The sequence below is a fragment of the Eschscholzia californica genome, unplaced genomic scaffold, assembly GCF_041429995.1.
Source record: "Eschscholzia californica isolate CP2 unplaced genomic scaffold, dmEscCali1.0.p SCAF_6, whole genome shotgun sequence".
NCBI classification, from domain to species: domain Eukaryota; kingdom Viridiplantae; phylum Streptophyta; class Magnoliopsida; order Ranunculales; family Papaveraceae; genus Eschscholzia; species Eschscholzia californica.
Genome location: NW_028238483.1, coordinates 33,849,115 through 34,059,116, shown reverse-complemented (window position 1 = coordinate 34,059,116; position 210,002 = coordinate 33,849,115). Strand labels below are relative to the sequence as shown.

General features: G+C 37.1%; 25 protein-coding genes, 1 long non-coding RNA gene, 1 other non-coding gene and 3 pseudogenes across 57 annotated transcripts; 18 read left to right on the top strand and 12 right to left on the bottom strand.

Moving 5' to 3' along the window:
- Nucleotides 1–364: 364 nt before the first annotated feature.
- On the top strand, nucleotides 365–1,423 carry LOC147533923 (cytochrome b561 and DOMON domain-containing protein At5g47530 pseudogene; annotated as a pseudogene).
- A 5,476-nt stretch (nucleotides 1,424–6,899) lies between these two features.
- LOC147533922 (cytochrome b561 and DOMON domain-containing protein At5g47530 pseudogene) lies at nucleotides 6,900–7,958 on the top strand (annotated as a pseudogene).
- Nucleotides 7,959–13,434: 5,476 nt separating this feature from the next.
- LOC147533921 (cytochrome b561 and DOMON domain-containing protein At5g47530 pseudogene) lies at nucleotides 13,435–14,493 on the top strand (annotated as a pseudogene).
- Nucleotides 14,494–14,734: 241 nt separating this feature from the next.
- On the bottom strand, nucleotides 14,735–19,782 carry LOC147533920 (Tetratricopeptide repeat (TPR)-like superfamily protein). 2 transcript variants are annotated; one of them, XM_086646660.1, is made up of 4 exons: nucleotides 15,671–19,195; nucleotides 15,529–15,585; nucleotides 15,295–15,370; nucleotides 14,735–15,032 (listed from the first exon to the last, which is right to left on the bottom strand). In XM_086646660.1, the coding sequence occupies exon 1, from the start codon at nucleotides 18,945–18,947 to the stop codon at nucleotides 15,942–15,944; it is 3,006 nt and encodes a 1,001-aa protein (XP_086502786.1). In that variant the 5' UTR covers nucleotides 18,948–19,195; the 3' UTR covers nucleotides 14,735–15,032; nucleotides 15,295–15,370; nucleotides 15,529–15,585; nucleotides 15,671–15,941. The 2 variants fall into 2 exon arrangements, with proteins under 2 accessions (XP_086502786.1, XP_086502785.1); XM_086646659.1 differs by lacking the exon at nucleotides 14,735–15,032 and having other exon boundaries at nucleotides 15,038–15,370; nucleotides 15,671–19,782.
- Nucleotides 19,783–19,826: 44 nt separating this feature from the next.
- LOC147533919 (uncharacterized) lies at nucleotides 19,827–30,965 on the bottom strand. Of its 13 annotated transcripts, XR_015227380.1 has the most exons (22): nucleotides 30,239–30,833; nucleotides 30,100–30,141; nucleotides 29,908–29,972; nucleotides 27,917–28,025; nucleotides 27,769–27,822; nucleotides 27,172–27,229; nucleotides 25,831–26,153; nucleotides 25,541–25,753; nucleotides 25,316–25,408; nucleotides 25,079–25,198; nucleotides 24,623–24,943; nucleotides 24,481–24,537; nucleotides 23,651–23,737; nucleotides 22,061–22,257; nucleotides 21,821–21,982; nucleotides 21,637–21,744; nucleotides 21,487–21,550; nucleotides 21,305–21,403; nucleotides 21,125–21,216; nucleotides 20,976–21,021; nucleotides 20,280–20,373; nucleotides 19,827–20,177 (listed from the first exon to the last, which is right to left on the bottom strand). XR_015227380.1 is itself a non-coding variant. In XM_086646661.1 (20 exons), the coding sequence occupies exons 1-19, from the start codon at nucleotides 30,590–30,592 to the stop codon at nucleotides 21,133–21,135; spliced, it is 2,610 nt and encodes an 869-aa protein (XP_086502787.1). In that variant the 5' UTR covers nucleotides 30,593–30,965; the 3' UTR covers nucleotides 19,827–20,373; nucleotides 21,125–21,132. The 13 variants fall into 13 exon arrangements, 6 of the variants coding, with proteins under 6 accessions (XP_086502787.1, XP_086502789.1, XP_086502791.1 ...); XR_015227381.1 differs by lacking the exon at nucleotides 20,976–21,021 and having other exon boundaries at nucleotides 30,239–30,853; XR_015227379.1 differs by having other exon boundaries at nucleotides 19,827–20,373.
- Nucleotides 30,966–32,022: 1,057 nt separating this feature from the next.
- MAA3 (P-loop containing nucleoside triphosphate hydrolases superfamily protein) lies at nucleotides 32,023–46,408 on the bottom strand. The gene is made up of 21 exons (XM_086647085.1): nucleotides 46,184–46,408; nucleotides 45,037–45,268; nucleotides 44,797–44,941; nucleotides 44,386–44,519; nucleotides 44,010–44,213; nucleotides 42,333–42,524; nucleotides 42,061–42,096; nucleotides 40,183–40,268; nucleotides 40,021–40,071; nucleotides 39,532–39,643; nucleotides 39,332–39,437; nucleotides 36,936–37,033; nucleotides 36,749–36,856; nucleotides 36,580–36,672; nucleotides 34,625–34,678; nucleotides 34,368–34,426; nucleotides 34,204–34,288; nucleotides 33,569–33,937; nucleotides 33,132–33,254; nucleotides 32,613–32,699; nucleotides 32,023–32,525 (listed from the first exon to the last, which is right to left on the bottom strand). Exons 2-21 carry the CDS (start codon nucleotides 45,127–45,129, stop codon nucleotides 32,331–32,333), a joined length of 2,430 nt encoding a protein of 809 aa, XP_086503211.1. The 5' UTR covers nucleotides 45,130–45,268; nucleotides 46,184–46,408; the 3' UTR covers nucleotides 32,023–32,330.
- A 1,442-nt stretch (nucleotides 46,409–47,850) lies between these two features.
- On the top strand, nucleotides 47,851–66,110 carry LOC147533917 (structural maintenance of chromosomes protein 6B-like). Of its 2 annotated transcripts, XM_086647084.1 has the most exons (29): nucleotides 47,851–48,095; nucleotides 48,142–48,284; nucleotides 48,416–48,521; nucleotides 48,655–48,788; nucleotides 50,072–50,127; nucleotides 51,865–51,951; nucleotides 52,177–52,497; nucleotides 54,259–54,378; nucleotides 55,024–55,158; nucleotides 57,051–57,127; nucleotides 57,223–57,298; nucleotides 58,137–58,211; nucleotides 58,615–58,719; nucleotides 59,658–59,827; nucleotides 59,909–60,011; nucleotides 60,111–60,223; nucleotides 60,381–60,585; nucleotides 62,774–62,905; nucleotides 63,003–63,117; nucleotides 63,215–63,300; nucleotides 63,384–63,479; nucleotides 63,564–63,700; nucleotides 63,801–63,903; nucleotides 64,235–64,314; nucleotides 64,471–64,549; nucleotides 64,687–64,744; nucleotides 64,886–64,983; nucleotides 65,082–65,176; nucleotides 65,875–66,110. In XM_086647084.1, exons 2-29 carry the CDS (start codon nucleotides 48,218–48,220, stop codon nucleotides 65,930–65,932), a joined length of 3,087 nt encoding a protein of 1,028 aa, XP_086503210.1. In that variant the 5' UTR covers nucleotides 47,851–48,095; nucleotides 48,142–48,217; the 3' UTR covers nucleotides 65,933–66,110. The 2 variants fall into 2 exon arrangements, with proteins under 2 accessions (XP_086503210.1, XP_086503209.1); XM_086647083.1 differs by having other exon boundaries at nucleotides 47,981–48,284.
- Nucleotides 66,111–68,968: 2,858 nt separating this feature from the next.
- LOC147533916 (cyclin-U2-1-like) lies at nucleotides 68,969–70,068 on the top strand. The gene is made up of 2 exons (XM_086648224.1): nucleotides 68,969–69,416; nucleotides 69,759–70,068. The coding sequence occupies exons 1-2, from the start codon at nucleotides 68,983–68,985 to the stop codon at nucleotides 70,039–70,041; spliced, it is 717 nt and encodes a 238-aa protein (XP_086504350.1). The 5' UTR covers nucleotides 68,969–68,982; the 3' UTR covers nucleotides 70,042–70,068.
- A 3,095-nt stretch (nucleotides 70,069–73,163) lies between these two features.
- LOC147533915 (uncharacterized) lies at nucleotides 73,164–73,661 on the top strand. The gene has a single exon (XM_086650078.1). The coding sequence runs from the start codon at nucleotides 73,164–73,166 to the stop codon at nucleotides 73,659–73,661; it is 498 nt and encodes a 165-aa protein (XP_086506204.1).
- A 5,271-nt stretch (nucleotides 73,662–78,932) lies between these two features.
- LOC147533914 (protein DETOXIFICATION 33-like) lies at nucleotides 78,933–83,683 on the top strand. Its single transcript, XM_086649070.1, has 9 exons — nucleotides 78,933–79,202; nucleotides 79,842–80,261; nucleotides 80,334–80,872; nucleotides 80,963–81,049; nucleotides 81,177–81,233; nucleotides 81,313–81,551; nucleotides 81,689–81,807; nucleotides 82,743–82,829; nucleotides 83,499–83,683. Exons 2-9 carry the CDS (start codon nucleotides 79,944–79,946, stop codon nucleotides 83,571–83,573), a joined length of 1,521 nt encoding a protein of 506 aa, XP_086505196.1. The 5' UTR covers nucleotides 78,933–79,202; nucleotides 79,842–79,943; the 3' UTR covers nucleotides 83,574–83,683.
- A 2,219-nt stretch (nucleotides 83,684–85,902) lies between these two features.
- LOC147533913 (protein DETOXIFICATION 33-like) lies at nucleotides 85,903–89,323 on the top strand. Of its 5 annotated transcripts, XM_086645332.1 has the most exons (11): nucleotides 85,903–86,070; nucleotides 86,326–86,378; nucleotides 86,505–86,791; nucleotides 87,121–87,668; nucleotides 87,773–87,859; nucleotides 87,967–88,023; nucleotides 88,141–88,379; nucleotides 88,465–88,583; nucleotides 88,672–88,758; nucleotides 88,853–88,928; nucleotides 89,014–89,323. In XM_086645332.1, exons 3-11 carry the CDS (start codon nucleotides 86,528–86,530, stop codon nucleotides 89,028–89,030), a joined length of 1,494 nt encoding a protein of 497 aa, XP_086501458.1. In that variant the 5' UTR covers nucleotides 85,903–86,070; nucleotides 86,326–86,378; nucleotides 86,505–86,527; the 3' UTR covers nucleotides 89,031–89,323. The 5 variants fall into 5 exon arrangements, with proteins under 5 accessions (XP_086501458.1, XP_086501456.1, XP_086501457.1 ...); XM_086645330.1 differs by lacking the exon at nucleotides 86,326–86,378 and having other exon boundaries at nucleotides 85,906–86,070; nucleotides 86,451–86,791; XM_086645331.1 differs by having other exon boundaries at nucleotides 85,965–86,378.
- Nucleotides 89,324–89,823: 500 nt separating this feature from the next.
- LOC147533912 (protein FAR1-RELATED SEQUENCE 5-like) lies at nucleotides 89,824–93,392 on the top strand. Of its 4 annotated transcripts, none has more exons than XM_086645325.1 (3): nucleotides 89,824–90,472; nucleotides 90,550–92,796; nucleotides 93,079–93,392. In XM_086645325.1, the coding sequence occupies exons 2-3, from the start codon at nucleotides 90,604–90,606 to the stop codon at nucleotides 93,244–93,246; spliced, it is 2,361 nt and encodes a 786-aa protein (XP_086501451.1). In that variant the 5' UTR covers nucleotides 89,824–90,472; nucleotides 90,550–90,603; the 3' UTR covers nucleotides 93,247–93,392. The 4 variants fall into 4 exon arrangements, with proteins under 4 accessions (XP_086501451.1, XP_086501454.1, XP_086501452.1 ...); XM_086645328.1 differs by having other exon boundaries at nucleotides 90,215–90,464; XM_086645326.1 differs by having other exon boundaries at nucleotides 90,215–90,472; nucleotides 90,553–92,796.
- A 1,350-nt stretch (nucleotides 93,393–94,742) lies between these two features.
- On the top strand, nucleotides 94,743–96,864 carry CDKB2;1 (cyclin-dependent kinase B2;1). The gene is made up of 6 exons (XM_086647232.1): nucleotides 94,743–95,207; nucleotides 95,564–95,705; nucleotides 95,810–95,983; nucleotides 96,084–96,247; nucleotides 96,339–96,477; nucleotides 96,573–96,864. The coding sequence occupies exons 1-6, from the start codon at nucleotides 94,975–94,977 to the stop codon at nucleotides 96,663–96,665; spliced, it is 945 nt and encodes a 314-aa protein (XP_086503358.1). The 5' UTR covers nucleotides 94,743–94,974; the 3' UTR covers nucleotides 96,666–96,864.
- A 1,187-nt stretch (nucleotides 96,865–98,051) lies between these two features.
- Nucleotides 98,052–101,255, bottom strand: LOC147533910 (3-hydroxy-3-methylglutaryl coenzyme A reductase 1-like). The gene is made up of 4 exons (XM_086647231.1): nucleotides 100,022–101,255; nucleotides 99,586–99,767; nucleotides 99,149–99,495; nucleotides 98,052–98,552 (listed from the first exon to the last, which is right to left on the bottom strand). The coding sequence occupies exons 1-4, from the start codon at nucleotides 100,978–100,980 to the stop codon at nucleotides 98,310–98,312; spliced, it is 1,731 nt and encodes a 576-aa protein (XP_086503357.1). The 5' UTR covers nucleotides 100,981–101,255; the 3' UTR covers nucleotides 98,052–98,309.
- Nucleotides 101,256–106,340: 5,085 nt separating this feature from the next.
- Nucleotides 106,341–108,520, bottom strand: LOC147533909 (Photosystem II reaction center PsbP family protein). Of its 3 annotated transcripts, none has more exons than XM_086647522.1 (10): nucleotides 108,211–108,520; nucleotides 108,066–108,132; nucleotides 107,868–107,986; nucleotides 107,706–107,786; nucleotides 107,515–107,598; nucleotides 107,331–107,413; nucleotides 107,176–107,251; nucleotides 106,956–107,074; nucleotides 106,831–106,875; nucleotides 106,341–106,702 (listed from the first exon to the last, which is right to left on the bottom strand). In XM_086647522.1, the coding sequence occupies exons 1-10, from the start codon at nucleotides 108,326–108,328 to the stop codon at nucleotides 106,676–106,678; spliced, it is 819 nt and encodes a 272-aa protein (XP_086503648.1). In that variant the 5' UTR covers nucleotides 108,329–108,520; the 3' UTR covers nucleotides 106,341–106,675. The 3 variants fall into 3 exon arrangements, with proteins under 3 accessions (XP_086503648.1, XP_086503647.1, XP_086503649.1); XM_086647521.1 differs by having other exon boundaries at nucleotides 107,706–107,789; nucleotides 108,211–108,496; XM_086647523.1 differs by having other exon boundaries at nucleotides 107,706–107,777; nucleotides 108,211–108,467.
- A 360-nt stretch (nucleotides 108,521–108,880) lies between these two features.
- LOC147533908 (uncharacterized) lies at nucleotides 108,881–111,821 on the bottom strand. Its single transcript, XM_086645324.1, has 5 exons — nucleotides 111,301–111,821; nucleotides 110,408–110,753; nucleotides 110,045–110,316; nucleotides 109,744–109,943; nucleotides 108,881–109,654 (listed from the first exon to the last, which is right to left on the bottom strand). Exons 1-5 carry the CDS (start codon nucleotides 111,491–111,493, stop codon nucleotides 109,205–109,207), a joined length of 1,461 nt encoding a protein of 486 aa, XP_086501450.1. The 5' UTR covers nucleotides 111,494–111,821; the 3' UTR covers nucleotides 108,881–109,204.
- A 3,403-nt stretch (nucleotides 111,822–115,224) lies between these two features.
- Nucleotides 115,225–117,739, top strand: MCD1 (multiple chloroplast division site 1). The gene is made up of 5 exons (XM_086646827.1): nucleotides 115,225–115,544; nucleotides 115,644–115,916; nucleotides 116,510–116,679; nucleotides 116,848–117,235; nucleotides 117,405–117,739. Exons 1-5 carry the CDS (start codon nucleotides 115,488–115,490, stop codon nucleotides 117,576–117,578), a joined length of 1,062 nt encoding a protein of 353 aa, XP_086502953.1. The 5' UTR covers nucleotides 115,225–115,487; the 3' UTR covers nucleotides 117,579–117,739.
- A 28-nt stretch (nucleotides 117,740–117,767) lies between these two features.
- LOC147533906 (monosaccharide-sensing protein 2-like) lies at nucleotides 117,768–121,187 on the bottom strand. The gene is made up of 5 exons (XM_086646825.1): nucleotides 120,424–121,187; nucleotides 119,748–120,314; nucleotides 118,750–119,660; nucleotides 118,467–118,654; nucleotides 117,768–118,386 (listed from the first exon to the last, which is right to left on the bottom strand). Exons 1-5 carry the CDS (start codon nucleotides 120,500–120,502, stop codon nucleotides 117,945–117,947), a joined length of 2,187 nt encoding a protein of 728 aa, XP_086502951.1. The 5' UTR covers nucleotides 120,503–121,187; the 3' UTR covers nucleotides 117,768–117,944.
- A 1,147-nt stretch (nucleotides 121,188–122,334) lies between these two features.
- LOC147533905 (calcium-dependent protein kinase 26-like) lies at nucleotides 122,335–126,250 on the top strand. Its single transcript, XM_086646826.1, has 7 exons — nucleotides 122,335–123,842; nucleotides 124,109–124,252; nucleotides 124,358–124,510; nucleotides 124,778–124,893; nucleotides 125,052–125,219; nucleotides 125,365–125,589; nucleotides 125,678–126,250. The coding sequence occupies exons 1-7, from the start codon at nucleotides 123,062–123,064 to the stop codon at nucleotides 125,828–125,830; spliced, it is 1,740 nt and encodes a 579-aa protein (XP_086502952.1). The 5' UTR covers nucleotides 122,335–123,061; the 3' UTR covers nucleotides 125,831–126,250.
- Nucleotides 126,251–126,608: 358 nt separating this feature from the next.
- Nucleotides 126,609–137,490, bottom strand: LOC147533904 (uncharacterized). Of its 3 annotated transcripts, none has more exons than XM_086650445.1 (5): nucleotides 137,028–137,490; nucleotides 128,662–128,928; nucleotides 127,535–128,448; nucleotides 127,261–127,451; nucleotides 126,609–126,934 (listed from the first exon to the last, which is right to left on the bottom strand). In XM_086650445.1, the coding sequence occupies exons 3-4, from the start codon at nucleotides 128,348–128,350 to the stop codon at nucleotides 127,302–127,304; spliced, it is 966 nt and encodes a 321-aa protein (XP_086506571.1). In that variant the 5' UTR covers nucleotides 128,351–128,448; nucleotides 128,662–128,928; nucleotides 137,028–137,490; the 3' UTR covers nucleotides 126,609–126,934; nucleotides 127,261–127,301. The 3 variants fall into 3 exon arrangements, with proteins under 3 accessions (XP_086506571.1, XP_086506570.1, XP_086506572.1); XM_086650444.1 differs by having other exon boundaries at nucleotides 127,265–127,451; XM_086650446.1 differs by having other exon boundaries at nucleotides 127,289–127,451.
- Nucleotides 137,491–141,451: 3,961 nt separating this feature from the next.
- On the top strand, nucleotides 141,452–146,031 carry PSF2. 3 transcript variants are annotated; one of them, XR_015227848.1, is made up of 10 exons: nucleotides 141,452–141,732; nucleotides 142,376–142,598; nucleotides 142,748–142,822; nucleotides 142,921–143,035; nucleotides 144,094–144,193; nucleotides 144,295–144,325; nucleotides 144,418–144,510; nucleotides 144,970–145,116; nucleotides 145,691–145,903; nucleotides 145,962–146,031. XR_015227848.1 is itself a non-coding variant. In XM_086648883.1 (9 exons), exons 2-9 carry the CDS (start codon nucleotides 142,551–142,553, stop codon nucleotides 145,709–145,711), a joined length of 630 nt encoding a protein of 209 aa, XP_086505009.1. In that variant the 5' UTR covers nucleotides 141,452–141,732; nucleotides 142,376–142,550; the 3' UTR covers nucleotides 145,712–146,031. The 3 variants fall into 3 exon arrangements, 2 of the variants coding, with proteins under 2 accessions (XP_086505009.1, XP_086505010.1); XM_086648883.1 differs by having other exon boundaries at nucleotides 145,691–146,031; XM_086648884.1 differs by having other exon boundaries at nucleotides 141,472–141,644; nucleotides 145,691–146,031.
- A 2,525-nt stretch (nucleotides 146,032–148,556) lies between these two features.
- Nucleotides 148,557–151,912, top strand: LOC147533902 (protein PIN-LIKES 7-like). Of its 2 annotated transcripts, none has more exons than XM_086648881.1 (12): nucleotides 148,557–148,855; nucleotides 148,945–148,984; nucleotides 149,290–149,436; nucleotides 149,858–149,937; nucleotides 150,020–150,144; nucleotides 150,266–150,387; nucleotides 150,499–150,717; nucleotides 150,825–150,941; nucleotides 151,029–151,129; nucleotides 151,243–151,295; nucleotides 151,372–151,557; nucleotides 151,656–151,912. In XM_086648881.1, the coding sequence occupies exons 2-12, from the start codon at nucleotides 148,982–148,984 to the stop codon at nucleotides 151,778–151,780; spliced, it is 1,278 nt and encodes a 425-aa protein (XP_086505007.1). In that variant the 5' UTR covers nucleotides 148,557–148,855; nucleotides 148,945–148,981; the 3' UTR covers nucleotides 151,781–151,912. The 2 variants fall into 2 exon arrangements, with proteins under 2 accessions (XP_086505007.1, XP_086505008.1); XM_086648882.1 differs by lacking the exon at nucleotides 148,945–148,984 and having other exon boundaries at nucleotides 148,573–148,712; nucleotides 148,760–148,855.
- A 183-nt stretch (nucleotides 151,913–152,095) lies between these two features.
- LOC147533901 (exosome complex exonuclease RRP44 homolog A-like) lies at nucleotides 152,096–162,168 on the bottom strand. 2 transcript variants are annotated; one of them, XM_086648879.1, is made up of 24 exons: nucleotides 161,698–162,168; nucleotides 161,468–161,599; nucleotides 161,170–161,327; nucleotides 160,848–160,903; nucleotides 160,364–160,486; nucleotides 160,075–160,205; nucleotides 159,665–159,905; nucleotides 159,303–159,453; nucleotides 158,595–158,835; nucleotides 158,275–158,431; nucleotides 158,085–158,153; nucleotides 157,775–157,900; nucleotides 157,569–157,621; nucleotides 156,880–156,986; nucleotides 156,422–156,476; nucleotides 156,233–156,332; nucleotides 155,270–155,381; nucleotides 154,572–154,692; nucleotides 154,350–154,409; nucleotides 154,151–154,256; nucleotides 153,797–153,892; nucleotides 153,010–153,091; nucleotides 152,867–152,932; nucleotides 152,096–152,491 (listed from the first exon to the last, which is right to left on the bottom strand). In XM_086648879.1, the coding sequence occupies exons 1-24, from the start codon at nucleotides 161,749–161,751 to the stop codon at nucleotides 152,293–152,295; spliced, it is 2,796 nt and encodes a 931-aa protein (XP_086505005.1). In that variant the 5' UTR covers nucleotides 161,752–162,168; the 3' UTR covers nucleotides 152,096–152,292. The 2 variants fall into 2 exon arrangements, with proteins under 2 accessions (XP_086505005.1, XP_086505006.1); XM_086648880.1 differs by having other exon boundaries at nucleotides 158,275–158,427; nucleotides 158,591–158,835; nucleotides 161,698–161,888.
- A 695-nt stretch (nucleotides 162,169–162,863) lies between these two features.
- On the bottom strand, nucleotides 162,864–166,453 carry LOC147533900 (TLR4 regulator/MIR-interacting MSAP protein). The gene is made up of 9 exons (XM_086648878.1): nucleotides 166,191–166,453; nucleotides 166,016–166,042; nucleotides 165,661–165,740; nucleotides 164,991–165,063; nucleotides 164,742–164,799; nucleotides 164,423–164,474; nucleotides 163,574–163,598; nucleotides 163,360–163,451; nucleotides 162,864–163,243 (listed from the first exon to the last, which is right to left on the bottom strand). The coding sequence occupies exons 1-9, from the start codon at nucleotides 166,311–166,313 to the stop codon at nucleotides 163,192–163,194; spliced, it is 582 nt and encodes a 193-aa protein (XP_086505004.1). The 5' UTR covers nucleotides 166,314–166,453; the 3' UTR covers nucleotides 162,864–163,191.
- A 955-nt stretch (nucleotides 166,454–167,408) lies between these two features.
- LOC147533899 (uncharacterized) lies at nucleotides 167,409–170,009 on the top strand. The gene is made up of 4 exons (XM_086646435.1): nucleotides 167,409–167,781; nucleotides 168,072–168,854; nucleotides 169,023–169,070; nucleotides 169,150–170,009. The coding sequence occupies exons 1-4, from the start codon at nucleotides 167,599–167,601 to the stop codon at nucleotides 169,465–169,467; spliced, it is 1,332 nt and encodes a 443-aa protein (XP_086502561.1). The 5' UTR covers nucleotides 167,409–167,598; the 3' UTR covers nucleotides 169,468–170,009.
- A 37-nt stretch (nucleotides 170,010–170,046) lies between these two features.
- On the bottom strand, nucleotides 170,047–175,571 carry LOC147533898 (uncharacterized). Of its 2 annotated transcripts, none has more exons than XM_086646434.1 (10): nucleotides 174,906–175,571; nucleotides 174,217–174,707; nucleotides 173,498–173,694; nucleotides 173,213–173,371; nucleotides 172,310–172,624; nucleotides 171,540–171,698; nucleotides 171,314–171,463; nucleotides 171,028–171,228; nucleotides 170,880–170,921; nucleotides 170,047–170,799 (listed from the first exon to the last, which is right to left on the bottom strand). In XM_086646434.1, the coding sequence occupies exons 1-10, from the start codon at nucleotides 175,294–175,296 to the stop codon at nucleotides 170,340–170,342; spliced, it is 2,565 nt and encodes an 854-aa protein (XP_086502560.1). In that variant the 5' UTR covers nucleotides 175,297–175,571; the 3' UTR covers nucleotides 170,047–170,339. The 2 variants fall into 2 exon arrangements, with proteins under 2 accessions (XP_086502560.1, XP_086502559.1); XM_086646433.1 differs by having other exon boundaries at nucleotides 174,208–174,707; nucleotides 174,906–175,422.
- Nucleotides 175,572–180,973: 5,402 nt separating this feature from the next.
- On the top strand, nucleotides 180,974–184,602 carry LOC147533897 (E3 ubiquitin-protein ligase UPL5-like). The gene is made up of 3 exons (XM_086650420.1): nucleotides 180,974–181,568; nucleotides 182,191–183,646; nucleotides 183,777–184,602. The coding sequence occupies exons 1-3, from the start codon at nucleotides 181,554–181,556 to the stop codon at nucleotides 184,454–184,456; spliced, it is 2,151 nt and encodes a 716-aa protein (XP_086506546.1). The 5' UTR covers nucleotides 180,974–181,553; the 3' UTR covers nucleotides 184,457–184,602.
- A 704-nt stretch (nucleotides 184,603–185,306) lies between these two features.
- LOC147533896 (E3 ubiquitin-protein ligase UPL5-like) lies at nucleotides 185,307–187,892 on the top strand. Its single transcript, XM_086650421.1, has 2 exons — nucleotides 185,307–187,008; nucleotides 187,137–187,892. Exons 1-2 carry the CDS (start codon nucleotides 185,562–185,564, stop codon nucleotides 187,814–187,816), a joined length of 2,127 nt encoding a protein of 708 aa, XP_086506547.1. The 5' UTR covers nucleotides 185,307–185,561; the 3' UTR covers nucleotides 187,817–187,892.
- Nucleotides 187,893–187,994: 102 nt separating this feature from the next.
- Nucleotides 187,995–190,058, bottom strand: LOC147533895 (uncharacterized). The gene is made up of 2 exons (XR_015227941.1): nucleotides 188,660–190,058; nucleotides 187,995–188,506 (listed from the first exon to the last, which is right to left on the bottom strand). It is a non-coding gene; the product is annotated as an uncharacterized LOC147533895 (long non-coding RNA).
- A 14,878-nt stretch (nucleotides 190,059–204,936) lies between these two features.
- Nucleotides 204,937–205,007, top strand: TRNAG-GCC (transfer RNA glycine (anticodon GCC)). The gene has a single exon. It is a non-coding gene; the product is annotated as a tRNA-Gly (tRNA).
- The last annotated feature ends 4,995 nt before the right edge of the window (nucleotides 205,008–210,002 follow it).

Sequence of the window (210,002 nt, the reverse complement as noted above, 5' to 3'; positions counted from 1 at the left end):
AACAACCCCACTGCACTAGAGAATTAGAAAGTTCATTAGTCGGCTAGAGTTGGAAAATAGAAACCCAACTGAGTTTAGGATGAAATCTCTAACATATATAAATATGTAGAACCCATATTACTTGCTACTACTACTACCTCTCTACTCTTCCACCACTTTTAAGTTCTTCTTCTTGATTGATAATCAGCACAAGGTACCATCCATCAATATTAAGATGTCTTCTTCTCTTTTCAAATCACCTCTTTTCCTTCTCACTTTCATTCTTCTTCTCTTCTTCTTTTCATCTTCATCCTCTGCTCAACTACTTCAACAAACTTGCTCCAACTATTCTTTCGCCCAAGACGAAACCTCCCGTGTTTACAATTTCTGCAATGATCTTCCTGTTCTCAACTCTTTCATCCACTGGAATTTCAACCAATCAACCAGAATTGTTGATATCGCTTATCGACACGCAAACATCACTTCTTCAACATGGGTTGCATGGGCAATCAATCCTACTAAAACTGGTATGGTTGGAGCCCAAGCTTTTGTTGCTTTTCAAGGTCCCAATGGTTCAATGCATGCCTACTCTTCCCCATTGAATAGTTACAAAACCCGACTCCAAGAGGGACCTCTCAGTTTCCCTGTTCATGATATATCTGCAACCTACGCCAATAATGAGATCACTATATTTGCAACATTCCAACTTCCAGACGATAACATTACAACTATAAATCAGTTATGGCAGGATGGACCTCTTCTTGACGGAATAACTCCTGGGATGCACCGTATTTCAGGACCCAATGTTCGATCTTTTGGTTCTCTTAATCTTCTCTCAGGATACATATCGAAACCAGCAAAAGGAGGAGCAAGTCCAAGAATTAAACTCAAGAATGTACATGGGGTGGTGAATGCCGTGAGTTGGGGAACACTAATGCCGTTGGGTGCAATAATTGCAAGGTATTTGAAGAGATTGGACTCCACAGGTCCAAGATGGTTTTACTTGCACGTAGCATGTCAGACGACTGCTTATGCAGTTGGTGTTGGTGGGTGGGCAACTGGTCTTGTGTTGGGTAAGAAATCTTCGGGCATTCAATACGACGCTCACAGGTATATCGGCATTGTTCTCTTTGCTCTCGCTACACTACAGGTCCTTGCAATGCGTCTAAGGCCAAAACCAGACCACAAGTACAGATGCTACTGGAATGTCTATCATCAATTGACGGGTTATGTCGTGATTGTGTTGAGTGTATTGAACGTTTTTAAAGGTATTGACATATTAGACCCCGAGAAGAAGTGGAAGAATATCTACATCGGAGTTATATCTACCTTGGGTGCCATAGCCGTTGCTCTAGAACTTATCTCTTGGTCCGTAATTATCAAAAGGAAGAACGAGAGCGCCACGTCTGCCACTGAGCTACCAACCCCTGATGTCATGGTCTAGATTTTACAATTATTTACTGGAGTCTTGATGTAACAAGCCTGTCGGAATTCATGTTTTATTATTTTGGATTTGATTGCTCTCACATGTCTCCAAACTTTCTGTTTTGATAATTGGAAAGTGTACTTGAATTTTAAACTGAATATACATTATTTATTTCCGTATCCTTCAGTCTTAGCTGATATTTCTACTTTAGAGTTTAGTCGCATTGAATACTTTATGCTTAGAGGGTCATTCACGTGTAGAGCGGAAGTAGCAATACCCGTTAAAGCGAAGAAATATCCCAACCTGAGATGATGGTGTAGCTATATACCGTGTAGAGTACATTCATTCTTTGCTGTATTTTCTTTCTTAAGTTTACTTGATAATTGTATAGAATTTTAGATCGTTAGGCTACTTAAACAACATCGCTTTAAGAATCATTTGTTTTTCGATATCCTTGATTAATTGTTTTTCTTTGTTTTACTTCGCTGGCCCGTCTTCATTTATTTCAGTCATATGTAATCATTTGTGCAATATGGCTAAGAATATGCACGAATTGGAATTTTTGAGGAAGGTGTCGAGAGAGAATTGAATTTTTTTTAAGACAATATGTGTTGGTAAACAAGGACATGTTTTTTAGGATGTATCTTCAAATACTCAATATGACTCCACAAGATCTATTTCATTCAAGTAAACAGACTCAAGCCATTTGAAATTATATTCTGACTAATCCAAAAACTCTTAAAAGTTTCCCGTCTTCATTTTTCTCTTCTTTCTCTCCCACTACAAGTACGAAAACTGAAATTGATTCCTTGGAACAAGAAAAAAGTGAATGATCAGAAAGGGATTGAATAAATCATATCGAGATTAGGACACAGGAGAATTTAGAGAACCACTGCAGCGATGCTTGTTTGAGGTCATAAATGGATTTATGTAGGCGACAAATGAAAGACTCCCCCTTTTTGGAATATCCGGGAGAGGTTTTCATGTAGACTTCTTCCTCAATATCTCCATGTAAGAAGGCATTATTAACATGAAGTTGATGTACTGGCCAACCTTTGATGGCGGCAATAGAGAGGAAGACACAAACCGTTACTAATTTGACAACGGGGGCAAATGTATTATGATAATCAAGGCCCTCTATTTGTGTGTATCAGTTGGCTACTAATCGAGCCTTATAACGTTCGGTGGAACCATCGGAATGAATTTAATCTTGTATATCCATTTACAACCAACAGGTTTGACATTCGGAGGAAGTGGAACAAGCGCCCATGTGTTGTTTGAATCCAAGGCTTGAATCTCCTTATTCATAGCAACACGCCAGTGAGGAGATTTCGAAGCCTCGGTGAACGTGGAACGTCCGGTTGTGGAAAGAACCGAGGAGAGAAAAACTCGATGAGGTCGAGAAAATGGAGTAACTGAGAGATATTCAGTTAAGGGATAAACCACTTTTGAAGAGGAGTCCGAGAATGGGATGGTGGCAAGAGAACAATCATAATCATTAAGATGTGTCGGACAAGAGGTAGTTCTCTTTGGTCGATTCATGATGTTCTGAGTGTGAGCGAAAACAGAAGGATGGAGGCGCCCGTAGAATCGGGACGCTCGCAGAATTGCGAGTTGCATCTTTTCCTGAGGGTCGAGGAGGAACGCCGGAATAATTTCAAATTGCCGAGGCATTACCATCGGGAATGACGGGTGGAGAGGCATTCGATGATCGGGTGCCTAAAGGTAGGAAGCCCTGAGATGGGTGCCCGAAACTAGTGTTGGAGGGTTGTCCTCGTCGGAGTAATAGGCTCCCGAATTCTGGGTGCCGGTCATTTGGGCGCGCCTGGAAACGGGGTGCCCTGAAAATGGGTGCCTGTAGTATGAGGGCCTGAGGGTGGAATGCCCTCAGACAAGAGGGGAATGCCCTTAATGGATGAGCCCTCTAATGTAGGAGTGCTTGTAAATTTTTCTTGTGCATTAGAATGCAACCTAAGAGATGGATTATCGATGGACACATCATCGCAAATATTATAGTGGAGTTGATCCGGTAAAGCGTATTTCATGAGAAACGTCGTTTCATAAAATACAACATGTCTAGAAGTGATGATCGTCTTTGTAGAGATGTCTTATATTCGATACCCTCTTTGATTATGTGGATATCTCACAAATATTCCGGGTTTTGTACGTGGATCCATCTTTGTTTTGATGGAAGTATTGTGTGAGTAACAAAGACAACCAAAAAAATTAAGGAATGAAACTTCGGTTTCGGTGGAAATTTCGGTCGCCCCAAAAGTGGGAACGTTTCGGTCTGTGTGCAAATTTAAGAAAACTACGGAAGTAATACAAATGTGATGTAGTTGTGCACAACAAGACCTTCAACCATAACTAAGCATAAAAAATATGTAGTCTTGATACTAACATGAAATATAGGGTAAACTTGAAAAGAAGTTGACGGGTTTGTGACAAAGTTCGTTAACTACAGGGATTATCTATAATAAAACAGTAATCCAGGGGGTTGACTTAAAGAAAGAACTTGAAGCCCTTATAGTAGGGGGTAAATATTAGAAATTTGAAAACGAAGTGAGACATCCCAAAAGAGTGTTAAGGGTGCACCCTGTAAGTATTAAAAGCGCCTCTCTTGTGAGTGAAGCAAGCGCCCTTTACTCTAAAGAGGGGCGTCTTTATAAATTCTCATTTAAACCTAAAAAACCCTAAAACTCAAATCGTCCTCCAGCTGACATGCTCTCTCTCTCTCTCTGTAGATTTCTGTCAAAATCAACACTAAAACCCCCAATTTTTTTATGAGTCTTCATCAGCAATATGAGATAAATTACTTGGTAAGAAGAAATGAAATGATTTCTTGAAGATCTGAGGAGAAACAGTGAAGAGAGATGAAGATTAAACTAGAAAAATGAAGAACAAATGGAAGCAAGTATCCTGAATTGATTTCGAGCAAAATTTCGATTGATTTCGAGCAAAGTTTTACACGAGATTGGTGTATGTGTATTTGGTTGTACCTATATTGAAAACCCAAAATGTTTCGGTCATTTCGACCGAAATTTTTCGACATTTCATTCCTTGCAAAAAACTCGGAGGTGGTGAACAGATGGTGGGGACCCTACTAACACCTCATGGGGAGAAAACTCTTTCAAAATCAGAGAAGGGAGTTTATTAATTAAATAAACGGCGGTGAGAACGCATTCACCCCAAAAGTCTAAGGATAGATGAGCTTGAATTCGTAAAGCTCTTTCTACATTAAGAATGTGTCGATGTTTGCGTTCAACAACTCTATTTTGTTGGGGTGTGTAAAGACCACTTCTTTGAAGGATGATGCCTTTTGATTGGAACCAATTTTGGAGTTAGTTGGAAAGAAATTCGATCGGTTACATTATCGGAACGAAAGGTTTGAATGGTTGGAAATATAATCAGGCCATTTCCCGGATTAAATTCCTCAATCCTAGAATTGAATTGGGTAATCGTTAAACTATTAAAATTAACGATGTATTTAAATGTGTCAGATTTGGACATCAATAAGCAAATCCATGTGCAGCGTGAATAATCATCAACGAATGTGAGGAAATATCGACATCCCGAATGGGAAGGGGTTGAGAATGGTCCCCATACATTTGCATGTACTAATTGAAAGGGTCTAGAAGACCTAGATGTGTTATGCGGGAAAGACAAGCGAGGTTGTTTAGATTGAGCATAGATCACATGGAATTGTTTAATTTGAGATAGACTTAATAAAAGGTACTTTATTCATAATAAATTTAATTTCTCAAAACAAAGATGGTTTAATCGCCAATGCCAAATACCAAAACTATTCTTACTAGAAATTGAAAAAACATTAAAATTAATGGAATTTAAAAAACTATCTCCTAAGTGAAAGAAGTAAAACCCATCTTGCATTCTAGCACTCGCTATTATCTTTGACTTCTTCTCGCCCTGAAAAAAGACGCAAGAGGATGAATTAAAGTTTACATCACATGGAAGCTTTGTAGTAATTTCAGAAATCGAAATTAAGTTAAATTTAAAAGACGGGATGTGGATTACATCCTTGATATAAAAGTTTTTATTAAAATATATGGACCCATCAAGAATAACTTTGGATCTAGATATGTCGGGTAGACGTATATAAAGATTTGGTGGAGCCAATCTATATGAGTGAAAGAGGATAAAGTGACACAAATATGCTTTGTGGCGCCCGGAACGACAACACATGAATGAGAAACGTACGTATAGAGTTGATTCTGATTTTGCTTCATGAGGCCAACAAAGAAGCTACGTTGTTCTTTAGTCATAGAAGAAGCTCTAACACCGTCTGTAGTGGTGAAATTGTTTTGACGATATTGAGGATGTCCCTACGGAAATCCATGAAGGAAGTAACAATTCTCAACAAGGTGTCCTAACTAATGGCAACGATCACATTGAGGCCTGGGCTTCTTTCCTTTTGACCTTTGATTTTGGGCCAATCGACCACTTGAGAACTCCTCTGGGTTGGGTGGTGGATGCAGTTTCTGGAGTGTGCCCCCAGAATATTCGATCGCCCACCAAACCGTGACCAAGAGGTGTTGTTCTTTGTTGCTAAAGCAGTCGATTCATGGTGAGAAGCATAACCAAAGGTTAGCATTTGTTGTGCCTCTTCTTGGTAAGCAAGGTTATGAATTTTTAGTCAATGGAGGAATTGGTTCTATTGTGAGAATTTGGCTTCGAAGAGCCGAAAAATTATCATTACGACCTTGGAAGAATTCCATAGGTCGGTCTTGATTTTCTCTTCCAAGAAAGTGACGCACCTTTTGCACATATGCACAAAGAGATTTTGATGTAATAGTTGAGTTATGTGGAGTCTCGGCTGGAGCGTCCTTGTCGGGCCTGGGTGATGGCCCTAGTGCATGTGCATGGGGCGGTCGCCGGTGCCCTTAATAACAACATTATGTGTAAGGGTTATCAGAATTTCTTTTCTGAGAATCTGAAATTGTTACAAGTGACTTGCTTTAGAAGTTCTCGTGCCATTTGCTATTTTATAAATCAACTTGCTTTAGAACTTCTAGAAACCATGAATTTAATTGGTTCATTCAATTCTACTCGAATTAGGAGTTATTAGAAATAGAAACTAACTGAATTTGTTGTTTCCAGGATCCTACTTGAAACAACCCCACTGCACTAGAGAATTAGAAAGTTCATTAGTCGGCTAGAGTTGGAAAATAGAAACCCAACTGAGTTTAGGATGAAATCTCTAACATATATAAATATGTAGAACCCATATTACTTGCTACTACTACTACCTCTCTACTCTTCCACCACTTTTAAGTTCTTCTTCTTGATTGATAATCAGCACAAGGTACCATCCATCAATATTAAGATGTCTTCTTCTCTTTTCAAATCACCTCTTTTCCTTCTCACTTTCATTCTTCTTCTCTTCTTCTTTTCATCTTCATCCTCTGCTCAACTACTTCAACAAACTTGCTCCAACTATTCTTTCGCCCAAGACGAAACCTCCCGTGTTTACAATTTCTGCAATGATCTTCCTGTTCTCAACTCTTTCATCCACTGGAATTTCAACCAATCAACCAGAATTGTTGATATCGCTTATCGACACGCAAACATCACTTCTTCAACATGGGTTGCATGGGCAATCAATCCTACTAAAACTGGTATGGTTGGAGCCCAAGCTTTTGTTGCTTTTCAAGGTCCCAATGGTTCAATGCATGCCTACTCTTCCCCATTGAATAGTTACAAAACCCGACTCCAAGAGGGACCTCTCAGTTTCCCTGTTCATGATATATCTGCAACCTACGCCAATAATGAGATCACTATATTTGCAACATTCCAACTTCCAGACGATAACATTACAACTATAAATCAGTTATGGCAGGATGGACCTCTTCTTGACGGAATAACTCCTGGGATGCACCGTATTTCAGGACCCAATGTTCGATCTTTTGGTTCTCTTAATCTTCTCTCAGGATACATATCGAAACCAGCAAAAGGAGGAGCAAGTCCAAGAATTAAACTCAAGAATGTACATGGGGTGGTGAATGCCGTGAGTTGGGGAACACTAATGCCGTTGGGTGCAATAATTGCAAGGTATTTGAAGAGATTGGACTCCACAGGTCCAAGATGGTTTTACTTGCACGTAGCATGTCAGACGACTGCTTATGCAGTTGGTGTTGGTGGGTGGGCAACTGGTCTTGTGTTGGGTAAGAAATCTTCGGGCATTCAATACGACGCTCACAGGTATATCGGCATTGTTCTCTTTGCTCTCGCTACACTACAGGTCCTTGCAATGCGTCTAAGGCCAAAACCAGACCACAAGTACAGATGCTACTGGAATGTCTATCATCAATTGACGGGTTATGTCGTGATTGTGTTGAGTGTATTGAACGTTTTTAAAGGTATTGACATATTAGACCCCGAGAAGAAGTGGAAGAATATCTACATCGGAGTTATATCTACCTTGGGTGCCATAGCCGTTGCTCTAGAACTTATCTCTTGGTCCGTAATTATCAAAAGGAAGAACGAGAGCGCCACGTCTGCCACTGAGCTACCAACCCCTGATGTCATGGTCTAGATTTTACAATTATTTACTGGAGTCTTGATGTAACAAGCCTGTCGGAATTCATGTTTTATTATTTTGGATTTGATTGCTCTGACATGTCTCCAAACTTTCTGTTTTGATAATTGGAAAGTGTACTTGAATTTTAAACTGAATATACATTATTTATTTCCGTATCCTTCAGTCTTAGCTGATATTTCTACTTTAGAGTTTAGCCGCATTGAATACTTTATGCTTAGAGGGTCATTCACGTGTAGAGCGGAAGTAGCAATACCCGTTAAAGCGAAGAAATATCCCAACCTGAGATGATGGTGTAGCTATATACCGTGTAGAGTACATTCATTCTTTGTTGTATTTTCTTTCTTAAGTTTACTTGATAATTGTATAGAATTTTAGATCGTTAGGCTACTTAAACAACATCGCTTTAAGAATCATTTGTTTTTCGATATCCTTGATTAATTGTTTTTCTTTGTTTTACTTCGCTGGCCCGTCTTCATTTATTTCAGTCATATGTAATCATTTGTGCAATATGGCTAAGAATATGCACGAATTGGAATTTTTGAGGAAGGTGTCGAGAGAGAATTGAATTTTTTTTAAGACAATATGTGTTGGTAAACAAGGACATGTTTTTTAGGATGTATCTTCAAATACTCAATATGACTCCACAAGATCTATTTCATTCAAGTAAACAGACTCAAGCCATTTGAAATTATATTCTGACTAATCCAAAAACTCTTAAAAGTTTCCCGTCTTCATTTTTCTCTTCTTTCTCTCCCACTACAAGTACGAAAACTGAAATTGATTCCTTGGAACAAGAAAAAAGTGAATGATCAGAAAGGGATTGAATAAATCATATCGAGATTAGGACACAGGAGAATTTAGAGAACCACTGCAGCGATGCTTGTTTGAGGTCATAAATGGATTTATGTAGGCGACAAATGAAAGACTCCCCCTTTTTGGAATATCCGGGAGAGGTTTTCATGTAGACTTCTTCCTCAATATCTCCATGTAAGAAGGCATTATTAACATGAAGTTGATGTACTGGCCAACCTTTGATGGCGGCAATAGAGAGGAAGACACAAACCGTTACTAATTTGACAACGGGGGCAAATGTATTATGATAATCAAGGCCCTCTATTTGTGTGTATCAGTTGGCTACTAATCGAGCCTTATAACGTTCGGTGGAACCATCGGAATGAATTTAATCTTGTATATCCATTTACAACCAACAGGTTTGACATTCGGAGGAAGTGGAACAAGCGCCCATGTGTTGTTTGAATCCAAGGCTTGAATCTCCTTATTCATAGCAACACGCCAGTGAGGAGATTTCGAAGCCTCGGTGAACGTGGAACGTCCGGTTGTGGAAAGAACCGAGGAGAGAAAAACTCGATGAGGTCGAGAAAATGGAGTAACTGAGAGATATTCAGTTAAGGGATAAACCACTTTTGAAGAGGAGTCCGAGAATGGGATGGTGGCAAGAGAACAATCATAATCATTAAGATGTGTCGGACAAGAGGTAGTTCTCTTTGGTCGATTCATGATGTTCTGAGTGTGAGCGAAAACAGAAGGATGGAGGCGCCCGTAGAATCGGGACGCTCGCAGAATTGCGAGTTGCATCTTTTCCTGAGGGTCGAGGAGGAACGCCGGAATAATTTCAAATTGCCGAGGCATTACCATCGGGAATGACGGGTGGAGAGGCATTCGATGATCGGGTGCCTAAAGGTAGGAAGCCCTGAGATGGGTGCCCGAAACTAGTGTTGGAGGGTTGTCCTCGTCGGAGTAATAGGCTCCCGAATTCTGGGTGCCGGTCATTTGGGCGCGCCTGGAAACGGGGTGCCCTGAAAATGGGTGCCTGTAGTATGAGGGCCTGAGGGTGGAATGCCCTCAGACAAGAGGGGAATGCCCTTAATGGATGAGCCCTCTAATGTAGGAGTGCTTGTAAATTTTTCTTGTGCATTAGAATGCAACCTAAGAGATGGATTATCGATGGACACATCATCGCAAATATTATAGTGGAGTTGATCCGGTAAAGCGTATTTCATGAGAAACGTCGTTTCATAAAATACAACATGTCTAGAAGTGATGATCGTCTTTGTAGAGATGTCTTATATTCGATACCCTCTTTGATTATGTGGATATCTCACAAATATTCCGGGTTTTGTACGTGGATCCATCTTTGTTTTGATGGAAGTATTGTGTGAGTAACAAAGACAACCAAAAAAATTAAGGAATGAAACTTCGGTTTCGGTGGAAATTTCGGTCGCCCCAAAAGTGGGAACGTTTCGGTCTGTGTGCAAATTTAAGAAAACTACGGAAATAATACAAATGTGATGTAGTTGTGCACAACAAGACCTTCAACCATAACTAAGCATAAAAAATATGTAGTCTTGATACTAACATGAAATATAGGGTAAACTTGAAAAGAAGTTGACGGGTTTGTGACAAAGTTCGTTAACTACAGGGATTATCTATAATAAAACAGTAATCCAGGGGGTTGACTTAAAGAAAGAACTTGAAGCCCTTATAGTAGGGGGTAAATATTAGAAATTTGAAAACGAAGTGAGACATCCCAAAAGAGTGTTAAGGGTGCACCCTGTAAGTATTAAAAGCGCCTCTCTTGTGAGTGAAGCAAGCGCCCTTTACTCTAAAGAGGGGCGTCTTTATAAATTCTCATTTAAACCTAAAAAACCCTAAAACTCAAATCGTCCTCCAGCTGACATGCTCTCTCTCTCTCTCTGTAGATTTCTGTCAAAATCAACACTAAAACCCCCAATTTTTTTATGAGTCTTCATCAGCAATATGAGATAAATTACTTGGTAAGAAGAAATGAAATGATTTCTTGAAGATCTGAGGAGAAACAGTGAAGAGAGATGAAGATTAAACTAGAAAAATGAAGAACAAATGGAAGCAAGTATCCTGAATTGATTTCGAGCAAAATTTCGATTGATTTCGAGCAAAGTTTTACACGAGATTGGTGTATGTGTATTTGGTTGTACCTATATTGAAAACCCAAAATGTTTCGGTCATTTCGACCGAAATTTTTCGACATTTCATTCCTTGCAAAAAACTCGGAGGTGGTGAACAGATGGTGGGGACCCTACTAACACCTCATGGGGAGAAAACTCTTTCAAAATCAGAGAAGGGAGTTTATTAATTAAATAAACGGCGGTGAGAACGCATTCACCCCAAAAGTCTAAGGATAGATGAGCTTGAATTCGTAAAGCTCTTTCTACATTAAGAATGTGTCGATGTTTGCGTTCAACAACTCTATTTTGTTGGGGTGTGTAAAGACCACTTCTTTGAAGGATGATGCCTTTTGATTGGAACCAATTTTGGAGTTCGTTGGAAAGAAATTCGATCGGTTACATTATCGGAACGAAAGGTTTGAATGGTTGGAAATATAATCGGGCCATTTCCCGGATTAAATTCCTCAATCCTAGAATTGAATTGGGTAATCGTTAAACTATTAAAATTAACGATGTATTTAAATGTGTCAGATTTGGACATCACTAAGAAAATCCATGTGCAGCGTGAATAATCATCAACGAATGTGAGGAAATATCGACATCCCGAATGGGAAGGGGTTGAGAATGGTCCCCATACATTTGCATGTACTAATTGAAAGGGTCTAGAAGACCTAGATGTGTTATGCGGGAAAGACAAACGAGGTTGTTTAGATTGAGCATAGATCACATGGAATTGTTTAATTTGAGATAGACTTAATAAAAGGTACTTTATTCATAATAAATTTAATTTCTCAAAACAAAGATGGTTTAATCGCCAATGCCAAATACCAAAACTATTCTTACTAGAAATTGAAAAAACATTAAAATTAATGGAATTTAAAAAACTATCTCCTAAGTGAAAGAAGTAAAACCCATCTTGCATTCTAGCACTCGCTATTATCTTTGACTTCTTCTCGCCCTGAAAAAAGACGCAAGAGGATGAATTAAAGTTTACATCACATGGAAGCTTTGTAGTAATTTCAGAAATCGAAATTAAGTTAAATTTAAAAGACGGGATGTGGATTACATCCTTGATATAAAAGTTTTTATTAAAATATATGGACCCATCAAGAATAACTTTGGATCTAGATATGTCGGGTAGACGTATATAAAGATTTGGTGGAGCCAATCTATATGAGTGAAAGAGGATAAAGTGACACAAATATGCTTTGTGGCGCCCGGAACGACAACACATGAATGAGAAACGTACGTATAGAGTTGATTCTGATTTTGCTTCATGAGGCCAACAAAGAAGCTACGTTGTTCTTTAGTCATAGAAGAAGATCTAACACCGTCTGTAGTGGTGAAATTGTTTTGACGATATTGAGGATGTCCCTACGGAAATCCATGAAGGAAGTAACAATTCTCAACAAGGTGTCCTAACTAATGGCAACGATCACATTGAGGCCTGGGCTTCTTTCCTTTTGACCTTTGATTTTGGGCCAATCGACCACTTGAGAACTCCTCTCGGTTGGGTGGTGGATGCAGTTTCTGGAGTGTGCCCCCAGAATATTCGATCGCCCACCAAACCGTGACCAAGAGGTGTTGTTCTTTGTTGCTAAAGCAGTCGATTCATGGTGAGAAGCATAACCAAAGGTTAGCATTTGTTGTGCCTCTTCTTGGTAAGCAAGGTTATGAATTTTTAGTCAATGGAGGAATTGGTTCTATTGTGAGAATTTGGCTTCGAAGAGCCGAAAAATTATCATTACGACCTTGGAAGAATTCCATAGGTCGGTCTTGATTTTCTCTTCCAAGAAAGTGACGCACCTTTTGCACATATGCACAAAGAGATTTTGATGTAATAGTTGAGTTATGTGGAGTCTCGGCTGGAGCGTCCTTGTCGGGCCTGGGTGATGGCCCTAGTGCATGTGCATGGGGCGGTCGCCGGTGCCCTTAATAACAACATTATGTGTAAGGGTTATCAGAATTTCTTTTCTGAGAATCTGAAATTGTTACAAGTGACTTGCTTTAGAAGTTCTCGTGCCATTTGCTATTTTATAAATCAACTTGCTTTAGAACTTCTAGAAACCATGAATTTAATTGGTTCATTCAATTCTACTCGAATTAGGAGTTATTAGAAATAGAAACTAACTGAATTTGTTGTTTCCAGGATCCTACTTGAAACAACCCCACTGCACTAGAGAATTAGAAAGTTCATTAGTCGGCTAGAGTTGGAAAATAGAAACCCAACTGAGTTTAGGATGAAATCTCTAACATATATAAATATGTAGAACCCATATTACTTGCTACTACTACTACCTCTCTACTCTTCCACCACTTTTAAGTTCTTCTTCTTGATTGATAATCAGCACAAGGTACCATCCATCAATATTAAGATGTCTTCTTCTCTTTTCAAATCACCTCTTTTCCTTCTCACTTTCATTCTTCTTCTCTTCTTCTTTTCATCTTCATCCTCTGCTCAACTACTTCAACAAACTTGCTCCAACTATTCTTTCGCCCAAGACGAAACCTCCCGTGTTTACAATTTCTGCAATGATCTTCCTGTTCTCAACTCTTTCATCCACTGGAATTTCAACCAATCAACCAGAATTGTTGATATCGCTTATCGACACGCAAACATCACTTCTTCAACATGGGTTGCATGGGCAATCAATCCTACTAAAACTGGTATGGTTGGAGCCCAAGCTTTTGTTGCTTTTCAAGGTCCCAATGGTTCAATGCATGCCTACTCTTCCCCATTGAATAGTTACAAAACCCGACTCCAAGAGGGACCTCTCAGTTTCCCTGTTCATGATATATCTGCAACCTACGCCAATAATGAGATCACTATATTTGCAACATTCCAACTTCCAGACGATAACATTACAACTATAAATCAGTTATGGCAGGATGGACCTCTTCTTGACGGAATAACTCCTGGGATGCACCGTATTTCAGGACCCAATGTTCGATCTTTTGGTTCTCTTAATCTTCTCTCAGGATACATATCGAAACCAGCAAAAGGAGGAGCAAGTCCAAGAATTAAACTCAAGAATGTACATGGGGTGGTGAATGCCGTGAGTTGGGGAACACTAATGCCGTTGGGTGCAATAATTGCAAGGTATTTGAAGAGATTGGACTCCACAGGTCCAAGATGGTTTTACTTGCACGTAGCATGTCAGACGACTGCTTATGCAGTTGGTGTTGGTGGGTGGGCAACTGGTCTTGTGTTGGGTAAGAAATCTTCGGGCATTCAATACGACGCTCACAGGTATATCGGCATTGTTCTCTTTGCTCTCGCTACACTACAGGTCCTTGCAATGCGTCTAAGGCCAAAACCAGACCACAAGTACAGATGCTACTGGAATGTCTATCATCAATTGACGGGTTATGTCGTGATTGTGTTGAGTGTATTGAACGTTTTTAAAGGTATTGACATATTAGACCCCGAGAAGAAGTGGAAGAATATCTACATCGGAGTTATATCTACCTTGGGTGCCATAGCCGTTGCTCTAGAACTTATCTCTTGGTCCGTAATTATCAAAAGGAAGAACGAGAGCGCCACGTCTGCCACTGAGCTACCAACCCCTGATGTCATGGTCTAGATTTTACAATTATTTACTGGAGTCTTGATGTAACAAGCCTGTCGGAATTCATGTTTTATTATTTTGGATTTGATTGCTCTCACATGTCTCCAAACTTTCTGTTTTGATAATTGGAAAGTGTACTTGAATTTTAAACTGAATATACATTATTTATTTCCGTATCCTTCAGTCTTAGCTGATATTTCTACTTTAGAGTTTAGTCGCATTGAATACTTTATGCTTAGAGGGTCATTCACGTGTAGAGCGGAAGTAGCAATACCCGTTAAAGCGAAGAAATATCCCAACCTGAGATGATGGTGTAGCTATATACCGTGTAGAGTACATTCATTCTTTGCTGTATTTTCTTTCTTAAGTTTACTTGATAATTGTATAGAATTTTAGATCGTTAGGCTACTTAAACAACATCGCTTTAAGAATCATTTGTTTTTCGATATCCTTGATTAATTGTTTTTCTTTGTTTTACTTCGCTGGCCCGTCTTCATTTATTTCAGTCATATGTAATCATTTGTGCAACAGGGCAACAGTGCTGTCACTTGAAACTGCAGGAGTGAAATTGAAATATCATATATCTAGTTTCGACAATGTTTTACATGAATTTAATAGACAACACTCGGAAACGAAACCATTACGCCATTGTAGCTAGGCTTACTAATGAAAGACCAACAGAATATTAGTCATCAGGTCCGTATTGAAGCTTTTTTTATAAGAAAATGTTCTAGCTAGATATCTCTAATACGATAATTGATCTCTCTCATTCCCAATGTTGATCGTCGTTACAAGGAGAGCAACTGTGGTTAGTACCTCAGGTCATGATGACAAATATCAATGAAGCACTTCAGCATCCGTTACCAAATCAAATGGGTTCTCTAGGTTCTTCCTGCAGATACATAGTTCATAAAAACAATATTAGATATAATTCAATTCATATCTGGTTTAGAAACTTTTAATGCATTAGGTTGTTTTATTTATCCTAGGCTCTACTTGAAAAACTTCGCAAACACATGAGAATATGACGCAGTAAATTAATATGCATACCCGAGTTCCATTTTTTCTCAAGGAGACCCTTTTAGCAGCCGATGTAGACATCTTTTCCTACACGGCAGTAACATTTTTTCAATGCATGGCGAGGAAATCAGGGAAAAAGTTAACTGAATGGTAGATGCAAAATCCATCTCACATTTTCCATGAAGTGGGCTAATGTCTCTTCTAGCCGTGAAACCATACCCTGAGTATCCAAAAGCTGACCTTCCGCTCGAAAAAGAGATGATCTCTCTTCTTGCCACTGGGTCTCTGTCGGTACAGGTTGCTCTTCATCCAGCTTGTCAATTGCTTTGGAAGATTGTTGTAATGACTTATGGAAGAAGGCTGACTGACTGATGACCCTTCCAGCACCTCTAACTCTTCCAGATTTTTTTGGAGTACCTAAAGCCAACGTGAGGACATCCATATTACCAGTAATCTCCACAGGAGCATATTCCATTCCTAAAGCAATGAAAGCGATTTGCATCCCTCAAAACTATTTCACGATCAGTAACCTTGGTTATATATTTGATTGCGTTATGACAATCTCCACATACCCGGAGGTTTTTAATTATTCTAATTGTTGTAGACGGGGGAGTGCTTATTAACCCATAAGCTATAGCAAGCTTTTCACTGTGGTAATAGAGTGACCGCTCTTTTTCCTCTTCCTCAACATCAAGCAATACAAAATCTGTATCTGGGACATAACCTTCCTCCTTAATTAATCTGATCAAGTCTTCCAGCTTATTATAAATTGCCCTTCCTTCTGGGTGAGATTTATCATCCACTACAAACAAATGGATTTTATTTTTCACATCGATCCAGCTATACCCGGGATCTTTCTTTATGTTTCTCTCCTTCATCATTTTCCTTGCTTCATTAACTTTGTCCCATCTGTTGGAAGCGGCATAGATATTTGATACAAGAACATATGCGGCAGAGTCGAATGGCTCTAAAACCAAAAGGCGAGAAGCCACTCTTTTTCCAGTTTCCGGATCTCCTTGAATCCTACAAGCACCAAGCAAGGCTCTATACATCGATGCAGAAGGTTGAAATGGCATTGATTTGATAATGTTTTCTGCTTTATCAACAAAGCCAGCACGACCAAGCACGTCAACAAGACAAGAATAATGCTCAATCTCTGGCTGAATACCATAGATATTGTACATTGATTCAAAGTAATCATAAGCTTCTGAAACGAAGCCCGAGTGACTACAAGCTGACAGCACTCCTATGAACGTGATTCTATCAGGTTTGATACCAACATTCTTCATTTCTTTAAAAAGACTTAAAGCTTCTTCGCCGTTTCCATGTTGGGCTAAACCCACCACCATGGCATTCCACAAAGCAATGTTTCTTGAACTCATCCTCTTAAATAACCTGTAAGAATCTCCTATGCATCCACACTTGGCATACATGTCTATAATCGAAGTCCCAACATAAGGATCGGATGCACAATCCAACTTAATTACATTTGCATGAATTTGCCGTCCTTGTTCTAGTGCTGTTAAGCAAGAACATGCTTTGACTAGGGATGCAAAACTATATTCATCAGGTGGTAAGCCAGAGCTTCTCATTTTATGGTATAATCGAAGGGCATAATCTTCATTCCCATTCTCCACGCATCCCGAGATCATGGTCGTCCATGCAACATCATCTGGCTCTTTAATACCATAAAACACTTGAGAAGCATCATCCATGCTACCACATTTAACATACATATCTAGAATACCACTACTAACACACAAGTCAGAATCGAAACCTAGTCTGATTGAATGTCCATGTATTTGTCTCCCTTGTGGCAACAGAAGCAAGCAACCGCAGGCTTTAAGAGCAGTTGCTAATGTGAATTGGTTTGACTTCTCGCCATACTCGTGCATCAAGGAGAACAGACCCAAAGCCTTGTGGCTGTCATGATTTGTTATGTAACCAGTCATCATTGCATTCCATGAAGCTAAATCAAATTCACGGGCATTTCTAAATAGAATCTCTGCCTCTTCCATATTCGCTGTCTTACAATAAACATCAATTAGAGCTGTTAAAACAAAAACATCTGACATGTTATTCGTTTTTAGCACATGAACTTGAACTTGTCTACCAAGATGAATACCTACAGATAATGTTGAACATGCTCGTAATATGCTTGCCAACGTATATCTGTCTGGTCTTTCACCATTATATAATAGATTCAAAAATAATTTAATCGATTCTTCCTCCAAACCATTTTGTACGTAATTTGATATCATTGTGTTCCATGATATCAAGTCCAACTCTTTCATGTCAGTGAAAATTTTCGTTGCATTGTCCAACCAACCAATCTTTGCATACATGTTGAGAAGACTATTTCCAACAGAAACACCGGAAATAAAACCGTTTTTTGCAACCAGGCCATGAATCTGCTCTGCAAATTTCATGTCTCTTAAACCCATAACAATACTAAGAATTACGACAAATGTGACACTGTCATAATCTACTCTGGATCTCATCATTTTCAAGAAGCAAGTTACAGCTGCTAGATACTCCCCGGAGTGTAAATACTCAGACATGATTTTATTCCACATAACGACATCAGGTTTGTTTTCAGAAAAGCATGTTTTGATAGCATACCCTTGAACTTGCTCGACAAACTTGTTTATTAGTTCACAAGAACTCAAAGTAGTTTCCGATGATCCACCAAGTATACAACTCAAACTTAAATTGTCAGGACGAAGCTCACTGTGATGAAATTCGGAGAACAGCAGAAAGGTTTCCTTCCATAAGCCTAACTGAGAGTATGTCTTGAGCATTATATTCCAGAGAACAACATCTCTCTCCGGCATCTCATCGAATAATTTACGAGCTTCTCCAATGAAACCAAACTTTGAATATGCATTGAGAAGAGCACCGGATACAAAGTTATCCAACTCCAATCCAACCTTCACTGCATACCCATGAACGGATTGTGTAGCGGAGGGAATACCAGATAGTAAACAGAGTTTGAGAACCGATGCGAAGGTGAGTTTGGTGGGAGGAAGACCAGATTGTTGCCTAAAAAGGGTAAAAATCTGAAGACCTTCTTGATTGACTTGTTTAAAGTTGTTGTTGTTGGATTCTTGATTAGAGGCGTATCCGGCAAGAATGGAGTTCCAAGTGATGGAGTCTCGGTGAGGAGTTTGATCGAACAGTTGACGTGCAGAAGAGAGAGAACCACATTTACAGTACATGTTAATGAGGTTGTTTACCAGAAATAGGTCCAACGACGAGTAGTCACCACCATCACCACCTGAGTAGTTTTTTAAAATGGAAGCGTGTGCGCATTTTCCTAGGACTAGATTGTTCTGGGCAATGGAAGTTCGGATGATGGGCAGGATTGGGTGGATTTGAGTACAAGAAGAAGAAGAAGAAAATGATTTGTAGAGAGTAATAGCATTTCGATGAACCATTGTTGATATCATCAATCAACAGTTTATTATACTGTTTGTTTGTTATAAGAATCATTTGTAATAGTAAAATGGCGGGAGTAAACCGAAAGCCATGTCTTATATGGCTACACGTATATATTTTGGTCAATGGTGTTTATGTTTAAAAAAAAATTGTAATTTTAATGAATAATGGTCATTAACTATCATATAAATTTGCCTCTATAAATACATGATGGATATAGAGATGAAACTCACAACCACAAGCCTGTCACTACACCTCGCCGAAACTAGTATTAAGCTTTTCAGTTTCATATTTATCTTTATACCGATGATTGATTGTTATGACAGTCACTAACAACCAAAACGCTTCATTGAGGGTTGCAGAGGTCCTAAAGGATCAACCCATGTTTGTGGATCGTGTTGAAACATTTGATTTAATGGCGGATACAATTTCGACTACACTAAACAACTTGCTAGATTTTATAACCAGATTCATTGTGGAGGTCATGTAACAGGTTTTCGTGGAAGAGTCTCGAATGGTATGCTAGAGGAATTAACACTAATGAACCGAGCAGCTTGTTCAAGCATGATTGACTAACTCATGCATGACTCTGTATTTTATAATAAAGGTCTAAGTATATATAACATGTACATACCCATAGTGTGGACGTATTTACTTGTCTCCATATGATTCCCAAAGATCTATTTCATTCAAGTAACAGACTCAAGCCATTTGAAATGATCTTCCAACTAATGCAAAAACTCTCTAAAGTTTCCCATCTTCATCTTTCCCTTTTTTTCTCTTCCCTGAATGTGGGATTTGGAAACCCCTTCACCAGTGAAGGGTTGATTTCCCCCTTCCAGGACCAAGGGTAAAAAGTCTTAACAATTAATAAAATTTGGGTTGGACAGTTGGACTACAACTCCGAAATGTGTTAATGATTAAAAACATGCCCAATGTTTTAAGAAACAAAGAAGAAAAGAGAATCTCATAACGAAAGACAATCCAAGACCAGAATCAATTGTCAGTGCAATATTATGGATCCACATACATTTATTGAAGAACTCACGCAAGATATCAATATGACTACATTAGCAGCAGTAGACACCAACGGTAACTTGACAATACAACCAACAAGTATCTGTGTGATGATTTGTTCATCTTACTTCAGAGGTTTTAGTTCAGTTATCCCACCACAAAGCTATATGTTTGAAGATGCAAACTTCACTAACCACACTTTGTATCTAACACCCAAACTTTCGCTGCAACACTTTTTGTCTAATTCCTCAGGAACCTTGAGCTATAAATGGTTCAGAAGAGTAACAACCACTGTAAAACAATATCTTAGGAACTGTCGTTAGTACCTTAGGGCGTGATGATAAATCCCAATGAAGCACTTCAGCATCTGTTAGCAACAACACAGATAAGACCAAACCAAATGGGTTCTCTAGGTTCTTCCTGCAGATACATAGTTCATAAATACAATATTAAATATAATTCAATTCACATCTGGTTTAGAAAAATTTAATGCATTAAGTTGTTTTATTTATCCTAGGCTCTGTTTGGTACATGAGAAACTCTGCAAACACATCACATTTATGTTCTAAGGATGCTATTTAGAATTTTAGATAGTATCATGTGAAACTAATTTCTATTCGCCGCCCCTGAATTGGCAAAACAGTGTGTGGATTAAAGGTAGCTACAGATACTGAAGACCATTTTTCCCACAACGTCTAGGCATTAGAAATTGCAAAGCAAATAAGTCTTGGGCAGGCCTTTCCTTGAAAGCAGGTTTTCAAGGAGAGAAGAGTTAGGCCAATGGGCTATAACAGTTCTTTCGTGTGGGCTAACTAGAAGTTGACCCGTGATAGTACTTAAATAAAACCACCAAGGACAAACTGGATGTGAATAGCATCTGACAACTAGATGCCTACTACGTACATCCTACGATTCTCACTTAACATTTTATCGTGACAACCTATCAGAAGCCATTTCAGTTTAGCAATATAAGCCATATCCCAAATAACAGTATAACCTTGACATATTTTTTCTCAATCTACCTCGTGTTCATAAATACATCTCCATGACCCAAATCCTTGAAAAGCTCTGAAAGGAAGTAAATTCAGATAACCACATTGGAATATAGGTAATGAACCATTGCGAAAAGATAGCAATCAGAAACTATGCCCATAAACATAATGCCACTTACATGAAATACTACATATGCTTCTCTACAATTTGAATCCACTCAAGTCTCACTGCATCAATATCATTCTGTTCATATGTAGATCTGTGGAAGGGCTGCAAGATTTTCAAAGAAGTTAAGAATTAATTATTTGACGACTAATGCAATTGACAAAAAATTTGCAGTTAGAACCTAAAGTCTTACCTCTTTTCTTGTGAACATATTTGATGCTTCATCGATTATCTCTCTCATGTACTTCATTATGTAAAATCCGCTTTCACTATTGATTTTCTGTTTTGGACACTGATTACATGCAAAATTGTGAATGAGTTGATTCATAAATGCTTTATCTTAAAAATTGTTATCGAAATAGCGATTTGATCTACCTTGACATTATACCAAATTGGAGATGGCCTCCTCAACCCATCTTTCTGTAAGCCTTTCAGACCACTTCAAACAAATATTTTGAAAAGATTAGGAATGAAATGAAATATAAAGATACGTGGCTGCAGAGAATAGGTCATATAAGAGCTTACACAGTTACAAATGGCTTGATGTTATATCGGCTTGGAAGCCCTGATGGATCTAACCAATAGCAACTCATTGTCACCATGTTTATTACAATAAGAAGCCAGTTCGTCCCCCTACAATTAAGCAATTGCTGAGTAATAAGATTTTAAAACATGGACCAGTTTGCGAGTGAAGGTTTGGAACATTTACTCGGGATTGTAGGGAAGAAAAATCCATTCGCAATTTGTATTCTGCAATCTTGTGGTCAGTATTGTTGATACATCATCATCATTTGCAGAACTTATAGAAACAGGATTAATGAACTCGTATTTGACGTGCTGCCCTCTCGATGTCAATATATCATAGAGGTGCCTGGAAAGGTGAACCTCTATAAGTCATATTAAAATCATAATGACACTTAAACTTAGGTATTAAGCTAACTGCTCTCACCTCATGTACACCATTACACAATTGGCGGATAAATCTTCCATATGGCACACATACCCAACATCATCCAAGTCAAGATAAAGTTCCATTTCTGCACCAAATACTAGAGCATCTACTTGTACTAAAATGTATGGAACTCGGCTTGTCAATCTTTGAGATGCTTGGTTGTAGAATGTCTGAAAGATTGAGGCATTTGAATCCTATCACAGATTTTTCAGATTAGAGGAAGTAATTTCTAGCAAGTAGGGAAAACTCATACCAAAACTTACACACTAATCTTTCATTAATCAAACACCATTACCAGTAGTTACAAAATCTGGACCAAGCTATGTGAGCCCATTACAACAATTGACAGAATGCGCCAGACGTAGAGTCCATATAGTACACATAAAGGAATATTTTGAACAAAACTACTAAAAAAGAGGTGCATGGATATACAATTGTAAAGCTGTAAGATCTGAATGGCCAGCTAATCCATATAAGACAGTTTAGGGAGCATATGTAGAGTACCTAAACCACCAAAAGATGGAGATTTGTAAAATACAACAATTTGAGGTCTTTTATACACAACACTTGAGTTGTGGAAGACGCATGCCACTAAAGATCTTGGCTTATGAACATCAGAGTTGGTGTTGGTATGTTGCAAATGATGTGAACGGTTACATGCTTGTTTCTACTTCTTGGGTAGACAACAGCATAGACTTCCGCTATGCGTGCAGTTTCCGTCTAGCGAGTACTTAGTAACTGCTGATCCGCAGTAGAAAATCTCCCCGGTTAAAAAGTAAGTAAGCAACTAGAATTCTATGAGAAGACTTCCACATGGATAATAGTTATAGTCTGAATTTTGTTTTTATGGTTAGAGTTCCGTACACTTCAGATTTAGCAGTACGAACTTTGTAGTTACATGTGGAGAGGTTAATATTCCTAAAAGGCTAGATCTATTAACAGGTTCAGGTAGGGCCTTGTTGATGATATGGGCCACACAGGATGTAGCTGGATTTGCATAAACCCAAAGACATAACTATGTTTCAGTAAGAATCAGGAAGTCTAAAATTTTCAACACATACACAGCCACAGGTTGGTTTCACACTGAATTCTTTCTGCTGGATTTCATACTGATTTCTAGCAAACAGAATTTTGTAAATACAAAAACTTATTATTGGCGTTCCGAATGTATGACCTGGTATTCAGTTATAACCTATAAGTCAGAGACTTTAGTTCATTAACTTCAGTTCTTTATAATTTCCTATCACTTTTCATGATTCAAGTTTACTATATCATACACATGTTTTCGAATTTGACTCAAAAGTCAATATATCAGGAGGTGTATGGTTTATATTTAATCAATCTGCCTTTGACATAATGTAGAGATTGGACAAGATTTTAAGTTAGATTTTTTATCTGAACTTAAAGGATCATAAATGTCAGAAGGTGTCGAGAGCAATGGCGATAATGCAACTGTAGGAACAACATATGTAACTATTATGTGAAGGGGAAAAAAATTGCTAGTCATTTCAAATCTGGGAGTAAATAAGCAACTCATTGATGAATCCAAGAAAAAATTCTTCAGAATAACAAACGTCTAGGACTTACCCTCACAAGCCTAGTTTTTGGAGATGGTGGGCGAATTGGAACAATTGTTAAATTTTCGTCTTCATTGTCATTGTTCAATCCAGTCAACTGAGAAACAAATGATGCCAACAAATAAGAAAGAAAAAGAAGGAAAAATAAAGGTAAACACTTGCTATCATTTGTTATCGCTAATTTGCTATGCACAAATCTCATGATGTCCAAGAATTCATACCAACGCTTAATTACTGCAAGGAGAAACTCTGTTAGAAGTCGAAGTAGGTGACTCATGCGGCATAGCATGAATAATTTGTCAAAATATTTGGTGTATATGCACATGTATATACTAAATTTTTGGAAGCAAAAAATAATTCATCCAGTAAAAACTTCTCCATTTCTGTGCCAAAATCTTTAGTGGACATAATATATATACTAAAACTTCTTGTTCATTTCTCTATGTCATTGGCTGAGACCCACAGAGGTCCATGGAAAATGTAATTCAAAACAAGTAGTGTAACAATTCCGCATGGAATGTCAAAAGTGGTTTCGTTCATAACGTAGTCTCATAGTTGTGAAATATAATTTATCAGAGGTGACTTCCTCTACACAAGATGGACATTTTGCGCAAAGCATAGTCAGACAGTTAAATCATGCATGTCAAATTCAAGTAGCATAGTGAACATAAAAAACCATTTAATATCATCATTCATCAGGGTTAATTTTTCCTTGTTAAGTTCCGATACCGACGTGGAATGGGCAGATGTCGATAAATAAATAATAAATTAAATAAAAACATGCTGGTAAACCAATTTCAGATAAACGTAGAATATGCCGAAGTAAATTAATATGTATACCGGAGTTCCATTTTTTCTCAAGGAGGCCCTTTTAGCAGCCGATGTAGACGACTTTTCCTACACAGAAGTAACATTTGTTCAATGAGTGACGAGGAAATCAGGGAAAAAGTTAACTTAATGGTAGATGCAAAATCCATCTCACATTTTCCATGAAGTGGGCTAATGTCTCTTCTAACCGTGAAACCATACCCTGAGTATTCAAAAGTTGACCTTCCGCTCGCAAACGAGATGCTCTTTCTTCTTCCCACTTGTTCTCTGCCAGTACAGGTTGCTCTTCATCCAGCTTGTCAGTTGCTTTGGAAGATTGTTGTAATGACTTGTGAAAGAAGGCTGACTGACTGATGACCCTTCCAGCACCTCTAACTCTTCCAGATTTTTCTGGAGTACCTAAAGCCAACGTGAGAACATCCATATTTCCATCACAAACGAGAACCCCTTCCTCGACTTGCTTTTTCAATTCATCCTGCATAAATGACAAATTATTCACACCAACATAGGAACATCAACAGTGAAAAAAAATGTATATTGGAAACAAATAAAACCCATAGTGATCAGAGATTCAAAGAAGAGACACATTCATGACATTTTTTTTACTTACAATGATCTCTACTTGCTCTCTGGTAAGATCATCATCATACTCTCCATTTTTATTTTGACGAGCCTTCTTCCATAAAAGACACCTATCGAGCTGATCAAGCGGAATCCCTTCATCTTTCCTCTATTGCCAATAAATGTATAACACAATAATAGTTATCTTTTTTTGAAGATCAACAATAGTTATCTTCACGTTGCAAACACCATAATATTGAAAACCCAACATATACACAATATGTACCATTTTCTCTATAAGCCCCGCGTAACCCGTTCGGCCCAACCTGTGAGGAAACTTTGCTTTTGCACGCCTCTCCGACTGTGCCTTATGCAGAGCCTTGAAAAGCACACGGTACACATAACAAGTTCAATTATGTACAGGGAGAGAAAGAGAGAGAGAGAGAGAGAGAGAGAGAGAGAGAGAGAGAGAGAGAGAGAGAGAGAGAACAATAGACTTGGTAATATCCACCTGGAAATCATCATTCAATCTGGATTTTACAAATTCTTCCCAACATTCTTGCTTAATGAATCTATAACATGCAGGAGGATGGGCGAGATGATCAGGCTCGTCCTTGAAAGGCAGGACATATCTCCTTGTGAGGGTGCTCTTAAAAGACCTCCATTTATCTCCAATGCCATTGACTAGAAGTTTTTTGCTACCCTTTTCGAGCACATACTTCGCCTAAATGGAAGATACGGTGCTGTCAGAAAACATAATTGATGTATGCAACCCCTAATATTTCACAACTTTAAATGTACCTCCAATGCCCTCCACAAATCCTCTTTGAGATCACATGGTACACTTTTCCATTTTTCATGGCTTACTGGAACCATTTGTCGTGCCAAGACTCCCATGTAGCTGGCTAGCTCCGAAGCGAATTTCCCTATTGGTTGGCCATGCTCGTTGTACTCCACCACTTTTCGCACTCTGGTCTTTGTTTTGGTGATATGTGGTAGAGTCGTTGAACCCCGGCCTCTTCTTTTCGTGCATGATTGATCTTCCCAACCTAAATATAATTCAGTTTCATCTTCATCATTATACTCCGAATCTGAGTTAGGTTGCTCGAGTTCCACAGTTGATACTACAAATAGAAAAAAGAGAAGCATGAATTAATATACTAGCAAGCTTACTTAGAGAAGACAATTATTCGTAGGCTTGATACAGTGGGGCCAACTTTTAGGACGTCTTATATCCCAAAGTCTTTTCACAGATAGTGTCGCTTCTTTCCAATATCAGATTATTTGTAAAGATTGAGTTTAAAACCGTCATGCTAAAAGGTGGGAGTGTCAAACAAGCAAATAGCATTAGGCTACAAATTCTGGCGCACTGCAGAAACTTCGAAAACAAACTAAAGCTAGTAAAGAGCTAGAAAAGCAACAAAAATGATAAAAAGAAGTTATTAGGCAACCAATGTTCTTTACTTAATCACCCTGGACGGACATAACTCATAGGAGCACAACTAAGGCCTTTATCACCGGGACCAGCCCTATAGGGTTCACACAAAATTAGGAGTACCAATCAGACTCTAAATTGTAGCCTTAGGACTTGAGCAATTATAGAGTGCTAAAATTTTCTCAGAAAACAGCAAATAGTAATAAAATATATCAACCAAATCCAATGAACAGAAAAAATAACATAGTTGGCTTCTTAGACTTCATCTTATCTAATGCTGGAATTGGGCCAACTCGGGCCATATCCAATGTCTTACATAAGAAAGTCAATAACTCAATATAAACCAAAAGTCCAAAACAAAGAATGTTGAGATAATGTTCAAAAGAAACAAAAGAATGTTGACATAAATTATAAAACAATAAGCATGGAGAAGAATAAATAGATAGGGAGGTGATATTGACGCTAGTTCAATCATTGAACATAGAGGTTAAAACAGAAAAATCTTAAAGCAGCTGAGTACACCAATAGCCAGTGATTTCGATTGCAGGTTTCAATTATCAACAACTAGTAAGAGATCTTCATGCAGAAACTTCCCATACTTCACTTGTTTAATTCATTCGCACACAACTAAGAGGACTTCCTGCAGAAACTTATCAATGCTTATGCTTTCCTAAGTGAATGGATATTTTATTTCAAATTAGCCTTACTCTGGCGTTTGTCTGATCTTGTTTCCCTAGATATAGGATCCTCGTCTTCAGGTGCTTCCTGTAAAAGTTCAAATGGCTTCTATTCTTAAAACTTGCTCATTATGTCCAGATAAACATTTCAAAGGAAATGGATCTTGTTTCTGAAGAAACAGATCAAATTGATATATTGATATATTAAACTTCTGACAGTGACTAATAAAATGGAAAAAAAAATCTAACATGGATGATGCGCTACAATGATGTTAATGTCGTATAATTTACTGTTGGATAATATAACCATATTTTACCATTTCAATATGAACAGCAGGTCTCCTTTTCGGTGGAGTGTGTGGTTCTTGATCCCACACATACATGCGTCGGGATCCCTTGTAAATAATTTTTCTCTTTAATGCATATTCATTCAAAGTTTCACAAAAGAAATATGAGTGACAGATTAAGTTTAAATGATGATTTTGGGACTTCTTCTCTGAGCAGCATGACATTACACAAAATAAATAATGGATTTTGTGAAACTTAGTATCATAATTTTTCTCTTCAAACTTGATTTCTAAACTAAGTGCTAGACTACTCAAGAATTGTTTAGACGAACTGGCTTACCATCGGAAGAGGGAAAGTCTCTTTGGTCTTTTGCTTACCACCTCTGATACGTACCTAACAAAAATCAAAAAACAACTAAAAATTTACCTGTGCGTACAAAATAAAATATTTAGAGCAGTTGTAAACACTTGTTTGAATATTAGGTTACCTTCACATGCTTCGTTGGTTCAGAATCATTAACACGAGCAGGAGTAGCTCCTTCAACTATCTCAGCATCCACATCATCATTACTTAATGATTCGTCGCGCAAAGCCATCCTACCAAAATAATGAACCACAGTCTAGAAATTCACAAACACCAAACAAGTACTCAAACATGCACAAAAGTTCGAGGAAATTTCTTTGATGAGAACCATAAATGGGAAAACACACAAAAGTCTTAGATACTTGCAGAATCAGAGCTCAAGTATGAGGCACAATATGTATTATTTGGCATGTGATTTCTTTCTTTAAGTTCCCTTTTTAAAGTTATGGCTCCAAGACCAGTATCGAAACTAAAGTAGAGGGGGAGCTTTTTAGCAAGATACGTATTTGCAATGTTTAAGAAAAAGAGTTGCGCCTCAATGTGGTTACTATGAGAAAACGAGGCGTCACCTCGAAATGTGAAAAGCGAACGATTGATTTTGAAAAGAAGAAAAGCATATCTGTAAGTAAAACTGTAAAAGAGACATGGCATCGTTTTTTTTTTTTACCTTTGATACAGTAACATTAAATCTAAAAAGTCCACCAAACAGAGGTTATTGACGTTTCTAAAGATGGATAAACTCTTCAACATAAAAAAGGAACGCTAACAACAGTCAACGGAAGATTCCTAATTTCCTACATAAGAGAGAAAGAAGAAGACTAGAAGAAGGAGCAAACTCAGTAAAAGGAAAACAAGAAAAAGGAGACCGACTCGACTTTGCTTGGTAGGATCTTTTCCCTTCAGGTTTTACTGTTATTTTGGTAAAACAGTGAAACCTAATTCTCCTTTCATATTATTCTTTTTGGTTAAAGGATATTTTTGTTAAAGTTTTATCTAGTGTTTCTATAGTTTTAGAAGAGAAAATCACTGTTACGCAATTCTTTTAGCAATTATATTCATATCCCAAAATGTGAGGTGAATCCCTCTTATGCTTTGAGGAGGAACACCAGCAATGCTTACGCCACAAACTAAATTGCATACACGACATCCAAATAACCTTAAGGGGCGCTTCGAGGCCTACGCATCTACCATCTTTTAAATGTAGTGTGTTAATAAAAAATATTCTGCCACTTTCATCCATAAACTGTTGTATGACCCGATATAAAGTCCCAAAGCAAATGGTAGTTCAAATTTTAAATATGCTTTTTTTTTTGTTGAAGTTTTTTTTTGTTGAAATTTTAAATATGCTAGTAAGGAAATTGATGTACCTCCTCAAACACCTAAAGTAAGAAAAAAAATGATTTCTTTAAACTAAGGTACGAAAGCAGTTGATGTTAGACCACGTCAGCCAATAGGCTATGAGCAAAATGACCAATACACCGAATCTAATAATAACTATAAATGTTTTGTATACATTTGTAGAAAATATAAACTAACAAATTATGTACAATAAACAGTAAAAACTGTTTGAAAGTTTGAACGGATTAACGGAAGGACAGTGTATGGTATAACAGAAATTCCCCACTACTCGGGAAAAAATCCAGAATAGTGCCATCATATGGTTAAAAACTAAACGAAAACCAATATATCAGTGATAGCATCAACAGAAGACAAATTCAAATATTGTTTGAAATTTATCATAGTGTGTTGCCCATCACAGAATGCAAGTTATATCATAGACCGCAATGTTTTTTTTTTTGAAACTCTGAATCAATATATTTGAACAGAGAACATTACATGAGGAAGGAAAAAACAAAAATACACTTGGCGGCCTGGAAACCAGTCTGTATAGACCTTGATATCAACTCATAGGGTACACGGAGTCACAGAGTTCTAGTTTTATAACGTAACTAATAATTTAAAGTTTAAGATTATACAATAATGATAACCTAATGCTAAAAAACAAATCAAATGTTCGAGTAAAAACTTCCGAGTGTTCCTCCAAAACTAAAATTACGGACGCAACTAAGTAAAATAAATGTGAATATAAACAAGTAGGGGGTAAGGTGAATGTACTTTCGCTTAATTGGACCTTTCTCCAAATGCCGCTTCACAATCATCTCGTCGTTAATGAGCAAAGCCTATAACCCAAACAAAAATTGATTAATAACTAAAAAAACTAACAAGAGGAAGATTTCAGATGAACTATTTACTTTATCAAGTTAACACCGACCATGATAAAGTATAAGTGTTCAAATGCCAACTTACCATCTGAGCAATTGTAGACTCATCCCTAACTTCACAAACTTCCTGATATAGAATGAAATCAAAGAAAGGAACATAACTCATTTCTTTCTTACCACCTTTTCAGCAACATGCAAAATCAAATTTCCTTCCAAAAACTAACCTTTTCAGCAACAGGATCTTTCTCTTCTTCAGCAACATGACTCATTTCCTTCTTTCCACCTTCACTCTCATCATCCCCATCAATCTGCAAGTCTCCATCAACATCCATACCGATCTGAAGAGTATCTCCACTATTTTCCTTCAACTCTACCTTATCGTCAGAACCCCTAATTTTTTCTTCCTCCTTCCCCAATTCTGTCGTCAGCTGAACAGAAGAACAACCCCTGAGATAAACATCATCATCATCATTACTTTCATCACTGGTTGCGGTAGTCATCGGCAGTGACGACGAGTCAACTTGTTGTTGATCATTGTTTTTGCTGATCTTCCCCGTTTTACTTCTGCGAATCACCATTTTTTTTACGGAGAATTGAAACTGATCTTCTAGTGGCGCTACTGATCGGCCTCTTCGAACTCCACTAGGCAACTCTCTCGTCGTTCAATTTAGCCATCACGATCATCAACAACTGGTGAATAGTGTTGCTAATGTTCTGGTTTGTCACAGAAAACCCTAGTTTTTGTTTTAATAAAGGAAAGGGAGGAACAGTGGGGAAAACTCCGCTCAGAAAGCGTGAACTTTACTTTTGAAGTATTGTTTTGATCAACGGCCTAAAACAAGGCACATAAGAAAGACCACGGAACCATAATTGATTGTTTTGTAGCGGGAAGTTTCCCGGATTTTGTAACGGAATCATATTGGTCGCAACTCCCACAGCTCATTTTGTTTGATCTAGAAAGACATTTTTATTTTTGAGTCCAAACTTGACTTTGTTATTAATTGTCACGTAATCTTCATCTGCTCATTTCTTTTCTTTCTCTCTCGTTCTCTCTTCTTTTAGCTCTCGATCTCTCTCATCACCCTCACACTTTTTTTTACCATCTCGTGCTATCTCTTACTGCCTCTCTCTCATTTTCTCGATTTCTAGCTCTCTCCCTCTCTCTCTCACACACACACATCCCACGTGGCGGGCACGAAGTCTGAAACCATGAGCGAGAGTGAGATCTACAGACAGAGAGATCTAATGAGAATGAGGAAGAGAGATCTATAGAGAGTGGCAGGGAGAAAGAGGAGAGTAAGAGAGAGAAACAATGAGAGGCAATGAGAGTGAGGCGGTCGTTGATTGAATGGTGCTAGTGATCGAAACTTGTGGTGATAAAGGTGATGAGAAGATAAAGATTAAGAGGCAAACTTTATTCAAGTGAGTTTTTGGACTAAAAAAATATGCCCTTTAAGTCAACCTTGATTGACTAGATCTTTTTTGTCCTGAAAATTCTCCTTTAGGTTCCAAAGAATCAAACCATTTTTTATAATTTGTCTTTTAGGTGTACAAAGAGGAGCGAAGATATTCCATAAACTAAGCAATATCCAATAAATATTAAGTCGGATATCAAGCTCTCCCATATGAACTCGATAACCTGTATTTTTTTAGTTTTATTTCATCTGTCTCTCTTCTTTTTCTTTTTTCTCTCTCCTTGTCTCTGTTTCTTTATCTATCTCTCTTTTCCTCTTTATTTCTCTCCTACTTTTGACTCTTTCTCGTTGGCCATCCCTATCTCTATCTCTCCACCTATCACTGTTCCAGCAAACGGAAGGGTTTTACTTTTGAGGAACCATCTTCGTCTGAGACGGAAGAGAAAGGCTTCAGACAAAACTAATCCCTTTGTCGGAACAGTGAGAAGTAGAGGGGAATAAAGAAAGACATCTAAAGAAGGAAACATCGAAAAAAAAAAAAAAAAGATAAATAGAGAAGAGAGAAAGAGATGGTGAAAGAATTAACTCCAAAATAAATTCACAAAGATAACTACTAATTTTCACTAATAATAATGTGATAATTACAATCTGAATCATTTTAATAATAGAATTCAGCCTAATTCCAACAAAAGAATTAACTCCAAAATAAATCCACATCTTATGTTAATCTTTTCTACCACTTCCTAATAGAACTTGAAGTTAGTCAGACACCTAGGGTAAATTTAGCATCCAAAGATATCTTTTGTAGTGCATCTTGTGGTATTTTACTCGATATTCCTAAACTAAATCAATAAATATGAAAAACAAAATCATATTCACAATTACCTGATGATTTTTTATCTTAATCCTCATCGTAACCACCGCCATCGTCTCCTCCATCATCATCTGCATTTCCTACATCCCCATCATCTACAGCATTATTGAACATGGCTGCAGTAATTTGAGTCTCTTCTTTTTCAGTCGGTTCTTCCTCGTCGGCGATTTCCATGGTTTTCAAGTTCTCATCACTGAAAAATGAGGCATAAGGTTTGGGTACCTGCAACAAGGTTTTACTTCTGTGATGATTTTGGGTAGATGAAAATGATAGAGAAATGCAAAAAACTAGAAGAATATAATTACTTACCTTAAAGAGACAATTCCGTTCTTGAGCGCTTTCAACTAAGTTGTTCCAGTGCTTATCAACTTTCAATGTTGACGCGGAACCCACAACCTACAAACAGAAAATTGATCTTCTGAGTGGAAATGTAGCATCAAATCATAGTCCAATGTCTATCAAGAGATAAGCAGGACTGGTCATTTCAGAAGCTGTATGTAATTCAGACTGAGTTGCAATTTAAGGCTCAAAGTATCTGTGCTGGACAAGGTCTTCGTGTGTGTGTGTATATATAGATACACATGGGTATAAATGGATAAATAAGCATCCATATATATACATATAAGTTGGTGAAAAACTCCGGCTCTTATCAGTGAGAATCGGTGACCCTGACTGCTAAGTTAGACATCCTAGACAAGGTTAGGTTTACAACACAACTTCCCTCAGCATGTAACATGCAGGTGTGTGATTAGGACCAAATTCATAAAACTGTATCTTGTTTAGACTCAAACTCTGTACATGGTAAAATACATTAAAAAATATCTTTACCAGAACAGAAGACCTTGCTCTGGTGATTCCAACATTCATTCTCCGCGAATCAGCCACGAACCCAATTCCTTTGTTTTTGTTAGCCCGCACACAAGAAAATATTGCAACATCTTTTTCTCGACCCTGTTAAAGACGTTGTCTCGGCATTAGTAATTCAACTATCCTTGGAGCAGATCATACAAAAATTAGCAACCACTACCCCCACTTCAGCTAGTAGGTCACCATGTTACTGGTGCGGACACGATCTGATTGTTCATATCCACACCAATCAAGTACCAATGCTAAATTTCATTCACCAAGCTCCAAAAACAATCTCCTTAAAAATAAGATGATAACTAACCCAAGTCGGCAGAGATGGGTGCCGTCCAAATTTGGATAGTGTTTTATCTAACAGTTTAACATATTTTGGATTTAATTAAAAAAAGAAGCAAGATCACCTGGAATCCATCAACAGTGTTTATATCCACCAACATATCTGACTCGACCCCAAAAGTTTCACGGAAACGTTGACGGAAGAGCTTCACTTGGTGTCTGTAAGGAGTAATGATTGCCATCCTAGAACTTGACTTCAGGTCTGGATAACAAGTGATCAATTTATGATACATAGCAAGAACGAACTCAACCTCATCAACATTTACCCACGAACCACTTCCTGAGGGTTGTGATTCAACTCCCTCTTCAATGTCGAAGAAACAAAATGGACCAAAGCACCTATATTTATGCCATTTACGTTGTGTCTGATCCTCCACACCATCCCCATCTTTCAATCGCTCTTCGTAGAATTCTCTTGAAGGAAAGCTTCTTATCTATTTGAAAAGAAGATATAACATGATATATTAAAACATAAACAATCACTTTAGTCGTTTCATCAATGACCTAAATTCATTCTCACTTTTTATTTCATGAATTATGCAATTAAAAGGATATATTGGAGTTCCTAAACAGGTTTTGAACCGAAATATATTTATGAAGTCTTTACCAACTTGGCAACTCTTGTGTGGCTCTCTCAGATACTTGATAAATAGGCCTTATTGGGTTAATATCCAAAAAATATTTAAAACTGTGTTTTAACCTCTGGATGCATTCGGTATTGAGTGTTTAGCATCTCCACGTGATATCCAGCTTCCTTGAATCTTTCGAACAAGCTCGTACCATATCTACAATAAACAGCCATAAGAAGAAAAAAATTAATTAAAATAAAATGTCAGAGAACAGCTTTGTGTATAAAGTGGTTACCCGAATTTCTCCGCAATAGGAGAAATGACAGTTGCTGGCAACTGAACTGGATCACCAACCTGAAAAATGATAATTCTTCATTTAGGAAAGCCTCTGAATAAAAAATTACTGTAACGAATTATTGTTTATAGAACACAGCAAATTAGTACAGAACTTGATTAAAATTATAAAAATAAATAAAGGATTGAAATAAAAACATTGTAAGGGCACTTCTGAATGCTTTGTGCCATAAAGGGTATCATATAAAAGAAACATACCAGATATACTTGTTTGCACCCATTGCTCAATGGAATTAGAGTTGCTGCTTCTACCTATTAAGGAGAAAATCATGAGGGAAACTTTCCTATAAGCCAATGATAAAGCAGAGAGAATATGATTTACCAATAAGTGTAACATATAGTAAATTAATAAGAAAAAATTGGTTGTTTTGAGGTCGATCTAATAATTAATTAGTAACATCGCACATTATAACAATCATTAGAGAAGCGCACAAAGCGACTAAGGCTTTGAATCAGCTGCCAAAACAATGCATTTTTTATGGATCCTATGCAGTTGGCTTGCAAGTAAATCTCTTCCTGCTCTTTTTGTTATTTCAACTCGAGCTCAATTGTCAAACCCTACTACACCTCTTCTTTTCATTGACCAGAGAGTAATTTGACCGGCTCAGGATTGGACCAAGCAAACTTAAGACTGAATTCCTACTCCCTAGTTCAATTACCGAGGCATGGAGTCCTAGTCCCTAGGCCCTAGCCCACCTACCTAGTTTGGATCTTGTTCCCCAAAAATTACAAGTTATACTAAGCAACAAATTCCCTTGAATTCTAGAAGATATGATCCTCAAGCATTTTAAGAAATAAACAAAGAATTGATCTCTTTTACTCTCAGCCAAACGTCGGTCATAGAGCGCTGACTTTCTCAGCAATTAAAATAAGAGTATTATGACTATCTAATATCTATTATGGTGGTAAAAGAAAGTTATTTGATATGCATTTCATAAACAGATCAGACATAATTAGTTTAGGGATTTTGTTTACTTCTTTTTAACAGTTAGTGCAACAATCAAATTAAAATGTACAGAACAACTCAAGTACGGATTTTCATCTCAACCTTTTTTGTTCCTGGAACGTTTTGACTTTCAAAACATAAAACATCTATATATATGCAATATGACTAAACTATCCCATCTGAAGTATATTATTTCAAATCCTCACTGAGCATCACAAGTTTATTATCCAGTCCATGTCTAGGCTAAAGCAGTTTGGCTCAGGAATGCTCCAGGCCTAGTCCGAGTAAGACCGAGTTACTCGGCCAAGTTACGCTGAATCTGGACTGAACTTAATTATATAAATATATATATATATATATATTCAACAATATTTCACTTTGTTGGGTCTAAATTAAGGTCACTGTTTTGAGGGAAAGCAAAAATGTTTCCGAGGAAGACGGAGCAAACCCAAAAAAACTCAAACCAAACACTCCCTCCCCCTCAAGTCGCCGGAATAAAGTTAGCCGGCCGAAATTTCTCTCTCTCTCTTCTCGTTTCTCTCTTTCTCTCTTTCTCTCTTTCTCTCTTCTTCCCATCTCCCTTCTTTTCTTCTCTTTCTTTCTTTTCTTTGTAGTTCCGGCGAAGGGAACCCCTTCGCCGAAAACCTTCAGCTTGTTTCCAGACGAAGGTGGGCTTCTTTCGTCTGGAAACCAGACGAAGGTGTCTGGATCTGGATCCTCCAGATCCAGCCGAGTTTCCGGCAAAGGGAGATCCCCTTCGCCGGAATTTTCGTGAGAGGGAGAGAGCATAAGAGAAAAAAAAGAGAGAGAAGAAAGTAGAAGAAGAAGAAGAAGAAGAAAGAAGAAAGAAGAAAGAAGAAAGAAGAGAGAACTATTTGAGGTCGCCGGGATCCGGTGGAGGTCGCCGGTACGGTATTAATGGTGGAAGTTGCCGGAATTTGGTGGAGGTCGCTGGAATTTTAGTTAAGGTGAGAGGAGGAGAAGAAAAAATAAAAAAATTAAAAGGGTGATGTTTGGAAGAAACAAAAAAAATTGTTTCCACCCAAAACTTATTGCCCCGGAAACTTTGCTTATTTCCCCGAAACATGAAAGAGAGAAAGAGAGATAACGAAAATGAATGAAAGAAAAATTAGAATACTTACCGCTTGAGCAGATTCGTAAATTGTTATTTGCAAAAGAAGAATGAAAGAAGAATTAGAATACTTACTGCCTGAGCAGCTTCATCTATTATAACTACGTCAAACACATGATTCATCTTGCTGAAAATACTTGAACCGCTGAAACTGAGGGTGGAAAAGACCTGCCAATTCAGAGAGTAATTATTCAATACTATGAGTGACCTAAAATGCCTTCGAATATAAAGACGGTTAACATACAATGACTGCTTCGTTAAGAATTGAAGCTCGGACACTGTCCCGATCATTTCCTGTCGATCCTTGATTCTTGACATCAGATGAATTCATCCCAGCAAGTTTTTGTTTCACCTGAAAACACAGTTCACGTCAACTAGGTTCCACCAGAAATTACTTTAATTTAAGGAAAAAGGCAGTTCAAGATACGCACGAGGTGGTCTATGGACACCGACTGGACAGAATGATGTGGCTTTAAACCGATTCGGACGATTTTAGGGTTATATGTTTGATCATTTCCATCACGAATACCTGAACATATAGCTATAACAATAAGATTTCTATACGTTGGAAAAAGCTAGAGATAAACAGTTGAAGCGTGAAGAATGAAGTTTAGTAGCTTCTTGGTATGGTTATTACAAAACTGTAACTTTTAAAGAAACAATTCTGTTTAGTTGATTAAAGCATCGGAAACATGAAACATGATTCAAACATCATTGAACCAAATTAAATCAAGATAACATTTTCAAGGTTCCATTATTCCCATAAGAAAATCTGTAATGCAAATAGATTGTGGAAAACGATAAATCGATAAATTGAATCATTTAGGTACAACTCTTCAAAAATATAATTATGTTCACAGGTTTCATGCATAATGTGTTAAACTGCTACATATAGCATAAACGTGAAGTATCACAATGCACTAAAAGGGTAAAATTCAACAGCTACAGTGTGTAGTTTTTTGTTCGTGACTTCACGAACTCGTTTCTTTTTTTGGCACTCTACATACCAGCCTCCGTAATGTACAACACCCTTAACCTCCCCATCGGGGTTTAGCCAGCTTTTAGCTACGCTGCAACTTATTTTAAGCACGAAAAGCCCTTTTCCCGAAAAGCAGAAGCCACGATATCATGGCTTTTGTATAATTGCTTTTTAAAAAGCGAGGTTATGAAAAAAAAAACAAAATATTTGTCTCTTTTGTCACCATCAATAAACATTCACCACCTCCATCACTACCACTCCGCCACCACAACCACTCCATCACCATCACTCCACGACCTCTGCCGCAACGCCACCACCTCACCATAACCACCACCACTTCCGCCGCAACTCTACCACAACCACAACCACAACCACAACCACTTCACCACCAATCGACCACTCCACCACCACACTATACTACATCCACCATTCCACCACGGCACCACCATCGTCGCAACTTTAGCAACACCACCACCAACACCACCTCCGTTCCAACACCACCATTAATCATCACTAGTCACCACAACCGCCAGAACTCCATTACCACCAACACTCTTCCACCACCCCTACTCCACTACCGCCTCACCGTTACCAACAAAAAATAATAATTCTTAACATATTCCTACCACCATTAATACTAAAACCATCATCACAGCACTACATATACGGTTCCAATTTCTCAAATTTTGATCTTTATCTGTGTTTGTGAAAAAAAGTTGTTATGTAACTTCATTTTAATTTAATTTTCATTATTTACAAATTATTTTTATAATCACAATAATATAATTACATTTTTATCAAACACATCATCCAAGTTTTTAAGATATAAGCACTTTTTATATAACGTACCAAACGACTCAAATGGATTTTTGAAGAACTCTTTTTATTTAATGGGTAATAGAAAATCTCTTAAAACAAGTTATATGTGTACCCAAACGAAGCCTAATTATATAAAGAAATGTACTTTTGTACAAATATATATATATATATATATATATATATATATATATATATATGTCCCCAGTAATATATATAATTACACAATTAACATAAGAGCATATAAGCCTAGTTCACTAAACCAGAATGGCCAAATAGTTCAGAAGGATCCATAGGCCAATATCACCATTCTAGCATCACATTCTGAAGAGTAGCAAAAAATCAACATTATTCGCTTGCTTTGCTACTCAGGGGAGTCAAGTGATTTTTTAAATGAGTTAGGCAACTTGTCCTAGTCAACTCAAGGAATTCCGAAGAACCCCAAGTAAAAATTACCCATCGAAGTGTTTGGAAGTACTAGTGGAGTTTAATGACATAGTGTGCACTGTGCAGCAAGTGTGTTAAATGCTATTAACTTTGAGATCCTCGCCTGAGTTTAAACCTATCCGTTCTTTAACTTTTTTATTAACTATGATTCTTTACTTACGTTGGACGTTGTGTAAGCGGAATAACGAGTCATATGGTGATATGCATGACAAGTCAAAATCCACTGTTAAACCTGTCCAAATCGTCATGGAGGGTCGTATGCTGCCAATATCAAGTTTGCTAGACACCAACATAAAGGTGGTACTTTCCCCTCCAAGGCACAATCTTGACCGGGCAAACATTGGTTTCCTCAATGTGTCAACGTTAAAGTTTTACTATGACTAGTGAAAATCTCAAATTGATCCAAAAGAACCAATGATAATAAAAGAATCTCTATAATACAAGGAAAAGCATGATAATTTTCTCCAACCATAAAAAGATAATCTAAAGAATGCAAACCACGTCGTCAGAATCTCTAGCCATACCAAATTGAACTTATTCAACTTGAGCTATAAAAATTAAGACAATGAAGTGATTATGCCTTACCTGTGTTTAGCAACCGCAACACAATCTCATCCAATGCAGAATTGGACGGAGCACATACCAATACCCGTACACGATATTTCCGGTTTGACTGGACTACTTCAGGTTTCTGCTCAATGGAGTAAAAACAAAATATTTCAAGCACTGGTACAACCTCCCTCCCAAAGTTCTACCACATAAAACAGAAGTTGATAGGTAAATACCATATCATTGCCAGTGGTCGGGAAAAATCCATCATCACCATCAACTGGCATAATTTCGTCTCTGGGATTAATACCATTCAACCACGGGGATGCTTGCTTCCAATGATTATACCTACAAAAGGGTACTCAGAACAAGTGGACCTTGTATATAGATGGTATGCTACCACCCAGATTCATACCATATATTTGTTAATTTGATTCCACGTGCTATGAAGTAATCTTTTTGCACTCCATAAAAACTATTACTGACCTTTACTTGGGTATAAAAATTGATGTTTAATTGGGTCGGTCAACAAAAGCTCTTATTTGGAGACCAGATAGGAAGCTTTACTAGTAGAAAATCTTTCAGAGGTTACTCAGCCTTTTGCGGTTTAGAGTCATTGAAAAGCTTACCAACTTAAGGCTGGTCATGAATGCAAATAGTACTCCCTAGTCCCTCTGTCTCATTTTGTTTGTACAGGTCAAAGCAGAATAGAAATAGTTATATACCTGTCTCCGATTAACAATTCAGGTCCCCGTCTTACATCATGTGTTCCTTCCCTATATAAGGAAATTGAACAAGAGGTTCAAACATGAGATATAGAAATGAATGAGAGAGTCTCATGTTTCGTTTTGGGAAGAATCAAACAAGAGAACTTGCAAAAAGTTTACATAGATTGCACGCTAGCTGGACTTGCATGTAGAATTGCACTAAGAAGTCCGAGGATTGTTTGTGTTTTTCCTGTTCCTGGAGGACCCTAGAAGAGAGCATAAGATCAGGCCCATGTATGAGAGATAAAAGGCAACCATGACCAGTATAGCGTAAACAATAAATGCACTTCTAATACAATAGACATAAGCTACATCTGTTTGCAAGTAATTAACATCAAGAGATATAGCAAAAAACTTAAAATGTACCGTTACACTTCAATGTGAGGTTGTTGGAGGAGAAATGCAGGATGTGTTCCAAGTGTCAGAAATTAATAAGGTCATGCGATACTGGTTGGGCAGGCGGGGAAGGGTTTTCAGTTGTGTTGTAGTTCAAGTGAGGATCATTTTAATGCAAGTGGTATGCTATAACAAATTCACAAGGGATTTAGCAAATGTGTTAGCAGAAGCTTCTGCCAAGGTTTAGGATCTATCAAATAATAAGGATTCAAGTAATCTCTCACATAAATATTTAAACTAAAATAAAGATAAATCTTGAACAAACAATTTAATACTTCAACTAAGGTGAAAATAAACTTCAGTAACTTAAACAGTGTTATAAGAGTATAAACGTGTACAAATCGACATTAAAGATTTTCTCCATCAAGTTCACATCGCTAAAGTTGTTCAACAAATGGCTCGCTGAAATATGCCTGAACCGCAATTATTTATGCAATATGAGAAAGCATGTTTAAGTGTCAATCATTAGTCAGCGTCCAACAAAGAGACCTCGTAAACTGCAGAACTACACCAGAAGCCCAGAAGTGACATGGAAAGGCTAGGGGCTAACTAGACTACTAGAGTTAAGGATTTACAATTTGGTTTCAAGTTATTTAGGCTTGAAAAACAAAGTTGGTGAGAGAAAATTTGGCACATAACTGAATTACTGTTAGAAAAAGTGTTAGGGATCAAGCAAGAAATATGAACGAAGACTGATGTTGTAGAAGTAACATAAAGCATGAGAAGAAAATTATTAGATACAAGAAATATTATCTCAAAGTAACAAAAACCCGATAAGATTAGAAAGTTCATAGTTGCCACACGCATTGACGTATATTTATGGTAGAGATTTGATAATGACTCCTATAGAGGTTTTCTTTTTTGAATATAGAGATTTACTACATTATATTCAAAATTACTATTTCAACTAGAGCAAATAATAAATCAGTCTCTCTTTTTTTAACTTTTTGTTCTTGACCATTTGACACACTTCTCTTAACGTTCTCTCTTCGTATTTCAACATCAGTGCTCTCATTCTCTAAACATGATTTAAACATGGTCCAACAAGTTTATCCAAATAAAGCCATAACAGAATCTGATATACATTAATAAGGTTCAGGGATTTCATTCTGGAGTGGATGAACCTCTGTTGAGCGATGCCAAAATCTCTAAACAACTGCATATTTCAATGGGAAATCTTGAAGCTCCCAAGCAAGGGTTGAGAAGTCTAGAACATGATTCCCCATGCCATTGTTATGGTGATTGTGAAAGGATAACAATATCAGCTTTGGCGACAATGGTCCTGATAAGAAAGGAACTACCCTAAGCATTCAGGCAACTCTACACCAGTGGAGTAGACAAATTCCCTGGGCTAAGAACTTATCTTTCATGGGTTTTACTTTAAACTGGGAAGCTTTCATTCAAACACTGTAATTTTTGTTTCTTTTATTTGCCTTCCTCGGGGTCCGCATTTTTGGGACCCTGAGAATGTAGCTGTAATTGTTTTTTCTCTTTTCTCCATCAAATCATTCAAAAGAATTATAGCTAACAAAAATGGATCTGTTGCTCCTGGCACAAGTACAGGGGCATACAAAAAATAGGACAAGAAAAAAAGAAGCAAACCTGAATCAGAACAAAGGTTCTACGTGAAAGACCAGCCTGCAATAGAGGTCAAATTTAATTAACAAGCTATTAAACTGGACTACCTACTCATTACGAAAATAAATGGCCATTATAAATATATACATATATACATGTATTATGTATATATATATATATATAGTTAGTTAGTTATGTAGTTACATCCATAGTCTAGTGAAGGCATTACTAAATCCAATAAACAATTCCAATTAGTAAGCGGGCAAGCAATGGGAAAACTTCAATTTAAAACTCACGTTTATGGCATCCAATTGAGATTCATTGTGATTTTCTTTAAGATAATTCATGAGGGGTTTGGGAATTTTCCAAGGCCGGTGTTCAGAATTGGCATGTGCGTCGACACCTGACAATATCAAGTCTTTGAAAGGGAGAGACCTGATAGACCAGAGAGCAATATATTCACGAATGATAGTCGATAAACTGGCGATCTGCAAAGCAGATGTATACATCAAGATTAGCTCAAACATTAATGAAGTAGTGTGAACAACCTTTACCTGATCGCAAACACACTATCATAGAACAGTACAGTTGAAAGTCAGTTTAAATCCAATCCAGTGCAGTACAAGTCAAAGATAGATTGCATAACAAACTCTTTTTTCAATCAAGTAATAGCTTGCCTACTTCAACAAAAAAAAAAGTAATAGCTTGCCTACAACAATGTTATCATATAACAACAAAAAAGACACGGCTTCAAAATAGAATAACCTCTAAGTTGTGTTTGACTACGAGTCTTCTGAAAAGCTCCAGAAAACATCGAAAAAATCAGTATAACAAGTTTTCTAACATATGTGATTCAGCAGCTCTACCGGAATTTCCACCGAATCAGGAAATTTCATTCCTTGATCTCCATACGGACCATACCTTCTATGTCCTTCTAACTCACTGGGAGGTCCATGAAATGCAGTTGGTCTCGAAGCCCACCAACAATGATGGATATTTAGCAGGGGAGGTAACAATATCACTCCACAAACTCTTACGAACACCAATGTCTTACATCCTAATTAGTGTACTCGTTACGTAAATGATGTTTTGGACTAAAATAGGATTAGAAATTTAAAATTCTTAACTCTTTTAAAAGAGTAGTAGTTTTACTACAAATTAATGAAAAATTTCTCATCACTAAAAAAGTTATTCACATACCCTTCTCATGGATTTTCCTAAACCACTAGATAAAAAATGTTGCTTTTAACAGTTACCGAACAAAAATAAATTAAAAATAAATTAAACTCAGCTTTTCAAAATGGAAACAAAAAAGCAAGTTTGCCTTTTAGTTAATCCAGTAAGGTTTTGAATTTTTTCAGATAGAAACGAAAAGATACAGAGTAAGCAATCGTTGTACCCAAGCTCAAAGAATGTTATACACTTCTCTTTTTCTTTCAAAATTTTGTTTTTTACTTCTTTTTTCATTTGTTATTATCCATATCTTTTTGTTTCCTTCTTTTCTGCACACTGCTTTAGCCCCGATGACATCCTGTCTGGTAGCTAGCCCCGGGCCGGCCGACTAGTTCGGTAGTTCCCATTTCCGATTTTTCGAGCTTAACTTTTTCCTCCTTCCATATCTTCTTATTTCTCTTCTTAAAGAACCTTAAGACCTTGGGTCTTATAACAACTAATATAAACATAACATACACATCTAAATAATAAAATATCTATAAAACTATGGTTGACTCTTCACGTGTTACTCCATAGTAAGGCGTTTGACTTTTGTATACGATTTATTAACTTTTGTATAACTTTTCCTCATTTATCTTGAGGTTAAGTCTACAAGGTCTAGTTAAGGAATGTATGAAAATGAAAAAACATATATTCTAGAAAAGAAATCTTCCACATTACATAATTCATGAAAGATACGTTTTATATCATCAAGTAAGAAAACACAATCAATGCTCATTAGACATTAAGTGGAAGTATACCTTCAAAATCCATACTCCTCTATGCTCACGTTCTTTTTTGTTTAAAATTTCATGCATATTTGAGAGTCGCGCAACAGGTTTGACTTTATCTGCGTTGATCCCCTCAACTTCTCCCGCTAAAAACATTTGAAGTTTAAGACAATTTCTATCCTCACGATTTAGAACTATTCCAAAGGCATATGCAGTTGGAACTTTGCCTTCAAACTGAGAAAACAACATAAAAAAGTTAAAGCCCAAACTGGATAAACAAAATAGAAGCTACTATGAGGTGCCTCTTAAAGCTCTAAACTGCACCTATAGCAATTTCAACTAATGGGTGAGTATATTTATAAGAATATTGACATGTCTTTCCAATTATAAGAAAACAAGTGAAAACCTTTTCTTTTGACAGCAGTAAAAGCTCATTTTCTGTGATTGAGTTCCCCTCCTCTTCATCATAAGCCACTAGCGGACAGTGGAAACCATCAGCCTCATTGTTCTCTAATATTGCTCCAAGTACCGGTGTTGTTCCTGCAATTCAAAAGAAAAAATCCAAAATTGATAAATTGAATGTTCTTTCTTTGAGTAGCACCTAGAATCTCCAACACTTAAATCATTCCTCTAAAATTGCAGAAACATACAATCCTTTCTCTAGATAGAAGTTAAACCTTTTTTAATCTCATAGTAAAGAAGAAAATACAACTGTCTCCTCTGAGTCGCACATACAAGTTACATATGATCAAAACTAAACGAATAAAATCAAGTAGGAATGGTAGAATAAACTAAATGAACTAAAAATAAAATATACCTTCGTCGTCTCTTCCTTGAACTATCTGGGCTTTCACTTCTTCAAAAAGAAGTGGTTCGAAAGTTCCAATGTAATCATCAACATCCTGATAATTGTTTTTCACTTTCCTTAGACCCTTAGCAATTCCATCTCTTGATTTCTTTTGCTAAAAGACACAGTAAGTACATTGAAGTAAGCCAGAAGAAAGAGACGAAGAAAAAAAAGTTGATTTAGAGAAGACATCAGGGGAAGTAATAGTACACTAGATTCCTTGTGGAGAGAAAGATAGTCCCAACTTAGTACTATTTTACGAAAGCGAGCAATGACATCGACGTTGGTCCTCTCAATCTCCATTAGTGTAACGCCTTAAATCCTAAATCTCAAGCTAACTTCCTTGAAATCTGAACTTGGAGACCTTCGAACTAGATCCACGAGCAACACCGACCACTGATGCCTCAAAATATAGAAGATATGCTTCCTTGTACTCCAATTCCTAAAAATACATTTATATATATATATATATATATATATAACTAGTTCGTTAAAACACTAACAGTAGATTCCACAACCTTATCACTTTGCCAGAGACCCAAAATATAACATAAAGAGAGAGAAAATGAAGAAAAGGTCACCTTAAAAGCTCACCAAAAAAATGTACAGAAAAAAACAAAGTGTGTTGGTAACAAAACATCGCTCGACACCTAGTCTTATTGTTGAAAAGAGGAGTTGAACTCAAAGTCTCAAATATCTAACTTGGTGGTGTACGAGTTATCAGACTCTTCGTATAGTCCCATATTCTCAAATGATTGGTCTGCCTTGGCTAAAGGAATACCATGAAACCTACGAATTTGATCCTGGGTTAACCTTGATATATACCACAAAAAAAGATATATACCACAAAAGGTATTGAACCAAAGACACCTATGCAGAACCAATTAATCTTAATATTTTTTTTCGTTAAATCTAATTACTTAGTGCTCTTGGTTTAGAGCTTAATGACTGTTATACAAATCCAGAACCAAAAGAATATGATAACAAAAATTCTCAAATAACATAGCCTCTCATAGGATAGCATTTGAAATTGAAACACGTCTACTTTAATCCAAAGTTCATAACCAATCAATACCACCAAACTAAACTCGACAACAAATATAGCCAATCGAAAACCTCCCAAATATATTTCGCTAAATTCTCATGAATATGTTCATTAAGCTCAAACCAATTCATACGTCATTAACACAAAAAAAAAAAAAAAAAATGGAAACCTCATAAGCAATTCATTGACAATTCATAATGTAACATTCGAAAAAAAAAAATCATAATGTCTAATCATTGAGAAAAGGAAAACGAAAGTAACACAAGTGATAAGTAGAACTCTAGAAGATGATGAAAGGGAAAAAGTAATTACCTTAAAGTTCGATTAAGGCAGAATATGGAAGAAGAGGATGAGTGTTAAAGTGTTCTTCCTCTCTACTGTTTTGATCAATTAGGGCTATGGGAAGAGAGAGAGGGAAACTGATTTCAATGTTTTCGGTCATCTGGGCTCGGAGAGTTGGACTATTAACTTTGTAACTTTTATATAGGCACCCCTCGTCGCTTGGTAGCACCGTTTGGTTCCCCTCAAAAAAAAAATCTAAAAGCCAGTTGTTAGCGTCTTTTAAGCGCCTATCGAAAACTTTACGCGCTTGGTTCAAGAAAGGTCTAGCTCATATTAAGCAAGAAAAAACCATTTTCTACGAAAAGCAAGAGCCTAAGAATGGGCTTACGTAAATAAATTTTGAAAACCGCGAGACTATAGTTTCTCATGAAAAAATTGGAAAGTTGAAGAGTAATTACTCGAGATAGGTGGAATGCTAATACTAGATTTAAATTGGGATAGTTGTAACATCCTGGTTTTCTTTGAGAAAATAGAATTACGTGGTTGTTTTCAATGATTGTTATGTATACATGCAAGGTTAAATTAGAGACTATATATGCAATCAGAATCAAAGACATGTTGCAGTCACATCAGATTAGCGGATTGAATTGCTACTACATTGGGTTTTTATACTGAAACTCAAACAACTCCCATTTTGGTTGGTTACTTGGTTGAAGCTACGAGGGTTGAATGTTATGCATTTTTTAGAGAAATATATTGAGAAATGAGATAAACACAAAGAAGAAAATGATGGAAAACTTGGGGTTTATGGAGCCATATTGGGAAGTTAGTTTAAACTCAACATGATTTGACTAAGTTTTTGTTAAGAAATGTAGTTTCTCTTTCGGAAATTCTATCTTTACGGTTTGATTCATTTTAATGAAGGTTTTCATAGGTGGGTGTTTAGAGGTTGAAGAAATTGTGAAGAAATCAAAGAGGAACTACCGAGGAGAAGATAATCTAAATCTTGAACATCAAAATCAAGGTAAGAAATGTGATTTTGATGATAAATTGATCTTTGTCTAAATTCAATAGATTATGGGTATGAAATCAGGGCTTTTGTGTGTCATGTGATTGTGTTTAGATGATTGGGTCTGGAGAAAGTAGTTGTAAGAATTATGGTCTAAGTGCAAATTTAGTTTTGGGCGAAAACAAGAGATCGCCCAATGTTGTCTATCATCGAGCAATTTTGGACTAGTTAGAATACCTACCGACCACAAATCCTTCGAGGAAGGTATCACCTTCTCGACGTCCCCTTCAACTCAAACGAAGGGGGTTCTGAAGAAAGGAAAACATCCGTTCGCCAGAAATGAAAGAACGAGAAAGAGAGAGAGAAATAGATAGAGATAAAAATAGCGAGAGACATAGGGACCGACAAAGATATTAGTGAGTGAGAAAGGGGAACAACAAAGAGTGAGATAAAGAAATGTAGGAGATAAAGGGAGAGAACGGGCATGAAAGATAAAGAGAAGGAGAAAGACGAAGAGAGGATATCACTGTATCAAAGATGTGGGAGTGGTGGTCGGTGGTCAGAAATGATGTTGGTGGCCTAACGGGCAAATGCGGTGATTGTGAAAGTGACGAGAAGATAAAGAGTACGAGACAAAATTCAGTAAACTTTTGGGTTAAAATTGTAAATGTCGTGCAAAGTCAATCTTGATAGGTCTCTACGAACCCGGAGACTGACGGAGTTACGGTGCCCGAAAGAATCGACAATTTTTTTAACAGGAGGTTGAGATTCGCCATGAAGGGCTTTCGCGCGGTTTATGTCTCTCACTTCTACTTACTTTCCCGCCACTAGTCCAAACGAAGTAGAGTAGCCTCTCCCAGTAGAAGACACTATCCTTCATCCATCTAGGTTTCCCATCCTTTCTAGCATATCCTCGATCTCCAGTTCATCCTCGTTTCGCCATCTCTAGAAACCCTAGAATTAAAATGGACGATTCTAGGGTTTCTTCAAACCCCATCTCAACTTCCCACCGACCATTAGCAGGGATTGTAACGAAGATCCATGTAGAAAATTTCATGTGTCACAGTAGCATGGATATTGAACTAGGTGAATCTGTTAATTTTATTACTGGTCAGAATGGAAGTAAGTTTTATCTAACTTTCTAACACTTCTCTTCCCCTATATATATTTTTTTTCTCAATCATATCTCATATAGATAAATCTCTTGTGAAACCTATTTAGCATATCAGTTTATTTTCCCTGAAATTTTGCAGGTGGAAAGAGCGCCATTCTGACTGCCTTATGTATTGCATTTGGTTGTCGAGCTAAAGGCACACAAAGGGCTTCAACATTGAAGGATTTTATAAAGACGGGTTGTAGGTTCGAGTTTTATACCCTTGTATTCTCGAGAGAGAAGGATCAAATCGTATTAGCTTCTTTTTGATAAAGAAGAAGCTTTTAAATAGACCAAAATTTGCATGTTTAGGTTGGTAATCGCTACGATTTTTTGCAGTTATGCTCTTGTTCGTGTGGAAATTAGAAATCAAGGAGAAGAGGCTTTTAAGCCAGATACCTATGGTGACGCTATAATTGTTGAACGTAGAATTTCAGAATCTGGAGGCGCTATTACCTTAAAAGATTGCCAAGGTTGAATTTTTGCCTTCGCATGCGACAGTATTGATATATGTCTATGCGCATTTGATATTTCTCTCGCTATTTATTACCTTTTTGTATTTCTCTAGGGGACATAATTTCTAGTTATATCTCTGCTTCTCCATTTTGATACATTTATTCGAAGTTCAAACAAATAAATCTATTTAAATTCTACATGTACTTCAGAAATTCCAATTCCTGTGTTGTTGGTCTACTCCATAATTGTGTTCATACTATCTCTGTTACTGCATTTGAATTTTGTCGACGCCGTTGTATCATCACAAGCGAAGTGCTTATGAAATCACACTTGGCATTTGTACAAGGGTTGCCTTACAGGATGATACTTTAACCTCCGCCCATTGATTAGGACATTTGTGAGGGAGTAGGTGTTGATATTGATGCTTGAATGAATCAAAGTTTTTATACTTTTAGTGCATAGGTAGTTTAAAAGCAAGTTTTTATACTTCATCCACTAGGCATGCAATTTTCAAAAAATCCACTAGGCATGCAATTTTAGCATATAAGCATTACATTTCTGTAGTAGTCGTTTAATATTAGGTTCTAGTTTGATTTTAAATTGATACTGGGAGCTAGTGTAGCTAGTAATTTTTTTTGTATGTGATACTGGCTAAAGGTTATTGATTACATGTACAATTCCAGGTCTTCTTAGTCTTAATTTAAAACTTGATTGGAGATGTATCTCCTCCCTGTGCCCCTTCATGACGATTGAGGATGTATTAAGCGCATGATGCAAGTTCTGTGTTGTAATTCTTGTTTGTAGTGCTGTAGCTTCAGCACGAGAGTTCCCATCGTTTTGTAGAGATAGATTTGACAAGTGTTATTCTTATTTCATCTATTACGACAAAACATACTATCGAGTCTTTTGTATAAATCTGTCATAATATTATTACTTGGTGCTCGTATAGCATCATGTTAGAAACACGGTATGAATTACTTGACTGGTGATCAATAAAAGGCAGTTGCTGTGTTTCCATAGAACTGTCTTTGATTGAGAAATATGAAGCTATTGCGTTGAAATCCTTTTCTCTTTATCGGAAGAGAACAATTCGATTTCATATCACAATTGCATCAGTTTCTTGGTCTCACTGTGATACTAACATATGCTTGCTTGAACAGTGAACACTTGAAGTTCTTAACGTCTTTGTACATGATTCCGTTGAACTTGTTCTTTTATCTGTTCATCATTACTTCAACTTTCATAATGTCACTGTTTAATCTAAGTAGTTTTCGTGGCTTACATACTTGTTCTTCTGCAGGTAAAAAAGTTTCAAGTCGGAGAGATGATCTTCTGGAGCTTGTAGATCATTTTAATGTGAGTGGTTCACTATCTACTTCTTGCCTGATGCTCAATATATCATCATATGTAATTGTTTTGTAATGCTGAAGCAGATTCGTGTTCGTTTTATTGCCTAAGAAAGATTAGACCATATTGTAAATGTCACATGATCCATTTGGCTAATTAAGAACAACCTTTAAGTTTCTCCCATCACTAGAATCATTTATTGCAGATACTTCAGTGGTACATCCTTCCGCTAAGTTCTTTTGACCAAGTAGCTGGTGCTTGGACTTTTTCTGGCCCGCTTGAGGGTGGTAGTAAAATTAGCCTAGTTCAGCAAGCCTGGTTTGGGTCGACATATTGAAGGGTTCGAGTTGCTAGTGTGATGGACTACTTAGGGACACGAAGTTGGCATAATTAAAATTAAAGCTATAGCCTAGTTCAGCAAGCCTGGTTTGGGCCGACATACTGAAGGGTTCGAGTTGCTAGCGTGATGGACCACTTAGGGACACGAAGTTGGCATAATTAAAGTTGGTGTTGCATTTCACATCTATACCAAGGGAAGACGCATTTTTGACCTTAAATCTAATCATGGAAAAATGCAATTTTTGCTGAATAAGGGGACCATACTTGTTATACCATTAGAGGCTTAAGTAGATGATTGAGGATATTTTGTGGTTGAATCTTGGAAGTCAGTGCCTTCACGTGCATTTGTGATTGTTCAATGAGTGACTGTTAGGATTTGCGAGGCTGTGCATTATGTTAAAACTCTTCCTAATTAGACTGAATTAATTTTTATCCTCCTCATCCTTCTAGTTTATCTTCTTTTTCTTTTTGAAAAATTTTAATGAATGCTGAAAATAACTGTACACGTTCCCAGGGCGTTGTGTTTCTAGGAGATTTGAGGATATACATACGGGATCTGCACACCATTAATAGAATATGTTTTTGCCGATTAACTCGTACTGTTGAAATTACAAGCGAATAGGACTATGTAATTGCAATAGTTTGGAGCATTTTAAAAGCCGGAAGTATTGTTATATTTAAGGGTCACTGATTTTTTCGCATGCTAGAACTGATATTGTTAAAGTGACTAAATTCCATTGGACCAGAGGACAGAGTTGGGCAAATTCATTGTCTTATTCAGTTATGTGGGTTACTGGGACACAATTATTTTTTTTTTGGGTAAGGGCGGAGGGTTTGTCCTCCGGTCTTAGGGTCTGATCCCCAATGTTGGAATCAGGATCTTTTGCTTTGTACAGCTTTTCTCTTCAATATATTTTTTCAGATTTTCATTTTTTAAACAATACATATTAATGTAGGTTTAAAGACAGTATTAACTATGAGCTAAAAGAAAGGTAAGATTCAAATGATCTTAGCAAGTTGTACTGATGTAGTTCTGTAGGTATTACTGTAGTTGTGTACAATGTAGATAACACCATCGTAGCCCTATAAAACGAGCCTTTAAGAGTTTGATGATGCATTTACCCTTTCAGAGGAGAAATTGCTTTCTGTTTGCTGTATTGAGGTCCACGGTTTCGGTGAAGATATTTCATTTAAACGTAAATGCACAGAATTGATGAAAACTTATTTAACAAGCTTGAATTTTTATTTCCCTATGCATGTTATGTTTTTCTGCATTCTTGCACTTTAGTTTGGTATTTATCTGCAAAGTGCAATATCTCCATTCTATCTTAGTGTCTCTCTGATCCCAGGTATTTTCTCTAGTATCTTGTATATTCAAAGTTCAATGACATGCTCCTCTTTTTGCAGATTGATGTTGAAAATCCGTGCGTAATAATGAGTCAAGACAAAAGCAGAGAATTCTTACATTCTGGAAATGACAAAGAGAAATTTAAGGTGACCGTCTTTTGTATTCTATGAGGTTTAGGTCCTTTTGTAGTGTTGGGGTTTTAGTTCAGGAGTGCTTATTGGCCTTTCTACATTTGTAGTTTCTGTCATGGAGAAGAGGTTCTTTTTGTTTACTGATTTGGTAGCTAGGTCTGTACTCGACAGACAGTTGCTTTATACATGTCTAAAATTTATCAAGTTAATTGTGGACTACTTTACGTAATTGTTGTGCAGTTCTTTTTCAAGGCTACACTTCTTCATCAAGTAAATGAACTACTACAAAATATTAGGCATCTGCTGGATGACGCTAATGCGCAAGTTGATGGGCTGGAGTCTACAATAAGACCCGTCGTAAAGGAACTGAATGAACTGAAAGCAAAGATCAAAAGCATGGAACACGTTGAGGAGATCTCTCAGCAGATACAACAATTAAAAAAGAAACTAGCATGGTCATGGGTATATGATGTTGACAAGCAAATCACGGAACAAGCTTCCAGGATAGAAAAGTTAAAAGAACGTATACCTACATGTCAAGGCAGAATTGATCGGCAGTTGGTAAATGCAATACTTCCTTGTTCCTTCCAAGACTTGATTCTTACTTTGTGCCCTCAACATGTCGATTGAAGTTTATGTTTTTTCAACTGCTTACTGGATGCTGTTTAATTGATTCTTGTTAAATGGCTGAACATTAGGTTCTCTTTTGTGGTAAGGCTTCAGCGAAATTGATGTAAACTCGTCTGAGGTAGCTTTAATGGAGGTTTACTCCGTTATAGTACATAGCAGGTCTTCCTAACAAATTCATAAAATCTAAGTCCCAACTTAAAGAAAACAAATTCATAATTTGGCATCTATCTGGTCCTCTAGGAGTAACACTTGTGACTTGTGTATTATCGCCCCTATGTGGTTAACTTTGTTTCGTGTTTAGTCCTTTATGCTTTAGTTTTTTCTATTTCTGTAATGGTCTGAACATTGTAAACGTTTTTATTCTACGTCATCTTGCGTTCAAAAAAACAAAACTTAAAGAAAACATATCTTCATCGAGCAATAAGTCTCAGTTGTATGTTCGCAGGTAAATCCATGAAAAAGACGTCAAAACATACTAAGGCTCTCTTAGAATTGCTACCCACGATATCTAGCAAATTTGAGACTTCTTGTAGGCATAAGATAAGTAAGTAGTTTAGTTTAGTCATGGTTAGCACATCTTAGCTGAAGTGGTTCAAAGAACTGCTAAGCCAGTAACATATATGGAGAAAGATAAACTAGAGGAGAAAAAGTGTAGATCAGAATCATATTATATTCGCTTGGCTTCTCATGTTTATATTTAGGATTTCTGACAAATTTAGGATTTCTACCAGGTGTATATTTTGGCAACACCGTTAATCTGCCATGCCTCCAAGGGGCTATTTATTTTGGCGCGCCACCTCCCTGATTCATCGCCTTTCACATGACCGCATTAAAGTTTGATATTGGTCATTCATATAACTATATTCTACTGTATCTACTAATGTATCATTATCTTTTAATTTAATTGACTAGTTTATTATGCATTCTATAATGTGTACATGAAACAGCCATACTTTATAATATCAGCTGTTATATAACCATATATCCATATAGGCGCCTTGCCCTACTCATCCCGATTCCTCTGCTCTGCCCCGCTTTCTGCGCTTGATAACCTTTCGAGTCAACTATATAACCTCAATATTCTAAAATGACATAAATTGTTTTAAAGGTTATCCTGATGTTGTAAACAATCTGGCTGTAAGGCTTGATAGATGTTTTTCTCAGTTCCAAGTTATATCCTTCCTATAACTGATAAGTTCCTACCGGGAAAGGTCAATGGTAAAAGCAGAGAGTATATGCTACTTCTATGTGTCTTTTTTTTTTTTTGCATATTTTGGTTTATAATCAGAATCTTGTAGGCTGTAGAAATTCGCAACAATTTTATGAGCATTTGATTTATTGTTTTTGGGTCATGATTGCATCTTCTATGTTTGCAGTTAAGCCGTTCCGTGCAAGTATGCAATATTAATATAGCTTTACTTCTATGCAACTTATCTTCTTGGTGATGTCTAGTATCACTGGCTTCATTTTGTTCTTCCATGGATTTCTGCAACCTGTGTGCATACATGTTTTGGTGAAGGATTTTGTGTTCGAAATCATTAATGAATAATGTTTTCATAGTCATTATCTGTATTGTCAAATAGTGCTTTTTGTACTTTCCTTTAATTTCAGATTTCCTGTCAATTAATATTTGAGGTTCACTTCTATTGGTATTTTGGTAGGCTGAATACCTGTGCTACATCTGTTTTACAGGGTAAGGTCGAGGAATTGAACCAACGTTTGAGGGAGAAGAAAAGTCAAATTGCGAGTATGATGGAGAAGACATCAGAGTTTCGAAGAATGAAAGATGAATTACGTCAAGATCTTGCCTTGGTATGTTGGAGCACTTTGTCTGGAAAGACGAGTAAGAGATATTTAGGAGAGGATGATTTTATCTACTTGTCGTACAAATTGAAGTTCCTCATGTGTTTTAAATAGTAGTTCTTCGGGCCCCTCAATGATCATGAAGAACTCCAATCTTCTTTGCAATGCCTCGAGGCTGTAAATTTCCACCAAAATTAGGTTGGAAGAAGATGTAGAGTGGAAACATTGATTTAAAAATAACATACTACTACAAATGTGATGGAAACTTAGAAGATATCAAAGGAACTATATTCGCTTGGTCTAGGATTGCTATAGAATTCAAGGATGTTTCTTTTTTTGATATGGTTGTTAATTGGGACACTTGGGTAATGTAACAAGTTTCCCAAGTCCTCATCTTTTCTTTCTCGCTGTATATTCTTTCTTCTTCCTTATATTCAATCTAATCTTTCAAAAAAAAACTTAGAACTATGCAATGGAAGCAACATTTAAATACTATGACGTTTCTTTTATTCAATCTAGCATCCATCCATGCATGTAATTGATTAGGTTGGTGAGCTTACATCTGTTTTTTATACATCTTATTTCTATTGTGTTTTTACTCCAATTTTTTTTTCTTATGTAGTTCCATTGACTATTATTTTTCTTTTTTCTCAGGCTACAAAAGAGAGGCTCGAGCTTGATGAAGAACATAAGCGCAAAACTAGTTTTCTCCAGAAGTTGCTCAAGCGTGTTAGATCGCTTGAGAATCAAATCTATGATTTTCAACAGCAGCACGTAAAAAATACTCAGGTTCTTATTTCCAACTTGCTAGCTGCTCAGTAAATGTTCACCAAGGAGCTATATTTAAATGGATCTTCTCTAATGACCTGTTAATTTGCTTTGCATGAGTTTGTTTTACAAGCTTCTTTTTTATTATAAATTTTTCTACATATAACCTACGCTTCTATCCATGTCTAATTTTCTGTCATGTTGGATAATATTTCCCAAAATATAGTTTAGGATATCGAAAGAAATTCAGGTAGGGATGACAGTGTTGACGATAACCATCTGATAGCTACAAGATCATTGTGACAAATCACAAAACATTGTCCTTCATTACTCATTCCCACGTATAACTTTTTATGACTTCTGTGCAGCTTCAGATTTTGCTTCTTTGTATTTGTCTCCTTGTCTTAAAGTTGCTGATGTCGTAGTAGGATAGTTGGTGGTTTCCATCTCCGAGACACTTTGTCGCTTTTTTCTTGCTTGGGTCGTCAGTGGTTTCTTTTCTAATACAAGATGAGTTTGACTTCAGTGTTACTGGCTCAGATAGAAGTGCACTATGAGTTTCCCTTCATTGATAACTCATCTTTCCTCTATTCTTCAACGTGTTATTTTCCATTCTCCCTATTCATTATTATTCAAAAATTCTCCCTCTTCATTGAGAATCATGTACATGTGCCGGTGGAACATTCATGAGAGGTTTACTTTAATTAAACTTATATAAATACTCAATTGAGTTCTTTCATGCTATCAACTTTTTCCAGAAAAAACTACAATCATGGTAAAAATTACAATACTCTGTTCCTCGTACGAATAACTCCATAGTAAAGTCTCGGTAGCATACTAAATGTGGTTCTGATGTGAACTCGTATGGGGAGGCAAATACAGAGGTTTAGGCAATAACTTAAATTTTATCTAAAATAATCCACTTCACTGAAAAAATATCGAAGTGTTCTTCAAAATGTCTTAAAATAAATATTCAGCAAAATATATCCTCAAAAATAAATCGTGTGCATTGCAGTTTATCAGGAAGGTTTTAGTGGTTGACTCAGTAAAACAGAATAAACGGCTTCTTCTTATCCACCTGATTTCTTACTTTAGTAATAACTGCCGAACTCTTGAATGGTTTCAAGGGTGATGTAGCACACGATGCAGCCTAATTGGATAAATGAAGTCCCAACAACCAGGGAATCATGAACTATACCAAAAACTCATGCCTAAGGTTTTGGACCTCTATTCATGTGTTCATCCGTATATTAAAGTTGGCTACTATTGCTCCAACACTTAGGTTTTTAATAGATGAATCAGGTCATTCGCTCATTAATTCATGTTCGCTGGGACTACTTTGGAGTGTTTTCCAAAGCCATCTCTATGAGGATCATCGATTCTGTTCATACCTTCAGTTGTGCCGCATTTGGATTTTGGTTTGAGTTAAGGGTTTCTACCAAAATTTATCTGTAAATATGTTTTGTTTGTTGACAAAATTGAAACGCTTCTGCTCTTCTGGCTATTTACTCGTTAGCGCCGGTTATTTTCATATTAATTTGTGAAGAAATGAATCAATGATGTCTAAATGGAGGAACGACTATGTGATACCTTTTCAAGTGTAAAAACTTTAAATGTCATGGGCTTCCAACATTTATGATGCACTTGATAAAGCTTTATTTTGTTTTAGCTTTTACTATACTTCCTGTCCTTTTATGGCAAAAGAATAAAATACTCATTTCCATTTATTTCTCTATATATAAGCATCCATCTTGGCTACTAGCACATCTTTGAACTGCAAAAATTAATTATGTGATGGACTTCAGATTTGGATTCTCCATTTTGTTGTATGCAGCTACCGTTAGATTATTGATATTCTTCTAAATCAGTTCAATATGGTATTAGTTTACGTTTCTTATAATGTTTTACTACAGGCTGAAGAATCTGAAATAGAGGAACAATTATTGGGACTCCAAGGTGAGGTTGACGCAGCTACTTCTTGTCTTACAAGGTCTGCCCCATTATCTGTGTTTGCTTGTCCAGCTTTACACTTAGCTGCCAGAAAGGATACCTATCAATATATTAGTAAGTATTCTACTTTTGTAGGTTGAAGGAAGAGGAGAATGTCCTAGCTGAAGAGCTATCAATGGCAGTAAACGCCATTAAACAGATTGCGTCAGAGGTATTATATGATTGAAATATGTAATATTAAATTAGTAATTTAATAAGCAAACACAATTATTAATGTAGCAAAGCCGAAGAGCGCCAAAACTAAGATTAAGAACATCAAAATAAGCTAAATAAAAGGAAATAACCAACAATAGTGGAAGAAAAAAGGAAAAATACAAGGAAATATGCAACCTGGGATTATCTTTTATTCGAAAGTGCTAAACTCCCACTGATAGGGTACGGGGTCACCTTAGGTGCCTTCCGAAAATACTTGCTTTAGTAAATAGGGCATGATTGTAGCATGCAAAAACTATGGATATTTATTTTGTTTGGAGGGTAGCTACGTGTTTTATTTGTACATGGGAACCATTTGGAGGATGTTATCAGTAATATACTGCAGAAAATGAATGGTTAATTTAAAAGAGGAGGTAAATCAGTTCTTTATGTACTACTTGTGGCAAGAATTTAAAAATCAAAGCACAATTATTTTCAAGAATTTAAAAATCAAAGCACAATTATTTTTAGAGAGCATTAGCCACATACTTAAACCCTAATATAGTTGTCCGGCAAATGCAGTAAAATTTGAGGACGAAAATGAAATTAAAAGAATAAGTTTTTAGAAGGCATGAATCTTTACTCTGTCAAGATTCTGGTATTTCTTAGTTCTTCTCTAGATCATCATAGCGCTCGTTATTTACCTGCAAGATTTATGAAGTTAATAAATAACTACAATTCTTTCGGAGTTCATGACATTGTTTTCTTCTGTTCCGAGTTTTATATGTACATTTTACTTGGAAAATTTGTAGTTCAAGATTGTATTTAGCAATGGCATTATGCTTCGATGTCTCTAGGTTCAAGATGGTGAAAGAAGGCATGCTGAGATTGTTTCCCATATACGTGATCTGAATCAGCACCGAACTAACAAGGTTTGAGTTCACTGTACTAGATACCCATGTTACTGTAGTTGAAAGCACTAGACTATTTCTGGCACTTATAGGTATAAATTATGATTAACTGGTTCATTTGTAAGACGGTGGTATAGCTGCTCGGTATTTACCTGCAAAACCAAACATTATTTTAAGCATATTATTATATGTATGTAGTCAGGTAAGAGCCTCCAATTTTTTTTTTTTCTGAAAATTTGTATGAATGTATTTTATCAAGAAGTGGGCATCTTATTTTCTGAGGAGTACCTGGACAACTTTTGAGAAAACACTGGATAGTGAAATTTATCAGTTGCTAATGACACAATAAGCTTGTAGTTTCTTCTATGACTATCCTAACTTCTACTTTTGTCGTTGAATATTTTAAACGTCCGTTCTTTGTTAGGTGACTGCTTTTGGGGGAGATAGAGTAATTAATCTTTTACGTGCAATTGAAAGGCACCATAGAAGATTCAGAATGCCTCCTATCGGCCCCATTGGGGCTCACGTGGTGAGTAGTTGATGCAGACATTTGCATGCGTTTTCCAGATAGATGAGATGATCAGTTTGCTTGAATTGCACAATATTTTATTAATGCTGGCGTGACATACTTTCTTTCATTACCTTTGTTCGTTTTCTTTTGTTTTTTCTAGTTAAGTTCTCAGGTTCTCCATTGAATCACTCAAACTTCTATTCACATAATCTTCCAAACAAAAATTGTCATGGCTGCATATCTCATATTACCATTTTTTACTATTAGAATATTCATGGCTCTGATGTTTCACCTTGGCTTGGGAGATAAGAGAATCTTACAATTTCAATTTATTCCAATCCATATATTGTTTCATAGTGCATGTTGGTCTTAAATCTTTCTCCTGGGCAATGAACTGAGTCAGTTTGCCGTAATAAAAGTCTATGCAGTTTACCTACTAAAGCCAGTTCCTGTGATTTGGGTTTGAATTTTCTATTTCATCCTAAGGAATGAAATTTCGGTTTCGGTGGGCATGGAAATGGAAACATTTCGGTCGTTTCGGCCAAAATATTTTGAAATTTAATTCCTTGATCAGACATTGTTAAAAGAAAGTCGCTAAATTTCGGTACACATGGAAATGGAATATTTCGGTAATTTTGGCCGAAATATTTTGAACTTTAACTCCTCATTTCATCCTACTAGTTTGTGTTCGTTGTGGAGTATATCAATTGGTGCTTGAATGGTGAATATTGGTTAGTGGAGTCTTGCAAGTTTCTAGAATCTTCATTGGACATCTTAAGTTGCTAGTTTACACTAAGAGCAGAAAATATTTCTACAGCAGTACAAGTACTACTTTGTTTCCTGTTATTAGATCAATTTTACTGTAAAATGATATCTGGGTAGTAAAAATGCAGGAATATAATGTTTTAGTTAATAGCTAGCACGTCTTCAATGATATCTCAATCCTTATAATGCAGAACCTTGTTGATGGGGATACCTGGGCTTTGGCAGTGGAAAATGCTATAGGGAAATTGCTAAATGCTTTTATTGTCACGGATCATAAAGATTCTCTCCTTTTACGATCATGCGCTAAAGAAGCTAACTACCACTATCTTCAGATTATCATTTATGATTTTTCTAGACCTAGGTAAGTTCTAAATGGTTCAGAGTTTAAAATGCATTGATTTCCGCTTGACATTGCTAGTTAATAACTGAATCTGTTTTGTAGGTTGAATATTCCGAATCACATGCTTCCCCAAACTAGGCACCCTACAACACTTTCTGTTCTACAATCAGATAATCCTACTGTAATGAATGTGTTGGTGGATATGGTATTTAGCTGGGTTTAGCCTTTTAGGAAATCCTTCTATAGCCGGTGTCCCTATATTGTTTGACTAATTAGCTTAGCATTGTGCGTGCAATTTTTGCAGGGTCATGCTGAGAGGCAAGTGCTCGTTAGCAATTACGAAGTTGGGAAGCAGGTTGCATTTGAGCAAAGGGTTTCAAACCTTAAGGAGGTTTATACATCAGAGGGGTTTAGAATGTAAGATATGGAATTTAACTTTTATTTGTTGTAATATAGCAATTGTACTCAATTGTTGTGCACTTGTGCATAGGTAGCAAGTGTAGCTAGCACATGCTGCTTGATTGTAAAAATAAGTGAAGACTCTACTAACACAAATTGCTTCTTTGCCTTTCAGGTTTTCTCGTTTGTCAGTTCAGACCGTACTTCCTCCAAACAAGAGGATAAGATCTGGCCGGTTATGTGCTTCATTTGATGATCAAATTGTGAACTTTGAGAAGGATGCATCAGTGATGCAGGAGGAAATCAGACAAGCTCGGGTCAGGAAAAGAGCTGCAGACGAAAACATTCAGGATCTTCAGGGGAAACTACAAAGTATAAAAGTAATAATTTTGTCATTCATGTTACTATATAAACTTCTTGAAAGAGTTTTCAATAATGATTGGTTTAGTACGGCTGGAGATGAAGTAAGATTTATCTACCCCTGCTTGGTCAACTTCTTCAATTAGTTGATAATGCAACCGGGTAAGATAACTGATAGCAGCAGATGTCTTAACTTATTTGAAAGCCAAGTAGCGTATCTTCCTCAAAACTCGAGTGTATAGTCTGCAACAGAGATAGGACATTGTTACCTTTCATCTTTATTTAACTGCTTATTATTGAGATCTATCTAGTTATCGAAGTAGATAAGTTTGTTATAATAGATTAAGTTCATAGGAGACTACATCAGGATACTCTAGTCCATGAGGGGGTTTAATAGTCTTCTGCTATATGCATCTTTAGCTCTATAGTTTTGCATGTCAATATGTCATAGTTTTAGTACTTTTGGAGCTTCAGTCTGCGGTAAGCTACCTGTCATGTGTAGTTCTCTTTTATTATATGTACTAGGTAACTCCGTTGCAGTAGAACCATTTTACAACTTATTGACTAGTAAGTAACCATAGAGGGCATGATACCTTTGTCGATTTTTTGTCATGTCGATACATATTAGCACCAGGCTTGTGGATCTGGCACTTGCGGGTACTGTGACATTTACGAATAATACTATATGTTGTTTCATTTGTCTCTTTAAACTCTGGTGGATTGGCCTTTTTCTCTTTGGAGACAAGAAAACAATTTCGGAAAAATAAGATTCTTCGTTGATAGCCTCCTTCAAGGGAAAGAAAATTTATCCTTCACTTTACAATTTCCCCAAATGGGGAAAAATATGACTCAATTTCCCCGATTTTCTTTCTGCCACAGATTAAATGTTTCTCTGAGAATTTTTTTTCTTGAGGGCATGAGGTAATGAAGATCCTTTCAAGGGCTTTCCCCACATTAGAGCTTCTTTTGTTTATTTATTATATTCACTTTTTCTTTTGTCTGATTAGTTGTTGCTTATTTGTGTTAGGCTTCATTTTTCTTTGTTTATTTACTGTGAGGAGAGCTTTAAGATCTCATAAATTAAGTTTAGGTTATCTGCTCTTTGAGTTTTGGTATGTTTTGGAATCTTTGGTAAATTTAGCTGTATAAAGAGTTGCTACTCCAAATTTTAGCTTAGAGTTTACTTTGTTAGTTGTTTTGGTGAATAGATTAATTTATTGATCTCTTGAGATGATGTTTCATTTATTTAAAGATCATAAATCTCTAGTGATGCTTCTACTGTCACATTGACATCAAATTTGGTGTTGGAGTGAGCAATCCTCTAGTAAGATTGTCATACCTAGGAAACCCTGTGGACAGTGATCTGTATTAGTCTGTAGTTACATTAATTAAGTGTTTGGAAAATTTGGAAAACTCCAGTTGTGGATCTATGTGGAGCCTCGCCAAGTGTTTGAAAGAGATGGCAGTAGACCCTCAATGAGTAGGTTGACGAGGCTGACTTCCATTGCCTATCCCTTAGCCTTCCAGTATTATTAATCTTGCAGTTGCAGCAAAAAAGAGTTTTTTTTAGTTTGAGTTACCTCCTATACTCCTTGAATATTAACAAGAAAAAGAAGAGGGACCAAGCCTTAAAGAGAATGATGACATGTCATTTGAATGGAATCCCGTGGAAGTTTAAAGGCAACAAGTCGTTAAGCGTACGTAGAAGAGCTGTTCTTGCATATGCTATGATCTGGTGCCAGTATTCTTTCGCTGTTACATCTCCTGTCCCAGAACTGATAGAACCCACTAACGTTGATAGTGACAATACTGTTAAACTGTACTAACATGTTTGGTTTCGTGTAATATGTATAAGGTTTTAAACCTAAAACACATCATTTTGATGGACATACAAAGGATCCTATTTAGAGTTCCTTCCACTCACAGACTAACAATCCGGCACTCATACATTGAAGTCATAGGAATTGCGGCGAAAGAATCAAGTTTTAAGTTCGACCTTTAAAAATAATTACAAGGGCAAAGTTTGGGGAAAAGTTTGTGTTGAAAGAGGGGAATGCTGCAATATATTTAAGGGCATTCCCATGTTATATATTTTGTTTACTTGTTTTGTTTTCTGTTATTGCTACTTGTATTTAATTTACTCGTTGCTTTGTTGGATTGTGATTAGATACTACTTTTCTTTAACTATCTTTTTGTTGTTTCTATTAGAAACGACGTCTAAACACAGAGAGGGATTTAGAGTCAAAGCAATTAGCCATGCGGGATCTGAAGAATTCTTTTGCTGCCGAGGCTAATTCGTCTCCTACATCTAATGTGGATGAGCTCCGTGAAGAAACCATGGTTTTCCTTTTTTGCTTCTAACCCCAGTTTCTTTCAGATATGTTCCATTATTTTGGTCTTCATAATTAACAGTTCTCCTTTTATGATTATCACCTAGAAAATCCAAGAGGAAATAGATGAAAAGAAATTGTTTTTGGAGGAGTTGGAAGTGAGAATTAAGGATTCAGAAGTAAAAGCCAACAACTTAAAACGATCATTTGAGAATCTATGTGGTACGTTAGTTGGTTATTTTTTCTCAATGCATTGAGATTATGTCAGTTATATCTATTTATGTTTATAAAATTTCCACGTGTATGTTGGGATAATTAGAGTCAGCAAAAGGAGATGTTGATGCCTTCGAGAAAGCTGAGCGAGAGCTGGTGACCGCTGAAGGAGATCTCTCTTCTGCACAAACGGTATTTGCTGCAAGGTTATTGCGAATGTTTAGTATTATTACTTGATGTCATTGATATCTAATATGCAAAATTTCCCATGCCAGGAGAAATCTCATTATGAAGGGCTCATGCAGAATAAGGTTCTTCCTGATATCAAAGAAGCAGAAACACAATATCAGGAACTTCAGCTTAACCGTCAGGTCTACACCACTTTTAATTATTTATCGAGTGTACAAGCATAAACCTTCACTGTCTGTCTTCTATATATTTGCTAAAACGTGCAGGAGAGCTGTAAGAAGGCATCCATTATCTGCCCTGAGAGTGAAGTGGAAGCTTTGGGAGGGGTCATAGGTAATACTCCTGAGCAACTTAGCGCACAATTAAACAGACTAAATCAAAGACATCAACAAGAGTCCCAGCGGTAATCTCCTGTGCAAATTCTGAAACCTTATATAAGTGTTGACTTGTTGTTTGATGTACTTGATGATATTAAGTTTATGGAAGGGATGTTTACTTTTCAGGTACTCAGAATCAATAGAGGACCTAAGAGCGTTATATGAGAAGAAAGAGCGCAAAATTCTGAGAAAGCAACGAACATATGAAGCATATCGCGACAAGTTGAATGTGACTTCTTCTCTTTTTCTCATCTTTTCTTTAGCTATTGAATTGTTGATATTGGTCGGTTTATATAAAAAGAATGATTAACAATCGTTAAACAGAGACATTTTTTTATTGTCAACTTTAATCTGAAATTAGTCTTGTAGCTTGAATGAATCAATGATTGACATACTCATGTACAACACTAAAATGATAAAACCTGCTAACTACACCTGAAAAACGAAACAATAACTATAAGTTCCCTCTTTTTTTTGTTTTCCTTTTGAAACAGTTATTGTTATTTGTTACTTACATTATCTAAAGGTTTCAGTTATTGTAAAAATGCTCCATTATGCAGGCGTGTCAGAAAGCACTAGATTTACGTTGGAGTAAATTCCAGAGGAATGCTAGCCTTTTGAAGCGTCAGTTGACTTGGCAGTATGTACATTTCTTCTTTAAGTAGATATTGAACCAGTAACTTACCCTATATGGTGGTCTATATTTGGACTATGTTTCTTTACAAAATTTTGTTTTTATTTCCTTCATTTTATTTGCAATTTGCATTTCCTCATCTAAGTATTGCATTTCTACTAGATTCAATGGGCATTTGAGGAAAAAGGGAATCAGTGGGCACATTAAAATCAGTTATGAAGAAAAAACCCTTTCGGTGGAAGTAAGTTAACTTGTTCTAAAAGATATATCATATTTTCCGACTTATCAGCACATGTATTAGTGAGTTTCGAAATTTTGGAAGTACTTCCTCCCTTCGTCATCCCGACTAATTGTTGATTTCCTTCTTATATTTTGAAGATAAAGATGCCACAGGATGCATCCAGCAAAACCGTTCGTGATACTAGAGGCCTTTCAGGTTTTTAATAACATTTTCCTTGTTAATTTAATCAGTAACACAACAATTCCTCAATACAATTCCATGTGCGAGGAAATATAGTTTCATGATATTCGGTTTCTTTATGAAGTTGTGTACATAACTTCGGTGTTCCTCTTTTAGGTGGGGAACGTTCTTTCTCTACTTTATGCTTTGCATTAGCTCTACATGAAATGACAGAGGCTCCATTTAGAGCTATGGATGAGTTTGATGTGTTTATGGTATGGTTTCTGTAAATACATCGTTTATCAGTTATGATGATAATTGTTACATTGATCATTAGTTTGAGTTGTTCATGGCCCACCCATTTGTGTTTCAGGACGCTGTTAGTCGGAAGATAAGCTTGGACACTCTGGTGGATTTTGCAGTGAGACAAGGTTCTCAGTGGATATTCATCACACCTCATGATATCAGGTTATCCTTGTAACCATGCAACCTTACACACACACTGACATACACACGCACAAGTACTGCTGATATGTCTTGACTGCATCTTTATTGTAGCCAGCTTATTTGTGTATCTACATTCATTACTTCATTTGACGGTCTAGACGACAAATTTAATTTAGTCTTACGTTTGGGATTGCACTTTTATATGGATAGACATACTCGTTTTTCATAATTCTTATATGAAGGTATTTGGTAAAAGAGAAAGCTAACTATTTTCACAATAGATTTTGAGAAGCAACTCATAGAAATGAGATACGAATAAGGACTAAACTAATTTCTTTTCTATTGAGAAAGAAAAGCTTTCTATCCCAACTTTTCCTTTGTGAAGAAGGATCTACCAAATTTTTATAGGCTTCAGCTTTGTATGCAAGGTCGGGCTTGCACAGTTTTTTTTCCAATGTGAACTTTGCACAAATTCGCTCATGTTGGGTTAGATTTGCTCTGGTTTGCCCAGTTCTGTACAGGAGCACAAGGCTGAAAAATATCTGACATGTCTTTATTACCAAGACAGATGAAATATGAAATCAGTGGGACCAAATTCTTCCATATATATATATATATATATATATATATATATATATATGCATGTAAATTACATAAAATATATATTTGTCATTTCGAAGATTGAATAACAGCGTTTGTTGGTTGTGGTGTGAATTCAGCATGGTGAAATCAACTGACAGAGTTAAGAAGCAGCAGATGGCAGCCCCTCGATCTTGATTTCTGAAGGTTGTGGGTTTTTGCTTCTACCAAACGGTTCTCAATGTAAAGCAATCTAATTAAAATATTCTGATCTTTTGTTTAATGGGTAATTTAGTTTAACCTAACTATGACTGATAGTTGTGAACAAAGTGATTTAGATTTATATATATATGGAAGGATTTTATTATCGAAGAAATTTTTGGGTTTTGTTCTGTGGAAGTTTTAGAGTTGTATGAGCAGACAATGTTTTTAGAAACCTACCTAAAGTCTTACTTTTCTGAGTGAGAAGGATATTACCGATTTACTGGTACACGCCACATTAAGAACATAAGATTAAGCTGATGGCGTGGGGTCTTGCCCGGCCTGTTTATCTGCCTCTAGCAGCTTTAACCACCACGGCACCACCACCACAATCAATCAACCCCATCACCATCATTAGTCCACACCATCTTCTTTATCTCTTATCTTCACACTTTCCTATCTCTACTCTTTTTCTGCAGTGCGCTTTTGCTGTCAACGTCCCTTTTTTTTTTCTTACAACCCCACTACAGAACCCCCTCCAAACCGTATAGGGTTAGCAGCCGTGGCATTCTGCAGCATATCTTCCTCAGCTTATCTCCTACGCTTGCTCGAGCAGTGGGTTGTGATAGTTATGGTTATGTCCTTTTGATATGGAACACGGTCATGACGGAATTTCAGATGCACTCCTGCCTCTTAAGTCCCCATGGCCCCAAAAGACCAACAATCTTGTGATTTTTGGAAACTTAACCAATTTGGGTAAAACAAACTTTGACGCAGATGAAAAACCAAGAAAATGATAGAATGTCCAAAACTTAAAAATTTCGAAAACTTACGAGAATAATTGAAACACTAAAATTTTATCAATAAACTAAATGAACTAAACAGCTACTAGATCTCTTTCATATTGTGTAGGGTTTTTCTAAACCTAAACCAAAAGACCATCAAGCCTAGATGTCGACCCACATGGCATCATGTTTACACCCCTTCCCTGCCTCGAGGCGAAGTGGGCTCAAGGTGTCAAGGCGGCTATGCAGACCACCCTCCACAATCTCGAGTTCACCTCTTTTTTCGCCTCTGGATCAGTGCAGGGTTTAATGTGAAACTCTCGTGTCGGCCCCCATATCAGGGTTCAAGTGGTAAAGTTCTGTCGAGTTGAATACATAATGAGAGAATTCTCTCTTCCCTATAAGAAGAATGCTCTCTAATTTAGAGAGGCTAGAGATAAATTTCCTCACTCACCATAACAACTGCTAAGAGACAGCATGGGACTCAGAGTCTGATAGTCATTTTACGCGATTCAAACCATGAATCTTAATTTAAACTTACTCTGTACCTTACCCAAATGAACTCAGAGTCGGCCAAAATAAAGTTTAACACAAGTTGCACACCAGAATAAGAGTTAGATAGAAATGAACATAATAAAATCAGACACAAATCAATTCAGATATCGAATATGGTCTTAAATTTGAATTTTAAGAAAATATACTCAACAATTGGAGAGACAGTCTCCTCCACTATTACGGAGAATAGAAAAATCCCCTCCCGGATAGAGAAGATCGTGAGTTTATTTTTCTAATTTGTTTTCTTCATTTTAGTGGTGTTAAAAAGATTTATGACAATTTTAATTAATTTCTTTCTAGTTATCTTTGTGGGGCAGTAAAAGTGTAACTAAGTAATCTTATAGAGCATTCTTTAATCTTTACTTCAATTGATCATAAATGATTTGGTCATATGCTTCTTCATGCATGAGAATTTGTGAATGTGAATGAGTTAAAATGCTAGGAACCGACACAATGAAATGCCCTAGTAACTTCTACACACCGTACTGCCATAATTGCGTTTGATATTTCCATATCATGATCCTACTTCAATTTTATATTAGATTGTTTTTGTTTTTTTAATTCATTTAGATATGAAATCTCGAATAAAAAAAAAAAATATGGATATCTCATTTCGCCCCATAGCTTGTGACCAATTTAGTTTCTCCCCTACTTCTTGTAAATTTAGATTTGCCCCTCCCAAAAAATAGACCGTCCATTGATTATTGAAAGGAAAATGGTTGTATATACCAAAATAATTTGGCCCAATAGATAAAAAAAACTACTAGAATATCAATATGTCATTTGCGATGAACTAATATTGTCTAACGATAGTTTACACGAAATAATTTGACCTAATGACAAAAAAACCCAAAAAATTTGTCCACCCACGTTGATGAATACTGTAATATTTTGTTTCATATTCACAAACATATCCTTATCTATATAAACGAGTAATTTAAAAAATTTTTGTTTTCATTTCCCCTCAACCAAAAACAACGTGTCTATCTCTCTCCCTCGTACTGCCATTGTTGATTTATAAATGAGAAATCGTCTCTTCTTTATAAGGCAAAAACTGCTTCTTCCCTGTATACTGCTCTTACGAAATTTATTCGTAAAAAACTCTATATACGGTAATATGGACGATTAACACGACTCTCTCTTTCTTCTTTTTTATTTACACAAGTTCATATAAAGATGTCAAAAACTGATCGACAAAATTGTGAACAATTTAGGTGAACCACTTCAAATGATATGCGAAATTTATAAGAATAACAACTCTGGAAAATCACACACACACACACACTTGAGTATAACTAGATAAAAATGATAAAAATGATAATTTGGGGACAACAAAATATATATTTGTAACAGAGTTTAGATGAAATCCTAATAAAAGAGGACTAGTTTAAAATTTATGAAAAATATGAAGTCAAAGAAGAAGTTGGTCACGGAAAAGGACCAAAAGAACATCCCTAACAAATACATAATCTCATAAAAAAATTAGTAAGAGGTTTGATCATTGGTTGGATCCTCCATAAATGAAAAAGCAAGTGGACGACAATATCTTCTTATGAATTGATTCTGCTTTTTCTTCCAAACACACTTTCATATAGTCCAAAATTGCTCCCACCCTCTTATCACTACTCATCACTTATTTATTCACAAAGTGATTGAAAGATTATACTCTCCCTCTTCCCCTCTCTCTCTCTCTCTCTCTCTCTCTCTATGGGCTATAGCAGAACAAAAATGGGTTCATCCACCACCAGTCCAATTTCACCAAGAAAGTTAAGATCAGATCTCTATTCATTCTCAAACCAAGAAGAAGATTATCCAAACACACCCTTAGTAATATCAGTTCTTGCATCTCTTTTAGAAAGAACAGTGGCAAGAAATGAAAGAGTTACTAGAAAATGTATGTCTTCTAGGAAAGATGATCGGTTGGGAGTTTTCTATTGCAATCAAATACCAGATATAACAATTCAATCTTTCCTCGAAAGAATTTTTCGTTACACTCATGTTGCACCTTCAATTTATGTAGTTGCTTATATCTACATCGATCGCTTTTGTGAAATTCAATCTGATTTTCGAATTACAACTCCGACTGTTCATAGATTTTTGATCACAACTATCATGGTAGCTTCCAAATTTGTAGAGGATAAGTAAGTATATACATATATCCTTAATAAATTTTAATTTTTTAATTTTAAATTTTTTTATTTGTAGTTTCTATAGTTGAAAAGTGGTAGATGCTACAAAATATACCTACCCAAGACCTGAATAAGAATCAACTGTCAATCCAAACTGAAAGTCTATAAAGACAAACTTAGATAGTTGACTTTGAAAATTGAGACAGCTGATTTTGTACTAGGTTCACTTCTCCGTCCTTTAATTTATGATAAACTCAGTTTTAATCTAAATGAATTTTACTTAAATTTCTAATAGTAAGATTTAACATATTAACTAATCATGTATTTTGGTTGATTTTTTTTGTTGTTGTGCAGAAACTATAGGAATTCTTACTTTGCAAAGATTGGAGGATTAACAACAAAAGAAATGAACAAGTTAGAAATTGAATTTTTATTTTTGATGGGTTTTAAGTTGCATGTAAATATGAGTGTTTTTGAGAGTTATTGTGGTCATTTAGAGAGAGAAGTAAGCATTGGAGGAGGGTATCAAATAGAGAGGACTCTTTGGTTTATGTGTGGTGAATCACAAATGAAATCAGATCTAGAGAGAGAAAACAAATTAAACAATTTTATAAGCTCAAATGTAGTTACACAATAAATAAATAAAGCCTTTAATGTTTTCACATTTTTTTGTCGGTTAGGATGTCAATTGTCAACTCACATGTAATTGAATAAGCTTATTGATATTGTTGGATGCAGTTGTTGGAGTTTATGTTCATGCGTTATCAGTTCACATTTTTTAATAAAATTTCAAAATTTTAAAGAATTTAATAAAATTTCGCAAGCCCTTAAAATTTTAGGACTACTTAATAGAATTTTGAAATTTCAAATATTTTTGATAGAGTTTTATATCGAAGTTTTTCAAATCAATGACTGAAGTTACAATAAAATCGACTGTCTTTTCAACTTAGATACTGCTCTAAGCTTACTGATGAACTTATTTCTCTGGGAGTTAGTTATGATGGAGCTGTTGGAATTGGTGGAAGTAAATGTTCTTCAGTTTTACCCGATCAAGTTATTCAAAATGTTTTAGAGCCTGCAATTGAACATAAACAAATATACCGGAGAATTTTAAGAGGTGGGCAACATGTATGGGTTTTTTTGCAACTTGTGAGGACGGGATTGATGTACGTAAATATTCCATGAAATTGTCGAAAGAGATACTGTTTGTTTTTGAGAATCAGATCAGTGATGGTGAAGAAGTGAATGGTCGAAGGAGGTAATTTAGTGGGAGATTGTAAAGATGAAGATGGTGGTGTAGGTTGTTGACATGGTGGAGAAGAAGACACATGGGCTTGGGTTGGAGTTATTGATACAGTGGGGGTATTGCTGCCAAAATTCAAGCGTGTGGTAGGCACATGTACCACTAACTAATAAATGACATAAAAACAAACAAATGGAATTTCAACAAAAAAACAAATGGAGGCTAAGCTAAACACATAAAATCAAACAAATCGCTTTCCACTGACTAAACTGACTGCTCCATCCGAAGGTTGAGATCTCCAAATTGCAGTTCATCTACTTGAGAGACCCGAGCAATCGACTTAATCTCTCTCCTTTACAGTCAGCTAGCAAGTTTATTCAGAGTTTAAGGCGAAGAACTAATTCTTCTTCAGACTAGATAGATAATTGGGAGTTTTTTTTTTCTCCCTTTCTGCTTGATTTGGCAAAGATAGAGCTTCTTTTGATAAAATTGCACACATATTTCTGTTCTAATGAGGCTTTTATATAACGACTCCTAGAGTCAAAATCCTAATCAAATTGGGTTTCCTTGAAAGACTACAAAAATGAAAAGACTTAGAATCCTATTCTGAATTTTGATTCCCAGATGGGAGTTTTGTCCTATCTGGAACATCCCTTTTAATATGGCCGGCCAAGGCAACCGCTTTAGTGGGCTGGGCCTGGCTGACCATCACACGAGCGACCCCCTTTTACATGTCAGACCTCACATGGGTATTAGAGAAGAATCAACAAGAGAGAGAAAGAAAGAGGTTGGGTAGGAGAGAGGGAGAGAATGAGATGAAGAGTAGGAGGTAAAAATCGAAAAAATTATTTTTTAAGTTCAAAATATGCCCTATAAATCACATCTAGTAGACCAAAACCCCCGAAGATCTTTTTTATGCGCTAAAGCACGGCCTTGAGTATTGAAGTATATTGAAGAAAAGGAAGATATCTAGAAGATATCTCCCCAAGATAGAAAGAAATACATAATATAGCAATTATAATTTTAATTGTTTCCTCTTTGTAATATTTCCTTATTTATTATTTCTCTACAAACCCTATTGTAATCTCTATAAATATGTATCCCATTCAATCAATGAAAGCACCTTTGCTAGTTATATTTCTTGTGTCTCTATCAATTTAACATGGTATTAGAGCCAAATTAATATTTCCGGGATTTTTTGTTGGTAATAATTACTTCGTTACTTCGGTTTTATTCTTCCAAGGAGCTCTACGGATTCTTATTATCGTTATATTTTGATCATCCCAACTCCATCTTCAAAGGTCAGTTTTCATAAAAATTCAATTTTTTTCGAATTTTTTTTCGAATTTTTTTGTTATTTTTTTGCTAATTTTTAGGTTAGAATTAATAATTCTGTTCCAATTCTAGGTTAGAATTGTTTCTGTTCCGATTTAAGGTTAAAACTAGTTCTGTTTCGTTCTGGGTTTTCTTCACAAAACCAGAACAGACATAATCCGGTTCCATATAAATCCGAAATAGAGAAAACCTAATATATTAGGATACCAGAACCAAATTAAACCTGGTTTTTTTTTCAATACCAGAGGATATCTTAAATCCGGAACAACATCTATTCAGTTCCAGATCGGAACCAAAACTTATTTTTGGTTCCCGACTTCATCTTCTCCGGCGATCAAACTTAGAGTTTGAATCTCCTGTCGGAAATCTGCCCGTGTCGGAAACACCACCACACCTGGACCATCTTCTCGTCGGAAAATAACCACGACCACCTAGGGTCGTCCACCAAATCCATTACAAATTTGGCCGAAAGCGGCAGTTCCAGAGAGCTTTCTCTCTCTACGAATTCTCCATATTTACTTACTGTTGGTGGACGAAATCAATCGATTTCAACTACTCCCTCTTCAATTGATAGTTCCCCCTTGTTAATTACACCAAACCGATCATATTTGAAGAAACCCTAATTTGATAAACCCTCTGCCTGAACCCTAATTTTGGTCGGCGACGGCGCTTCAAACAGGAACCCTAAATTTGGTTGGGAAAATCGACTGACCCTACCCGGTTGCTTTGACCCGTGACCCTACCCGGTTGTCTTGACCCGTGACCTTACCCGGTTGTCTTGACCCGTAACCCTACCCGGTAGCCTTAACCCGTGAACGACAAAGTCTACCCACTTTGACCGAAACAGTCTTCTGACTTTGACTGACCAATTTTTATTTGTGACAGCACCTCACTACGATCTTTTGTGACGGTTTTTTTTTTTCCCACAGTACATAAACTGTTTGGCTTATTTGTGACAGCATCTACTGTCATATTAACTTCCCAACACTTCTGTTAAGTTGTGACATTCTGGGCTGTCCCTTTTATTTCCTAACACTTCTGTTTGGACTATTTGAGACAACACCTACTTCCTTTTTTCTTTCCGACACTTCTGTTAGTTGTGCAAATTCTGAACCGTCCCTTATATATTATTGTGACGTTGATTTTAAAATAGATTATTTTCTTCTATTCTTTACAGAACAATGACTTCTGGACAATCTGCCAATATCAGTGATCTGAACTCGAATTCAGATGACACTCCACCGATGACAGACACTACTCCTCCTCTTCAACAAATATGTGAGGCTTATTATGTGCATCCTTCGGACAATGCCACTTCTGTTGGTGTTAATCCCGTTCTTACCGGTCCAGACTATGCTGAATGGGCTCACAGTATGCACGATGCTCTTATCATTAAAAATAAGCAAGGTTTTATCGATGGGTCGCTCCCTAAACCGACGGATCCTGCGCAACTTCATGCATGGACCCGTTGTGACACCATGGTGGCTGCTTGGATATCCAATTCTGTCAGCGAGGAAATCCGACGTAGCACGAGACGTTCGGCTTCTGCTTTTGATCTTTGGAAGAATTTGAAGGAGCGTTTTGCTACGTCTAACGCTACCTACATTTATCAGCTGAAGAAAAAGATTTCTGCCCTTACTCAGGAGCACCCGACTATTTCAGCTTATATTCTCAGTTGAAGTTTTATTGGGACGAATTGGATGCTATCATTCCACCCACTTCATGTGCTTGCCCTGTTGGCAAAACAACTATTGAATATCATCTTACCTCGCGTACGATTGAATTTCTCATGGGTCTTCATGAACGTTATTCTGCGACTTGCAATAACATACTTCTCATGGAACCACTACCTTCTCTGGCCAAGGTATATAATTTGGTCATTCAAGAAGAGCAGAAAAATAAGATCAATGCTCCTTTTGACTTTCACGCTTTCAACGCTAAGATCATGGCTGCTAACAAGTTGAAAGAAAGTGATTTACCTCGCCCGAAAAATAAGCGAGTTCGTCCTTATTGTACTAAGTGCAACCTTCATGGACACATTGCTGACACTTGTAACAGAGATGTAATGTGCACTCATTGCAAACGTCTCGGTCATTCTGTTGATCGATGTTATCTCCTACATGGTCGCCCCCCTCGTCCAGGTGGTGCCCGTAGCACTTCTCAGGGTTCCAGCTCTTCTCCAGCTCCAACTCTTACCAGAGAAGACTATGATCGCATTATGGCAGTTATCAATGCACAAACTCCTTCCAGTTCTGCTATGATGTCAGGTACTTCCCTATCTCACCCTTCTGTTTGGATTGTTGATAGTGGTGCTTCAAACCATGTTTGCTTCTCTCTAGATGCTTTTAGCTCTTATGCTTTAGCACCACCATCTTGTTATGTTCAAATTCCTGATGGAGCGACTTACTTAGTCAAATACATTGGCAGAGTCGTCTTTTCCGACTCTCTCTCTCTATTGACCAAGTTTATTACATTCCTAATTTCCAATTTAAATTGATGTCTGTAAATCAGACTTGTAAATCTTTGAAATCTGGTATTTATTTTGATTCAACTCATTGCCTTTTTCAGACGATCTCAAATCATCAGGAGATTGGTCGGGCTAGGGGTGGGAATTGGGCGGGTATGGGCGCCCATGGGCACTTGAAGCATCGGGCTGGGCGGGTCGGGCACAAAATTTCAATGGCTATTAGGGTAAGCGGGTTAATCGGGCGGGCAATTTTAAAATTTGCCTTGTCCATTACCCGCCCAAGCCCATTAAGAAGCTCGGGTAATTCGGGTATGGGCGGGCGGGTAGCGGGTAATCTCATGACTTGAAAAAATTCACTTTTTCCTCTCCTTTTATAAAATCTCCAAACACCTTTCCTGATTCTAAAGAGACAATGTGAGATTAAAACTAGATATTATTTGTATTGTTTCTTTTAGGAATTTAATCTCACATTGAAAACTAATGAAGAATTCTCATGAGATATAATAAAACTTATCCCACTTTTTGTTCCCTCAAAGCCAAAGACTACTTCAGTATTCAACTAGGAATTCTCTTGGGCCACTGGAAATGCATTGGGTTCGTGTGATTGCCCTTAAACATATTGTTTACCATCTCAACTAAGCCTAGCAACATGGACGGTTGGGCTTCAACAACCCATAAAGTTGATGTAATTTGGTTGGTTATCAATGGGTGAGCTTAAGTGGGTGCGGGCATGGGCGGGTGCGCGGGTAGAGGTTTTAACCCATGCCCGCCCACCAAAATTTGGCGGGCTGGGCGGGTTGTGCCCGAGACGGGCGCGGGCGTCCATGGTCCTCGTTGGGCTCGGGTGCCCGTGGGCGGGTTCGGGCTTATGGGCAAAATTCCCACCCCTAGGTCGGGCTGATGCTATTGATGGACTCTACATTCTCCGTAGGAATTTTACTGCACTTGCTTTGAATAAGTCAATTGACGTCTGGCACCGTCGACTTGGACATCCTAATTTAGGCCGTTTACGTACTTTATCAGAACGTTTCCCGTTTATTTCCTTTAATAAGTCGCATGAATGCGTTGTATGCCCTATGGCAAAACAATCTAAGTTGGTTTTTAATAAAAGTAGTAGTTTTAGTACTTTTGCTTTTCAACTTATTCATGCTGATATTTGGGGACCCTTTCAGGTTCCATCTTTAACCAACAAGCGTTATTTCCTCACACTTGTTGATGACTTCTCCAGATTTACTTGGACATTCCTTATGCAAACCAAGTCTGAGACTAAAACACATTTAAACTTCTTTTTTCAGTTTGTTTCCAAACAATATCATAAGAAGATTAAATCTATATCCTCGAGTCCTGAAAATACATTTTCAAACCCGATTGAAACATTTCGTTCTGATAATGGAGCCGAGTTCTTATCCAATGATCTCCAAACTTGGTTCCATTCTCATGGAATTCTCCATCAACGCATTTGCGTCTCCACACCCGAACAAAATGGTGTCGTCGAACGTAAACATCGTCATTTACTCGATGTTGCTCGCGCTTTGCGTTTTCAAGCACATCTCTCTTTAAAATTTTGGGGGGAATGTTTAAAAACGGCAACCTATTTAATCAATAGAATGCCGACTCCAATACTTTCATACAAATCTCCTTATGAAATGTTATATGATTCTCCACCGGACTACTTAGCTCTCCGAGTTTTCGGTTGTTTATGTTTTGCAACCAATACCAACATCCAAAATAAGTTCGATCATCGAGCTAAACCTGGAATATTTGTTGGTTATCCGCCTGAGAAGAAAGGATACACCATTTACGATTTAGAGACACACAATCTCTATGATTCCCGGAACGTGCGTTTTTTTGAGGATAAGTTCCCTTTCGCTGAACGTCAATCGACATTCTCTGAACCTACCTCCTTCACTCCGCTTTCATCGGACGCCTATTACTTCAGTCCCATCGACCATACCCACTCGCCTCATCCGGACTTGTATACTCTCCCGTCTTTGGTCGACGACCATTCACACTCTTCCACTGACGCGACCCCCATCCCACCTATTGTGTTAGACTCCTCATCTTCCGCTGCTTCTTTCTCGGAGGAATCTCTCGAGCTTCCTTCTGACTCTGTTATTCCCTCGCAAGGTATTTCCCCTCTGCAAGGTGCTTCTCCTTCGAAAGAACCTTCACCTTCGAATTCTGACACCACCCCGGTTTCAGCTACTTCTCCTGAAGAGCCTTTACCTTCTTCTCGACCAGTCCGTACAACGAGACGTCCTGCCCATCTGGCTGACTATCTTTGTTCTTGTACTACTGCACCTACGACTTCCACCAAATATCCCTTAACTGACTATGTCAGTTTTGAAAAATTCACCCCTTCCCATCGAGCATTTCTTACTTCCGTTGTCAATACGGAAGAACCCACATCCTATTCCGCCGCCAAGGCTTTTCCAGAATGGCGTGCTGCAATGGATAAGGAAATTCAAGCTCTTGAACAAAATCAAACTTGGTCATTAACTCCCTTACCCCTGGGAAAGAAACCAATTGGTTGTAAATGGGTGTACAAAATCAAATACCGCTCTGACGGATCAATTGAACGTCATAAAGCGCGACTCGTTGCCAAGGGTTATACCCAAGTAGAAGGCATCGATTATCATGATACTTTCGCCCCAGTCGCCAAATTGGTCACTGTTCGTGCACTTCTTTCCGTTGCTGCCATTAAAGATTGGCCCCTCCATCAGTTGGATGTGAATAATGCTTTTCTCCAAGGTGACTTGGATGAAGAAGTCTACATGACTATTCCACCTGGGTTTTCCAGGACTGGTGACCACAAAGTATGTCGCTTGCACAAATCCCTTTACGGATTAAAACAAGCTTCTCGACAGTGGTTTGCCAAATTTTCTACCGGCTTACAAGCTGAAGGTTTTAAACAGTCTTCTTCTGATCATTCACTGTTTTGTTTTTTTGATGGTCCGACTGCCATTTACGTCTTAGTTTACGTAGATGACATCATTATCACCGGCAATAATGCCTCGGAAATTTCATCTCTTCAATTACGTCTCGAGAAACGTTTTTCTCTTAAAAACCTTGGACGACTTCAATACTTTCTTGGAATCGAAGTATCTCGTTCCCCAAAAGGCATTTTCCTTTGTCAACGCAAATACACGTTGGACATTCTTCGCGACTCGGGTCTCCTCGGAGCTAAACCAAGTCTTTTTCCTATGGAACAACACTTAAAGTTATTACCTACTGATGGTACGTCATTAGACGATCCAACTTCGTTTCAGCGTCTTATTGGTCGACTTTTATATGTCACGGTGACTCGTCCTGACATTTCATTTTCTGTGAATTACCTTAGTCAATTCATGCAAAATCCCCACTCTAATCATATGGATGCGGCTACTCGAGTTGTTCGTTATTTGAAAGGCACCATGAATCATGGCCTCCTTCTCTCTTTGTCCAGCACTCTAACTATTTCTGGTTTTACCGACTCTGATTGGGCTAGTTGTCCCATCACCCGTCGCTCGACCACCGGCTACTTCACTATGCTTGGTTCAAGTCCGTTGTCTTGGAAGTCCAAGAAACAACCGACTGTTTCCCGATCCTCGGCTGAGGCAGAATATCGGGCTCTAGCTACACTCACTGCGGAACTGCAGTGGCTGAAATATTTGTTTCAAGACCTTCGTGTCTCAATTCCAGAACCCTTTCAGGTCTTCTGTGACAATATGGCGGCTATGCACATTGCCGCCAATCCTGTCTTTCACGAACGAACAAAGCATATCGAGATCGATTGCCATTTCGTTCGGGAGAAAATTGAATCTGGTCTTATTAAGACGACTCACCTTCGCTCTGCCGATCAGATAGCTGACATCTTTACGAAACCACTTGGTTCAGATCCATTTCATCGGTTACTCTCCAAGTTGGGCTTGATTCAGATTCCTTCCCCTGCTCCAACTTGCGGGGGGGTATTGAAGTATATTGAAGAAAAGGAAGATATCTAGAAGATATCTCCCCAAGATAGAAAGAAATACATAATATAGCAATTGTAATTTTAATTGTTTCCTCTTTGTAATATTTCCTTATTTATTATTTCTCTACAAACCCTATTGTAATCTCTATAAATATGTATCCCATTCAATCAATGAAAGCACCTTTGCTAGTTATATTTCTTGTGTCTCTATCAATTTAACATTGAGATTATAGAATGTCCGTCTCTATCGGTCACATGTTATAGCAGCGTAAATGTATACATAACACCAATATAATTATGGGAGATGCAAGAGTGCTCAACTCGGTGCCTACTAAAATGCCCAGCTGACGTGAGTTCACTAAAAGACAAGGTTTCTCAAAGTTTAACTACCATGAAGACCGCTTTTATTTCTAAACGAGGAAATTCGGACATTCTAGCTAGACACTCTATCATTTGAAAAAGATTTAAAAGGATTGCAATTAACTATATGAAAGGTACAAAAGATTTGTTCTTATCAACCAATAAAAATTCAAATTCAGGAGATTTTCCCTCACTACCCAACCATCTTCTTCTCCAATGGGTCCCATATGACTTGCCAGTTGCCACTATCTATCTTTCTCTATGAGCAGCTCCTTTCTTAAAAGCAAAGGTGTGGTGGAATCAACCTCCTCCTTTATCATCTCTTTTTTCTTCTCCTGATCCAACAACAGACATACTCCCTTTTTCTGATGGAACAAAATGAATCCCTCTGCAAACGGATTATGGCGGGAGAAATACTTTTTGCATCAACCTGAGTGAATGGTAAAACCATCACTCTCTCTCCTTCATTAGCAGTTGGAAGTTGGTAGATATTAATTTTGCCAATTTCTTTTTTTTTTCTCTTCTTCAACTATTTTAATAGCTTTTAGCAGAAACAAATGAAGGGAAGAACTTTCTGTAATTAGTGTTCCAGTCTTGCTTGTATTGTCTGCTTTTTTTACTTTTTTTAAAAATTTCCATGTTTTAGGGTTTAGCCATCATGTTGGGTTGCTCTACTTTGGAATTATTAACTGATTACACACTCAACCAGTTTGAATTCTTTAGACTAATTGACTACTTGTAAGAATAATCCCACATGGGAGAAAGGAAATCTAGCAACCAAGAATATAATGTCTAGGATCTCTCAAGTCTCCACTGATCGCCAATGGGTTTGAGTTGGATGACCATAAACTTGACAGTACTCTTATATTTCTTCCGTTCTTAACTCAGTTTCTCAGTATCTCACTTACAACCCAACTAGTAACTCTAGAAATTTCTTCATTTACAAAAAGCTATTGGCCATCCAAAACTGCATAGTTATTAAATTTATCATGAACAAGGTTCCAGTTTTCGTGGGCACAATTTCTTTTACGGCAAACTGAATGACTCTTTATATATTTGTTGATCGTGTTACAACCACAGAGGAGCTAACGAGTTGGGATGAGCACCAAAATTGCTACATCTAGATAGGTGGTGCACGCTAACACCTTCAATTTCCACCAACTCAATTTTATAGATTGTAATATGGAATCAGACGCCTCATTAGCAAATGTAAAACCAGAACAACAACATCATGGAGAAGGCAATGAGAATGATGATAGTCAAGATGGTCGGCAGAAGCAACAGGAGAACAGGGAGAGGAAAGGAGTAGGGATAATAAAGAAAACATTGTCAGAATCAAAAAAACTTTGGTTCATAGCAGGACCTGCCATCCTAACCAGCGTTCTCCAATACTCTCTGGCTGCCATCACTCAGACAGTTGCTGGACGCATTGGTCCTACCGAGCTCGCTGCCGTTGCCATCCAGAACTTAGCCATCTCTGGCATCGGCTTTGGTGCCATGGTATATATATATAAATACATCATATTGTTTCTTTACCAATTTGTCTATCATGAAATATGTATACGTATGCAGACAGGAATGGGAAGTGCACTAGAGACATTGTCGGGGCAAGCATATGGTGCTGGGCAACTGTACATGCTAGGGATATACCTGCAGAGATCATGGATCATTCTCTTCTTCACTGCTATCATCCTGAGTCCCATCAACGTCTTCGCCACTCCCATCCTGACCATTTTTCATCAGAACCGGGACATTGTGGTCGTCGCTGGGAGGTTCTCCAGGATGATGCTCCCACAGCTCTTTGCCTTTGCCGTCAATGCACCCATGCAGAAGTATTTGCAGGCTCAGAGCAAGGTGGTCGCCATGGCCTGGATCTCTGGGGTCGTGGTGGCTCTTCACGCAGTCTTGAGCTGGTTATTCATCATTAAGTTGGGATTGGGCCTTGTTGGAGCAGCTATCACACTCAACTTGGCTTGGTGGCTCATGAATTTGGGCCTTTTCATATATATTACAATCGACTGCACTGACACATGGTCGGGTTTCTCAGGGCTTGCTTTTAGGGATCTGTGGGGTTTTGTCAAGCTCTCGATGGCTTCTGCTATTATGTTGTGGTACCATGCCTTGCTACATTCATATATTACATATTAAAAGAAAAAAAAATGTTGCATCTATTGAGAATCTCCAATATATAAATTGAGCAGGTTGGAGTATTGGTTTATAATGATACTGCTAGTTCTGGTTGGGGCTCTTAAAAACGCTAAGGTTCCTCTAGCTGCTGCCTCTATTTGGTAACTAAGTTTACAATCACATATTGCTCTATTTATCTCTCTCTATGATTAAATTGTGTAGAAGCTTGAAGTACGAACTCCTAATGTGGTGAGATTGATAAAATATAATTTACGTGTATTTGGACAGCTTGAATCTGGATGGATGGTACGTCATGGTGACCCTGGGATTTCTGATAGCCGTAAGGTATGATATATGTAACTGCCTTCATATGTTATTAAATCAATAGATTCTATAACATAATAAGCAAGAAAGAACTATTTAGTGTGAGAGTTTCAAATGAGCTCGGGGCTGGGCAGCCAGGACAGGCCAAGTTTGCAGTGGTAGTTGCAGTGTTCACATCAGTAATCATTGGACTCGTGGTGATGGTTGTCATTTTAACAACGAGGAATGTGTTCCCATCACTCTTCACCAACGATGTTGCCGTCCGTGACAAAGTTATAAAGATCTCTACCCTCCTCGCTATTAGTGTCATTCTCTCTAGCATTCAACCTGTCTTATCAGGTAAAGAATGCGAACATAAACCACTTCTTTATGGAATTAGATATCATATATATTTGTTGTTAATAAGGTTTTAATGTGTGTGTGTAAGTAAGAAGATAAACCAATTCAAATTGGCACATGTGCATGTTTACCTACAGGAGTAGCGGTAGGAGCGGGATGGCAGTCGGTTATTGCTTGGGTAAACATAGGATGCTTTCTGGTCGTGGGCCTCGGCAGTGGTATCATTATGGGATATAAGTTCCACCTAGGTGTGCAGGTACCATCGTAATATACATATATATACGTATGTATACATATACTCAGCAAACCTTCCTTAATTATATATGGCACGTGAATCTCAAAACTCCGCTAATAACTTATTTAAAATTCAAATCCTCCTGAAAGACTCAAATTTTTTGTCCTGTAAACTCTAAAATCTATATTTCAAAAGATAAGCTCCAACTTATTAATAGGGATAGACTTATCTCGTTCCAATCTTCTCAAGTTACAATTTTGACTTAATCTAGGAAACTGTAGGAATTAAATTATGTGAGAATAGTCCGACATGGGAGAAGGGGTAACTAGCAACCAAGAATATAATGTATAGGTCCTCTCCACTCATTGCCAATTGGTTTTGAGTTGGATGGCCACAAACTTAACATGGTATTAGAGCTAGGCTCACACGTGATAAGCTTAAAAGTCACACGTGCTCCATGTCACCCGAAAAAAAAAACACGTGTTAGGATAACCACGCCACACGTGAGGGGGCGTGTGAGAATAGTCCGACATGGGAGAAGGGGTAACTAGCAACCAATAATATAATGTATACGTCCTCGCCACTCATTGCCAATTAGTTTTGAGTTGGATGGCACAAACTTAACAGATTAGACATGATCTAGAGCTAAACAATCATAACAACTTATCTTTAAGATCATGCATTAGATATCAACCACTTATTATGGATTTCAAAACTCTCTAGCTAGTGGAGCCAAGCTGACACCATTCACAGGTCTTCTTGATAATAAGCTACCCTTGAACTTCCACAAACTTCTTAGCAGCCATACGACGACCCAGCTTCAAAATCTAGGTAGGCCAAAGTCTTCCGACCGCTGGGCTTGAGCCTGTGGACTTACATTTCACTTAGTGAGAACCCAAGAATTTAACACATAAACGTACATCTATATAACAATACATGAAACAATGAAATGACAGGGACTTTGGGGTGGAGTACTCATTGGATTTTCTGTGCAAATTATAGTCCTGCTCGTAATCACTTGGAGAACTGACTGGAATAAGGAGGTAAGTCCTTTTCTGGTTAACAATGGAAACCTGTTATCTTTTTTGATTTATGAAGGGCTAGAGGAATGATTCTGGCTGGGTTTATGTAAAAACATAAGAAAAAGAAAATTTAGTCCTGTATACAGGTTATAAGAGCAACCCTGCAATTTGGACATCCAAATAAACATTCATAACTGGTGATTTTATTTTCATACATTTACTCCCGAAATGTCAAACGTTCCTTGGGTCAAATTAGTCTAGTGGCCAAAGACCCTCGCCTCGAGTGAACAAGAACTTTGTTTTTTACCTCAAGATCAGAAGTTCTAGGCTTTTTGGGTTCAGTCTCTCTTAAAAAAATTCTAATTATCTATGATCCAAGATGCACTCCTGCAAGTGAAGGGGGTTCGAGTACAAATTGGTTGTGCTCAAACGCTTATAGATCGATTGATTTTTATCTAACTTGTGCATTTGACTCGTCTGTATGGCTGACTTGATCTGATTCTGGGTCCATTTTGCCCGGACATAAAACAAAGAGTCATTATATGATATAATCTGAAACGATTCTTGTGCCCCTAACAAAAGCAAGTTGGACTCAGATGACTAAGATTCAGACAAGTTATATTTTTCTTTTTATTTTTATATTTAGAGCGACTTATTGGTGAGAAAGACTAAATCGAGGTGCGCATGCAGGTATCTTTGGCTAGAGATAGGATTGCTGAATGGGGTGGTTCTGCCGCAGCTGCGCCACCAAATGCTGAATGTTGATCCAAGGAGCCACTCATATATGTTGTTGTTGTTGTCACTATTGGGTACTCATGAGCAATCTATTAAACAATTAGTGCTTTATATTTTTAAATGATGAGTATTGATGATCATATGCAATCTCAAGGTTCTTTTAGGGTGCCTTCAATTCTGCACACTGGCACATGTACATGTTGGAAAAAGGGTTGATTTTCTAAGCTGCAGATCCCTCGAAACTGAAAGTCACAACTTTGAGAAACCGATTTTCACTCACTTGTATCCCAAGAAGACTTTTAGGTGGATTATTTTCTTTTCTTTTTTATTGTTTTAGATCCCAACATGTCCATGGATGCTTCATTTCCCTTTTTACAATTCAGCTGTCCTAGAAAGTGTTTTACTTTCTCTCTCTGAATCCTGTCGGTTCACATTTCTCTATCGGGATTCAGGCCGAGCAAAGTATCAGGGTTGTTTTGCTTGGAAAATGACCTTTTGTCTTATCACATACTTTGGTTGGGATTCAGCTGGATGCGACTAGTATCATTGTTATTTTTGCTTTTTTTTTTTGAGTTTTCTAAATCTACCCCATCGAAACAAATTTGTAATTGAAGCTTACCGTTGATAATTGGTAATTAAGTTTACCTTCCTAAACTTATCATTTTTTTGTCAAAAACATTAGAGGTGTTGGAGAGTTCGAATGAAAGGCCTTACCCAAAATAATCTCGTAATGTGATTTATGTTAAACGTAATTCCTTATTTTATTATTTGATTTAGTCGTAAATCAGATTGATAGAAATTTATTCCAGATGCAATTTTAAGTAATTATATCCCATTCGTGTAACACAAACTTAATTCTTTTATAAAAATAATAAATACAATGAGGTAAGCTCAATTATTAATGATTGAGGGGGTAAATTCAAATACAAATGGGTGGTTAGGAAATAAGATAAAAAAAAAAACTCTTTTTTCTTCTGACTTTCATTCAATAATGGAGTACTAATTTTGATTGAAAAGGATGGGTATTCCTTTTCTTTTTCCCACGAGGAAAAGTTAAATATTTGAAATCAAATTAATAGTATAATTCAACTATGATTTCCATTTTCCCGGCAAATGGTATATTTATTTTGTCGGTATTTAACCGTATTCCAATTACCCCCACCTAGTAGGAAAATAAGATGTTTATTCTAATATTAACGTGTTTAGAAGCCATGAGAATTACAAGGTCCCGCCAAATTATAAGGTCCTGAATCATGTGAGTCCTTACACAATATTATATGTTAGTTATCTTGTTGGATAGAATGGAAGTCACTTTCGAGGTATTTCACCCAAATTTTAGGTATAATTGAGGACATTTTACTATGTCACGAGATCGGTCCCACTCCGTAAAACTATGTATTTTATTAATGTTGGAACACATTTATGAATGTGCAAGTTTCTAGTATTTTCAATAAAAACAACCATAATAATAATAGATTTACATGGCTGTCACCTTGAAAGATCACTATAGACAGAATCTGCCCTTTTAATTAAATCCCCTTTTGCTTATATTTCTCACCTAGTTAGTAGTAGTACTCAACTCATTCATGATCCTTTAAATAAATAAATAAAAGAGAGAACTCATTCATGATCTCAATCTCTTTTCTAGGTCAAATTAAGTAGTATAACTAACCACGTTTTCTTTACATATTTAAATTAGATTACAAATAAGAGAAATGCTATTTGGCATTGAAAGAGAACATGGCGAAAGCTGATGTGTCCAACTCCCATTGGTCTAGTCACGTAGAGAGAAAACGCTTCGACCAACGAAGCCAGCCACGTCAACTTTGGGGTTGTGGCCGCGCCACTGTGAGAATAGTCCCACATGGGAGAAGGGGTATCTAGCAACCAAGAATATAAGGTCTAGGTCCTCTCCGCTCATTGTCAATTGGTTTTGAGTTGGATGACCACAAACTTAACATAGTATCAGAGTTAGGCCCACACGTGATAGGTTTAAAAGCCACACGTGCTCCACGTCACAAAAAAAAACACGTGTTAGGCTCAAAGAACCCCAACGGGAGCGTGAGAATAGTCCCACATGGGGGAAGGGGTATCAGAGCTAGGCCCACACGTGATAGGTGTTTAAAAGCCACACGTGCTCCACGTCACAAAAAAAACACGTGTTAGGCTTAAAGAACCCCACACGTAAAGGGGCGTGTGAGAATAGTCCTAGGAGAAGGGGTATCTAGCAATCAAGAATATAAGGTTTAGGTACTCTCCACTCATTGCCAATTAGTTTTGAGTTGGATGACCAGAAACTTAAGAGGCCCTTCACACCAAATAGCTTTCTCTTATTAATTAGTTCATTAGATATTAAACCAACAAGTCAACAACTTGTCTTTAGAATTGAAGTAAAAGTTACAACTTTTTAGTCTGATTGATAAAACAGAACTTGAAAGCTCCTTTAATTATCCATCATCCCTGCAACCAGCTGCTGCTGCTATTGGGGTTCAAGAATCAAGATGGGATCGTGATAATATAATAAGTGGTATTATATCTTACCTCCATAACTTGCAGCCATGTTATTAATGAGAGTAGTTTAATATTGTTCTTAATAAAAACAAACTTCATTAATATAAATGGGTAGAAATCCAGGTCTTAATTATATGATCGTCATTGACATTAGCGGGTAACGTGTGGACTGGATCAAAAAATGAATTATATAATCTTTGTATTAAGAAATGATTAATTAGTCTTCGCTTCGGTCTTCGTGTCTTCCGATCCTTCTCTTCATTGCTGGCAGATGGGAAGGAACCTGGTCAATAATATCATAACAATTATGCTATAAGGCTATAAGTAGGTAAGCTAGGCTAGTTATTTTTGTTGATCATCTCTTCATATCTCATCTTTTGTATTTGTTGTTTTAAGGGGGTGTTTTCTCAACACCTTCAACAACATACTTGTGTTTTTGCAACAAATTAGGAAGCCACTACTAGCTTGTCATCATGGCCATGGGTGGTGCTGTTGTCCGTACCTATTCATCGTCGGCAGTTCCTTTGCTTAGCAAGTGGGAGGAGAAGAAGTCGTCGAGATGGGTGGAGGAGATGAAGCTGATCTGGTACATAGCTGGTCCAGCCATTCTAACTTCCCTGTTTCAGTACACTCTAGCCGCTGTTACTCAGACCATGGTTGGTCACGTTGGCACCACGGAGCTTGCAGCTTTCGGAATTCAAAACCTTGTCATTGGTGGAATCGGTTATGGCGTCATGGTACTATTTCTCTTCAATATTAAGTTTCACATATCTTTACTTCAAATCTTTCTTTTTCTCTTCCTAGAAGTCACAACTCCATACAACTAGCTTAATAGATAGTAATCGATCCACCTGACTGCTTGACCGTTATAACAGTACGTCAGTACTCACAGTCGGGCCTTCCTGTCGATCAATTATAAAAGATCTGATACTTTTATTGTAGTCCAATTATGTCCAACTAAAGTCAGGATCTTGAAATCAAGTCTTCAAAAAAAATTCAAGTAATAAATTCATGGCCATGGGCTTCAAATAACTAGTAAATTGTATGGTTGGGTAAATTAAAACAGCTGGGAATGGGAAGTGCATTAGAGACACTATGTGGGCAAGCATACGGAGCAGGGAAGCTGGACATGTTGGGGATATACATGCAGAGATCGTGGGTAATTCTACTGTCTACTGGTGTCATCCTCTCCATCGTTAACGTTTGCGCCACGCCCTTTCTGAAGATGCTAGGTCAGAGTTTGGAGATATCGGAGAAGGCTGGGAAACTATCCATCTGCTTGATACCCCAGCTGTTCGCATACGCCTTCAACTTCCCCATTCAAAAGTTCTTGCAGGCTCAGAGCAAGGTGCTAGCCATGGCATGGATATCTCTAGGGGTGTTGCTGCTTCATACGGTGTTGAGTTGGGTTTTTATCCTAGGCCCACTTCAAATGGGCCTTTCTGGAGCTGCTATCACCCTCAATTTCTCATGGTGGATCCTAGTCATTGCTCAGCTCCTCTACATAGTGTTCTCAGATTCCTGCCGTGAATCTTGGACGGGGTTATCATGGCTTGCTTTTGCTGATTTAGCTGGATTTGTGTGGCTCTCTCTTGCTTCCGCTGTCATGCTCTGGTATGAAGTTGTATCTATGACCAATTGTTCAAATATGTTGAGAATAGTCCCACATCACTCAACAAGAAAGAAATATTGTCTGAATGAAAATTTGATTCGTGCAGTTTGGAGTATTGGTACTTTATGGTGCTCATTTTGTTGGCCGGACTTCTTAACAACCCAGAGCTTAAAGTTGATGCTGCCGCAATCTGGTAATCCCAATTTCCAATTGTTTACATAAATTATTATATGCTTGGCTCTTGTAAATAATTGTAACTCAAATGAGACCCCGCTTCCCGTTTTTCTTCTTTGCGTGCAGCATGAATGTTGAAGGATGGTTGTTTATGTTCCCACTTGGTTTCTGTGCAGCTATCAGGTGAGCTCACTCGCGCTGCCTCACCTTTTTCTCCTTGGAGAATAATCTACATTATTAGTGAACTTGTCTAATTAAGTTACATTTTGTTGTTGTTTTGTGCATGGGGTGGGGGATTAGCGTGAGAGTGTCGAATGAGCTAGGAGCACAGAATCCAAAAGCTGCAAAATTTTCAGTTTGGGTAATGGTTTCAATGTCAGTGGCAATGCAAACTGTTTTTGCGCTCATACTATTTATAACAAGAAACGATTTTCCAGCACTGTTTACAAACAATAAGTTGGTTATGGAAGAAGCTAGTAAACTTGCCCTTTTTCTATGTGCATCAATACTGCTCTGTAGTATACAGCCCGTTCTTTCAGGTTTGTGTGACGACAATCCACATATATGTATAGTTATGCGAATGCCTAGTAAGTAAACTAACTAAACGGCGACATGAGTTTGCAGGTGTGGCTATTGGAGCTGGTTGGCAAGCTGTTGTTGCATATATTAACATTGCTTGCTACTATTTATTTGGGTTACCACTTGGTGCTCTTTTGGGCTTCAAATACAATTATGGACTAGAGGTAATACTGAGTTTGAGCTGATACCCGAGTGTTTTCTGGGTAAAATATATACTGAATGACATTTTTATTATTAATCGTACGTATGAAGGGATTGTGGACCGGGGTGCTCTCAGGAATGACTTTGCAGACGATTGTCTTGACTATAGTCACTCTGTGCACAAATTGGGATAAAGAGGCAAGTTTGAAATTTAATCATTTTTTCCATGTGGTGGTTTTTTGCTTCCTGGTTCCAAATTCAAGATTTTTGACTGAGAGGGATTGGATTTCAGGCATCATTAGCTAATGAGAGGATATCACATATGGAAAGCTCCGGTAATGGTGGCGACCTTCCTCTAGCCCAAGGCAGTTAAGATCATTTTCTTCGTATTACTCTCTGAAATGACAGTTATACCTTTATTTTGTTACTCTTTCTGAGTTTTATTTTTCTCAGAAGAAGTAAAAGGATAGAGTATGATGCTGATTTGAGGAAAGAAGAAAGAAAAAAGCAGCAGTTTTACCGCGCTTTGGTGACATAGGGCTGGCGAGACTTATATATGGGTTCATGGTTGAGTTTTTAATGCTAATTTTGATGTGGTTTTCGTATTCGAAATTTCATTAATTTATTAAGAGCTAGGGGAATGATTCTGGCTGGTTTATGTAAAACATAAAAATAATATGTAGTCATGTATACAGGTTATAAGAGCTAACACTGCAATTTGAACATCCAAATAAAACATTCATGACTGATGATTTTGTTTTCATGGATTTACTCCCCAAAAATGTCAACCTTTCATTAGGTCAAATTAGTCTAGCGCCGGAGGCCGTCGCCAGGAGTGAACAAGAACTTTGTTTTTTTACCTCAAATTAGGTAAAATTAGTCTAGCGGCCGAAAGGCCCTCGCCAATTAGATGACCAATCGATGGAACCATCTAACTACAAAACTATTTACAATGAACTGATGTTGGGGCCAACTTACATGAAAATCTCTGAAAACTTTTATACGAGCATATAGAAATGTGAGAGATGAAGGGATCGTTTAAAAATTCCTTTCAAGAGTATGTGATGAAGGACATTAAAGAGATTGAAAAACAAAAATAACATAGAAACGCTTACCGTAAATCTTTACATTTTTCCCTAAACGTTTTGATTATGATCTATTAGCCCAAAAAATAAAGCAATGACGAAACTGGTAGTGTCAAACTCGAAGGCTCTCTAAGTTTCTCGTAAGATGACATGTGACAGAATCCCCCAAAATTTCAATAGCGGATTCGTAAATTCCCCCAAGAGAAGTGTATTAAGTATTTACCACCACGAGGAGTTTGTGACCCTCCAGCCCCTTGGACGAAAAAAATTGCATATCCTCCAAAGACATGTCACAATGTGATTATAGGTGGTTCGCCAAATTGTCTTCCTTTTTACACAAAATACATCAGCTAATTTATATACTTTCTCGCTTCTCGTAACGGTCTAATTTTGTATTATCTCGTGATATGTCGTCCAAACCAAAAAATCACAATCGTGATGCTCTACTCGATACTTATCCCGCCTAAATAGTTACCGCCCAAATAGTTACCTTTTTCTAAATCCTGATCGAACACATATCTGACCGAGATTTGCCCGGAATAAGTGCGGGACGGAAAGACATTTTCCCCAAAAGTTAAACCTTAAAATTCCTGAATAGTGTCTTGTGTTGCTTACAGTAAGAGACGGCCATTTCAAGTTCCTTCTAATGCCGGCGGATTTACCAAGTGACTCCGTCTTCATTGATGGAGATAGATAGAAACTTGCTTTGTCTTGTTAATAGAAAACCCTAGATTGAGCTTTCTGTTCCTTCTTTGTCATCTGTCTATCTATCTATTGGGACTGTCTCCGCCAATCGATTGCATACTCCACGCCTCCAAGGTACAGAGGTACATCCCCCCTCTCTCCCTCTCTCTCTCTCTCTATCTCTGTGTAATTGCTTTTGGTTCCATTTCATATGTTGTAGTAGAGCAAATTCAATGATAAAAAGACATCAAGGGAAAACCCTTTTAGCTATAAAATGGAACTATTAGAACCCTTTGATAAAAACATGGATGATGACGATGTGATGGGATTTGACATCGGCTCCGGCGAAGAAGAAGAATTGGTAAAAGAAAACGATGCTGGTGGTGGTTTTGGTATTGATGTGGAGCAACTCGGGTACGATTCTGATTACCAGGAGGAGGAGCTCGAAAATGAGCTTCTATTGTGTACTGATACCGACCTCGAACCCTATGAGGGCATGGAATTCGAATCCGAAGAGGCTGCACGAATTTTCTACAATTCTTATGCCCGTCGCATTGGGTTCAGCACCCGCGTCAGTACCTACCATCGTTCCCGCCACGACGACTCCATTATTTGCCGCCAGATTGTTTGCTCCAGGCAAGGTTTCCATCAAGGTCGGGACCGAAACAGTAAGCGCAAGCAGAAACGCCCTCGTGCTGTTGCTCGTGTTGGTTGCAAAGCTATGATCGTTGTCAAGAAGATGAAGATCAATTCTGGTAAATGGGTTGTCTCCAAGATTTTCAAGGAACACAATCACGACCTTGTTCCACCGGATAAAGTGCATTCTCTCCGATCCCATAAACACATTTCTGGTCCAGCTCGGAGTTTGATCGATACCCTTCAAGCTGCCGGTATGGGACCAAGTGGTGTCATGTCTGTCTTGATTAAAGAATCAGGCGGAGCTAAAAATGTGGGGTTTTCAACCGTGGACTACCGCAACTACCTCACTAGCAGGCAGAGACACTTTGGTGGTGGAGCTCAACAGGTACTTGATTATCTAAAGAGATTACAAACTGATGATCCTACTTTCTTTTATGCAATCCAAGGTGACATTGATCACTCTGGGGGTAACATTTTCTGGGCTGATTCTACCTGTAGAATGAACTACCACCACTTTGGGGACACTGTTATTTTTGACACAGTTTATCGAACCAATAGGTATAGAGTCCCCTTTGCTCCCTTCACTGGGTGGAATCATCACGGACAGCCAGTCTTGTTTGGTTGCGCATTACTTCTGAATGAGTCCGAGGCTTCATTCGTCTGGTTATTTCACACGTGGCTTGCTGCTATGTCTGGGAGACATCCAGTCTCAATTACAACTGACCAAGATAGGGTTATAGAGGCAGCTGTTTCTCATGTGTTCCCAGACACTCGGCACCGTTTCTGTAAGTGGAATATTTTTAGAGAAGCCCAAGATAAGTTGTCTACTGTATATCAATCGCACCCGACTTTTGAGATAGAGTTTCGTAAGTGTATTAACACGACCGAGTCAATTGATGAATTTGAATCATCTTGGAATTTGCTTCTTCAGAGATACAATCTTATGAACAACGAATGGCTTCAGTCTATGTACAATGCTCGACTTCAGTGGGTTCCTGCATATTTGCGCGGCACATTTTTCGGAGAGATGTCTGTGACTCAAGGGAGTGATAGCATAAACTCTTTTTTCGATGGGTATGTGAATGCATCGACTACTGTACAGGTGTTGGCAAAGCAATACGAGAAAGCTGTTGCAAGTCGACATGAGAAGGAAGTAAAAGCAGATTATGATACTATTAATACAGCAGCGGTTCTAAAGACACCTTCGCCCATGGAAAAACAAGCAGCAAGTATTTATACAAGGAAGATATTCATAAAATTTCAAGACGAGTTGGTCGAAACTCTTGCTATTACTGCAACACAAATAAAGGATTCAGGGACAATCACTACTTACAGGGTGGCTAAATTTGGGGAAGAACACAAGTCTTATATTGTTAGTTTCCATGTGTTTGAAATGACAGCAAATTGTAGTTGTCAAATGTTTGAGTTTTCAGGCATTATCTGTAGGCACATATTAGCAGTGTTCAGAGTGACAAACGTTCTAACTCTCCCTTCCCATTACATTTTAAAACGGTGGACAAGAAATGCTAAGAGCGGTGTTGTAGTGGATGACAAGGCTCTCGAATTGCCAAATAATTCCAAGGAGACCTCAATTGACCGCTTTAACAATCTACGTCAAGAAGTGATTAAATATATAGAGGAAGGAGCAAAGTCCTCGTATACTTATAATGTGGCAATGGAGGCCCTAAAAGAAGCCATAAAGAAGGTCACAACTGTGAAGAAGCATGGTGCTGGAATAGCACAAGCTGGAAGCCTGCTTAATGGGAGCAGCGGAGAAGTGAATTTGGGTGAGGGAGCCAATGTAGACCAACTTCATTTGTGCTCTGCGGTTAGTTATTTTTCTGATTATTGTAGTTTTACTATGCATTTTATCGAAGTTAGTAATCAATTATGCCTTTCAACATTATTCAGCTCTCTATGAAATTTGTTCATATGGTGAATACGAAGTGAAACATGCATCTAAACCATGAAAATTATCTTTGAGAATATAAAAAAGACAATTATGGCTCATATCCTCTTGGATTGTTTATTTAGTTGCCCAATAGAGAAACTTGTTTAGTATTGAGTAACCCAGATTCTGATGTTTCTTTGGTGGAATGAATTTTATTAGGTTGAGAAGGAAAGGAAGATTGAGGAACTGGCGAGTGAGCTGGAGAGTGCGAATGAAAGATGTGAAGTATATCGAGCAAATCTTCTAGCGGTTTTGAAGGATATGGAGGAACAGAAGCTTAAGCTGGCAGTCAAAGTGCAAAATGTGAGGCTTGGCTTGAAAGATTAAACCCCATTATGTATGTTTATGTATCACAATAGTTTCATGTGCATAAATAGCAGTCACCCGAATTTTTTTTTTCCCATTTCTTGTACAAATAATAGAGGAGGATATGTCATTGATGAACACACTTGCTGATTTATTGTCTGTTATCTAACTCTCTCTATTCACAAATTTATTCAAAATTTAACCACCAAATCAATTGATTTTATACAACTAAGGCAAGGGTTTGAGTTTTTTCTGAAGGGTAATATATGTATCCGTGTCTCAGAATGCGAGAAGCATTTAAGTTTGTTTCGAGTTCAATTTCATTCCTATGAGACAGACTAGGCGGGGAAGTAATTACAAATCGTTACTCTCATAGTCCCATGGTAGTTAGTTAATGACTTTCTAGGGCAGTTTGAACTTTGCAATTCTAGTAGAGAACTCAAAATTTCCCTACACTAACTTTGGCTTTAATTTCCTACTTGAATGTGTTTCTCATAAGTACCTTCAATTACCTTCACTAATCAACTTTAAAGAAACTAAGCCTGCAACAGATGATTGAAGATAAAAGTTACTTCGAGGGTTGCAACCTCCACTCAACTATTAAATCCTAGATACAGGGAAGAATGGAAACAACAAACTATTTTGACTAATTCAAACAAAAAAAACTTGACTAAAACAATTGACTACTTTGACTTGACAAAATAATTATTGTATTCTTAAAAGAATCGGTAAATAACTTTATTATGCACGTATTAATTTCCTTATTTATTTATCATCATTTTTATGTTTCGGGATTGTCATTCCTAACAATCATATTTCTTTTAAACATGTCAAACACGGCCCCAAGTATTTTTTAGATTAACATACTGGTCAATGTGAGAACGCATTCTCCTGTAACAAGAATAGTGATGGAATATTCTATAAAACAGATGAAAGTCGTTTAGAATCTGTCTGCTCGCACCCGTCCAATTTCACTAAAATCGTCAACGGTTGGTAGCCCAAGTGGTTCCAAGGTGTTGACATAAACTCCAGAAAGCCCTGGAGGTCCCAGGTTCAAATCCCAGAGAAGGTGGAATCTTTGGTTTATTTGAATTGGGATTATTAGGGTATAAATAATGTAGTTGGGCTTTAGGCCATTGTTTAGTAGGGTTATAGGCCCGGTTCTGTTAGAGTTTCAGTGGGCGGTTATCGAGCTTATCACATATTTGATGTATCAATGCCAAATGTAACGACATACGTTGTTGATCGTAGTCGACTTCCAAAAAAAAAAAAGAATTTCACTAAAATCCATATATAATTCGTTTGTCCGTATACCATGCAATTTATCGCATCCTACGATTTTTGCAAACCCACTCTGCAACACCAAAATCTTAAGTTTGATCTCATGGATGTGCAAATGCAAAATTTATTGAACTTGATTATAAATAAAGTAGAAGTTGATAAGATGGCTCTTTAGGCACCGAAATGCATGAGGCCTTTTAGGGCTCAAATATTAAAAGAACTTGTAGTAAGTGGATGGGAAAACAAATAACACTAGCCGTTGGCTAATAGGACCTCACTTTATTCCTATGCAGGAAGGAATACACTTGTAAATTCTCCTTGATTTGAATTTCAAAACATGAGACCGTTATGGTAACGGGCAAATAAAAATCTTCCACGGCTATCTATATAAACAGTTCGAAGGCGTAACCCTTCATTTTATCTTAGGGATTTTAGTTGAGAGAGAAACTAAGAAAGAGAGAGAGAGAGATGGAAACGGGATTTAGAGAGAATCAGAAATCAGCGATGGATGCGTTCGAAAAGCTCGAGAAGGTTGGAGAAGGAACATACGGGAAGGTTTATAGGGCAAGAGAGAAAGCTACTGGTAAAATCGTAGCCCTAAAGAAGACTCGTCTCCATGAAGACGAAGAAGGAGTTCCACCTACTACCCTCCGTGAAGTCTCTATCTTGAGAATGCTTTCCATCGATCCTCATGTCGTCAGGTACTAACTTATCACCATTCTTTTCTTCTTTCTAGGGTTTCTTTTTTGTTTCTTGATCCTTTTAATTCAGCCGTTTCATTTCTTGGTTCTTTTATTAGTTTTCTTCTAACTTCTAGGGTTTTGTTTAGATTTTTTTCATTTCGCCTTTTACTAGTTTTCTTTTCACTTCTAGGGTTTTGTCTAGATTATTTTTGGGGGGTTTTCTAAATTCGCCTTTTGCATAAGCAATCTGTCCCTTTCCCTTCTTTTAATCTTTACCATATTCTTGAAATTTCCTTGCTTATCTTGTTTCATGCTAACGATTGAACAAATGATGGACCAATTTTGTGTTAATAAGCTGATTTTGGGGAAAACAGGTTGTTGGATGTGAAACAAGGTCAGAACAAAGAAGGAAAGACAATCCTTTACCTTGTTTTCGAGTACATGGATACCGATGTTAAGAAGTACATTAGGAGTTTTCGAGCAACTGGAAGTAACATACCACCCAAAATCGTCAAGGTAGTAAACACAATCTTTATCTGTCTATCTTTTTTAAACCAAGAAAGTTTTGTATTCTAACTAGTAAATCAACCATCTCTGATATAAATGAATTGGGGTTGCAGAGTTTGATGTATCAACTGTGCAAAGGTGTAGCTTTCTGTCATGGTCATGGAGTACTCCACAGAGATCTTAAGCCTCACAACCTTTTAATGGATCCAAAAACCATGATGCTCAAAATAGCAGACCTAGGGTTAGCTCGAGCTTATACCCTTCCTATGAAGAAGTATACCCACGAGGTAACGATGTTATTCGAACCCATAATTTGAATGAGATTGATGTGAATTTTATAAACAACAATAGAAACTAATAAGAATGGGGTTTTATTTTGGGTTTCAGATATTGACACTATGGTATAGGGCACCTGAAGTTCTACTTGGAGCCACTCACTACTCAACTCCAGTAGATATGTGGTCTGTTGGTTGCATATTTGCCGAACTTGTTACGAACCAGGCACTTTTCCCAGGAGACTCCGAACTTCAACAGCTCCTCCACATTTTCAGGTTTGGGTTTTCAGGCCAACTTTCAAATTCCATCTTGATATATAAATTTCAAATGAAGCTAATTTGTTGTAAATGGGATGATGGGTGTTAGGTTGTTGGGTACTCCAAATGAAGAATTATGGCCAGGAGTAAGCAAACTAATGAACTGGCATGAATACCCACAATGGACTCCACAGAAACTGTCAAAAGCTGTTCCTAATCTGGATGAGAATGGACTTGATCTCCTCTCTGTGAGTGTTCCACTAATCATTTTCATGATTTTAGGCCAAGTTTATTGTAATTCATTTATTAATCCACTGCCTTTCTCTGTTGTATACATGTACAGCAAATGCTGAAATACGAACCATCGAAGAGGATATCGGGGAAGAAAGCAATGGAGCATCCTTACTTTGATGATCTGAACAAAGAAGCTCTTTGAATTTGATTTTTATGTTTTGAAATCATCTGACTGCTGCTTTCCTCAAGCATGGATAGGGTTTTGATGATAAATATATGTTGACTCTGTTTCTTTTAGACATTTGTTTGGTTGTAGTAGTATCAAAAACATGAATCAATCGAGTTTTGGTTTCGGATTTTATATACTTTTTGATGATATAATAATATGTGAGACTATTAAATTTTGTGGCTATCCTCAACAGTCTTGGCTTTTGAAATGTCCACATGAGACTTAAGAAATATGAAACAGGGAAAAGATTAAGGGGGTTGTTGGACAACCATGGTTGACTTTAATCTAGTTTTCTTTGCCTATTTTGTCTCTTGTTTTCTCTTTCTCTTAATTGAACACCATGTGCTTGGAAAAGTCAGTAATCTAGTTTTTCTTCATTCAAGTTTCCCATCTTTCTTCTTGTACTCTTGCAACTCGACCCTTCATATAGATAAATACCCACGCAGAGAGAGAGGAGAGAACGATTATATGATACGAATGGAACAACAAAAGTACTATCAAGTACTAATCGACAACACCCTACATCATGAGAGGAAGCAATACCAGACATCATCAATACCTACAATAGTAAGAACGAGAAGAAGAGGATTCAGATTAAACGGGAGAATTAGACTTTCAGTAAATGGATTAAGGCGGAGGTTACTTCGTTTTATTAAGGTTTTTAGAAGGAAGTCGTCATCATGCTTGAATCGTTTTAGATTATGTAGGAGAAGATCGTCGTCGGAGTCCCATCACCCTCCTGTTGAGGGAAGGAAGAGGAGGAAGAATAGTAGTACTTGGGTGATTGAGGACAATTATTATATTGATGGAAGAAATTCAACAAGATTGAGATCATATCGTCGTTCAAACTCATTCTATGCTGAAGCCATCTCCGATTGTCTCGAGTTTATCAAGTTGCAATCCTCTTCTCTTCCAGTCACCTCCTCCTCATCAACACCATCATCCTCGGCCAACTTTTGATTCCTTTAGATGAATACACTCATTTGCTTAGCATCCATTTTCTTTTACTTGTGTACATACATACTTTTATGTGGTATATTCTTTAACATCACAATATTTTGAAAATGTAATTTTCTTTTTGAACTGTAATACAAAGTCGAGTTATTTATTTGATCTTGACATGTTTATTTTCAATCTATTAAGTTATTTCTTAGCAATATCATTTACAGATGTGTTTGCTCTTATCTTGACATGTTTATTTTCAAACTATCTTTCTTAGCAATATCATCTACGGATGTGTTTGTTCCAGTAACTTAACCTAAAAAGGACAGAGTATTCCTTTTTCTTAATATCTTTTGCCGTCCATTGACTATTAGACTTAAAAATTGATTAAACATTTGAGAACAAAGAGCAAACATGTGAATAAAACCAAACTTTCTATTTTTATACATAACAATTGATTCAACATTGAGTTCCTTTTTTACACACCTGCAATCTCTAACCCCTCCCCTCACTTGAGAAATCAAAACCTAAAAAACAATTCATTAGTTAAAACATAAGAAAACGAGTTTGATTTGGGGGAAGAACCACAGCAACTTACAATGGAACAATATTACATACAAGTTTAAAAGGAATGAGAATCGAAAGTATATGCTATATTGTGATGCTTTTGTTCTTCTAGGCGGTAACTTTGGACGTATCTTTCGTGGATCGGTTGTATTTCATGTGACTTTTCACAAGCTGTCCTGCTGCAATTGCAGACATTAGAGAAAGCTCACCAGCCAGAACGGAGCCAGCTACTATGCTTGCTAACAACCTTGCATTTGATCCTGCCGACTCCTTGTTTGCACCCTTCACTCCTAGTAGGTTCAAACATGCCGACTGTGATGCCAATTGTGTCCCACCTCCTATTGTTCCGACCTGCATTTTAGAACATTACCCATTAACAACTCCGTACTTATACTGATTAGGAACTCCAATCAATAAAATTTACATTTCTCCCCACATTGACAAAACCCCCAGTTAGGGCACTAAGAAATCAAGCTCGCCTGGATCAGCCTAATAGCTCAGGAATTTACTCAGGTTTGGGGAGGGCATGAGCTAATCACGGGACGAAAGGAGTTACTCAGTGGACTTGGCCGAGTCCACTACAATTCCTACTAACTCAGCCAAACTTCCGAGACAGGGTTCAGCTAAGTAATTCCATGGGAAAATGACTTAAGTTCGGCCAATGGACGATCCCAAACCCGACAGCACAAGGTACAATGGTAAAATTACTAGGAGTCCGAAGTCTTATTATAATGTAATTCCGTCAAAAAGAAGATATTATCACCCACCAAGTTCTTCTTGGACCTAATTTTTCTATTATTTATTTTCTTTCATGGAGGTAGTTGAGCAGTCCTAAAGCTTGGTTTGTTGTTTATTATTTATTAACAACTAATAATTGTTTAAATTTAAATGATAATTAAGTAAGAAGAAAAGATTGAAGAATATGGCTGTGATGGAAAAGTATATACCTCAATAGAAGGCATGGTGACAGATACGTGAAGATCCTTTCCATTATTAACAGCTTCCATCATGGTGATACAGTGAGAGCTCTCTATGTTCTGTGCTGGATCTTGACCAGTAGCTATGTAAATGGCAGAGACTATATTGCTAGCGTGAGCATTAAAGCCACCCAGAGAACCAGCAATGGCCGAACCTGTTAGGTTCTTAAGCATATTAAGCTCTACCAATGTTGGAACTGTTGTCTTTAATACCTTCCTTACAACTTCGTCCTTGATTATAGCCTCACAAACAACTGATTTACCACGTCCTTCGATCCAATTCACGGCAGCTGGTTTCTTATCCGAACAGAAATTCCCTACATCAAAATAGAACCAAAATTGCATATTGAGGACGAACCTTGAAACTTGACTAACAATCGAAAATGAATAAAAGCTGATGGACTAACCAGAAATGCCGATAACATCCATATCACGGAAATTATTTTGAAGAAAATCTAAGACATTCTGAACACCCTTGGAAACCATGTTCATACCCATGGCATCTCCAGTGCTGCAACTGAATCTCATGTAAAGGTTCTTCCCCGCAATAGCACATTGTATACCTTGAAGTCTCCCGAATCTGCTTGTTCTGTAACAACGAAAACAACTCGAATTCATTATACCCTTTGAAAATTATATCTTTACAAAGTTAATATCTAACGTGTGTTAAAGGGTGGGTTTTTATTTCTATATTCTTTTTTGTATTTTATCAGTAGTTGTTATCACATAGATCAAACTCGAGATTAACAGTCAAAACATCGATAACGACAAATACCCAGATTAATACAAACAGATTGAAATAAAATTCACATCCAAATTTAGCTAACAAAAAGTGAAGCCAACCTGTTAAAAACAATGGCCAAGGTGTCGAAATTAGCAGGATCTTCCATGAAGAATTTGAGGTCAGCTGCTCTTTTCGCAGTTTGGAACCTAACAACAGGTGCCCTAGTCATAGCATCCTTGAACAAGACACTTGAAGCACCACCAGAAATGTAAATGGCTTTACAACCTCTGTTAGTACTGGCAACCAAACACCCCTCAGTTGTGGCCATGGGCACTGAATACTCTCTCCCATCAAGCAACAATGGTCCTGCAATTCCCACCGGAATCTGAACATACCCAATTGGCATTTCACAACATTGCCCTAAAATTGAATCGTAATCAAACCCATCTAATGGCAATCCATCAAGTGATCTTCCCGTCGTTCTCTGAAGAGCTTGACGACGGATAAAAGCAGCTCGTTTACAATCACCATCAAACACTTTCTCAAGGGAATACGACGGAATTTCACCTGAAACCACCGATTCGATGATTTTCTCATCTTCTTCCTCTGAAGACGAAGGATGATGAAATTTGAACGTTACTCTTTTGGGAGGAGGGAGAGAGCAATTATCAAGGGAAGCAGGGCATGGACTACTAATATTACTAGGTTTTGTTATATCTTCTTCTTCTTCTTCATCATCGATGGTGAAGTGATCATCGCGAGTGGCGAAGGATTGAACAAAATCGATGCCGAAGAAGCCAAGGAGATAGATGAAGGAAGCGATAAGAGAAATTATAGCAGCGATTTCGGATAAGTTCACGACGTGAAGAGGTGTTGAAGAACGGATTTTCTCACGCCACCGGAAAAGAAGGAAATAAGCAACGGAGAAGAAGAGGGTGAAAAATACACCATTGGTAAGGTAGAGAGGGAGAGGAAGAGCATCTGATGCCTTTTTGGTTTCATCAACAGACCTCTTGACTTGATGCCGTTCTTCATGGTCGCCGACGAGACGATTAGCGTTTCTCCGGCGGGCGTCCATGGCTTCTCCGGCGAAAGAGTTTTTGGAGTTATGAGGCTTTTCTTTCTTCTTGCTCCCGGACCTCCCTAATCTTTCTCTCTTCCCCTATATAGTCTTCGGGATAAGGATAGAGGAAAAACAACGAAAATGCAATGTGAACAAATTAACAATCAATTTAACAAAAACAAATTGAGAGAGGGAGAGTTGTTAAAGACAATAATGGGGAGGAAAACAACTAAAATGCAATGGAAACAAATGACCAAAACAATGGGAACAAATTTAATAGTCGTAGTGTATAAGTGTTCAATGAAATGAGAACAAATTTAATATTCGTCTCCAATAAGGCCATGTTTGGCGGACGGGAATGGAATGTGATTTTCAGGAATTGCATTCCCATAACGCGATTCCTAAGAATTAGATCATTCAGTTTGATGTTTGGTTTGACCAAGAATAGGAATTCGATTCCCGATGGATTCCTAACTTGGTGTTTGGTTCGTGTAGAAATCGAAATATAATTTTTCGTAAAAGTCTTATTGTGTCCTTAAACTACATAAATAAAACGTCAATTTTATTATATACTTTAATCAATATTATTTATAATTTTTTAGTTTATAGCCCAAAAAACGGGTCCTAATAGGAGATATAGTCTTCTATAATCCTATAAAGGGTTTCGAAACCAAAATAATAATATAAATGGATATCTAGTCCATTTGATCTCATCTAGAGAGAAAATACAAATCCCTAAAATACCAAATAAATCATAATTCCTAATCTAACCTTCCTCATATATTATAACTGATTTATCTTCAAAATCCATAAAGATCTTCTTCCATTTTATCTCCCACATTCTCTCTCCAATCACGTTTCTAAACAAAAAAAATATATATATTATAACTGATTTATCTTCAAAATCCATAAAGATCTTCTTCCATTTTTATCTCCCACATTCCCTCTCCAATCACATTTCTAAACAAAGAAACGTGATTCATTATTTTCAGTAACCGAAACCTCTTTATTCTCTCTCTCTAAATCCGATTCACATAACAAAACCTCCATTGAACTCAGAAATCTTGTTTCATCTTCATTAGGTTGTGTTATTTACTATACAGTATACATAATTTATGATAAATCACATACTTTATTACAAAAAACATGATTTCAGATTTACATTTCCTAACATATTACCATAATTTATGGTACATAATAGACGTGTACGCGTAAAAAACAAGTAATTTATGTCAGAAAATAATCTAAGTATTCAATGGTACATAATGGACATGCCACACATACATATGATAAATTATGTTGTATACATGATGGTTTCCTCGTCAACACATAATTTACGAACTTGTTTCATAATTTGTATTCGATGTGTGTTTATATATGAGTAAAAACGAAAGTTAAGTGAGAGAAAGTTGATATATATGTTTTGAATATTAACCCCCAAATCACGCTAATTGATCTTAGAAAATATACTCTTTCCAAATCTGAAAGTTAAGTGAGAGAAAGTGATATGTAGATTTGGTTTCCAAATTTGAAAGGATGAGAGAGAAAATCTGTTTTGGAAAATATCCATTTTCCAAATCTGTTTTGGAAAATATCCATTTTCCAAATCTGTTTTGGAAAATATCCTTGATCCGTTACTTCCTATAAAAACCCCCAAATCACGTCCAAATCTTGCCTTTCCAGATTCTTTCTGCCCCCCAATTAAAACCCCGTGAAATATGAAGGTGCGGCATTGACGGGACTATGTTTTAGAAAGTGAGGGTTTTTACGTCTATATGGTAAAGGACTAAAAATCCATTTTTTGGGACGATTGGATCCTAAACCCTTTTTGAACATTATTTTGGACTATATATCCATGGATTATTTATTCAAATTTGTAGATATGAAATAGTAACATGACACACAAATTAAGTAGTATTTAAAAATTTATTTAAAATAAATAAAAGTCACGGCTGAAAACTTTTCTTTTTAAACATTATGAAATCGATTTGAATGAAAAAAGAACAAGATAAAAGGAAAAAAACTATAGAGAGAGTTACATTTGAGCGAGATAAAGAATTGCTATGGTGGTGGCTAACCATAAGTTGTTAATTTTTTTTGTTGGGATATTATGTGGAGGACGATTTTAATAATAGTCATTCCAATGTTTTATTAAGATAATTTGGTCTATAAATATTAAAACAAAGCATTCCCGGGAATGGGAATCACAAACTCACCCCGCTCCACGGGTTTGCTATTATCCCATTTTGAGGGAATCTTATTCTCTCGGGAATAGGATTCCCCCTGCATCTCCGCGAGTCAAACAATATCAGGATTGTGATTCACAGAAATCACATTCCATTCTCACGCGATCCCCGCGCGCCAAACATAGTCTAAGTGTTCAATAAAATGGGAATAAATTAACAATCGATTTAATAAAAACAAATATAGAGAGTTGGAGTTGCTACACTGGAAGGGAAACATCCAAAATATACTCCAGACAAATTTACAATCAAATCAATAATGCAATAGAAATTTAACAGGGGCTTTCCATAAGTCTAAAATGCAATGGGAACCAATTAACAATCCAATCCATCACATTTTTTATTTTAGTTTATTAACACACCATAAAACAAATAATATTATCGGTAAATAATTGTAAATCTTGTTGCATAATTGTTATTATATTATTGTGTCACTAAATTTGTATTTTTTAAAATATGAATTTCGGCCGCACATGAAAAAAATGTGGATGATCTCGAAAATATGTGTATTTTTTAATAATATGAAATTTCGTAAATTATTGCACAACTTGTTGTATAATTGTTATCTCTTCGACGACCTACCACCTCAAATTTCCTGTTGATGGGTTGTCAACGCCAAGAGAACATATTAGGACGAACTTCAAGAGAAAAATAATTTAATGCCCGACCATTGTTCTGCTGAATCTCAACAAAGGTATATGGTCGGACATGATTTAGAAAGATAAAGTAAAACTCTCTCTTAATCCTGTCCAACCACATGTCTGAGATTATGACTGGACAAACTAACATTTCATTTTGAAGAAGATTCATTAGTTGGACCGGTATCTTTAATTACCATTATAAAAAGGACATTCAATTGCACAAATTTAACAAAGAGTAAGTTCAATAAACCTATAATCTATTTCAAACAATTAGAAGTACACGTATATTTTTTTGAGTTAATTCCTATTTGGCCCCTTACTTTGTGACCAGCTTCCTTCTTGGCCCCCTATTTTTCATAAATTCAAATATGACCCCATTTTTTTAAGTTAATGTCATAACTACCCTTCTTATAAATATATATTTCAAAATAAAAATAATTAAAAGACATTTCTCCACCTCACTTCCACCTATCTCTGTCCACCTCACCCCTATCTCTGTCCACCTCACCCCTATCTCTACCACACCTCTCTCCCTCTCCACGGTTCCACCTCACCTCACTAGTACTCATTTGCAAAAACCCTACCATTCTCTCTCTCTAGAAATGGCTACCTGTTGTAATACTCATTCTCTGATTTCAACCTCTGAATCTATAAATCTCTTCAACTTTCGCCTTCGTCATCGTTCATTATCTTTAGTTACATGTAACAGCAACAACACATCGTCTCTCTCTTCTTCTAAAACCATAAAAGTATCATCATCAAAACCAGATTCAGTCTTCACCTTATTGAAATCCTTCGCCCCAGCCATTGTCGTTGATCTAGGTCCAGGTTTCGATTTCCTCGATTGCGCCGTTGATGGAATTGTGATTCCGTTACACTAACCCTTGCGCCGCCGTCGATGGAAGGTGATTTTGTTAGTCTAGATGGAATTGGCTAAAATTGAATGTTTTTGTGATGATCGAGATCCACCAACAACTTCAGAAATTTCAATCACATCTTAGCCATTTCCCAATCGATGATCCAGAAATCTCAATTCGATGAAGTACATTAATGGACATCTGAGCATTTACAGAAAACTTGTTAAGGGAAGAAGAAACCCTCTCTCTGATTCAGACCACATAATAATTACAGTTGCAGGTATCAACCAAGAAAAGAAATTCCCTCCATTAATGCACAATTTCTTTATTCTTAAGATTTGTAGAAGTTTCAGGTATTTAGTATTCAAGATTTTGGGTTTCTTTAGTGCTCATCTTGGCTAGAGAGAGAAAGTGGATCCGTGTGGAATGTTTGATGGATCCGTGGGTGACTTCATGAATTTTGTATTTGAAGATGGACTCTCATCCTTTGATAAGTGAAGATGAGTGATTTGCTTTCTGTTATAGAGGATCAATCAAAGCTTGTTACTAAAAGTGGCGATGAAGAAATGGTACTCTCTCTCTCTCTCTCTAATCAAACAGACAAATTTGTGTTCTAGTTTCATTCCATGATTGTTAAATAGGTAGATGATTATTGAGAACTTCTGCTTGATCAAAAAAACAAGAACAAACGTTGTATATTAGGGTTTTTGAGGATGAATATAAACATGGGTATGAATGATTTTGTTCCTGTGCTCATGTTTTGTTGAAAGGAGCTAATTTTCGTGGTGTTTTAGCAGAATGAAAGTGATGGTAAACGCTAGAAAGCTTCGGTATCTAGTAGTGGTGTTTTAGCGGAATGGAAATTTTCTATCTCTAAAAGAGTTCAAATAAATTTGTGTTCAAGTTTCAGAGACAGTAAGAGTTGTCAGAGATAGAGAGATAGAGAGAGAGAGAATAGGTAAGAATTAGATCTGGATTGTAACTTTGATTGGGGTATTATGCTTTTTCCAGAATCTAGTAGTGGTGAACCAGACCTCCGGCGAAGGGATTTCCCTTCGCCGGAGTGTTTAGACAGAGAGAAAGAAGAGAAATTTGTTCCTTTTTCTTTTATAGTTTTTATATGTGAAGGGAAAAATTCTCTCTCTCTAAAAATTCTTTCGTGAAGAGATCCTCGGGCGAACGGAAACTCCTTCGCCGGAGTTTTAGAGAGAGAGAGTGGAGAGATTTAAAAAAAAAATTAGAGAGAGAGAGAAATTTTTTTTTTAGGTTTGAAGGTGGCCGGCCGGAAAATTTACCGGCAGGCCACCTTGCCGGAGAAGAAAGGGGTGAGTTGGAGAGAGAGAGGTGAATTGGAGAGAAAGAGAGAGGGGTGAGGTGTAGGGAGAGATGAGGTGGAGAGAGAGAGGGATGAGGTGGAAATAATTTTCTTTAATGTTTTAAATTTAGAATTAAGAAGGGTAGTAATGACATTTACCTGAAAATAGGGGGCCATATATGAATTTACGAAAAAAAGGGGGCCATAAAGGAAGCTGGTCACAAAGTAGGGGGCCATATAGGAATTAACTCTTTTTTTTTCAACTAACTTATGTTGGAAGCTTATTACATGTGCAAATTACAATTTGTGAAATCATGGATGGGTTTAAGAGAAATTCATTTATCTTGCCAATCTTGCTTGTTACAATGTAGATTTGCTTGCTACATCATCAAAAGGGACAACCATTTTTCTTATTATTAACCATAGAAAATTGTTACATCAATTTTTCTCCTCCTTAACAATAGGTAAATTTTTCTCTTCTCTTCTATGAGTATTAGTAAAACTTCACCACCATCCTTGCCTTCAACTAAAACTTGAATGTAATCTAGAAATGCATCAAACTCAAATATAGACCAGCCCATATACATAGTGAGAGGCTTGGTTCCGCACCTATCCAACACCCAAAATGGGCAAATACACTTGTTCGACACTTTATTAGGTGAACGTGAACGAAGAAACAGTCTGCATATCAACACACTAGAGTCTTTAGAATATCATACTTAACAGATTCCACACTATATATATATATATATTGGAAATGATTTGTAAGCAAATAAAGCATGTTTAGAGTTGTTGTTTTTTGCTCTTACCTTCTCAATTGTCGACTTGTATTTCTTCGATTCTTCTTCCACAAACTGTAACACCATAATACAGAATAAGATTCTTAAGTAACGAGACGAAATAAAACATTATCTATAGAGGATGTTGCGGTTACCTGTCCTGTAACAGTATACAATCTAGTGTACCAACCATTTGAAGCTATTCCAAGGCTTGAAATTATGTGTCTGCAGCTTTCGCCCGGGTTTTGCAGAGTATACTCAATGAAGTAAAACCCTTACCATAAAAGAGAGAAAACAACCCACAAGGAGAGATTAGGTGATCTTCTCGTTTTGTTAGATCATATAATGGGAAGATTAATTAGGTGATGTTCCTACCTTTAGAAGCTTTTGAGTTTATGAGTTTTGCGACAACACCAGGAGGTCTCTGCCAGCTTCTGTCCAATCCACTTACCTGCAATTTAGATATTACTGACACATTCGACGGGAACCAAAAACGTAGTTAAGATGGAGAAAAAGAGAGAGAAGAGTACCAGAGTCTCGGCAAACTCATCAACTTTCCCAAAAGACTCTAACCTCGTGAAGTCGGCACCAAGCCCTGTTATTAGAACACTAACTACACCATATATATAAAACTCGGTTAAGGTCTCAAATTTTTATTAAGCTATCTATAACAATACATATAAACATCACTAGCAGTAGTAGTAATAGGATTACCATTGGATTCAGCAGGGAGATTAGGTGGATAAAATGCAGTAAATGATCGAATTCCATTTCCGTCTCCTTTCCCTACTTCCCAATCTGCACCAACCCAATAAACACACTAAAACCCATTACATACAAGAAATTTCTTGTCAAAAATGGACCTATACTTAAACTTGATTTTGTTAGAAAGTATTAAGTTTCACCTTGAGGAATCATTATCTTGAATTTGTTTTCGTCGTCTGAGTATACACTAAAATCCTCTTTTACATCTGCTGCTGCAGATGCTGCTGCAGTATAACAACATCCATCATCAAGTCTGATTGTAAGCGAGAAACAGAGAACGAGTCGTAGTTAACAGTAATTACCAGCTGAGCCGGCGAAGGCAATGGAAGGGGAAACAAGCGCGGCAAGGACTATCTGAAATAAAGCTTCTCTCCTTTTAGTATTGCCCTTTGATTCATCTTCTTCTGCTTCAACCCAATCACTACCACATAGACACAATTCCACAAAATTCAGAAAGAATTGAAAACACCGAAATAAGACATGGGGAGTGAGAAAAAGACCGTTTTGATGATGTTTTGGGGAAGCAGGAGGATTCTGGAAGAGATTGTATTCTGCATTTTGTGATTCCTTGACATGGGTGAAGCAAGAAAGTAAATCAAAACAGAGTGCTTTAAGATAAAATGTTAGAGAAGGCGAAAAGGGAACCTGATTTGGGCGCATAGGAAAGTGGGGTGGTTGAATTGTTGCAGGAAAGTGGTGGTGCTGTTACTCCCGCCACTGACCTCCCCTTAATCAGTTGAATACCCCAAACTGACGCAGCCATCTGTATGTTTTTTCTCTTCTATTCTTCTGGCCGGACACACTCTCTCTCTCTCTCTCTCTCTCTCTCTCTCTCTCTCTCTCTCTCTCTCTCTCTCTCTCTCTCTCTTCTCTTTCTCTCTCCTCTATCTACCGCGACTCTTGACCACTGAAATAAACTTCTTATTTCATTGACTGGTTTCTGTTGGGTGCCACTGCCAAAATGGTAGAGCCACCAAAATCCCAAGCAAGAATCCCAAATCAGCCGCTGGGATTGATTGATTCGTCAACTTCTTCTTAGTTTGTGTCCTAAAATCAAGAGAAAATTTCAGCCCTTGATTTGAGACTTCCTCCTAAAGTTGTCTAGCATAGGATTTCCGTGGCTTTATCATTACTTTTAATCCAAGCTAGGAACATTATTATTAGTGTAGAAGATGAGTCTGAAACGTTCAAAGAAGGTCATGTTATTTACGAAAGTTTGACCACTTTCAAAACTGTGAAATACTATAGGTAACCTTGAAAGGAAAGATCGTAGACGAGACAAGAGTGTAAACTGCCTTTAGAAAACAAAAAAAAGTGGAAACTCGAAGCAACCGGGATAATAAGATAGCGTTTTTGTACAAGAAAAAAAAAGTGTTTAAAAGGATAAACTTCCGTAAATATGAGTCCAACATTTGCACCATTTTCTAGATATCAAGCTGAACATCCATACATCTAGGAAAGTCGTCGGTCCACCGAAACCATTTTGTTTCCCCATTAGGTTTGGGCTTCCAAATGTCAGATGATGAGAATGTATTTCTTTATTTGTTCATCAATTTCTACATTCTTATTGGATAACAACACTACTTCTGTAGAGGGCTATAGGAATACTGGCGGAGATCACTGGCAATAGACTGCTGGCTCAAAGGCGTTGTGACTTGTTCCGAGCTCTCTTCCACAAGAAACGCAAAGAAAAGGTAGCGAGAAGCAATGTCTGAAAGAACCATGCTGTGGCATTGCCAGGATCCACTCTTCTAGCCAGAAACCAAGCAAATATTGCCTCCCCAACATGTGCTGTTACCACTATATAAAATATCATTCTTATGTTCCTCATTGATCTGAAGAAAAATAAGCTTATTTCTCTTATCAACTTCATTGGTCCCACATATGGTAGCCACGCCGCCGCAAATATGGACGGCAATCCTATGATACAGAATAACCACGCGTATATACTCGGTCCCTCCAACATATTATTCTTCCTTTTCTGCCAGTATGATATGGTCGAGCGCATCCCTTCTTCGGGCCTGACCCTTGGAACATATCCTAGTTCCTTCTCGGCTTTGAGGTTGGAAAAGTAATGAGTAACACCAACCTGAAAGAAAAAATAAACTCATCACTCATTCATTAGTTGAATACCAGCTGCTAGCTAATATATAGGAAGATATGTTGAAACTTACTAACATTGTATACTTCGGCTGGAAGAATTGGTGGCTCTGGTAGCCATGAGCTGTTCAACCATGGGTTCAAGACTGTTCTGTAAATAGACTCGAAAGTTCGTCCTAAAAGTAATGCATGGTGAACGTCTAATGTCCACTTTGGCAAGCTCCGGGCCAGGCCAGTCAGTAATGGCCTGATAAATTCGAATGTGTTAACAGGGGATCCTGGAAACCAATCGAGATGCAAACCCCCATAAAAGAAGAAATTTAAGATCACGAATTATATGGCAATATTTTAGAAGAGGTGAATATCGAACATATATTACCATCAGAGATGAAGTAAGACTGTCCAGCAGCGACAGGATTTGCTTCGCTGATGCCATGAAGAGGGTCCAAGAGGCCAATGTTTGCCAACATTAGAGCATTCACAGCATTATCCAGATAGAGCCAATCTGTCTTCACATCTGCTCCACCAATTCTAAATGTCAACAAACCCAACATGGCAAGCGAAACAAGCTTAGCTAGTTGCCTCTCTCCACCCGGCCCATAAATACTTGCAGGACGAACAGCACAAGTATAGAGCCGAATACCATCCTTCCTACACGAAACAAAACAAAAATGTATGTTATTCAAACACACACTCTATTTGTATATATGATATGAAGTTAGAGAATTAAAATAGTAGTTACATGGAAAGGCGGCCATTGCTCTTGAGAACCAACTGTTCTGCGACAGATTTGCTACGAGCATACGGATCAAAATGAGGGATGTCAATGGGGAGATGATCCAGCTCCTCGTTGCCGTTCACAATCTCCTTTCCCTCAAAAACCACATTGTATGTGCTCATGTAGACAAGTCTCTTCACTCCGAACTTGAGGGAAATATCCAATATGTTGGAGGTTCCATTTATATTGACCTCATCAACGCGCCCAACTTGGAGTATTTCCTTTCCTGACACTCCATACGAAGCAAGGTGGAATACACAATCCGCCCCACGTAATGCTCTCTCAACGTCGTTTTTGTTAGTCACATCCCCTGTAGATATGCATGTAAAATGGATTTGGATTGCTAACCAACAAAAAAGAACTAGATACATTACTACATTAGCTAATTTAACTTTCTGACTCAATCCAACATACATGATTTTGAAACGTAAGGCTATAAGGCGTGGCCGAGCAAAATGGGAAACTGTTATTTCCTATTATCATACTATCCAAAATTTGTCTTGTAATCTTATTTTCATCTAAACAAATACACCTACTACCACCATTTACTTACAGAAAACTTTCATATTCATGCTTGATGGACACCAGACCAGAGTCGTCCGCTAACAGCTGTTTGACCCGGTGCTTATAGCCCGCTAACAGCTGTTTGGCCCGGTGCTTATAGAAGAACCTTACTTAGTAACAAGTCAAAGGAGTCATATATCCAATCAACCAAGTAATAAACAAGACCAATCTATAAATAGGAGTCAACCCAAGCTTCAAATTAGTGGGTTCGAAGATCTAAAGTTGATGAATAACTAAAAAGTCTAAAGTTGATGGTAGCAAAAGAGAGAGATATAGAGAGATTAGTTAGTTACCATGGATAAAGTTAACACCAACCCTTTGAAGGTCATCTGACCAAGGAGATGAACAACGAAGATCTAATGTTCGAACTTCTCTGGCTCCATTTCTTATGAGCTCGGAACAAAGAGATGAACCCACGAAGCCAAGTCCCCCTGTCACCACAAATGTATTTCCCACTATCCCCTTGCTCTCGCCTCTATTCATCATCTCTCTCTACGTCTAACTCTCTCTTTCTCTCTCTCTCTCTCTCTCTCGATTCAAGTACCCATCTAGTGAATTTTATAATGAGCTAATAAGAGAAACGTGATGATTCTTAATTGTTTAAAGAAGGTGAAATTTCCCCCATCTAGTCAGAGGAAGAACATGCAGGATCTTCATATAAAACAAACACGCATCTTAGCATGTGTTGCCTTCCTATGCTATACAAAACGTAACAATCTATCTATATATGTGTCTCTATTTCCTTTCATTTACCCTCCTTGCCTTTTTCTATTTCTTCCCACCTATTTTTATTTTAAGATTTTTCACTCTTCCAGACAAATGATAAATATTAGAGTTAATTCCTATATGGCCCCCTACTTTGTGACCAGCTTTCTTTATGGCCCCCTTTTTTCGTAAATTCAAATATGACCCCCTATTTTCAAGTAAATGTCATTACTACCCTTCTTAATTTTAAATTTAAAACATTTAAAAAACATTATTTCCACCTCACCCCTCTCTCTCTCTCTCCACCTCATCTCTCTCTACAACTCACCCACCTCTCTATCTCTCCAACTCACCTTTCTATCTTTCCAACTCACCTTTCTATCTTTCCAACTCACCTCTCTCTCTTCCAACTCACCTCTCTCTCTTCCAACTCACCTTCATCTTCCCCGATTAAGGTCGCCGGCCGGAAAATTTTCCGGCCGGCGACCTCCAAAAAAAAAAAAAAAAATTTCCTCTCATCTCTCTCTCTCTAAAAACTACATGTGTCATAAAGAAAAATTACAGAAAAGAGGAAGAAGAGAGAGAGAGAGAGAGAGAGAGAGAATGGACTGAAAGAGATGCCTTGAAGCTTCAGGTATCCTTTTGCGTGTAATGCAAGGACAAAAAGCAGCTGCAAGTAACAGAAGCTCAAAGGTCTACCTATCATTTATCACTTCCAATTTCACTACCTTCAGCTCTTCTTCACTCTTTCATTAACCAAGCTTCAAAACCCTAAATTCTCTCACCTTCTTCTACCAAATTTTAATTAATTTAAAGAACTACTTCAAACAAGGAAGAACTAAAATAAAATAAAATCATAGAATTAGTCTGCCACCAGAATCTTCTTCCCCATTTCAATACTTTTTTCTGACCTCTCTCTAACCTAATCACTGTTTATGCATGAAAATCCAACAAATCTAAGAAATACCCAGAACTTGTTTTCAATTCTACTACCGAAGACTACTACTAATTAATTCTTATTTTTTGGAAGAAACCCTAGATAATGATTTCTGCTTAGTTAGACGTTTCCATGGATCAAGAACAGAGTCTCTGTATTTCAATGGCAATACTTGATTCCTACCTCGTTTTGATCTTACAATAGGTGAAATATCCTCAAAATCTTCATAGATATCAAACTTCCAACATTTCTCCCCTTTTGATTTACTAGATTTCTTACTGGGTATTATCTGATCAGTTTCCTCTTCCGATTTAATACTAAGCTGTTTGTTTCGACTTCGATTTTGTTTTTCTTCTTCATCGTCGTCTCTGAAGTTTCCCCTTTCAAGGTCTGCTCGTGAACAGACCGATCGGGTCTGTTCACGGCTCCGGCGAAGGGAAACCCCCTTCGCCGGAGTTTTTAGAGAGAGAGAGAAATGAGAGGAATTTTTTTTTTTTTTTTTTTTGGAGGTCGCCGGCCGGAAAATTTTCTGGCCGGCGACCTTAATCGGGGAAGATGAAGGTGAGTTGGAAGAGAGAGAGGTGAGTTGGAAGAGAGAGAGGTGAGTTGGAAAGATAGAGAGGTGAATTGGAGAGAGAGATGGGTGAGTTGTAGAGAGAGATGAGGTGGAGAGAGAGAGGGGGGTGAGGTGGAAATAATGTTTTTTAAATATTTTAAATTTAAAATTAAGAAGGGTAGTAATGACATTTACTTGAAAATAGGGGGTCATATTTGAATTTACGAAAAAAAGGGGGCCATAAAGGAAGCTGGTCACAAAGTAGGGGGCCATATAGGAATTAACTCTAAATATTACTATAAAACTGTTTATATCTTAAGTATATAAATTTTCAACTTCTTCTTTGTTAAAATTTCAACTACTTCTTTGTAAGATTTCTAAATTACAATTAAGAAAAGATTCACAATTTGTTGGGTGCTTTTAAGTCATATGGAAGAAAAAATCAACTACCTCTTAGATTGCCTCTAATTTAAGATTTCTACATTGAAAATAAGAAAAGATTCAAAATTTATTGTGTGTCTTTAGGTCATAGGGAAGAAAGATTTTTTGTAATATTTCAATAAGAAGTTGATTACATTAACTACAACAAATTCCCAAGTTGATTGACATGTCCAATTACAAGAAATCAAAAAATTGACTACACTAATTTTTTGAAAAACCCAATTTTTCATCAGAATGAGATTCAATTTAGGGTACCCATGACAATTAGGGGCAAAACTCTCAAGATGCTGGACTGGGATCCAACCTAAATTGGATTTAATGATTGTGGAACTTCTATGTCTCTAGATTTGTCATGATTATTGTACGAGGATCGATGTCAGAAGATATGATGGTGATAGAAATGGTCAACGGAGTGATTAAATTCTAAAAGGGAATTCGGGCTCTCCGAAATGACAAATGAATTTAGGCTCGTTAAATAACATTTGACTGTGTGGATTTTGGGTTTAAAGTTGTTTTTCAACTAAATTGTGTCGTCGTTCCAAACCAAAACCTTCAAGAACTGCTTTCGATGTTTTTTATAATTTTTTTTTGGCTGAAAAATTCTTTATAGTTAATTTAGAGGGTGTTCATTATATCCTTTCAAGTCCATGTCATATTCTTTCATAAAAAAAAAGTCCATGTCATATGACTTTTTTTTTTGGTTGAAAAATGTCATATGACTTAAAATCATGATGTATAATGTATGAAATCTTAAAAAAAAAGGGCCGGTAATTATAAGGCCCAAAATGGGGAAGTTAAAGAGAATCAGGCCCAATACTAAATAATAATGAGGAAAAAACCCAGTAGGTAAAAATACAATTTTACCCTCCAAAATGAAATTTTCCGTCCAAATCAACGTCAAAAACAATTTTGAACATTTCTGAACAATTCTTGGTTTGCTCTCGAAACTTTTGTAAATTTCTGAACAAATCTTAGTTTGTCTCAACAATTTGTAAATTTTTGAACAAATTCGTTTTTGCTTAGACATTGCTTTGCCAAAATGTTTCGCATTTTTCTCTTTTGCATTTTACATAGACAAACTAACACAAACATTTTGGCTACAACATTTTTCGATTTGTCTTGTGAAAAAATAAATGGTTTCCGCATTTTTTGTTTTGCTTTCGACATAAATATAAAGACTAAAGTATTTTTTTATTTGTCCTTTACAAAAATTAAAATGTTATACATATTATCCTTTGTATTTAACAGATCCGTTAACGAACAAATAATAGTTTGACTAATACTTTATATATGTTGTTAAGAACATAATTATACATGACGCCAATATTTTACAATAAGTCGGGACATTATTATAGATATTGTCAACATTTTATAACAACACAATGGTATATGTTGTCAACATATAAGGGTAAAAATGAAATTATGAAAAAATATGTTGTCTTGTTAACAACATAATTTGAAAAGTGTTCAAAAAATGGGTCTTTTTGACATTATTATTTTTGAGTGGGTTTTTTTCCTATTAGGGTCTAGATTTTTGGGTTTTTCACTCATTTTTTCTAAAAAAAAAAAAAAAAAAAGGTTAAGTGCTGTGGGTGTCCATTTGAAGGACTGCCGATAAGAAATCCAAAATCGGAGTGGCTAAAAGGGGCGCATTTCATTTGCGCGCCTGAAAAAGACGCTATCCAAACACATCCTCGTGTGATCCTATCTCAACTTCGCGGTACCAAAAGAAGCACTATCTAATTATGGTAAAACCCTAGCCCTAATTTCCTCCTACGCAGATGTCGATTCAAGATCAGGACTCAAACCCTAAGAAATATTAATGAGATTTTACAGTGTCAATGGCATCAATCTCTACCGTCCTGTCTCTACTCCAATTTCAATCCGTTTCATTACAGGTAAAAAAAAGCAGTTTTCTGTTTTCTCAGCATTGGATCGTAATTTCTTTCAATTTAATTTCTCCGGGAACAAATTTTCTCACGTATTATCATGGGTAGCCTGCAATTTATAATAGGGGGCGAATTTCTACGATTGGGAGCGAAATCAAGGTTAAATTTCAGTTGGGTTCACGGATTTTGAGCTGGAATCCTCGAAAGGTAGACAAGGATTATCCGGGGGTGAAAGTTTTGTGTAGTTTGGAAAGTAGTGATGACAAGCCAGTGAGAAATGAGGTTGATTTGGTGATTAAGGAGACTGTGGATTCAAGAAATCAGCAGCTTAGCAGCAAATTTCAGGGAACCATTAGAGCTGCTGCTCCCTATGTTCTAGAGGTATACCCTTTCATTTACTTATGATCTCAATTAAATTGTTAGAAAAATGAGATATTAGAACCAATTCAATCTTAAGAACTTCTAGTAATCTGGTTTAACTGATATCGGAAAGGACTTTAGATCACACTAGCCACTAGGGACTGTAATCTTAAGAAATGTGGTGAAAAGAGTGTTACTTCTTATGCTCTTAGCAATTTTAGCATTCAGATGTTATATGACGTTAAAGTGTCTTGAATTTGTTTTTTCGAAATTTTGGCGCAACCCGTTTACTTATGTTTGCCCTAGTTTTATGAAGGGTTGTTATCAATGTAAAGGGTGTATCCTATTTCCGGTTTTGGGGAGAGAGTTAGAGGCGGTTGAGTGCTAGGGTTTTAGTGAGTTACTAATACCAAACCCTTGAAAATCTCCATAATCTTGTTCTTCCTTCATAGTGAAAATCATCATGCCATTGTGGGCCGTGGAGTAGGTCTCACCAACCGAACCACGTAAAATCTCTTGTTTTTTATGTGATTGTTTACTTCCATTATTATTTTTTCCTTGGTTTGCTTGTTCTTCGTCATAACATATGAATACCTATGTTTGCTTTGCCTTAGATAAAACGGCAGGTTCGGGCAAATTTTGCAACTTTATTATGTATTGCGATTGCTGTTCTGGTAATTGCTGTAAGAGAATACGTAGCTGGGAAGTCAAGGTACAACAACCACCATGGTTCTGTTGCTGATCTTGTCAAACGAGGCCAGTTGAGATCTGATAGAAGAGGCATGTATGTTTTCCATCCTTTTTTCATCTCTTCTTCCTTCCTACTAATTCGTCTTGATTGATTCCTGAGAAGATTTTCAAAGTCCAATAGCATTCACCTGTAAATGAACATATTAATGGAAGTACAGTTTTGACGTCTTCCTTAGTTTATATATTTTATTTGAATGAACAGCTCCTCACCTCTCAAGTACGATGATCCTTTCAACAATCCATTAGTGAAGGTAAGTAAAAGCAGTTCAACCGTAGAAATGTGTGGGAAGGTTTATCGCCTTGCTCCAGTGACTTTGACTGAAGAGGAGCAGTCAAGCCATCAGAAAAGAAGGTCAAGAGCATACCAGTGGAAAAGACCAACCATGTTTATCAAGGAAGGGGATTCTATCCCCCCGGATGTTGACCCTGATACAGTCAGGTGGATCCCGGCTAACCATCCTTTTGCTACTACGGTCAACGACATAGATGAGGATTTGGCGCAAAATAATGTTTTCCAAAAGCATGGCGTTCCGTTTCGCATTAAAGCTGAACATGAAGCATTACAAAAAAAACTTGAATCTCTACAGAGTGTAAGTACTACTCAAAAACCTCTTTCACTCTATCAGCATATCTAGATGTGTGATCTCTATCAGTATATCGTGTAAACCATTATTGAACATTAGTACCTTTTGAAAACAAAACTGAAGACATATTGAGTTTTAACCATTGTTTTGTGTTTTATGTGCTGTGCTTTTTCAGGAGCAAAAACTAAATAAAATGGTGATTGATCCAAGCACCGCACGAGATTTTGAGCGGCCTTTCATGTCACCGTCATCTGTAGAACGACAGAAACCCGCTGCCAGTCAAGGAGGTGATTCTGCTACTTCAAACGAAACGGATGCAGCATCTGATCAGGAAGTGAAGAAGCCTTGACATCATCTTGTCCAATGCCCCCTTTGCTGGTCGATCTTATGTATAAGTTGAAACGAAAAACTTCAGTCTTTTTTCAAGGATAATTGTAGGGAATATAATTGAGAAGGGAAATGTAAAAGAGAAGGATTTGTGAATATAAATTTCAGTCTTGTTTTGGTGAATTGTAGTTCGTGTTCTTTTGCACAAGAATAAGAATAAGGGCTTTATATTTGATATGAGAAATTGTACAAGAAGAGTATAAAAACAAAAAACCACGAGGCGAAAACACCTCGCCGACAAAGCTCACCACCATTAGGTTAAATATTTAAATAAAATCCCATCCCCAGAACACTCATCGTAAAAGAGCAGAAGCGGCTTCCCCCAGTGTCAGTCATCCTTGGCTGCTTGCTGTTTGGCACCAACAGAGAAGAAATCACTTATAACTTCAAGGGGCATACCCTTTGTCTCAGGTACCTTCAAGAAAACAAATACCCATGATATTATGCAAACAACAGCATATATACCAAAAACACCAGTAAGTCCTACTGAATTCAGCATGAGGGGGAGCGAGTAAGTGACGATGATGTCTCCTGTCCAAAATACAAGTGCACAAATGGCAATGCACATACCACGCACCCGAGTTGGGAAAATCTCAGAGCAGAGTATGTTTGGGATGGGTCCAAATCCCATTACGAATACACAAAAGTAAACCACAACACTGACTGTTGATATCGCTGCGTGTACCACTTTGCTCATCTCCACCATGTTAGCTGTTACTAGAGCTACAAGAGCAACTATCAGCACCGGGATTGTCGTAAGCAACAACCTCCTGCGATGAGAGAGAATGTGTAAGCAAATGGGAGCTGAAAGTTACAACCGAAAAGAACAAAGAGAAAGAAAAAAATGTACCTTCTGCCAGATACATCCATGAGCCTCATGGCGACAGCAATGCAAGGAAGCATTAACAAGGTTGTCAAGCCACTTATAAGGAGCGATGCGGAATCAGAACCAATTCCCATGTTGGAAAGAAGAACTGCAACACCTGCCTGCTCAAGAATCTGAGGTGTGTAGTAAAGTATCCCGTTTATACCAGAAAACTGCACAAACAAGTCACGATGAAGCACGTCAGATATCAAAAACCAATCGGATAATACGACCTTCCGACTTGGAAACAACAAGAATAATTTCTTACTTGCTGAAGGATTTGAATCCCTATTCCAACTATCAATGCATGCTTGACGCCTGGTTCAAAAAGATCGGTCCACTTTGGGCCTTTTCGAGCTGATTCTGATGGATGAACCATATCAAGCCCTAACGATAATGTTTGATGCTGTTCAATATGGTCCTTTGTATATAGAGCAGACTGACTCACCAAAGCGGCAGCTTGAATGAACTCATGAGGAAAATCAGACCCAGGTAGAGAAACATGTGAAGCGCCGCGAGAATCAGGTGCTTGCTCCTTGTGCAAATAAATCCTCTTCAATTCCTCTTCTATCTTTCCATCTTCTCCTTCCTTCTCAGACCATTTCCATGCCAGTTGCCAACCACCACCAATGCCCGTACTGCTTACTTGTTCTCGCTCATCTCCTTGTGTTACAATGGTGTTGTTTCTCGTGCTCAATGGAACAGTCTCATTTTCCATTGTTGTTGGCTGCCGGGAGATCAATGGGCTTTGCAAATCGTCATCGGAATCGGACCTATGAACATCAGATTCATAAATATCACCACCTCTCTGGCTCTCTTCATCCCACTCTTCATCTCTAACATCATCCTCTTCAACATTGAACAGGCTGCCATGGAGCATACTTTTGCTTCCTTGCTCCGGAAGATTCTCATGGATACTATCGAAAAGAGTGACCATATGATCCACAAGTGGGGCACCTGGCATGTCAATGCTCCCTTGGCGAGAAACCTGTCCGAAAATACTATGACCCGTGACAGGTTTTGCTATCCAGGAGAGGCCTTCTTCCGGTCCATATAGCTTGATTTGATCCTTAGAAACATCTTGGTCACTATTGATTCCGTAGGCTGGGCGAATAATGTACTCCTCTATAGATGTATCACCACCAAAACCAAGTCCTTCAACCAACAAAGCCAACTCACCTGTACAATAAAAGTAATTCAAGTTATCTGCTAAGAAAAAATGCACTAAACTGATTTTTGACTAAGAAGTGGCATAGAGAAACAAACCTGACACGTCGTCTCTGCCGCGTAATCTCTGCAAAACCTGTTTAGCCTCGACCATTTTCCCTTTACTTACAAGCCACCTCGGCGATTCGGGCAGAAAGAAAACCGTTAGTGCAAAGTAAAAGAGAGATGGAATGGAAAGAACCCCAAGCATCAACCTCCAGCTCGGTGAAGCCGTCAAGGACATAGAGAAAACCATACAGTAGGACAAAAACATTCCACCAGAACCAGTGAATTGCGGAAGAGTATTTAATAATCCCCTTATTTCGGAAGGAGCAGTCTCGGAAATATAGACAGGAACAAGAGTAACAACGAGACCAATTCCAAATCCATCGAGAAGTCTTGCCAAGAGGAGGACATAAACATTAGGAGCCCATAACATTACAAGTCCACTAATGAAATAGAGGAGCGACGAGAGAATGAGCATTGGACGTCGACCGACCCGATCTGATATGGGTCCAGAGCATGTCGTAATAACCGTGGCTCCAATTAATGACATTGCTACAATCAAACCCTCAATAGTGGGTTGACTTTCAAGATTAAATTCCTTCTTTATGTAAAGAACAGAACCTGAAGAAAACCAGGAGATATGAGTGGCATGAATGGTTATCTTTCATTTCACTACAAAGACAAGAGTCGAAAATCAGCAAGAAAAAAGTAGTATAAGAAAAGGCATTACCTGCAATAGTGGCATTGTCCCATCCTTGCAACATGTTCCCAATGGAAGCAGCAATAGCTACAAACACAGCACCCTTCATATTGAAACCACAGACAGCAATATCAGGACAAATGGAATGAATGTGAAGATGGGGGGAGAGATGAACCCATTTTTATCAAGGCCAGAATAAAGAGAGAGAAAGCATATACTTGACCCAATCAAAAGGAATGGAGAAATCATTCATGCTGACTCAAGATTTGATCATCATCACTCACATTTATCTTATCTTCAACAACAATGGGTATCACGTCCTTTTCTTATATATGATCCAAACTAACAATGTCTTGTTAAATAAATGAAGATCTATTGACTCAAGATTACATATAATCTCATTATTCTGATTTTTCAGTTAGTGAAGTAAATGACATTAAAGAAAAGAATTGTCAACATTCTTTAACAAATAAAAGGAGAGGAGAAAGCAAGATCCAGCTGATACTAGCAGCAGGAGCAGCGTGCATGCTTACCACTCCTCCTATATTCTTTGACCTCTTCAATAGTGGATACCCACTAATGTTCATAAACCTAGCTTGTGGCCTGTGGGAGACTATTAGATTTTGTCGAAAACATTTTGTTAAGAAGAATATACAAAATGAAAAGGACGCGGCTTTTGGTGCTTTCCTTGCATAAAAGATCCCTTATACTATTCGACATTGTCTAAGTAGCTTCTACTTATATTCGAGTAATGATGATAATTACCTCATCCATATTAGACTTCCATCCTATCCTGTATATATATATATAATATAATGAAAAGTTGATTATGCTTCTACTTATTCTAAACTATATCTAGTAGACAAGAAAAAAAAAAGTAGACAAGAATTCAATAGTATTTGGTATATGTGACTAGACAGCAAAGATATGTGTCATGACATTGTCAGAGTCAAATTGGCATTATCCCGGTCTTGTAAGAGTTTGAATGGGCAGTTATCGAGTTTATCACATCTTTGATGTATCAATGTCAAATGTAATGACTACTGTTGATAGTAGTCACTTTCCAAAAAAAAAGTTGAGGAATAGAACTCGTGTATTCTATAAGTAAAAGATAAATAAGGAATGTTGCTTCCATGTGGGACATGTAATTAAGGAATGTGTTGGGCGAACAACGAAACCGAGATCGGTTTTATTAGACTGAAAACCACGTCACTGCGTCACTGCGAGACGGTAGAATAAACATTTTGTTCAATAATCTGCTCGGCTTGGTAACAGTTTATGTCATCAACATTTGGAGTTAACGACAACATCAATTGCTCCCTTTCTTCCACGAACATTCATTATCGCTTGATTGTCTTGTGTTCCCTTATACCGTCCGGATTTATATAAAGCCAACTTATAGTGAAGTTTGTACTTTATCTTCAAAGACTTCGTACTTAAAAAAAATTGGTGGAAAATCAGAGGCATAATGTAAAGACATAAAAGAAAAATTTATTTTAGGTAATTCATTTCGCCCCCTAGATACAACCTACTCACCAAGATGGTGATCAGAAGTTGACTACCTTCCCAAGATGACCCCTGGAATTTATATTCCTCACTCAACTATAGCTTCTAATTTTCTCTTCTTTTTTTTCGCCAATTTCTTTTACAACAACTTTCCTCATTACATTTCACTTCTTAAAAACTCATGAAATTGACTTGTCGCAGGGGAATGGTCAACCGGTCAAACGCTGCCGAGTAACTTTATCTTTCTTCTTCCCCTTCCCCTTCATTTCTCTCCTCCCACATATGTACTTCTGTCTCTCTCTTCCATACTTGTGCAAAGGAAAAGAGAAGAAGATAAAGAAAAAGACTTGTTCAAAATTGGTCAAATTGCTTCACTTGGGTTACTGCTCATTAGCAAAATTGTATAAAATAGAAATGTCCATGCCTTATGAACACGTACCGTGAAATTGTCTTAAAGATAATCGACTACTACGCTACAAGGGGCATAAAAATAACCCTAAATGTTATTAACATAAAATCGATAATCGATACATTTTCACTTGTAACATCTCTGGATTCAGGGACCTCCCAAATTTGATAGTGGACAAACTTTTTTAGTTGATGTTTATGAATTTGAAACTTTTGGTCATAACGTGGACAAGTTCATCCATTCCCTCTGATCCTCTCCTTTTCTTTTTTGTTCTTGGATCAGTATCTCATCTCTCCCTCTAATAAACTACCTTCTCCGACAAATCCTCTGGTCAATTTTTGCAAAAGCATGAATGTACCAACTTCTCTCTTTCTATATATCTGGATGGTGTATATTAAATCCAAAAGCCCTTACTATATATAAGCAATTCAGCCAATCTCATCACTACAACCAAGGAGAAGAATATGGGGTAATCATCTTTTCTTTTTTGCCCCATCACTCTCATGAAAGAAAGACCCTCTTTTTTACCATTTTAGATTTCACCACCACCATTCTCCCTCTCTTTATTCCCTTCTTCAATGCTTACAACAATTTTGTTTTTCTTTATTAATTAGATTAGATGATGATAATGATATCTGGTTTTAAAAAAAAAAAGTCTGGGTATTTTTTGTTTTGATGAATAAGGAGGGAGAAAGTCTGGGTATTAGATAAAGATTGTTATAGAGTATAGAATTAATCAATCCCCATTGTTTCATGGGCAATTCATGCCGTGGGTCTTTCGGAAGAAAACATTTTCAGGGCTATAATGAGCCCCAAGATTTAACCTGGCATACTTGTGATCATCATACTAATAACAATTCTGATAACTCCTCCCCACCACCAAATACCCATCATCATATAATTGCACAGTTTATCTCTAGGGAAACAACCCCTACTTCTTCTAAGAGAGATACTCATTTTAGCAGCCCTACCAAAAAAAACACCACCAACATGAGGAAAGGAGGTGGTTCTGTAGACAATGAGGATTGTTATGTATTAGGCCGAAAAACTCCCAATATTCGTACTCATTACGGATTTGGTCGTAAATTAGGACAAGGCCAATTCGGCACTACTTATTTGGTCACAGAACATACCACCCGTAACGAGTACGCTTGTAAATCGATAGCTAAGAGGAAATTGGTTTCAAAAGAGGATTTGGATGATATTAGGAGGGAGATTCAGATAATGCACCATCTTTCTGGTCACAGTAATATTGTGGCGATTAAAGGCGCTTATGAAGATTCGTTATATGTTCACATAGTGATGGAGTTGTGTAGTGGGGGTGAATTGTTTGATAGAATCATTAAGAGGGGTCATTACAGTGAGAGGAAAGCAGCTGAGTTGACTAGAATTATTGTTGGGGTTGTTGAGTCGTGTCATTCTCTTGGCGTTATGCACAGAGATTTGAAACCAGAGAATTTCTTGCTCCTTAATCAGGATGATGATTTCTCTCTCAAAGCCATTGATTTTGGACTTTCTGTTTTCTTCAAACCAGGTATTAAACAATAATTAATATCTTTTTACCGTTTCCTGCTTATCCCTTTCCTTCGGCTAGATGAATGTTTAGGAGTCAAAAAGATTAGGATTTAGTGTTCAAAATTGTATCGAAAAGCGATTCGAGGATGTCATAGGTAGTAGTAGTATATGTTTCTTTAGGGTGAGATCTCACATAAATAAATCTGAATCAAGACTACTTTAGGGAATAGTGAATCGTGACCTGTAACGGTGACGTAACTTGTATTTGAAACTCGATAATTCCAGGTCAGATATTCAGCGATGTGGTAGGGAGCCCGTATTATGTTGCTCCCGAGGTACTCTGTAAGCATTATGGCCCAGAAGCAGATGTGTGGACGGCTGGGGTCATATTGTATATATTGTTGAGTGGTGTGCCACCTTTTTGGGCAGGTATGTGTAAACCTTTTATATCCATATTTATCTTTTCTTACCGATTACAGGAAAGGGATGCTTGGTTTGGGTTCTAAAAGTTTACTTGTTCGTCGAATTCTTCAGAAACACAGCAAGGAATATTTGATGCGGTGCTGAAGGGAGTGATTGACTTTGATTCTGACCCATGGCCTGTAATCTCAGACAGTGCCAAGGATCTTATCCAGAAGATGCTCTGTTCTCAGCCTCAAGATCGCTTGACTGCTCATGAAGTGCTATGTATGTTACCTATTTGGCATGCTATATCTATTCAAACACGTCAATGTTGGTTATTAGTGCAAATTAACAACTGTCAGACTTCTCAATATTTTTGTTTGTGTGTGACCTTAGTTATTAGAATATTCGTAGTTGATATATCATCCTCATATTCCTTCGTGAAGCCCAAGTAGGAAGGATGACACTTCTTCTATTTAATATAGTTTTTTTTCGCGAAGTTCTATTACCATCAATTGATATTTTCCTTTTTTCCTTCAATGTCAATCTCAGGCCATCCTTGGATTTGTGAAAATGGAGTTGCTCCTGACCGTGCATTGGATCCAGCAGTGCTTTCTCGTCTTAAACAATTCTCGGCTATGAATAAGTTGAAGAAGATGGCTTTACGGGTGAGTTTAATGGTTTCTGCCTTAATTGTTTTATGGAATCAACGAGTTCCTTTCTTTGTTTATATAGCTTCTTTTTAGTATATTTTTCTTGGTATATTCTTTGTTATGGTCAGAATTTGGGGATTCATGTGAAGAATCTATGTGTATGTCTATTACAGGTAATAGCTGAAAGTTTGTCTGAGGAGGAGATTGCTGGTCTAAAAGAGATGTTTAAGGCAATGGATACTGACAACAGTGGTGCCATCACATTCGATGAACTTAAAGCTGGTTTGAGAAGATACGGCTCCACCTTGAAGGAGTCTGAGATCCGTGATCTTATGGATGCTGTAAGATATGCATATATTTCTTCCAATTAATACAAATTTAAGACCCAGATGTTGTTTTTATCTTTACGTATCGATTATTTTATAAATTTATTCCATTTTTTGGTACATACCTTCAGAAAATGAACTAGTTATTTGTGTCTTTTAGGCGGATGTGGACAATAGTGGGACCATCGACTACGGTGAATTTATCGCAGCAACGGTTCATCTTAACAAGCTAGAAAGGGAAGAACATTTAGTAGCTGCGTTCTCATACTTCGACAAAGATGGTAGTGGTTATATTACCATTGACGAACTCCAACATGCCTGCATAGAACATAACATGACAGATGTTGTTCTTGATGATATTATCAAAGAAGTCGATCAAGATAATGTAAGTTTGGGAGCCTTTCCTAAAGTTGGTTTTTCAGTTTGATTTAAGCTAATTTTCGGTTTTGTTGTGATGGGTGGTTCCGATACAGGATGGAAGGATAGACTATGGTGAGTTTGTGGCAATGATGACGAAAGGGAGTGGAGGAGGAGCATTAGGGAGGCGAACCATGCGTAATAGTATGAAATTGACCACCAGCAGCAGCAGAAGAGATTCACCTCGAGCAGCTGGAGGAGGTCGCTAAACCTTGATTGTTTCTGTACAACAAGTTGAGATTCAGATAAGTTGTTGGTGGTGAACGATTGAGTCCTGTAGCAATTCTCTTATTGGAACCTAATATCTGTACAGACAAACTTCGACTAACTGTTCGTATAACAGCAACTTAGGCGGAAATCATATGCCCCCAGGGATGGATTTTCATCAACCACTTTTAGCTGATACCCACCACCCATGCCTATTTGTTGCTGAAATGGGTGTTGATTTAGTACATTTTTTCAATATGTGAAGAAGCTCTTTGTTTTGCTCATTGTTGAGAACTTGCTCTCACTAGGGCGATAGAATATTCATTTGTATTTTACGAATTTCATGTTCTATGTATCATTACTTCATAATATTGTCCAGTATGAGTTGTCAAATGTTTATAATAGATCACCCACTTCCAAAACCATGTTCTTTTTTTTTTTTATAGTGAAACTGATCAATTACCATTGTGATAGTCTGCCCAACCGCCAAGCGCTGTCCCGGCAGAATTGAGACCGGAGACGTGTAGGATTTATGGAGAGTACTCTCACTTTCTCCTTCTAAATCCAGACCACATACCTAAGTCGGGATTCTATAGTACTTCGTCATAGAATCAATTCTGGTTTTGGACTCAATGTCCACCCAACCACATTCCGAACTCCTAATATTCATCTTGTAGCAAATTCCAATTCTCTCTCACACAATTTGTACTTGAAAATGAAATTCCTCAATATATTTGCCAAGAAAAAGAGAACTGAAAGTTCATTGAAGTAATGAAGAAATGGTAAAAACTGGTATAATCTATAATTCTATATATATTTAAGAGAGGAGAATCAAGTTCTTAAATGTACTAGTATAGAAGATAACAATCACCTACTTCCTGAAGTACAAAATTGACATTCCCTCATCCATATATTTCCTCTCATTTCTTTTTTCTGCCTGACGTGTGAACATGTCGTATCTTTCGAGTCCGAAAAACATTACAAAAGATGTGTAAAAGAACAAATCATGTGAACCAGAATCAAGTAAGGAACAGCGGTAAGTACATTATCTGTCGCCGAGCCCTTCGGATGTTGATATTGTTTGTCTCTGCACAAGCTGAATTCCTCTGCAAAAAAAGCTAACTAAATATAGTTAATGTGTTTGAAGTCAATAGAACCTGAAGGGCACCTAATACTTAGTAATGTTGGCCCAAATAATGGAGAAACTTGCGATTTTATCAAACTATTGTACAGAAGTACAGAACAACTCATGTTTCGGATGCTTTTTCTCAACAAGTCTTAAGAAAAACAGTATCCTGGGAAGTGATGGATCCTTTTATAGTTAGGTTCTGTAAGAAACTTCATAAACAAGATTATATACCATATACGTATATAACGATTGAAGTAAAGAATTATACAGATGGAAATAAACAGAAAGGGAAAACTTACTTACATACTCTAAGCGATCCTTTTTTCCCTACCTGTGTATGGATTTCAAATAGCTTCGACACATTCTAAGCGATCAACCTTTCTCTTGTTAGACTTTGAAAAAAAGCAAAACTGTGCCCAATTCTTTTTTTGCCTAACTGGTTGTAACTTGATATCACGGTTAGCAACACTTTCAGCCATGTACTGAACAACAGCCTGAAAAGCCAGTAACTTCATTAGTTTTCAAAATAGGAAATATACTAAACTCAAATCTGCGTAAAAAGAAAGGGTATTTTTACTTGTGCACCCTTTTCAACAATGTATCTTGGCGGCACTTCTAGAGGATTTTGTCCCGCATGAAGAACTCGTAAACGTGATAGGATACCGAATGAGTCTGGAAGTACGCGAATCTGATTATTGCCGATATCCAACTCTTCCAACATCTCAAGATTCCCAATAGATCTTGGTAAGGATCTCAAATCAGCGAAATTGTTTCCTACATTGAGTTTTAATAGTGAAGTAGCAAAGCACAAACTCTCCGGCACAGATTCCAACTCATTGAAGCTAATGTCGAGCTCTTTTAGTTTCGACATAGATGCCATTGTAGTCGGCAGTTGTTTGATGTTATTGTACCTTATAGTCAAAATCTCTAACGACTCTATCCTTCCCACGGCTTCTGGAAGGGCTTTGAGCCTATTATAATCGGCTCGGAGCTCAACAAGTGAAGAACAATGACCAATAGTATGTGGTAATTCATCGATATCATTAGTTTCAACATTCAACTTCTTCAAGCTTACGAGATTCCCAATCGATTCAGGGAGTGATTGCATCCTGTTTGAGCTAAGATCAATCTCTTCAAGACGTGATAATTTACATAGAGTGGGAGGAACAGATGTTAACTGGTTCCCTCTTAAATCAAGAAAAACCAAACTGAAAAGATCTCCAATGGTATCAGGAAGTTGTATGATTCTATTCGAGTGCAAATCCAATCTGGTTAAAGAAGAAAGACCTCCAATTTTTGTGGGTAAGACAGTAAGTCGATTCTCAGACAAATCGAGAGTTATCAAACCTGATAACTTGCCGATTGAATCGGGTAACCATTCTATTTGATCCATTAATTTGTTTTGAAGGTCGATATCTTTCGCTCCTTTCTTCAATGAGACCTCAATTAAACTAGCAAGTTTTATCAGACTCAATTTCTCACCACCTTGACCTATTCCAACCAATTCAAACAGAACACAAGTGGAAACCAATTATGGTAAGATTTTCTAATTAATCTAACAATACTAATCAAGCAAGAAAAAAACAAAACGAAATTATTATAATACTAAACTAAGCTCAAATTTTTAGAATCTTTTGACTTAATCAGCAATTTTGAATCGAGTAAACCAATTAATATCATAATAGGGGATTGATTGAAACTGACCTGAAATTATAGCAGGTTTAAGAGAGGAATCAACAATTTGTGGAACAGGGGATCGAACCCCCAACCCTAACCCATCGGAGTAAGAAAGAATACCCTTCCCTTTCAAAGCATAACTATCGTCAAGATTAGAGAACCTTTGGGAAACCGACGAGGAAGAAGATGAAGAAGGCGAAAATCCGGTGGAAGTCGAGACACATTGTGATGCTCTTTGAAGAAAATCGTCGAATAGAGAATGAACAATTTCTAGGTCAAGAAGTTTTAATGCTTCTTGATGAGACATGGAAATGTCCCATCTGAGTCTCTTAATTTAGACGAGTTAGTCTCTCTAGAGCAGTTACTCTCACGAATTACTCTCTTTTATGTTCAGGTACCTTTTTACAGAGTTATGCGTGCAAAACGGATAAAGTCGGAAAGAATACAGACTAGGGGCATTTTGGTCATTTGTTGATTCTGACTTCTCGGTCAACATTAGTGTTCGAATGGAAAGTAGAGTCCAAGACGAGCCCGTAGGCGAAGACGGAAGTCGAATCGGAGTCCGGTTGAGGAAAATATTCAAGGTCAAAGTTTAAGTTAAAATCAAGTCATTAAAGGACATCCCGAAACACGTGGCGTGCATTCTATGGAGTGAGGGCTCTTTTCGGTCAGACACTATGGTACCTCTGGATCTTCCGGGGTGCATTATTCCTTACACCACGCTCTAAGGTGTGTCGTACTCCTGTCGCGTTTTCAACTACATCTAACGGCTGAGCTTAGCTTACAACACGTGGCTACATCGGAGGGAAGGATACAACTTACTAAACTGTCTCGCGAAGCACAGAATCGACCCTTCTCACCAGCCAAACCCGTACGTGATTCTCTCTTCCTCCCTTATCTTCTCAAACCAATATTCAAACTGAATTAGAGAGGGAAACCGAGAGATGGAGGAACATATTTGTTGAGAATCAAAACAGAGATAGACCCGGAAGAGGAGGAGATATATCAAAACAGAAAGGAGAGAGATCGGTTTTACCACGGTTTAAAGAAGAAAATTTAGAGAGAGAGAGATAGGAGGATAACAACCGAGAGGGTTGTTCGGATTCGATGGGAGGTTTTCGGCTGGTTCTATAAAAGAGAATAACAGAGAAGGGTACTGGGGATCTCTCGGCTGGGGGATCATCCTCCTCTCGAGCTCAACTACAAAGAGAAATCAGAGAGAGAGTGAGAAGGATCACCACGGTTGGGAAGTAAAGAAGAACAATAGAGAGAGAGAGAGAGAACCGAGAGCTACCTTAACTTTTGATTTTCGTTTTTTCTTTGTTTAACTCTGTTCTTAGTGAGAAAGAGAGAGAGATATTCAGAGAAAGAGAACCTTCCTGTTTCTTTTTCTTAGTGAGAGAGAGAGATAACAGAGAAAGAGAAAGAGATTGTAGAGAGAGAAAGAATCAGTTTATTTTAATCCAATCTGTTTTCCTTAATCTTTTATTGTTTTCTGTTTTCTTGGTGAGAGAGAGATAGAATACATAAGAAGAGAGAGATTACAGCAAGTGATAGTAAAGATTAGAGAGAGAAACAGAAAGAAAGAGAGTTGGAGAAGATGAGAAAATAATTTTCCCAGAAGGAATCCGTTTCCGGGAAGACGAGAAAATCGTTTTCCCAGAGGGTGCGTTTGGCAGATTTCCGGGAAAAACAGAAGGAAATCAATTCCTTAAGGGTCTGTTTGGTGGGAAAAGCGCAGAAAAGTAAGTTTCTTTCTTCTTTTTCTTCTATTACTTTAAATATTTATCGTTTTTAGCATGAGTAGCTAAGTCTTTTATATCTAGGGTTTTAGATGAAGTTATAATAATTATTCTAACGATAAATTTATTACAGTTTTTACTATTTTAACGATAATATCTTCCGGGTTTTTAGACCGTTCATGGACTGAAAACCTGAGTTATATAAAGAACTATCCAATTAGACCAAAATTAATTTGTCCTTAGAATTGTTAGGAAGGCGGATTCGAAAACCCTAGGTTCCCTTTTTCTGAATACCGACTTATTTCTTTGTTTATTTATTTTTTTGTTTTATTTTTATTAAACCTCCATTAAACCATTTTTAAATCTCAATAGTTTTAAGGTTAGATTTTAGTTTAACTTAGTCTCTGAGGAACGAACCGGTCTTACCGGACTTATTACTTGACGCCCGTATACTTGCGGGTGGAGACCTTTTAGGGTAACCTTTTAGGCCCATCAAGTTTTTGGCGCCGCTGCCGGGGACTTAGTTTAAATTTAATCTAATTTTATTTCTATTTTTTTTTGGTAAGTTTATATTTTTGGACACTTTTACTTGCTTTTCCGTTTTTGGTGTAGAAAAAACACTAAGGAGCAAAGGAGAAGGCGCAACAAGGAGAGGAGCTCAAGAAGAAGAATTTACATTTTTTGTTATTTTTATTTTTATTTTTATTTTTTTTTGGTGAGAGAGAGACTTTTTAGACTTTCTAGTTATATTTTTTATTTTTTTAGTTTTGACCCTAATTTAAAGGGCTAAATTGTAACCGAAAAAAAAAAACCAAAACGAAGTCTCGGAACACTCGCGGGTCATCTACAAAGGTCATCGCCCGTCTTGAACGGGAGGTAAATTTCTTAAACACCCACGAATCTCCTGTCAGTGGGTTTTTGGTGTGAATTCGTGTGCTTAATTGCTGTGACCGAACTGTTTAGTGTAATCATTCTAGTAAGGGCACTAACCCAGATACAAGATAAGAAACGGATTTCATCACCGTTCTCTTGCCCACATAGGTAACAACATTCACGAACCCAAACCTCACTTAAAAAGCTAAAATATTATTTAGACATCAACCCCTAAGGTATCGAGCTCATAAGACCCTTCAAAAACAACTCGGGAAATTGACTTTTATCTAGGCATTCTCAGAGGAAAGTTTGTAAATAATTCTTGTCAAAAAGGCCGCCTCGAGAAGAGGAAACGTTTGCCGAAGGAAGACGGCTATCACAACGTTCATCGTTGGTTGTCTTCCTGGAGAATTGTCTACCGACTACTCTGGTCGAGTAACCTTTATAAACAGTCAAAGTTCAAGTGTTGTGGAGAAGTAGGAGCTGTCTAGATTTGTAGGGTGAATCTGACAAACCTGTCTATTGTCTAGATTTTGTTTAGGTTGCTTGGTGGAGTCAGCCTGATTGTGTTTGCTTTCCTATAAGATCTTCGTAGGGCTTCCCCGGTTTTCGATTTAACAAAAAAAAAAAAAAAAAAAAAAAAAAAAAAAAAAAAAAAAAAAAAAAAAAAAAAAAAAATTGATGAGAAATGGATAGATCGTGGTCCCAACATAATGGCAGAAGGGACGAGAGTTCTTCAAATCTACCATGGTGGTATTTAGCAAATGGTCAGAATAGTGTTAGTCATCCTAGATACAATGTGCATAATGATGGTCCTAGGGATTATTATCAACCTCAAGAAGGTTATGAACCATATTATAGATATCCTGACAGATCATCTTACATGCATTATAGTAGAGAGTCTTATGCTCCAAATGTGTCCCAACCTCAATGGGAAAACATTGAAACTAATGACTCTTACATGCATTATAACGAAGAATTTTATGCTTCACACGTATCTCAACCTCAATGGGATAACGGTGAAACTATTGATCCTTCATCTCCAGCATCACCTTCGTTGGCCGAAGAAATGAGTATGTTAAAGAAGGTTCATGAAGAGTCAATGAGTGCGCTAAGGAGGATTAATGGAGAGTCTTATGCTCCACACGTGTCTCAACCTCAGTGGGATAACGGTGAAAAGGTTGACTCTCCATCTTTAGGATCATCTTCGTTGGCCGAAGAAATGAGTATGTTAAAGAAGGTTCATGAAGAGTCTATGAGTGCGCTAAGGAGGATTAATGGAGAATCTTCTGCTCCACACGTGTCTCAACCTCAGTGGGATAACGGTGAAACTATTGACTCTCCATCTTTAGGATCATCTTCGTTGGCCGAAACTGTTAGTGATCTTCAAAAGAGTACTTTCGAGTTTTGTCAGACTTTAGAAGAAAAGAATGACAATACCTATAGAACTCTAAAAGAAGTAACAACTAGTATTATAGAAGAAGATCACCATGAGAATGTAGAGTACGGTCCACAATATCCTGTGTACTATGATGACGAGGATACAATTTTAGAGGAGTATAGTTCTCCCGACAACATCGTTATTGAGACTAAAATCTCAAAAACGATGGAGCCCGATATTGAGATATCCTCTCATTGTATCGAACTTGAAATCCCTTCAGACCATAATGAAGAGTTCACTAGAGTTGAAGATGATTTGAAGTCGTTTGACTCAACTGAGGATGATGAATCATGGTTGACCAATTTGCTAAATGAGAGGATTGACTCGCCTGATTTAGGCGAAGATTTAGAATTCTTTAGGGACACAGATGATAACATGATAAAAGAAATTATAGAAGGACTATCTAACTCGACTTCTAGGGATTGTGAGTCTGATAGTAGGGTTTCTCCATTGAAGGAACCCGAAGTACCTGTTTTAGAGAACCCTAGTTTAAGTCCGGGTGTCATTGATAGTCCTCTAGATTGCTTTGTATTTTGTCCCTCAAAACCATGTGTAGATTTTGAAACTCTCACTCCCTCTGTCGATCATCCATATGAAGACCCACTCTATCCGGTCTGTACTCTCTCTAGTGCGGTGCCAAACTTAACGACCTTATTGTCATCTAAGTTTGGGGATTGCCCTTCTTTCTTGATAGTCTCACTTACACTATCACCAAGTTACAAAAATGTGAGACTATCGTTCACTGAAAACTTTGTGTTTTGGGTGGACCCGCTGATGTTTCGATTATTGGTTTACAGTTAGTCACATATCTGTAATCCAGTAGGTTAATTCTTTCTATTCGTTCGAGTCATCTGTTTCGTCTGGCTGAAGACGTTAAACTTAGCGCTTTCTGGGAGGCAACCCATGCAGAGGACGCTGAATCGGGTAATATTTCTCCCTTCACCCTGTTATTTTTGCATAGTCTTCAGAACATTGAGGACAATGTTCGGTTTAAGTTTGGGGATGGGGATTGAATTTTTAGTCCTTATTTCAAAAATTCAAAAGGGTTCAAAATTTTTATAGATTAAAAACGCGAGTCTAGTTGTTTTTTCTTGTTAATAGTTATAGAGTCTTGGTTGTACTATGCTTTTGCTAAGGGTTTTTCCACGAATTTTGAGTCTTGAAGTTGTCTGTGCACTAGCCATGTGAGTATTAGATAGGTGAAGAGTAGACTTTTCTAAGAGATCAACTTAATCGATCATTAGTGGAGACTTAACCCATGTGAGATTCTGAGCCTTTCTTTTTGTTTTGAGTGATCTCTTCTGAGCTAATTCTGAGTAGAATGAAGAGCTACTCAACCTCGCAGTATTCATTAGAACTCAGTTGATCTCTTGAGTTCAAATTTTACAACCACTAGGGATGTCATCAGGAATGCAAACCTTTTCTTGTAGTCTGAGAAACTTGAAAACAGTGTCAACTATAGGAAGATAGGAACTTCATCATTTAGAACCCTGAGAATAAGGCATGAAGCAAAGTGAATAGAATTTTACCCAAGGAAAGAATAATGTGAAGAAAGTATGTTATGTATCTTGAGTTTTATTACCAGAGTCAGTTGCAAAAAAAAAAAAAAAAAAAAAAAAAAAAAAAAAAAAAAAAAAAAAAATGAAAAAATGAAAAATGGAAGAAAAAAAAAAGTGTTTATCCCTTGAAGTAGTTCTTGAAGATTTGAAGACGTCGAGTTCTCAGGAGTTCTAGTCACATCATCATTAGTGTCTATCGACCTCTAGGAAGCATTGTTAGATAGTAGATCAGGTGAGAAGAGTTGGTTAGCTTCCCCATTCCATATTAGTGGTTGTTTCCTTCTTTGAGATCAGTCGTCCACAAAATTATTGTCCATCTTTTTCGCGTGTTGAGTTTTCCTTCATATTCATACCAACACATAGAGTGAACCATTCTTGAGTGACTTTGATTTTTGAGTGTATGACCGTGAGGCAGTAGTCGAGGCGAAATGTATCGAGATGGTAATCGAGGTCTTGTCTTTTCAGAACCGAAATGATACTCATATTGGCTGGTCACGTGCACTTCGAGTCTTGATTACTAGTGAAAAGATTTTTAGCATTTGTATGGTTCGATTGATTTAGATTTCATTTCTATTAACTTTCGAAAATCTACCGGATGAACATTTTTAGTACACATCATATTTAGACCCTTTTGCATCTTTGATCCTTGAATTTTGTGGGTATATTCACTGCAAACCCTCACGAGACAAAACTCGTCCTCTTGGGTAACCAAGAGGTTTAACGGCTTGTTGCACGGGCTAAGTGCAATCGTGGGTCCCTACGAAAGTGGTGAAATGGGTTTACTTTTATTTTTCTGTTTTGCTCGAGGACTAGCAAAATCTAAGTTTGGGGATGTTTGATGAGACATGGAAATGTCCCATCTGAGTCTCTTAATTTAGACGAGTTAGTCTCTCTAGAGCAGTTACTCTCACGAATTACTCTCTTTTATGTTCAGGTACCTTTTTACAGAGTTATGCGTGCAAAACGGATAAAGTCGGAAAGAATACAGACTAGGGGCATTTTGGTCATTTGTTGATTCTGACTTCTCGGTCAACATTAGTGTTCGAATGGAAAGTAGAGTCCAAGACGAGCCCGTAGGCGAAGACGGAAGTCGAATCGGAGTCCGGTTGAGGAAAATATTCAAGGTCAAAGTTTAAGTTAAAATCAAGTCATTAAAGGACATCCCGAAACACGTGGCGTGCATTCTATGGAGTGAGGGCTCTTTTCGGTCAGACACTATGGTACCTCTGGATCTTCCGGGGTGCATTATTCCTTACACCACGCTCTAAGGTGTGTCGTACTCCTGTCGCGTTTTCAACTACATCTAACGGCTGAGCTTAGCTTACAACACGTGGCTACATCGGAGGGAAGGATACAACTTACTAAACTGTCTCGCGAAGCACAGAATCGACCCTTCTCACCAGCCAAACCCGTACGTGATTCTCTCTTCCTCCCTTATCTTCTCAAACCAATATTCAAACTGAATTAGAGAGGGAAACCGAGAGATGGAGGAACATATTTGTTGAGAATCAAAACAGAGATAGACCCGGAAGAGGAGGAGATATATCAAAACAGAAAGGAGAGAGATCGGTTTTACCACGGTTTAAAGAAGAAAATTTAGAGAGAGAGAGATAGGAGGATAACAACCGAGAGGGTTGTTCGGATTCGATGGGAGGTTTTCGGCTGGTTCTATAAAAGAGAATAACAGAGAAGGGTACTGGGGATCTCTCGGCTGGGGGATCATCCTCCTCTCGAGCTCAACTACAAAGAGAAATCAGAGAGAGAGTGAGAAGGATCACCACGGTTGGGAAGTAAAGAAGAACAATAGAGAGAGAGAGAGAGAACCGAGAGCTACCTTAACTTTTGATTTTCGTTTTTTCTTTGTTTAACTCTGTTCTTAGTGAGAAAGAGAGAGAGATATTCAGAGAAAGAGAACCTTCCTGTTTCTTTTTCTTAGTGAGAGAGAGAGATAACAGAGAAAGAGAAAGAGATTGTAGAGAGAGAAAGAATCAGTTTATTTTAATCCAATCTGTTTTCCTTAATCTTTTATTGTTTTCTGTTTTCTTGGTGAGAGAGAGATAGAATACATAAGAAGAGAGAGATTACAGCAAGTGATAGTAAAGATTAGAGAGAGAAACAGAAAGAAAGAGAGTTGGAGAAGATGAGAAAATAATTTTCCCAGAAGGAATCCGTTTCCGGGAAGACGAGAAAATCGTTTTCCCAGAGGGTGCGTTTGGCAGATTTCCGGGAAAAACAGAAGGAAATCAATTCCTTAAGGGTCTGTTTGGTGGGAAAAGCGCAGAAAAGTAAGTTTCTTTCTTCTTTTTCTTCTATTACTTTAAATATTTATCGTTTTTAGCATGAGTAGCTAAGTCTTTTATATCTAGGGTTTTAGATGAAGTTATAATAATTATTCTAACGATAAATTTATTACAGTTTTTACTATTTTAACGATAATATCTTCCGGGTTTTTAGACCGTTCATGGACTGAAAACCTGAGTTATATAAAGAACTATCCAATTAGACCAAAATTAATTTGTCCTTAGAATTGTTAGGAAGGCGGATTCGAAAACCCTAGGTTCCCTTTTTCTGAATACCGACTTATTTCTTTGTTTATTTATTTTTTTGTTTTATTTTTATTAAACCTCCATTAAACCATTTTTAAATCTCAATAGTTTTAAGGTTAGATTTTAGTTTAACTTAGTCTCTGAGGAACGAACCGGTCTTACCGGACTTATTACTTGACGCCCGTATACTTGCGGGTGGAGACCTTTTAGGGTAACCTTTTAGGCCCATCACTTCTCTTTTCTCTTCTTTACTATGAAAAAACACTAAATTCTTCTGCATCTCTTGTAATACAAACAAAAGTTCATCAGGAACTTGAGAATTATTTTTCTGTTGTTTTATAGTAATTGCTTCAATTCGTGATTGTTCTTCCTTTTCAACATTCAAAATCAAATCTTTAGCTGCTTCTACCTCTTCTAAATCTGGTCTAACTGGTAAAGATCTGTGAATTCTCATGATCTCTTCAATTACTCCGTCGACACATTGTAAATTTGTACCCATCTTGTTGATTACAGATTATCTGAAAAGACGAGAAATCCCCAACCTAAACCTAATTGATTGAGTTTAATCCAATGAAAATGAGAAATTACATGAAACGAAACCGTTTGATTTCCATGGAAGTTTCTCCGGCGAAATTTAGAGGTTCAGAAAAGAAAATGGAGAAATGAAACACCTGCCAACCTGGGGGTGGCGAAAAAGAAAACGGAATACATCAGAGTCCCTCAGAGCCCGTGGGCTTCCGAAACCCAAACGCGGGCTCGACCCAATGAAATATAAGTGGATGGGAACTTTTACAAGCAAAACAAAGAAGGGATATTTTTAAAGACGCCCCCTTTAAGGGTTAAGGGCACCCAAGGCAATTTTGGGAAAGTTTTGTGAGTGAAGAAGGCACCTATAATACTTGTAGGGGTCGCATTTGAAACTTTTTTTTTTTTTTGTTGGACTTTTTTTTTTTTTCGCATTTGAAACTTCCCAACAAATGTTTACAACTGTCACAAACCGCTAGATGCACAATCAATAAAAGGAAAAGAATTGAAGGGGCACACACTACTTTTTTTTTTTTTTTGATGAAGGAGGCACACACTACTTTTTTTTTTTTTTTTGTTGAAGGCACACACTACTTGTACAACATTCATAAATGATTCATTTAGTTAAACATTCACATTGATCACATGTGAACCCATTTTTTCCTTCCACTTTGGTCTTTCTTTAAATTAACCGGTCTCAATTACATATTTTGATTCAATTGCAATGGTTTTCTTCCCCTGTCTCTTGCCAAACTTGTTCTTGCACCACTCTTCTAAAAATTTAGATTTCCAGTCAATTTTCATCTACTGCAGAAGAATTTTCTTTATGCGCCCAAAGAATCCACCTAAAATAAATACCAGAGTATCTAATTAAAAAAAAAAAAAAAAAAAGTTATTTTCTTTTCAGCCCCATACTTTGTGACCAGCTTCTTTTATGGTCCATTCTTTTCGTAAATTCAAATATGACCATTTTTTTTTTATAAATTCCTTTAACTGTCCTTCTTACAAATATATGTTTAAAATAAAAATAATAAAAAACATCTCTCCACCACACCTCTCTCCACCCAACCTCTCTCCACCCAACCTCTTCCTCTTCCACCTCACCTCTCTCTCTTTGCACCTTAGCTCTCTCTTTCTCTCTCCACCTCTCCTCACTCTCTCTCTTTATCTTCTCTGACAAGGTCGTCGCCCGGAAAATTTTCCGACCGGCGACCTTGTCAGAGAAGACAGAGAGAGGTGGAGGGATGTTTTTTTTTAATTTTATTTTAAACATATATTTGTAGGAAGGGTAGTTAAAGAATTTAAATAAAAAAAGTTCATATTTGAATTTTGAGAAAAAAGGGACCATAAAGGAAATTGGTCACAATGTAGCGGGCGAAAAAGGAAATAACTCTAAAAAAAAATTGAGTGGCATTCTGAATTTAGAATTTGAGTGTTCTGATAGAGATACTCTTAGGTTTATCTCGCTACTTGCTTCGATGAATCCATGAACCGTGTGAGATGAACGAAATAGAAACTTTCCATTCTACCTTTCTAATTTCCAGGGAGTGACTGCCTCCAAACCTTCCTTGAAATCTGGACTCAACATAAAGAGAGACGGACGAAATTAATATAGACGTAACCTATCTCAGTCATGTATGAATATCAATCACTTTACTCGGTTAAGTACCAATTGTGTTTAAATCCCCTGAACTCTAAGTTTGGGTTGGTGAATTAGACTTAAAAATTTGATCTTTTTTTATCAAGCAAAGAATGGAACAGGAAGACTTCATTCTAACTGAATCAGATAAAATCGAATTCTTAAATATGCTGAAAGTATCAAATGGTTTATTGAAATACCTTGTACGTAAGAAGTGTCATTAGCCAGCAATACGAATCTTGAAAAATATGTCTCATCGTATTTCATGCCTCATCAATTATGGTGATGATGATGTTGGATCTAGAGGAAAATACCTTGTCCCATGCAATAGGAGCTACATGAGATCAAAAGTAGGTCCATCACTTGACTCTCTTCTAACGGTGGATTGTCCATTCACTTGTATAAACAATGACTATCAATTGTATTATATGGACGAACTTTGGTCATTTTATCGTGATTTTATTTGTTGAACAACATTGACCTTCGTCTGACTTATATGTATGATGGAGTTGAGTGCATAGATGTATTAACATCTTTATTGTTTTATTAATTTTAAATCTTCTAATTTACTACTTTTATTTAAAAGCTTATAACATTTAATAATTTAACTCAATATATAGTATATAAAATAAATAAAAACAAAATACTGTTTATATTAATTTATAGCAACTAACATTATTAAGTAAATAATATTATCTATTAATTAAAATACTAATTAATAATCAATTAATAATATTTATTTGAATAGTTATTAATAAAAATATTTATTAATTATTATACAAGTGTAATGAGATATAAAAGTTAATTTATAAAATATATTAAGGATTGAAATATGATATTATTTTTTAGTTATGATAATAATTAATAATATTATTTATTAACTAGAATACTAATTAAGAATATTATTTATAAATTAAAATACCGATTAATATTAGTTATTAAAATTATTTATTATTTTGAATTTTTATTAATATTAATTAATAATAACTAGTTTGTAAAATCTTAATAACGTTTGTTAAAGAATGCACCAGTCGGGAATCGGACCTGGGTCTGTACCGTGGCCGGGTACTATTCTTTCTAAGATATAAAGCTTGGGTCAAATTCTTAGTGGAACTCAAAATTCACGAATTATAGGTCTTGGGGCAAATTCAAAAGAATCCGTCCGTGACCGTTTTGATAGTCGGGCAAACCGGGTATCTGTCGGACGGACACCGGTCACTAATGAACAAATAAAGAAACTTTTATTCGAAATTAAAAATGTTTAGTCGCTAAATACAACTTTCTAAAATTCCCACTTTACAATTTTCAAAAGTAAATGAATTCAAAATCGCAAGATAAGCATTAAGATTTCTCATGGATTATGATCGGTTTCTATGCTTCTTCTCATGGATTACGATCGGTTTATTGTGGATTCTCGGGTTATTGATGTGATACTGAGATTTCGGAGGAGATAGAGACTAGAGAAGTAGAACGACGAAGACAAGATTAAGAAAAGTGATTTCTAGGGTTATTTATTTTTACTCTTGAAATCTAATGGTTGTAGCTAACTCTACAAATCTAAAGGCTTAAAATCAATTATATAGGCGGGCGGGTATAACGGGTAGGATAAACGGACGGGTGTGGACGGGTTCGGTCGGGCGGACGATATAAGCGGGCGGACTCGGTCGGACCACCGGGTAAAGACCTATGCCCACGTCCGTCCGCTTAAGATCTTTCGGTCGGGCGGGTATGGACCGATTCGGGCATCGGACGGTCACAGACTCTTCGGACTCGGACGGTCATGGGCGGGTTCCGGGTTTCCGGGCCAAAATCCGAATCGGTCCGGACCGGTCGGTATCGGACTCTAACTTCATCGAACCGGTCGACTCGAACATAAACCGTTGGTGACCACCTATTTATTCGGGCGGACTCGGACGGTCACTCTCAAGAATTCTTTGTCCATTGACCGTCCGTGACCGTTTATTTTACCGGTCCAGTCGGACACCGGACGGTCTCGGTCCGGACTTTCCAATAAATTTACTTAATTCAGAACTTTATTTTTATTACCACAAACAAAATTCCTTACAAATGAAGATGTTTAGCCAAGAAATCAAAAGTAAATATAAAAAAGAAAAAACACAGTTGATCATCATTTGACAAGATATAATTAAGCCATGCACTAATGTTTGGTCTTCCAGAGGACTATATGACTATAGCCAACGATCATCATATATTCATATGTCTATAAAATTCAACGGTCAACTTCTAAAAATGAGGACAGTTTAGTCGGTCAAACTATTCGGTCACTCGTACCGGTCGGTTTAGCGGTTGGTCCTTCAACATAGAATTTTGACCGTGACCGTCCACCAATTCTTTCGGGCCGGTCGAACACTGACCGTTATGACCATCGGATGTCCATGGACACTTTTTTTCTCGGTCGAACGGGTCGGATAGCGGTCTTCCGGATCTTTTTCCCACCCCTAACCCCTATTATCAAACACCTAAAGTTAGACTTTGGGCCTCGGCCCTCTTTGGGTTGGAGTTGCTCTTACCATGTATGAATGATGTCCTCACGAGCATGGGCGGAGCCATGTGAAGACCGACCAGTCTGGGTGATGTTTTCAAAAGAGTAGTCAAGTTAATTCACTGGGGACGGGAAAAGAGAGGGAGTTTGTAACTTCTCAACTCGACACCAGCAGGGAAGAGGTATAGGGTTTATCTTCTTTAATCTCCACTTTCTTGGTTGAACTTTCAATTTTGGAATACTCCAAAGTTGGGGATACTCAGATTTCTGGTGAGTACTCGATACTTGATTTTATTCTAACCACTTCGACGTGTAAGTAATTAATTTGTTAGAGATTCTAAAATCTGAATGTTCTGACTGATAGAGATTATTGATCCTTATTACTCAGGTTTTTTCCACACAATTTTGCTTTCTCTTTTAAGAAATTCATCTAGAAATTGACGTGGTTTAGGTTGTAGCCCAACTGTTTGATGAAACTCCTCTTATAAGTCTTGTTTGCAGACCACTTGAAGGTTAGAAAATCGAAAATTAAAGACTTCAATTGATTGATGATTATGAATTGTGAACTATGATTCCTACTTTCTTACAAGTTATGATTGTTAGATAAGTTAAAATTGTGTTCATTAGGCGATGTTCGGTTGTCCATTGATAGTTATGATTTACGAATTATGATTCCTACTTTCTTACAAGTTATAAATCTTACATGGATCATAGGTTGAAACCTACTTATAGTGACTTTTCGTTAAAAATGTTGGCTACCGTGAATTAAAAGGTCAGCCTCTTCTAAGTTGAAATCCTAGCTCCGCCCCTGCTCACGAGCACTGTTGGACAGAAATGTTGGTTTTAGACAAGTGAAGTTTTTCTGATATTAGGTTTTAAGGAAAAAGCTCAATGCTCCAATTTCCTTTTCCAGGAGTGCAATGTTCTATAGGTCTCGTGCTAGCGAAATACAACATTTTCGAGCTTTCAGTTCGTCATTCGTACAGTAATCTTCTCTTCTGAATTCCCCAAACTACTCAATCGATCTACAACAATTGAAGAAGGAAAAGAATTTGGTTTTAAGCCGTAGATTCGTCAAATTTGGGAAAATGGCTGGACAATCAGATCCCCACTTATCAATGTTCTCTGCTGCAGAGGTACCTATTGATTTCTCCCTCATAATTAGATTTTCATTCCCATTCTAAGCCACATGTTTCTTCAATCTATATTTAGTCAATTATTTTTTTCCTTTGGAAGTTTATGTTTAACACGATGGTGACTCTATGCATCGATCTTGAATTTCCAGGTTGAGTTTCTTGCTGAAGATGAAATGGTGGAGATTGTTCCTAATATGAAAATGGATGCTCTTTACTTCATACGTGTAATTCCTTGCATTTCTTCTGTTGAATAGTTTGTATCCTACTTAAATGTGGAGTGTGCGAAAAGGCTGACACGATGTTTGAATAATTACGTTAACAGGGAGATTTTGGCCCTTTCCATCCACAACTAGCTACCCAAGTACCAATTTGGCTTGCGGTGGCTTTGAAGAAGAGAGGGAAGTGCAGCATTCGACCTCCTCAATGGATGTCTGTGGGTAGGTTTTGATATAATTAAACCTTCGATTCATTATAGTATCATATATATTACTTATGTTAGACATTATTCTCAAATTCTAAAATGGCCAGGAGACCTTATAATAGCAGTAATGCTTTGAATCTTTAACTCATATCGTGATATAATATGGATTACTTAGTCGGGGTTTAAGCGTAACAAAGTGTACTTGTACATCTGAAAACAATGAAATTTTACTTTTGGAGGTCTAATGTCGGTCCAGCATAATAACAGAGTCGCCAAACAAGTATACTAACTCGAAGTATGGTTGAGAATATGAAATTCATCATTCGAAAGCTTACTCCTCCAGGGTCCAAACAGAATGTTGCTTGAAGGGTTTTAACCTCTGGTCAGTGACTGAGCTGTGCAACAATCATAGTATTCCAGGAAACATCTTTATCGGCTCAATTCTTCTTTAGATATTGCCAATTGTGTGCCCCCTCCCCCCACCCACCAACCCCTCTTTTTCTTGTTCTTGAGCGTATAAGTGTGTAAGACTTCTAAATGTGATACCAAATGACAATTTCTTTTGTGTTTTTCAGGATAATTAGATTCCATTGACACAGTTATTCTGAATCTGTAATGACTTTTTTTTGTTGCTCATAAAGAAATGAGTCTCCTTTTCGTTATTTAACTCTGGATGATATGGTTTTCTGGTTGTTGCATCTTCTAATCCTTGGGAAATTGTGGAGAACACTTCAGGAATTACTTAGTGGATTTTGATTCTCGAAACATGAAATTTAACTGTTGCTACTTAAACATCTTTCATATTTTTTCTGTGATCGAAACATCTGATTTTCGAAAAGAAACTAATTTATAGTTTTATACTTGGAGTAAGAGAATCATTAAACATTGCTATTATCCATCAATCTCCAACTTAGATTTATGGAGTGAAGTCTATACATGTAATATGACAAAATAGAATTACTAGAATCCTAGAACTGCATAAGAATTTTAGTATTCTTCATAACTCAATTAATCAAACAACAAATTGAGATCAAGAGTATATAGTATCAATTCTAATTATGGTTTCTTGAGCAGAAAATTTGACACAGGTTTTGGAATCAGAGCGTGAAGCCCCAAACTTTTTTCAGCCACTGCCATTTCATTATGTCGAAATTTCGAGGCTTTTGTTTGATCAGTATGTTAGACACTTCTTTAGATAATTTATTTATCTTTAATTTTGTTTATGAAAGAAAAGAAACACTTCACTCGTCTGAAACCAACATTTCTGTCCAACAGTGCTCGCGAGGACATCCCAGATGTTTATATGGTAAGTTTGTTGAGTGATTGACCTGGTTTGCTTGATTTCTCAAGTACTTATTTATTTATATACTTTTTGAAAAATATATTCCTTTCTGACAGGTAAGATCCCTGATTGAGGACATCAGAAATGTTAGGTTTTATAAGGTAGAGACTGGCTTTGAGAGAATTGCTACTCGTACGCATGCAGTGAAGGTATGACATTCACTTCCCTGATTGCATTTGTTGTTGTCAATGAGAAACAACTTGTTCCTGGTTTCGAGCATTTCAAACATTGTGTGGACAAACCAAAGCAGTTCATCATTATCAAAAGGAACTTATTTTTAAAAGGGGTGAGCTATGTTATTTTAACTTATTTTAAAAAGGTGTGAGCTATGTTTTACCATGTGCATGCGCCTTAAGCTTTAAAAGAGAGATCATTTAACATTAATTATCAAATATGCTCTTGGTTTATTGATTGATGGCCTGCTGCGGCATATTCCTGCTGTTCTTTACCATGGTTTAATAACACATCCTCGGAATGTCACTCTTTAGGGACTTGTAGCTGAGTTTTTTGAATTTATTAGATGACTGCATTTTGCTCCTCAATACCTCAGGTTGCATTGTGTATCAAAATATCAATTATCCTTACCATCTATAATTTTTTCTCCGCAGCTGCAAAATCTATCTGCAATGGAAGTGAATATTGCGCGCCCCTTCCTTGTGAGATCTCTGCAGGTTTTCTACAAGCATGATAGTCCGCAGTTGGTACATCAACCGGAGAGTAGTCGACAGCCACAAGTAACCGATCGCGGACCAAAAGTAAGCTTTCAAGTTTCAACTTTGGCTTGATAATTTTTATTATTTAACAGGAGTATTGAAACAGTTGATGTTCAAGTGAAAGAAGTATTGTAAGACAGATTAGGTTTTGCTCTTCTACATGAACATATTTCACTATAAAACGGTGGCGCCTTACACCACCACTCAAAACGACATGTTATACTCTGGCCATGATTAGCCAGAAGCTCAACTCTTAATGCCGAACTGTTATCATTTTTATTATTATGAACAGTAGTTGTTTAAAAGTATAGATGAGTCAAATCCCAACAGAATGGACTTACGGGTGCCAGGAAATTGATATTTTGTGTGGGGTTCGCTTTTTGGTTGGGGCATGCGGGTAAGTTCAAGAACCTCGGTGTGGTTTTCCTGTGATAAAACGAGATTAGCTATTATTACTAAGTTCAGTAGGAGAATAAATAAACCAGTTATAGTGGTATGCAGTTACTTTATAATCAGATTTTATTTGTTATTGCTTCTACTCAATCCGAAATCCGTTTTTTTTCCTATTACATATGTAATATATTATTCATTGATAGTTATCGCTTTGTCTTTTCAGCGGGATCTGAGGCCAAGGTGATCACCATACAATTCAGTTACAATATGACTGCAATCTCTCTTACCAGCTCCCATCCTTTAACAAGCTATACTAAATTTTGATCACACTACTGAGGACGGTGGTCGAATCTCGTTTGGTACCTTGCTGCATTTTCTTTCTAGCACCTTGATATCTGTTTCTACTTTTATATGTTGTTCTCTAGTTATATTTAATGTAAAATGGTTCTCTTGAAGATGCTTTTACCTACTTATGGTTCATCACTGCTTCAAAGGTTCAATGGTGACTTCAGACCTTAAGATTTTGCAGGATAGATTTTTGTGATTACATCAACCTTTCACTTATGCGTAATAGTAGTGTTTGATGTTAGGAAGACCATAATGATATGAGAAAATGTGTGGGTTATTAAAGAACAGAGTCTCACAAGGAAGCATTAATGATAGCCATTGAAACTCCTCTCCTGCATCACACCCAACTGCGTGGACTCTATGCTGACTTGAGTCGTGTTGTGGTTCTGCCAGGTTGTAAATAGAGAAAATTTCGTACTTGATCTTGTGGAATAGAAAATCAGTATGCTCCACATGGCTAGCTACTCAGACCTCCAGGAATGTACTTGCATTAACATTCTCATTTCGATAAGTACACCAACTCAGACAAAGGGTGTATAAATTGCATGTGATGCTAAATGACACATTTTTATGCAAGGGCCTCTCAGAAATGTCCCACAAACAGAACATGTCACGTATTTTTTTTTTTTTTGTGATTTTCTCCATTTGGTTTGTTCGCTAACTACCAAAACATCATATCATTTGTTCGCCAATCAACTCATACTCTACATGTCCAGCAGGGGATGAAACATGTTACATAAATCTTCTGAAGCTTGTGGTAGAGGAAGAAGTATGAGTGGAAGTGACCTATACTGGAACCAACTCTAGTATTAGTTGTTGTTGTTTTTGTTCAAAGACTCTAGTATTAGTTGTTGATAATGGATGCTCATTTGGGAAGTGTGTATTATTTGGTGAAAATGAAAAAGAAATGATTTATAGGTGGTTGATTTGACGACCTTGAAAAAGAGTAGTGCCCAGTGACATATGAGAGTGTACTTTTTAGAAGAGAAAATAATTATAACGAAAATTAAAGGGAGTTATAGGGACAAATTTTGAATTTAAAAAAGCAAGATCAAGAAAGAAGTTGGTCATAAATTAGGAGTCAGAGAGAAAATAACCCAATAAATTAATATGTTGGAGGAGATAGACTCTATATCAAACATAGTCTTATGGCTCTCACTAAGTTTTTTGTTTGCAAAAACGAGAAGGGCTAAGGGCCCTCAAACCCTAACAAAAGTATCAACTAACAATCAAAGAAAAAGGAAAAACAAAAATCTATAAGATTCAAACAAATTAAAACACATAGTACCATTGGTGAATGACCACCATCAAGTGCATTTCCACACAAAGAGAAACATAACCACATTATCACTTTACACGTCTTCTCTAATCGACTTTGCCTTGCCGTCAACCAAAATTTTCTGCACTTTTAGTCTCAGCTCAGCAGCGGACAACACCTTCAAACCAATGGTAGTATTAGTTTTAGATAAAATGTTCACAACGTGTTTTGTTTCTCTGCTAATGTGTTCCACCCTGCACTCATCAAAACCTGCAATCTAGGTTTTAATTCTTCTCCACGAGAACAAAGATGTCTACGGAGGGACAACCGTCACAACCCCTAGCTTAATGAGCAAATCACAAGCTAATTTGGAGTCTGAAGCCATAACCACTCTATCGTATACTTGTAAGAGCATGCAAGCATTAAAGCTGCTTCTATTCTCTGCAATTCCGGATGAAACACACTAATAGGTTTTGCACCACCGAGGGTAGCGACAAGCCAACAATAACATAACAGTCCCTAAGGACACACCCATACCCAGCCTGGTCAGAACTAAAGGACCCATCAGTGTTCTACGTGATCAGACTAAGCAAAGGGACCATTCTACTAAGTGTATTTGAAGACTTAGACTTGCATAAAACTTCTTTTTGGTTATAATTGCTCTATGTAACACCACCCGGGTAATGAAACTGTGCCTAGTGATATTACGTCCAAACCAGACACGATGCCACGAAGTTACCTCGGGGTTAGTGTGGCTGAGGGCTTCGTAGGTGCTCTTTAGGGTGGAGACACCTTTATCATTTGCTGACCACACCACACCTTTGTATCCTCATGGGACACATCAATGTCTACCTCTTAAAGCCTAGCAACTATAGGCCCCAAGGCTGCAGAGAGCTAGGCTAATGGACAACCCCCATCTACCATTCCAAATGCAAGCATTGACCATGGCCTCTATATGCAAGTAACTATCATATCTGAAAATGACAATGAAGAATTTGGCTAGAATCCACAGGTGCTTCCACCATGTTTTTTGGCTGGTTAAAATTGAAAAATGATAACCTATTGTATTTTATGATCAAAATCCTATCTCATCATGGAATTGAAGGACATCCTGAGGAAGATAGATACGTACTTTCCAAATATTTATAATTAATATGAATCTCCAACGGATATGTTTACAAATGGAGGAATGAGTTGAAGATACGTACTTTCCAAATATTTATAATTAATATGAACCATCATTTTTCATCTGTAGTTAATTAATCATGTATAAACACCCTTAAAATCTTTGGTCTCTCACTTGACTGGTTCGCAAGAGCATTGAGTACCTCGATTGCACCTAATCGGCCTCTGTTGGACGGGCTAGAAAATTCGAAATATTCCGTCCGATGAAGATTGACCACATCAGCATCAGACGATGATGGGCTCTTTTTTTAAGGAAGATTTAGCATTTTTATATAATAGGACTCCTGGTGTAATGATTAGTGAGATTGTTGTTTAGGGTGGGGACGGAATAGTAGGGGAGCCAATAGCTGGGGCACATAGATATATTAAACACGTCTCTTCCTTGGATCACTCACTCATCCCTATTTCTCTCTCTCTCTCTCTCCTGTTTGATTTGATTTAAAGGAGGAGGAGAGTTACGTACCTGGTTTTTCTTTTACTGGGAACATTTGCACACCGGAGAATTTTCATCACCCTCTCTCTCTCCTTCTAATCAATCCCATGCATCTTTCTTCCTTCTAATCATTATCTAATATTCCCATTAATTATATTTTCCAGGTTCTTTCTCTCTCTACATTGTCCTGTTTTTCTTTTTCTTCTTCTCTGATATTTCTTTCTCTCTAAAGATGATTTGATCATGTTTTCAGGAATACCCTCCTCCCTCTAAAGACATACTACCACAAAATGGTTTGTGTTTTCAATTTTATTTTTAAGATTCTTATAACATGGAATTAACTTATTGTGTATATATAATTGGATTCAACAATGACTAGAAAGACATGGTCAAAAGCCTTTTTCATCTTCAGATTAATTCATTCATTATAATCAATTATGTATACCACGAACTACTTCAACTACCCTTACTTGTTTTTCTCAACCTCCCAAAATAAACATTAAAGAAATTAATATAATTTATTTACTATGAATTGTTAATGTGAAACTTTTGGATAGGAGTATTAAATATATGAGGAATTGATGATGATGATGTATAGGAAATTAAAATGGGGGTATTCTGGAAACTGTTGGAGGTAGCTAGCGCACCGATATTGCAGGTTCTCATAATTAGTGTTCTTGGAGCTGTCCTCGCTACCAACTACTTGAATATTCTCACTGCCGATGCTCGTAAACATATCAACAAGGTACTTAATATATGTAAGTAGGTATTATTATGATTCGAGTGATATATTGATGATGCATAGAGTTAGAAAGTAAGGTAGTGATAATGAATGAATGTGATAGTCCCACATTATGTGATAAAGCGTCCCAGTCTGGGATACATCTGCACGCTCAAACTTAGTAAGTGTCAAGATTTTATGGGCGGGCTTTTGGAATATATGCTTAAAACAAAATTTTGTATCCATGGACTTAGGTGTGGGTATCAAATCGGAGGTCATTATTGATAACTACTAAGACTTAGGTCGTAAGGATGAATAAGTGAAGCCCATTTTAGTTAAGTAATCACGTCCGAGAGACCAGGGTTCGAGTCTTGCCATTTCCAAAAAAAAAAGTAAGAAAATAAATGAGTGAATTTACGAATGGGGATGAACGAATGAATTGCAGATAGTGTTTGCGGTATTCTCACCAGCTCTCGTGTTTGCGAGCCTAGCCAAAACGGTTACTCTTCACGACATCATTTCATGGTAACCCTCATTCTCATTCATTTACTTGACTCATTCATATATGTAACTTTTGAATAATAATAATATGATCTAAATTAAACAGGTGGTTTATGCCCATAAATGTGGGCTTAACATTCTTAATAGGAGGAATTCTTGGTTGGGTCCTCACAAAAATACTTAAACCTCAACCTCATGTGACAGGCATTGTCATTGCTGCTTGCTCTGCAGGTTCTCTCTCTCTCTCTCTCTCGATTAATTTAGTGAAGATTCACATCTCAATATAAATGTAGTTTTTTGTTCTTGAGCAATTTCAAGTTGTTATAATTGTAAATCCATTTGACATTATCAGGGAACTTGGGGAACCTCCCATTGATAATCGTCCCAGCAATCTGTCGAGAAGACGCTAGCCCATTTGGTGACGCAACAACTTGCACCTCACTTGGACTCTCCTATGTATCCTTCTCCATGGCGGTACACCTTTCAAGCCAATTCCAGTGTTCGATGATATATCCTGTCCGATTGACTTTTTTTCGCTTTTAAAAAGAACAAGAAAACTGAATTTCGGTACTTTTACATGTGCAGCTTGGTGGTTTTTATATATGGACACACACTTACCATCTTCTACATTCATCAGCCGAGAGGTATAAAGCACTTCAACAAACACTTGCCATCTCAGACACACCAAACCAAGATTTGGATGCCAATCAAGAAACTAGTCTTCTCAAGCCAAACAACTGTCAAGAACAAGACCAATTCAAAAAATCTGCCGATGAAGAAGATATAGACTATATGAGTAAAGCTGTGAGTACCAAATTAACATCCTAGCTCCTTCAGAGTATATGGATCTTAATCCCGATGATGATAATTATGTCTGATTATGATATGGGATCTTCATTTCAAAACTGCAGATTGTACGACACATATCTAGTACGAAGATGCTAGAGAACTTAACATTTATGAGTCGAATAAGGAGCACTCTTCAGCTGATCCTTCATGAACTAATGACCCCTCCCACCACTGCAGCTGTAATGTTATCTCAGTGACATCCTCATTCAAGATATTAATTGACCTAAGAGTAGTGCCATTTTTAATTCTTTTATTTCCTTCAATAGATTCTCGGATTTATCTTCGGGGCAGTGACATGGCTGAAGAATCTTATCATTGGCGACACTGCACCTTTGCGAGTGATTCAAGACTCCGTAACGTTGTTAGGGTAAGCTTTGTCTTTACTGCCTATATTGTAAAACATATCAATGTTGCTTCTTCTCCCCATGGAAGTGTTTTTCTCCTGTTGTTTATCGGTTAAAAGAAACTCGATTTGTGTAGGAATGGTGCAATTCCTTGCATAACTCTTATCCTTGGAGGCAACCTCATACAAGGTAACCGCTCGCTTAAACATGTCTAGACTTTGAAATAAGATTACATGAAATTTCCATCCTTCTCTGCTTTGAACAGGTTTACGTTCTTCTAAAGTGAAGCCTCTGGTGATTATCGGGATCATTTGTGTGAAATATATTATCCTTCCAGTAATCGGAATAGTAATAGTTAGAGGAGCCGACTCTCTTGGTTTATTACCTTCTGAAAAATTATTCCAATACGTTCTTATGGTACAGTTTACTTTGCCACCCGCCATGAATATCGGTGAGCACAAAATGTTGCTGCTAAATTTTGCTGAATAACTCGTCAAAATATTATTCGAAAGAATGAGTAGATTTGTATTAACTTTGAATTTAATGTAGGAACCATGGCTCAACTGTTTGATGTGGGTCAAGAAGAGTGCTCTATCATTTTCCTATGGACGTACCTGGTTGCTGCTTTTTCGCTTACGGTGTGGTCAACAATTTACCTGTATGTCCTCTCTTGAACGGGAACAATTGTCAGCTCAAGAGGACCATTCCGGACAAAAATTCTTTCTTGTTTTCTAGATATATTTTACAAAGTTCCCCGTTTGTTACTATTTATCAAGTAAATTAGTTGAATGATCGCTTCTCTTTCTAGCTTCTGCAATGTATTCATTCTTTTTCAGTGATAAATTTGCAGTATTAGGATAGGAAATAGTCTCTCTTGGGAAAAAATTATCGGTGTTTCTGCTTTGTTGCTGACAACAGTAATAAATCTTGGCAACTACAGAGCAAAAAAAAAATGGTGTAAAAACAATATGGTAACGTGACGAAGATAATCCATATTAAATATTGTATTATTTCCGATTTTCTTCCCCAAATTGCTGTCAAAGATCTGAACCAAAGAAAAGGAATTTTAAGTTATCCAGACTACAAGAATGTTTTACGAATAAACTATAAATAAGTAAAATACATAATTTTCCGATCTGTTTCTTTTCTCAAGTAACTATGACTGGGTGAGTATACATATATCTTTCTAGATGAGAGTGAGTTGGAGCTTTGGCCGATTGGGTTGTGGTTCCACAACTTCCATGTGAATTCTGACTGCCTGTAAAACACTGTAAGTTACGCTGCCGTCCATCTTCTTCACCTTCTGATGCTCCTCGTCTACAAACCACTCTCCACCACCATTCTCGCCTTTTTCTGTCAAGTATACTGGACCTTCAATACCATACCTGTTCGATTCCAACAACATATTCTTATCAGTTTCTTATCCCAAAAGACATTTCAGGGTTACATATAGTCTTTTGCTTCACATTTTATTAAGCAAAGGCAGCGGGCTCATGGGCCTGTTTCTCCTTCAGCAACTGAAGCTATACTCCTCGTTACATTCCACTTTCATTATAAACACCGATTCTTTTACAGGAAACACGATATGAAATCACTGAATCCCGATGCTAATTGCACTATTATAGAACTAATAGAAAATGAAAGTGGATTTTCGTGGGAAAAATGCAAATTTTGAAATAGAAACAACCATGGGGATTTTTCTTCTGAAGCATTTTAAGTGCCACTAATGTAAAAGAATGGTATAAGAATAGAAAACATACTTGGGCACAAAGACAATAAAACCATTTGATCTTATCTTCACTATTCTTGCTTCAGCATCCGTAGGCCTGCATGAAAAAAAGATGCATTCCACTCAGCATCGAGAGAGGGAGGGAAGAAAGGGAGGGAGTGAGAAAGAACAAACCTTTTTCTGAAATAGATAACTGTGTGCAACTCAACTGAAGCTCGACTTGCCATTTGGGCATTCCTATGACGGTAATTTAAATCTGGAAAAAATCACAAATTTAGTGTTCTCCAATGGATTATGTAAGCCGGAGTAACAGTGCACATATTAACTAGTGTATAATATGTTGCTTCTTGAAAACTTATAGGACAGTGCATATATATGTTATAAAATATCCATCTTATTTCTATGTAATTATACAACGGAGAACTTTAAGTTTAGGGCTTACATATACAAACTATGTGATACTTGAGACTGAAACACATTCTAAGTTAATTGAAAGAAACAGTATATTCGAAAATGGTTACACCAGAGCATGAGATGGGAGAGCTGCACAAGGTACACATCCTCATGTGCAAACTCTGCTATATTTATTACCCGACACTTATTTCATGGTGAAACCTAAATTCACTAGGAAATGGATCTTATTGCTAGGAGAAGAGAATAGAAAATAAAAGGTTACCAACCATAAATTCATATACAGACATTTCTGCTCTAGAAGTACATATTCAACAAGGTGCTACCTCCTAAATTTTACTATGGGGAAGATAACCAAAAGTTTTGGCCATTAAAAGCAGTTATATCCAATGGCTACAATTACTGAAAGTTCTAGTGAAGTTTCACCACTATGCCAAGTTGCTAACAAAGGGCAGTCTACTAGAAACCATATGTGATGACCCCGTGGAAAACTACCTTAGAAAGCTAAGTATTGGAGGTTAACTATAGAAGTAAGAGAAGTCTATCTTACTGTCAGCAATACTAGTAAGTTGAGGTCTATCTTGGAAAATTGATGGAAGCTTGGAAATCCCCAAAGCTGCGGCAAGCAACCTGTGTACAACGACATCTGCATGAAATTGATGAAATCCGTTAGATTATCTAATCTCAAGTACCCAATTGATTCAGATGACCTTAAAAGGTATCACAGCCTATGCAAAAAACACGAGTTCCTCGTATTCTTTGATGAGTATCTAAACCATGCTTCCATGCAACAGGTCTGGAGTCATCCAACATCAGAAGGTTTCATGTTTGACTTGACTGGAAAATCTTATCTTTTTCAGACAAAAAGAAGCTCAAAAATTTATCTTTGTCAGTAAGCACTGACCTGCATATCTTCGAATTGGAGAAGTGAAATGAGTATAGAGAGCTGCAGCAAGACCGTAATGCAGGAACTCTGGAGGCGTGAGGTCCCCACTACAGAAGTAAACTGCCTATAAATCGTGAAAAAGAAATAGTTCAGAATGCTAAAAAGGAGAAGCATATATTATAATCCATTTAGGATGAGTAGTAACCAATGCAGTTACCTGTGTCATGCATCTAGTCGCCAATATCCTGATCAACTTATTGAAGTATGGGTCGTCAGCCTGACAAAAACCATTTATAAGTAAAGAGTTTTTTCCAGTTATACATTACTTCCAAATCTTAAAAGGGAAACTCTTAAATATAGAAACTGATGTACATGTGGCAATTTACTAACACGATAAACTAAGATAATATTGTTTCAGTTGGCGATAAACAAATCGTACCACAGCCTGATCTAATGAATCAGCAAGAGCTTTTGAAGATGATACATCCAGACCCAGACCCACAGCAGTTGCAGTACGCAGCAAAGGTTCGAGCATATCTTTGGTAGGACTGGGATGACGCCTGCATTCATACCCAACTGGTGGTCAGCAAGTCAGTTGCATCAGAATGATTCAAGAGGTCCAGCAGTGGGAATTTGTCAGAGTAATAAAACAATAAATTTGGTTTAGACAATCAAAGATTTGAACCCATCCATCTCAAGGTTAGTCAAGATGTGCGTAGACTGTGCTGACTGACTTGCCTTACGAATCACAACTAATTCTATAGCTCCAATTCGAACATACTGAACCACACTGTCAGATCCTCATTTGGTACCAAATTCATCATGTTTGTTAGTATTCCAGGTGGTCACATTCATGCAATATTGCCTCCAGAGTGGTTAAATTGCAACGGAAGTTTTCAAAGTTCATACTGAGGTAAGAAGACAAGTATGATGCACAATGTTCTATGGTCGAACAAATCTTACTTTGGTTAGTTGTAGAGACTAAAGAGTGCATCTAGACTAATAGTTTTTTGGAATCACTGTTTATTGTTCATAACTTCATCTCACATGAAAGGGCATCGATGCAACTCGAGAAGAAATTTTAAATTCGATAATCAACCTGAGTAAAATAATGACATAGAAACATTAGTGATGTACCTCAATAATGAACACAGAGGAAAATGTTTCAAGATCTTTTCTGCAACTGAAATATTAGCAGCAAGCATAAACTCCTCAACCATTTGATTTGCCTCTCGAATTTGATACATTCCTGCGCAAACCAATGTATTCAGGAATAAGATAATAAAAATAATCAAAGAAAAAGACTACTAGAAAATAAAACTACAAAGTACGAAGTAACACCAAACCCAGGTGATAGCCATACGGTTTGGATAATTAGGAAGAGGATTTGGTGAGCATCCGGGATGGGCAATGTGCCACAACCTAAGGAAAAACCTAGATGAAAGGAACACTAGCTCAACTTAAAAAATCTTTTGCAGATAAACGTTAGAGGATTATGCCTAAACGCAGTGATTGAAGAGTCGGAGACAATGTTAAGCATAGTGAAATTTTCTTCTTTTGTACTCTGACATCTAACCGGGGGCATCCTTGACAACTCAGATTCGAAATCCATTTTTTCGGATTCTACCGAAAAAAGAAAGATGACAACATTTTCAGAGATCTGCTCACAGTATGTGACCTTCAAACTGGAAAGATTGGAATCTAAGGCTGCAGTTTTGTCAATTCGTACTACCAGACAAGGATCCCTTCATTTCGATGTGGCATAAGCCATGTGCCCCAATACCTTTTTTTAACAAGATATAATGTGCGCTAATTCCACTGCAGCCAATTTGCCGACTGGCACCCTTTAATATCTCTATTGGCACCGTAGGACAAATGGATAACATCTTTTCCATCAAACACAGGTTTTCGGGTATTCAACTTTTCAAAATTTCATAAACCAATTCTTATATATGAGTGCAGATGTCATTCCTTCAGGGGTAAAAGTTAGAAATGCAATACCAATTTCAACACAAGGATCTTAAGTTAGCTAAATTGGACATGTGAAACTCATTGGATTAACGTACATCTCATGTCACTTCTTTCTTAAAAATAACATACCAATATCAAGAGGATCGTGAGTTTCAGTGTCGATCTGAAATTTTACTTCTGCAGAAGCAAGAGTTAAAGCTCCTCTTTCAATACGCCTGAGCCTCATAATCTGCATGAACATATTTATAAAAGTACTTGATGTCAAAGTTCAGATAGTGAAAATATAACTCAAAACTACTCAGTAGTCAGAAATCAAACCTTTGCTAACGCATTCATATTCCGCAAATCAGTAGTTAATGGGTCCATAAGGCGGCTGCCAATGAAATAGAACAAAAAAAACACAATGTACTGAGACGGAATTTGAAATAAACTGCAAGAAAATAGGAAACAGATGACTCTGGCCGTCTGGTGCACAGCAGTCCTAAGCAATTAATTCAATCTGAAACGCTAGAAAACAATTTCAGAAGGATATTTCTTTGATAACATTTTTAAGAGGGAGATCTAATTTATAACGACTGTGATTGACACATAGCTGCTCGGAGATTAATTCCTTTTAGCCTTTTAATAAAAACGCTGCATGGAAACTGTAAAAGTATGAAATATTATCCAAGATCCTTTCTACAGGAAATGCCAGAGCGCATCTAGAAATGCAGGGTGATTAAAAAATGCCATCAGGAACAGATAAAAAGGAATGAAAGCAAGGTCAAGTAAAGCACCTATCATCCATCCTGGCTTGAGCTTCAATGTAAGATAATGCAGCACAAGACTTGATGACACTTTTTGTGTATCTAGTAGAAATGATCTCTGCTTCAGGTGTCATTTCCTGGATTTAGAGGAAATGTACATACATAAAAAACATAATAGTTACCTTAACAGGAAAAAAGAACAGTCAATGTAAAACATTTCGGGACACTATTCAAACCCTTGAAAAGAAAGATAGATAACATGATAAAAGCCGATAGAAGAGTTGTATGTTAAAACACTCTCAGCATTAGAATTAATGTTCCAGGTTGATCATAGTTAGTTATATCAAGATGTATTGAGAATATGCACTGTTAGCTATTTTATTATTTCATTTGCAATTAATAGTTAAAAGATAAGGCATCAATCAGATACTGTGAAGCATTTTCTTCGTACAAGTTCATCAAATGCAAATTCATAATAATCTACTAAAGAAAGAAATGTGAAATAGCACTATCCCTGAAATATGAGTTCACGCAGTCTACCCAGACACCCACTATCTAAAGCTCAAAATATTAAGAAACATTGGAACTAGTTCGATTTGCAGAAGAGAAGCCATGGTTCTATAATTAAAAATATCTCAAGATTACATAGGCTAGACAAGAAGCCGAGATAACGAAGGAGAATCTTGTTATAAAAACCAAAAAGGATAAAAAGCATGTACCCAAATGACAGAGAAGGCTAGCCTCTCCACATCAGATCGAAGGGAACATATATCTGCAAAGAGGAAAGGAATATTTCAAAAAAGGATTTCTGAATAAGTAAGACTATAAAGAATCATCAAAATGCCAAAAGGACAGCTAAAAGATTATTTTATTTTTGAAAATGTAGCTCACATTATTCCAACATAGTACTGCAAAGAGAACCTACCCTCTGTGAGAGGTTTTGGAAGCATGTCAATGCGACGCTCAACGAGATAGACTGATGTGCCCCTTTGTGTTGCTTCATCATCAAGAGGAGTACCCGCGTGCACAAAATTTGTGACATCAGCAATATCTAATAAAAGTTAAGGATTCACATTGAAGCTTCAACTTTCTGAAACCTTCCAGACTCCAAAGAGAAGAAAAAATATCTCAGGGGGGTAAAGGTACTACACTGAGGAACAACCAGAGTACCCAGCTGAATTACAGCTTTTATATTTTAAGACAGAAATAAATGTTTAACAATAAGAAGTGGATACGGACTCCAACTTCAAAATGTCCATTTGCAAGGGGCGTGCAGTGAAGCGCATCATCGATATCCCTGCAGCCTGCAATCAGAAGGATCACTTCTTAGCAGTTCATCACAAAAGAACTTTCCGGAAGACGTCAATAACAAAATTAGTCATGCCAATGGATCAGAAGGTAATATAAAACAAAGGAGACGCGTACCAGGAGGATCTACACTAAATACACGCAAGTGACGCAGATCTTGTCTATTAGGATTTTCCAGATCTACCGATGACACTGACCAAGGCAAAGGTGGCAAACAAGCCAATACCTGAGCAGTAAATGGCCTGGAATCTATATCATTCTCAATTAACACTACCTGTAACATGACGATGATGGGTTTAGTTAACTGATGTCATACGCTTTCATTAGATTATTCGAAAAGTCGACAGACTTTATACACAACCAAGAAAAGAGTTATAAAGTTGTAATCAGTAATTAGCTCTTGCCACATTAAATCAAAATGCAAAAAATCAACTTGCCTCGCTTTCAGTTTCTCTGTCACCAATGTCTCCTATTGTACGTACATAATGACCAGAAGGATACCGCGATGAACAATGCCAAGAATCAACAGCCACAATAATTCTTTTATCTAAAAGATTACCAAGTTGTCGAGTTTGAAGCCGAATCTTAGGAAATCTGCGATCTTTAGAGACAAATAACGCATTTGCGACACCCCCGGTAGCTGCCGGCATAGGCATTGGCTCCAAAGAACCACAGTAACTGCAAAATATCTTGTAATTATAAACAACATGAGGTTATCCTAGCAACAGAAAATAAATTCTGTAAGTAAATTTGTGCGTCCGTTAGAGATACACTAAACTAAAAAGAGAAATAACTAGCTTTAAAACTAGAAGGTTCCTTTCAATTCAAAATTTGCATAATGCACTTATATCAAGTGAATCGATTAACAATTGGGCTAAATAGATTATAACACTGAAAAGACAGTTCGTGCAACAGAAATCTTTCATAAAAAAAACTCCTACATAAAGCTGAGAAGATCGAAGCATAACCATCAAATACCACACAGAAAATACTGCCCTTTAAGAGTATTACAGCTAGGCACCTTGCACGATTACTATTAGAAAACGAAATTGGAAGTTTGGAACATCAACAAAGTTGTCAAGTCTTGTATACTGACAAGGCAATGGGAGATAAATAAATAGAAATAGATCGTCTTTGTTACTTACGAATTCCAATTGCGCTTTATAATACCAACAACACGCCCTGATGAACGTCCAGCATTTACGTCATCTGGAGAATCTTGCACAGCATTCAAATTTCTAGGAGCATCATCTGCGCTGTTTGGAACCAAATGAACATCTTCCTCCTCCTCATCCTCTGGAAGAAAAAATAGATTAAAGAGAAATACAATCAACTTAGAATAGCTATTGACAGATCTTTCTTTGCAAACATTCACCACATAGATGAACAAGGGGCCATTTGAGACTTCAAAGAAATATAACAATGGCACACTGTTGACTGTATGAAAATAAAGTTAAAAAAATCTCATGTACATGACCAAGTAAATCCGGAAAGGATTGTTATATACCATCATCTGCTATAGAAAGAGACGTTCCACCGTTCCATTGATCTTTAGGCAAGAGCTCCACTGCAACTATATCACCATCAAAAGCCCTATTCATGTTAGTCCGTCCATGAATTAATATTTCATGACTGATGCTCTCACTCTGAACATACGCCTCAGAAGGGTTATAACGGTTCACACGAAGTTTCCCTTGGTGAAAAATTCCACGATGCAAGCCGGAGGTAATTTCTGACAAAGGTTTATGCTGGAAAAGAAAATGATAATACAAAAGAGGAAATAAAATTTCTGAAGTAGAATTTATAATGGCCAGATCACTTTCAAGCTAGAGTGTCTATTGAGATGAGTGGGAAAAAAAATTAGCTGCAAAAAAATCATATACTCAAGAAGTTAGATGCACCCAAAAGCAGTAATACCTCACTATAAACGGCTTTTCTCTTTGCGGGTCTGAGATCTTCAACTTCTTCAATGCCTACATCTTCAGAGATTGGTTGCACGACTAGATCCAGTAAGTCTGGTCGACTGAGTGACTTGACATATGTTTCAACTGAAAATCGGAACAAATGTCATAAAGCATGACCTTTAAAATAACAGGTCATAAATTGTACTAATCCAATAATCAACAGTATCACATACGACCAAGTGACAGATAGAACTTGGAAAAGAAGCAAGTACATACTGAAGTGAAACCTGGTAAAGAAATACCTGTCTCTGCAGCAATGCCCTCTTCAGTTGCTTTCCTCTTATTCTCCTTATCATTGGTAATCAGTAGCACCCGTATACCGCTGCCAAGATGACTTTGATACCAAGCAGTTGCCACCCGGATTGCTGAATAAGTAAATAACCTAGATATCAATTCCTGGACTCTGGACCGACATGGTAGAAAAGAAGCTACTGATAAGAAGTTATTTCCCTGGAATTCTTATGTTTCTTTTTTTGAAACTTCGAATCAATACATTGAAAAAAAACCGAGAATGGAGTTCTTATGTATGAAAAAAGAGGGTCCCAACCCTATGCCAACAACCAGCAAAAAAAATCATTTGTTTCCACCAAAAGACCTTTCTCATCAACAATTCACGGCCATGATGAGATCACACTCAATTCCTAATATTTGTCATTTCGAATCAAATTTTGTCTTTTCAACACAATGTTCCTAGAGAAGCTACAAAGATGTAAGGAGCATATTTACCTCTATCATTCCTATCATTAGGACTCTCCCCAACCATGGCCTTGACATATGTATCCCTGTCAAAAATCAAAGCGGATTGTGACAAAAATTAAAATGGAACAAAAACAGCATAAAATCTCAATTTGTATCCAATGCAAAATGATATTATTCATGAATAGTGAAACCAAATTTAACTTAATTTGGGTATCCCATGAATATGTTAGTTGCATAAATGATATTGCTACCAATCAACTATGAGTTTCGACACACTAATTTACCAAGTACACTAGCTTTGGGGAAAACCCTAATTATTATACAAATAGCAGCTAAACATGGAGCTCACTTGTGATATTCATTTGAGAAAACGAAAAAATTTCGAAGGGTATTGGTGCAAAGAGCCCTTAGTCTATTATAAACTGAAAGATTCTTGTTCTTCACTTCTTCCAGCACAATTGAAAGCACAACAACACCATCTATAGCTGGATTCTCAATCAAATCAATCTGAAAATAAAAAAAAAATAATATCAAAACAATAAAAGAAGATACACAAATGGAAACTACACATTACATTCTTGGTGAGCCTTTTCTAATGTGGGACTATTTAAAAAAAAATATGGAAAATTAAGAAAGTAAAAACAAACCTGATTGAGAACAACATTGGTATCAAGAATGAGAAAAGTAGAAGTATTTAAACGAGGTTCTTTATTATCACATAGTTTGCATATTGAAGCTCCACAGTAAATATCATCTCTTAAATAATGCTCCCTTACAACCTGAAATTGGAAAAACAAACAAAAATCATCAGAAATAAAAATTTGTGGATTTCGAATTGAAAGAGAAATTAATACTCCAGTAGTAATAAGAAGAAGACCTTTAGAACTTTGCCTTGTTTTGTTTTTCTCACGAAGGATTTACTCTGCAACATATTTGGTTGCCGCCAACAACTTTAAGTTTCTCTCTCTATCTCTCTGCTTTTGTTACTTCTTTCAATATGAACGAACTATGGTCGAGAGGGTTTCGGTGTTACTTGCGGGTCACCGTAATCTTCCTCTAGGGTTAACCACTTAACCCGATATAAAACTCTATAGTTTTACACTTTTACTACTGATTTGGAGAGAGTACAGAAAAGAAAAATTCTATTCATCCCTCCAATTTAGTCCCTTCCCCAGCCCTCCGCCGATGTGGCCACATATCACTTGAGTGTGGAACAATTGGAAGGAGAATAGTGAGAAAATATACTCCAGTGATATATCGCCACAACAGCGGAGGCTAGGAAGGGACCAAAATAGAAGATTTTGTCAAATTTTCCAGTGTACCAAAAAAGATTCTTATTCTAATTTGATCTAGACAGCCACCACTATTTTTTTCTTTTTCTCTCTTGGAATGAAACCTCTCTTGGATTGGAACCCTTGGTTTCAGTCCAAGATATAGAGAGGGAAGAGGTGGTGGTCAGATGAGGAGAGAAAAATATCTGAAAAAAAATTGAAGATCGCTTGTAATTGCAGTTTGTCAGAGATTCTTACTAGCATAGAGAAGAAATGGTGGTGAGCAGAAATAAAACATTTAGGCCAAAATTGTCCACCCAAAACTTTCTTATTTCTTTAACGAGGGACAAAGGGCAAAATCGTCATATGACTTCCTTCGCGAAAGTGTGATGGACAATTTACTCCTTATCTTATACAAGGCGGTAAGCTTGGCGGACATTTATCATAATTGAATAAGATATCATACATGCAATATTGCGATCCGTAATTTTTAAGGAGACTTTAAACCTTATGGGGAATTTGTCAACAAAAAAAATTAGGGGGAAGAAAATAATTGATTGATGATGGGGCACAATGTCAAAGTATCTGTGAAAAACTGATCTTGTACTCCATAGTTAAGTATAGTTCGTAGGTGGTGTTTGTTTACTTCATTCTCTGAATCTAACTTAAATGGACCTTCAGGCGAGTCAACCGAAACAAACATTCTAAAATCTGATTCAAAATATTCATATCTCAAGGCAGATTTCATATAACTTAGAAAAAAAACAAACACTACCTTAATCATTCTTCTATTATCGGACTCATTCATCAACCTTCTTGCCTCGTGTCCAAGTCTACTACTGTGCAAATTACATGTCGAAAGCTAATAGCTCATGCAACGCAAATTCATATAAATACTTTAGCTCGTACAACAGAGATTCATAATCTAAAGAAAAAAAAAAGAATCCAAGCGTTCGACAGTTACAAAAATTGAAACGTAACGCAAGTTAACCTCGGGAGAACTGTAACTTTTTTTTAACCGTTTCAACATAGAGTCGAGAACAAAGCATGCAGCTTGGACAAATTGTCAGTAGGCTCATCCGCAAACTGCCAAAATACTTTCAAAGATCTCTGTCTAATTCCTCAGTTTTTGTGTCTTGATGTAGAGAATCACTGCATATTTTCGTAGAAGATTAACGATAAATAACCTTTTTAATCAACAAACGACCATTATTATCGTAAAAAAAATATTAAGTTGTTCATTTCCAGGATCTAGATTTTGAGATTACCTTGTCTTGCTGCAATGCTTGCTTAGATCTTGGCACAGAACCTTGCTTACATCCCCTGATCTAACAGATCCTTTCTTTATCAGTTCAGCTAGCTGCACGAACATTGAGGACATTAGAGTTCACAAACTCTACAACCAAAACATGATTTTTGTGCTGCATAGAAAATAATAACTCAGTAGGGACAGCAATTTCGAAGAATGGGGAGATAACTTACTTCATCTTCGGTTTCCTCAAGTAACCTAAGACATTGAATGAAAACAAGTTAGTCTAGGTGATTCATGTCACTTCATCTACATAAACAGAAAGAGATACAAAGAAATTTTCAAATTTATGTGAGCAAGCTGAATAAAGGGTGAACCAAACAAATGGAACTGGTGATAACTGCTATAAGAACTCGATCCGGGCAAGTCAATTGTCAAACAATAGTATGATATATATATACATATATGTTATATCATGCATAATTGATTTATTAAATTTCAAAAGAAATAAAAATAAAAATAAAAAAAATAAGAAACCATGTTGTGGACTAGGGCAATCGATTCATACATCTAACCGATAACCTAAATGTAAGATGATGTACGCCAAGGGAAGTTGACAGTTCGCTGGAAATTCATACCAGCACCTGACCAGGGAAAATAGTTTTGGAGAGCCATCCCTTGTGCACTTACAACTTTGTATGGAGTATTTGGTAGCTAAGGAACGAAGGTGTAAGACAAAAAGATTGAAGTTTATTTGGTAACTGTAACCTGTCAAGATATGCTCTGTTGCTGGAGTAAGGCAAGAGATGGGGCGAGAAGCCTCTCAAACACCGACATTATCTTGCATTGGATGCTCTGAGTGCAAATTTATGAACTTTTTACAGGTAGTTAAGTTATTCTTAACTTGATTATCTGCTACATGAGGTGGTGTGTTTGGTCAAGCAGGATACACGAACTCCTTTGTCATATTCCTTTTTGCAATATATTTGATCTATCTAAAAAGGAATTACTTCTAATGGATACAACTCAAGCAACTGTGAGAGCTACAGCAAACAAAAAAAATGATCATTTCCTCACGTTACCTTCCGCAATAAGATGACATATGCTTTGAATGTGCTCGCGCCTCTTGTTTATCTATCATGACATGATATCAAACACTAAGAAAATAATCCAAATAAGTAGTAGAACACAAAACAATATCCAGCAAATTATTATATATTACCAAATTAATGACAGGAAAGTATGTGCGGGATTTCATTTTTTGGTAATATAGAGCTAAGAGGCCCTCAATAAGGTAATCTTGATTTGAAAGAAATGATACCAGCACACTAGTTTTTTTTGGTGCTATAATTAAAAGTAGTAAAACTCATGGTAAACAAATTTAATGTGGAAGTTTGTTACCGATGGTAAGGTTGTTCCAGTCGACTACTTTTATCCACTCTCTTTTTGTTGAATCTATCTGCAAAAACAAAAAGTGCTAGTCAGCTGACTGGGAGTCTGAGACGATGAACAATTAGTTGTATTACCTTATGAGAAGATTGTAGTTCTATGAACAACATGATGTGCCATAGAAGAATCTCATGCAGAGTAGAATGACTATCTATTATGTATAACAAAACAATGAAACCCTTTCAGAGGGAGATTAATTACCTTCTCAAGAGTGTATTCTTGCATCTTTTCACAAAGCCCATCTAGAAGTTCAACAACTCTCAGCTCGCTAACTCTGTTTTGGATAAAATGTGCATTGTTCAGTCATCACTCACTCGACAAAGCATTCAAAACGGAGATGAAATTGGTATATGAATATAAGAACAAGAATTCTAAGGTGAAAAGCATTACATAAAAAGTTATGAGTACAGCGCTAGAAATCATTGAGCAAAAAAGGTTCTGACTTCCATGAGACTAGTATTAACGTGACAAAACCACCAGGGCTAACATGAAACAATGTAAAATCCCAAAACCAAAGTCCCGATGGGTCTGAGTCCAATGGGGTGGCTTTAGAACTTGAAAGACTCTAAGGTCCATAAAAACCATGGCCTTGAAGCTCATTGAGGTGTGTGTGTGTGTGTGTGTCTGGGAGGGGGTTGGTTGGAACTCGGAAGGTAGTACCCTAATCGACATCGAAAACAGTAAGACCGAAAAGCAAGAGCTATCAATTGTCGATAAGAAGCCAATTAAGGAAGAGGGGTAGGTAATACTCTCATCAAGCCCTGAAGCTTGTCAGAAACAGTAGAACAAAAATATAAATAATGGGTAATAACTAAGATCAAGAACGGGTTTTCTTACATTTTTCTTTACGAGTAAAACAGAATTTTTATACCTGTAGTCAATTACCTTTCCCCTACGTTGACCTGTAGAGTCCAAACGGTGTCTCATGTCCAAATGGTTTCTTGGTTTTTCCTAAGGCAAATACGAAACAACAAAATTATTGGAATACAAAAAGGAAATGTAATAGGTAATCAAGCACAATAATGTGTGTGAATACATGATTCTGTAGTCATATAGGAACGGTGATAACAACATCATCATCTCATGGGAGTAGAAATTATGGGGAATCCTGTTAAATAATGGGGTTGTTGTTGTTTAATTTGAATTTGAAACATTTATATCCAATCATCTAAACCACAAACTAAATACCATGAAATAAAAAAGAGGGGGAAGAAGTTATTTCTTACATTAGAAAGTCCCAATTCTAGCTCCTCCTGGAAATAATTGATAACAAAATTAAAGATCAGATCCAAAATTATATACGGATCGAGTTCAAAATACTTCAGAATAAGGAAGTAATTCATAAGGAGATCTAATAATATTAGATATCGATGAAAATGAAGAGAAGAATCATGAGTGTACCGCAACAGCATTACAAGCTCCACATTTATCGTCGATTGAAGTCACTGAGACCAAAACGGATAAAATGACGACGACCCCCAACACTAGTGATGATAAGCTCAAATCCTTCACATTTTTCTTCATCTTCTCAGTTTCCTTCTTCTTTTTTCTTTCCTTTCGGTCGGCAGTACTAGCATGAAGGACGATCGCTCGGATTAATCATTCTGGGCCGGTTCAATTTAGTTGATCGAACACGGAAGTTCCAAGTCACCCTATTTTAGTACGTGTTTAATGACTATTGGGTGGAACTAAGCCACGTTTGATCTAATGACGTGGTTGTGTCCCCTTAACCAAATTGATTTCCTCTTGTAATTTCCCGTCAACCCTTGAGAATTAGAGGCGCCTATAAAATTATCCAAAAACGGTTAACTCACTCTTCCTCTCTCTCTCTCTCTCTCTCTCTCTCTCTCTCTCTCTTTCTCTCCCTATCAACTACAAGAATTTTTGTTATGTGAATTGCAAGAACTACAACTGATCTTACCCAATAGTACTAGTAGAAAATAATAAGGAATCCAAATAACAAACAAAATACAAATGAACCTAAGTATCTAACCTTACCCAACAAAATAGATTGGAGTTGAAACCAAGTGAGTTAGCTTCTAGATTTGGATGTCTACACGAGTGAGTACTCATACTAAAACTCTCCTCAAATGTGCGCCAGACACACTATGGCGATTTCGAGTTACATGGTAAAGTCTCTTATAGGATTTAAGAATAAAAAAACGGAGAGTCATAGTTGTATAAAACCTTCCTAAAAATAATTATTCATTTTAATTTAGTTACAACAAACAACAAAAGACCAGAAAACATTTTTTTTTTAAGTCCCTCGTGTCACTATGTCACCAAGACAAGCTACAACCAGACCATTTTAATTTTGATATATCTACATATACACACATAAAAGTTTGGTAGTAAGTACATCCGCAAACGGCTATTGATAACTACCTTTAATTGTGATATACTATATACACATAAGAGTTTGGTAGCAACTAGCAAGTACATCAAACGGCTATTAATAACTACTTTTGATCGTGGTTCGAGCTTGAGGGGACTCTTTCCTTCGTCGGAATAAAGGGAGAGAGTGGGAGGACGAGAGAGAAGAAGGATCGGGTGGTGTTGGTTGGAGGATTAATTCCATCCTTTAGATAGTTCTAGCCACAGAGTCGAACCCTTTGAATAGGCGAAATTAGAAAAAAAAACATGTCACGAGTACAAAGAACAAGTCTAAGAGCACAACTAACAAAATTAACTAAAAGTCTTCTCCTCTTCCTCCTTTACAGTTGGCCTGGAAAATCTCATTTGATCCAACAAACAACCTCTGAAAGAAAATAGTAAATCACAAGTTCCACAGGAAGAGAGAGAGATAGAGATGTCTTGCTCATCGTCATCGGCATCAGAGGATGAAGATGAAGGTATCGACTCTTACAGGAAAGGTGGATATCACGCTGTCAGAATTGGAGATCAGTTCGGTGGTGGTCGTTATATTGCCCAGAGAAAGCTTGGGTGGGGCAACTTCTCCACCGTTTGGCTTGCTTATGACACCAACTCCTCTGTATGTCTTCTTTCTTCATTCTCTCTCGCTCTCTATATATCTAATCTGTTTAATTAGTGATGATATCTCACTTGAATCTATCTGGGATTCCTTAAAAACTCTTGGATTTTTTCATCATTTTGCTTTATCTTAATCATTTTCCGATCATGGGTTACCCTGAAAATGCATAAATTCTACAATTGTTATGTCCAGTTTAATTATGAATATAACATAAGATCCAATCCTGAAATGAATTTCCTTAGTCCTTACCATCTTTTACCTTCCTTAACAAGAAGCCAATTGTTTTCCAGAGATATGTTGCACTTAAAATCCAGAAAAGTGCTGCTGAATTCGCCCAAGCTGCCCTTCATGAGATCCAAATGCTATCTGCCATAGCCGATGGCGACCCATCGAATTCAAAGTGTGTTGTTCGTTTAGTGGACCATTTTAAGCACTCTGGTCCAAATGGCCAGCATTTGTGTATGGTTCTTGAATTCCTTGGCGATAGCTTGCTTCGTCTAATTAAGTATAATCGTTATAAAGGACTTCCGTTGAATAAAGTTAGGGAGATATGCAAATCGGTTTTGGTGGGTCTTGATTACTTGCATAGACAACTCCGTATAATTCATTCGGACCTAAAGCCTGAGAATGTTCTTCTAGTATCCACTATCGATCCTTCCAAAGACCCTGAAAAATCTGGTCTGACTCCTGTGCTTGAGAGGCCAGAAGGAAATCCTAATGGTGGATTTGTGTCAAATGCGATTGAGAAAAAGCTCAAGAGGAAGGCAAGGAAAGCAGTGGCTAAAATTTCTCTAAGGAGAGATTCGATGGGTGGCACTCCAGTTCGGGCAAAGCGATCATTAGATGGGATTGATCTAAAGTGCAAAATTGTAGATTTTGGAAATGCATGTTTGGTTGATAAACAGTTCACTGAAGAAATACAGACACGCCAATATAGAGCTCCTGAGGTTATTCTTGGAGCTGGTTACTCGTTCCCAGTCGATATGTGGTCTTTCGCTTGCATGGTTTTCGAGCTTGCTACAGGTGATATGATGTTTGCTCCTAAAAGTGGCCAGGGTTTTAGCGAGGACGAGGTAGGTTTTTATTGCCCTATTCTTACTAGTAAACACTTCAATGATTTCTTTGCAACAAAAGTAGTATGCAAGGAGAAACAGTACAAGTAACGTGCATCTTCACCGATGCATGAACTTTTGATTTTTTTTTTTTTGCTACATTTTGACTGTGGATTTCATGTGAATTAGGATCACCTTGCTCGAATGATGGAACTTCTAGGGAAGATGCCTCGAAAGGTGAGTAGACTTTCTTTTCTCCCAATGCTTTTGCAAATTATAAACCTCTCTTAACAATCTTCTCATGCTTTTGGAACAGATAGCAGTCGGGGGATCTCGATCGAAAGACTTCTTTGATAGACATGGCGACCTAAAAAGGATCCGTAGATTGAAATACTGGTCACTAGACCGACTTCTGGTTGAAAAATACAACTTCCAAGAATCTGATGCTGGTGGGTTAGCTGAATTTCTGATCCCCATTCTTGCTTTTGCACCAGAGAACCGACCGACTGCAGAACAGTGCATGCGACATCCATGGCTAGAGACGAAGAATCCCAACCTAAGCGAGGAAGATGAACAACCACTAGAAAAAGTGGAAGTTGGGATGGGTAACCTTCAGATTAAGGTGGGGAGGTGAAAAAAGGATGCAAGTATGTTAGTCAGGATGCAAGAATACTGCACAGAGTATGGTTTTGTGGTTCAGTATTGGGTTTGTTAAGATAGATTGAGATTCAATCTTTTATTGATTACGAGTGTAGAATAGTGAATGGGACCCGAAGAAGGAAATGGTTTTACAGAAGACACGAACCAGACAACGTCACTAACCAACTTGAACATTAGCATTCACCAAACAAGACAACAGACGGCCTGGAAACTGGTGTGAGAACACCGTGAAGGGAAGCCGATAAAAAGTGAGGTAATCCAAATTAAACAGTTGGTTTCCAGTGTCATTTAACACTTACTCCATGATATATACATTTGTCCATTTTACCTATTTCCTTGAGAGGAGTTACCATCTTAGACAATAAGACAATCTCAACACTGAATTGTTGAGCACCAAGTTTATTTAGCAACCAAGAATTGTTTCATTTGTGTTGTTAGTAGAACTCCATGTTTATTATTACGTACGTGTATTTTGGCGAGAATTTTAGTGTATAATTAGATTTTGCACATCTAAAACAATCTGTTATTTGTGCAGGTTGGACATTTAAGATCATAACCCAAAAACTAACCCCTCTTTAAAAATTATAACTTAGTTGTAAGTAACAATAGACTTCAATGAATAATCCCACATTACGATTCAGCATTATAAACAATCACTTTTCTATGTTTCTTGCTTTGGCAATGAAACTCTTTCTCTCAAACAAATCTGCAAATCTGTTTAATCCTATATGAATTGGAAATTATTAAAATCTATTAAAAAGAATTTCAAACTAACCTTCTCTTAAAGACTTCACTGGGTACAACATATCACATAACAACACCTTTTTGGGTTTGCCTGGAACTCTGTTACCACATCGGTTCCTTTTTAACCGTTTCTTGAGGTGATGTTTTCTTCTTCTTCCTCAAAACAGCACCATCCTCCCCACGCGTCTCAATATTTTCATCGTCACTAGTTTCCCTAACATTTGATGAATCTTCAGGAAATAGCTGAACATCTCGATTGTCAGGAGCTGGGTTATTAGGTTGATTCTTCTTTGAGCACCTTCTGTTAGCTGTCACTTTCTTCATTCCCAAAAGAGTACCGTCCTTGTTATCGTTCTCAGTATTATCATCACCATTAGTAATCCTTAAAGTTTCTGAATCTTCGGGAAATAATTGGCTGACTGAAGCTCCTTTAGCACCTTGCTTACTATTTAACTTCAAATTTGCTGCCCTTTTCCTCTTCCCAGAGCGTTTTCCATCCTCATTACATGTTTCAGCTTCAGTTTTTGACCTTTTGGATCTATTCTTCTTTGGAGCAGCATCACTGCAGTCACAAGCAAGTAAAGACACGTCACTTACTAGTTTAAGGGTAAAACAATTCCCCAAACAGAAGATAAGACTTACCAAGATAAAACATCTTTTGTTTGCTCAGGTTTTGCCTTCTCTCTGCATGTAGTAAAAATTTAACATGAACATATTCAATTGATTCAAATCCTTTACAGTCGAAGAAAGAAACTAAAACCAAGTGCGGATGAGTTGCTTATTTGCAAACCTTGACTCATTTTTGTTCTCAACAAGTTTTTCGTCAAGGCCGGGTAAGGGATTTGTTTGTGGAAAAGGGGCAAAGTCACGATAATCTAATGCGGGTCTCTCCCCCGGCTGATCTACAAAGTTTGATCTTAGAGAAGCTTTCTGTATTTTCTTAGCTGCTTGAACCATAGGTACTTCATGTGGAAGCAACACCTTCCATCTCCTGCATATTCAGGTATTGAAAGACATATTGGTATAGATATATTATTTGGCAACTAAACATTAAGAAGACAGATACAAATACGTACCTCCTGCACTGACTATCAGTACGTGGAGGTACAGATGCTGCAACCTTGGACCAGCAATGTCCATATTCTGCTATTGCCTGTTTCAATTTACGATCTTCCTCCTCAGTCCATTCCTCCAGATTCAGAGATGGATCTAGACAATTTACCCATCTAATACCAGATTACACATTTCAAAAGTTGACAAATAAACAAAGTTAAACTTCATATACACTAAAATTAAAAATACCTTTCTCTACATTGAACTTGAGTACGACCAGGGACAAATTGAGCTATCATTGCCCAGGTTTTGGGCCCAAAAAGAAGTACAGCTACTTTTAGCCGTTTATCTTCCTCCACTGTCCACCTCCCCACCCTTTTCCTAGCAGGATTAAGGGTATTGATCCATCTGCAAACCGAGCCGCAATATCATAAGCAAATACCATCTCCAGATTCAGAATTTCCTTAAAAGAACATTTACATATAAAAGTTTAAAGACTTAAATGTGGACTTTTGGACTCTACTATTAAACTGGAAAGTGCTCTCTTCCAACGGGTAGAAACTGGCCCATCAATTCGTCAAAACATCAATAGATATTTATACAAAGATCAATTAGTCGCACATCTGCCACAAAAGACTTGCTCTCTGGTCCTGCTGAACATTTTGCAGCCCTGTATTTACATAATACATACTATTCCCATCTGAAATCTAGGAACTCTCTGGCCTGAAAACTATCTGCAACCACCAAAATCGAGGTGCACAAAGTGTGTGGTTCCCAAAAGAAGGCAACTCTTGTCATGAAGTAAGGCAAGATACTCCATATCATCTGGAAGATGTGATGGTGTTTGTGATCAAATCTGAGCTAAGAAACCCATCCTAGCAGTAAATGGGAAATGACAATTAAATAAATACTCGTGATATGATCACAGTTACACAACTAAACTAACAGGATCAACTAAACTAAAATAAAAGGCTTCATTGAAGCTACAAAAAGTCTAATTCCCTGAGTTTGCTAGTTACCTGTTAGAACACTGGGTACTCGTCCGGCCTTCCAAAGTAAAAGCTACTTCTTGCCAGTTAGTTTCACCAAATGTTTCTACAGCTGCGCGCAATTGATCATCATCATCCTTCGTCCAATCTCGCTTCAGGATGTTTGCGTTAAGACTCCGTTGATAACGGACCAAACACTGAAACGGAGTTCGGTTTGTCCCCAAGGCAATAGAAATGTTGATCCAGTTATACATCCCTCCTTGTTGGAGAATTAAGAGAAGCTTTTTATCCTCACTTTTGGTCCAGGGATTCTGATTGATTAAAGGATCCTCAACGTTCAACCATCTGCATGATGGATTGAGAGGAAAAAGATACAATTAGCATGGGCAGAATTATGATTGTAATACACAGTGGAAACTAGATGAGGGACTAGACATTAAAATGGTGCCCAACCTCCATAAATAATCGTAACTCAGAATAAACATAAGCATGCATCCATACGCCCAATTACATGCCAATGGCGCCAATGTAATAAAAGTCTATGTTCTCAGAATTACCATATGTTTTCCTTCTAACCTTTCCCAATTATGTGTGTACCATATTTAGCACAACTATATGGACAACAACGCTTTCGACTCTATTTTCTTCTTATAGACTTATTAGCTGTAGAATTTTAAGTAGACGTTAATAACTTAATATTCTATTAAGTAGCAATTAATAAAGTCCATATTAGAGGTTTGACCATCATGGGGAAAGTTCAGTCATGTCTAATATTCCAAGGTACACGTACATACGCTTGCTATGATTTAATTAGTAGCAAATTACCTTCAATTCTTTGGTAGTCTTTATCTTTTCTACATGGTTTCATATTTCCTGTTAGTTATCAACTTATCATTTACTCTCAATGTGGAGGTTTAGACTTGGACCATTTACCTTTGTTCACATTCTGCGCCAGATCGATCTACCAGATATGTGGATGACAAATCCTCCCAATTAACTTCAGGCAAAAAAGCTCTAATATTTAAAGGGGTGACTTCAAATTCCCCAATCGACGCGTGGACGGAATCTAAAATACTAGAATCACCATTCGTCCTGTAATGAAAGAACTGCTTAAGTAAGATAGGATGCTCTTACATTGTATTATTTCGAAAGTAATGTGACAGACTGTGCAGATTAGGTAAAATGTGCCAACAGCTAAGTAATCCACATTGAACATACCAAACTTCTACTGATTTTTGAAGCAGCATTTTTTGGAATTGTTGTTTTATTCCTTCCTGGAGAATTTTGTTTTCTGACTCTGACCAACGCTGCCTACTAAGAGAGCGTGAAGACTTCTGGAACACCATTCTAAAGTTGGCAGCATGAATATTCTCAACTGGGCCAAAGCTCAAGGCATGAGCCCTCTTGTAATTCACCTGCAGAAAACTACAACTTTAGCAAGTGTTACTGTAGGACCCATTTACATAAGAAAAGTACACATAACGCCAATGCAAACATGTCCATTACTGAACCACAGAAGCCACTCAGTGCCCCATAGAATAAAATGTCCAACTCACATGCTTAGATAACTAAGTAGACATGCAGAAAATTGGGAGTAAAACTAATAGCATTGCTAATTTTTCCACATTCAATATCATTGATTATGACCCCTTCTTGGAAGGACTTGGTTTTAGGTAACGGTGACAATTAGAAAGAACACTTTTGGTACCGTAAACGTACATACTATATGGGTATTAGATGTGGCGTAATTGTTGACTTCATTTAATGTTATTTAACCAAATCAGACAAGAAAAAGTGTGACCTAGAGCCTGAGGCATTACAACTACAAAAGAGCACAGACTATATGTAACAACTTGCAGATTATAATAACCATTTCTAAGGAACACAAAGTTACTCCAAAACAAAGGAGCAAAAAGGTTAGTACTAACATTACTAGCCTGAGATTTCATGGACTTTTTAGCTGTAATTAATTGCAAACGTGCATCCTTCCTTTCGGATAAAGCTCGTGTAGCTCTTTTTTCGCACGCAATATGGAAATCATTAAGGGCTTTGACATGTTCTTTCAGCCGTTTGTTCTCCTTGGTCATTGCTGCTAACTGTATCAGCTTACTCTTAATAATCTTCTGGCATGAACGATTCTTCTTAATAGCGTCAACAAAAGCCCGTGCAACTTCAGGGATCGGAAACTCCGAATACTTAGGCGGCGACGTAGATGACGTTTCTGACTGGTACCACTTTATCAAGTTAGAAGGTGGTTTCTGGCAATCTGTTTCTAAAGGGTGGTGGTACATATTACAATCTTTTCCAGAAATGGAGAGTTGTTCGCCGTTTCTCAACACACTAGGGCTTTCCTCATGCATTAATTTTCCAATACCACCCATACATGATAATTTATCCATATGACTATCAAGGTTCTTTTCCCGGGCATCTGCATTATGATATGAAAAACATAAGAAAAGAGATACAATCATATCATATATATATACACTAAACATAATCATGATTGAAAATTAGGGTAATCATCTTATACATAGTAATCAAATCAACCATTTTCATAAGTGATTCACATCCTATATACTTAATAATCATAAACTATAAAATTCAGTGTTTCTTATAAGAAACTTACTGGTATTGTAGTTGGAAAATCGTTTCTCAATTAAGCGAAGGGTTTCATAATCATCTTCCTCCTCGTAGTCATGAGAAACAAATGACGGTAAACAATTGAGAGGCTTCAAATCAAGTGGTTGATTAGGGTCATCAGGAATTGAGTCCCTCATTTGGATATCTTGAACAAAATCAAGATAATCTGTTTCTACTTTTACACTTATGGAATCAGCGACAGGGTTGGTAGTGGTGGTGGTGGGTTTTGTGTGATTGACAACTTTGACTACGTTAGGGTTTAATTTCCACGTCCTTTTTAGAGCTTCAACGGTATCACCAGCAGCAGAAGCGTCTCCTTCATTATATGTTTCTTCTGTTTTATCAATTTCCTCTCTTCTCTCGGAAGATATCGCCATTGTAGAGAGAGGGAGAGGGAGAATGGGTATTTGATTAAGTTCCCCACCCCCAGCCCCCAGGCCAGTGTTGTAGTGTTGTTGGTAGTGACATTTTCTTGTTTAGCCCAAACTTGAACACAAACTGTAGATAATCCCCTTATTAACCAGGGACTATATTAGAAAATCAAGCTGGATTTTCGCGCCTAGCGTAAGATTGCGAAAAGACACATGCGCTCCTTTCTAGCACTAGCAGCTACCTCCTGTGCTTCACCTGAGGTCGGTCCTGGTTTGTACTCAACGTCTCAACCCACCTAAAGATAGTTGGGTCTATTTACAATTTGACCCCTAGTCATGGCCAGCTAGATATTTTGGCCTTATAATTATCCACATTTTAATCTGGCACTCAAGACCATGATGAAGATTTTATTTTTTCAATTTTTTTTGAACCCATGATGGATAGTTGAGTCAATACTTTATTTCCCCGGCTATTTTGGGGAAAAGGAGAAATTTCCAAAGCCCTATTGTTTAATTTTGTTTCTTTTAGATGTTTTCATAGGAATTCAAACAGTTGTCCGAAGCAAATTGAAAGAAAATTTCAAACATAATACCATATTTTTTCCAAGATACCGCACGAAAGAAAAATATGGTAGAGAACGACCTTGTTAGAAATTAAGTATGAGGCGATAGCGGATAGTATAGTCCATTTAATGGTTCATGTTAGAAATTAAGTGTTAATGGGTTGAAATAAGTACACAGATAATTAATCTTTGTCTATCCATGGCTAGAGTAAGTTATGTAAAGTAGTGTTTTTTGTATAAAGTTTTCTGATGTTTAATTTTTACAACAAAGAGATTCTAATATAAAGGCGTAAATATTTATGGTTTAACGTCAGTTTTCTATGTTTGTCAAAACAAGGTTGATATAAAAGACGAAAAAATTGATCAGTGTAGATTGGTGTAAGCGAAATCAGTCATCGACAACCTTCGTATAGCGCGAAAGAGTGTCGAGAGTAGAGAGAGCATGAGAACCATTGATTCATATTTCCGCAGATAATGATATGTTTTCTTCATCTTTTCTATCATTCTTGTTATAAGAAGGGGGTTATTTCTAGTTTGCTAACTGATAAGACATTTGGACTAAGCTTCGAACAGATCGAGCCAGATGAAAGAGCTAAATGATTTTGCGAAGTTCTTGATTGTAACCTAAACATGGCAATTAAAAGCTGGTTTGGCTCTTGGTCATGGCCAGCCCAAATATTTGAAAGACTCCAAGCGGAGTTACCAATTGAGGCCTTATATAACGCGTGTTAGAAAAAAATAAATAAAATTTCTAGTGGTGTTTATGGAAGGGTTTGTATTCTTGACCTCTTGCACATAAATTAGACTTTAACCAATACACTAAAACTTAAATTAAATCATCTTATAAATTGATTTAAAATATAATAGTTATTTCAGAATGGATATACAAAACCCTAAACATGAAGCCCTTTGTTATGTCGGGGCTCAAGCCAGCCACTTTGGTGGATTTGAACTAGGGTCGCCCGTCTAGTCTTGTCCCAATTCTGGCTAGGGGACTTGGGTCACAAGATGACTTGGCAATGTATAAAATGGTTGTTTGCGTCAAGAATAATAACAAAAAAAAAAATTGGATTTTTTCTATCAGGTAGAAGCTACTTAAACATTATGTGTAATAATAAGTAAAGTTTAAGATAATATTGATAATTACTGTTCAGGTCATCTTTTTTTTCTTTCTCCCAGCCCAAATTAACGTTACCCAGTAAAACTCTCTCTCTCTCTCTCTCTGAAAAATAAATAAACTTTTTAGAGTTTTATTTCTCCTCTTCTTCTTTTTCTTCTTCTTCTTCTTCAGTTCTTCTTCTTCTTCTTGAGCCGAGTAAGATTCCAGCAACGAAATAAACCTATAATCGATAAATTGACGATCACACTTCAAAGCAAGCTTTGTAACTGAATTATTAACGAGTAAAAAGAGAAGGAATCGAAGGTAGAAGATCAAACTTGTTATACTAAGACTCGTTATATCATCTATGACTTGATAATCCTCCATTTTTATCATATGAAATCTCATATTCTTCTTTATTGTTGCTATGGATCTTTTTCTTTTCTTCATTGGTTGCTTCTTCTATTGTATCAGATTCAGCTTCTTGTAATCACACCTATTAATGTTTTTATGATGATGATGAATCTAAATAAATCTCTAAACTTCTTCTATTTCTCTCTGTCGCTCTCTTAAAATCGAAACCCTAATTTTGATGATAATGACGATGAATCTAATATTGACGATGAATCTGATGTTGATGTTAATGATTATATGCACCCGGATATGAAATCCTAAATTATTCGAGGATGAAGAAGAAATTTTTTTTTTCAGATTTTAAGAAGAAACTTCGGATTTTTTCTTGTTATCGATTTGCAAACTGGAGAACGAGTTTGCAAAATCTGGAAAGCGAGTTTGCAAAAATATATTATACTAGAATCCACCTGAAAATGGACTATTAAAACTTTGTTTATTAATTCTTCGAAGATGTTCTTAAAAATACGAATGAAAGCCTTTTATATGCAACTAAATTAAAAATATTTAATACAAAAAACTAAATAAAATACAAAATCAACTTTAAATATTATAAAAAATAGCTTAAGCAATTTATTATAATAACATTGGTGTGTTATCAGAATAACAATACTAAAATTATTAAAACAACATTTAAAAGTGAAAGAAAAAATTATAATATTAATAAGTTATAAATAGTAAATGCAGTATCAAATATCACCAAAGTTACCTCAAATCCAGATAAACAAAACTAATAAAACTCACTGAAATACGCAAAGATAAACTTTGATTTGGAAATCTGTTTATAACGTATCTAGCATTTCTTGTAATTTGATCTCCTTCTCCATTGTTTCTTTCTCTTTCTTATATAAATACCTATTCAAGCAGGTTATTATAATAAGTTTACTTATTAGGATGGCTTCTATTATAATAACTTGTTTAATTTATTTTAACAACATTCAAAGTTTGTTTTATATTTTACAAATAAATTTAAGACATTTAATAAGAAACTAAATTAAATATAAAATCAAATTTAAATGTTGTTAAAATAACTTAAAGTTATTATAATGTTTAAAGTTATTAAAACAGCATTTGAAAGTGATAATGTTTTAAAGTTATTAAGTTATTAACTGCTTTAAAATTTTCTTTTAATAATGTTTTAAAGTTATTAAGTTTGTAGTTATTAACTTGAAACGTCTTTGTTAACTGCTTTAAACTTTTCTTGTAAGTTCATTTCCATCTCTATAATTTATTTTAAGTTTTTTACTTTTTTTTGGTATTTTTATTAATTTGGTCTACTATAATTTTCACTTATTACAATAGAGAGAGTCCTTTAAGCTTGACGATGGCTTCCATGATTAGAAAACTTTTTGGATGGCTTCTATGATTACAATAGAGGGAGAAAGCATAGAAATATAGTATGCCTATATTACATGCCTAAAATCAATACTAATCTACTTAAGTTATTTTAATAACGTGATTAAGTTAGTTAACAATATTTAAATTAATTTTAAAATTTATATAGTTTTTAATTAAATATCTTTAATTTAGTTGTCAATAAAAGACTGTACTTCACATTTATAAAGGCATTATCGAAGAATCAATAAAAAAAAAATTTAAAAGTATATCAAACTGGAATCCAACAAAAAATGCTAGACTATTTAAACTTTCTTTATTAATAATTCGATAATGGTCAGACACCTAAATTTAAAAAAGTTAACATTAAACAAAAAGTATAAAATTAACTTTAAATGTTAAAATAATGTGAGCTAATTATTGTAATAACATTTGTATGTTATTAAAATAACATTATTATTAAAACCACAATTAAAAGTGATGAAAACATTATAGTATTAATAGGTAATGAATAGTTTATTTAACATTATTAATATGTTTAAATTATTAAATTAAGTTATTTTCTTTTTGTCCCCTTACTTTGTGACTAGCTTCCTTTTTGGTTTTTTGTTTTTTGTAAATTCAAATTTGGTTCCCTTTTGTTAACACCATTAGTTAACTTTAATGGTTAATTTTTTATTTCCATAATTGTCCTTGTTAATAACAATGATTTTGTAAATTCAAAATTGACCCCCTTTTAAATATGGGTTGATTTCCAAAAAAATCAACTTATTTAGAACAAATTAGGGGGTCAAAATGGGATTTGTTTTATAAATATTTAAGACACTTATATCTCCTCCATCTCATCACCTCTCTCTTCCACGTCATCTCTCTCGCCACCTCGTCATCTTCTCCAGCACCTTAGATTTGTGTCTAAGACTTCAAAAATCTGATTGAAATATATAGAGCTAACCTCAGTCAGGTATGAATGTCAAACACTTTACTCTCTCAAACACCTTCCTTTACCATTTATGAAACATTGCTTGTAAACTTTAGTTAGCTTTTGGTGAGTTAAACTTGAAAATTTGATCTTGTTCTCTTGTAGCGGAGGAGGAGGATGGAAGACGAAGACTTTATCAAAACTGAATCAGAGGAGGGACGATTCTTATGTAAGGTAAAATAATCAGATTATCTTACGAGAGACCTTCTACGCAAGAAGTGTCATAAGCCAATTGTACGAATCCTGAGAAATATGTCTGCCTGTATTTCATGCCTCATTAACTGTGGTGATGATGACGTTGGATCGAGAGGAAAATACCTCGTAGCATGTACTAGGAAATACTTAGAGATGATACCCATTAATCATTTAATCGTAAGAATGGTTGTGACCACATGAAGGTATTCATTGACAAATCGAAGCTATTCGTCGATTCTTTTGAGCATGTTGGACTCGCAAACGCCATTATGTTGTGGAATGGAATCACACTTCAGTTCAAAAATGAGGTTGCTTTTGAAGCAAGTCCTGGCTTTCTAAAAGAATGGTTCCTCTTGGTATGCCAACATTTATTCACTCCACAAAATTCTCTGTTCGTGCCCACACGAGCCTCAAAGGCTCTAACCTAATCCAGGTATACTCACGATTTCAACATTTGTTCAATATTCAGAATTGTTGTTTAGGTGTTTGATATGTTATATTTTGCGAATTCAACTATTTTCTTAGTCAATCTCTTTAATAATTCTATCTATATTGGTTTATGTTTGCATGGAAAGTAAATTCTCAACAACTAGAATATTATCGCATTTGTGGTCGAATAATCGCTTTGGCAATGATGAATGATGCATGATGTGCAAATAAGGGTCGCTTTTAATTGATCACTTGTTTTTCTTGCATTTATCTGGATCTATAATTACTTTGGAGGACATACGAGATGCAGATCCATATATGTATAAAAGCTGCAAAGATATTCTAGTTCATTTTGCATATATCATTATAATGATCGACACTTTGTAGTGGAGTGCTGCCACACAAACTTCTAGTCATCGGTATTCGGTGGCAAGCGTCACAATAGAGTTAGTTGTTTCGCTTTTTCACCACAATCTATTGGGGCGCCAGGATCTGTTTATTTCGGGGTCATGACATGACTTTACGGCACCTGTTCTCCCACGCCCCTTTCCCCGCATAGAAAAGAGTCTGTTCTACTACAGATCATCGGAAGCAAGTCGGAGTTGATCTGAAATGACAGACAAAGACCCAAACCATATTACAGTATATAAAGTCATGGGCTTCCAGGAAATTGGATGAGAGGAAAACAGTGAGATAATTCAAGAAAATTCTCATATGCTGATAACATCTTTAGACAATCTTATTGTCCAGTTCCATATGACTTTATGGCACCTTTTCCTTTAATCTTGACTGCCACCAAGCATCTGTTCCATATGAGGAGATAACGTCTAATTATCCAGATTGTAAGTTTTGTTGGTTATTCTTTCACGAATGTAGAATTCAACTGAGTCGCCCTCTCAATTCTTGTCCGAGTCTGAACTACTATAAAAGTATTGCAAATTGAATCGCCCTCTAATTCAATGATTCATGAGATCTTAGATATGTGATAACAGACGAAATTAGCCACTTTAGCATCAATGAGATTAAAGGAAGAGGTGCAAGAATCGAGAAGAATATATAAAACTCGTTATTCAACTTTGTTTTGTAAGATCAATTGCAGAGAAGGTAAAGCTATTTACTCGAGGCCTTGATGATGTTCTTACCAGAAGCTGTCGAAAGAGCTTATTTCAGAGTATAGAGTCTGAAGATCTTGACCGTATATTATTGGAAAGAAGAATTTGTGAAACGAATTGGGAGGAACCCAGGAACCACAATGAAGCTGTTGATGGTAGGTAGGATGACTCCTTTTCATAGAATAATTGAAACCACCTTACCCGTTTCTAGGCAAAAGTCTTCTTATCAGCCATTGAAATGTAGAGACCAACATCGGCCGTTTCGTTTTGTTATCTGATTTCAGTTCATCTTATTTATCATTTGTTGTAGGCAATTGTTCTGGTTTTATTAAGTTATTTGTAGTCAAGTAATAAAGTTTCTAGGCTGATTATCCTTCAAAGGAGTTTGAATTAAAACGCATTAAGCATGGAAATTAGGGGGAATACTTACATCCCTTGTTCTAATCATGGAAACCCACCACTTAAAAGAATTGGGGACCAAAGTGGAATAAACCCATTTTTAAAAACTGAAATAAGGTCGGCTGGGTCAGGAGTTACCCTCAATTCTATAATTTTTAGGAAATCTAATCCCAGAAGAAAGAAGACCAACAGAAGGGAAATTCAGAAAATAGAAACCCTTCCTTGTAATATTTAGGAACTTCAGATCTGGAGGGAGAATGAGAGAACTTCTGATCGATATATAAATATATATATTAAGCTTTTGGTGAATGAAACTTAAAAATTTGATCTTTTGGTGAGTTAAACTTAAAAATTTGATATTTTTTTTTTCTCATATAGCTGAGGAGGATGGAAGATGAAGACTTTATCAAAACTGAATCAGATGAGGGACTATTCTTATTTAAGGTAAAATACTCAGATTATCCTACCAGAGACCTTCTACGCAAGAAGTGTCATAAGCCAGCCATACGAATTCTGAGAAATATGTCTGCCTGTATTTCATGCCTCCTCAACTGTGGTGACGATGATGTTGGATCAAGAGGAAAATACCTAGTAGCATGTACTAGGAAATACTTGGAGATGATACCCGTTAATCGTAAGAAACGAGAGCATATGCAGTTATTCGAGTACTATGAAATGTTTCGTGAACTTGTCCGACTATACAAATCTCCCATTAAAAATAATAAAGAGATAGCTGAGGAATCATTTCGTCTCTTTCTCCATCCTAACATTCTATCCTTTCCTGTACCCACTCAACACAGATTTGCTTCTCTTATATTACAGTTGTGCTATCGTCTCCGTGATCACAAAACAACTTCAGAACGTTTGTTATACCACTCTTGTCGTCAAACTTATGAAGCTCTAGTGAAATCAATTGGTCCTGGAAACACTAGGAGACTTTTCTATTGTTGCGCCCCAGATACTTTTGTTCGCGACTTTTACCATTTTATAAGGGAGCTCACAGAACAATTGCTTGTGAATATGAAGTTGATCCGGGAATCGTGCTTTTGCAGAGTTCCTCCTGAATTAAAGTCACGATTCGAGAGAGATGTTGTTGAGTTCTCTACATTTACACTCCATACGTGTACGAATATTAAAGAGCACGTGATATCAATATTAGGTCTGTCACTTGACTCACTTCCCATGGTGGCTTCTGCGGATGTGATGGGAAAGTCAAATTATGTGAAGGAACTGAAACCATTTTATGATGATTTTAGTAACTTGCTAAACAGCGTTGATCTTGGTTTAACTTATATGGATGATGGAGTTGAGTACACAAGATGTACTCAGTGTGAATTTAATCATGGGTGGTGTTATTATCTCTCTATTCTCAAGGAGTTAGACATGATCTCTAAGATTTATCATCCTGCACAAAAGAACCTCTCCTCTTGCTTGAGTTCTCACCGAGATTCGATAAACAAACTTGTGATGAGGTCAAAGAGAGGCGACGATCATCAATGGCTTCTTAGATATAAAAGTTTATTAAATAATGAATCTCGAGAACATTTGATCACCGTGATGTTTCCAGATCAGGTTAAGAATGGTTGTGACCACATGAAGGTCATCATTGACAAATCAAAGTTATTCGTCGATTCTTTTGAGCATGTTGGGCTCGCCAATGCCATTTTGTTGCGGAATGGAATCACAGTTCAGTTCAAAAATGAGGTTGCTTTTGAAGCAAGTCCTGGCATTCTAAAAGAATGGTTCTTCTTGGTATGCCAACATTTATTCACTCCACAAAATTCTCTGTTTGTATCATTCCCACATGACCCTCAAAGGCTCTATCCTAATCCAGGTATATTCATGATTTCAACATTTGTTCAATATTCTGAATTGTTGTTTTTTTGGCTTTTCATTATGTTATATTTTGTGTGTTCAACTATATTCCCTTTAATCATTCTATCTATATTGTTCTATGTTTGCAGGGAAAGTAAATTCTCAACAACTTGAATACTATCGCTTTTGTGGTAGAATAATCGCTCTAGCAATGATGCATGATGTGCAAATAGGCGTCGGTTTTGATCGCTTGTTTTTCTTGCATTTATCTGGATCTGCAATTACTTTGGAGGATATACGAGATGCAGATCCATATATGTATAAAAGCTGCAAGGATATTCTGGAAATGGATACTAAGTTCATAGATTCGAATGGTTTGGGACTAACATTTGTTTGGGAAACTGAAGAAGTAGACGAGTCTGGGTCCAGTAGAAAAATTGTGGAGTTGTGTCCTGGAGGTAGCACAATGGTCGTGTATAGCCTGAACCGGGAAGAATATATAGAACTCATTATACAACATTGTTTTGTAAGATCAATTGCAGAGAAGGTAAAACTATTTACCCGAGGTCTTGATGATGTTCTTACTCGAAGCTGTCGAAAGAGGTTATTTCAGAGTATAGAATTGGAAGATCTTGATCATATGTTATTGGAAGGAACAATTTGTGAAACAAATCGGGAGGAACCCAGGAACCACAATGAAGCTGTTGATGGTAGGACGACTCCTTTTCATAGAATAATTGAAATCACCTTACCCGTTTCTAGGCAAAAGTCTTCTTATCTGCCATTGAAATGTAGAGACCAACATCGGCCGTTTCGTTTTGTTATCTGATTACAGTTCATCTTATTTATCATCTGTTGTAGGCAATTGTTCTGGTTTTATTAAGTTATTTGTAGTCAAGTAATAAAGTTTCTAGGCTGTTTTGAAACCTAAATTAATTCAAATAACCTTATAGATGCATATTATTTGTTCTAATGTATTAATACATTTTAATTCCGGTGGTTAAGATATCGTAGCCATCCCATTTTATCAGTTCGTTCGTAGTGGAGTGCTGCCACAAACTTCTAGTCACAGTAGAGTTAGTTATTTTGCTTCTATACCACAATCTATTGGGGCACCAGGATGTGTTTATCTTGGGGTCATGACATGACTTTATGCACCTGTTCTCCCACGCCCATGGTCCTCACATAGGAAAAAGTTTGTGCTACTTCAGGTCATCGGAATTATCTAAATCAGAAGTTGCAAACTCATGAATGAATGATTTACAACCTCCTACGCCTCATGTCCCCACGTATAAACTAACACATAGAATAAGTCAAGGGCTTCAAGGAAATCGGATAAGAGGGATACAGTGAGATAATTCCCAAGTGAAGGCAACGGAACAACTCTTTATGTGACAATGGTGGGACAGAAGAAACTATTGACCCGATGAAGCAGCGTTCACTTAAATTCCGCAATGATCAAAGACACCAAATGCAGGAACCAAACGGTGCTTCTTCAATGAGGATTGGGGAAGAAGTTCACTTAACTATTTAAAGGCATTAAGCATGGAAATTAGGGGGAATACTTACATCCCTTGTTCTAATCATGGAAACCCATCACTTAAAAGAATTGGGGACCAAAGTGGAATAAACCCATTTTAAAAACTGAAATAAGGTCGGCCGCGTCAGGAGTTACCCTCAATTCTATGATTTTTAGGAAATCTAATCGTAGAAGAAGAAGGGAAATTCAGAAAATAGAAACCCGTCCTTGTAATATATATTAAGCTTTTGGTGAATGAAAGAGAGAAAGACCGCCTCTCGTCAAATTTACGAAAGAAGATCACTGGAGTGGTAGAGAGAAAGAGAGAACTTCTGATCGATATATAAATATATAATAAGCTTTTGGTGAATGAAACTTAAAAATTTGATCTTTTTTTCTCATATAGCGGAGGAGGATGGAAGACGAAGACTTTATCAAAACTGAATCAGATGAGGGACGATTCTTATGTAAGTTAAAATACTCAAATTATCTTACGAGAGACCTTCTAGGCAAGAATTGTCATAAGCCAGCGGTAAGAATCCTGAGAAATATGTCTGCCTGTATTTCGTGCCTCATAAACTGTGGTGATGATGATGTTGGATCGAGAGGAAAATACCTAGTAGCTTGTACGAGGAAATATTTAGAGATGACACCCGTTAATCGTAAGAAACTAGAGCATATGATGTTATTCGAGTACTATAAAATGCTTAATGAACTTGTCAGTCTATACAAATCTCCCATTAAAAAAAACAAAGAGATAGCGGAGGAATCAATTCGTCTCATTCTCTATCCTAACATTCTATCCTTTCCTGTACCCACTCAACATAGATTTGCTTCTCTTATATTAGAGTTATGCTATCTTCTCCGTGATCACAAAACAACTTCAGAACGTTTGTTATACCACTCTTGTCGTCAAACATATGAAGCTCTAGTGAAATCAATTGGTCCTGGAAACACTAGGAGACTTTTCTATTCTTGCGCCCCAGATACTTTTGTTCGCGACTTTTACCATTTTATACGGGAGCTCACAGACCAATTGCTTGTGAATATGAAGTTGATCCGGGAATCATGCTTTTGCAGAGTTCCTTCTGAATTAAAGTCACGATTCGAGAGAGATGTTGTTGAGTTCTCTACATTTACACTCCATACGTGTACGAATATTAAAGAGCACGTGATATCAATATTAGGTCTATCACTTGACTCGCTTCCCATGGTGGCTTCTGAGGATGTGATGGGAAAGTCAAATTATGTGAAGGAACTTAAACCATTTTATGATGATTTTAGTAACTTGCTAAACAGCGTTGATCTTGGTTTAACTTATATGGATGATGGAGTTGAGTACACAAGATGTACTCAGTGTGAATTTAATCATGGGTGGTGTTATTATCTCTCTATTCTCAAGGAGTTAGACATGATCTCGAAGATTTATCAACTTGCACAAAAGAACCTCTTCTCTTGCTTGAGTTCTCACCGAGATTCGATAAACAAACTTGTGATGAGATCAAAGAGAGGCGACAATCATCAATGGCTTCTTAGATATAAGAGTTTATTAAATTATGAATCTCGAAAACATTTGATCACCGTGATGTTCCCGGATCAGGTTAAGAATGGTTGTGACCACATGAAGGTCATCATTGACAAATCGAAGTTATTCGATGATTCTTTTAAGCATGTTGGGCTCGCAAACGCCATTTTGTTGCGGAATGGAATCACACTTCAGTTCAAAAATGAGGTTGCTTTTGAAGCAAGTCCTGGCATTCTAAAAGAATGGTTCCTCTTGGTATGCCAACATTTATTCACTCCACAAAATTCTCTGTTTGTATCATGCCCACATGACCCTCAAAGGCTCTATCCTAATCCAGGTATATTCACCATTTCAACATTTGTTCAATATTCTGAATTGCTGTTTTTGGGTTTTCATTATGTTATATTTTGTGTGTTCAACTATATTCTTTGTCAATCCCTTTGCTCATTCTATCTATGTTTGCAGGGAAAGTAAATTCTCAACAACTTGAGTATTATCGCTTTTGTGGTCGAATAATCGCTTTAGCAATGATGCATGATGTGCAAATAGGTGTCGGTTTTGATCGCTTCTTTTTCTTGCATTTATCTGGATCTACAATTACTTTGGAGGATATACGAGATGCAGATCCATATATGTATAAAAGCTGCAAGGATATTCTGGAAATGGATACTAAGTTCATAGATTCGAATGGTTTGGGACTAACATTTGTTTGGGAAACTGAAGAAGTAGATGAGTCTGGGTCCAGGAGAAAAATTGTGGAGTTGTGTCCTGGAGGTAGCACAATGGTCGTGTATAGCCTGAACCGAGAAGAATATATAGAACTCGTTATACAACATTGTTTTGTAAGATCAATTGCAGAGAAGGTAAAACTATTTACCCGAGGTCTTGATGATGTTCTCACTCGAAGCTGTCGAAAGAGGTTATTTCAGAGTATAGAGTTGGAAGATCTTGATCATATATTATTGGAAAGAACAATTTGTGAAACGAATCGGGAGGAACATAGGAACCACAATGAAGCCGTTGATGGTAGGACGACTCCTTTTCATAGAATAATTGAAACCACCTTATCCGTTTCTAGGCAAAAGTCTTCTCATCTGCAATTGAAATGTAGAGACCAACATCGTCCCTTTCGTTTTGTTATCTAATTATTGTTCATCGTATTTATCACTTGTTGTAGACAATTGTTTTGTTTTATTAATTTACTAGGCATAACCCGTGCCTTCGGCACTGACGACTTCATTATAATTCAAATTTTAAAACGGTAAAAAAGAAGAAAATTTGAATGTGAAAAATGATAAATTTATCTATAATTAAAAAATGATGTTTGTCACAAATCTATGCGTTTTATTATATAGATACATATGAAAGTCCTTACAACTTACCTCCCGGCGTCAAATCGAAGTTAAGGAAACCCCTTTCTTAGAACCCGCGTTCAAAAATACAAAAAATTGAAAGAAGAAGAAACTATGACACGATAATGATCATGGGTGTCTGGTGAAGCTGACCCATTAGTCCCAAAAAAAAACCTCCACCGTTTCAGCCTCTCTCTGCAACTTCTTGGAGTATCATTCCGTCCATACACGAGGAAAAGGCAAGTTTAAGGCTTTTCAAATCTTCTTCGATCATCTCATGATCTGATAGAGTGAAGGTTTTTGATACTCCTCCCGCAAGTAGAACCATAAGGAATGAATCAAATGTGGCTTTGATGACTTATTTTAAGACTAAAGGTTAAGCTTTATCCATTAGCATTGCAATGAGGAGAGCGAGATTTTTGTTTGAGAATTCGTAAGGCTGCAGGGCGGATACAAGCATTTGCAACATCACCTGCATAAAGACTTTCATAGAAGACAGAGTTTGAGTCAAGTGTTATGTCTGATTGAAATTGATTCAAAATTAGCCAGAGTCAGAAGTATGTGTTCGATAAAAACCTTACGGCCAAATAATCTGTCTCGAGTCAAATAAAGGGAAAAATGAAATAGTGTACAAACCTTAGCAAATCCGTTCCTCACCGATGACCGTATGTAGTTATTCACCTTATTACCCATTTCCACCATTGAGTCCCCTCTCTCTTATACCATTCCAAGGTTTGGTACATCTTTATTTAAAATCCTTGAAGCCCATAATGAAAAAGGGAATAAGTTTCCATCAAACCAGCAGTCCCTTTTTGAAAGCTATCATGATAATCAAGCAATCTCTTTTTAAACCAACCAAGCATTGAAGTAACAATGGATGACAAAATCTGAATATATTCAATATCTAAAAGATCTGCTTTCTTCACAAGATTTGCAACTTCAGTTAACCTAGTTAGAGAAGCACATAAAATTTCTTGTTTGGTTTGTGTTGTCCAAAACATATTGTTGAAAGAGGACCCACATAAAACACACATTATGTATGAACTTGTAAATTCATACAGTAGACCATGTCTTCTCACTGAGCCAAAGAAGTTCATCGACTTCATGAAGAACCGATGTCTCATCTTTAATGTCGAAAATGGATTGAAGCAAACAAATATTGGCAGTTGAAGTCGTATTGGCCAATGACACCTATTGGCAGTTGAACTATTTGTGCTTCTTAATTAATGACAATGTAACCACAGAGTTGAGTAACATTCTCATGGTTTCCGAGCTTTCAGTAGTATCGATTGGTTTCGTTTCACTCCCTCGAATTATATCTTAAAGCTGAAATAAAATTGCAAATAAAATTCCATTTGAAGGTAAAATTATAAATTAAGTTACACCTGAAATAACCATATATATTAGAACGGTAAGCTAAAGGTTCTTCAATTCTCAAAATGCCTAATATTGACATCAACGCAAATCAAAGGGGAGATAACAAAAGGTTACTATATTCTTCGAGACAATATCAATGATTTTCCATTTCTCTTGCTTATCAACATCTTCATATTTTTCCCAATTTCCATTTTGTGTATCGATAGTATAAACAAACTAAATTACAGATTCCAATCAAAAGCTAGTTAATAGAGATTGAAGAAGGCATAAATTAAGATAATAGAGAGTACCATGTCTGCTTAGATTCATAGCTCTTGAAGAGAAATCAATGTTTAAGACGAATGATTATAGAAAGTTTAGAAAAACTATACCTGATTTCCGAAGTCTTTTTCCTTAGGGCATAAATTAGATAGTAAACCCTTAGACGATTCATATTTTGCTCTCGAAACCTATGTAGATAATAGAATCATTACAAATATGTACACCAAAACAAATTTACTATCGTAAAACCTAGAGAGAAAGATAGGGATAACAGTGAGAATTTGCAATGACATCCTCAACGTCATGAACTCGAACATATTGGTGCAATGTGTGCTTGAAAAAATAAAACCCATTAGAGAGAGAGAAACAGATAATAGGATAGATGATTTCATTACCTAAAACCTGTCAAGTTCTTTTCTTCTTTAAGAAGAGAGAGACGGTAAAGTTGGAGTAGATTTTGTTGTTGAGAAACATATAATGGAAGAAGATGATGAGATTGAGAATCAATTGAAGGTAAATGAGGGAGAGGTGTGTAACGGTGCACGTGAAGAGAGAGGGCAGAGGAAGGGTTTCGATGCCAATTCAAGAGGGATCCAAGGGTTCAGATTCTCTTGGGACTCAAATATTGTAATTTGCATTGGGTGCACTAATTTTGTCCCAATCACCATGTATTTATTTTGTTCAAGTGATTGTCCAAATCAAAATCCAACTCACCATCAAGGAGCATTTATTTTGTCCCAGTCAGCACAACCCCACTCTGTTTTGTTATATAGATTTGTTGTCAAGTAATAAAGTTTCTAGGCTGTTTTGAACCCTAAATTAATTCAAGTAGATGCAAAGTATTTGTTCTAATGTACTGGTACATTTTAATTCTGGTGGTTAAGATACTGGAGCCACCCCATTTTATCAGTTCATTTTGCATATATCATTATAGCGATTGACACTTCGTAGTGGAGCGCCACCACAAACTTCTTATAGTCATTGATTGGTATCTGGTGATATGCGTCATAGTAGAGTTAGTTATTTTGCCTCTCTATACCACAATCTATTGGGGCACCAGGATGGGTTTTGTTGTTTCTCTGGTTATCAAATCGATAAGTCGATTTCTGTCTTGGCTTGATTTAGACAGAGTTTCCTTTCTCTAACTTATAGAGAAATAAATAATTACAGAATAATGATATATCAATATTCCTTCTTTCTAAATATGTAGTCGAGGCGAGAATAGATTCTCTTTCCTTAAGACATTTTACACCCCCGTAACAGTACCAAACGTTAGGGTGAATGCCTTCGGGATACAACGACTAACCTTTCAGAATTTTAAGATGGTACTTCTATATTCTGAAAGCGGACGAACCTTTGTCAGTATTATGAGCTCTTGGACTAATGCGGATGATCTTCTAGATGCTTCTGAAATTCAAATTTCACTCGAGACTTCTTTCTTCCTTTTCTAGATATTCTAGTCTATCCAGAACCTCTAGAAAATACTTCTTTAATTAGATATTCTAGGCTAACCAGAACCTCTAATTGTTAGAAGGGAAGAGAAGAAGAGAATGAATTGTATTGATGAAAAATGAAGTGAGTTTGGGTGGTATTTATAGGAATTGAATAGGTGTATAGTGTCTTTTGGGTTAAAGAGCACAATTGTTCGAAACCAGGGGCTATAACTGAATATATAAGAGTCGGTTCATCTTGGGCCATCAGATCGCGCTTGAAAACGCGGACGGAACGCTGGCCGTCAGATGCGTTCGCGCGTGCCCGCGAGATGCCCGCCCGAGAAGAATCGCGACCGTTAGATGTAGCCCGGAGTGTGCCCGAACGCGGAGAGAACGCCAGACGTCAGATCTCGCGCAAATCCGCGCGATGAACGCCTACCGTCCAGATCTGAGCGCGTTCTCTTCGCGCGAATGCCCCCCAACGTGACTTGTCCTCTTTGACAATTTAGTACCTATTTCAACCGATTTTTCGTTCAAACTTTAACCTTGAATTTCTCATTCATCCGGAATCGGATTTGAGTGATTCTTGGCTCTAAATTGTAGAGCTCGACGAGACGAACGCAATGGCGCGTTCCGTTTCTGAGTTTGACGAGTCGGCTCGAGCCAAAATAGGCTCCGATTCCAACAATCCCCCACATGAATGAAAATTTGAGGTTTTATGCTATGATATATGCAGACATACTATACTGACAGACTGACACTGACAGAGCTCATAAGCGGAACTTCGCTGCATCGGAAGAAGGTAGTCTTTCGACTTTGAACCTTTCCTAGTGAATAACTACAAGGTCTACAAGGACGGCAGTGAACTTTACGTCTTGAACTGAGTCCTGGGAATTGTAATCCAAAATAGCTATCACACAGCTAATCCCTTACTAACTTAGGTTCTCGGTTGTGTTCATTTCGGCCCTGAACATTCCCGATTTCGTGTGTGCTTTAGAGAAGTCGGCCTAGACGACCTTCCCATAGAACCGTCATCAATTCACACACATATAGGTTATCCGTAATAAGGTATCCTGCTATACCTCACGTTAGAATCAAGTTCTAAGTTTTCGGATTCATTAAAAGCTTAATGCTTAACCTCTCAATGCAGGTAACACTGTTGTCATCCTAGGAATGGGTAAGAGATAGAGATCTCTTACAGTGTTACTGTCGAGTCAGGATATAGCTTCAGTTGCCCTTTGAACCTAGATCGTGGGATCTCCAGTCATCTAGGTAGGGTTTCACCATGCCTTTACTCATTTACTTTAGGCGTTAGCCCCATTCCCCTTGATGATGCAACTACTAACTCTCTAGATAACCCTTTTGTAAATGGATCCGCTAGGTTATCTTTGGATCTTATATAATTTATAGTTATGATCCCTTCAGAGAGAAGTTGCTTAACGGTATTATGTCTCCGACGAATGTGTCGAGACTTACCGTTGTACATCTTGCTTTGTGCCAGTGCAATCGCTGCTTGGTTATCGCAGTGTATGTTGATTGCAGGCACCGGCTTTGGCCATATTGGAATATCTTCAAGGAATTGTCGCAGCCATTCTGCTTCTTCCCCTGCTTTATCTAGAGCAATGAATTCTGAATCCATTGTTGATCGAGCAATGCACGTTTGCTTCGAAGATTTCCAAGATATGGCAGCCCCTCCCAGTGTAAACACATATCCACTGGTAGACTTAGTGTCGTCGGTATCTGATATCCAATTTGCATCTGCATATCCCTCTAAGACTGCGGGATATGTGGTATAATGGAGTCCGTACTCCTTCGTCTTTCTTAGATACCGTAACACTCTCGTTATGGCGTTCCAATGTGTGTTATTCGGGTTACTCGTAAATCTACTTAGCTTACTGACTGAGTAGGCTATGTCTGGTCGAGTACAGTTCATTAGGTACATCAGACTTCCAATAATCCGAGAGTACTCTAATTGTCTTACTGCGCTCCCTGTATTCTTCATTAAGTGAATACTTGGATCTATCGGAGTATTCGCCACTTTGAGGTCATCTTTGCTGAATTTTTCTAAGATTTTCTCAACGTAATGCGTTTGAGATAAACTTATCCCTTCAGCCGTCTTGGAAACCTTAATTCCAAGAATGACTTCCGCTTTCCCTAAATCTTTCATGTCGAAAGTTTTCGAAAGCATCTTTTTAGTTGTATTGATGACATCTAAATTATTTCCCATAATTAGCATGTCATCCACATACAAACATAGAATAACACATCCTTTAGCAGTTACCTTTGTATAGACACATTTATCACATTCGTTGATCTTAAATCCGTTTGATAATAATGTGTCATCAAATTTTAAGTGCCACTGCTTTGGAGCTTGCTTTAGCCCATATAGTGATTTCACTAATCTACACACTTTCTTTTCTTGTCCCGGAGCTATGAACCCTTCTGGTTGGTTCATATAAATCTCTTCTTCGAGTTGTCCGTTTAAGAAAGCGGTTTTCACATCCATCTGATGAATTTCTAGATTATATAAGGATGCTATAGCTACTAACACTCTTATTGAGGTGATTCGACTAACTGGAGAATAGGTGTCGAAATAATCTAACCCTTCTTTTTGTCGGAATCCCTTTGCGACAAGTCTTGCTTTATACTTGTCTATAGATCCATCTGTTTTCAATTTTCTTTTGAAAATCCATTTGCAGCCTAGAGGCTTGCAACCCGGTGGGAGGTCTACTAGCTCCCATGTATGATTTTGCATGATGGATTCTATTTCACTATTAACAGCTTCTTTCCAGAATGGAGCTTCTGGAGTAGCCATTGCTTCTGTGAAAGTTTGAGGTTCATTTTCTACCATATAGGTTAGAAAATCAGGACCAAATGTCTTAGCTTTCTTTGTTCTTTGGCCTCTTCGAGGTTCGAGTGTTGTTTCCTCGATTTCCATGTCATCTTCTTTAGATGTTTCTAGATTTTCCTCTTCCTCATCTCTTACACGTTTTCTACTTTCAGATGAGACTTCTGAATTCTGTTTGAAAGGAAAGATGTGTTCAAAGAACTTAGCATCTCTCGATTCCAGAATGGTGTTTACGTGTATATCTTCGATTTCAGACTTCTGTACTAGAAATCTATAGGCGCCACTATTTATTGCAGGCCCTATGTATACACAGTCCACAGTTTTAGGTCCTATCTTGACCCGTTTAGGAGGAGGAACTAATACCTTTGCTAGGCACCCCCACACTTTCGTGTATTTAAAGGATGGCATCCTTCCTTTCCATAATTCATATGGAATTTTACCGGTTTTTCTATGGGGTAACTTATTTAATAAGTGATTCGCCGATAATATCGCCTCCCCCCACAAGTTCTGAGGTAAACCAGAACTTATCAAGAACGCGTTCATCATTTCCTTTAATGTTCTGTTTTTCCGTTCTGCTACACCATTTTGTTGAGGTGTATAAGGAGCCGTCGTTTGATGAACTATGCCATTCTTCGCACATATCTCGGCGAAAGGAGATTCATACTCTCCACCTCGATCGCTTCTCAAAGCCTTAATCTTTTTATTAAGTTGAGTTTCCACTTCGGTTTTATAAAGCTCGAACTTATCGATTGCTTCATCCTTACTCCTTAGTAAGTAAACATAACAAAACCGAGTGGAGTCATCGATAAAAGCGATGAAGTACTTTTTACCACCTCTGGTTTGAACCATCTTTAAGTCACAAATATCACTGTGAATTAAATCTAGAGGTTCTGTGTCTCGTTCTATTGATTTGAACGATGTCTTAGTCATCTTTGATTCAACACATGTTTGACATGTTCGTTTTGAATCAATTTCGACTTTCGGAATTAACTCTAAGTTCATTAATTTCTTTAATGACTTGTTATTCACATGTCCTAGTCTTTCATGCCAAATATTAAAAGACTCAGCAATATAAACGGAATTATTAATTTTATTAATAATAATAGACGCCTTTGGCGTTACAGAGGTTACATTTAGTTTAAATAACCCCCCACATAAGTAGCCCTTCCCAACATACATCCCATTCTTAGATAAGACGAAGTTGTTTGACTCAAAGACTAGTTTGAACCCATTCTTACTTAGAAGAGAACCAGAAACCAGATTCTTTCGGATATCTGGAGCATGAAGTACATCGTTCAAAGTTACTTCCTTTCCTGAAGTGAACTTTAGTATGATCTTCCCTTTTCCTCTGACCTGGGTGGTTGAGTCGTTTCCCATGAACAGGGTTTCTCCTTCACCTATTTCGGTATAAGAGGAGAAGAGGCCTTTGTCACCACAAATGTGACGAGTTGCTCCGGTGTCGACCCACCACTCTCTCTGGTTGTTAACCAGGTTGACTTCAGATACCACTGCACAGAGGTTCAAGTTCTGAAGTTTCTCAGTCACTTCTTCGGCTTCAGTAACCATAGCACATAGGTTCTGAGTTTCGGTATCTTCTATCAGCGAGGCTTGGTCATTCGACTTCTTATGTCTTTTGCCGGTTTTGGAACGACAATCCTTTGCCATATGGCCTCGTTTGCCACAGTTGTAGCATAGGTCGAACCTCGTCTTTTTCTTCGGCTTTCCTCCGTCTTTAGACAGATGCTTACGCTTCTTACTTGGACCGGTCTCTACGACGTTCACATTCGAGAGTCTTTCAGAGTTCTTCTCGGCAGTGCGACTGTCCTCTTCGTTTCGAAGCTTTAGGATGAGTTCTTCAAGGCTCATATCCTTATTCTTGTGGCGGAGATAATTTTTGAAGTCTTTCCACCCCGTGGGTAATTTTTCAATCAGAGCTCGGACCTGGAAAGGTTCATTCGATATCATGTTCTCTGCCTGTAGTTCCTGTAGGAGACTCTGCAGTTCCTGGACTTGGGTCATAACTGGTTTTGAATCAGTCATCTTGTAGTCCAAGAATCGTCCTACGATGAACTTTTTGACACCCGCCTTTTCAGTCTTATACTTATTGATAAGGGTGTCCCACAGTTGTTTAGATGTTTCTATAACTGAATACAGATTATAGAGCCCGTCATCTAAACTATTCAGGATATAGTTCTTGCACAAGAAGTCTTCTTGTTTCCACGCCTCTATTTCAGCGGTACGCTGTGCTTCATCCTCTATTTCTGCATAGGTGGGTTTCTCTTCGGTTAAATATTTAACCAGGCCCAATGTTGTGAGGTAGAACATCATCTTCAATTTCCAACGATTGAAGTCAGTTCCCTTGAACTTCTCTGGTTTTTCCCCATTCGTGGTGTTAGGCGGAATAACCCGTAGAGTGGTTCTTGTTCTTGCCATTTCTGAAACACACAGAAATTAAAACAAATCAATTTCTTATAACTAGAGAAATAATGTAAAATGTCTTAAGATTGTTGTTTCTCTGGTTATCAAATCGATAAGTCGATTTCTGTCTTGGCTTGATTTAGACAGAGTTTCCTTTCTCTAACTTATAGAGAAATAAATAATTACAGAATAATGATATATCAATATTCCTTCTTTCTAAATATGTAGTCGAGGCGAGAATAGATTCTCTTTCCTTAAGACATTTTACACCCCCGTAACAGTACCAAACGTTAGGGTGAATGCCTTCGGGATACAACGACTAACCTTTCAGAATTTTAAGATGGTACTTCTATATTCTGAAAGCGGACGAACCTTTGTCAGTATTATGAGCTCTTGGACTAATGCGGATGATCTTCTAGATGCTTCTGAAATTCAAATTTCACTCGAGACTTCTTTCTTCCTTTTCTAGATATTCTAGTCTATCCAGAACCTCTAGAAAATACTTCTTTAATTAGATATTCTAGGCTAACCAGAACCTCTAATTGTTAGAAGGGAAGAGAAGAAGAGAATGAATTGTATTGATGAAAAATGAAGTGAGTTTGGGTGGTATTTATAGGAATTGAATAGGTGTATAGTGTCTTTTGGGTTAAAGAGCACAACTGTTCGAAACCAGGGGCTATAACTGAATATATAAGAGTCGGTTCATCTTGGGCCATCAGATCGCGCTTGAAAACGCGGACGGAACGCTGGCCGTCAGATGCGTTCGCGCGTGCCCGCGAGATGCCCGCCCGAGAAGAATCGCGACCGTTAGATGTAGCCCGGAGTGTGCCCGAACGCGGAGAGAACGCCAGACGTCAGATCTCGCGCAAATCCGCGCGATGAACGCCTACCGTCCAGATCTGAGCGCGTTCTCTTCGCGCGAATGCCCCCCAACGTGACTTGTCCTCTTTGACAATTTAGTACCTATTTCAACCGATTTTTCGTTCAAACTTTAACCTTGAATTTCTCATTCATCCGGAATCGGATTTGAGTGATTCTTGGCTCTAAATTGTAGAGCTCGACGAGACGAACGCAATGGCGCATTCCGTTTCTGAGTTTGACGAGTCGGCTCGAGCCAAAATAGGCTCCGATTCCAACAGGTTTGTCTTCGGGTCATTGCATGACTTTATGCACCTATTCTTCCCCGCCCATGGTCCGTGCTACTTCAGGTCATCGGAAGCAAGTTGGAGTTAATCTGAATTGACAGACGAAGACCCAAACCATAACATAAGTATTTATCTAAATCAGAGTCCCCAATACAAACTAACACACCCCAGTATAAACTAACAGACAGAATAAGCCACCAGTTTCATAATTTCCAAGTGAAGGCAACGGATCGACTCTGAATGTGACAATGGTGGAACAGAAGAAACTACTGACCCGATGAAGCAGTGTTCACTTAAATTTTGCAATTATGGAAGATATCAAATACAGGAACTAATCGGTGGTTCTTCAATGAGGAAGAAGTCAACTGGGGGAGAAAATTGAGAAACATTTTCCGTCCAACAGCATAAACTGATTCATTTGGTATTAGTCTTGCCTGCCAAGCAAATTCTTATTATCCAGTTCAAATAAGACTACAGAAGATCAGATTCAAGAAAATTCTTATATTCTGATTATCCAAATTACAAGTATTATTAGTTATTTGTTCACAAATATAATCTCTACTTAAATTGAATCGCTCTCTCAATTCTTCTCAGTCTTAACTATTATAAAAGTATTGCAGATTGAATCGTCCTCTAATTAAAATGATTCAAGTGATATGCGATACCAGACGAAATTAGTCACTTTAGCATCAATGAGATTAAAGGGAAAAGGTGCAAGACCAAGGGGCAAAGGCAAAGCCAGCTATAGCAAACCCCATCAAAATGCAATATATACGAAGGCACTATACCTTCATACGTGCTAACCACATAATGAGTTCAATGAGTTTTGTCCTGCCCGTGCTATACCTAATAAGCATTATGAGTTATCAATGTAAGTGGTTCGAGTCTTTATCTAGTACAACAATGATACAATTACACCCACCCGGAGTAAACCCCTATCCTACTAACCACACAGGACAGAAAGTGTCAAGGGTTTACAGGCGGGCGTACTTTAAACATTTGTGTATCTAGTACGTTGAAAATGACTTTCAAGAAAAAAGTAGTCGAAGGATCAACGGGCAAATTTTGGTAAGAACTATGACCAGCCAAAGCTATGTTATAGTTCATGGTTAAGAATAAGTTAGCTGAAGAGAAAAAGATAAACACTATAAACATGAATTAATAAACAAATAAAACTCCATATTATGGCATCAAACCAGAATTTCCAACTAAATACAACAATACTCGGCAACAATAAGTCATCAGAACACAATGCTGATTAACAATACTGCCACAATCTCTATATAAATCTCTTAAAACAACGAGACGAAATCTAACGTTTAGTAGAACCAACACGTTAAACTCCAATTTTAAAGACTATAATTATAAAATTTATATACCAGCCATCATTCAGTGGTTTTTTTAGGTCTCACTGTAGTTCTGATAAACACTACTTCCTGTAAGTGAGAGTTCAAATCTTACTATGCTAAGTCATCATATAATTTGTATTATGTAATCCTGGTATAACTCCTCTTCTACTCCGTCAATCTCGGGCAACAATCTTCTCAGAGTCATGGTCTACTGAAAACCCAAAGGAGAGAAAATTGTCATATCTTGTCATATCCTTCCTCTGGCCGAAAAGGATTGAAGCTCCCAGGGATTTCTGTCTTTAAATCCCGGCTCCGCCCTTGCGTGGATGTTTGGCTAGGAATTCAAACAATGGTCCCTAGCAAGATCGAGCGACATCTACAAAATTGATAAGTTATATTAAATGTTACCGTGCCCAACCCGTTGTATTTCTGAATTACAAGGACATTCAAACATAACACGATATGGACTTTTGAGTGAAAGGTCCAATTTTTGGGGGGTAAAACCAAAATAAATCCAACCTTGCCAAAAAATGAGTTTCCAGTCCAAATGTCAGGACAACTCATTGTTTCCTGATTTTTTTTTTATCCCCCTCTTGCCCTTGGACGGGACATGCTGACGTTTCCTGACAAAAAAAAACTGGATGATAAATAAAATAATACCCTGTACACAAAAAAAATTCAAATTTTCAAATTTTTTGAAAATTCAAACGAAATTTCAAATTGCCGCCCAGCAAACCATCTCTTCCCGGTAAATAAAATAATTTCCCGTACACAAGAAATTCAGATTTTCAAATTTTTTTGAAATTTTCAAACGAAATTTCAAATTCCCGGTACAAAAGTGTCTTGTACAGAAGAAAGTTTTCGGTAAATAAAATAATATCCCGGTCACAAGAAAATTCCCGGTACAAAAGTTTATAGTACAAAAGAAAATTTCCTGTAAATAAAATAATTTCCCGGTGCGTCAGACAATTTTTCAAAAAAATTTTGTTTCCCGAGAATTTTTCGATGGCAATTCCGTAAATTTCTGAACAGTACAGATTCTGATGGACGGGTTGTCAGATTCTTTTTCAAAAAAAAAATCGTTTCCCGAGAAAAGTTTGATGGCAATTTTGTAATTTTCGATGGCATGAACCGTAAATACTTTGTTTTCCAAGGGTTATTTCGTCAATTTTTTTTTCAACCTGACTCTTTGGACCTGCCTTCCATTTTTTGGCTACCTAGGATGGGAAACTTATTTCTCCTATTTCTTCCCTCATTTTGGATGGTTAACCCAATCCCTCATATGATATTTAGTCCAAGATACCACCACTCAATAGGGAAGGAAAATATGGTAGAGAACGTCCTTGATGACTTAAATTATTAGATGTTAAAACAAAACATATTGCCAAAGTAGGGTTTGATAGTATAGTCCATTTAAATAGTTCATGTTAGAAATTAAGTCTTAAAGGGTTGAAATAAGTTCCCACATAATTACTCTTTGTCTATCCATCACAGAGTAAGTTATGTAAACTAGTGTTTTTGCCTCAAGTGTTGTGATGTTTAATTTTTACAACAAAGAGATTCTAATATAAAAGCGTAAAAATTTATGGTTCAACCTCAATTTTCTATGTTTATCAAAACAACCTTGATATAAAAGAGTACGCTAAATCAGTCATCGGGAACCTTCATATAGAGAGAACGAGTAGAGAGAGAGAGCATGAGAACCGTTGACTCAGATTTTAGCATTTTTTTTTTTTTTTGATGTCCAAAAAAAAATGTTAAGATTTTAGCATATTTTGATATGTTTTCTTCATCTTTCCTGTCATTCTTTTTATAAGAAGGGTGTTATTTCTAGTTTGCTAAACCGATAAGACAGCTGGGCTAGGCTTCGAATCGGTTGAGTCAGATGAAAGCACTAACTGTTTTTGTGAAGTCCTGACAGTAACCTAAACATGGCCAACCAAAAGATAGTTTGACTCTTGTCCACTGTCGGCCCAAATATTTGAGAAGCTTCAAGCGGAGTTACAAATTAGGACCTTATATAGAGCGTATTGGAAATAACAAGAATAAATAAAAAAATTAATAGTGTTTATGGAAAATTTGAACCCTTGATCAGTTGGCCTCTTGCACATAAATTAAAATCTAAACCAATAAGCTACAAGCCTACAACTAGATTTTATAAATTTGTTTAAAGTATAATAGTTATTTCGAAACTGACACGTAAGATTCAAACACATGAAGTCTTTCGTTACGTTAGGGCTCAAAACGGTCACTTTGGTGATTTGGGTCTGGGTGGGCCTGCAGTCTTGTCCCAGTTCTAGCTCGGGGACTTGGGTCACAAGATGACTTGGCAATATTGAATTAGACTTGGTTAGCATAGATACTAGGTTGGTTTCTAGTTTGTTTGGGTTTTAGGCACCGGATTGGACTCTTGGAGGGTTCACGTGTGATGGCATGATGCTGATCTGGAGGAGTGTATGGACATATATAAACCATCTCAAACGGAGACGATTAAACTCACTGTCAACCAAGCTTCTTACCCAAGCCATGGGAGCTCCTTGGGTAGTACTGCTCCATAATTTATTCCAACTGTATTATGCTTCTAACTCATTAAGTATGTTGCCATTGTTTCTCAATAAAAAAATGCAGAGAGAAGCGATAAAAACCCATGAAGCGTCGAAGATAAGTATGAATTATGAAAGGAAAGGTTAACCTATACAAAAGACCGTGAATGGCCTGAAAGTTGGTATCAGTTGATAGAGCATGGAATGGGAATAAGCTAATGGAGTATGTGGACAAGTCATTTGATGAGTAATACCATTTTCTTTAAGTAAACTCTGAAATGCATTATGTAAAAACTCTCCTCCTCCATCAGTTCTAATGGTCTTAATTCTTAAACCTAGAAGGTTTTCAATTTTATTCTTGAAAGTACTAAATGTGTGTTGAAAATCAGATTTAGCAAATAGAGGAAAAACCCAACAAAATCGAGACCAATCATCTATTATATTAACATAAAACTTGTAACCACTGACAGAAGGAATGGGAGCTGGTCCCCAAAGATCAATATGTAATAGTTCTAGAGGTACAGTAGATTTTGTAATAGATGACTGAAATGGTAACTTTTTACTTCTGCCTAGTTGACAGTCAGAACATAAGATAGGTTTCATTGTCTTATTAGAAGGAAACAAAACAGTTTTAAGCCTTTGAAGTGCCTGAAATGAAGGATGTCCAAGTCTTTGATGCCAAATTGTTTCATCAGACTTTTGAGCTGTGAGAGCTTTATTATTGGTGCAGAACTGAGAGGAGAGATCAATAGGATAAAGACCAGCATCAGTTGGCCCTTGGAAAAGTGTCTTGGTTGAGTGCAAGTCCTTCACATAGTATCCAAAAGGATCAAATGTTAAAGAAACCTGATTATCAGTCGTGAATTTGTGCACAGAAAGCAAATTATGTGAAGCCTTAGGAACTCTAAGGACATGATTCAGCCTAAATTGCTTATGATTTTTAAGAAATGAAACATGGCCTGTGTGAGTAATAGACATACCTTGACCATTGGCAGTAGCTATCTTCTCTTGACCATTGAACTCAACAGGAGCAGCCAATTGGTTTAGGTCAGGAGTTATGTGATTCGTTGCTCCAGAATCAGCATACCAGGGATTATGCCCAAATATATCTGCTGTTGCTAGCATAGCAGCCTGGTTGGTTGGTGGAGCACGACCTTGATACGAAAAATTGATTCGATGATAGCATTCAATTGCTGTATGCCCAACCTTATTGCATATTTGACACACAGGTCGATCCTTAGAGTTAGTTCCAAATTTGTTATTGAATTGAGATGAATTATGTCGACCACTATTGTTTGGATTGGACTGTCTTCCCCTTCCATTAGATCGACCATATCCTTGACCTCTCCCAAATTGATTCTGATTGTAAAATCTGCCATATCCTTGACCTCTTCCAGAGGAGGATTGAAGAAGCAATGCTTGATTATTAACAAATGTAGTAGTAGATTGAATCCTTTTCAATTTATCATTGATCATAATTTCTTCACTGATGAGAAGATTATGAAGTTCAGCTATTGTTACTGGTGGATTTCGAATACGAATAGCAGAGGCAAAGGAATCATATTCAGGTGGTAATCCTCTCAAAATAGTAACTATAATCTCATTTGGAGTGGCTGGACTACCAGAAGCTGCCAGATTATCACAAATTTTCTTGATTTTACCAAGAAATTCAGGAATAGAAGATTCATTCTTCTTGCATTCACGAAGTTGATCTTGTAATTGAATGATATGAGCAGTAGATGAAGTGGAGAACAAATCTTCAAGGTTCTTCCATAATTCTTTGGATGTGGAATTACCAACCACATACGGTATAACTGAATCAGATAGTGTGGAATTTATCCATATAAGAAGAGTTTGATCTTCTTCGACCCAATCAATATAGTCTTGATTAGTAATATTGCTGAGTCGCTTCTCTTCATCACTGTATTGAGGAGGACAAGGCCTAGTTCATCAACTAGATCCAAAACTTTGTATTTCTTTAGAATTGGAAGAAACATAGCTTTCCAAGTGAGATAGTTATCTGATTGAAGTTTGATAGGAATAGCATTTCCCATCGAATTGATTGAGAGAGATGTAATCTTCATGTTTTCCATGTTGATTCAGATTCAGGTTTTCAGGATTTCGAAGAAAAGAGGAAGTTTGATGATGATTTAGAAGAAGAATTGATGAAATCTACGAAGAATTGATGATTTAGAAGAAGAATTGGTGAAGAATTGATGAAGAAGATGAAGACGGAGAAGCTTCTGTTTTAGAGAGAGAAATTCGCAGAGAAGGGAGAGAAATCTAGCTCTGATACCATAATTGAGTTCTTTCTCATTGAATTCACAACTAACTGAGAGTCATGTCTCGACAATAACTTCAGTTTGAGGGGGGGGGGGGGGTAATGGAGTATATAGACTGCGAAGTATAGGATCATGACGAGAAGCACCATATCATAACTTTAGTTTGTTATTGTTAGTTACAACTAATAATAACAACCTCTATCTGTTTTTATAACTAATTCTTCTTTTCTGTTTTGATTACTTTTTCCCTCTAAACACTATATAAACTCATGTAATAGTTAGTTGTGAATTCAATGAGAAAGAACTCAATTATAAGCATGAGCAGAAGCTGGTGGGTCTGTGTGACTAAAAGGATACAAGACATCCAGGATGTTGTGAGGATTGGTAGACATTCATCTAAGCAGGTTCGTGTTTGTTTTATTTTCTTTCGTGGTCAGTACAACAATCTTACTTTCGTAGTTCTTGAAGAAGCCCAGAGGACGTGGATATAAACACTAACACCACCATGTCCTGAAACAAACTTGGGAGTCTTGAGCCGGGGAATAAACCCGTTGTTTTAGGCTAATTTGTATTGTTGGATTATTTCTTTTTCCCTTTATGGTAGAGATCAAAATGAGACATCTGAATATTGGGATATGATTTTTAGTCGTCTGGAGGCGCAAGATATTTTATAAACTGTGTCATGTACCTCGCTTGTAAAATCAACAATGGAGCTGAATTTGGAAATGCTCTTGTGGGTTTGATTAAGAAATCATCATCTTTATTTTCAGTATGTGTAAAACTATGTAACTATGGTGATTGGAGAGGATACTAAAGTTCATGTTATCTGAATTTCTCTTTCTTTCAGTTTTTTCTTGTTCACTAACTCCTAGCCTTGAAATCAGCTATTCAGCTTTACTTCATTCATGGTTTGGTGATCATTTATTTGTATCATTGAATTTGAATTTATGGCTTCATATATTTAGCAATGGAGTCAGATTAATCAATTTACTTGCTTTAAATCCTTATAGCTGCTGTTAAATGGATTAAGTTTGTGTAGAATTTATAGTTTAAGAATCTGATATTAGAATTAAACTACCAAAGAGGACGATCCCACACATGCTGGTCTACAAATCAATGGAGGACTCTTTGGTGATGAAGATTGAATCTGCATTTTACATGAAAATGAGATCCTTCAAAATGAGGGTAGAAACTTAGGTGAGGCAGAGCAATTGAACACTTATCTTGTGAGCCTCCATTTAGACCATGAACACATCAGCACCAGTGGTCTAGTGGTAGAATAGTACCCTGCCACGGTACAGACCCGGGTTCGATTCCCGGCTGGTGCATTCTTTTTAACTCTTTTTATCATAGGAAGTATAGGTGGGTGAACTACTGTAATTCTGTAAAATCCCTCTCAGTGTCAAATTCCCAATTTGATTCCCCATATATAGTACTAGGTATAACCCGTGCCTCCGGCACGGATGTTATTGATGATCATTTAATGTATTTCAAACTAAAATTCTCGTAACATACATTATCTCATATAAACAACCCTCGAATGTCAAAAGAATAGACTATTGTTAAATATCCATCAAACTTGTAAAGAAAGTTATTTAACAAACGTAAAACAAAAATCCCAACCATTAGTCGCTGATTATCTAAACATTAATATTTATATTGTTGTTCCATTATAAGACAATGTCGTAAATATTTGGGAGTGAAACCAAACTCAAACAAAATGCTTAGCAAAATGATTTTAGAGAGAGGGAACGCAAAGGGATAACGTTTTCTCTCCGTCTTCCTCAAAAGCTACAAAAGAAAGATGAATCGTCAGAAGATTAAGAAAAGAAATTAGAAAAATGCAAATCTATTCAAAAAACGCTCAAGTATAAAACAAATAAATAAGAAATACTTAAAGAATTGTTTTTAAAAGTGTTTGAAGGTTGTGAAGTTGGTGAAGTTTTCGGAGGAAGTGTCAAAGGCGAGATCAATTCCAAAGGCAACGCTGATTCCAACCACGCCAAAATAGTCAACAACGTTTGAGGTCAACCCCATATTTTTGTCGAGCATTTTACATGCTTCTAATAAAAATTCCCGTAAAGTGCGTCATCTCCGGTGAAAGAAGAATTTGTAATGATATTGAAAGGACTGTGAAATTGTTAAAAATAATAGCTATCAAACATGTAAGCAAACAATTACAATATAAAAATTATGGCAAGCATTAGTCACCAGTAATATAACTGGTTGTACACCACAGGTTTATTTAACCCAAAACATTAATATATTTAACTCAGTATTCATGGAAATCCTTCTATTTGTAAGTAACAGATTGGTAGAAATATTACAATCACTTACCTTGCCAGACCTATGATCACAATAGATGAACCTAATATTGTATTGATTGCAGGCGTGATTTGTCAACATCAATGGTCGTAAAGAGTAGGAAAATTTTATGTTTGACAATCGATTAATACTGTAAATGAAATAAATCAAAGAAAAAGAACAAAATTTTATGTGATAATGCTGTAAGGATGTTGAAAAAAAGTTCTCTGATACCACATATATGTATATGCACAACCTAACTGTATGATGGTTTATAATAGAAAGAGGTACAACTTAAAAAGATCCAGTTATGATATGTTTGAGGGAAAAAAAGTCAGAGAACATATCAAATTTATTAAAACCAATGCAAGTACTAAAACTACTGATAATCAAAAGCAAAGATAAGATCACATTAGGATAAACATCAAATTTTATTTAGAATCGGAAGAAGAAGCATAATAAATCTAAGTTCCTGGAAATTACAACATCTGAATTGATTGAGGACTTTTATCGAACAACAAGAGCTCTCATTACATGAAGTTCCCTCATCTACATAAATAAACATATAAAATTTACGTCAATTTTGAAGGAATAAAATTCACTTTTCCTTTCTAAAAGACAAAAAAGATAACTTACCAGCTTACTTGAAGGTCGTGCAATTTAAAAGTGATCAAGGACGACCTGAGTAGGAGAACTTGGTGAAAAATGAAATGGAAGATAGAGAAGTAAACATTTATAAGTTGAACAACATATATGGTGGAGATTACCATTTTTCCGGTGGGTATCTTTGAACAAACTTTCTTTTTCTCATATCTCTCATTAGAAAAAACAAAAACCCACTGGTTAGGAGAAGTAAACACCACAAGTAGGGGATATGTGTTTCCTCTTCTTATTATGTAAGGCCATTTAACAGTAACTCCTCCATTGATTAGGGAGTAATTGAGAAGATTGTAACGGTAGAATTAGTAATGGAGGAGGAACATAGACACATATGTATTATCAGTTTGGGAAAGAAGAATTTCTAATCAATGTGGGTCGTTGATATTGACCTAGATTAGAAGAAAATGGTCGGTTATTAAAAGCTAATATTCAGCTGACCGAGATTAGAAGTAATATTTGTAACGCCCCTTAATCCATTACTAATCTAAAGGCGAAGATGAAGAGGAAGTGGGTTATTTTACATTAATTAACCTAGTTAAGAGTATAATTTTAATTCCCATTACACCACCACTTTAATTCAGGTAATTAGTGATTTAATTAGATTGATCTAAAGGCCACAATTGAAGTTGAACCAGGATGGACGACTATGATACCATGGGGTGAAAGAAGTTTGTATAATAGATTTAATGAGAAGGTGAACTAAATTTCTATTTTCAAGGGAGGTAATAGATCAAAGGGTCAAGATTTCAGATAAAATGAAATGGACGGCCAGACTTATCTCTTGGTTTGTCCCAGTCAGCATGTTTCAACCTGTTTTATTATATAGATAGTATAGTATAGTATAGTATAGTATATGTAATAGGCAGTTTCTAAAGTTTCTAATATGATGGATATAGGCGGTTTAGTTTGGATGCATGTAGGCAGTTTCCAATAAACTCAAGGCGGTTTTGGTTTCCAAAAATTGAAGTCGGTGGTGAGCATCCAATTTAGAGATGGTCGGCTTATACTAATATTTAAATAGAGGACTTGAGTGCTTTGAACCAACACCAACACAAGCAACAACAACTCTTATTTAGAGAGAGCTAAAGAGAGAGAGCAAGAGTGAGAGAAATTTTTCATAGTTTTTGAGCGGTGTTAAATTTCTCGGTCGTCGAAGATTTAGTATAGAAGGTTATTACTATACGGTACCATCTTGGGACGAACTTGCGGGTTGTGTTAGTCGTCTTCATCTATCCTTCAATAAAGATTTCTTGTTCGCCCGGGGACGTAGGCTTTAAAGCCGAACCTCGTTAAATTCTGTTCGCATATTTGATTTTGACTTAGCTTTTCGATTAATCTTCATAATCGGATCAATTTCTAGGATAGGTTCGATAGCTTCCGCGACTTTCAGTTATAACAATTGGTATCAGAGCCTTGTTGAGATTGAACGAAGAGAAGATGGGATCGAGAAGTGGTACGGTCAAAGCAGGGAAATATGAGATAGAGAAGTTCAATGGGAAAAACGATTTTTCTTATTGGCGGATGCAGATGAAGAATCTGTTAATCTCGCAGAAATTACACAAAACGTTGACGGGAAAGAAACCAGGAGATATGTCAGATGAGGATTGGGAGGAGTTAGATCTCGAAGCACGGGCTACCATTATGTTGTGTCTTGAGAGGGACGTGGCGTTCCTAGTAGACGGAGAAACAACGGCGGCGGGTGTGTGGTTAAAGCTAGAAAGCAGTTTCATGACGAAAACTTTAACGAATCGGGTCTACTTAAAATCCAAATTATTCACATGTAGAATGGAAGAGGGTTCTTCTATTCAGGAATATGTGAATAGGTTTGACAGGATTATCTCAAATTTGAAGGATATTGATGTTAAGATTGAGGATGAGGACCAAGCCCTCATATTGTTACTTTCATTGCCTAAATCCTATGAGAACCTTGTTCAAACTTTGATGCTTGTTGGTGATAGTCTAAGCATGGAAGAGACGAGAAATTCGCTATTAGCGGATGACCTTCGTAAGGTTGCTACTAGCAGTATGGCGTCGGGTGGAGTAGACAAAGAACAAGCACAAGGGTTGTTTGTAACAAGGGGGAGGAGTAATGAAAGGGGAAAGGGAAAGGGCGGGAAATCTAGATCCAAATCTAGAGGCTCTTTCAAGAAAACGTGCTTTAGTTGTGGTGAGCTTGGCCACTTTAAAGCGGCTTGTCCAAAGAGAAAGTTGAAGCAAAAGAATGAAGGCTACAAGGAGAAACAAGAGATGCAAGAGGCGGGATATGTGTCAGAAGAGGCGGACGAATGTTTCTCGGTGACAGAGGTGTCCGAGAAGATCTTCGATAAGTGGATGCTTGATTCAGGGGCGTCACACCATATGTGCCCAAATAGGGAGATGTTTACTACCTATAGGAGTATAGATGGTGGTACAGTTATACTGGGTGATGATAGTATATGTAAAACTGTGGGACTCGGAACAATACGGATCAAGATGCACGATGGAGTGGTGAGAACATTGACGGACGTAAGACACATACCCGATTTGCGGAAAAATCTAATTTCCCTTGGTGTGTTGGAGCGGAACGGCTGTAAGATAATTATAGAGAATGGCTCCATAAGAGTCGTTAAGGGTTCTTTGGTGGTAATGAGAGGTACTCGTTACGGTAATTTATACAAACTTTTGGGGACAACAATTACGGGAGATGTAGCAGTAGGAATCAGTGGAAGGGATCCAACGGCTAGTACGAGGCTTTGGCATATGCGCCTTGGGCATATGTCAGAAAAGGGTCTATCTTTGATGTGCGGGAAAGGCTTGTTGAAGGACATGAAGAAGCCTTGCATGGAGTTTTGTGAGCATTGTGTGTTCGGGAAGGCACACAGGGTGACGTTCTCTACAAGCAAGCACAGGAGCAAAGAGGTATTAGACTACGTACACACCGATGTCTGGGGACCGGCAAAGTTACCTTCCAAGGGTGGTTCCAGGTATTTTGTTACATTCGTTGATGATCATTCGAGATTTGTCTGGCTTTATTTTCTGAAGCATAAGAATGAGGTATTCAACACATTCCTGGTGTGGAAAGCAATGGTTGAGAACAAAACTGGTCGAAAGCTGAAGACGTTAAGGTCGGATAATGGGACCGAGTACACGGATGGGGCATTCAAGGAGTTTTGTAATCAGGAAGGCATTGTGAGGCACTGGACAGTAGTAAACACACCTCAGCAGAATGGAGTCGCAGAGAGATTGAACCGTACACTACTTGAGAAGGCTAGATGTATGCGCTCCAATTCGGGATTAGGCGTAGAATGGTGGGCAGAATCTGTTGCTACAGCTTGTTATATTGTGAACAGGTCTCCACATTCTTCTTTAGATGGCGGCAT

Coding starts and splice junctions, on each gene's coding strand:
- PSF2 (XM_086648883.1), top strand. CDS start 142,551: ATGGCTGGACAATCAGATCCCCACTTATCAATGTTCTCTGCTGCAGAG. Junction 142,599..142,747: donor CAATGTTCTCTGCTGCAGAG/GTACCTATTGAT, acceptor TTGAATTTCCAG/GTTGAGTTTCTTGCTGAAGA. Junction 143,036..144,093: donor TCCTCAATGGATGTCTGTGG/GTAGGTTTTGAT, acceptor TTTCTTGAGCAG/AAAATTTGACACAGGTTTTG.
- LOC147533912 (XM_086645325.1), top strand. CDS start 90,604: ATGGAACTATTAGAACCCTTTGATAAAAACATGGATGATGACGATGTG. Junction 92,797..93,078: donor AACTTCATTTGTGCTCTGCG/GTTAGTTATTTT, acceptor GAATTTTATTAG/GTTGAGAAGGAAAGGAAGAT.
- LOC147533909 (XM_086647521.1), bottom strand. CDS start 108,328: ATGGCTGCGTCAGTTTGGGGTATTCAACTGATTAAGGGGAGGTCAGTG. Junction 107,414..107,514: donor TCTCCCTGCTGAATCCAATG/GTAATCCTATTA, acceptor TATATGGTGTAG/TTAGTGTTCTAATAACAGGG. Junction 106,703..106,830: donor ACAAGTCGACAATTGAGAAG/GTAAGAGCAAAA, acceptor GTTGATATGCAG/ACTGTTTCTTCGTTCACGTT.
- LOC147533914 (XM_086649070.1), top strand. CDS start 79,944: ATGGAATCAGACGCCTCATTAGCAAATGTAAAACCAGAACAACAACAT. Junction 81,050..81,176: donor CTAGCTGCTGCCTCTATTTG/GTAACTAAGTTT, acceptor GTATTTGGACAG/CTTGAATCTGGATGGATGGT. Junction 81,808..82,742: donor AGTTCCACCTAGGTGTGCAG/GTACCATCGTAA, acceptor ATGAAATGACAG/GGACTTTGGGGTGGAGTACT.
- LOC147533920 (XM_086646659.1), bottom strand. CDS start 18,947: ATGATATCAACAATGGTTCATCGAAATGCTATTACTCTCTACAAATCA.
- LOC147533898 (XM_086646433.1), bottom strand. CDS start 175,296: ATGGCGATATCTTCCGAGAGAAGAGAGGAAATTGATAAAACAGAAGAA. Junction 172,625..173,212: donor GGCGCAGAATGTGAACAAAG/GTAAATGGTCCA, acceptor TCCATCATGCAG/ATGGTTGAACGTTGAGGATC. Junction 170,800..170,879: donor ACAAAAGATGTTTTATCTTG/GTAAGTCTTATC, acceptor TTGTGACTGCAG/TGATGCTGCTCCAAAGAAGA.
- LOC147533897 (XM_086650420.1), top strand. Junction 183,647..183,776: donor AAGGCTCTATCCTAATCCAG/GTATATTCATGA, acceptor CTATGTTTGCAG/GGAAAGTAAATTCTCAACAA.
- LOC147533915 (XM_086650078.1), top strand. CDS start 73,164: ATGACTTCTGGACAATCTGCCAATATCAGTGATCTGAACTCGAATTCA.
- MAA3 (XM_086647085.1), bottom strand. CDS start 45,129: ATGGAGATTGAGAGGACCAACGTCGATGTCATTGCTCGCTTTCGTAAA. Junction 40,072..40,182: donor CCAGCTAGCGTGCAATCTAT/GTAAACTTTTTG, acceptor TTCCTTATATAG/GGAAGGAACACATGATGTAA. Junction 32,700..33,131: donor GAGCAAGGTCTTCTGTTCTG/GTAAAGATATTT, acceptor TTCTGTTTGTAG/GTTGTGGGTTCCGCGTCAAC.
- MCD1 (XM_086646827.1), top strand. CDS start 115,488: ATGGCATCAATCTCTACCGTCCTGTCTCTACTCCAATTTCAATCCGTT. Junction 116,680..116,847: donor AGATCTGATAGAAGAGGCAT/GTATGTTTTCCA, acceptor TTGAATGAACAG/CTCCTCACCTCTCAAGTACG. Junction 117,236..117,404: donor AACTTGAATCTCTACAGAGT/GTAAGTACTACT, acceptor GTGCTTTTTCAG/GAGCAAAAACTAAATAAAAT.
- LOC147533910 (XM_086647231.1), bottom strand. CDS start 100,980: ATGGACGCCCGCCGGAGAAACGCTAATCGTCTCGTCGGCGACCATGAA. Junction 99,768..100,021: donor TTGGCCATTGTTTTTAACAG/GTTGGCTTCACT, acceptor TCGTTGTTACAG/AACAAGCAGATTCGGGAGAC. Junction 98,553..99,148: donor TCACCATGCCTTCTATTGAG/GTATATACTTTT, acceptor TCTAAAATGCAG/GTCGGAACAATAGGAGGTGG.
- LOC147533913 (XM_086645332.1), top strand. CDS start 86,528: ATGGCCATGGGTGGTGCTGTTGTCCGTACCTATTCATCGTCGGCAGTT. Junction 88,024..88,140: donor GGTTTCTGTGCAGCTATCAG/GTGAGCTCACTC, acceptor GTGGGGGATTAG/CGTGAGAGTGTCGAATGAGC. Junction 88,380..88,464: donor TATACAGCCCGTTCTTTCAG/GTTTGTGTGACG, acceptor ATGAGTTTGCAG/GTGTGGCTATTGGAGCTGGT.
- LOC147533919 (XM_086646661.1), bottom strand. CDS start 30,592: ATGGTGATTCGCAGAAGTAAAACGGGGAAGATCAGCAAAAACAATGAT. Junction 30,142..30,238: donor AAGATCCTGTTGCTGAAAAG/GTTAGTTTTTGG, acceptor ATTCTATATCAG/GAAGTTTGTGAAGTTAGGGA. Junction 21,745..21,820: donor TTTCTTCCCTACAATCCCGA/GTAAATGTTCCA, acceptor GCTTAATTGTAG/GGGGACGAACTGGCTTCTTA.
- LOC147533902 (XM_086648881.1), top strand. Junction 150,718..150,824: donor TAGACTATATGAGTAAAGCT/GTGAGTACCAAA, acceptor TCAAAACTGCAG/ATTGTACGACACATATCTAG. Junction 150,942..151,028: donor CCCCTCCCACCACTGCAGCT/GTAATGTTATCT, acceptor TTCCTTCAATAG/ATTCTCGGATTTATCTTCGG.
- LOC147533904 (XM_086650445.1), bottom strand. CDS start 128,350: ATGGATCAAATAGAATGGTTACCCGATTCAATCGGCAAGTTATCAGGT. Junction 127,452..127,534: donor TTGTTGAAAAGGGTGCACAA/GTAAAAATACCC, acceptor CTGGCTTTTCAG/GCTGTTGTTCAGTACATGGC.
- LOC147533901 (XM_086648879.1), bottom strand. CDS start 161,751: ATGTTGCAGAGTAAATCCTTCGTGAGAAAAACAAAACAAGGCAAAGTT. Junction 160,904..161,169: donor TTCTCAAATGAATATCACAA/GTGAGCTCCATG, acceptor GATTTTTGACAG/GGATACATATGTCAAGGCCA. Junction 160,487..160,847: donor TAATGATAGGAATGATAGAG/GTAAATATGCTC, acceptor TTACTTATTCAG/CAATCCGGGTGGCAACTGCT.
- LOC147533908 (XM_086645324.1), bottom strand. CDS start 111,493: ATGATGAATAGAGGCGAGAGCAAGGGGATAGTGGGAAATACATTTGTG. Junction 110,754..111,300: donor TGGTGTTAACTTTATCCATG/GTAACTAACTAA, acceptor GCATATCTACAG/GGGATGTGACTAACAAAAAC. Junction 109,655..109,743: donor TTCCAGCCGAAGTATACAAT/GTTAGTAAGTTT, acceptor TTTTTCTTTCAG/GTTGGTGTTACTCATTACTT.
- LOC147533906 (XM_086646825.1), bottom strand. CDS start 120,502: ATGAAGGGTGCTGTGTTTGTAGCTATTGCTGCTTCCATTGGGAACATG. Junction 119,661..119,747: donor CGGCAGAGACGACGTGTCAG/GTTTGTTTCTCT, acceptor TTTATTGTACAG/GTGAGTTGGCTTTGTTGGTT. Junction 118,387..118,466: donor ATGGATGTATCTGGCAGAAG/GTACATTTTTTT, acceptor CTCTCATCGCAG/GAGGTTGTTGCTTACGACAA.
- LOC147533905 (XM_086646826.1), top strand. CDS start 123,062: ATGGGCAATTCATGCCGTGGGTCTTTCGGAAGAAAACATTTTCAGGGC. Junction 124,894..125,051: donor TGAAGAAGATGGCTTTACGG/GTGAGTTTAATG, acceptor TGTCTATTACAG/GTAATAGCTGAAAGTTTGTC. Junction 125,220..125,364: donor TCCGTGATCTTATGGATGCT/GTAAGATATGCA, acceptor TGTGTCTTTTAG/GCGGATGTGGACAATAGTGG.
- LOC147533896 (XM_086650421.1), top strand. CDS start 185,562: ATGGAAGACGAAGACTTTATCAAAACTGAATCAGATGAGGGACGATTC. Junction 187,009..187,136: donor AAGGCTCTATCCTAATCCAG/GTATATTCACCA, acceptor CTATGTTTGCAG/GGAAAGTAAATTCTCAACAA.
- LOC147533900 (XM_086648878.1), bottom strand. CDS start 166,313: ATGAAGAAAAATGTGAAGGATTTGAGCTTATCATCACTAGTGTTGGGG. Junction 166,043..166,190: donor GAGCTTGTAATGCTGTTGCG/GTACACTCATGA, acceptor AATTATTTCCAG/GAGGAGCTAGAATTGGGACT. Junction 164,800..164,990: donor AAGAATACACTCTTGAGAAG/GTAATTAATCTC, acceptor TTGTTTTTGCAG/ATAGATTCAACAAAAAGAGA.
- LOC147533916 (XM_086648224.1), top strand. CDS start 68,983: ATGGGCTATAGCAGAACAAAAATGGGTTCATCCACCACCAGTCCAATT. Junction 69,417..69,758: donor TCCAAATTTGTAGAGGATAA/GTAAGTATATAC, acceptor GTTGTTGTGCAG/AAACTATAGGAATTCTTACT.
- LOC147533899 (XM_086646435.1), top strand. CDS start 167,599: ATGTCTTGCTCATCGTCATCGGCATCAGAGGATGAAGATGAAGGTATC. Junction 168,855..169,022: donor AGGGTTTTAGCGAGGACGAG/GTAGGTTTTTAT, acceptor CATGTGAATTAG/GATCACCTTGCTCGAATGAT. Junction 169,071..169,149: donor TAGGGAAGATGCCTCGAAAG/GTGAGTAGACTT, acceptor CTTTTGGAACAG/ATAGCAGTCGGGGGATCTCG.
- LOC147533917 (XM_086647083.1), top strand. CDS start 48,128: ATGGACGATTCTAGGGTTTCTTCAAACCCCATCTCAACTTCCCACCGA. Junction 58,212..58,614: donor ATCAGCACCGAACTAACAAG/GTTTGAGTTCAC, acceptor GTTCTTTGTTAG/GTGACTGCTTTTGGGGGAGA. Junction 63,301..63,383: donor ATCTCTCTTCTGCACAAACG/GTATTTGCTGCA, acceptor TTCCCATGCCAG/GAGAAATCTCATTATGAAGG.